The sequence below is a fragment of the Artibeus jamaicensis genome, unplaced genomic scaffold (genome assembly GCF_021234435.1).
Source record: "Artibeus jamaicensis isolate MK-2021 breed Jamaican fruit bat unplaced genomic scaffold, CSHL_Jam_final contig_548, whole genome shotgun sequence".
Classification (NCBI taxonomy): Eukaryota; Metazoa; Chordata; class Mammalia; order Chiroptera; family Phyllostomidae; genus Artibeus; species Artibeus jamaicensis.
This window is the reverse complement of record NW_026521883.1, coordinates 1,322,418-1,610,775: the sequence shown is the minus strand read 5'-3', so window position 1 is coordinate 1,610,775 and position 288,358 is coordinate 1,322,418. Positions and strand designations below refer to the sequence as shown.

The following is a 288,358-nucleotide window of genomic DNA, read 5'->3' as shown; positions in this document are numbered from 1 at the left end:
CCAGTGACCTTTCACTTGGCTGGATGATACTCAACCAACTGAGCCACATCAGTCAGGGCTAGCCCAGCTCATTTTTTGGTACCGGTCTGGCTGCCCTTGGGTTTAATAGGCAGGGGCTGGAAGCAAGAGATCATGTATTAACGGTGGGGAGGGGGCTGAGGACAGGAAGGTACATCCACTGGGGACAAGTAACAGCTGCCTAAAGATATGCCCCTTCAGCAAGGAGCAGTTGCTGGGGCATTTCTCCCTATGAGCTGTGGCCTATTTGGACATGGCTTCTGTATTACAGGTAAGGAATGGGCCAAAATATGAAGAGCCTTACAGTCCAGGGTAACAGAATCTACACACCTAATTGTGTAGGTAAAAGACTAGACATCACACACACATGTGCACACACAGAATCTCACCTGGATTTGGGCACTACACTTGGCTTTTGGACACAACCTAGGCCTTCTGCCTTTCCTCCCCTGTATTTGGAAAAGAGGGTTATCGCATTCAGGAGCTTTCATGTAGCCTAGGAACGGATCTGAAGGGTAAGAGAACTGTGTGAAAACTCCCTGATGCTCAGCAATATGATCTTAATCTAACTGGCTCCCCAACATAAGCTAAAAATACACTGTACAGCAATATCATATCCACTCCGGGTATGGCCTCATGTGAAAAAGGGTGGGCCCGTGCTTAGAGGTTAAGTGGTTACAAATGCCTTTTGCTGCTGAAAAGTGGAAAGTGCCCAAAGGCAAGAAAGGTGAAAAAAATTCAGGAGCTGGCTAAGGAGAAAAATGGCCAAATTTGAGAAATAAGGAAGACATGTTTCCCTTACTCTCGTCATTTTCCCAGTGACATTCTTCAAGACAGGAAGGCGTAAACTACTCCTTTCACAGCCATAAATAACGCATGTACTGTGACTGCCGCGACACACTCATGAGACGAATGTGACAAAAACTACATAAGCACTGGTAAATTTTATTCATTCAACAGATACCTGTGAAAGACAAACCATGTAGAATAGTCTATAAATAAGGCAGGATGGGCCTTCAGTGGATGTTTAATAGTGATAAACTATACTCTATAATAGAACCTTTATGTAATTTCTTAGGACAGACACAAAGCCTCCAACATGTAGTTTTCCCTTTGAAAGCAACAGTTCATCATTTGAAATAAAGTCCCCAGCTGCTATGAGTGAATAACTTTAGCATCGGACCAAGAATTAGAAAATTTTATAATCTTATTACATTCCTCCCCCACCCCATCCTACACTGCCAAGTGACTCCCGTTTATTTTGCCTCTCAGTTTTTCCAGATAAACTGCTGTATCTGTGTGGCTCCCACGGATGACACCGCTGAGCCAGGCAGGTAACAGTAACACCAAAGGGGACAGAAAGCAAGTAAAAAATAAAACACTGAAGTCCTTTCATGTTAACATTTTATTTAAACCAGTACAAGCACCATGCTTAACAGAAGACTGTCCAAAATAAACATGCAATATGAACTAGCAGAGACTGAAACCATAGCTTAAGAAGTTGTGCCAGTTGTTACTTTTGTTAAATGATGACAGGGAACTATTAAAATTCACAAGATGAAACCAGTAACGTTTCAAGCCTCCTTGAATGGGATTATATTGGACCATCTGAAAAATCAGTGGGAACCGCCCTGGCATGTTAGTGATCTCAAACAATATTCAAGTAATTATATGTGTATGAACTACATTCCAAAAAAGCAAGGAAACACAGTTTCTATCACAGTCTTAATGTAGTTGTTTTAAATGTTACAGGAACATTATTAGTGATTTGAAATAATGAAGGGCATAATAAGAAACAAATTTCTCAAAAACATTTGAGACCACTGGTGTTAAGTGGCCTAGAAGGTTTACATTCTTCCAGAAATACAAAATAAGATTTGCCCAGAAATGTTTGAGACACTTCTTCACATAAGTTTTAAAGCCTCAAATTCTGTAGATTCCAGTATCATCAGTCTATTGAACAAATAGGGAAAGCAACCGTACTAAGAATATCTGAACTGATAAAATACGACTTACTCTCCTCTCCCATGAAATATCAGCATTTAAACTCTTATGAAAATATCTATCCATCACTAGTCCACATTATGGATTAATGACACTGCTCGGGTTTTAAAGTAGTCCAAACATTTTTTAAAGTATACCTTCATTACTATCTACATGGGTGGAGAATAAAGACAGCCAAATTTAATTTGGCAATAAACTCCTCTAACTGGAAATTTTTAGTTAAAGTGACAGACCAGCATACAATTTATGGCTACATTTGACTCCTGAAAATAGGAGATAAAAAGGGAGAGAAAAGTGCTGACAGACATTCTGCTACAAAGATTATTCAGTAATGATAATAAAAAATGTAGCAACACCCTCTTAAATAAGAGTATGTTTAACTGCACTAGGCATTTAGTAAACTTTTTAGAAACAGACAATTTGAACACTTATTTTAGAAGTCAATTTAACAAAAACAGTCAGTCAAACAACTTTTTTCCCAACACAATTGCTTCAATACCAGAACAAATTGATTGCTTTTCAAAACTCTTAAATGTTTTGGAATTTCAGCAGAGTAACCTGAGAACAGTTTTCTTCACGTCATTTATGTTGCCACAAAAGCCATACGAAAAACATGCTGTGATTACAAGCTGGTTCTATTGACAACATTAGATGCTATGCAGACCTTATGCAGGGCCAACAGTTTCAAAACTAATGCTGACTTAGAAGACCATGAAGGGAGGTTCTCAGGAAAAATACTGCTGCCAAAAAGGAAAGGTTAAGATTTAAGGCTGAATGGGAATGGTTGTAACAGAAAGTTAAGGAATGTGAAAACTGGAATTATGAAATCTGGAGTTACTATTTGACCAAAGGCAGAAAAAGAGATCAAATAAGAAATGTACTTGAAAAAAATGCAAAGCTTAGATGGAAGGGAAATTTATATAAAAATCTGAGAATACTCAACCATGGGATTTGTAAATCTCCCTAGAAGACAGAGAGAGTAAAAGACGTTTTTATCCCTTAACCTCAAATCTACTGTCTTGCAAAACACATTATTGACAAGCAGCAGACACGCTTAAAAAAAAACGCCACCACCATGGTTTGTCAGTTCTTTGCCCCTGTCAGCAAACAGGGGTACTAACAATTCTGTGTCTGGATGTCAGTATTATCCAATATCATGGAGGACTTTCAAAACTAAAATGTGCAAGACAAAAATAAGGAACCTCATTAAAAAATACATTCTTGCAGCACTATTTTCTCTTATTGCTGCAAACCAGGTGAAATAAGTCTCATGCCCTTCATTCAAAACATTAAAAACACTCTTAGATTACATTAAATTCACTTGGATTACATTTACATTTCTGCAGAATTATAAGCACTATTCTCCAATATCAAAATAGCTGTTTAAAGGATTCTTTAAATTCCTGGTAATGTTTTCTCTCTCTCTGGAAATTGGAATAAAGAATCCTTCCCATTCGTTAACCACAACAAACACCCACCCTAGCACGTCCTCATCTCCAGCTAATGTCCTGTTGCTTCCGTTCCTACATTAGTGCAGCCAAACAGTGTTGGGAACAGAAGATGCTCTATTTAATATTGTGAAAATTCCAACCATCTTTATGTCTTTGTTAAAGTTGGCACAAAAACCTCACAAAATATGCAAAGAATATATGAACAAAAAATATGCCAACATAAAAAAACTCCTTTGCTAGTTTTGAAGTGACTAAGATATTCTTAATATAAGAATTCGCTCACTAAATTTGGTTAGTCTTTAGGTCAAGACCTTTTGTCAAATTAATGTTAAAAGTCACTTATTTGTTGTTAAATACTGTACATTAGAATCCTTGGTTTATGCCAATGATGCCATCAGCTAACAAGACATATGTTTAATTTAGAATGTTTTCTGAAATTTAGGATATAAAATGCAATGTCTACTGATGTGTTAATGTTATTAACTATGGTCAAGATTTTAAAATAAGCAATTTTTTCCTAAAGCACAAAACTATTCACAAATATGCCCAAAACTCTCAACTGCCATATATTCATTCACCAATGCAAGCAGATAGTTGGAATTTTAAAAATATGAAGTTGATTTTTATTACATATTTCAGATACACACGTTAAAAAACTGTTTTACTTGGACCCTTTACAAAAGTATTAATTTCACCAAATTTGGAATACTGGCAGTGTAAAAGTCTTAAACTAACTTTAAAGCTAACAAATTAAAGGCACAGTATTAACACATTTAAAATAACTAATTTGCACAGGACAACATTAAGAAGTGCTTTATAAATGAGGTGTTATTAACCTAGATTAATTCTCCAAAAATGACACAACCAAGAATGAAGCCCGCGATTAGTTACAACCCATCAATTCCTAAGATGCTATTTTCCATAAGAATAGTCAAAATTATTATAAAATCTAACTCCCAGACCTTAACAACGCACGATTGATGAACAAAGTTCCTGGACTTGAATAAAAAGATACAGGGAACCATAGAAGGAATAGAATTGATGAAAAATGTACTTGTAATGCAGGTTACACTATGGTAAATTATTATTCATGGCTCAAAACTGGGTCACTCAGGTCTTCTACCCCAAATTAATTTCAGATTTTTGACAAGTGATACTACGCTATTTTCATATATAAACTGCTAACATCCAGTATTTGTCAAAAGGAGGCAACTGTTGTCTATCACATACCCACTTTCTGATGGTATCTGCAAATAGTAATTTTGAACCGTAAATTATAGAAATTAGTCACGAGAGTGCAAAAAGTCCCTGGAGAGAAGTAATTCACCTAACAATTACAAATATAAGGAAACATTTTACAAAGTTTCATTACTATGAAGATGATTTCCTCTTTGTTCAAACTTTGAACAAATAAAAAATTTTTCTTTACTGCAGGAAACAAACTGTAAATAACAGTGCATTTTTAGGCATAAATAAGTATTTATGTCTGGTTCCAGTATGGTCAGGTTAATACATAAATACTTTAGAAACATAGAACTTCACATTAGTGGAAAAATCCAAGTTTCTCACGTAACCATTCTTCAGTTAGGTCTTCAGTATTTCTTATTTCAAATACCTGAAGGGAAAAAAAACTTAAGTTATACTCTGATACTCCCCCCAAAATCAAACACATTCTATATTTAAGTATTAAATTCCAAACTGTCCTTTCTTTCACACTGATCATGACCTAATCTGTGTAAATTGGATCAATGTTTGGGAGGCAGTTTACTTCTTTAAAAGTACTAAGTACTCAGTGACCAAAATTCAGAGATTAAGATGGCATGGTACCAAGATTCTCTCACAAGTGAGCAATTTGGTCAAGCCCATCCACTGAAAGAGACAACCCCAGTAAATCACTCTGGTTAGTAGCTAAAAGAACATACGCAGTTCTAGCTGTAAACTGCTTTGATAAAGATGGACTAGAGGTCCGTGGCCACGAATCTGCAGCACGAATCTGCACACACACAGGCCCAGAAAGTGTAATGGCTATCGAGAGAAAATGTAATACAGAGGCCAGAACAGGGTTGGAGGACAGAAGTGTTTGAATCCTAGTTCTGTCATTTACTATTATGTAGCCCTGGACAAGTCACTCATGCTCTGAACCTCGGTTTTCCCATCTACAGAATAGAAATAGCACCATCAGCCTCAAAGACTGTGGTAAGGACTCAATGGGATTGTTTGTAAAAGTAATTTGTAAATTGTCACGCCTTAATTCCAGCACTTTGGGTCACACCCAGGATTAGAACAGACTTGAGGCTGTTAACAGAGCTATTCTACAACACCCAAGCCCCTAAGGCACTCCAGGGAATGCCTCTGGTACAAATGAGGAAAAGTAGTGTCTACAGGCTGGGTGCTAAATGACAACCTCCCGGCTAAAGGGGAAAAGCAGAGAGCACTGAAAGATACCCACAGGGGAAAATACTGATGCTGTCCTTAAAACACAAAAGTAATATTTAATACCATTTCAGTGTTATAATATTGTATTTCTAAATCTAAACTGCATATACTTTTTCAACTCAAACTAGTATGTGGAAATTAAAGTTTAAGAGCAAGTACCCCTCCTACCTCTAACCTTCAAAACTGCCATAAGATAATGGGGACGTGTTAAATTGTCAAGCTAGTGTTTCATATAAACAGAATGTTCCAGCTTAGTAGAGCTACTAATAAATATTCTTTAGATTTGGAAGCAATATAGTTAACTGCACAATATGGAATTCCTGCACAGAATTCGGTTCATTCAGCCTATGGTAAAGCTTCAATGCTGACTTTTATCTATTAGAAATTACATCCTGGAAGATGAAGAACTCTTAATAGGTTGAGTAGTTACAGTGGCTTTTCTAAAGCTGCCTACCTTCTTAATGTGATTTCTTCTGATGAACTTACAATTCCAATTCAAAAACACACCTTTGGTTCAAGGCTTCAATCACTCTATCTTCAACTAATACAAAGCTTTGACTAATATACTGCTATGTACTACATAATGTTCCACTGCATGAAAAACACTTAACTCTTCTATTTTAGCTATTGCTCTGTACAGTCCTGTTTAGCCTCAGGAGATATATTGCAAGTATTCCAACACCCCAGTGGCTTGTCTGAAACTGCAGAATTGCCAGTATCACTAACTATGCTTGCGCTTTGGGGCAACTATTAAGTAAAATAAGGAGAACCTGAACACAAGCACTGCAGAGTGATCTGACAACTGAAACAGCTACTAAGTGACTAGCAGGCGGGTGGGCTACGCAGCTTGGATATGTTTCCACTGCATTCGTATTTGCTGGACAAAGCGACGATTCATGTCCCGGGAAGGATGACGATTTCAACATGCTACTCAGAACCATGTGCAATTTAAAATGTAAGAATTGTTTATTTCTGGAATTTTCCATTTAATATTTTTGACCTTGGGTCACTGACACTGTGGAAAGCGAAACTGCAGATGGGAGGGGAACTACTGTGTCCTAAGTGAGAGTATTGTCTCAATAAGCAAGTCAAATGTAAATATCACCTTAGTTAGCTCAGCTGTTTGGACTAGTTTATTCTTACTCCCAGCATACATCATCTGTTGTTCAGGCTTACATCCTAGAGAAGAGAAATTTGTATAAAAATGAGCCATAGGTTTTGAAAAAGTAGTGGGTTTCATTATTTACGTTAAAAAAATGACACATTTAGGATTTCCTATACTTTCAAATTTATAAAAACTTCAGTCTAAAAGTGATTCTAAGAGTTTTACTTGCATTCTATACGAGGAGTTGTAGCCAAATTACAAATAAACAAGATTTAGGTCAGCAAAGATAAATACTGCTAGACCTCTATAGATCCTGACTTTTAAATCCTTGTAAATACTTAAAAACTTTTTAGCATTTTCTTATTTTTGACTTTAAATACCAAGTTCAATTTTACGGATGCCTAACACAGGCAAGGTTTAGAATGGTGATAGGTCGGTCAGTGGGGTGGAGAGATCTGTCATGAAAAAAGTTAGTCTGATTAGCCATTAAGTTAAAAATACACTGCAGTATATTTTAAGTGATAAATAAATGATATAAGTAATAAAGTATAGAGAAGAGTTCATTGAATAGAGATTTTACCTCGGGCTTGAACAGTGGTACTAGTGAGAGTTCTAGTGATACCCTAAATACCAATAAGCCATTTTAATATCCAATGTAAGCTACTTTGGGACTATTCTCAAGATTATAGGCATACTACAAGTAACTGCTCTTTTAAAGGTAAATACAAATATATATCATGATTATACACAAAGTTCATACTTTAAAAATATATAGGAGAAAATGTATTTTTGATATTTTAAAATGTCACTCCATTTCAAATTCCTTAAAATGTGTGTATGATCTGACCTAACAATTACACTTCTAGGAATTTATCCTAAGAAAATAAGCAAATCTAAGAGAGGAGGCTTTGTACTTATTCTAGGGATGCACCCACGTGTGCACCTACGTGCACACACGACTCGATTTAGGTTCATTCAACACTTTCCATCCTTAAAACAAGTGTACAATTTGTCCAGTACTAAAAATGGTTTCATTAATTAAATCAGAAGCAAATATGCACTAAAGAAATTCACTTACCAACAGGACTGGAGAAAATAAAACACAGAGGATATGAAACTCTTCCATCGTCATGTTGATATTTATAACTATACACAATGAAGGTTTTTCTCAAGTTAAAGAAACTAAAATTACTGCTCTACCGAAGACAAGCACTTATAAACAAAGTTCTGAAACGGACACCTGGGGAGACGGTGAATGGTAAATTTCTAACCCACCCGTGTAGGCCACAGCTTCATTATTCATCGTCTTTCCACAAATTCACAAACAGGCTTCATGATAAGTTGTAAAATCATTTAAACTCTCAAAATTAATGTATAAAAGTGTGGATTTAATATGGATTTTTAAATATTTCTCATTTTCATAATTACAATAAAAATGGGTTTAAAAGAGGGAAATAATTCATCCCACCATTGCACCAGCTGTTTTTCTTGGTCCTACATGTGCATATATACTTGACTTTGATTGTGATTGTGGTGCAGAAGAAACTCTTATAAAATATGTCTTCTAAACGTTGAAAAAATAAACTTCGTAAATAAAATTCAGACCACTAAAAAAACAAATCTATTTAAAGCACTAAGAAAAGGATATCGAGGTTGTCGTTCAGGAAGTTCATCTTTAAGTTCATCTGGTGAAATGCCCTGGCAGGACAAAGAAAAACAACTTTTAAACATTTTGTTACCCATACCCTTAGGAGACATACCAAGCACCCATTCTGCTAATAGGTATAAATTCATAACCATACACCACAACATAAACTTTTATTTTACCAAGTTGTACACAAGCTGAGGTTCCTGAACCCTTAACCTAATGAAAGCCCACCCCAGCCCACTCAGTTTAGTTGCTTAACAACTCAATGTGGGGCAGAGAGGAACAGTAGTCTGTGCTCATGATCCCGCTGTCAGGAAATACTGAGATAAGCCAACCCCTCGGAAGAAACAACGTGTCTGATTTGGTGGGGAGGTGGGGGTGGGAGAAGCAGTTGATTTCTTTTCACTCTAAATTGGCTACTTACTTTAACAAACTAAGTGTTTAGGTTATAGGGTTTTAGTTTTTAATTACTGGCAAAGCAATTTAGAAGCAAGTTATAAAGCTAACCCTGTAATTACCAGACATATAGCCCTGACTTCTACCACTTGTTACACTGATTCATTATTGTTTTTTAAAAAAGTGATTAAATTAGCAAGACAAAGCACTGCACAATAATTAGCACATGTTTTTCATGCATAATGAGCATGTATTTAAAGGTGTAGAACTCATTTTAGAATTACATGTAACTAATATAACATCTTTTGGGCAATAATTGTTTAATTATAAAACCATATTTAGCTGATCAAACAAACCTCAAGCTCTTCATCCAGTACCACCAGGCGTTTATCCTTATCAATCTTCACTAAAATAAAAATATAGTATGAGCAAACTGTGATTCTAATGTGACCTTGATCTACCCAACCCGCAGGCTCAGCCCCCTTTTTGGTATCTAAAATTAAAACATCAGGAAACACAAGCATAAAAAAATGCATTCACAGTTTAAGTTCATGGTCTATTAGCAAGCTTAGCTTCTCAAGCAGTCAGTATTTAAAAGCTTTTACCTATAATTCCCATCACCAGCTTTGCTTATTTAGAACTTTCTGTCAACTCCTTACATTTATTGTCTATATGGAGAACTTTGTAACTCAAATGCAACTCCCTATATAATCAGAAAAGGTCTGAAAGAGTGACTGTGACTAAGATTGGTCTATGTCGTATGGTTAGAATCCTAAGGGGAAAGTGAACCAGGAGTCAGGATAGAATGGCTGTCAAATTCCCCGCTTCTCCAGAGTCAGGATTCATGGTGCAGTATGAGTATTCTGAGAAAGTGAATTACAAATAGCAGTGATATCCATATTCAAATATACATATACATACATATATATATATATACATATATATATATATATATATATATAAAACATAATCCAAAACTCAAGTAAAATGTGTTAGATAATCTATGCCTCTATTCTTTTCTGTCACTCAGAAAAGTTGGCCATTTTTGGCCAATTAATTTCACAGTAAATCCTGTGAGAAAAGGATTTGATCTCAAATAGCTTTACCTTTCTGTAAAGTGGCACTGTGCCACATCTTCACCTTTAAGAATTGTGTTTCTATGTGTATTATTTATTTGAAATAGAAAACCAGAATTCATGATAAGTTGTCACACCTCATTAATTCGCATCTGCCAGATGCATCTCTGCTAAGCACAGTCTATACACTTACAAATTTTTACCCACCTTGTCCTTCCTTTATCTTTCTAAATTACACCCACATATTAAATATTACCTAAGACTATAAAAGAAATCCGCATAACATCAGATATAGCAGAGAGTGGGAGGAGAAACATTCAAATCATTCATCCCATTGTCAGAAGTCAGTGACACTTAAACACACGCTCCATGAAACAAGTATGAGTCTAAAACTGATTCAAGGGTGCAAATTTCTCTGAACACCAGTCTGTACTTTACCATTTCAGATGTAGGCAAAGGTCTGTTTAAGGATGAATGGCCAGGCTATGTTTAGTCAGTCCCCTGAGACGTTAAAAAATGGAGATGGATGGGTCACTATACATGACCAAGCGACCAAAAAGATCATCTCCTCCAGCACTGTGTAGGCAGTGGAGTGGGGAGATGGAACATCCCAACTCTGGTCTGTGATATTAGCCATTACTTATTTTTTTAAATAATCTAAAGGTTCAGTTTATTCAGTGTAGCTAAAGTAATCTAAGGAAGGGGGGAGAATGAAATCTAAACACTCAGTTTACTCAATGTAGCTATAAGATAAAAACACACTAACACCATGTAACTGAAGCAATCATTTTTAGCTTACTTATAATGGCAGCATTGTTTGTTTCTTTGCGAAAACGAAACTTTCTCAGTTTTTCCACTAAATCTTCAGCCACATCACAAACCACCAAAGACTCACTCTAGAAAAGAAAAAAAAAATCACATACAAAATGCCATGATTTCAATACATGTATATGTTAAATGTTATAAAACGTGTACCTTTATAAAGGTATACTGACATCTACAAATGCCACAATTATGTGAAAGCATTAAGATGAAACACATGAACACTTAGAGAGCTTCTGAATCTTCCAACATTTGTATCTACATTAACTACCACATTTGCTCATCTTATCTGTAGGGTACACAAAAGAAGATGTATCATAACATCTTCTTTTTATCAAAAAAGATTTTATGCAATTTTATCAAAACTGCAGAGGAAGAGAAGACGTGGGAAAAGTCAAGATCGCCTGTTGTTAGAAAGTATATATTTTTGCGTAATACACAAAGAACAGAATAATCATCTTGTTGTATTTAGAATTAATTAATAAGGCTTTGATTCATTTTGGGGTCTCACAACCAAGAAAAATATACAAATAAACAGAAGTATGGAAAATAAGCCCTAAGATTAAAGACCAATAACATTTATATCTTAATTAAATGACTGCAGGAATTTTGAAAAAAGATTTTATTTTTAGAGAGAGGGGAAGGAAGGGAGAAGGAAAGGCAGAGGAACACCGCGAGAACATCGACCAGCTGCCTCTCACACGCCCCCCGCTGGGAACCTGGCCTTCCACCCGGGCATGTGCCCTGACTGCGGATGAAACCAGCAATCTCACGGTTTGCAACCCACTGAGCGCCCAACCTACTGAGCCACATCAGTCAGGGTGACTGCGGGGATTTTTAAAAAAGAACTAATAAGAATTATGATTGCAAAACCAGATGAGATAAATATAAAAATTAAAAGAAACTTTTACAAATTATGAAAAAATATTAGAGACTCTCCTCCAAATAGCTGGCAAGGAAATTATAAAAAACACTCTTCTTTTAGTGGCACCAATGTATTCCTGATTGCAAGCATGAGGATGGAATTCTTTTCTCTTTTTTAATGTTTTAAGTCTCAAACACACAAAAGTAGAGAACAGTACAGTGAAACCCTATGCACCTATCACTCAGCTTCAACCATTATCAACACAGTGCCAATCTTACTTCATCCAACATCCTCAGCACTGCCCCCCACGGACTGTCACTTGGCAAAGGCCAGAAATCACCTCCACTGTAGTACTTCAGTATGTGTCAGAAAAATGAGAGTATGGCCCTGGGTGGTGTGGCTCAGTGGATTGAGTGCGGGCCTGTGAACCAAAGTAGCGCAGTTCGATTCCCAGTCAGGGCACATGCCTGGGTTGCAGGCCAGTTCCCAGCAGGGGACGCACAAGAAGCAACCATACATTGATATTTCTCTCCCTCTCTCCTTCCCTTCCCCTCTAAAAATAAATAAGTAAAATCTTTTTTAAAAAATGAGAGTATGTACCATTAAAAATATAAGGATAATAACTTATCTCACCTAAAAAACCTAACAGCAATTGCAGTCTTAAATATTCGGATAAAATTCAGATTTTCCTCCCTGTTCTAAGGTTTATCTTTCCACACTGGTTTAAGTCAGGTTCCAAAGCCCAAATATTGTGGTTTCTTTTCATATATAGCCCCCTCCCCTGCTTCTTCAAGAAAATTAAAACAGTCTGGACCAATGCTAAATACATGCCTCATTATAACCCAAAAGGATTAGGCTTCCAATTTTAAGTTGAAATACAAATTCAATAAAAGACTGTTTTTATTTTTGGTCCCTTTGCTGGCTAAATGAAAGCACACATTAAAGCAAGAAATGGCTATCAATTTTAAATTGTCCTTTAAATTCAGAACACCGGTAATATTGAAGGTGTGACATACCATAATATATGCTATTACACAGAAAGTACCCATCACCCACAGGTACTATCCAATCAGGCTCCTCTAGGAGTCATGTCTGGCCATCATCCTTTTAGTTGCCTTTAGAGAAAAAAATGCTAAGTCTTATGGAGCTTCCTGAAGGTTGAATTCAACCCTAGTCTATTTTTCTCCTACCTTCCAAGAAAGAGATAGAAGGCAGAAAACGAAAATTTCCATTCTCTTCTCAACCAAAGGTAGAACCCACTAGTGAAACTAATAAATATTTTAAATTTTTGTTTAGGCAAGGACCGAATTACCACAAAAGCCTTATCTTCCAGCTCTGAATCCCAGAGCTGCTTGTACAAACCTTTCTAAGGATTAGAAGCCAAGTGGGGGGGAAATGCTGTGATTTAATTTATATAGCATGCTCTCTCTCTCTCTCTTTTTGCATTTGCACTACTCCTCATACCACAAGGCCAAAACATTTTATTATTTTTTATCCTCACTCAACATTTTTTTCATTGCATTTTTAGAGAGAAAGAGGGAGAGGAAGGGATAGAGAGATACTGATGCAAGAGAAAAGCACTGATTGGTATGGTAGCCTCCTGTATGTACCCAGAGCAGGATCCTAGGTGCCCCAGGACCAGGGACTGAATCCACAAGCTAGGTTTGTGCCCTGACCAAGAATTAAACCCACAACCTTTTGGTTACAAGACAGTGCTCCAACCAACTGAACCACTGGCCAGAGCAATTAGGCTATAAATTTCTTCCTATAAATAAAAGGACTCAGGCTAAAACAATTCTAATTGCTTAGAGTTAATAGAAGCATTTGAGTGTAACACCCTAAAAGACAACTTTAAGGAGGGTGGAAATGGGAGGGAGGTGGGCATCACTGGGGGGTGGGCTGGTGTAGGAGTACAAGACAGAAAACTGTACTTGAACAACAATTAAATAAATTTTAAAAAACTTTATATGAAAAATTAACTCATAAAATTAAATGGAGAATTGAGCCCAAGTAAGTGTGCATTTATTGGCTTATCCATACAATGAACATTTTAAAAAAGGCTTTACTTAATTTTATTTTTAGAGAGAGGGGGGGAAACATCATGTGTGGTTGCCTCTCCTGCACCCCCTACTGTGAACCTGGCCTGCAACCCAGGCATGTGCCCTGAATGGGAATCGAACAAGCAACCCTTTGGTTTGCAGGCCAGGGCTCAATCCACTGAGCCACACCAGCCAGAGCTAAATAAATAAAATCTTTAAAAACAAAAAAGAAAAGAGTGGCTGAATGCACTAAATTTTTAAAAAGACCATATTAAAAAATTTTTTTTCAGTCAATAACTTACCATATATATAATGGTGATCCCATAAGATTATCATGGAATTGAAAAATGTGTTTTGCCTACTGATGACTTAGCTGTAGCACAACACATTGGTCACATGCTTCTGGTGATACTGGTGAAAACAAATCTACAGCACTACCAGCCGTACACAGGTATAGCATACAGTTATATACAGTATGCAATACTTGATACTGATAATCAATGACTATGTTACTCCTTTATATATACACATACTACACTTTTTTTATTTTAGAGTACACTCTACTTACAAAAGTTTGCTATGAAACAGTATGCCACTCTACGCTGGCAGCAGCTTCATACATCTCATGTTCACAGCTTCTCTCTCTTTTTTTAAAAATAATTTTATTCACATACATTCACCACTCACTCACTAACTCGCCAAGAGCAACATCCAGTCCTGATTGCTCCATTCATGCTGAAAGCGCTACACAGATGTACTACACTGATGCACTAATGTCTTTTTTTAAAAACTTTTATTAGCATTTGTTTTATTCTGAATTTACACGCAGGCTGCTCATTTTTTCTTCTGTTTCTTTGGGGGTATCTTTTTCTTCTGTGCAACCTCCTCTTCTGGTTTAAGAACAACCTGCTCTTTTTCAATAAGGATCATCTCTGTGCGGCAGGAAGAGCTCAAGTGGGTTAATCCACCCATGAGCTCTGTAAATTCTGCACCACAACCTGGGAGCTTTGTTCACCTGGCTGTCCTCAATGACCAGTGAATCTACAGCTAAACCCTTAACCTCAGCATTACTCTCTGCATTTTTAAGCATGAGCAGCAAAAATTCAGTACTGTCTTTGGGTCACTAACCCTGGGTCCGGCCTCACTGTTTGGCCTGGGCACACCTACCAATGCCACCACTATAACAATGGAAGGGCACACACTGCTTCAGTAAAGTGACATCGTTCAAATACTGGTGGCTTTGCAGCTCTGCATGCCTTGATGGCCTGAGCAGTTTCATGAGTGTTCTTAAAGTAAACACAAAGATTTTGAACCTCCTGATTTGTGGGATTTTCTGGGTCAAGTGAATGATGAATTCAGAAATCACTTTAGGTCACTTATGGAATGAGCCCATTTTATCTTTTTTATACCTTATTTTTACTGTACTATTTATTTATTTATTTCAGATTTTATTTATTTTTCTTTAGAGGGGAAGGGAAGGAGAGAGGGAAAGAAATGTCAATGTATGGTTGCCTCTCCTATGTCCCCTGCTGGAAACTGGCCTGCAACCCAGGCATGTGTCCTGACTGGGAATCAAACTGAGATCGTGTGGTTCGCAGGCCTGCGCTCAATCTGCTGAGCTATACCAGCCAGGGCTTTTTTCTATATTTAGATACACAACTACCTACATTGATTTACAACTGCCTACAGTATTCAGTATGGTAACATGCTGTACAGGTTTGTATCCTAGGAGCAACAGGATAGTTATACGCATGTAGCCTAGATGTGTAGTAAGCTATAACATCTAGGTTTACCTAAGTGTAGGCTATGTTCTTCACACAATGATGACGAAATCATCTGGCACATTTCTCAGGACGTATCCCTGTCATTAAGCGGCACATGGCTGTTAATAAAAAATACAGGCCTACCCTCAAGGAGCTTATAATACAGTCTAGTAGAGAGCAGACCTACATCAAAAGAATCAGGGAAAAAAATGTATGTATACTTGTTTGTACCTGTGACAAGAGCTAGGAAGGAGAGACGCAGGATAATGAGAACTCACGAGTAGTGAAGAACAGCATGGTCACAGGAGGCTTGCCTGAAAAAGGCATCTGAAGAACCAAAACTATCTATGCAAAGACCCCTTGATTAATGTGAGCACAGCACATCGAAGATAGTGAAAGGCCAGTGTGACTCAAGTACAGAGAAGGAGCAGAAACATGGTACAAAAGGAGACTGATAGGAGCTGGACCACATAGGGCCCAGTGAGTCACATTAAGTATTTTGGTCTCTATCCTATGAGCAAAGGAAAGCTACTAAGGTGTTTTAAGCAAGGGGGCAGTGGGGAGTGGGTAGAGAAAACACGATCAGATTTCATGCAAGTCTGATTTGCATGCAAGGGGCAGACAGTTGGGATGAACAAAGCAAGACTAGTTAACTGACAAGACTAGGTCAGGTGAGAGTGAAAAGCAGCCTAGACAGACTGATGATGATAAAGAGAAGTTAGGTGAATATTGCTAATAATAGTTGATGTATTAAACACTGAGAAAAAAACACTGTGCTATGCCCTTCACGCAGATCTCCCTTTATGCTCAAAATAATCCCATAAAATGGGTATTAAAAAGGAGCAGGTGACAGACTGGATACTGGGAGGGGTGAGACAGGATAAAGGGTTACCAAGACGATTCTTAAACTTCTCACTTGTGTAACGGACTAAATAGTGCTATTTTTCACCAAGTTAAGGTTTGAGAGAAAAGAGCAGGAGTTCTATTTTGGACAAACTGAGGTGCCTTTGAGGAACCCCAGTAGGGAAAACCTTTTGAGATGTTAACTAAACTGTGGGATACATAGATTTGAACTAGATCTCAGAAGCAAAATCCGAGATACAAGTTCACAAGTTATATGTATACAGGTGGTAACTGAAGCTGAGCGTGTTGGCTGGAAAGAATGGAGAAAGAATAGGGAAAGGAAAATGAAGCACTGGGGTACAGCCCAGGACTCCTGTGTGCTGTCCTGGGAAGGAGAACAGTCTGCATGGGACACAAATGGACCAACAGAAGTAGGGGGAGAAACAACAGGAATTCTGCATCCCGGAAGTCAGGAGAGAACAGAAACCTTCAAAGAGAAAATGGTCAACACCCTGGAATGCAGCTGAGAGGTCAGGAAAGGTTAGAATTGAAGAGTCCCTTGGATTTAGTAACCATAACAAAATCTATTGGATGGAAGTGGGTTGAGAAATGACAGGGAGGTCAGAGATAGGTTAGTGAGCTTTGTATTTTGTTTCTAGTTAAAGAAACGAGCATATTTTAAAATCTAGTAAGAAAGACCCAGAGGATCCTTTCTGGGCAACTGACTTAATTTTCCACTTATTTTTGAGCGTAAGGTCCAAAGGAAACCCAAGCCCCCAGACCCAGCAGAACTAAAAATCTTTACAGTTTTTTAATGCCAAGCGCCAAAGCTTTGGGTCAAATTTTCCAACTGCTGTAACTCGAAGAAAGCAAGGATAAAGAAAAATCCTTAGAGGCAGGCTGAGAGGATAGAAGACAAGGACGGCGGGGGCCCAGAAAATGAAATCAGAATCCGAGCGAGCCCTCTGGGCAAAGCCCGCCAGGCGGAGGGTGCTTGGCACCTGCCGGCCCCTGGTTAGTAAAACCCGCGCGTGGGGAAACCGTCGGCCGGGCCAGACCCCTGGCCTCTCCAACACTTCAGCTCAGGAGCTGGAACCCTCCGTCCAGAAGTACCCGGTGAGGACGGCCCACCCCTACTGGCCGCACCTTAGTCCCAGGGCCGCGGGGGCTGGTGCGGGGGGAGTCTGGGGGTGGTCCACACGGGGCCCGGCTGGAGGACCTTGCCCCTAAGGCGGGGCTGCAGCAGCGGAGACAAGGGAGCCCAAGTCACCGGCTGTGGGAGCCAGCCAGCAGTCGGGCGGAAGCTGTCGCCTACCCACCCCGGGCACTGCCGGGCGAGACCAGCTCCGGCAAACAGGAAAGCCCAGCTGGCTGGCCCAGCCCTCTGGCCCCCACCCTCCCCGGCGGCAACTCACCATTTTCCTTCCGGCAACCAGCAGCCTCTCGCCTTCCCTCGGGCCCCTTTAAGAATGGCACCTCAGCCACCTCCCTTCCTGCCTCGGTGCTGGGCAGATCCTCCCCCACTGCTCGAGCGGCCTTCCCAAGTAGACACGTGACCGCAGACGGTGGGAGGCGCGGCTCAAAATTAGCCGGAACGCGGTCGTTTGTATGCTCCTACTTAACTGCCACTAGGCGACCTTGCCCAAATGTATTCTTAATATCCAAGATCAAGAGACTTTGGTTCAATTCAATAGAATTTTTCTGTACTAGGGTTTTCCAACTTCAGCATATCGGCATTCGGAGTCCAGTAATTCCTCGTTGTGGGTGGACTGTTGTGCATTGTAGGGTGTTTAGCAGCATCCCTGGCTTCTATGCACTTGAGTCCAGTAAGCACGTCTCCGGTTATGACAACCAAGAATGTGACCAGATGTAGTCAAATGTTGCCAGGAAGTAACATTTGACAAATCATTTCCAGTTGAGAACTACTGTTAAAAATGAATGTACTAACCTTTGGGCCACAGACTAAGTGCCATATTAATCACCTGTGTCAGCTCAGTTGGAGCAGGCAGCTTCCTGCCATTTAGGGTATATAGATGACAGAAGCCCAACATCTAAGACAATGAGAGTTTTTTACTGGAGGGACTTAGAAGTTCAGTGGGTTCAAAGGGTTAAGTTCTGCTTAGATACTATAAGATTTTTCACAATTCCTGTCATCTATGGGTTCATCCTGAAATTACACATTCATCCAATTCTGTTGTGCAGGGACTACCTCAAAGTTTGAAAATCAAAGTTAGAAACTCAGAATTATGGCACTTATTGTATTCTTGTTGGTCTATCCAAAACAGAGATAAATTTGCCCTCCAGGAAATAACAAAGACATGGAAAGGCCATAAAAAATGAATAAATGGGATTGGCAAATGCAAGAAAAATATAATGGAGATAGTAATTTTTGACAACATATTATTAAATTTTGCATTTCTGTTATAAAACCCTCTCATTGGTTGGCCAGAAGTATCTACCAGATGCAAAAGAGAAACATAACTGTAATGTCGGGAATACAAAAAAAAGCACAGTTTTTGACTACCAAAATACAGGGTCTGGCAGAAGTAATGCCTGCTTGAGTGTGGTTGGTAGGGTAATAATATTGGTGTAATAATTACAGATTTAATTTGAACATTTCACCTGTCATATGATGTGCTCAAGCGTGATATTGTTAAGTTATAGAATTACATGCTTGTGCTTTTGTAATAAAAAAGGCATTTTTATGCCAGACCCTGTAGGATTTTGAGTCCCAAGAAACACAGTAGTCTTGAAATAGCCAGGCATTACCAAGAGAGAAAGGTTTTATAAAATTTTAAAGTTCCATTGACATTTCAAATTCAAACCTTGGCTCAATTAAAACTGTCATTTAGTACATGCCATATGGTAGAAATAATGGAGGCTATGACACATGGGAAGTACTTGTTGAATGGGAAGGAGGGAAAGTCTTTCCACTTTGGTCTGGTGGAGGGTGGGATGAGATGGAGCTTGAATAAATACAGCAGGCAGTCATACCCAACCTGTTCTGGCTGAAGTCTCAGAATGGGGAGCAGGGACAAATTGTAGAAAAGCACCAAAATAGATGTGGTATTGGAGAACCTGCAGAGAATTGGTAGTCTGCTCCTCTAAGAAAGGAGAGGCATTGCATTTGGCTCTGCACCTCCTTGAACATGACTCAAACAATAGTGTTCAATGACAGAGGTGGCCCAGTTTGTATCCTGAGATAACTGCCGGTTCTCAGTGACCTGCAGTGGGAGAATCTACATATTCATAATTCCCTCAAGAAGTAAAATTGTAGATTGTGAACAGTCTAGCGAACCAGCACTAAAAGGTCATAGTGCATTAAGGCTTTACAACCAGAGATAAATAGCTGGAACTTGGGAGTAGTTGCCAGCTAGTGCGACAAAAAGCCAAATGAAACTTGCTTTACTTCATGGAGGACTCACAAAAGTCCTTATTTTCCCAAATCTACTGTGAGATCATGTGAATACCCAGTACAGAAGGTATCCATACCATCTTCGCCCTGGCTGGTGTGGCTCAGTGGATTGAGTGCCAGCCTGCAAACAAGGGGTCACAGGTTCAATTCCCAGTCAGGGCAACCCCTGGGTTGTGGGCCAGGTCCCCAGTTGGGAGTGCACAAGAGGCAACCACACACTGATGTTTCTCTCCCTTTCTTCCTCCCTCCCTTTCCCTCTCTCTAAAAATAAATACATAAAATCTTTAAAAAACATTTAAAATTTTTTGTCTTAGGGTGAAGCAAGAGAAGAGGGAGAAGTGAGAGGAGAGACTAAGAATTTTCCTGAAGCAGACCTGCTATTCAAAAGGGCAGTTAAACTTGATGAGAGTAGGATACCTTTAATGGATAAATTTAGGCTTACGAGTCTCCCATTGTCCTCTCTTTTTTCCTCCCTTCTATTACTCAATGGGGCGAGGCTTCACAAGCAAAACTGTATCAGTTATAGAAAATAAAGAAGAGCTATACTTTCTGTTCATCTGAGAGTTATACACTTTTTAGCCTCATATAGATATGTCAGGCTGCCAAATTATCTCACGGAGAAGAGCGTCCCTCTTTCTGTCCCTTCCCTGCCCCCATCCTTCCTTCTTTCTTTCCTTCCTTCCATAAACACGTTTTGAGACACTGTAAGACATATGTTAGGTACTTTGGGCACGCACATCAACTTGATGTCATTTCTGCACTCAGGGAACTGGGGGCCTAGTAGGCTGCATAGACTATGAGCAAATGCTTTCGCCAGCATCAGGGAAGTTCCACAGAGATCCACAATGGGTGTTATGGGAGAGGCCTCTCCCCAAGTGTTGGGAAGTGTTCAGGAAGGCTTCCGGAAGAAGGAAGCTGCAGCAATGGGTCTTATGGATACATAGAAAATTTGCCAGAAGGAGCAACAAAGGGTTTTCAGGCAAAGGAAGGAGCATATGCACATAGTTGTGATGATTAATTTTGTCAGCTTGACTGCTCCATGGGGTGTTGAGATTAAACATGATTTCAGAGTGTGTCTATGACGGTGTTTCTAGATGACATTCGCATTGAAATCAGTCAGTGTACTTGGCAAAGTATTGGGTTAGCCAAAAAGTTTGTTTAGTTTTTTCCATAAAATAAAAGACACAGTTTTCATTTTCACCAATAACTTTAATGCTTTGGATATTTTGAGTATGTTGCCTATCTCCTGCATGATGTAATGTTGATTGTTCCCAATTAATGTTTCAATTTGATCCCTATCAACTTCAATTGATCTACTTGGTGGTGGAGCATCATTCAGCAAGAAATCTCCAGCATAAAACTTCGCAAAAACACTTTTGACATGTTTGATCAGTCATAGCACCTTCTCCACACACTGCACAATTTTTTTTTTGCGTTTCAGTGTTTTTACCATTCTTGAAATAATAAAGCATAGTATGCTCAAAATGTTGCATGTTTTCTTCCACCTTCAATATTAAAATGGCTACTCAAAAATTCACCAATTTCGATACTTTTTTAAAATGCATGCTGATATGAGAGCTGGCACAGTACAATCTAACAAGTGTTTTCAATGAAGTTAAAGACAACTAAGCACTATTAGAGCCATCTTACGGGAAAAAAGAAAAGGAACTTTTTGTTCAACCCAATAGATTACCCTCCTCAATGTGGATGAACATTGTGCAATCAGATGAGGCCTGAATAGAGCAAAAGACAGAGGAAGAAGGAATTTGTCTCCCCCTTTTTTTTCTACCCGTTTGCCTGCTTGAGCTGAAACATTGGTCTTTTCCTGCCTTTGGACTGGGATTTATATCATTGATTTCCTTGGCTCTCTGGCCTTTAGACTCGAATTGGAACTATACCACCACTTTCCTGGATTTCCAGCTTGTAAATGGTAGGCTGTGGGACTTCTCATCCTCCATAGTCGTGTGAGACAATTCATCACAATCAATCTCTCTCCCAATATTTATATATACCTACATACCTCTCCTCTCACCCCTTCCTCTGGAGAACACTAATACAACAGCCAATTCTGAGATCTGAAAATAGCTCATTTCACTACTTTTGAGATTCATTTCTCCCCACACTAATTTCTCTGAAATCAGGATCGCTTAACAATCCATGGCATCTTACAATTTTGTTCTGGGTGATAAAGTAAAGGTGAGGCTTAAAGTACCCTAAGGTGAATGAAGTTTACATTTTGGGGATCTTCATTTGCATGAGGCCCTTCCAGGCCTTATACTCAATTTGTATTTGTAATTTTATGTTCAATCTCTTAGAATGTGTCCCCCAAATGGTATGTGCTTCAGGCTCTATATACCTGCATCCATCTCTAACATATCTAGTGTATTTTTAGAAGATCAATTAATTCAGTAGGTCAATGATTAATATTTACAGAGGCTAAGGGAAGGGGAACAGGGATGAGTAGTGAGAGATTAGAGATTTAGGATCTGATTTCAGTGAATGATAGCTACATCCATTCATCTGGCAGAAGAAACCAGAAACTTCAACTTCTGCCCCTTTCTCATGCCCCAATCCAATCTATCATTAGGTCCTGTGTACGTCTCCTATGATAGAGACTCCTCGTTCTCCCTCAAACTCTTGTTTTCTCCTTTTCCTAGTAATAAAAACCTCTAGTTTTAGCCAGACACTCTGAACAAAGACAATTTTCCTGCCTCCCTTTCAGTTAAATGTGGATATAAGCCTTAGTTTTGGCCAAAGGAGTGTGTGCTGTATCCTTAGTTTCCTTAAATTGAAGTGGACTCTCATTCACCCCCTCTCTTTCCTCCCTCTTGCTAGCAGGAATATGGACATGATAGCTGGAGCTCCTGCAGACAACTTGGACCACGAGGCGACCTTAGGAAATGGAGCTACATGAAGCAAAATATAAACCTCAGTCCCTTGCACTGTGGAGTACTATATTAGTCCTGCATTACCTACCTCTGGACTTTCACTCAAAAGAGAAGTATCTCCAGTAAGATACTATTATTATTTTTTGTCACTCAGTTAAAATAATTTCCTACTAATAATCCATCTCCCTGCAAGACCTCACCACTATCCTAATGAGAGTTACCAATATGTCTTGCCTTTAATTTTAAAAGAATCTATTAATTGATATCCCCTTATTTACTCCTATCCATGCCAGTCTCCTACCAAAGAGTTTTGTACACAAGAGCCAAAGTGCTTGATTCAAAATGCAGACCAAATGCCATCCTGCCTATCCTGCCATAATAGAATAACATAGACTAGGTGGCCAAAACAAAATAAGTTTCTCACAGCTTTAAAGTCTAGAGGTCCAAGACCAAGGTGCCAGCAGGCTTCCCTGATTTGCAGAAGCTATCTTCTCATTGTGTCCTCACATGGCCTTTTCTCTGTATGCACACGCATAGAGAACAATGTCTCTTCCTTTTTATTTTTTGCACCAGTCCTACTGGACAAGGATCCCACCCTTATGACTTCACTTAAAGGCCTCACCTCCAAGTACAGCCACATTGGAGGTTAAAGCTTCAAATTACAGATTTTGCAGGATGCAACTCAGTTCCTAATACTCCCCTTCTTCAATCACATCCATGGTTTCTCACTGCTCTTAAAGTTGAGTAGTTTAAATGGCAAGACTCCCATACGGTCTATCTCCGTTTTCAACTCATAGTATGCTCTTCCTCACTCTCCACGTTTTAGTCACAGTGGCCTTTCATTTTCTCTGGCATGCTATGATTTCTCCCTCCTTGGGGCCTTTGCACATGCTGTCGCTTCCTTCCTACATGCTCCTTCTCCCCTCATGTTCCCTTGCTTGGTAAACCTCTCTCCGTCAGCACTAAGCTTAAGAACCTGTTCTTCAGGGAAGCCTTTTTTGGTCAACCATGTATTTCCCCACTATTATGAAAGCCCATTATAGGCTTTCATAGCTCCATGTAGCTCTTTTTAATAGCACTTATCATGATTTTGCCTTATATTTTGTTCAAGATTCTTTGGCTAATATTTGTTCTTTCCATTAGATGATAAACACGAGAACAGAGATATATAATTTTTTGGCTTATTTTTGTATCTCTAATGTCTTCTACAGTATCTAGAGCATATCTGACACTCAAGAAATAGTTTCTGGCCCCAGCCACTATGGCTCAGTTGATTGAAGTGTTGTCCTGTAACCGAATGGTTGCAGGTTCAATTCCCGGTCAGGGCCCATACATAGGTTGAGGGTTTGATCCCCAGTCCAGGTGGGGATGGGAGGCAACCGATTGATGTTTCTCTCTCACACTGGTGTTTCTCTCTCCCTTCCTCTCTAAAATCAATAAAAACAATGTCCTCAGGTAAAGATTAAAAAAGAAGAAGAAGAAAAATAAAGAAATAGTTTTTGAATGAGTAAGAGGTAAGTGGAAATTGGGTCATATAGAGGTGAATATAGAAGCCAAACAAGGAACCTGGTATTTTATTCTCAAGCAGAGGTAGCATGGCAATCAAGGATTTCTGGTAGTGGGGTGAGATAAGATGTCTTTAAAAGAATCTATTTTGGAAGTAAAATGACAAACGTCAATGGTTGTAGCAGATGCTGAAGTGGGAAATAAGGACTTGCGTTAAAGTTGTGCCAGCACCTGCTCTTCTAGTGAATTCTCCAGCGTAAGTCAGGTCGGGTCTGTTTCCCTCACTGCTGGTTTGGGGATTATCCCTGTTCATCTGTTTTCCATCTTTCAGTACGATGCTGCTATTATTTTATTTCCTGTTCTTCCTTTTTTGGTTAATTTATCTTTAAATCCCTTTAGTATAGTTTTAGTAGCATTTTGGGAGAGAGAAAAATTACAGGCATATATTTAATATACTCACTTTAACTTGGAGCTCCCTATGTTTTTCTTTTCATTATAAAAATTCTTAATGTTTATGGCAATAAAATTGCCTTTCATGTTGGCCAAAATGTTTGTTAAACAACACTGTCAAGTGATAGCAAAACTGAGGATGAAAGGGTGGAAGCATAAATTAATATATTTCTGGAGAGCAGTGTTTTTCCATAGGTTTAAAATGTACCTACTTTTTGAACCAAAAGGTCCACCTCTAGGAATTTATCCCAAAGAAATGATTTAGCTTTAAGGATGGTCATTACAGTTTTATATATAATTTAAGAATTGTCTGACAATTGGGAGCTAAATAAACTATATACTTTCAGAAATCATATATGCAGTCATTAAAAATGTTGTTAAACCACGCTTCTCACACAGTACTACTCCAGAGAATACCCAGTACGTGGTCATTTGCCAGGGGATATTGAAGCCACAGAACAAACTTACCTCATTTTCCTTACCTCATTTTCAGCACCAGTTTTACTGGTGATTTGGAAATGCGGTGTGACCACTAGTTATCACGGAGTTAAATGTCCTTTGTTCCTTTCTTCTTAGGTAATACGACCTCCAGCCCCACCCAGATTTGTAGCAGGGATGTTGCTGCTCAGAGTAACATACTACATTTCCCAGTGTCTGTGGTAGCTAGGTGTGGCTTTAGGACTAAATGCAAGTTCATAAAACTTCAGTGGAAGTGTTGAGAGAGACTTTCAGGGAGGCTAATTTGATGGAGTTGTTTGAATGGGAATGAAGAAATACGATGTACTTAAAAACTTCTGCTCAGTTAAAAAGAAAGTGTATATATATACACACACACATGTGTATATACACACATGATACATATTTAAAATTAATATTAAAGTGAATATTAACACAAAAAGTTCAAATATCTAATTTTATAGGTGTAGGGGGAGAGAAAAAAAGGCATGTGAGAAGACAGTTGATCTATTTCTATGAGCATCTTGCTACACAATGCCAATTTACCTCTACCATTAAATCCAACGTGAAAATGCTGACAAGGCTTATATAAACTGCTTGTGAGGCTCCTTTTGGTGTTCTGTACAGCGCCTAACTCTAAGCTTTCTAGATAAACTAGAGCAGATATGGGGTTATTTCACTTTTTAGAACCCAAGATGCTGGCCTTCCCCCTCCTTCCAAATTTGCCTCGGATCTAATATGTAGGGATTCAGGATTTTAGGCTTTGTTACGTGGATTTTGCATTGTGCTTCCTCTTTCTATCAACAGAAAACCTTAACTGAGTGTTGGACAGAGTCAACCCCCCGATCTATTGATGTTTAGAATTTGCGGCAGAAAAGCAGGGGCTGGAACAGACGGGCGGAGAAGACGCTCTCTGGGAACCATCCTGTGAGTTGGGGCGGTGCGAGTCAGGGCCCTGCCCCTCGGCGAAGCCAATAGCTCGGGACAGCCTGCGAGGCCTCCCCAGGTCCAGTTTATCTAGACCACAGGCAAGTGCGGAGGTACAAAGTTTGTCCGCTGCGGGGCACCGTAGTGGCTTTTTCCCGGGTGGAGCGGTCGGAGCCGGGCTGGGCACCGGAACCCAGTTCAGCTTAGAAAACCCTGATGGCTGCGTTGTTTCTAGTAACGCTGTATGAGTATTCACCGCATTTCTACATCGCGGTGGTCTTTACCTGCTTCATCGTGACCGCCGGCCTGGTATTGGGATGGTAAGTGCCCCAGAGCTAGTAACAAGAGATGGAGGGGCGGATCTCTGGGTAGTAGGGTGGCCGTGATCTGGGATGCTGCGGCGCTGGAGCACCTGGGGCTGTCGGGGATCTGGTGTCGAGGGCTCCAACTGGCTTCTCGAGGAAAATAAGGTGAACACCACACCTCTGCCCCTGGGCTTACCTCCCAGGAAGGATCCCTGTCGCTGCAGGCGAAGGGGGGTGGTGCCGGATTGAGGTGTTTTATTTACCCAGCTTTGTTTCTGGGTAATAAAGCATCCAGTAAGTGTCTGGTCTTGGTGTTGGGAATGAGTCCTTGTCCAAAAGGCTTCTGTCATGGGTTGAGGCCTACTGTGTGCTCAGAGTGTCCAGTCAGCTGCGGTACAGTGCACGGACATGGTCTGTAAACAAGTCTGATTGTTGTACTTCTGCACTGAGCACTTGGCCTCAGCGTCACTTGTAACAGAACTCCATTGTATCATGTTTAGGGAAGCCTTATAGATAGAGCTAGTTTAAATCATTTTACTAGTTCATCCGTTGAAGAAAGACATGAGCTACATTTTGAAGAATGAGTGTTTTGAAAAATAGATGGAGTACAGTGTGTGCAATGGAGAGTAGAGGCATTTCAGAGAATACAACTTGAGCAGAGTGGCAGAGGAGACATGTTAGTGAATAAAGCAGGCTGTGTAAAACAAGTTTAAAAATATCCTTTGATCACAATATAAGTGATTTCTTTAAACAAAGGACACCAGCCCTTGTCATTTTCTGACATCATATGCCATCGTTAGGAACTAAGCAAAGTTTTAATACTTTTACATGCTTCCCACACCGTAAGCAGAAGAGCATAAAATTGCTTGTTTGTGCATGGGAAAAGATTAAGACCAATTTTACACAATTTGTTATTCTTCGCCCATCAAATTTTATTGCTGTTGCCCTTCAAGAAAGTTTGTGATTGGAATTAGGGAGCTGTTGTCCATTTGAGAAAAGTAGTCTTAACACAGGATTTTTAAATAACTGTAACGTTAATGTTATTCTCTTAAAGAAATACAATTTTTCTCTATTAAAGGAAATAAGTAGTTGATAATTGCATTAAATCTTTAACTTTTAATTTTCCAATGGGCCAAATAATTAGATATCTCAGATACCTGTCTTCAGTATTGAGAAGAGGAAAATGAGTGAAGGCCATATTAATAATGACAGCAGCATCCCTGTGTGAGAGGTGGTCAGAAACACCATGTTTATAGTGGTTGAGAGACAGACGTTGGTATCAGACAGGCCTATGTTCAAATCCTGGCTTAGCCAGGTTTAAGACTTGTTTGAAGACTTAATGATACTGCATTTAGGTATGGCTTTTCTAAGGGTGGAAGCCTAGGTAATTGTAGCACTTGTGAAATTCTGGGCTAAACATTGCTGAGGCTGCAAGACCATGTCAGTGCTAGTCACTTTTGTTATGATTTGGGTCTAACCAGTCATCTTGAGCCTAACCCAACTATCCTCTCCATCTGGGTTAGCTCTGTCTGTGTAGATAGCTTTTTTACTAGCATTTATTTGCTAACATAAGCCAAGGTTGCAGATTCATTGAATTGAAAACCATCTAACTCTCATTGAAACAACTTTCTAATAGTACCCCAGGCAGAAGGTAAATCTATTAATCCACTATGCTCTTCACCCTTGTCCTTTTTTTAACCTTGCTAAATGTAATCCCTAGTGGTCATCTGTCTTCTCTGTCATGGTTCTTACCTCAGTTTAGGTCTGAGTTTCTTTCCATTGCTTCTTCCCACCGTTTTTCTTGTCCACCTGCACTGTGTGAGAGTGGAGAAAGAGCAAGAACTTCTGATCATAGGAATCCCAATAGCAATAGTATAGAATCATGCAACTAGACATATGGTATTTCTGTTTCACTACATGGTGGTTTCTGTGAACCTTAGCCACTCACATTTATCAAACTCCTGCTATTTGCCAGGCACTGTGCAGAAAAGAGACCAAAAAGCCATATACATTTTTTAACAGTTTCAGGTAATTGGGGACCCTGAATCTGCAGCTACTCCCTGCTTCTTCTTGACTATAGGTTATTAAGCTATTGTCTCTCAGCTTCATATCACCATTATATATTCTGCTTTGTGAATCTGAGGCAGAACCTTTAAGTCACATTTCTTCTTTGCTAGCTGGCAGCCCAGGAGGCTTTGCCAATAGGGAAGAAGAGTGAAAGGTTAGAGAACAAGAGGACTTGCTACTTCCTATTTGATTCTTTTAAAAAATATTTTTTTAATTGTTATTTTTATTTTTCAAGATTGTATTTATTTATTTTTAGAGAGATGGGGAAGGGAGGAACAAAGAGAGGGAGTGAAACAGCAATATATGGTTGCCTCTAGCACACCCCATACTGGGGATGTGGCCTGCAACCCAGGCATGTGTTCTGACTGGGAATCGAACCAGCAACCCTTTGATTTGCAGGCTGGCACTCAGTCCACTAAGACACACCAGCCAGGGCCTGATTCTTTTTCTTGTCTGTCTTACCACAGCAATAGTGCCTCACTCTGACACTAACAGTTGGCCCCACTTTTTCCAGGTTATAGTTTTCCACTCTCTTAGAGCCAGCCTCATTGCGCCCCTTCAAAGCTATCAATACCCTTTCCTCAGATTTGAGTCCCAGATCCATGAGGGTCCTTCCTCTACATTTCTAGGCTGTAGTAACTCTTTCCTCTATTCCTATCCTAGAAGAGATAGTTGCTTCTTACTGTTACTACTTCTTTGATACTCAATGTCCCCTTTTTGCCTTTTCAGTTCTTTAACTTCTGGTTAACAGTTTTTATATTAAATTATCTCTGTTAAAATAACTGGTATGGTTTTGGTTTTCTACTGGACTGATAGAGATATCAATAAAGAAATTACTAAGAATAGGATCCTGGGGGGAACCCTCAAAGATGGTGTTTGGGGAGTGGTCTGGTCATTTCTTCAGCTCCTTGCCAATGGGAAATACGCATTTAGTAACACATGACATGCACTGGCATTACAGTTCATCAAACCACTCACCACCGTCGGGTGATTGTGATAAAATGATTTCTGAAACAAGTGGCTTGGGGGACCAGGCAGCTAACACACTTGACCATTATGGCAGTAACGGTCACTACAGGACCGAGGGGTGGGTGGGATGGTTGCTTTTGAGATCACTGGAGTAGTTAAAGAGAAAATGACAAACTCAGGTCTTTTGATTCTCAGATCAAATCTTAGAGAATCAGACAGTTTCTGTGGTTCTAAAGTACTTTATTTCATGTTGCCACAGAGCTAAAAATTGAACACAGCTTTAATTGTGCTGATAATAGAATTACACAGCCCTGTAGTTGTCTCTTTTAGGACACTGATTGGAAAGAAGTGGAGCCCTGAAACTTGGAATGAGAACATCTGAATAGACTTGGGCAAAGCTGAGAGTCTTAAAACCCCAAGTCAGTCTGAGCCTTCTTTGTTGATTGAAGCAGCCTGCTTTCTGTGTATGAGAAAACCAACTTTGCCTTACTTAAAGATTTCATAATAACCTCGCCTGGGGCAGTTGCTTTGCAAAGGGCGTCTATACTCAAGTCCTGGATCTGTTATGTTTTGCTTCGAAGCTCAGGGACAGAATTCTGAACTGGTTAGAAATAGCCTAGCCTCTAAAAGAATTGCAAAATTTTGCTATTTTGTATCATTGAGAACTTTGGAAGTATATGTGAGAATGGATTGTAAATAGGTTAGGCTAAGCAGGGCAGAATCCTAAGCCTTCAGAATGTAACAGATAAGATTTATTGATCTGGGTGTATTCTCAAGAACTTCTAAATCTAAATTGTTCAATTCATATTTGGTTGACTGAAACTGGGGCTCAGAGGTGGTCTTATATTTCATAAGATTGACATGCTGGAACTTTCCTTACATATTGAGGAGGAAATCTGAAGGCTTAGGAAAATGGGAATATTGGACTGGATTTATTATGGGCAGTCTGCACACCCACCCTACTACTGCATTCTTCAAGAGTGCACAGAAGGTACACTTTTCCTGAAGGCACTGAGAAATGTGTTACTGGGAGGAGACACACTCTTGAGAATCCTTGGCACTTGCCTTCCCTAGGCCATTTACAATGGTGAGAGATGCTGCCCTTAAGGTAGACCTCCTGGCCTAAAGGCTAGTGGCCACAGGAGTCAAGGTGGACATATGTCCCATAGTGGGTAGTGGACCACGTAGCAGAAGACGTAGCAGAAAACGTTTTGGTCTGCTGAAATCTTGGCAGTGGCTAATCAGTTACAATGTCTCTAGGAATAAAAGACACTGGCTTACTAAATGCTACATGAACTGCACAGAAGGGAAAACTCCAACTTTGGAGCCAAAAACCTGACTTGAGTCACGACAGTGGAGAGTTACGACCTTTTGTCAGCTTCCAACTGGAAGCCAATCGTAGACGGAGAGCTTTTGATTGAAGGGGAGGTGAGGTTTCCTTGGGGGAGGTCCCTGTATCCTTCGGTGCTGCCATAAGGATATGTACTGTAAGTCCTCCTACAGACCTTTCTCAAAGGCTGTTGTCTCAGCTGCAAACATACTCTTCTGTCCCCTGCTTTTTGATACTGGCGCTGGCTAGGACTTTGCAAACCACATTTCTCTTGTACTAGTTTGCTGTCTTCTTCCACCTCAAGTTCCTTCCTCCTCCAGCCTCCCCGTCTCGCTCTTAAAGATCGGCCCCCTGTTCCTGGTCTACATTTCTGCAACGTTGGCCTTTACCCTGGCAGTGACAGTTGGCCCAAGTTGCAGCAGTTTATTTTAGTTTACAATTTTCCTCATACCCAGAACTAGCCTTAGGGCACTCCTTCAGAGATGTCAGCACCAGCTGGCCAGAACTCCTGCTGAAAAGGTCTGGGTCCCAGCTCCCTTCTCTAAGTTTCTAACTTGTAATAAGCCCCACTTTTTTCTTTGTGTCCCCAGCCCTAGCAGTGATGACTGCTTCACGCTGGGATACCTTTGTGTCCCTTTCTTGCCTTTTCAGCCCCCAAGTACTTGGTTTAACAGTTCTTTTTATATCAACAACTGATGTGGAGTCTGCCTTCTGCCGCCAGCCCTGCCTGAAACACTGACCTTGTCTCCTCATCTACTTGTCAGTTGCATCAGGTTGTTTGTGTGTGATGAAGCTGGTGATGAGGGACAGAATTCTCCTTAGGAAAAGAATACGACCTTAGTTTGTATGTGCTTAGGGTGCAAAATATATGATGCTTTGGCAAGAATTTTCTTGGAACATTTTAGAAGAAAACCCAAAACTGTAGGAATGGCATTTCAAACCTTAGTGGGGCCATGAGACCTCTTACTCTGTCCCTTCTTTTTATAATTAAGGGTTCCGAATTTTAGAGGTTGAGTTACTTTTTCAAAGGCTTATCGTTAGCACAGCAGTTCTCTCAGAGACGGCCCGGCCCACCTTTAGGAATGGTTTTTACATGCTGATCAGTCTCCTAGGCGAGTGGGACCATTTTTGGGAGATTGTGCAGGAGAGGAGGCACTGCAGACTGCCTCTGTGTTTTCCGAAGGTTGAAAGGGGGGTGAAAATTGTTTACTGTTGAGCTTGAAACCTCAGCCTCAAAGTAACCTTTATTCATGAGGGATTCCGTGAGATTTCAGACACAAGGAGAGGAGGTCAGTTCTACTGAAAAGAAGCTTAGGAAGCGTGTGCCGGGTAAGGTATTGTATGTGCCATATGAAAACATGTGTACAGAGTTGGGATTCCACCCGTTATTGCTGTACTGGAAGTTTAAGTATTGTGAACAAATACAGCAAACAATTTAGAAATGGAAAAAAACAGAATTATTTTTAAAATCCAGGAGGATTAAGTATAAAATTACAACAGCAAAGGGAAGAGAATGGAAAATTCTCTTTGTGGAAAAAAGGAGGGCTCAGTTTATATAAAAGACAAAGTAATGAATGTTAAGAAATATTTATTTAGTTGTTATTTCATTACTAAGTTATACCAAAATGACTTTTAGTGGGGAAAAACAATAAAGATGGAATTAATTGAAAAGAAAATCAGTCAACTTTCTATTTTACTATTTGATTTCTTATGTGAGATATGATACACAAGACATCAATGACTTTCTTCAAGTTTTTGACTAAAAATGTGGGAAAGGCCAGGAGTAAGGATGGTGGCCAGAGATACATCACCGGGTCTACTTCCCAGTATTTTACAGAACCATTTGTCACCCCTTAGTATGGATTGCTATTTAACCAGTCTCCAATTTTTAACCTCATTCCACAGCATTTATGCACATTGGCTTTTGAATAATACATTGAAGATGGAAATATTGGTCCACATCAAACAAGTTGAAATTGTGAAAGTTGAATATTTTTGTACACAAATCAGCATGTTCACGTTGAGTCAGGCATATCAGAAGTTTTAGGATTATGCTAAGCTGAAAACTCAACCCGCGTCATCAGCGTATCAGCTGCCCAAAAACAAAGCCTCCATGATCTTAGATACCTTAGGCATAGTGTTTAGGACAAGTGTGGTCGGACTGTGATGTCACTCTACCACACAGTGAATTCTGCCCCGTGCACCGCACCCACTTTTTCTCCAAAGCATGAGGATGTCAGGGAACAGGGCTGGTGAAGTCAGGTGTGGAAGGCAAAGTCTAAGTGCCGTCCGCTCTCACCACGCTTGGCTAACTCCTGTAAGACGACAGGAATACTAAAGTATCTGATGTTGTAACTGGGAAATGTAGCAGTGTTAGGACATAACTCAGATAAGGCAGGAATGAGAAGCCAAAGAGCAAAACCATTAACCTTAAAGGAAAAGGTTTATAACTTTGCATTAAAATTAAGAACTCTGTTCTTCGAAAGATACCAGTATGAACATGAAAAGAGAAGATGTAGAAGGGATGAAGATAAATGCAACAAAGGGCACATATTCAGGAATCTAAGGAATTCCTATCAATAAAAAAAAATAAAGACAAACTAGTAGAAAAACAGAGAACTGGACAAGGGCTTTCACAAAAGAAGGTATTCAAGTAGCAATAAACATAAAAGGTGCTCAGCCTCCCTAGTCATCAGGGAAATAGAGATTAAAACCGAATTCAATACCACCATGATGGCTAGTATGGCTGTGGAATTCCGTGCCCAGTGTGTACCTAACAAATGCATGTGCGTGCACTGAGCCTTGTGTGCAAATGTTCACGTATGCATTCTTTATAATGGCCAAGATGTGAGGGCCACGTAAACGTCCATTAAATATAGAACGAATAAGCAAATTATGGTATGTTTACACAACAGAATACTATACATCCACAAAAAATGCACTAAGTGTAACTGTGTGGTGGACTCTTCAAGCAAAATGTTGTAAAATAGGAAATAAAAGTATATATAGCATACTTCTTATATAAAATTCAAAAGCTGAATTATAGTGACTGAAGTCAGTAGAGTGAGGAGGGAAAGGCCAGTGCTTGGGAGTTGATACAAGGAGACTTTCTGAAGACATTTTGATTTTTAACCTGAATGACAATTACTCTGTAATTCACTGAACTGCTTTGTGTACTTTTCTATATGTATGTTATTTATCACAGTAAGAAGTTTACATGGGATAAAAAGGCCAAAGACTAAGCAAGATTCATAATACCAATTTAAAACGATATGTGAGTTAAATCAAGGACCTTAGGATATTAGAAATGTAGACCCAAGATTATGCATGAGGCGGAGAAATAAAAAACCTGGAGAAGTGAATTTAGTTTAATAGTAGGTGTGCTGTGTCAATTCTCAATGGCCCAAGCAGCCTTGAGTAACCATGCTTAAAGAAAAGCAACACTTTACATCTCAAATTATTTGTTTCATTCTGTAGTGTATACAAAGCCAGAGAGCAGTATGGCACATTTTCCTACAATGTTGACTTTATGTAAAGATTTGAAGAAATTTTTTTATATTAAAACCAGATATATCATGGAGACTATAAAGCATATTACAAAGGAATTTTATGTTCACAACAGGCTGCTTCCATTTATTTCCTTAAAGCCCTGCTTTTTGGACTTCTGGCTCCTCTATTTTTAAGAATTCTTTAGTTGAAATTTTTAGGTACAACATAACTAATACCTGAAATGCAGTACTTGAACCTGCAATAGAAATGAACTCTATGAGATCTGAATTCTGGCTTTTACTGTTGGTAGTAGGGGTATAAGGAGCCAGGCAGAGGGGGTAAAGAAAAAAAGGGTGGGGGAAGGTAGGGAGAATTAAAATTATGAGGAAGAGGCCAGGGAATGTAATGCATATATATAGAGTGGTTTTTCTTCATTTGTTCTCTTCGTTCCAAGGGTGAAGGAAGGAAGGGGAAGGGTCTGTCTCATGGCTGTCATAGGAAGGCCGTGTCTGGGCCCTGCCACTCCACATGCCTGGCTGACCCTTCAGAAGGCCCCGGGGCAGTGGTGAGCGGCGGACACAGAACCTCTGGGGTGACTGAGTCTGAAAATTGATAAGGAGAAGTTAGTTTTTCTCTCTAGCCCCCTGTCAGCTCCTGAGTCTCCTCTGTCGTCACCATTGTCATTGTCAGTGACATTGTCATTGCTAGCATTTCCATAGTGCCAAGCCTGTTGTAAACTTTCCCAGGTGGGGTAACAGAGGTTCAGTGATTGCTTAGGGACACGTGGCTATTGTGTCTTATTCCTGATTTTAGGAGGAAAGCAGTTTTTCAAGTATGATGTGAACTGTACATTTTTTATTGCTGTAGCTACCCTTTATCAGATTAAGTTCCTTTACATTCTTAGTTTGTTGATGGTTTTTATCAGGAATAGACAATAGATTTTAGCTAGTGCTTTTTCTGCAGGTATTGAGATGATCACATTGTGGGTGTGTTTTTTTCATTCTGTTAATGTGGTGAATTACATTAAAATTTTAATGTGATGCTAAGCCAACCTTGCATTCCTGAGATAAACCTCAGTAGATAAACCTCAGTAGGTTATGATGTATTAATCTTTTTCTACATTGGATTTCATTTGCTCAGAACTTCTGCATCTCTGTTTCTGAGTGATACTAGTCTGTGGTTTCCATCTACTTCTCTGTCCCTCCTCTGCCAACTTCAGTTACGAGTGTGTTAGATTGATGCTGTCCTTCAGCTCACTGTTTCCTTACTCAGCCTTTTTTTTCTCTGTGTTTCATATCGGATACTTTCTGTTGCTGGGTCTTCAAATTTACTAATCTTTTGATCCATAATGTCTAATTTGCTCTTAATCCCACTCAGTATGTTTTTCATCTCAAACATTGTATTTTCCATCTTCAGCAGTGGACTTGGGTCTTTTTTAATATCTTTCATATCTCTGTATAAAATGCTTGATCTTTATCTTCTTTAAAAAGTATAGTTATAACAGTATTTTTGATATCCTTGTCTACTAATTCTAGTATCTGTATTGTATCATTTCTGGGGTCTATTTTTATTGATTAGTTTCTCTCCTTATTGTGGGTCATATTTTTCTGTTTCTTTGCATGCCTGCTAATTTCTTTATTGAACACTAAACATTGTGAGTTTTACTTGACCTGATGTTAGATCTTTTGTATTCATACAAATATTCTTGAGCTTTGTTTTGGGTGCAGTTAGCGTGCTTGGAGATACATCTCTTAGAGGCTTAGTTTTCAGCTTTTAGGCAGAACCAGAACAGTCTTATCCAACTGATCTATAAAATTAAGTTAATCTAGAGTGAAATTTTATTCTATTTGTTAATTTTATTGGCCTTTTCTTGGCATTCGACGTATTCATGTTATTTTGAAATTTTAGAGTGCAAGCTAAGTTTTAGTGGAAGTTTTCCCCCTCCCTTTATTCTTCTCCTTGCTTTTTAACCATTTTATAATTGCCTCCATTCAGATTCCTAGACAACCCCATGCTCCCTAGTCAAGGACCAGGGCTTATAGTGGCAATTCTATCCCATATTGATATTGGCCTAATCTAGCTCCTGGATTCAAGTCCTAAACCTGGCTTTGGCCCTTGTCTTAAGTGGACAACTGTAAGGCCCTCTTACTATGTGAAGGCTTGGTTGCCACTGCCTGCTGCAGACTCAGTACCCATCAAATTGTAATGTAAGCCTTACATGTTACTTTATATGTTTTACCCTTATCAGATTCATAAAGATATCTTTATGCCCAGCTGTGTCTCTTCTTTCCAACATTTTATTATTAAAATTTTCAAACATACATACAATGAAAGAATTATACAGTACACACACGTGCCCATCACTTAGGTTCTATATGAACATTTTGCTGTAACGTCTCTGTTACGTGTCTGTCCTGACCACCCCAATCCTCTCAGCCACCCCTGAGTCCATCTTTCTCGTTGATCACTTCAAAGTAACTTGAACTCTTTACCCAAAGGCACTGCATAAAGTTCAGTGTTTGTTTCTGTTTGTAGTTTTTTCTTTTGAAGTAATATTTATATACAGTGTAATGTACAAATTTTAAGTGTTATCCAGCACGTCACCTGTACAACTCAAACCCTACCAGGACGTGGAATATTACCATCACCACAGAAAGTTTCCATGTGCCCCTTGCCACGTGGACTACACCCTGGAAGCCACCATTGTTCTGCGTTTTATTTCTACCATGGACGGCTTTTGCCTGCTCTCAAATTTCATATGGTGGAACCATAGCCTGTGCCCATTTGCGCCAGGTTTCCCCTACACAGCTCGTTGCTCTTGAGATTTATCTGTGTGGTCAGAGCAGTAATTGATTCCTTTTCATTGCCGAGTTCTTCTGTTCCTTTTTTTAAATACAGTTTGTTTACTCATTTTGGGGCGTCTTTTTTTTAATTTAAGATTTTATTTAAAGAGAGGGGAAGGGCGGGAGAAAGAAAGGGAGAGAAACATGGACGTGAGAAACATCTGTTGGTTGCCTCACTTGTGCCCCAGCCGGGGACCAGGCCCATAACCGCAACGTGTGCCCTGACCAGGAATCGAATCTGCGACTTTTGTTTTGTGGGAGGACGTCCAACCAAATGAGAGCCATGCCAGCCAGGGCTCAGTGGGGACTTTTTTGATTTCTCTTTTTATTTTTATCTCTCTCTACTAAGTGTTTGGAGAGAAAGAGTGCATCCAAGTACGAACCTAACTTTAACCTAAAGTCCCTTGGGTAAACTGATATGTATTTATTTTCAGTTACTTTATTTACATTGAATAAACTTAGCTGCTTTTTTATTTTATAAGGAATTGAATTTAGTGAGCCCTAGCCAGGTAGCTCAGTTGGTAGAGCATTGTCCCGATACCCGGTCGGGGCACATAAAAGAGTCAGCCATTTAGTGCATAAATAAGTGGGGCAACAAACTGATGTTTCTCTCTCCCCATCTCTAAAAGTCAAAAAATAAATTTTTAAAAAAGAACTGAATTTAGTCCCTTTTATTTTCCTCTTAAGTCTGTGCAGTATGTATTATTACATGTTTACATGAAATTTAAAAAGAGAAATGCAGTATAAATAAAGAGATTTATTTGGTGTTTAAAAGTTCTCTTATTCTACAAATGGTATCAAATGGTCTGCATACTAAATATATATTTTTCATATCTATCATAACAATTTAATAATTCTGTCATGTTTTGCTGTTACGTTAGGTACAGTTTATAACCCACATACTCCTCTGTGTTAGCAGTAGAACTGTGTTGCAAGAGTATATTGATTCAGCCAGTTGACAGTATATTTTGATTCTGTGGGAACTCTAATCTCTCTTATTTCCAGATTAATTCTTTAATATAATGTAAATTGAGTAACTTAATCTCCTTTTCTGATACTTACATTAAAAGGGTTAACTAATGAGGCATACATTCTACATATAACAAAGCTTCAGCATTTGTTAAGATTGTGTGTTAATTTATTTTTACCTTTCTCCAGGTTTGGTTGGGATGTTCCAGTAATTCTGAGAAATTCAGAAGAGACCCAGTTCAACGCAAGAGTTTTCAAAAAGCAGATGAGACAAGTCAAGAATCCTTTTGGCTTAGAGATCTCTAATCCCTCTTCAGCTTCAATTACAAGTTGGTAGCTGTTTTCCAAAGATTTTTCTCTCTTTCTCTGTCCCCTTTTTAGCCTTTCGTTTTCTTTCTCTTCATTAGACTTAACAAACATTTAATGAGCAGCTGTTTTGCCCAGGAGCTGTACTAAATGCTCACATACAAAGATTAATAACTCACAAACCTTGCTCCCAAGGAATTTTATCAACTAGCAAGCAAAGGCATTTGAGGAAAATAAAGTATCTCGGGTGTTCATAAGCGAAGTCTGTTAACACACTGAGCCATTTCCATTGGTCGTCAGTGTAAGAATGTTGTAGTGTAAATACAGTTAATGTGAGGTTGCTAAACTCCTGAACAGTGTCTTATAATCTGAAATGACAGTATTTTGGTATAAAATTGTCTTGGTAGATGGTAATAATAGATGGTGGTTGTTTGTTTCTGTACTGGGAAAAAATTGTTTGCGAAACTATCTAGGAACCTGTGGAGTGAAAGAGAAGGGGGCTGTTGGGAACAGGTAAGATAGAAGAGTCGAGGAAGACTCGGCTTATTTGCTCGGGTCCTTCCTAGGCAGGTCCTTTTACTGGGGTGAGGCATGTAGGGGGAGCAGCAGGTTTTGGGGAAAAGGTGATGAATTCAGTTTTGAGCTTTTGGACTTATAAATGCTTTTGTGACAGTTCAGTAAAGGTACAGCATCGGTAGTCTTAGATTTAGTTTTGTAGCTCTAAGTTTTCTTGGCTGAGACTCTATCACCTTTTACACTCACTCACATTTCTGGTGTTTAAAAACAAACAACCCCAAACTTTCTCAGCTTTTCATCTTATATTAGCCTTGTATTTTGGCTTATTTACCCAGGTAAAAGCTAACATAAACAAATGAGTTAAGCAGAATGCCACACCACATTTTCGGAGGAATTTGAGCCTGTATTCATTACAATTTAAGATTTTCATTTCCAGATATTCCGGTTTTATTCTCCTTGTGCATGGTCTCTTTGTATATTACTTCTTCGCTTACAGAGATTTTTTTATAAGAAGGTTTGTGGCTTTTCTGCCTCATTGTGGCTCAACTGCCTCATTATGTGGCCATAATGGCTCAACTCATTTGATGATAGTCCCGATTTTTTTCAGTTTTTTGAAAGGCTGTCTCTTACACCGTTTGTTACACTTTGTTTGGTATTACAGGTAAGCAGTTAAGGGCAGGTTGACAGAAATCACACCCAGGCTGCTTCACTTCATTTGAATTCTGAATTTCTTGGATTATGTTTATATTCCAGTTCTGTTCATGTTATTGATCTAAGATGTCATTACATATGCGTTGAATTTTATAAGACTAAGAAAATATAAGAATGGGAATTGAGTGTAAGGATCTTTGAAGAAAAGTGATAAAAACTCAAGAGAGAATCGTTTTGCTTAGGGGTACTTGAACTGTTATCAGTTAGTGTAAATCAATATATTCTTAGTCTGTAACAGAATTTTATGAAAGATTGTGAAGAGCAGAGTTTTATAGATTCTTTAGTTTTTTTCATTTGCTTATTAATATCAGAGACATTATATGAAATCTGATCCATGTCCAGTTATCAGTAGTCACTGATGCTCCCCATTTTAGTCAAGTATCCAAAGTCCGAAAACAAGTTTTGTTTAGCTCCGAATCTCTGGAACTCTGACTCTTTTCACAAAGCAGATGAACTGGTAGTTATGTATGTTTTGTAAGTGTTTTTTTTTTAGGCTTATCCTTCCATTGTTCTTTTTTAGTGTAAACAAACACATATATTTGGATACAATCTCCTGCGAGAGAAATGGTAGCATGCCATGGACAGGGTGAGGCAAAAAGCAGGTTAACGGTCGTTCGCATGGAAAAGAATACAGTAATAACAATACAAGAATCAACTCCGTTTTGCATCTCACGGTTGTAAACCCACCCTGTATACTTTTCTACACTTTGCATTTTTCATTTAAGGTATATTCTGAAGTGTAGTACTATACATAGTTATTACTGTGTGCCTCAGTGTTTTTTAAGAGCTTCATAGTACTTTTCATTGGAGAGTATTGCATATTTTATTAAGTTAGTCCCCTGTGGATGGACGTTTAGGTGTGGAGTCCAGCATTTTGATATAACTAGTGCTGCAATGAATAGCCTAATACATATTTTTGTCACTAATGTAGTAATATTAAGTGATCATTTTCTGGGTTCATTTTTTCTTTTTCCACTTCTTTTGTACACTTTAAACTATTTCCCCTTTCCCATTGACTTCCAGGGTGGTTTTTTTTTTTTTTTTTGCTTCATGTTGTGTGGTTCTAAAGTGAAGTAGAGAGTTTGTGTGATTTTCAATATATATATTTTTAATTTGTATTAATGAATTGTTTTTCTTCACCTATTTAACAGCTAATTGAAAAAAATACCATATGAATTCTTTATTCTTGAATTAATACCTTTTCATTGTAGTCATAAAAATGTGAAATCAAGTTTTGTGTCAATTGTGTGTGTGAAGTTCCTGTCGATTAAAATGTTTGCTGAACTATGATGAGCAAGTGCTCTGTGTCACTCTGATGGTACATGCTCAGAATCTGAGCATTCGGACGTAGTACAGTATTTGGGATCCTCTGGAGCCTCTGGTCGTGTTTTTGTATCTCCTTCCAACACATTTTCTTGATCACCTTTGAAAAAATAGGTAGTGTATTAATCAGATATCGATTAGCAAGAAATATAAAGGATGCCAATAAAGGGATATTGAATAGCTTACAGACTTGCCAGTAGGTTTGGAAAGCCAGAATCAGAAATGAAGGCTGTTCAGCCAGGAACAGTTGTCACTGGAAAGGGACTGGGACCGAGGTGGGTCTGCGCTGGCAACAGTCTGAAATGTGCGGGTTCTCGACTTTGCGTAGGGAATATTTCAGGATCTGAGTGCAGGTGATTTGGGGAGTATGTTTATTAGGGCCGGGCGCAGTGAGACAAAGGAAAGGCTGCAGACGGAAGAGCCAAGTTCACGGCCACGGGAGGAGCCCACGCTGGCTGCCTAAACTCAGGAAAGGGAGTCACAGTAGGCCACACTGGGCTGTGTAGACTCGGGAAACAAGGTACTCGAACGGAAGTGAACTGTATAGGGTTGCATGGACTCAGGAAGGGAGTCACAGAGGCAAAAGGGGGCCCCTTGGAGACAGGTTCAGGGGGTTGACCCAGGACGAGTCACCACTGCCTGCTGCTCCACTGGGTGCAAGTCTCCTAGGAATCTTGCAAGCTCAGGAGAAAGAGTAAAAGCAGAAGCCTGAGGAAAGGTGGGCGTGTGCGTGCTCAAGCAAGAGCACATACTGCGTTCTCTGTCTTAGGGTTTTTACCTGTATTCTAAAGGTGGGGATTTTAGGGAAAGTCTCAGGAGACAGTCTCAACAGAATACTCAGCAGCTTTCCCGGTGCATGCTTTAATATGCTGATGCATCAAAATGAGCGTCTAGGGGAGTTGAGGATCATTCTCTGGTCAGCTGCACTGCGTTACTTTTATCTCAGATTTGTCTGCCTTTAATTGGATTTTCTATCATTCATCCTTCCGACTTTATCTACTCTGGGGTGTGGCCAGCACTAATAGCAGCAACCCGGTCTCCGTCCTCGCTCTTCCTGACTAGGGTGGTTTAAGCTACTCTGTTCCTAAATGTCTGTGGTTAGGGAAGATAAGATCATGTGATTTATTAGCAGGCTGTTAATTGCTTGACCTTGTTTAGCTATCTTAGTTTCCCGAATTTCACTGGGAAGGAATTTTCCTGGCTTCTCACTGTCCTGCCTCACAAAGACCAAACACCTTTACTTTTGGTTTTGCGAGCACAGCACTGTGGCTGAGCACTGGATGTTGCAGCTTGCACTGCCAGCAGTATGGGACCCTGGGTGTCTCTACCCTTGAGCTTGATATGCCGCAACTGCCCAAACAAGGGAAAAGTCACATAGGTGGCTCATGATACAGCCTAATTAAGCTGTAAATAAATAGGTAGAACTAGATAATGTAATTTGTCTACTTATGATGTATGTGTTCTCTTAGTCAGCTGTACTCAAATTGTAATGTTTTACTACTCTGAAAGCAAACATGAGTGAAGACATCACTACTAAACCCTGCATGTCTTGGAGTCCCCACTCTTTCCTCAGGATATTTTGCGTATTACATGGGACATTAACTGTGTGACAACAGTGTACATTGAAGTTGTCAAGAATGTATATTAATGTTGTCAGTGAGTATATTAATATTAGTAAACTTCAGGTTCTTTTAAATATTTTTTCCTGTTCTAGTGATCATCGTGTGGACCAGTGGGTGGTACGTGTCCACTTCAGAGACAGCTCTTCTCTGCTTTCCAATGACAGGATTGTGGGTATTTACTTTTGGAAACATCTCTACTGTTTGCTGCAGTTAGGATTGTAGACCTATCAGAGTGGCAGGTGAACAGTAGTGAACTGTATTTCAGTTTTTAAACTCTATGTGGGAAAAGCGTTGAAGTCAATCATTTCCAAACATAAATGTTTCCAATCATTTCCAAACATAATAAAGTTTACTGGTAGTGCTTCAAAATTGTGTAGACATTAAAATTTTTGTATATCCTGTTTTAGAGACAGTTCCTTCATTTATAAGCACATGCCCTTCAATGAGCTCCTTTCACCGCCGGCAGCCTGGCCAGCATCCAGAGAGAAGCTTTTGCTGCTCACTGTGTATAATTCTATTAGAAATTACATTAATGCTCTTCTCGTTGTCTTCTTGCTTGTTTTCTACAGCTGGCATCACCTTGGCAACAGACTGCCTAGAAGACAGCCTCCTCACATGCTACTGGGGGTGCAGTGTTCAAAAGTTATACGAGGCTCTGCAGAAGCACATTTATTGCTTCCAAATAAGCACTCCCCAGGCACTGGAAGATGCTCTGTATAGCGAGTATCTCTATCAAGAACAGTATTTGTATCCTTTTGTCTTCTGTCCGTTAGCACATGAAAATTGTGGACGTTGGACTTTTTATGGATAAAACAAAGTCTCACTAAGTTACTGTTCATCACCTTTGCTATATTATTGTATTTCTGGGTATAGTGACAATTTACCTTTACATTTTCAAAAAGTATTAAAAAGGACAGCAAAGAAGAAATATATTGCCAGTTACCAAAAGATACCAAAATCGAGGACTTCGGCACAGTGCCCAGGTCTCGCTATCCGCTGGTAGCGCTGTTGACCTTTGCTGATGAGGATGACCGAGACGTTTATGATATTGTAAGTCATTTTCAAGTTTTGGAAGCATTACTGTTGCGTGATTTAGATAATGGTTTTTAATTATTTGGTGCTATAGAAAAAGTTTTAATTTCCGAAGATGTACATTTGGCTTGGACACATTTTTCTTAAAAGATGTCGACCTGGGAAGTATACCTATATGATTTTTATACATGTAACAGCTCCTTCAGAGTCAATGACTTCTTTCCATATGGGTTATTAGAATATTTAGAAAATAAAAGCTATATTATACAGGGGTGGTCAGAAGTAGGTTTACAGTTGTAGTACAAATAACTAATACATTAGTTAATAATACAAGTATAAACTCTGTTTTCATGTACTCACAACTAGCATATCCTAGCTTTGCCTACCTCTGTATTTGAATTAAGTGAAAGTCATCTATCACGTTTGCTATGTAAAACAGTCTGTTGGGAAGCATTTTTATCTTTAACATTTTAAACATTTTTAGCCCTGAATACATGAGCATTGGAGGACGGTGGGCAGAAAGCATTTTAAGTCAGTGTCCACTCATTCCTTTGCACGTCACAGTCATCTTGCTTCCCTCACGGTTTCCACTGCACCTGCCTCTTACATCCGTTTGGTCCCTGTGTTTTCAGTAATTACAGTGATAATTATTTTTCTCATTATAAGCTAATTATTTCTTTAGTCTGGTAGTTGGTCCATATTAGGAAGATAAAAGCATCTTAGAGATTTAAGAGGACCTGAGCCCTGACAATCCTCTAAGCATGGTAGAAGCTTATCCATGAAATAAACTTCTGGTGAAATCCTGTCATGGCAAGAATGCCCTTGTACACAATTTACTACTTTTGCGAAGTACATGATATAGATTTGTTTACTAATAAAGATATGGTAACATCTTGATGATACTTGTAACATACAAAGTGCATTCACTAACATTAACTTGTTTGTCCCTTCCAATCACCTTGTGTATTAAAGCAAATATCCTTCTGACAAAGACTGAAACAGAGTATGAAGAAAGAAATCTCAGTCATTCAGGAAATAAGAGATGGGCTCGACCATGAACCTGTGTAGTTCTGTGCCATTACCCCCAGCCCTTTTTTTAAAAATAGGAACATCTCCCCGAAAGCAAGCACGCACTGAGTTTTAGAAGGTGTAGACCCTTACTAGGAAATCTGGACCCTGCTCATATGCAGTTACGTCGATCTAGCTTTGGGGGGTTTTAATCTTATCAAGTTGAAGTTCTATTGAGCTGAAATCAGCTCCCCACTCCAATAAAAGACATACCAACAGCATGTGTTTTCAGAATCTAGCACAGTGCCTGAAACACAGTAGATACTCAATAAACTTAATTGGTGTGAAAAAAAATCATACAGGCAAAGTTAGTGAGCCTCCCAGAGCCTGACAGCAAAACTCCTTGGCTGCAGGTGCTTGAGGAAGTGCAGAGAGATCTTCTGGCTCCTCCCCCACCTCCATTGTCAACTGAAGAGAAGTAAGACCTCTAAGTTGGTGTTTCATACCCTGCCACCCTGGACAAGGCAGCCCTTCCCTCACCACTGTGTTCCCCACCTCTTCTGAGCTCCCCTACTTCTCTCTCATTCCAAACAAAAAGGGTCCACTCTCAGTCACCTTCCTCCCAGCTTCCCCTTTTGGTCCCTCTTCCCCTCACTGGGCTGGTGCTTTCTTTCTAACTGAGGTACTGATGGTCTTTGTTTTCTAACTTGGCTTCCTCCATCTAAACAGAAGGATCTGGTGTGTGCATAGTAACATATATATAACATGAAATGTACCATTTTAACCACTTTCCAGTGTATATAATTCAGTGGCATTATAAATAGGGAAAGCATTGCTTACTAGGTCCTGGATCCAGCTGGAATGGAGAGCCCAGGGCCCTGCTGTAGATGTGAGGGGGGTGCTCCCCCAGGGGAGCCCGGTCCCTGGCTCCCAAGCGTTGAGTCATTTGCTTTGTCTGAGTCTCGGTCCTTCTCTGTGTCTTCTGTGGACAGGCGTGCCCCCCGTATTTTTCCTGTTGAATCTTGTTTCTCCATCTGTTATCTCAGATTAGGACTAAACATCAGAACTAAAGCATAATTGTTAGTGTATTTTATAATAATGTTCTCTGCTCATAATTTTAAAAGCAAACTGAGCATTTCATATTTCCTTTTCATAAGTAGTTTTTCAGTATTTTATCTGGGAGTCAGAGACTAAATCTAAAAAAAAACCTCTCCCATTCCTACTGTAACAGTAAAAAGTTACCTTTAAACAGTGCAGATAAAAACTAGTTTGTCATCATAGGTAGGTGAAGGAAAGCGGGGATTGTTGCTACAAGGTTTTGACTTGAAATATTTTTTTATTTTTACATAATTACACTAGTTTGTTTTCTGTAATTACTCAAACAACGCATGTTTATGGCAGCAATAATGTTAAAAACTCTAGATAAGCCACACAGAAATAAGTATAATCACGTTTATCCCATCATCCAAAGCTAACCACTGTGAATATTTGTCTGTATCTTTCCAGGCCTTTATACATGTACTAGTTAAACAGAAATGGGATCAACTTAGGACACACACTATTTTGTGACCCACTTCATTTAGTGTTAGATTATTAACATCTTCTCCATATTAAATATGTACCTACAAGTACATGTATATTTTAACTAGCATTATAGTAGCTTCAAAGTCTTTTACCATTGAATCAAATGACAAGATTGTTAGTATGAGGTGATAACATTACTATCTTTTATCAATTGGTAATACAGAATTGATTTAGTATTAAAAGCCTTTGAAGCCGCTGCCAAATTAATAAATCCTTATAAAGCTGTAAAGAACATTGTATGTTTATAAGTATAGTAGAGTTTTTTAAAAATCTTTTTATTTGGACATAATAAAAAGACTTGCAAAAACTTGCAAAAATAAAAAAAGAACACGCATACATCCTTTACCTAGATCCCTGTAGTTAACTGTTAACATTGCACATTTTCATTATTTGCCACATAGGTAGGTAGTATGTATGTGTATAGATATGTTTTTAATGAATGACTTGAATGTAAGTTGTACGTATGATGATTTTTACTCCTAAATATTTCAGTGTGTAGTTCTTAAAAATAGGGACGTTCTCTTACATAATCACAGTATAATGATCAACTTTATAAATCTAACACTGATATTTTATTTTATGCAATCTTTACCTGTGTTCCAGTGTATTAGTTGATCTGACAGTAGTCTTCACAATGTCACCTCCAGCACAGATTCTGGGCCAGACATGGCGTTTGTCATGTGTCATTAGCCTCCTTTCATCTGGAATACATCCTTAGCTCCTCCTAGTCTTTTAGGACCGTAGCATTTTTTGAAGAGTACAGTCACGCACACACATCCTGTGCGTAAAATGGAACACTTCTCACTTTGTTTAGCCGACGGTTCCTCACGATCACGTTGGAGCCCTGCGTGTTCAGCCAGTATTGGCACAGGTGATGGCACAGGTGACGACACAGGCTCACAGGCCGTCACCTTGAGAGGCAGGCGAGGTTCGTTTCTGTCACTGGTGACTCGGAGTGTGACCTCTCGGTCACGGTGCCCTCTGCTTTCTCTGCTGTCCCCTTTTCCTTCCTTGCAGATCACCCGCAGTCCGTCGGGAAGCACCGTAGGAGCATGCTGGGCTGTCCCCCTCTTGAATGGCATTCCCCCTGCCTCGAACATCCATGGGGGGTTCCTTCCAGCTTTTCTCTTTTCCATGTGGTTGCACAGTGATTGTTTTCTAGTTTTTGCCCTCTGGTCATCCCTCGGTAGTTTAGAAGCAAGAGACCTACTATTTATTTTTTGTTTATATGTTTCCTAGTGGTTTAATTACTGCATTTAATTATTTTTATGCTCACACTGTCATCTCTTGCCAAAAACTGAAGGTTTATAGTAAAACACTGTGTTCATAAATTACTTGAATTAGTTCTCCCAAAAGTAAAACAACTATGTTAAGTCGAATACTCAGATGTTGCTATTTTCTGTATACCCTCCCCCACACCCCAATCCCGGTAGCTAACCAAGGTCATTGTTTTCATTATTTTCTGGTTTCTCCTTCCTGTGTTTCTTACTGCAATGACAAGATTACATATTTATTTCTCATTTTCCCTTCTCTTCTACCCTGAAGACGGTACACTGTGTATACTATAAATGTTCGTGCTTTTTGTACTTCACAATATCTTGTAGAAGTCACTCTAGACCAGTTGGTAGAGATCTTCTGCACATCGATTAGTTTGTCTTAAGCTGCATAGCACTCCGTTGTACGTAGGGTGTGCAGGCACCGTTTTTTCAGTCTCCTGTGTTTGGACGTTCAGGTAGTGTCCAGTATTCTGTACGATTTGTTGTAACAAATGGTCTTGTTCCAACAACCTGTGTGTATGTATTTTAATATTGCTGAGGTAGTATGGCTGAAGGGTAAGTGCATGTCACCTGTTCCCGAACTCCCAAATTCCTGAATTCCCTTCTATCGGGGTTGTGTCTTTGGAGTTGAACCTTCATTTTTTCTTTTTACTCATTTCCACCTGCAATGTATGAGAATGATTATGACTTCATAGAGCGTATTGACAAGCATTTGAACTTTTGTTAATCTGATGAGTGAGAAATAGTATCTTGGTGAATTTTTTGTTTGCATTTATCATGTATGTAAAATTGAACATCTTTTAATGTGTCTAAGGACCATGTTTATACCTTTTGCAAATTGTCTGTTCATGTCGTTTGCCCATTTTTCTAGGGGATATTTGGTCACCTTTTCTTCAGTTTTAAAGAGTTGTTCATCAGTTAGGAATATTAACCCTTAGTCTGTGATATACATCATGAATATTTTATTCCAGTTTGCCACATACCTTTTAATTTTGCTTATGTTGCTTTTTGTCATGCAAGTGTCAAATTTTTATGTAGACAGATTTGTCGACTGTATCTGCTTCTGGGTGTGAGTTGCAGTTCGAAAGTCTTTTCCTACATGGAGACCAACAGGGAATGCACACATTTTCTCCTGCTACTGTATAGTTTTATTTTTTACAATTAGATCTCTCATGCTTTTGGAGTTCATTTTTGTGTAAGGCATGAGGAACAAATCTAATTTTTTGTTTTTCCAGGTAGCTATTCTGTTCTCCTAATACTTTGGTTAAAAAGACTCTTTGCCCAGGGGTTTGAGATGCCGCCCTCATCATATCTGTAGATACAGTTGGGTCTCTTTCTGGACTGTTCATTGTTTTTCATTGGTCTGTTCCTGTGCTAGTACCACACCGTTTTGATTTTAGAGGCTCCGTAGTTTGTTTTAATATCTGACCAGGCTTAGTCCCTACTCATAGCCTTCCTTTCAGTACTTTTCTAGCTATTCTTATGTGGGTTTTTTTCTGTAGGAGAATTTTAGAGTCAACTCAGGTATAAAAAAGCTTAATGGTATTTTTTTGTTGTTGGGATCACATTAAATTTGTAAACAAATATAATTAAAGTAACTCTGGCAAAAATATGTCAGTAACTGGTTCCTCTGTAGTGACTGATTTAAATAAGTTATATTAAGTTTTCTAATTTATCAACTTATTTTTATTTGAGACACATGTTCATATATCTGTGAAATAATATAAAGAAGTTAAGTACTGACTGGTGTTCAATTTTTATTTTAGATTTCCATGGTGTCAATAATTCATATTCCTGACAAAACTTATAAACTATCCTGTAGAATATTATATCAATATTTACTCCTGCCTCAAGGTCAATTTTATGATCTCAAGGTAAGTTGGACCCTGCAGTCTTATCTTTGTCTCTTTTGTTTGCAGTTTCATAGAATGACCATGTATAAAGGGATAGTATTTTTCAGTCAGTTACCACAGAAGTTAGCTATGATTCGCTGTTGGATTTGCCAGCTCATAAATGTTAAGCAGCTCTTATGACCCCCCGGGGTTAAAGAGTAATTGTCATTTGTAATTATCTTTAAATTTGTTTCTTTGATTTTTCAGCAACTTTTCATGTCTGCAAATAACAATCCCACCCTTTCCAGCAATTCTACCCCTGAAGAAGAAAGCACAGACCACAGTTTGCTGGAGAAGGCTGGCCTCTCTGAAAGCGAGGCAGCCGCCGCGGAGGCCGCCCCGGAGAGCAGCAAGGACTGCGTGGTGTGCCAGAACGGGGCGGTGAACTGGGTGCTGCTGCCCTGCAGGCACACGTGCCTGTGTGACGGCTGCGTGAGGCACTTTCAGCGGTGCCCCATGTGCAGGCAGTTCGTTCAGGAATCTTTTGCGCTTTGCAGTCGCAAGGAGCCAGATAAAGACAAACCGAAAACTCTTTGAAGATATCATTGACGCCGAAGATGTAATTTCCACGAAGGATGCAGAAATTTGTGTTCTTGGAATCTATCATAACGTGGAGTCTACAGTGTTGACTGTCTGTGAAAATTCTATTTTAACTTCCTATTTGTGCGGTACCTGGATGATGAAATTTAATTATTCCTTCCTATTCCATATGGTAACTACTGGAATACCATCTGTGTTAATATATAAAAATGCATTCAGCTCTTGAGAAGACTATAAATGTTTGGCCTTTTATCATCTAGTATCAGTTAGAAAAATTCCAAAAAGCAATCCATCTGAAATTTGAGGAAGCAAAAGTCTGAAGATTTCTGAATGTATTTCCTTCGCCATAGTGCAACTGGGAAAAACCGAATTCTTCTTAAAGTACTTGCATGTTCCGTAGCTCACACGGGAGCTGGAAGGGGCTTCCAACTGTATGTCCTTCCCCGAAATACCAGTTTTTACAAATATCCACATGTTTGTTTTCTAATTTTCCTTATAATCATAGTCATATAATACACACATGTTAATTTTTAAACATAGGTTCTTAAATTATACATGCAAGGTACAGTTCTGGATTGTCCTTAGTTTACCATAGATTTGAATGACACTCATTTATAGGAAGCAGGCATATAAGACAAGAATAATAAAATGTCTTGGATAATTAAATTCACTGCCACATGTGGTTAGATTAACAGACTGTGATCTTCCAGGGAAGATAGATCTTAACAACTCACCTTAGACCCCCCTGCACAGCACGTCCCCCCAGAACCGAGGGACTGAGAGCCAGAAAAATCACTAAAAGAAACAAATGACTATTTTTTATCGTGTGTTTTTATTCTAAATAAACCCCATATTCTTCTGAATGGTAAATTACTGTGTTCCTTCCTCATGATATCCTCATGAGAGTTAAGGACCTGAGGGGCGACAAGGCCACATCCCCCACTCTTTCCAAGATGACAAAGAAGAGAAAGGTGACTCAGAGCATCCTGTGTCTTCAGTGGGAATTGCCTTCCATCACACAAATTAGATCATAGCAAATTGTGACATTCAGGGAGATTTTCCAGCTTCTTTTCTCCCGCTTGTATTAAGAATAATGTTTTATCTTTGTATCAGTGTTTTTACATAATACCATTTCATTCTAATTAAATACAGCACTCTCAAAAAAGCATTATCTGTTCTTCCACTAACCAAATCAGACTTTTATCTACTTGCGGTAGCTATGTAAGAAATACCTTCTAGGCACCAAATAACTTGTGGGGATCTGGGTTACAAAGCATCAGAATAGGCTCCTGACCTCCCAGTATTTGTGCCTAAAAGGAGCCTTAGCAGCTTATCTGAGGCGCAGCCCCACCTCAGACTTTCTGAAGGCCATCTTCCAGCCTTGTGCTAGAAGCAGGGCAGTCAGAAGCTGCTGTCCCCACTGCAGTTAGCTGCCATTCTGACTGTCCACCCGAGGACCTCCCTCTGTGGTGCAGAGCGGAGAAGGTCGGAGATTGTTTCCCCATTCCAGCCACCCAGCTTCCCTTGCCGGTCTGCTCGCACCTAAACTGTCCTGGACACATTCTCTGTTCCACCTGCAGTCTTACTCCAGTTTTCATAACTTGTTTAATTGTAGTAAAAAATGCATGACATAAAATTTACTCCTTTAACCATTTTTAAGTGTACAGTTCAGTAGCATTAAGTACATTCACATTGTTGTACAACCATCACCAGTATCCATCTTCAGAATTTTTTAATCAACGTAAACCGAAACTCTATACCCATCAAACAACAACTCCCCATTATTCATTCAGCCCCTAGTAACCACCATCATACTTTCTGTGTTTGTGAACTTGACCGTTCTACGTACCTCATTTACATGGAGTCATATAGTATTTGTCCTTTGTGTCAGGCTTATTTCACTGAGTATAATGTTTTCAAGGTTTGTGCTGTGGTGTGTATCAGAATTTCCTTCCGTTTTGAGGCTGAATAACTCCGTTGCATGCACACACCACGCTCTGTTTGCCTGCTCGCAATCCTGCAGGATGATTCGCCCTTAGCTCCTCGTGCCGCAGTTGGAGTAGTTGTTTGTAGTTTTTTTTTCTGCCCTCAGTGATAATATGAGGAATTTGGTAGGTAATCAAGTAAAAACAAGTAAACGGACTCTTAGAGGCTTATGTCAGAATTTTCGATAAGCATCGAATAGTGATGTTTTCATTTGAATGGATTATTAGATAAAATATTTGGTTTATGTAGATTAATTGCTACTTTCCAACAATCCAAGTAGGGATGTCAAATAAACGGGAATACAGTAATCAGAAGTTCTGGAAGAGGGCTGGCTGGAGTTACAAATTTGGGGTCATCAATGTGGTATTTAAAGCCATGAGTCTGTGTGAGATCACCCAGGCAGTGACCACCCAGAAGTGGCCCTCAGACTGAGGGGAGACTCCCAACATTCAGGGAGATTCGAGAGAATCCAACAGACCAAGAAGACTGAGGCAGGAAGGAAACCCAAAGTGTGGTCTTCCCGTACCATGCCGACACAGAGTGGTATGAAATACCACCGTTTTATTATGCCTACAGGCCCTGGGGTAGGCAAAGGGACAGGACACGGCAGGTCTGAGCCTTACCTGGGGCCTTAGCTGGGAAGACTTGAATTACTGGAATTGACTCCAAGGCCAGAGGGCTAAAATCATATGGGAGCTTCTTCACTCAGATTTGGTGCGTGAGCTGTAATGGCTTAAAAGCTGGGCTGAGCTAGGACAATGTGGCTGCTGCGTGTGGCTTGGTCTTCGTCGCAGCCTGGTGGTCTCAGGAAACCAGGTTCTTAAATGCAGGCTCAGGATTCCAAGAGCAAGAGTCTCAGGATTCTAGTGAACAAGGCAAAATCTGCATGGCCTTTTTTGTTTTGTCTTTTTTTCTCTTAACAGCTTAATGGACGTACAGTTTATATACCATACAGTTTCCCATTCAAAATGCACTTTCAATAGTTTTAGTGTGCTCAGAGTTTTTCAACCACCACTACAGTCCATTTCAGAATTGACTTCAGAATATTTCACTTACCCCTGAAGAGACACTTGGTGCACATTAGCAGTTACTCCCAGTCTGCACCATATTCCCCCAGCCTTAGGCAACCACGGGTCTACTTTGTCTCTGCAGGTCTGCCTGTGCCGGACAGTTCATGGGATGAAATCACATGCAGAATCCCAAACGGAGTCACACAATATGTGGCCTTTAGTGACTGACCACAAATACCACTAAGCATAATGTTCTTAAGGTTCATCCATGTTTAAGCATGAAGCAATATTTCTTTTTATTGCCAAATAATATATCGTGTATTCACCATTCATCAGTTAATGGACATTTGGATTTGTCTGCTTTTTCATCATAGGAATAATGCTGCTGTGGACGTCGGTTATAAGAGTTTCGGTTTTAGACATTTTTGAGATGTGATGTTAAGCCTACCTTGTTTGTCTTATTTAGTTAGTTGAACCTCCTGGCCTTTAATCTCGTCTGTCTTTTTCAGAGCTAGGTCCTACAGAAATTCTGCAGATCTGTACCAGGCACAGGACTGAGTCGGTCAGGTTAGGAGGAGGAGCACTAGCTGACATACACTTTCTAAGCTCTAAATGCTTTGTATTCATTCCGTTAATTAAGCTAGTATCTTTCCACTCCAAACCTGCCCTTCTACACTCTGCTTTGTGATGCTGGGTTAGTACTCTGCAAACCACACCTGCGCTCTGCCGGCTGACTCCCTGTGAGGCTTTGCAAATCAGAGCAGCAGAAGGAGATAGAAATATAGGAGGAAGGAGGATTTGCTCCTTCCTGTCTCCTGTGGCTTTTCAGTTCCTGTGAACATCACCCAACCTCGCTTCTTTCCCTTGGCAGTGGCCGTTGTGCCCAGGAACAGCAGGTGAATCCAGATCGCAGCCTGCTTCCTCACCCCCCCAACGCCAGGAGGCCAGCCCCAGCCCAGCGGCACCCTGCCCTCAGAGGTCTGAGTGTTTCAGCTCTGTGGGGCCCCTCTTCCAAAATTGTAAATTTTTATAATTTCAACTCCTTCACTTGGTTTCCCCAGCCCTTTGGATGATAGTTGCTTTCTGCATTGCTACCTCTGAGATGCCCTCAAGTTCCTCTTAACTCATCACAGATAACAATGCTTTATCTTAATATCTCTGATACAATATGTGTTATCTTTTTAGTCTCCTGGCTACCCTAAATTGATATGATTAGATAGTGTATTCTATCATCCTGGCTCAATTTACTAAGGTAGACAAAAAACTGAGACCAATTGAGGTTAAATAGCCCATATTAGACAGCTACTAAGAAAGTAGAACTGGGATTTGAATCCAATTTTGCTTTGTTTTGTTTTGCCTGAAGCTTGCGCTCTTCTTAATCACTGGTCACCTTCCTACAGAAGAACACATGATTTTCAACATCGAGCTTTGGGTACAATTGAAAATCCTTTCACCATTTGTATGGCTCCTGTGGAGCCCATTGTCAGACCCAGCACTTCCCCCAGGAGCAGCCTTGGAACTCCAGGACCTGTTGAGAGCTGCCGTACACTGTTCTCTCCAGAAGAGGCACAATGAGTATTAGCATCATAAAGGCTCTGAGAGATTTTGCAATAAAATTTAAATACGTAACCAGACAGCTTCTCATGAATTTTTGACTGGGAACATTCCAAGGATGTGTAAAACACAGGATTAATCCATTTCTAATCTAACGTGCCTTGTGCAACAGCGGTGCCTGGTGAGGGTATAAATGTTAGTGCCAGCAGTTGTGGGACACTCCTGTAGTACAGAGATGGCTTTGAACAATATTGCGGAAGGCGATGCTGACCTTGGTTAAGTTACTGAAATATTAGATCGGTACGTTTAAAAATTTCAATTGTGTAAACCTGTGGACACATTTCAGTTGCACTTTCAGTCGAAAAAGATATTGGTAATTCTTGAATCAAGAACCAAGATCAGAATAGAGATCTGATGTCTTCTAGAACAAGTAAGTCAGTTACACTTTCTCCTCTCATGCCGATCTGGGACAAGGCACCCCTCCAAGTTACCCCTAAAGTACCACCGTTGTGATCCCGACTCCCATACATCCTGTAACTAGAGGTCGTTTTGCAATGCTTGCATCTAACCTTCCCTGGACTTATTTGAAATTTTATCTATGACACCTTATAAGATATTTTACTGTAAAAAAACTATAATTACTACTTCACACATTTATTTATTTTTAAGATGTGTGAATCCATCTGCATTTGTGTTTGAAATTGTGGTTCATTTGCTTGTGTTTATATTATATTTAAATAACTGTACCAGTTAATTGGTTTGGATGCTACTGTTTAGAAATCAGTTAGAAACACAGTGTCCCCAACTAAGTGTTCTAAAAACTAGTTAACCCTTCTTACCTAACACCAGTCTAGAGAAAGCTGTCTCAGAAGTTTTCTTCATGGAATATTCATCCTCAAAAAAGGAAGGAAACTTCAGTATCTGCCACAACATGGTTGAACCTTGAAAACATTCAAGGTGAGTGAAAGAAGCCAAGCCTGGAAGGACAGTAGTGTATGACTCCACACAGATCAGGTGCTGAGAATAGGCGAATCCTAGGGACAGAGTAGAAGAGTGGTTAGCAGGGACTGAGGGGCTGGGAAAACAGGGAGCTGCTGTTCGGTGGGTACCAAGTTTCGGTGTGGGGATGATGAAAATGTCCGGACATGGTGAGTGTTCACAGCTGCACAAACGACTTAATACCACTTAAGTGATATTCCGTATACTTGAGAATGGTTTCACACTTAAGAATGGTTAAAGGGTACATTTAATATTAATTGTCTATATCTTACCACATCTAAAAAAACATTCTTTTCATGGACTCAACACCTTTGTCCATTTGATCCTCCAGTTTGATTGCTGGAGAATAATCCTAAATTCTCATGGCATTTGGGCAATGGCATTCTGTTTACCTAACACTGGCATGAAGAAGCTGTCTTTTCTGAAAGACGTCTCTAAATTGAGGAGTTGAAGTGCATGGGAACGCTCTCCTGAGTGTGGTGAGAACTGTAGTGAAAAGTGAGAGCAGAGTCCTCAGGAGTCCCGCCCCTAATACTCACCCGGGTGGTCCACCCCACCCCAGCCCTGGCTTAGATTCGATCATGATCCCATCAATGTAAAAATGTGCTAGGGACAGAGGAAATTGGCCAGGCAATTACCACTCTGTCCTGGCTAACAGAACGTCAGCTTTCTACCCGAATGTGTGCCCTGCCAGCAGAGACATTTCTGAGCTGCTTCTAATGAGATCTGAACTCAAGTTTAGTCTCTGTAAGCCGTGGCTCCTGGGCCTTCCCCAGCTTGCCTTTCACAGTTGCTATCTTAGCAGACCTGCCTCCTGATTTAGCCCTCCCGCATTCCATCTGTCACCAGTTCTGCAGCTCCTTCCTCCGCATCTCTCTTCATCCCCTCGAATCCTGACTCAAACCCTGGCAATCCTGTCCTAGGCCTCATTAAAAGGCTTTTGAGAAAGCACGTCTTTGAAGAGAAAATAAAGCATGTTTCTCTGTGGGGCAGACCCAACATGTAAATCAGTGAAGTTAACACACTCTAATCTGTGCATATAAAGAAGGAAAATGAATATTTATCAAGTTTCTATTATGTGCCGAGTAATGTGCCAGTTATTTGCAGACCTCCTAACAAGCGTGTGAGAGCCAGCATGACAATTATTTTTAAATAATATTTTTAATCCAGAGGCTACTTTCCCAGAGCTGTGCCTGCTCTTCAGGAAGCACACTAGAGCCCAGTGGCAAATACAGAGTTCTCTCTGATGCAGACGCCAAGTTGGCTCCCTTTAAATCAGTCTTCCCATTTCCTCCATCCCGAGCACTTCTGTTCAGTCACCCAAGACTAATCTTTTAATAGTCAGTTCCTTCTCTACAGCCTGACCTGAATAGCTCACACTCATCTCCCTGCGTGCACACCAGTGGTTCTACACCTTTCCTGAGTATGGAGTGCAGAGAACCACCTGGGCTGGTCTCCTTCAGCCAAGAAACGGTGTCCCTGCCTGCCAGCCGTGTTTGTAGCTCACCTCAGTCCTATTTCTCCCAGCTTACTGCCTAGTCAACTGCTATTCAGAAGTTAGAATTTGCACTGAAACTCCTTTTACATTAGACTGTATGGTGTTACACATGGCTAACCCTAGCAGACCTTCAGGTCCTTTGAAATAGGCAACTGTCAAAATATGTATGCTTTTGTTTACTTTTTCCTTGAACCCATCAAGCATGTTTTTTAATAGATCACAACAGCCTTTAACAGACATTTCAGCTTTCTCACGGTGGCGATGTATGGGAGACTATTACCATGCATTGAGTGCTAGGCACCGTAAGGCACTTTGCGTATTATTCCCCCAAGTCTCACACAACCCTGTGAGATGAGTAGCAGTATCTCCATTTCACAGATGGAGAAACAGATTACATAACTTATCCCTGGTGGTATAGCTGCTTCGATCACATTTGGAATCCCTTGTCCAAGCCCCAGGCTCACTTTAAGCCATTGGGTAGTATGCCCGTTCAAGAAAGGCCTCCAAGAACAGATGGCAAGACAAGACTACATGTGCAAGCCATTTACTGGGGGAAATAGCTGTGAAGCTTACATAGGAAGGGAGTGGAATGAGGCAGGGAGAGCCTTCAGACTAGGACTGTGAAAGGAGAGAGGGAAGTAGGATTGGGTGGGCGGAGCCTGGGTTCTCAGCACAGTGCGGAGAAGGTCTCTACTAAGTGGATGAACTGTCCCTGAGTAGAGAGGCCGTAGATGGAGTTGGCAACGTCATGTTGCAGCAGACTCTTGAAGGACAGCTCATCATACACTCCCGTGGCTGCCATGGGTGGAAGTTACAAAGAGACAGACCAAAGGCTTTTTAAAGAAAGCATGTTTTAATCATCATTGCCAACTAGGGACACCATGGCCACACCAGTACATCTAAACAGCCACTCAGAGGGGTGGATGTGACTTGTGACCTCCAGACATGAAAACTTCATGGGTTAGAAAAATCGGGAAACCAACTAACGTGGACGAGTTTTAAATTTTATTTTTTTCAAATAGGGATATTAATAGCCTAATACCACTTATATCACCATCATTTAATATAGATACTTTAATACCCCAAAATAGGAAGAACAGAATCTCAGAGTGAAATCCTTTAAGTTGAATGAATTTAGAACAAGGAAAAAGCATTGTTCTTGCTGGCCCTGTTTTGCTGCAGTTTAGGTAAAAACACACAGTCTGTGGACTGGATCTCAAAACATTGTCCAGGATGGGACAGTGGGCCTGGGGCCTTCTGAAGTACCTTCCCATCCTAAGACTTATTCATTCAGCTTACAAATATCCACTGTGCACTTCTGTGTGGTAGGTCCTATGAAGCTATTGAGGGCGAATTGCACAGATGCAATCCCTGCACCTGTGGAGCTTAAAATCTCATGAAGGAACATAGATAATAAAGACATAAACAAATGAATACGCAGTACAATTTCTGTTTTGTAGTAAGTGCGACCATAAGGAAAGAGCCTCTGCTTTATAGTGTGCTGTATAATCCGGCATCTCTAAGAAGGTGACATTTGAGCTAAGACCTGAGGGAGGAGTCAGCCTTTTGGAGCAGGGGCTGAGGAGCTTGAAAGACATAATTCTCCAGGAATAGTAAGTGTAAAGGCTTTGAGAAGAGAATGAATTTGGCACATTTGAAAAACCGAATGCAAGCCAAGGGGGGGGTGGCATCTTGCTTAATGAGGCAGGGAGGGACAGCAGCCATGGTCAGGCAGGGCGTGGTTCTAGTGTGTCCAGCTGAGAGTCTGCTATTGCACTACAACAGCCTCAGCTCAGGGACAGACACTCCTCTTTGTCTAAAGAGATGTCTGGGTATTTCCTCTCAAGGAGCCAGAGGGACATACTAACCTTAGCAAATTCACCAGAACTCTCCTTTCTGCAGGCTAAAACAATAAAATAAATTAAAATAAAAGCATTGGTCCATTCCATCTTTCAGGGCTTGACATATATTCAGCAAGCTAGTCTGAGTATTAATTTACATTAATAACTTCCAAAAGCCCCAAAACCCCACACACCCCACCATCTGTGGGTACTCCAAGTGGGAAGCCATCCTCCAATCAGATTTTCCAGACTGGGACACTAAGAAAGGTAAATCTGTGTGCCACCAAGAGGAGCAAGGCACTGTCTTTCAGCTAGACAGAGCTTGCATGGGCATTGCAGGGGTACTCTCCTGTTACCTAATTTTTTACTGCCTAATATTGTGTAATACCAGCTAATTTTCAAAATGTTCCCAATTACCCCCAAATGTCCTTTACAGCTATTTTTTCAAACCTGAATGCAGTCAAGGATAACACATTGCATATGGTTGTCATGTGCCTTTTTGCCTCTCTTAATCTAAAAGTCTTTCCATCATTTTTTCTAAGCTAAGGTGTCTTGGAGTATTCCTCTTTCTGGAGTTGTTTGACTATTTCCTGATGGGGTTGTACTAAATATCCAAACAAACAAACATTCCCATACAAATATATATACTTACATTTATAGTATACTTATAAAGAGAGACACAGGTTTGTTCGTTTGCTCCCTCCCATTCACATAACCTTTAAAATATTTTTTATACTTATTAATTGATTTTTAGAGAGAGGAAGGGGGGAGAGATAGAGATATAGAGAGAGATTTGTTCTCATTCATTAAGAACAACTCTTTCTCTTCTTCTGGCAGCCCTATGAGGTGAATGGTGGACCTCTTGAAGTTGTCCCAGAGGCTGTTTATACTGTCTTCATATTTTTTATTCATTTTTTTTCATGTTGTTTGGTGTGGTTGTTTTTTGCTTTCTTACATTCCAAATCATTCATTTGATTCTCACTTCATCCATGCTACTATTGTTTTCCCTATAAATTGTCATTTATTTCAATTAGTGTATCCTTCATTTCTGACTGAGTCCTTTTTATGCTAAGTTCCTTGAGCATCCTTATAAACAGCGTTTTGAACTCTGCAACTGGTAGATGGCTTATCTCCATTTCGTTTAGCTCTTTTTCTGGAGTTTTGATCTGTTCTTTCATTTGGACCATGTTTCTTTGTCTCATTTCGGCAGCCTCCCTGTGTTTGTGTGTATTAGGTAGAGCTGCCTTGACTCTGTGTCTTAGTAGTGCAGCCTAATGTAATAGGTGTCCTGTGGGATCCAGTGGCATAGCCTCCCCTGTCACCCAAGATGGGTACTCAGGTATGATCTTTGTGTGGACTGAGTACACCCTCCTCTTGTATTTGAGCCTTGGTTGCTATTGGCAGATCAATGGGAGGGATTTACCCAGGCCAGTCAGCTGCAAGGACTGGTTGTGATCAGTGACCACCCACCTCCGCCCTCTGTGGAGGATCAGTTCTGCAAGGGCAGGGTGGTGGTGCTCTGATGTAGTCTGTAGCTGTCCACTGGGTGCATTGGCCCTGGGGTTTCCAGGGTAGTGTAGGCCAAGGTCACACTCTACCTGTGTTTTGCCCAGGGCACCCTGCCTGAGCTGCAAAGCAATCTGAGATGGTTGCAGCTTGTGCTGGGTTTGGAGATTCCCAGGTGAAGCCAAGCCATGACTCTAATCTGGCTGCTGCTAGGGCTCACTGAAGCCAGCTGTTGCTTGTGTGATAGGATTTAGGAGCCAAGACCAGCCATTCTTATAGAACAGCAGCTTGGGTGGGCCTGTAAATTGGGTGGGGCAGACCCTCTGTGGGCCTTAAAGGTGGGTCACCAGGGTGAGTCACACAGTGTTAGCCAGGTTGATGGAGTCTTAGATATGGTACCACACTACTGGTTTTGTGAGGGGAGGGCTCAGCAAAGGGACAATGGCCTCTGTTTTCCCTGATGCCAGATACTTCAGTCTTTCCCTGTATTCCACTGGTGCCCTTCAAGCTGCCACCCTGTGTTGGAGCTCAGAGGGAGTGAGTCTGAGTAGGTGAGTCTGTGTGTGGGTCCCCCAAGAGGAACTGCTTAGGCTCCAGCTGTTCCTTCCACTGACTCAATCCCCACTGGTTTCCACAGCCAGAAGTTGTGGGGACTTATCTTCTTGGCACTGGAACCCTGGGCTGGGGAGCCTGGTGTGCGGCTTGGACTCCTCACTCCTGAAATATCCTTCTCAGATTTTTATCCATGTGGGTTTGGGGCTAGTTTATTCTGTGTCTGTGCCCCTCCTACCGGTCTGAATGGATGCGGTTACTTCAATTCCATAGTTGTCAGACTTCCATTCAGCTTGATTTCTGATGTTCCTGAGTGATGGTTGTTCTATATTTTAGTTTTAATTTTGATGTGATTGTGCAAAGAGGCGAGCCATGTCTGCCTATGTCGCCATCTTGACTGGAAGTTCATTGGTTGATTCCTGGATGTGCCCTGACCAGAGATCAAACCTCCAGCCTTGGAGTATCCGGATGGTGCTCTAAACAACTGAGCGACCCTGCCAGGGCCACCATCCATATGACCTTTTTCCCTCTCAAACAGTCATAGTTAATAATAACATTTACTGAGCACATTATATGCCAGGCACTGTTTTAAGAAATGTAAATGTATTAACTCATTTGCTCCTCATAACAACAATGAGGTATGTATGTTACCAGTGAAACTGAGGCACCAAGTGGGAGTGACTTGTAAAAGGTCAGAGGGCTAGTAAGTGATGGCGCTGGGTTCCCAGATTCAGGGGCTAGCTTCCTTAACCACACAAATAGAGTCATAACATAGACATCATTCTACATCTCTAAAAAACTTAATTTCTAGGTCAATATATATAAATTTGACTCATGCTTTTTATTGCCAACAACGTGTTATAAACAGCAGCATACAGAAAGTTGGAAGAATTGAATAGTGAATGCCTACTCACCATCTAGATTCTACATTAACCTTTTGCTGTACTTCATCACTTATTACTTTATCTATATACCCATCCATCAGTCCATCATATGTGGATGCATTTTTCCAAGCACAGCTAATTTTTAAAAATAGGTGAATAAGATTTATAGTATGGAGGTTTCATAATTTATTCATGCAGTCCTCCACAGATCAGAATTCTAGCGTTTTGTTATTACAAACAATGCTGAAATTAACATTCTTGTATTTATACTCACACTTTAGTGAACTTTATAGTAATGATGCTTTTAGTTCAGTAGGATAGATTCCTAAAAATGGAACTACCAGCTTACAGGTTGTGCCTCATTTAGTAGAGATTGTTGGATCTCTTTCCACTAGTTTACCGCCACCATCAAAATCTGGAAAGGCCCGCATTTCTTCTCCCATTTTAACTTACTGCTGCTGGAAGGAAATATGGACTGAAAACGACAAGCGTGGAGTTCTCAGGATGCTTTATTGGTGCAAACATCTATACATCCTGGCCTCCTGGGTGCTCTCTGTGTTTAAAATTTTGCTCATCTCTGTTGAAACTATGAATGCAATGAGTACCAACTCAAAAGTATCCACCAGATGGATAGTAGTATCTTTCTGAATTTTCTGGCAGAAGTTTTGCCTTCTCTGGTCTTTCTCAACACGGCATATGGCCTCCCCCTAGACCCACTGATTACTGTACCTTGCAGTGAAGTGTGTGTGTGTGTGTGTGTGTGTGTGTGTGTGTATCGCATGCATACTTCACACTTTCCACTGGAGGCTGAAGAGACAATGCCTCCTCTTCTACCTTTGCATGCCTTCTTTGCTTAGCACAATGATTTAAACTCAATGAATACTTCTTGTTGTGATAAACTGTAATTCAGGCCAAAGAGCCTGGAATGTATTTACTGTGGAGTCAGAAACTGCAGAAGAGTCAGGGCGGGGGAGGGGTTAGACCAGAGCTGACGTGGGGGGACGCAGTGGGGAGGCTGGGACCAGACCCAGGTAGGGAGCAAATCAGACTCATAAGCAATTCCGAGAGTCCAAGACCTGAGTTTTACAGTGTAGTTTCTTTAGGATTCTTTCTAAAGTTAATTTTAGTCAGTGGTCCTGAGCTCATGCAGTGTTTTATTTTGTTTTAACTTTTTTACTTCGGGCAGAAAAAATTAGAAAATATAAAGAAGTATAGGCACTTTTAAATGACTAATTAGGACTATAGTGAACATAGACATATTAATAATCTCCTTTATCACATATTTTCACTTCTTTTCCAAGTGATGTGGGTATTTAGCACTTGTTAAGTGCTTTATAATTATCCATAAAAATGGGCTACATATTCACATAGGAAAATCCATGTTTAATACAAAAACATATATTTAGCCAATAGTATTACTTTCCTTCCTTCAGAGTCCTGACTTCACTTTTTGTGAGAAGCAGGAAAACAGCCTGCCTGCGTTTCTCATCATCTCCTCTCCACCCCCTTTCTCATCAGGGAGAAGGCCAAGCAGCAAGGAACATTATCAGCACTATGAACCCACAAAACAAGGGGGACTGGTAACTCATGTCAGGCTCAAATGTATGTTTCTCAGAAACGTCTCAAAAATGAGCTAAATCAAGATCTTTTCCTATGTCAAAGGCAGTAGCTGTAAGAACAACATATTTCCAGTAGGTGGCAGTATTTTCTTCATCATAAGTAGAATTCTTGAGATTTGCCTCAAGTTTTGTTGTATTTAGGTTCTCTAGTTTTATTATTTGTTTAGTAAACTGCAGGTGACAATAAAGAAGTTAATAAAACGTATGCTTCTTTCCTCTTATTTAAAAAACCACTCTTGGGGGTTTCCAGAAGCCTCAGATGGGGAACTTAACGCTTTGTCTGCGGTAGATAGGAAGGTCTCCACCCAGGTAGACAGTGCTCCGACCCTCCCCCAGGTTTCCTTAGAAACTACTACCAAGGACTCGCTAGTTCAGAGTGATCTCTTGGAGAAAACATGTCAAGCTTTTCTGCCTCTATAAGGATAAAACGAAACAAAAATAAAACATTGACTTTAGACTTCTTGTTTTTAGGGCAAAATATTCATTAAAGTGTGCAGACACCTTTCCTGGCTGGTTCATAAGGAACTTTTAAAAATCATTCACACACGCTGTTTTAATGGCAACACCTAAACTTCTACCGCTCCATAAGACATTTCAATACCTCAACAGTTGGTTAGGTGCTGTCGCATCTCTGAATGAGCTAAACGATGCAGAGATTAGATTCGAGGAAGGAAGAAAGAATCGAAATTCCAGGGACATATGCGAAGTTGAAAGACCGAAGTAGGAGAAGGATATCAGATACTTTATCTCCTAATACTGTATTCCGAAGAACGGGGAGAGCTGGAATGGAAATACGCAATTCACCCATTTCTCAGAAGTACTTTTTAATGAAGTTGCTGGAGAAAATGTTCAAGGGTTTAGTGCTTTCACTGGAAATAGGAGATAGTCTGAATTCGGTCATCAACTCCATCTGCGAGGTTTCAACTAATACTAGAAGGTACATCGATTTTTAGTTTTTGGCATTTTTTAAACAATTCTGTACTTTCGAGAGACTAGCCACCTCTTGTGGCTGGGCCCCAGCGCCACGCTTGCCTGTCCTCTTCCGCACCACCAGGACCTCTGGAGTCCCAGCCTGGCCTCGCGCGCTCTCCAGAGCCAGGTAGAGGCGACTCAGACACGCAGACAGGTGGCCGCGACCGCCTCCCTGCCAACCAGGGCCACGCCGTCTCCGCTTCAGGCCCGCAGCCGCAGCCTGCGCTCCGGGCGTAAAGCTCCCAGGCTAGTCACAGACGTAGGCGGCTTTCCAGCAAAGAGAGAGGCCGGAGAGGGGCACGGGGCCCTGGGTAGGAGCAAAGGGCATCCGAAGCCCGACCCGGGCGGGGGTGGTCGGACCAGGCTTTCCTCGCGCTCCTCCGATTCGGCCCGTGGAGCCTGGCGCCCAGACACGTCCAGCTCCGCGTACCGCCCGTGGGCTTCCTCCTCCCTCCACGTCTGTGACCTCCCAAACCCGTCCACGCCCCCAGCGGCAGTGGCCTCAGGTCTCCGCCGCCTGTGGGACCAGGCGCTCTGCCACCCTGGGACCCAAGTCAGGCTGAGGGGTCACTCGAGTGGCAAACCACAGTCCCAAGGACGAGCAGCCGGTGGCAGCACCGTCCCTGCTCAAGAGCCCTCGGGTCCCCCGCCCGCCCTCCATCGGTGACTCGAACGCCCCAGCCGCCAACCCCTCCACAATCCACAGGCGGCAGCAGCAGGAATTCGCCCGGACCCCTCCCCTTCCCCAAACTTCTTCCCTCCACCCGCGCCTCCAACCCGACCTCTTTGCGCATCTGGCTCCGCCCACCCGCTCCCCGCCCCTTTTCTGGCCCCCACGTTGGAATCCGCTCCCCCCACCCCCTGCTGCAGGCCGGTCCGGGATCCTCCCCCCACTCCCTCGCTCGCCGCCGCCCGCCGCCCGGGTTCCTCTCCCCCCGCTCGGGCGCTCCCTGCCAAGCCCATGATGTAATGGTGTATGTTAATCAGTAGCATGTGGGGAGCTCCGGCTTGAGCGGCTCAGTCCTCCGCCAGCCGACACCGGAGGCAGCGGCGGTGGCGGCGGCTCGGACTCCCAGCGCCGCTCTCTCCCTGCGCCGCCCGCCCCGACGGCATGGCCCGAAGCCCGCGCTGCGGGCACCCCCAGCCTCGCTGACAGCCGCCGCAGGCCCGGACCCGCGCGGGCCCCGAACCGCAGCTATGAGCCCCGTGGAGGTGAGCGCCCCTTTCCTTCTGCCCCCGGCAGGGGACCCTCCGGCCACTGGGTCCCTTTCTGCGGACTTCCCTCTCCGTTCGAGAAGTTCTGGGAGCCGGGAAGCGGGATGTTGGGGGAGAGCCGCCCCATCGAGGGTCGAGTCGCTGGGCTCGCTCCTCTGCGCACAGCGGCCACCGAACAGGGAAGGACTCGGGCAGCCCCCGAAGCCGAACTTTCTTTGAGGTCCTTGGGGGGTGTGTGCCAGCGGCGTGGAGCCGCAGTCCCGGCGGGGCCGCCCTGCCTGCTGCGGGAGGTAGTGCCGCGGCCCGGTGGTCTCCGCCAGCGGCGTGCGCTCGGGGTTGTGCCGCCCGCCTTCGGCCTGGGACGCGCGGACCAGGCGCTGGGCCGGACAGACCCGCCCGTAGGAGGCGGCAGCGGGGGCAGGATGCCTGAAGCACACACGCGCATACACACTTACACATACACGCACAGGCACGCGCACATCTGATCGCTCGGGGCGAAGCAGGCCCTAGAGACCTCCCGGGTGGGCTGGAGCGGCGAGGCGCGGGGGAGCCGGGCTCTGGCTGCGCCTCCGCCCGCTGGGCGAGGAGCTTTGGGTGGGGAGAGTTTATTTTTGTCTCGAGCTGCTGCCTTGGCTGCTCACGGCCTAAATCCAGAGGGGCGCCTGGTGGTGGAGATGCTGGCTGTTGCTGTAGATGGAGCTGCAGCCTCTCGGCTGCTTCTCCGGCAGGAGGAGGAGGAGGAGGAGGAAGGAACTCGGGCTGCTGCTGCTGCCTCCGCCTCTGCTTTGCGTTAGCCCCCACCCACACCCCCGCGCCCCTCGCAGCCGCATTGCAAGTTTTCTGCGCGAGGAAAATCTGTTGCTGGCGCTGGCGTTCTCGGACACAGCACCCGAGGCCACTCCGGGTGGGGTGTGTGGGGAGCACCAGCCCTGCCCAGAGGCAGCAACAGGAAGCCCTGGGGTCTCCTCCCGCACTCGGGAGGGAGGCTTCTGGTCTTTCCCAGAACGGGGAAAGCTCGTCTCCCGTATTCGGGTGCGGAGGGGGCAACCGGAATTTGGGGGACCGAGACCCCGCCAGGCGCCCCCCGCCCCTCGGATGCACTCGTTGGGCGCGCTCCGTGGCCGGCCGGCCGAGGTCTCACTGCAGCCCTTTCTCTCCTTTCAGTGGTGACCGCCGCTCGGGAATGCGGGTGTGAAGGGTCCGAGCTGCCGCCCATCGGGAAAGAGGCCCCGGGACGCCGACAATTACCATCCCGAAGCTGTGAGAAGGAGGGGGAAAGAAAGCATTCTTCATTCAGTTTGTGTGCCTTGTGCGGATTTTTTAGAAAATCGTTATTTTTTTAAAAAAAAGAAACATTTCCGTGCTACTGTCTGTCATCGTCTCTGGGGAAATCAGCCAGAACCACCGGAACGTAACTGAAACCAGACGAGAGGCAGGAGCCGAGGCGGTACCTGCGGCGTCCGGGCGCCCGAGCCACCTTGGAACCGGAACGCGGCTCCGGCGGCCGCGGGGCTGCGGCTCCGCCAAAGTTTGGGGCAGGCGGGCCGGCCGCCAGGGGGGCTGTGTAGACCGCGGGCAGCCCCCTAACCATGATGTTTCGCGACCAGGTCGGGGTGCTGGCTGGCTGGTTTAAGGGCTGGAACGAATGCGAGCAGACTGTTGCGCTGCTGTCGCTGCTCAAGCGCGTGAGCCAGACCCAGGCCCGCTTCCTCCAGCTCTGCCTGGAGCACTCGCTGGCCGACTGCGCGGAGCTGCACGTCCTGGAGGGCGAGGCCAACAGCCCCGGTGAGTGTGCGGCCGCCGCTGTCGCGCCGCGCGGTCCCCCCCACCCTCCCATTCGCGGCCTCGGGCCCAGGCTCCGCCCCCAGCCGCGGTCCGCGGGGACACGGGCGCCCGTCCCCGGGGCCCTTGGCCTCTCGACCCCTTCGTCGTCCCCGCCCCTGCCGCCCACTTACCTCCGCTGGCCGCTTTGGGGTTTTTTTGCCCACTGTCAACTCCATTCCGTGTGGTAGCTACGGTAGCGTGAATGATTGATTTTTCTCTCATGCAGTTTCCTGGGAAATAAGTAAGTCAGGTCACGTAGAGTCTGGATTTTCTGGGCTTTTTTTCTTCTTCGTTCGGGCAACGTGGCTCTCCGGGTTTCGGCAACACATGAGGAAGCCGGGCTTTGATTAGGCTGTGTGGGCAATACATGGAAATCCAATTTTATTCTTAATCTCTCCCCACGGGTATTACAGTTAGAGCTCCGTATTCTGAGTAATATGTAGGTGACGCTACCGAGTATTAAAATACTTGCAGTGCCTATACTATTCGGATATGCTGATCTGTCATGACTGACGGTGTTCGAATTGGTACGGATCTTGTAGAAAGGGTCTCACCCACCGGAGGCATGTCCTTGCCGCTTTTTGTTAGGAAACTTTACTGAAGATAACAGGATCGTCCCATATTCCTCTGCTAGGATTTACCGACTCCTCAACTAGGATAGGAAGTGCATGCGTGCAAAAGGCCCAGCAGTTTGCCATTTGCTAGCATGGGCAGTGACAGACTGGAATGATATCCCTGGATGCAGAGGGGTGGAGCGAGGATGGGGGATGGAGGGAAGGTCTGCTCGTGGTAGTTTTGGATAGGGGAAATTCTTTCGTTCCTGCGGCAGCAGGAGGGTGAACAGATCCCCCAGTGTTTACGCAGAGCAAAGAATGCAGGGTCCTCTTCCAGCTGTTCCGTGTTAGAGCCGTTGGCCTGCGAGACTCAGCAGAGGTCTGGGCTGCCATTTGATGACAAGGGCCAGTCCAGGGCAGTGGGGCCTGGGAGACAGAGCGACTGTGTTGTCAGGGCAGCAGGCAAGGAGCTCGCCTCCTCCTTACTCCTCCTCCCTGATGTGGTGCTCATGATGCTGGAAACACTAGGATGGGATGTTTCCATATATAGAATCAAAGGCTGGAAGTGACCGCTTGAAATCCTCACAGTCCTTTTCCTGAGCAGACAGGACTGCACCCACAAGAACTTGTGCTGACAAGTGTTGGGGGGGCACACCGAGAGAGATCTCACAACCCCCCTGGGATCAGCTGGAGCCTGACAGGTCACCCTGTGTCTCTCTAGGGTCCTGGCGGCAGGGTCCCTTCAGCCCCATATTTATAAATAGCTAAAAGGCCAGCCTCCTTTATAAGGGTGTGGAAGCATGACCAGGATAACTGATGTCTACTCTCTTTATTTCCGTCCTTAATGTGACAGGGTGGCCTGGCTCACCTGCTTGATTTTGCTTTCTCAGGTTTGACAAACAAGGTTACATAAACTTTTGCGTTTTGTGGAATGCACAGGACTGGAGTGCCATCATTTATGTTGAATGCTTGACTTCAGTGCTTGTGGGGACGGTTTAAAATGATGATAATTAATCTTTCAGTTACTCAATTATTAGAGCAACATTTTTTTTTCCTGCTGAGTAAAGAAGACTTTTTCCAATAGAGCAGCAGTTCAGTAAGTGAAGCATTACCGTATGGAATTAAAAAGAAGTTGCTTACTTTAAAAAACTTGTAATTTAATAATCCAAGAAAAGATTGAACTTCTGTGAGTTGTTTTGTCATTTCATAATCCACCCCCCAATTTTTTCCCACACTTATTTGCGCAAGACACCGGCCTGTCCGTGCTGCCGAATGCTGGGGACATGCTCCATCTAGGCCCGTTATGTAAGATGAGGACCGTTTTCCAGTTGGTGGGTTAACCTTTCAGTCCGGACAGTTTGTTTCCTTGGAATCCTTTGCATTTGCTTTGTTGTGTGGCCAGGACGGAAGTTCCCTAGCCGTGTGCTGGTTTGCTCTACCTCTGAAGCATGGGGGCCACAGAGAGCATCAAGATGTGTCATAATACCTGAGTCTGAAGAATGCCCACTTACAGGCATTGGAACGCAATTGAGGATGAAGAAAGGGCAGCAATGCCCGTTGAGCAACCAGAATAGATGGCCTAATCCCTGGGAGAATACTTCGTATCCTCTCTGGGGACATAATTACTCTTATTTTAGACAACAATCTTTACATTAAAAAATTGAACAATACTCCATTGCATGTTATGGTTATTAATACATTTAGAACAGGGTGATTGGCTGCTGTAACCAGGAATGAAAGATGATCCCTGACAGCTTGACAGCCAGGGAAGAGAGAAAAAATTCGGGGCAATAATTCAGGTAGGAATCCTCCATCCATCCTGCAGGCATTCCCCTGAAATAACATAAATCAGTAATTGATGTTTACCATGAACGAGAGTGAATGACCCAAGGGATACATTTTTAAGTGCACTCTTTGAGAAGAGAGGGAAATAGGCCATAAACTTTGGAGATATTGACACTCAGGATAGTTGACCTCCCAAGCTGTTTCAGTCTGTAAAGCTCTTACCCATTAAGAAAACTGGGCTGCGTGTGATGACTCCTTCACTGGCTGGCAGAGGTCTCCTGTACCCAAATCTTCACGTATCGGTTACTTTATTTTGTAACCATCAATTTAGGAAGCACGCATATTTCTTCTGGTATTGACAGCTTTTAAAATTTGGAAAATGGGCACCAAATTCATATCCGGGGCTTCATCTCTATATAATAAAAAATAGTAATAGTGTGAACTTGGTCCTGTTTTCTTCAGAACTGACTTTAAATAGAGAGACTCTTTCACATTAGACCTTGTTTATTTGAAATCTGTGGGATGCATTTGGATATTAACTTTTCATTCTTTTCAGTTTAGCATTTATTGAGCATCTAGTGCCTCACTGGTCTGTCCTTTGCCTCAGGGTCATGGTCATCTGAGACCAAAAATGGTTGATCCCCTTTCTGTGGAGTTGTGTGTGTGTGTGTGTGTGTGCGTGTGTGTGTGTGTGTGTCTCCAGATTTGCTGGGTAGGCACAGGTCATGATCAGCTCTTTAAGTGGAAGTGTGCTTTCAGAAGCTTTATAGCCTTAGAAAAGTACCCTTCAGCCACCAAGCCAGGTTAACACTGAGACTTCTAGACAGTCTCAGTTGGAAGATAATTGTTTCTAGAGCCAAGAGTTCATTCAATACCTAAAAGTGGCAAAAATGTAACCCACTGACTAGAACTCCAGTTCCCCAAAGAAAAATAGGTTGTGTGCCATTGGTTAATTGGACTTGAAATACATTTTTCCAATGGAAATGGTGTAATAGATGGAGATTTGCAAGTGAATCCACAGTGACTTATTAACTCACAGAACAATGCATATTTTTTGAGGAATTGCATATGTTTGCAGTAAATAAATGTCAAAAAGTTACATGTTTTACTGACAATCAAATACAGGAAAAAGCATTAACTGAAATGGTGGTGCTGGAAACAAAACTAATTGTGAAAGTCACAAAGGACTTGCGGGTGTATTTACTCTCATTACAGGGTGAAGATGTCGGCTCTATGATTTTTACGGTTTTTAGTTTCCGTATTGCAGGTATGCCCTACTCTGAGTTGCTCGACTCCTGTTCTGAGAGGGCTGCTTTCTTTGGCTGATTCCCTGTTCTGAGTTGCTTTTTAAAGTCACAAGTGGCATAAAAGGAGAGCCGAAGAGTAGTGATTTTCCTGATGATACTGGATAAGCTCTTGTTTGTAGTTCTTTCTCTCACTTGTTCATCTACATACATTTTCTGAGTGCCTACAATTTTCCTGGCCCTGTGTTACAGGGTGGGAATACAAGGGTAACTTACTGTATAGTTTGGTGTCTGGTACACAGATACTGTGTTGAGTAAATGACTGATACAGTGTCACGGGTGCTCAGGCACAGCCGTGGGTAGGAGCAGGGGTTCCAGATGCATTGTGAACCTCGAAGCTAATTGCCTGGGGGAATCAGGAAGGATTCAATGAAGAAGAGTATGTTTGAGTTGCGCTTTGGAGGGTGAATAGGTGTTGGTTCAGTATGTAAAAAGGATTGTAGAAAGCAGGCAAGAAGGTGTATTCTAAGCAGAAAAAGATCATATTTATAAAAATACTGCCTTCTGAAAGGCCCCAGTGGTGCGCAGAAAATAGTGCTTTCAGAGTGGCTAGAAGAGTGTAGAATGTTGAGCTCTAAAAAGGCCAGTTAAAACAGAAGCTATGGGTGTACGGGACTTTGTCAGCTAAGGTATTTGGACTTGACCCTGCAGAGATGACAGAAAACCCATGAAGGCTTTTTGGAAAGGAGTTAAAAGATGAAAGGTGTGTGCCTAACCCTACGCCTGCAAGAACTCGAGGAACAACAACAAAGACAGCCCAGAGCAAGCAGAAGGAAGGAAATAACCAAGATTAGAGCAGAATTAAATGACATAGAAACTAAAAGCACAATTTTAAGGATCAATGAATCCAGGAGTTGGTTCTTTGAGAAGATAAACAAAATAGACAAGCCTTTAAGTAGGCTCATCAAGAAAAGAAGAGAGAGGACACAAATAAACACAATCAGAAATGAAAGAGGAGAGATTACAACTGATACCACAGAAATAGAAGGGATTGTAAGAAATTACTATGAAGAACTGTATGCCAAGAAATTCGAAAACCTAGGGGAAATGGACACATTTCTAGAAAAATACAATCTTCCAAAACTCAGTGAAAAAGAAGCAGAAAATCTAAATACACCAATAACAGCAAAAGAAATTGAAGCAGTATTATTCCAAAAAATCCAGAAGAATGGAAAACTCCCAAATTCTTTTTATGAAGCTAGCATCATCTTAATTCCAAAACCAGATAGAGACACAACAAAGAAAGAAAACTTCAGGCCAATATCACTGTGTACACTTTTGGAAAAGAGCTTTTTGGTGTATGTGTGATCCTCTGAGAAGCAGAGATGGGAGAAGGCAGGCAGTTTGGTTCAGACAGTTCCCATGGTGGCCACCTGGTGGCGTCATCAGCTCAGGGTAGCTTTGTTGCTGCCAGCATTGGTTCATGGCAGGAGAAGGATTGGGGTGGAGAGGAAAAGAAGGTATTGCCCAGGTGGCCACTTCTTTATATCCACAGGAGGGCATATGCCCCGGAACATCCTTAGAGTATGTATTTTGAATCAGTCAGTCAGATTCTGAGCCTGTGTTCTCATCTGTAAAAAGGAGCTAATCAAACCTTGTTATTGTCCAAAAGTTCCTTATTAATAATCAAATGATGGCCTACTCTATTCCCCAGGTTTACCTCACCTCTAATTAATGTAGAGTTTAGGTAAAAGTTTATATAAAATGTTATGTAGGGCATCTTTTTATGTAAAAGGTTATCAAGGAGAGATTGGAGAGGACTTGGAACCCCGAAAAGACATGAGCCTACCTCACTCCACCTTCTACATTTTAGCTCTGTTTTTCCCTGTCACATTGGTTCCTAAAAATGCAGCACTGACCCACTTTTCCCACATTTCCTGTCAACACTTTTTCCCTCCAGTTGGCGAAAGCGGAAAGCAGATGCTGAATGAAATATATTGGGCTTCTGTATTGGAAACACTTTTTAGTGAGGGTGCGGTAATGCTGTTTGGGTGGTCGTTCCCCTCTGTGCTCCTTGTGGTGAATAACCGGATGGGACTGTTCAGCTTCGGTGCTCAAGGGCTTCAGTGACTGAGTATGTGTGATAAACAGGTCCCATGAAACACAAGTAAACGCAGACAGACAGACGTAGTAGTCAAATCAGTTGGTTTATGTTTAAACAGACAAACAAGGGTGAAATGAGAATCAGAAGGGCTGAGAGATAACGGAAAACTGCCCAGAATATCCCCGCAGAAGCGTAACTCTAGAAAGAATTGATGACGCTGGAGAAGAGAAAATATTGCTCTCCTTGACCTGGAGAAATTGGGAAGTTTTCATCTATGGGCCTTTGCCTTGTATAACTCATTCTCTAGGAAAGGTGTGGTGCTCATAAAAAATAAAAAATAAAAAATGAAAAATTACTACTTTAAGTTTTTAGCCTGTTCCTTTCTCTCCATCCCTTGTAATCATTCCAAGGCCTTACTGAGCTCATCCAATTCACATAGATTAAGACGTAGAATTAGACATCGCCTCTGAGCCTTTATTTTTTTTCTTTTTTGGCTTCGGGGGCTGCCCTGAGGCAGGAATCTCCCAAAGAAAGCAGCCCTCTCAGAACAGGAGTCGATCTCTCTCTCATTTAGCTAGTCCAGATGTGCACCTTACTGTGAAGAAGGTTGCACCCCAAGAGCCAGCTTGGACATCTGAAGAGCCAGCCTGCTTTCCCGCAGGAGCACGGCACTCCTTGGGACGCACAAGCTAGTTCTCGGAGGTGGTTCCCTCTCTACGTAGGAACCTTATACTTTATTATTTTATTTTTATTTTTCACCCTCTGAGAGTGAGTCTGGGTTTGAGGAAGGCAGAGCTGGCTTCTGCTGCAGCATTTTCCCGGGCTTTTGGACAGGCCTCTGCTGCAATTTCCAGGCCTTCTAATGATGAGCGTCCCATGGGAGATCAGGTTCCAGGAACAATTCTTTTTTTTTTCTCCTGATGCTATGGACTGTGATGTTGAGGTGGAGAGAGCAGGAATGTTCATCCCAGACACCGGGTGGAAGAGAGCTCTTCCCACTTCCCCAGCACACTCCCATAAAGCACAATCATCAGAATTTCTGTAGCAGCTTATCCTCACGTCTCCCGGTGGAATGCAGGTGTTTGTGTGTGTAGCATAGATACACATAGAATGTTGACTTTCCTCGTACTCACTTATCTATGTGAGTATATGCACCAAATAGCGATTTAAATGTGTGACTAAAATGGCAATGCTGAGCCACTTCTGAATTCTAAAGAGTCATAAGAGAATAGGTGTGTCATCTGAAGCCTCCCCAAATAACACTGTCTCTGTTTGAAAAAAAATGGAGGGCAAAAGTAGGTTCTGTACCTAGTAGGGGTCTGGGAAGTCAACCCCGATCCTGTGTAAGATCCTAGAAGATTCTTTAAAACTCGATTTGCTAGTATTTGAATGAGGAAATAGGAAGTGGCCTGGTTTTCCAAAGAATGGGAAGAATGGGTAACGGAGAACTAACTAACGTCATTTCTTTGTTGACGGGGCAATGGAACGGGAGATAGCATTTACGGGGAAATTTCTGTGCTGTGGGCAGAGCGCAGGAATTCTGATAGGCAGCCCATGGCAAAGTTTCAGCACCGCCTTTGGCAAAGCGCCTTCCTTCCTGATGGACAAAATGGAGACCTGGAGGGCTGGAGAAAAGTCTAGTCCAGTGGCCTTAGAGTGGTTGCAGTGACTGACAGGCCGGCTTTGGTGACTCTCAGCCTCAAGGAAGGTCTTGGGTGCTGTGCCTCAGGGCTCACATGTAGACATGTGACCTAGCCTGGGGTCTCCAAGAAAGCAGAGTTCGAGGCAAGGGCTGGTGTGCAGGTAGTTTATTTGGAACACTGACCTCAGGGAACAGGAAAGGGGGTCTGTACCTCAGAAGGGGTCAAAGGACAGACGGAGTGGGCATCTATCTACAGGCTTCCCTGGCACCTTGGTCAAGGGCGTCCCAGCGTGCCAAGTCCCTGCTCTTCCAGGTTTGCAAAGCTGAGCCTTTCCACCATGTCTTACACTGTGGTGTCAAGAAGCCCCCAGGCAGAAAGCTAGAGAGTGGGACAACTGAGGCAGAATGCCATCAGGTTACACCTCCCTGAAGCTGGTGGCCACAGCAAGGGCTGCAGTGGGAGCTGGGCCGAGAACAAGTAGCTGAGGGCTTCATGGCATAGACAGAATCCCGATCCCAAATAGCACTCGAAGGTGACAAGATGACTATGAGACCACTCTCTGCAGCCCCTAGACCTCACTCAGAGGAGGCGTGGCTCATTAGCAGCGAGCGCGAACAGGACTTCTGGCTTTTAGTAGACTGTGAGCTTAGTATGAATAATGTCACAATGTGGTTGTCTCCAAAGCCACTAAACCTTTAATAATACATTAGATATATGATACAATATATAACAATACCATGTTCAGAATGGGTTTTCCGTTCTGAATAACAATATAAGATGAGCTCTGGCCAGTCTGTCATTTCATTCTGGGTACACACACTGAGGAAAATGGACCAGTCAGAAAGTGGCCAGAGGAAAGCATGGCGGTACACTTGAGAACCAGGGGACATTTCAGCTGGAGAAAAAGATGAGCAGAGAACATGACAACTGTCATTGGTTCTTTGAAAGCTTGGCTTGGAGTGGAGTGGAGGGGTTCAATTCTGTATCCGTGTAGAAGGCAGTGTATGCAAGGTGCAGTCCATGGAGCTCAAAGTAAAGAAAAACTCGAACTATCAGGGCTCCCAGACGGGGGCTTAAGCTGTTTTGGAGGCAGTGGCTGGGGCTGCACCAGGGGTGGACAAGCGTTTAGCCCTGTGCGAGGCACAGAGTAATACTTCTGAATGGGGCTGGCTCCTGTTCATAGAAAGCCTGCTTTGTGCCAGGCACCTTAGTGAATTCTTTGCGTGGGGTCTCTCGTTTACTCATCCCAACCACCCTATGCGATTAGGTGGGGACGGTCATTATCCCACTGGTCAGGGAGGAAGCAGGTGGCCTCACTCCAGAACCACTCCGCCCTCTCCCCTGGAGGAACTCAGTGTGGGTTTCCTTAGAAAAGAAGCTGAGACCCCTTGGAGGACCCCCAAAGGACCTCCTCACCTTAAGATTCTATGACTCCTATGGAACGGGAATAAAGATAAGAAAACAAAACTTTCAGGAGCAGAGAAGAAAAAGAGAGACAGTAAGACTGAATGGGTAAGGGTGGTCTTCAAAGTCTCCCTCAAATTATTTCCAGTGTATTCCTCTGATACTTCTTGGCCTGATTGGGCCACAGGTTGGTGGCTTTTGTTTGAGAGACACACTTTAGAGTGATTTTCTGTTCTTTTTGTGAAGTGGCATTGAAGTGGTGCTAAGTGACCGTGATGAGTGGTGCCACCGTGTTTAAGAAAAGAAGTAATGAACTAGATCAAATATTGCTGCTTTGGGGTCACCCAACAGCAATAAGCCCCAAGTGTCAGTCATTTATTAGCAAAGGTAACTCATAATTGCAGTCGGCATCCCATGAATCTTCTTGTTCTCTCCATCCAGTTCTAAAAGTGAGCATGAGACAGATATTCTTTGTATGGTTATAGCTGCCCTTCCTCCCTCCCTCCCTCCCTCCCTCCCTCCCTTCCTTCCTTCCTTCCTTCCTTCCTCCCTGCCTTCCTCCCTCCCTCCCTTCCTTCCTTCCTTCCTCCTCCCTTCCTTCCTTCCTTCCTCCCTCCCTGCCTCCCTCCCTCCCTCCCTTCTCCCTTCTTTCTTTCCTTCCTCTTCAACAGTGTCAGGCACGGTGCTGATACCTGCACATATACACACCCATTACCTCCAATTATCGAGCAGGTGAATGACACAATGAAGCAGAACTAATAGCTGTGAAAATGAAATACAATACGTTGCAATAATTAAATAGTGTGCTCATTACTACCCAGACTCTTGAACATAGTCAATGCTTAATAACTGGTTTCTAAATTATATAAATTCCACAAAGTAGTTATTATCTCCACTCGGCAGACGAGCAGATGTAGGTTGAGAGTGGTTGAACCTGTGCCTCGCTCACCAAGGTGTTTCCGACCTGGAAGCCTGTGTTGACTCCTCACCACCAGTGAAGGCTGCAGATGGCTTCCAGTTCTTAGTAACTAAAATGTTGGCATTTGAAAGAAAAGTGCCTGAGGATATTTAAAGGTAGTTTAATGTGTTTCACTCTAACATTTTATAAATTGGTCTTGGAAGACTTCTTTTCAGCTTGTTCTTTTTAATGTGCTTCTTATTTATCAGATTTTAATCCTATGGAGCTTGATATGGCTTGGCTTCTTTTTCACACTGGCAAATTTTTTTTTGAATTAAGTGAAGGCATCGATTCAGAATTTCCCTTCCTGTGAGGGAGACTCGGGGAATGGAAGCTTATTCTGCCTCCACATGAACAGGCAGGACTTGGGGAAGGAAAGAGGCCCTGCGAACTGTGGGGAGGAAATAATGAGCAATGTGTTACCTAATAGCTCGTGGCATCCTTGACATTGACACACTAGCAATTGATGAGCTGGGTCAGGATCTCCTTAGGATCTAGCATTGGGCAAAGCACCAACTCCGGAGCTGTAAGTGAAAACAAGCTTTTCCATTGTTTGTAAATGGAAGGAAATTTCTGAAGATTGGTTTAGGAAGACCTGTTTCAGCAGGCGTAAGAGTGAATTCTTCTTACTTCATTTTCTGGCAGCATGCAATTAAGGATCTGGGCGAGACCGTGCCGATCCCAGCCCCTCCGGTGAAGATCTGAGAGGACTAGAGTCCTCTAGGGTCCTGCAGTAGGGGCAGGGCTGGTGACCTGGGCTCGACAACCTTCCCATGGTTGCCTCGGCCAGCACGGCCGCCACATCGAAGGACTGTGTGTGCTGGGCACGAGCGATGCTCTCCTTTCCTGAATGCCAAAGACGGCGTTTATCAGGATGAGCTTCTTGAAGCGGTTTCCAGACCGCCCCCCCTTTTGTGTGTTTCGTCACTCACAATACAGCGCCCATTTGTTTTCATTGGAAGATGATTACCGCTCCTATTTTGAGACTGCAGTTTCGTGTAGGAAGGTTTGACTTTATTTTGGCATGTTTTAATCACAGTTCCAGTAATGTCCTCTTGATTTATGCGGACTCTGACTCAGCCACTCTGGAGTTACCCTAAATCCCAGCGGAGAACTGGGAGTCGTTCCTGACTGCCCCGCCGCCTGGGGGAGGGATTTCACTCCCCGGCTGGTGAAACGGTTTCTTCCCAGGTGCTCGCGTGTGTGGCGGACCAACTGCAACTCCTGCTGAGAGTGCCCTGACCCCACGGGGCTCAATGGCACCCCGCAGGTACAGTTGCAGTGCCAGGCATTGAAATCACTCCTCTTCCCGACTAGCCTGTGTCTTCCTCACTTTTGTCCTCCAGAACCTGACCTTGTGCCTGGCACGTAGATGGTATCAGTGTTTTTGTTGAATGAATGGATGAATGAGTACAGAGAAACTGAACACATAGTCTTAATCCGCAAGGGGTTTCCATCCTGGTTGTGAGAAAGCCCTAAGCATTTAACGACTTAATAATAGAACAGGACAAGATGCTGAGCCTGGTGCAGTTACCAGGAGGTGCATGATCAAGGCTGGATGTGAGCAACCAGGAGATACATGGTCAAGGCCGGATGTGAGCAACAGGTGCTCGTACCAGGCCTTGGTGCCTACAGAAGACCTGGGCTGGGGTCCTGGCATTCTCACTTAGAAGTGCGTCTCCTTGTAGAAGCTATATAAATGCTCATGGCCTCCATGTCCTCGTGCGTGGAGTGGAGTCAGCCCTGTGAAGGTCACAGAGCCATTGGCGGGATGAAGTGGAGTTATACGCGCACCTACAGTACTTGGTGAGCAGCATCATGTTATATAAATGCAGGGTGACATGGTGCTCAAATGGCCAACGGAAGCAGTGGGGTAAAAAAATCAGGGATGTGGCTATTTAAAAGGCCCAGGAAAAGATAACCGTGGGTTCCTATGCAGAGCTTTCGCTTATTAGCAAGAGCTGAAATAAGTGCGTGCTTCTCTCGGTGAACGCAAGCCCCTCTGGGCCTGGACCTGATGAGTCAGTCAGGACTCATCTGTTCAGCTGTGCAGCCAGAGTCCCCACAGGCTGGCCTGGCTGTCGTTTGTCAAAGTTCACTTTGTGTCCGCTTTCATCCTTTTAATTGATTAGATCACTGAGTGCACTTTCTTCCAGTATGAAGGACTCAGATGTCAGTGCTAAGGAATTTCTTTGGGGAGAGTTACGCAAAATGCTGCATTGTGGCCACGGTGCCCGCCTGCACATGCTCTGTTGCGGGTGTTCGTGGAGCCCGTGGAAGTGGACTCCAGGGATTCTGGACCTCAGTCGGCAGGCCTGGGTTCCTCACAAATTTGTGATCATTGTGTTTTTCAAGTTTTATTATTAAAAAGGTAACTTCATAAAAGTTGTTGTCCACTTAAAACCATTTAGTGGGAAACCTTTGAGCATTTTTGCATACCTCAGCTAAAAAAGGAAATAATTATGGTTGGCTTTTTATTCTTTAATATTATTTCTACCTTACCTTTCTTTGAACAAGTGTCAGTTGGAAAGGGAGAATGGTTTCTTGTCAGTGTTCTTGTTTGTTTGTTTTGAACAAAACTTCCCTATTCGCACATTTTCTTTGTGTGTCAGAGTGAGCAGTGCCAGCAGAATTTCCATGTAACCCGAGCATTTGAAGACGACCCAAGCACAGTTTTACGGTACTGGAAGCGTGAGCTGTGTGGTTTGATTTGAGCCTCAGGTGTGATTCTGATGGTAAGTGGCTGGTGGGCTGCACAGAAATACTGAGTGTTCTGTTCTCAGAATTTCAGAGAGGTGTCATTAGGACGGAATCGCCACTGTTGGTTTTCTTTAAGACTTTCCCCACTTCTCATTGAGAGAGGGAAAAACTCCCTGAGTTAAAACAGGAAATGCTTGGGTATTGTGTTGAATTTCTCAAGGGTTAAAATGGTGAGTGGAGTTCCCAGCGGAGCTCAGTCTGTGCATAGAAGACAGAGAAGGAGCTACCTCACCATCTACGGTGCTCCCCCACCCCCTCCGCAGGCCACCAGCTCGCACACTGGATTGCGATGACCGTGTTCGCTGAGGAACCACCCCAGAGCAAAGGGAACTACAGGGGTGACAACTTAATGCAGCCTGGGGTTCCCGCTTGGCTTTCGGATTGGGAAAGAGTGTTGCCAGTATTGGGACGATTGGTGAAATTTAAACGTGGACTATATCCATTACAGAGGATAATATTACAGCAATTTTAAATTTCCTTAATATTATAATATACCTTGGTCACATTAGAAATTATTATTATCATTATTATTATTATTACTTTAATCCTCATCTGGGGATATATTCTTTTAAGCTAACTTTAGAGAGAAAAAAGGGAGAGAAAGGGAGATGGAGGGAGAGAGGGGGGTGAGAGAGAGAGAGAGGCACATCGATCCAGAAACATCCACGGGTTGCCTCCTGTATGTGCCCCTCCTGGGGATCAAACCTTTAACCTAGGAATGGGCCAACTGGGAATTGAACCCACAACGTTTTGTTGTATGGGACGATGCTCCAATAGATTGAGCCACCTGGCCAGGGCAGAAAATATCCTTATTATTAAGAGATGTGTAATCAAGGCTTTTGGGAGGAAGGGATAGGATGTCTGCAATTTATTCTCAAATGGTTACATGTAAGGTGACAAAGATTCACCATTAGAATTAGTGAATCTTGGTGAAATGTATATACGAGAGTACATTTTTAAAAATACAAAGTTCAAAATGTTTACCTTTTTACACTGATATCCTGCACTGGAGCATTAGCTCCAAGAGGGAAGGGCCAGTGTTTGATCAGCCTCACTGTAGGTAGTTGCCAGCTAAAATCCAGGACGTGCAGGTAACTCTGAACTGCAGAAACACCGTGAATAACAGGGCATACTACTCTCACTTATACCAAAGGAACTATCTGTGGCATATCAGCAATCAGAGTTAACTGGGGGTTCTGTATTTTTTTACTCCTCATCTGAGGATATGTTTATTGATTTTAGAGAGAGAAATATCAGTGTGAGAGAGACACATTGATTGGTTGCCTCCCATACATTCCCTGACCGGGGATTGAACCTGAAATGTATGTACGTGCCCTGACCGGGGATTGAACCCACAATTTGGGGGGTATGGGACAATGTTGCAACCAACGGAGCCACCCAGCCAGGGCTGGGGGTTGTGTATTTTTATTTTCTGCATCAGGCAACCTTGCCCTGAACCAGCAAGTGCCCCTAGTACCAGCAGAGCAAGTAACAAATACCCAGACGGTGTTCCTTTGTGCTGGGGGTGAATGACATGGTTTTCCAGAATTCTGTTCTGTAGCTCCTACTAGATAAAACCCGTTGCGTCAGAGCACGGGGCTGGGACCTACTTACCTGCTCTTGGATAGGATTCTCTCCATGTCCTTCTTCCTTTGACTGACCTTTTCTCTTTGAGCCGATTCCAGCTTTCTCCATTTCACTATAGTTGGCGGAGTCAGCTGGGTTGCATTTTATACGAAGTTACTGCATCCTGACACTCCTGACAATTTTAAGATCTTCTTCTCACACACTTGAGTACAATGGATACTGGAATCTATTTTGACAGCTGTTGAAAATCTACACTGTTGCGACAGCAGGTTGAAGAGGTTATTTGTAACACTCGTATTATTCAGTGAACCTTTTGAAAAGATGTGCACCCTGTTCTGTCAAATAGTATTTTATAGAATTTAAATGATTTGGGGGTTCACAGTGACATGATCAAATAAAATGCTCTTAGGGATTATACAATTAGTAATATTTTCCATCAATTTTCCCCACCGATGTAAATAGTAATAGTACATTACAATGGTCTCAGTTACTAGGGCCTTTTAAAATGCAGGTGTGGCGTCTGTAAATACAGCGAGTCTATGCCAGCTGTCCCATCGATGATACCCTTCCCTTTAAAAATGACCTCTGAGCAATTTCATAAAGAATGAATATTTATACTGTTTTCTTGTTGAGCTGCTGTGCAAGTAACAGGTGGGTTGGGTTGGCCTGCTTTCACCGAAGTCAGTGCAAATAAAGCATTGTGTTATTTTTACCGTTGGAATTGTGGTGGCGTGCTAGACTGACTTCATTTTTGGAATTGCATCTCAGTGTTGAAGTTTGGGTTTTGGGTGGAGTCTATTGCACATACATGAGTCGAAGAGCTTACGGATAAGACAGAGCAGCTGAGGGATAAAACATCCAGGGTCATCTCTGTGTGGCAGAGGAATTTTTATCAGAGGATCTGTTGTTCTACTGGGCTTTAGGTTTGGGGGCAACTGTGCAGATGAACTCTTTAGACTTGAATGGTTTCTTTTATCTCGGGTCTAAACCATTGAAGAGGATCCCAGCAAATTAATGATCAGTACAGTTGGTGGCTTAGCACATAGTAGGCACTCAGAGGAAAGTTGGTTAAGTGGAATGAACTTGGTAATTATGTTTGGATCATTATTTCACTTTTAATATGATTTAATTAGTTAGAAGAGAAGATCTTTTAGTTACTGCCCTTTATCCAATTGCTTGGCAACACAATTGTTAACATGTTGTCTGATTAAAATAAATGTTCCGTGCTAAGTTTACACTTGATAATATTATAATATAAAGAATTAGGAGCATTAAGTGGATGAAATAAAATTCAACACAAAAGCTATTTCTGAGAAGTCTATTTTGTTAAACATACTTTCTTCTGTGTCTGAAAAGATTTATCAGATTGTGCAAATCAGGTCCTAGCAAATTAGCTGAAAGAGTTTTTTGAAAGAAAATATTTCTATAAGAAGAATTACATTTCTATTGTAGAAAAATGGAAAACAGAGAAAATCACATAAATCATACCTATAATCCCGTTTCTCATTTAATTGAATGTATTTAGAGTCTTCTTTCCTAACATAAATACACAAATAATTTTTTTACCTAAATATACAAAATTAGGACCATATGTGTTTATATGCAGTTTTGTGAAAAATACATTTAAACTGTCTTTTTAAATTTAATGTCATTCATATTTCAGTGCAGCACCATTAGTTCTTCTACAATAGCATTTTTAATGACTGTATCACATTTATGGTATGGCTGTGCCACAATTTATTAAAGCCAAACGTTTACACTTGGTCCTGTAGGGTATGTCCAGGGGGTTACAATGCTGTGATAAGCATCCTTTAAAGCCCAGTTATTACTTTGGGATCTATGCTTGTAAGTGCAATTTCTAGGTCACACATCCTTAAAATTTTGCAGAAAGTATGTTAACCACATTGTCCTGAAAGTTTGGGCCAATGAATGAGCCTATGCACATAAGTAGGTTACTTTTTGTACACTCTTCCTAATTGGATACTAGTAACAAACAAAAGAAACCTTGTTTGATAGATTCTTACTATTTTCAGGTGCATTTCTTTGATGGTACTTTTCCCTGTGTCTATCATTCTGCTGTAGTTTTTATACTTTCCTTCTGTCTCCTTTTCTGCTGTGATTTGATATCTGGGAGTTTTAAATTTTGATTCTCTTGGTAGGAAAAGGATTTTTGAAAGCAAGTGTTATTTCTGTCAAAAGCTTATTTCCTCCCTCTGTGGGAGAACATTTAGTGTTCCAGAGGAAGGGAGAGGTGCTGCTTGGTTTTACTTAATCATCTCAGAAGAGTTTTTAGTTATTAAAATTTATACAACTTACGTATTAAGAATAGTATGTCAAAGAGCGCAGATTAGTACTTTTATCCTCGAAAGTGTTCATTTTGGAGTTTGGTCTGTTTTACACTGTGACACATTAGAGGTGGAACAAGAGTTAGAATGGGTAAATGATTCATTATGTGTGAAATTTTTCGGAGCCGGAGTAATTCACATCCTCACCCGTGAGGAATGCCTGCAGGTGGTGTGGAAACAATGACTGCTATAGGTCCGTTAAAGCTGGTGGATTTCTGACTCACAGACACCTACTGGGTCAAAAGGCCTCATATTTTCACTCCAGTGTGTTGAAATTTTATAGCCATATATGATATGGATACTTTGGTTGGATTTTCCACATTGGTGTTTTTCTGGTCCATCCTGCATCCAATTTATGTTACCAATGTTAAGCTGCAAGACCCCACTCGAAGCAAAGTTGCTGAAGAAGCCGAGCAGCGTTAACACCAGCTGCAGCCAGTGCCGCCCAGCATCAGGGGGCACAAGTGTCCTTGCAGGAAGCAGTGGGATGGCTCGTGTCATTCATTCAGTCACAATTTTTTGGGGTGCCTGTTCAGAACTGTGTTTCTTGTAAGAAGGGACACACACCGCGTTAGAAATGGAAGATCCAGCTTTATACAAGACATGGCCCTTTCCTTAATTTGAAAGCAAAGTCCATTGCTTTGATTTGTGTTAATTAGGATAGCTTAACTTTAGTGCTCAAATAAGGCAGAAGTTCCCTTGTATTGTTCTGTGTGGCTCACTTCTTCCCATATTTCAGGTCTCGGTTCATACAGCTCCTTCTCAGAGACGGCTTCCCAACCCCCATCTCTAAACCCCTTATCCTTATTTACTTCGTTTTATTCACGCTGTTCATCACTGTGTGGCGTACTGTACCAGGCAGCCGTCATTCAAACGCCCTCACCTGAATGTAAGGTCCATGAAAAATGGGTGACACCCGTGTTGTAGGTGGCTCCTCCCCCGCATAAAAGAGAATGTGGAATTTAGCAGAAGGGCAATAAATATTTATGGAATAAATTAATTCACCGAGCACTTGCCTGCCTGTGGTGTGGCCGGCACTGTGGGTGTGATAATAAGTGTTATGAAGAAAAACAAGGAGGTTAAGGAGACAGAGGGTTCTCAACAGTGGCTGTCGTCAAAGGGCCTGCACCTCGAGAGGTGGGAAGACACCGACCAGCCAGCCTAATCTTCCACAGCCATGCCGTGTCGTAGCCACTCTGTCGGTCATGCTGAGTCTTTCTAAGAAGTGACACTACATTCTTCTCATGCCTTACTCCACATTGACCTTCCCACTTGAGTGGCGTGAAACCCCAGAAGTGCTCAACTCTTGAGTTTTGTGTTTCTCAGGCTCCCAGGTAAGGTGCCTTGCAGCAGCCTGCTCCCTCCAGGAGCAGCCAGGGGCTGCCTCGGGTTTGGGAGACAGCTGAAGGTTAGTTGAGTGTTCAAGGGTGCTTTAAGTATAGTTTTCATTTTCTGCTTTAATAGTCACATGCTCCTGAGCTTAAGTTCTTCGAGAGATGCATCATAGAAAGATTAAAAGGTTTTAAAAGTTGGAGTTCTTTAAGACAGGCCTCCTCCTTCCCTCAGTTGCTTCAGTGGCTTGACATTCAAAACTTCCAAGTTCTTGGTCAGTGTCTCTCAGAGGTGGAATGGTAGGTCTCAAACAAGAGAGATGAGGGGCTGTATTTGGCTATCACCATCACTGGATTTTAGCGACTGCTGACAGGGATAGCCAGTGTCCTGCAGCACAGGAGAGACAGGTGTGCCCGAGGTACAGTGTCCTGCCCAGAATGCCAGTGGCGCCCCCAACATAAATGCTGATTCTGTCCCAGTCGTCCGTGGCCTCTAGGGGTACTTCAGAAATTTGTGGGATGTTGTCAGTTTCACAGTGTTAAGGGCAGTTTGCTACTGGCATTTAGTGGGCAGAGTCAAGGCCAGGTGCCTACCATGGAGAGTTGCCCTACCTCCCAATTGACTTTCCGATGTCCACCAGGCAACAAAAGTGAAAAACCCCATTGGTAATTATCAGCGCCTACAACCAACTTTTGAGCAAAAGGTCTTTTCTGCAGTTTCAGTGGGTGGAGGTCAGGATTTTGTTTTCTTCAGGACTTGACCTCAAGTGGCTTCCCACACTGGCACCAGTACGTGTGGTCTGTGACTGGCGTGCCAGCCTGCGTGTGTGACTGCTGCATTCACAGAGGTTGCGGGAGGGCCAAGGATCTGACCAGCTCATGGCCTTCTGCAGACCTCACGCCTGCACATGTACATAGTATAACATATGCTGTACCATTATAAATGATCTTCCTTTCATTCCTCCTGTGCATCACAGCTAGGTCATAACATTGCTTTAATAGCATTGTATATGGATTGGGTTATATTATCTGTGACTTGCATTACAGGGTTGCAGAGGGGGCGTGGAGTCTGATGAGGTTGAAAACCTTCACCCTAACCTAACTTGACAGCCATATCTCTCACCGATTTCCTGCATGAACTTTGTTTCAGACAAAGCGATTTGCTCCGTGTCTCACATTTCCTTTTCTTCCAAGTGTGCCTTCAACTCAAAGTCCCCCTCATCCCCCAAGTTCCTTTTATCTCTGCCTCTACAAGTCCCACTTGTCCTTTGGAGCCCAGCTCACTTCCCTGGTAGCCTTGTGAGGTCATCATCCCTCCACTCCCGCAGCTCTGAGACTCCCTCCCTCCCTCCCTCTCACCACTGTAGCACTTGTGAGAGCTCCTCATTCAACACTGGTCTACAGTCTGGTAGCATTAGATCGTTTTGTGTTCAAGTCATCTCCTCAGATAGCCTGTAAGCATCTTTCACATGGTCAACGCCATTCAGTTGTCTTGCCCCCGTGCAGTGGCTGGGAACGATCTGGGCAGAGCCAGCTCTTTCTCACCCGTTAGTCGGTCATCTTCTTTCCCTTCCCAAGTAGGAATCCCTTCCCGTCTGTCATGTTGCTAATCACAGAAGGAAAACATATTCATTGTTAAGACATCTTTAGATTCAGAAAAGTGTAAGAAGAAAGTAATAATCATCATTGATCTGCCACTCAGAGCCACTCATTGCTTATCATTTTAAAGCTTTTCCTTCTAGGCTGTCTTCTCTGTGTACGTGTGTGTTGTTAAGAAAATCAGAATCATACTTATTACAGTTTGTACTTTGCCCACCTCCACATTCCACTTATGTTAATGATAAGCATTTGCCTGTGTTACTAAATAGTTTTAGAAAACATTTTTATGTAAAATATGTTTCATGAAAAACTTTAGACATACAAAAAATAGAATAATAAAATCAACTCCTAGGTACTCAACATTTAGCTTCAATAATTATCATTATTCTGCCATTCTGCATATGTGGCTTGTAATGGATGCATAATATTCTCTTCTTTGGATGATACATAATTTATGTAACCATTTTTCTGTTATTGAAATGTTACATGGTTTCTAGTTTTCTATAATTGTAGATGCTTATGTTTTTGTCCTTCTGGTCATAATTATTATTCTTGCTTCCTGGAGAACCTAATTAATTTCTTCATGATTAAGTCATTCTGATCATTACTCTTATACCCTGGTATTTTTATTGTACTTCATCTCAGTGACTGGTTTTGTTTTTTCCATTCATCAAGTAAGTCTTGTTTTAGCTAGAATGGATCTCAAATAAGTTACATGAACAAGTCATGCTTTTCTATTCACTTTTTAAAGACAATAACCAGCCCCTGAAACCTGGCAATGTAAGAGGATGGTGTTTACTTTCTAGATAATTTAAGGGACAAGCACAAGGAGGAAAGAGAAAATGGTTTCAGGAGGAGCAATATCTGGTAAATTATAACCTTCGCCCAGTGGAACACTATTGGGCAGGTGCTTAATTTCGATTGAAAAATGGCCTCTTCTTAAAGGGCTGAAATAATGGCCATCTAAACTGAGGTCCACTTGAACCATCAATATGTATGTGTGTCTCTCCAGCTGATTTAAGTTTATATTTTAACTAATGTATTTGGTGTTTGAAAATAAGACCCAGCGTCTTTAAGGGGAAGCAATCCTGCGGGCAGCTTCTCTTTTAAGGAGGAACCTCAGGCAGTAGAGCTGTAGAGCTGGCTGCCTTCGACCTGGCCTGTTGTGAGCTGTGGGAGGACTAGTGAGTGGGGGAGATGCAGGTGCCCAGGGGGCTTCCTTGTTCCCTGGGGAAGTGGGGGAAGGATCACTGCTGCTCTGGTTCTGTCAGCATTTCTTCTGCAGTGTCTGCTGGAATTTCTAGACCAGATCCTATACAGGAAGATGACTCATATGCCTACCTAGTCTAAGAATATGCCTTTGTTTCTTCTCTTAAAAAGTAAAATATGGTTGCTGTAAAAAAAAAAAAAAAGACTTTCAGAGATGTATCATAGAGATTCATGACATGGAAAATCTCCCATGACCCATACCCTTCCCCACTAGATGGCCTTGACCTGCGGGCAGTGCTGCATATGCTGGGGTTTGTTTGCTCTGCCCATATTAGCATACGGTATCTGCATCATGTACAGAACAGAAATGGTGCCTTTTAAAGTGCTAGTGTAATCAGTTCAGACTGTTGAAGTAGAAAGACCACATATAGTTTCTCCTGGTTAAAAGCAAAATGATGAGTTCTGCTAACAGGGCAGAACAGGTTAGGTCTGGAAAACTGTAGCAGAAGGGAAAGCTTAAGGATAGGGAGGAGTAAGAGCCCCAATTTGTATTATTCAGAGGTTAGATTTTTATCGCTGAATCAGATTTAATTGGTGGTTGTACTTTTCCCCTTGGGAACACATTAAAATAGTCGTATGACAAGATGACTAAATCATGAATGAATTTAAAATATTAAACAAGTCTCAGCCATACTAACATATCAGAAACTTGTTGGAGCTTAATTTTTGCGATGGAATTTAAGTGACAGGAGTGTGCATTGCTAACATTGAGAACTTTTACCTTTTAATTTTGGGAACACTACAAATAACGCATTTTCCAAGGTCTATTTCCCATTTAGGGCCAACCATGAATGATAAATTGTATTGCTTACTCTAGCAGGTGTCTAAATAATAATGACAGTAGAATGTTGGCATGTGAAATCCACTCTGTTCATTAAAAACTCCTGCTCTGGGGCCTGAGCTATACCCACGATCAGAGACACAGACTTGTAAACCAGGCCACAGTCTCTCTTTGGAGTCTTGCATGTGTTTTCCCATCTGTCTGGAATACCTTTCTCTCTTCCATCTGACAACACGTCTCTCATCCTTCACGCCCTAATACAATGGTCGCGTTTTTAGCTCCGTAGACTGACTTAGCCGATCCCTCATTGATGCGTTTCTTACCTGTGAACGCATCTCCACTAAAGCATTAATCTCATTGGCTTATAAGTTACAAACTAACGTAGATGTTGAGTTGCTTGACATCAGGGTCCTCATGTCGTCATAGCTCCAGGGTCAAAACGGGTCCATAGTTGGTGCTAAATATTTACAGAGATATAGAGATGTAGATATACATTTGTGGAATAAATGATTACATGATCTAACAAATCTAGTAATGGTGACTAAAATCTTTACATTTCTGACTACAATACAAGGAGTCATGAACAGTCTTAAGAGGAATACAGGGATAATGTCCCTGTGAATGTAGACTTTTAGTGTCCAATAATGGGATATTCAGGTAATTGGATTAGGCAGGACACCTAAAAGTGCTTAAATGGGAGGAAAAGCTTCAATAGAACATGTTAATGACTCATCTCATTCAAAATTATTAAAACGTTGTTAACCGTCTCATGTGGACATTTTAGGAAAATATAAGAAAAAGACCACAGAGGCATACCTGATTTCCAAATTGTGTGGGAAGGGGAGGACACAGTTTTTGCAGTTCCAGAGTGGGACTGCAAACCTAAGGACTTCAGTCATTCACAACTGTCACCTGGAAATTAGAGTTCATGTAAGGTTCAAGAAATAGTATCTTTTCAACCTAGAAAAAAGAGGGTCAAGGTAGCCTCACCTAGTGGATCTCTTTCCTCTGTGGAATTAGACTCCCAGGTCTGGCAGGGAGGGACCTTGGCCTTGTCCGTTTGGTATCATGTTGGGATCATGGAATGTGATGTGGGAACACGTGTCGGTCAGGTCCTGGCAGGAAAGAGATGGCGTCATGGAGTAAATAAAAGGACTGCTAACAAAGGTGTAGGCTGGCAGGGGTGAGGGAAATTAGCGAGACTTGGCAAAGCGTCCTGGAATTAACAGAAAGCCATTACCCCTCCTTAGTCTTAAGGAGAAAAGGAAAGGGAGAACTGGAACCTGGTAGGAGGTCTAGCTGAGGAAAGGGCCACCTGGTGGGAGCGGTGGCCTGTGGGAGAATATGGCAGTCACCTGCCAAAGCAGCCTGGCAGGGCAGGGGCCAAGGGATTAGATACCCCAAACTTCTTCTCTTCCCTCCCCTAGTTTCTTGCAGGCCATCCCATTGGATGACTCCAGTGAACCCCAAGGACAGGGAATCAAGAAATGTAGTTTGAGGAGGGTAGCCTCCTGGGGTATGGAGCAGGGTGAGGAGAGGAGCGAGTGGATCTGGAGGGGCACGTGGAGAATATCTGGCCAGAAAAGGAAATCTTCAAGTTACAAAAAGTAGCCTCCCTATTCATAGTACTCTGGTGTTCACTGAAGGGTTAGCTGGTGGGCCTCATTTGTTAGAATTTCGCTGCTTGCAGACTGACCTGTGAATCAGACGCCATGAAGGGAAGCCCCAGGCAGAAGTGCTTTGTTTGGCTCACACAACATTTAAAAAAAAAAAACCAACTAACCACCACCACTAACAACAAAAAACCCTATATTTTCTTTGGGAGATTCACATCCAAATCTGAGTTTCATACCTTTTCTGAAAAATTAAAATTGGTAGCACTGAACATGCATTACTACTACATGGGAACAACCTGCTAAGCTTAGTAGGAGCTTCTCCTTTAGACAGGTAGGAACTCTTCATTTTGCCTCAATCCCCACTACTCCCTATTGTGGCCTTAAACCCACCTTGCTTCTGCCTGATCCCTTTAGATATCTGAGTTTGTGGCCTCAACAAAGCACTTTAAAAGGAGGGAGAGCAGATGAGTCACACTTAATCTAGAAAGAGAATGAGTTCCTTTATGGAAGATGTACTTCTCCACAAAGGGAATAAAGAGATAGGAAGACTAATCTGTTCCCTCAGGACGAGTGTTAGAGTAGCTACCCAAAAGTTTTGTGCAGCAGATAAATGATGTTCAGTTTGATTCTTTAGGTCAGTCTCTAAGTTTACCTTTAAACTTTTAATTCTTTCCCCTAAAACAAAGACTGTTGGATGGAGTGTGTTCCCAGTGTAGTCCTTATTTCAGTGCAAAGGCAACCTAGGGAAAGAGCAAGGCTGAAGGGGGTCGGAGGGACTTGGAGCAAGAGGGGAGGGGAACCCCATCGCCCTTTAGCCCCTCTCTGTGATGAGAGGGGGTGCTGCCTAAACTGCTGCCTTGTCCCTTCATGAGAGCTAAGGCCTGAGTGAATAGTCTCAGAATTCTCCTGGCCAAGCATAAAGCTTGTCCAGCTATGTTATTTTTTTAAATTGTGGCAATGTAGATAAGATAAAATTTACCATTTGACTGTTTTAAGTATAGAGTTGAGCGGCATTAAGCACATTCACATTGCTGTACAGGCACTTCCACCATCCATTCCCAGAACTCTCTTCATCTTCCCAAACTGAAACCCTGTGTGTCGCAAACACTTACTGCCCATTCCCCCGTCACCCCAGGCCTGGGCGACCAGCACTCTGCTTTCTGCCTCTATGAATTGGACCACTCAAAGTGATCCTCATATAAGTGGAATCATGCAACATTTGTTTTTTGTCTGGCTTATTTTATCTGGCATAATGGTTTTAAGGTGTATGCGTATTATAGCATGTATCAAGAATTCCTTCCTTTTTAAGAGTGAATAAATATCCCATTGTATGTTTCTATCAGTTTGTTCATTCATCTGTCAGACATTTGGGTTGCTTCCACCTTTACGCGATTGTGAATAATGCTGCTATGAACACAGGTATGCAAATAACTGTTCAAGTTATTTTAAAATATTACACACGTAATCCCATGCAAACTGTAGAAAACTTGGAAGATACAGATTAAAAACAAACAGATAAGCCGTGGGTGACCCTGGCATCAAGGACAATAACAGTGGCATGCGTGAGGGCCTCACTGTGTGCCAGGTATTCTGCTAAAGAAGTGCTCACGTGTTTATACTAATAATGGCCCAGCAAGACAGGCACTGCCATTCTCATTACAAATGAGAAAAGTGAAGCACAAAAAAGGTTCAAATGCTTAAGATTCTATAGCTGGAAAATGCCACAATCAGGATTTCAAGTCAGGTAGTCTGGTTTCAGAGTCCTTGCCCAAGATAACTGGATGTTATTCTGCTCACCAAGGCTAATTCCAGTGTAGTCCTAGCTCTCTAAAGCTTTTTCCTTTACAAATATGTACATACAGGGTCCAGTACAAATAACGCTCCCCTTTTTATTACAAAACCTTTTATTACCAAATCATAAGCGTGTAATTCTGTAACAACAATATCACACTCATGTACACCATATGACATTTTCAGTGAAATGTTCAAATTAAAACTATAAATCATTACACCCATATTATTACCCTACCAACCACACACAAGCAGGCCTTGCTTCTGCTGGACCCTGAATACGCAGTGAGATAATAGTACATCCATCCTATTTTATAATTGCCTTTCTTTATTCACTAACAAAAGCCAGTACCAATGATTTTACATCTCTGTGAAGTGGTCAGTCTTATAAAGATATCATAATCGTTAGATATTGTGATGATCCAAAAAATTCAGTTTTATCCAATTTTTCTCTATTATAAAATGCGGCGTTATACCTCTTTGACTCACATATTGTAAAGCACTCATCTGAATCTTTAGGTAAAATAAATTTGCTGTGTCAGAATTTATTCTTCCTCTCATTCTCTTTATTAAAAAACCGCTTTGTTTTTCTGATTTTTAAAAAAACACTGGCACATGGTGAAACAAACAAATAAAGACGGAGTAGAAGGTAGACAACCTGTAATTTATCCATATGAACCACAGTGTCAGGAAGGTCCCGTTAGTCACATTTCTGTGCAGTTGTCCTGATTCTTTTAGCAGAAATTTCTAGAAGAGGAATTGCAATGCACATTCACATCTGTGGTAGATACTCCCAAATAGTATGCTTGTTTTTAAGACTTTTCATTCCTGTTGTCAAACTGCCCTAAATATCTGGAGTAATAGCCACTATTCAAAGAAGTGAGGACTGAGATGAGGACATTTTTAACTTAACATAAAGCACCTTGTTAGATGTTTGTGACAGAAAGAGACTACATTTTTATCTGCCACCCCCTGAATATAATCTAAGCACCTTAAGTTGTTTTATTAATTATAGGTAAGATAGTTGGAGCCCACACATTTTGCATATAAAGTATTTCCTCTGCACTATGAGAAATTTTTTAAAATAGTCTACTACTTAGATTGTGTGGAGAGAAATGGGCTCTAGTCTCTATGATAAAAGGCTTAGAGATAATAGCGCTGAGTCCTAATTCTGTCCTAAGTCTTTCTCTGTCTTGATGATCTTGAACAGGTTACTTGGCTTGTCTCAATCTTCTCATTTCTTCAATGGGGAAAACAGCATAATTGACTCACAGTATTATTGTAAGAATTAAATGAGATAACCTCAAACCTATTAGCATAGCTGTTGTCCAAAGACGGGAAGAAATAACAAGCCTTGGGAAGGACACGGGTGAAGAGCCCTCGTGCACCGATGGTGGGGTTGCACGTTGGTGCGGACACTATGGAAAACTGTACGTAGGTTCCTTAAAAAATTAAGACTAGAGCCACCATGTGGTCCAGCAGTCCCTCTTCTGGATATTTATCCAAGGGGTACCAAACCACTGATTCAAAAAGAGACACATGCCCCTATGTTTATGGCAGCACCATGTAGGATAGTCAGGATACGGAAACAATCTAAGTCTCCATCAGCAGATGAATACATAAAGAAGATGCGAACACACAGTGGAATACTACTTAGCCATAAAAAGATGAACTATTGCCATTTGCAACAACATGGATGAATTCTGAAGGTATTACACCAAATGAAATAAATCAGATGGAAAAGGACAAGAACTGTATGATGCCACTCATGTGGGGGATGTCAAACAAAAAGTGACAGGTGAACTAACAAAACAAACAACAGCTGACTCATGGACACAGACAATGGGATGGCGGTTACCGCAGGGAAAGGTGGATGGGAAGAGGGTGAATGTCGGAAAGAGGGTCAGATTCATGGTAATGAAAGGAAACTAGACTTTGTGGTGAGCTCCCAACAGAGCGTGCAGATGTTGAACTGGAATGCGAACCTCTAGAGTACTTGTTAAGGACAAAGCAATATACAGATGTGCTAGCAATAGCAACAATAGTAGTACTTTTCCTGAATTTTTCAGGTATAGTTCCTTCTGATCACTCCTCAAGCGGTCAATTATTTGGGGGGAAATCTCCTTAACACTCTGTGCCTCATTTCTCCCTAAAACACTGGGAGTTCTCTATGGAAATTTCAGGAGAGTTCATGGACTTGCAGTCTTGGATCGTGGAGAGAAGAGATGTTCCCGCAGACTTCCAGATCATTAATCCTACTTTTTATTCGACTCCAAACCCTGTGCCACATCATTTCCTACTGACGGACTGGGGCGACTAGCAACCTTTTGGCAGATCAGATTTCAAGTTTAAAATCCAGGAAGCAGAGTTGTGTCCTGGCCTTTTCTTCTTTTAAAATTGTACCTAGAAATCTCCTTTCTGTTTTTAGGCAGGCTGGATGCCCGGCCCCTGCCTGACCTAGAAGGGGCAGTCAGGCTGCGTCTGTGCACATCACTGCCGCGAACCCCGGCAGTCCAGTGAGGCGGCTACTCACGAAATAGTATTTCAGCATTGAATGCCCCACACCTAAAATTAGGATCTTTGGAAGACATTTTCCAGGGTTTTATGGTTGTTACTGGTTTTATTTTTCTTTTTATGTTTTTGTTCCTGAAAGATCTTCATTAAAATTTATCTAGTACTTCCAGTGACGGGGCTGCTCGGAATCTGATGAACTGTCAACAGGAGATAATAATTTCTCTCTCAGAATTTGTCGTTCTGCTGAAACTGTGCCGTGGTGTTTCTGTGTTTGAGTTAGCCACCAGATAACCTCTGCCCTTAACTTTCTAGGCTAACATGGTTTCAACCCGTTGTCCAGAACTCTGGGTTGGTATCTCTCAAATAACCATTTAGCATGTAAAGTCTATTAAAAAGCTTCCAGCTGAAAAACATGGGGCTTGCTGGTAGGCGTCATTGTAGAGCCCTCTTCCTGGTACGATTTCAAGGCAGGATTCTCTGTTTTGCTGATAGAAAATCAGCCAATGCTACCTACGGGCAGAACTGAAAACCCCCACCAGCAACCTTAGTTCTTCCTGAGGAAGACAATTTGCAGGGCAGGTGAGTCACCAGTTCTCCAAGAGCCACCATTTCATCACCGTAGCCCCAGAAGACAGCTTGCTAAAACTGCGTTAACTCGGCCACGCACAGATATGCCTTTTCTGAGCTGCATTTCAGCATCTGGGCTTTGCCGCCTACCGACAGTTGAAGGAAGAAATGGCCACTTGGCTTCAGCTGAAATCTCCATTTCTTGTATCTCAGTTTATTTTATGAAAGGATTACGCCATAAATTCCTCTTTGAGCTCAGCAGGAGAATATGGACGGTCTCTCCTGACAAATCCATCTGCTTCCACATTTACAAACTTGAGAATTTGTAACCTATCATGTTTCCTAAGCTCAGAGCCAAAATCAGGGCTTTGTTACAACTTTCATCCTTCTTTCCTGGTGGTTATCTCCCCTTTCTTCCCTGTGGATTAGCCCTTCTTTTCTTTATTTCAACAATCTTGTACGTGTGTTTATTTTAAGCCATTTTAAATCCTTTATGGAAGTAGGTAGAGCTCAGATTTTAAACAAGATGGTATCGTTTGTGTTATTGTCACAGTCACATTATTGATGTGTCCTCGGTGTTAGTCTCCTGCTGCCTCTGAACTTCTTTATCTTTGTTGATTCATTCATATTTGAATGGGAATGAAAAACAGGAATATGAGCAGAAAAGGAATGTGATCTAAAATAGAAACCTGGCAACATTTTTATAGTTCAAAGTATAAAGTTATAAAGCCTGCTGTATAAATATTTTTATTTTCTTGTAAATCAAAAAGGCATCCTTTGTCTTAGATATACTGTAAGAAAGAGAGTGATTGGTTAGTGGTCTTGATTGGGGTTAAATATCAGACTTCGTGGCCAAGGGCTCCCCTGGAGTCGTCAGTGGTAGAATTTGTAATGCACGTCGTAGTTGAATCTTGTGTCTGGGTGTGGAGCTGCTGCTTCAGGCAGAAACCACGGCTGACTTGGAGAAAAGGTGCTGGCCTCTCAGACACTGTCATGTCAGTAACAATAGGAACTGAACTGGATGCTGGGGTGATAAAGCCACAGTCTGGCTGCAGTGACTTAAAGACTTTAGGATAAGATGATGATTCTGGTCATTGGAGTAAAAAGGAAGCTCTGGAGGCATCTGGCGATAATGATGGAGAGAGTATTAAGGAAAACAATATAGAAACAAATGGAAAAGCAAAACAGAGACATGCACAGACAGAGACATCACAACAGCCAAAATGGTGAGTAGAGTTCCCAGCGGAGCTCAGTCTGTGCATAGAAGACAGAGAAGGAACTGCCTCACTATCTGCGGTGCTCCCCCACCCCCTCCGCAGGCCACCAGCTCGCACACTGGATTGCGATGGCTGTGTTCACTGAGGAACCGCCCCAGAGCAAAGGGAACTACAGGGGTGACAACTTAATGCAGCCTGGGGTTCCCACTTGGCTCCTGGATTGGGAAAGAGTGTTGCCAGTATTGGGACGATTGGTGAAATTTAAACGTGGACCACATCCATTATAGGGGATAATATTATAACAAGTTTAATTTTTCTTAATATTATAATTACGTCTTGGTCACATCAGAAAATATCCTTATTATTAAGAAATGTATACTGAAGTCTCTTGGGTGAAGGGATATGATGTCTGCAATTATTCTCAAATAGTTATATGTGAGGTGACAAAGATTAAGAATTGGTGAATCTTGGTGAAATGTATATGAGAGTACATTTAAAAAATAGAAAGTTCAAAATGTTTACCTTTGAACGTTAACATCCCGCACCGGGATCCAGGTGGTCCCAGAGGCTTCCCCTCTTTGCTCCCTGAGTCTCAGCTGGCCCCACAGAGGGCTCGTGGCCGAGAAGAGGAGGGTGGGCCTGGTGGCCACAGCTTAGGTATCATGGAATCAGTGGCCTCTTTACTGGGACCACCTGTTCAAGTCTGGACCATTCCTTTAGGATTAAGTGGAAAGTCGTTGTTCAAAGGGGGAGCACATCTATTTGCTGGTGTATTTTGAACCCTGAATAATGCATTTGCTTGTTGCTGGAAGCAACCTCCTCCCACCCCTCACCCCCTTACCCCCTGCCACCCTTTAAACTGGAATGGCACAGACAGTGGCTTTCGGAGGTGAAGATGCTTCGCTTTGTGTCTGTTCTAGTCCGGCCTCCTCTGGTTGTATGGAGCAGAAACCAGCACAAGGTAGCTGGTGGAAATGGGGGTTTGTTGCAAGTATACGGGTGTGTTCCTGTGGAATGATGCGAGGTTCCCATGGACAGAAACCTTCCCATCCTTCAAGGAGCTAGAATTGGGACAGTTGGGGAAGTCAAGACAGCCACTCTTTCGTTTTCTCTCAGTTCATTGTGTCTGTCAGGCTACGTGTGTAGGTCCTTGTTACTTTAAGTGCCCACTGGGGACCAGCAGCCTGGACACAACCTTTGATCTCCTTTGAAATGCAGAAGCTCAGCCACATTTCTCCAACTAAATCTGCATTTTAAAAGACCCCTTGGTGATTTGTTTGCACATTGGAGTCTGCAGAACACTAGTGTAGTGCCCTGGTTCCTTAGGGCAGGGTTCCCCTCACTCTGGGGTCTGCACCAGGGGTCTGTACCGCTGTCCTCATGCTGGAGGAGGGGTTAGGTAGGGCCTGTGACAAGCAGGGGGCTGGGGGAAGGTGAGGTCAAGCCAGACACACCTTATATAGTGCCTAGGACTGCTAGGCGTTCCTCTACATTGTAGCAATTCCGTCAGGGCTGCGGAGGCTCCTGACTGGTAAGACAGAGTTGATGGAGAAATCTAGTGGTTTATCTAAACATGAATGAAACTGGTTGTCGTGCTATTATTATTTTATTATTTTTTCCCATTATTTCATCTTTAAAGCTTTTAAAAAGTATTTTCACTTAAAATTGACATTCAGTATTCTATTCATTTTAGGTGTATACATAGTGGTCGGACGTTTGTATAACTTACAAAGTGAACCACCTGCTATATCTCATACCCACCAGGCACCATATACAGTTATTACAGTATCATTGACTGTGTTCTCTGTGCCTGTTGTTTTGTAACTGCCAACTTGTACATTTTACTCCCTTCACCTTTTTCACCACACTCCCACCCCCTTCCATCTGGCAACCATCAGTCTGTCCTCTGTATCTATGGATTTGTTTCATTTTCTTTGTTTGTTTGTTTGTTTAGACTTCACATATCTGTGAAATCATATAGCATTTGTCTTTTTCTGCCTGACCTATTTCACTTAACATAATACCCTCTAGCTTCATCCATGTTGTTGCAAATGATGTGATTTCATTTTTTATGGCCAAGTAATATTCCATTGGATGTATGTACCATCTCTTCTTTATCCACTCCTCTATCAATGAACACTTAGGTTGCTTCCATATTTTGTTGGTTTGTTTTTTAAGACTTTATTTATTTATTTTTAGAGAGAGGGGAAGGGAAGGAGAGAAGAAGAGAAACATCAGTGTGTGGTTGCCTCTTGTGCACCCCCACCTGGGGACCTGACCCACACCCAGGCATGTGCCCTGACTGGGAATTGAACCAGAGACCCTTAGGTTCTCAGGCCAGCACTCAATCCACCGAGCCACACCAGCCAAGGCAGGTTGCTTCCATATTTTGGCCATTGTGAATAATGCTGCAGTGAATATAAGGAGGCACATATCTTTTGGAAAAGGTTTTGCACAGTGAAGGAAATCCTCAAGAAAATGAAAAGACAACTTACTGAATAGGAGGAAATACATCTGAGGGGTGTTAATATCCAAAATTTTTAAAGAGTAAAACTTAACACCAAAAAAACCAAACAATATGATTAAACAATGGGCAGGGGACCTGAATAGATATTTCTCCAAAGAGTATATACAAATGGCCAATAGACATATGAAGAAAATGCTCAATGTCACTAATCATCAGAGAAATGCAATTTAAAACCACAACGAGAAATCACCTCCTACCTGTCAGGGCAGCTACCATCAGTAAATCCACAAACAAGGGTTGCAGAGGATGTGGAGAAAAGGGAACCCTTGTGCACGGTTGGTGGGAATGCAGACTGGGGCAGCCACTGTGGAGAGCAGTATGGAGGCTCCTCCGAAAATTAAAAATAGGACTATTATATCACCCACCAAGCCCACTTGTGAACATGTATCCAAAGAAGTGCTGTTACTACTTGAATGTGTCATTGTTCTGTTTGTATCTTACTTTTCACTAGCCCGGAGATAATTAAACCTGAAAACACTGCAGAATAGGTACAGTTTAGGCAATGTATGAATATGAGTTTTCAACTCTGACATGAATGAGCTCTCTGGATATTTAACAATAGCTACCTCTTTCTTCAAGCAGAAACTGATTGGTACTAGCCTTTGCGAAGTTTGTGGGGCCCCCTCGGTCTGGAGTCCAGTGTGCCATAGCTCTGGCTCCCATGTGCCCATCAGCCTGTGAAACTGATTTGTTTTTAATGGTTGTGCAGGCATTTGGTCCGTAGCCAACTGCGTGATTGAGCAAGGGAGCCCTGTTTTCATACTGCTCTGTGAGTAAAGCCCTGAGACCATTCAAGGACTGGTGTGTGTGGATCAGTCATTCCCGGGGACACTTACGGTTCTTTTACAGCTTGGTCCATTCTACATCTCAGAAGGCATTTTTTTTAAAAGGGAGGACTTAACTTTTCTACTTTTATTATTTTATCTTAGTTGAAGAATTTCTTGTTTTCTGTTTAAAAGTTAATTTTTACTTTTTATTATGACAACTTTGAGAGCAGTTTCAGATCACGGGAAAACTGATCTACACCTCCATGGCTTACTTTGGAGCTGCACGTTTGTACTTCTTCATCCTTCTCACTTATCCTCCCACTCCTTCCCCTCTGGCAATCATGAGTCTGTTCCTTGTTTCTATGAGTCCGTTTTTGTTTTGTTTTGTTTGTCCATTTGTTTTATATTTTTAGATTCCATGTGAAAGTGAAATCACATGGTATTTGCCTTCCTCTGGCTTATTTCACTTAGCATAATATCTTCTAGGTCCATGTCACAAATGGCAAGATTTCTTTCTTTTTTATTGCTGAGTAATATTCCGTTGTGTGCAGTGTATATACCATATCTTCTTAGTCCATTCATCTGTTGATGGACACATACATTTTTCCCACAGCTTGGGTATTGTAAATAAAACTTCAATGAACATAGAAGTGCATATATCTTTTTGAATTACTGTTTTTGATTTCTTCAGCTAACACATGCATTTTTTAAAAAATGTGTCTCTTTAAGGCACATTGTACATCTCTCTCTGGATTTATTGAAGACACACAACTTAAATTTGTATTTCTTTTGAAGTAGTTCAGGTGTGGGAAAGAGGCTCTTGAACCAAAAAGGAAAGGAAGAACCAGGGGTGATAAGACAGAGAGACTTAGGGCTACTCTTATGACGTTCAAAGGGAGCTTCCAGTGCTAAGAAAACTCCCAGTTCTGAATAAAGAGTTAATAGCTGTCTGTTCAAGATGGAATGTTATTCCTGGGACTTTGTTGGAAATCCGTTAGACTCGATGGTCTTCGGTCTGTTGTAGTCTAAAGTTTCATGAACTCTTACAAACGTTGTTTATAAATCCTAAACAGAGAAGAAGGGCTCTCTGGTTTAGATTTATGTTCCATCTAATATGCACCTTTAAAGTTTGAGTTCCCATTGCACTTCTGATTGTTTTTAAGTTATGAAATCTGTGACACATATGAAAGAGCACATGCCATTTTATGTACAGTTAAAGATTAATAAGGTAAATGGCCCTGTGCCTACCACCCAGCTGAGAGATAGAACGTTACCGGTGCCTCTGCAGCTGCCTCTGTTACTGTGCCCTCGCAGCCTGCTTCAGATTGGGTCTGTGCACCACGGCGTTCTATTTGTGAGCACTAGTATCAGTGAGCACCAAGGGAGAGAGGCTCAGCCATTTTCATCTGGTGTCCACACTCATTTTAGATTTCCAATCTGTCAAATATGGAACTTAAGAATAGTTAAATTTTCTACTTAGAAACTCATCTTTAACAAACTCATTATCCTGCTTAAAACTAATAGCATCATTCAGGAGTTTAATTTTCCTGTTCACGTGACGATGACAGCAGTGGGAGCTTGCCTGGGCACAGGAGAAGTGTCTGTCACTTGAGCTTCCGCTGTGCAGAAGGCGAGGTGCTTGAAGCCGAAAATCTGCCCAGGCTCTGGAGAAAGCAAAAGACCAGCAGAGCAGAACTAATGAAAACTATCTTTAAATCATCAACGTTAAATCCAGATAAGGTGGCAATATCTCCTAGGTGCATGATGGAGGCATTTCTGATCTTGATTTTTTTTTGTTGCCATCTGCAATTCCAAAGAGCCAAGAGTGGATGCATACATTTAAAAAGTATGTGCTTTGGTGAAAATCAGAGTTTTTTGAAGAAGCGAGAGTGAAGGACGTTGAGTCGCCGCCAAATTGCATCATTTAAAAATGGGCAGAGAACCTCACGGGGATGCAGGCATCTGCCACGACAATCCCAGGAGGCCCCTTCCTGCTGCAGGTCTGGGCTCATGGCCACAGGTCCTGGATCTCTTTTAGTAATGACCAGCTCTGACACTGCATGCTTACCATGTGCCAGGCATTGTGTTAAGCACTTAGTTCACGTGCATCATCTCACCATCACTCCATTGAGTGGGGACGATCATAAATAAGGACACTGAGGCCCACAGAAGCTCTGGCACCTGCCAGGGTGGCATTCCTTTAATCAGCATCTGGGCTAGAGTCTTGTAGAGAGAGCATTGCCCAGTGGTAAAGAGGATGAGCTCTGAGGCAGACCATTTAGGTTCGCATTACACTCAGTTTTTTACTAGCTCTGTGATCTTGGGCAAGTTTACTTAACCTCTGTGTGCCTCTTTCCTCATCCGTAAAACATGGATAATGGCATTTCCTTCCTCTCAGGGTGGTGCTTAGGATTAAAAAGTAATGACTGTAAAATACTTGGTCCAGTGCCTGGCATATAATAAATGCTTAGGAAAGTCTAGCTAATTGGCGGAAAGAGATGTCAGTGCTGAGCATTTCTCCACATCGGGAACTACTTATATATTTTAGAAAATAATTCACTTTTTATAAAAGCAATAATTTTTGTTATAAAACAGAATATATATAGAAATAAAACAGGAAAAAACTTTATCTTGTTCTTCAGAAATAATTTTCATTAATATTTTGTTTGTTCTTTTCTGTGCTGTTTTTAGTATTGTGATCATCATCACACTACACAGTTGTGCAACCTTTTGCACTTAAAAGTGATAGTGTAATGATCGTGTTAGTATTACCATTGTAAAATCTTCATAAATATCATTTAATGGCTCTAATAATTTCTGTATTGCTCCATTGTTTGGTATTTGACTATTATGATTAATGGTTTCATAAACATCTTTGGGAATAAACTGTATTTTCTTACACTAGATTGGGACACTGAACACATACACATATATAACTTTACAAAAGTATTTTGTAGAACCATCACTTTCCATTGTGACTGACTTTTAAAGGAATCCATATCCTTTCAATAACCTTGTTAAACACTTAAGAGCAAATTACCCTCATTCCTCTGACTACTCTGGTGGAGCAGGACTAGTGCTTAACCTCCAATAAGACAATAATGAGCTCATTTCAATAGTTATTTATTAGGTGCCCGTGTTTACCTTAGGAGGGTGAGGAAGTTGTAAAAAGAAGTCTGAGGATCAGTACACCTTTTCAGGAAATACAAAGCATGTTTTCTGAGCTCAGACCTCTTCATTCTGGTGCTTGCGTGCATGGGTGCGTGTACATGTGCTTATACATGTGTCCGTGTGTGCATGCATGTGCCTATGTGTGTGTGCTCATGAAGGTTTTTGCTGCTTCCATGCCATGGGCTCACTTCACTGATGTCCAACAGTGAGAGTTCAAGATTGGAGAGCACCTTGCTATCCTGGTTGGCCATCACAGACTCGTGTGTTTACGAGCTGTTTGTAAAATGTTGCCTGGTGCTGCTTAATCTGTGGCATGTGCCTGCTCCTAACGCGTCCCTTTGTGGGAGGAAGAGCTGAGCCAGAGGAGGGCGTGTGCCCTGCTCGGCCAGGCCGGGCGTGAGGCCGCTTCTCTGAGGCAGGCACAGTAACCTCAGAAGATGAAGGGCACAGGCCCTGTTGCGTCTCCGTGTGCCAGAAATCATCACTGGACTGTCAGCATTCACTCAGCACATTTCTTTGGAGTTTTCTGTGAAATGTTTTTTCATAATGTCTGTTATAAAGGTTTAGTTTTCAAAGTCCAGAAGATTTAGTGACTCAAAAAGTTCTTAATTCAGCTGCATGATATTTGGCACCGTACCCTCCACCCCCCACCTGGTTTAGTCCTTTAGTTTGGTGGCTGAGGGGAACCTATGGCTTGGCCATTTTCCTCACTGTTGAAATGCTGTGGAAAGTGTGTGGGTGGTCAGCACACCTTCACTTATTTTCCAACACTGTCTTTGGTTCTCTCCATGAAGATGAAGGACCCACATCTACTTGAAAGGCAGCTTCTCTGCGGGCTGTGTAATCCTTCCTGCCTGGTGAGCAGGCAGAGGTGGACCGGGTGTAGCTGGGCCTGTGGAGCTTCCACAAGGAATGCGTGCAGCCTCCAGAAGCTGGAAAAGGCACAGAATGAGATTCTCCCCTGGAGCCTCCAGAAGGAATACAGCCCTACTGACACCTTGATTTTAGCCCAGTGACAGCCATTTTGGGCTCCGATCTCCAGAGCCATAAAATGATGTGTGTGCTGTGTTAAACCACCAAGCTTATGATAATTGGTTACGGCAGCCTACAGGAAACTAATACAGTTGCAGTATGGTCACCAAAGGTAGGCTGTCTCTGCTCCTGCTGGTTCACTCGTGGAGAATAATGTGCTTTTTCGTATCCGTATGCTTTCGTGGAGGGCTAATCTATGCATCTGGAGAGGAAGCTAAATTTAAAAGGACAGGTTTGAAAGAAGTAGCTGTCCTTAACTAGTACCTCGTCAAGGTCCTCTTGGCCACACTGCACTTTTTGTCTCTACCACACAGCTATTTTAACTGAAGATGATCAGAGAAAGTGAAGTTACTTAGGTCCTCCCTGAGTCAGAGTGACAGCGATAGTGAGTAAATCATTCAGAATATCTTGTTGGGGTGTGTAAACTTGCTTGCAGGAGTTGAAGGCATTATTTAGTCTTTGAAATGAAAGTAAAATCACCATCTCTGTGTGACTGTCTTTTCCCACTAAAGAATTTCATTTATTTGCTGTCTGAAAAATGAGAGCCTGTCACGACCTTTGGAAGGTCCCCCTCCCGCTAGGACTGCTGACATGACGTTGGAGGGTCTCTGATGGTGACTTGACTATATGCGCTGTGTTTCTAACTCTCAACTAGTTAGTGAATTGCTTTTGTCTTGTGATCTTTCTGCAGCCTGGTTTCCATTTTTAACTGGAAGCATGACCCGTCTCTTCCAGAACTAGATCACTTCCATTTTGTTCTGAATATTTAATAAGAATTTCAAACGGGAACCAGGCTTTGTGGCATTTTTCTTCCAAACAGGCTAGGGTGCATTTCTTCAAATGAGTACGGAACGGAAATGTGGCTGAATCAGCATCTTCCTTTGAAATGACGAGAATGTGTTTCTGCAGAACTATAAACTGAACTTTACAATGTAAAGAAAGAACAAAGTCATCTATAGAAAAGCAAGTCCGGGCCCCAGAGCTCACAGAGTGCCCATTATAGTCATTCCAGAGAAGCGTTTTCTTTACTGGGGAACTTACCCGCCGGCTCGGCCTGGCACTGCAGCCAGCTGACACCAGCTCTTACCATTCTCTCTACTATGTGTCTGAAAAGTATTTATTTTATAGCACATTTTTCTAATCATCAGCTCTGTGTTTCTACAGCTGGATGTTGCTTACAGCTAAATGTTTTTTTGTGATCAAGTTGATTTCAGAAGCTTTCCATTTTGGGGGGCTATGTTGTCCATAACGCTCAGTCACTGTTGATAATGCCTTAACTAATATGGAGGTCCTTCTCTGAGTTTTTCAGAGAAGTCGGGTAGTTCAATCTCCTGTGAAAGAGCTGATAGTCCGTGATATAATAGTTTGACTCTGACACAATCTCACAATAGCTCAGCTCTAGTGCAATTTTGAGGGGTGAGTGTGGAAAAAATAAGCTATGACAAGCACTTGTATCCTGATGGAAAAGGAGAAAGTTTGGGCATATTCTTTTCCTCCCTCTCTCTCCCCCCCACCATCTCTCCCTCCCCAAATACACACACACACACACACACACACACACACACACACACATCCCTCTCTATCTCACTCACTCAACAGCAGATATGCCTCAAACTATAGAATTAAATAAGAATCTGTTAGGGCCCATGATAGGTTTAAATTTTTTCTAATATTTCACCTAATAATAATGATTAAAAACCAGATGATGATAATTACAATGTATAGCACATATAATTGGCACATGAAAAATCTTATTAATTGTGATTACTCAAGGCTATGTGTAATAATGGCTGAGAAATACAGTGTACTTCCGTGTATAAAAGAAAGCCTCTTAATCTAGACTGGGCATAGGGATCTTAAAGAAAAAAACGAAAAAATTCAAAGAATAATTAGTGAAGAGGAGTTAATAATGTCATAGCTTACTTCCCTTTGTATCCATAGAGCCCCATTTATTAATAGTAATAGCATCGAGAATATTGAACATATTCCTTCTCTACCTTACAAGGGGCCTTCGAGGTTTCACAGCCATCCAGTGTGCGTGGTGAGCCAGCGATGCTCAGAACGCCAGTCGCCTGCCAGACTGGGTGAAAATTCCCCGGGTAGCCCTAGGCCCCAGAAACCTACTTCACCAACCTTTACGTAGAAATGATAGCTTTAGAGAAGGCATTTGAAAAAACCCTTTTTTATACTAACCGTCTCCCCTCTGGTTTTGACCTCTGGGTTCCTCTGAGGTTAAAAAGAGTCAGGTTGGTGGGAAATAAACCAACAATAACTGTTGTCATTGGTAATGAGAGTGTAGACAGATCTACTTGATCTACAGATAGAGAAGCTTGGATGGACCCTCCCTTGGTGCAGAGCCCTCTCCGGAGGTGAGCTGGGGGGCTGCTAGTGGGTATCTCATGCCACGTGAGCAGGCTTTTGATTGGTTTCCAAATGACATTTTTGAATAACACAGGATTTAAATGATTACTTTAAAAGTGGGTTATTTATGTTTGGAAAATAACAGCTAAAATTTACCAGGAAAAAATTGTTTTATATGCTTAGCTTGTATTTAGTTAGCCAGTTTCTTCTCATTTTTCCACTTCTTTTAGCCCATCACTCAATGTCCATATTTTCGGGGTAGGTTACCATTGTTCTTATATTTGTTTCAATATGAGGGACTAATCTGCATGTCTCTAAGTCTTCTTTGAGTCATTAAAAGTGCTTCCCTGCTCAATAAAGTTTGGGCTGCTATTTATTTTTACCTCTTATTTAAAATTCTTATCTAGCTTGGAATGTGAATGTCTTCATTTCCCCCTAATGCCTATTCAATAGTCAACTCTAATTGCTGTTTCTTCAGTCTAGGGGCATCTTCATTAGTTTAATTACTGTGGGAGCCTGTTTCTTAAATGTGCTAATAGCATGAAAATGACTTATTTCCATGTTCTCTGTCCTGCTATGCTACAAAACAGACAAAAAGAAAAATTTTACAAGAAGATTGAAAAATACCCATTTTCTCCAATGCCCCATTCCGGGGAGCTGCACTCACCCTCGCCTCCTGGGAGGCGGGACCTGAGTGTGAGGGGCTAAAACTGGTGCAGAGGGTGGAGTGTGTGGAGTGGAGGGGAGGCGACCTGGGCTGGGCAGTAGCAGAAAGAGTAAACACCAAAGAAAGTGCATATGCTCACCAATTCTAACAGCAAGAGCGGGGATGCACACAGGAGCAGACAGTCTGGGTCAGGCGCTGGATGGAGATCCCAGGGAGGTGGGGGCAGAATGGGAGGAAGTGAAGCAGAGAGCAGATGCTACCATGATCAAAACTGGGTGTTCCTGATTGCCTCTGCTGGTTGGTAGGTTCAATGTGTGCATGTGCTAGGCTGGTTTGAAGGGCTAGGGCTGGGTGTTACCAGGCATGATGCAGTATAAAAATGTCTTTACAATGTACCGAAGGACTTGCACACATTGTTGAAACAGTCACCCTGTCTTAGATATTTGGGTCATTATGCTGCAACGATTCTTGCCAGGCTCCAGCTGGGGCCATCGCTCTGGGCCCCTGCATTGCAGCCCCTGGTTTCCTGTTCCCATGTCCAAATGAAGGTGGACCAGGGGATGAATGGTTTGCTTGCATCTGACCTTTCTTCCACTCCTCGTGAGGTCCCTTCACCCTGTTCCTTAAGTTTCACATGGTATCTCCCCCATGCTACCAATTGTACATGGTGAAATGATTTGTATCTTTAAAGCAGGGGTCCTCAAAAGTGTGGTCTGGGCAACCCAAAGTTCCCTAAGACCTTTTCTGAGGATCTGCAAGATCAAACGTAATTTCACAATAATATTGAGAGGTTATTTGCCCTTTTGGTTCACATAATATCATGACTATACAGAGTACAAGTTTGTCAACAAGGATTCAGATTCCATGTAAGTAGCCTTTAAAGCAACAACTAGTTGTTGAGTTTAATACATCAAAGAATATTGCAATTGTCTGAAAAAGCTATTAAAATACTCCTTCCTTCCCTGGCTGGTGTGGCTCAGATGGTTGGAGCATCTTCCTGTGAAGCAAAAGGTCACAGGTTCAGTTTTCGGTCAGGGTAATGCCTAGGGTGCAGATTTGGTCCTCGGGCCCAGGTGTGCACAAAAGGCAGCTGACCCACGTTTCTCTCTTGCATCAATGTTTCTCTTCCTCCCCCTCTCCCTCCTTTCCCTTCTCTCTAAAATCAATAAACATGGCCTCAGGAGAGGATTAAAAAAATACTTCCTCCTTTTCCAACTTCATTTCTGTGAGGCTAGACTTTCTTCATATACTTGAACCAAAAGAACATATCACAACAGATTGGACGTGAGAGACATGTGAACCCAGCTGGCCTCGGCCGACAGGCAGCCATTGCAACAAAATTGGCAAAAATGTAAAGGCTGTGGCTCTGTCACTAAAGTTTTTTCTGGAAAAGCTATTTTTCATAAAAATATATTTATGTTAACATCTAATGGGTTTACTGTTATTTAAAAATAAATTAATGAATAACTATTTTAAAATGTCTTTAATTCGTAAAGCAGTTAATCTGGATAGATATATGCCACATAAAAGCTTTTTGGGGTTCTCAGTAATTTTTAAAAATAGAATGGATCCTAAGACTAAAAAGTTTGAGAACCACAGCTTTAAGGGGGAGAGGTGGTGGGGGGGATGGAGGAAAAAGGAAAAAGGACTCACGGACACGGACAACAGTGTGGTGATTGCTGGAGAGAGGGGTTTCGGGGGACTAAATGGTAATGGAAAAATATAATAAAAATCACTAAAAACATAAATAAAGCAAGCATTTGTTTGGATAATAGACAATTCAGTTGTTTAAAGATACCAAGTTATACCATCATGGCAGATGTTGATAACAAAAGTGACTTTTAAAAAGCATCCGGCCTGGGCCCATCCTGTCTTCTGTGTCAGCCGTCAGTACGTTCCGCTTCTCTTTCTCCCCCTTACACACTAGCTGAATACCCGCAAGCGTAAAACCCAATGTAAACCTCATAGAAGAATGTGGGATACATTTAGTTATTATTATTCTTTTCGTAAAATGTTTCAAGTTGCCAATAACACTTTAATAAAAGCAAGCAGTTTTGGCCTTTTTGCCTGAGGGACACAGAGCTTTACAGGAGATTTCATTGATTCTCCATGATTTGTTTGTTAAAATAAAAGCCAAAGAACAGCCTCCTGCGAGGAAGACAGGAGAGACCATGGAACTCCTCCGGGTTCAAAGAGAGAAAGCTTATGAGATGGAAAGTGACTGCAGGACGGTCTGATAAAGTCCTGGAGACCGAGGTGAGGTCGGGGTTGGGACCTTATTCTCTTGAGCTCAGCGTAGTCGTCTAAAAGTCTGCCATCGTTACTGCCGCCTCTCTCTGGTGCTCGGCCCAGGGTCTGTTTGATAAAGGCTAACTACCTGAGCGTGTGTTAGATAACCACATCTCGTGCGGAGGGGGATGGACCAGAAAAGTCAAGGGCCCTGGCCCCTTCTCCTGGCCTCTCATGAGCTCACATCTGCAACCTCGGACAAGTCACTAAACCTTCCCATTGCTTCTGGATCATCTGTCAGATGAAAACTTGCCCACCTGGTGGGAAGTGAGGCACCTTTTGGGTTTACGATGTAATTTACTCTCTCTCCGTGCTGTGTTTAGTGCTCAGATCAGACTTTGAAGTAACTAGGTCAGGTGTTGTACTTCCGATTTGCAGTTGAGGAAGTGCCTGAGATGACACTTAATTCTATTCCTTTTCCTACAGTACACACACTCTGCCAAGGTTCTTCAGGACTGAACACTCGAAGTGCTGTGTTTGAGGAACACTGTGGGCTAAATAGATATCTGTGGGCTGACCTGGGCCCCTAATCATCTCTGAAGGCATTGTTTCTTGAAAAAGTGTTCTAATTATAAATGAGCTTTCAGAACACAAAACAGTCTGTAGTCAGGTACTGTCTGTACTTTATTTTAATGTTTATCATTTTTATTTTATGACTGACTTGGAATCGTAATATGGTATTACTAATAAGTGAGAATATTTTATCCGAAAGAGATGGTTTTAAAATTATAATATTTTACAAAGCTTTACTTCATCATTTTATCATATTAGAGTAAGCCTCCCCTGGTCCCACAAAAGGTGGACTTAGTCAAATAATGGAAGTAAGGGCAAAAATTCTCCTCTGAAAAATGTTCTATGTAAAGATAAAATTTTATTGTACTCCATAGTCCTTTAAATAAAACTTAGTGGTATTGGTAGTGGCCGTACGGTTTGTGGTATCTCCCACGTGACTGCACACAACTGCATAGTTTCTAGAAGACAATGACAGGCAAAGAGCTGCCTCTGTGTAGGTGCATCCCACATAGAGAATGAAAACACATAAACCTTCCCACAGGAAAGATTATAAATTGCCTTGATCCCTCTGCTCATGCACATTTTATGTATGTCTTTATTATTCTCTTTAAAACTATTCCATTACTCCATGCTCTCTAATATTCTGGGGGAAAAAATATTTCCATAACTCTCTATTGAATTATGTGACAATGCCTATTTTTTCTTTTCGATTCTTTAAAGCTTCTTAAGTCTTTATGAACAGGCACATCCGCAAAAAAGATTGCATACTAATATATCACTTTTATTTGCTTTTCTTATTACATTAGAGGCTTTTCCTGCCCGTTGGGGCTTTGTGTCGTTGTGTGAAGCTGCATAGGACTTGGTGGCCGTGTCAGTACTCTCGGAAGCATAGGATGGGACCACGAGAAGACTCCCTCCTTCGTGAGGCCCGAAGCTCCTGGCAGGGTGATACCCTGAACCGTCCAAAACAAATTGCTCTGTCTTCAGATAACCAGATATAGTCAACATGATCTCTTTTATTAGCTCATTCCAAATTTTAATAATATGAAACTTGACTGTTGTGATTTCCTTTGGTCAAGCTTTTATGGAATTAAACTATCAATTTATTATTGCTAAGTTGATGTCATTATTTTGTTTTGACAATTCAGAGCCTTTAAATGCCTCTCCTGTCACCAACCTTGCCATAGTTTATGTTTTCTTTTTTCTTAAAGATTTTATTTACTTATTTTTAGAGAGAGGGGAAGGGAAAGAGAAAGAGATGGACAGAAATATCAATATGTGGTTGCCTCTCACACGCCCCTCCCCCCACTGGGAATCTGGCCCCCAGCCCAGCATGTGCCCTGTTTGGGAATCGAACTGGTGACCCTTTGGTTTGCAGGCTGGTGTTCAATCCACTGAGCCTCACCAGCCAGGGCTGTTTATGTTTTCTGAAGTATCAATATGTATTTTGAAAACTCTGAATTTTCAAAAAAATGTAAAATTTCATTTTATAAGGTATCAAGAGAGAGAAATAATGTCCTTTAATTGCAAAAAGGAGAATTTTGGATGTGACCTGTGAACGCCGAAGCCAGGACTAGAATTTGCTTCCAGTCAATTCACTTTTGTATAAATTTTTTACTTATGTGTCAAACAATTTATTGAAGGCCCTGATGAGTAGCAAGTATTTACAAGCCAAAGAATTTTTAAAGATATTGAAACTACATGTTTAATAAATGTAGGCATGTTTAGATATGTTACTATTCTTTGCAATTCTCTGAGAATAAGGGAAGGGAGATGAAAGAGTCATTCATTTTTTTTGAGATAATATATTCGATAGAATGTGTAGGGTATTTTTTTTCTCAACTGTAAGTGAAAAGATAGTACCCCCTGCAACGCAGTGGACTCTTTCAACAAAAAATAAATATAGCTTTGATCTTGTTCATGATTAATAAGTTGTAGTATAAGAACATGCAAACATGAGTTAGTATGTCAATACTTTCCTTGAAAGCACTAAACCATCTTCTTCACTCAAATGGTTTGTGAAAATTACATGGGGAAGAACCCAACAATTCAGAGAGAAGTGGCATAGGTAGACATTTTAGGTGTAGCTGGTTCCACAAAAATGTGGCTTCACATTTTTGTCTTCTTTAAAGCTGAGAAAATGTACAGACATCTGTTATTCCATATACTGTAACTGCATGCAGTCATTCTGATATGTTTTTAGATTTCATGATTCATTTTAAGAAGTCATCCAACCTCTTTTTCTATCGAAGCTCTGACTGCCACCACTCACACATTACCTATAGAATTGATAGTCAGGCCCTACTGACGACAACTTTAAACAACTCAGATTACCATTCAGTAAGTGTACTGAGGACAGTTCTTTTCTTTGCAGCTCAAAGCTATGCCTACTTCATACATTTCTTAGAAGTTGGGTACCTTATTTTAGTAACCATATAAACTGTGCTTCACGAGTTTATCAATGACTGTGTTGTGTGGGAAAGACTCAAAGCCTTCCTGACATCAAGATGATATCCTTTAGGCCAGGCCCTGAGTTATTAGAGATTAGTATGATATGATTTGTTCCTTAAGGAGGTATTCCATTTGTTACCCTGTTTTTTTTCTCCAAGGGGTTTCAACTGATTGTGCCGCAACATTACTAGTCTTTTGCTAACGGACGTTGTAAGAATAAAAGATTAAATGCTTTCAACTTGGATGAGGTGGTTTCTGGAGCAACTCAGATTGAAACTGGCCTAGAGCTATATGGTATTGTTGATGTAGGACTTTGTTTCCAGTGATGTGCTGGAGCCAGCTTGCACCAGCTCCAACAGTGCACAGCTCATTCCAACTACACTTTCAATGTTGTCACCTAGGTAGTCTGAAGTCAGCCATGCTGGGTGCATTTACACCAAGGAAATTGGCGCATGCTATAAACCCTTCCCTCCACACCCTGCCTGCACCCTGAGAACCACTTGTTAATACATGTACTGACACACTGGTGCTTCCCAACTAAGGAATGCAAAATTTGCAGTGTGAGATTTATTTTTAATTTAAAAGGTTTTTTTAATCACAGTTGACATTCAATATTATATTAGTTTCAGGTGTACAGCATAATGGTTAGACATTTTTATAACTTACAAAGTGATTCCCCCCAATAAGTCTAGTGCCCACCTGGTACCATAGACAGCTATCACAATATCGTCTACTATATTCCCTATGCCGTACTTCACATCCCTGTGAAAATTTTCTTACTGTTACTGTTTTGAGATCTTAAACAGTATGTGTTGAGGTTCCATCACAAAAGAAATATCAAATAAGGCTATCGACACTGAGAAATCACAGGGTCAGCCAAACTACCTCCACTCCAGCATTTATCAAACTTACTCTCCTTCACACCTGTGAAGAAACAAGGGACTTTAAACCTAGATTACAATAGATAAATGTGTCTTCCAATATATTTGTAAATGTTTGACTTAATAGAGCCTTCTTGGGACAGGTCTTTTTCCAGTTTGGAGGGAGCCAGCCAGTTACTAAAGTACATTTCCTCAGAGATGCTAGTCTTGCTGGGTACTCAGAGAGGTTGGCCAATCACTGATAAGGTGCTTTTCTTTCCTCCCCGCCTTTTGTTTGTTTTATTGTTAAGCTAACACTTGTCCTTTGGAAAATTACTTAAAGACATCTTGGGCAGGAAAGAAAAATGTTTTACTTCACTATTTATTGGATCTCTATAAAACAAGGTACTTTTTCCTAAGGCTAACTGTATAATAGGGCTAGAATCCTATAAAAAAGTTATGTTTTTGAAAAATGTATAGTTTTTATATAGAAAGATAAGAAAGAACACCTTTATGGATCCCTATGTCTCTTTAAATATGTTTCAGCAGTAGATTTGTAGAACCACTTACAGCATGAATACTAGTGCCATCAAATAAGTTCTTAACAATGATTTAAAATAGAATGAATTATAAATGAAAATATTGCTAAGAATGGTAATCTACTTATTGGTGTAATAGGTAATTATTTCAAGTCAAAATGTTAATTAGTGAAATCAGTTTCTGGTATTCAAATATAGTTGTTACTAAGATTTTTTAAATGATAACTTTCTCATCAGCATATTCTACATTGTATTAAAAATTGATCTCTCAGGGGGCAGAAGTGGTAATCTTGAGCCCCTGCCTTCTCATTTACATTTTCCTTTTCTGGCTATGTCTAGATTTTTCTCAGCACTCAGTGCATTTTCCATGACAGGTGTTCTTTCCCTACATAACATATACTTGGGGAAATTACCAGAACAGGTTTGATACAGAACTCATTAAGAAATCAGGAAGGTGATCACGTTTGTGCCTAGGGATAACCTTTTTGTTCTAGCTGGAAGACTAAAACAAAGCAGGCAAGTCAATTAATTTCTTAAAAACATTGTTCCCCTTTGGAGTTGGGAAATAGGTTTCTGTTTTCATTGATCTGTAGAGAACTTCCATCATTTGAATGATCTTAAATTTAGCCACAGTAACCACTGCCAACATATCCCTAATTCAGCCTCAGCTCTGATGCAAGGTGATACTTAGCTCCAGGCATTCAGCTAATACTGCTGGATACCCCTCGGTGGGCATTACACACATGCCAGGCTGTGTGGAGAGCCTTGCTATGACATCCCATGAGGTTGGCAATATTGCGATCCTTATCTTTCAGATGTTGAAGCAAAGGGCTTGAGAGTTTAACTAACTTGCCCAGGTCTCACAGTGAGCACCTGAAGTGCCTCAACTCATTTGCCATAGGGTTGTTCTGAGGAGTGAAAGATTCAGCAGATGAAAACTACCTAAAACAGTGCCTGAACAAAAGTAGGCACTGAGTAAAGCTCAGCTGACTCCATCATCATCATCACCATCACCGTCATCACTAATCTGATCTCCAAATCAGTGCAAACAGCCCTGCCTAAAACTCCAGGTGAGGAGAAGAGTAGTGACATTCTGTCCCCTTCACATGGCGCTGGTATGCCCAGAGGATTCCCACATGAGGCAGTCGATGCCAAGTGGGGCAGATGTGCAGGGTGCTGGCTCTTCTTCCCAGTGCGGAAACATAGCTTCCCTCAATATAAGGCATGGTGATTTTGACTATGTTTAGATCTGAGCTTTTTCTTTAAACTGGAATCAAACCACATAGGAAAGAAATCTTAAAGAATTTTATGTGCCAAAGCTATGGTGTTTTCTGATCAAACTTAGGTAAAATTTTAAAATCGAACCTAGAAAAAAATTATTGTTCCATTTCTTTTTCCTTATGCGCAGCCAATGTTTCTTATCAGATCAGACAGGTGAGAGGAGGAGAAAGAAAGAGCTCCCTTCCGAGGGCCCATTTGAAGGTGCGACCTCTAGGCAAGGGTTTGGTGCATTTCAGCCCCCAGATGTCCCATTTGAATTTTTAGAAGAGCAGCTCTTGAACTCAAGTAGCACAGTCACAGGCCAGTCTCCCCTCACCAGCACTCAGCATGGGGAGCCCAAGGCCATTACGAAGCAAGAGCCACACAGTTAAAAATGCCTACAGACTGTTCAGTTTGTGTTTATGTTCATTGTGCCTTGTGAAGTACATAGCATTCTTAGATTCTAGACCAGATCCTTTCTTTCTAGTCTCCTCTACCCAAAGAAAACAGATCTTTCCCCTAAAATTTATAAAACATTGATGCTTTCTAATGCATTATATAAGAGAAAAAAGGGAAATCTTCTGATTTTGGAAGTGTTCAAGTGTAGCAAGACTCACTTCTGACACGCCAGTTGAGCAGAGGAGAAGTTTTGGGGGCGAGAAGCAATTAATCTTCTTTTAAAAAGTATCCTCATCCAAAGATATGCTTACTGATTTTAGAGAGAAAGGAAGGGAAGGAGTGGGCTAAGAGACAGACAGACAGACAGACATTCATTGATCAGCTGCCTCCCACACACACCCCAACAGGGAATAGAACGTGCAACCCAGGCATGTGCTCTGATTGGGAATGGAACCCGCTGCCTGTTGGTGTGTGGGATGATGCGCCAATCAACTGAGCCACCCAGCCAGGGTGCAATTAATCTTTTAAAATGATTTTTATTCATTTGTTGTTTTGTGTCACTTATAATATGTGCAATTTAGGAATAGAATAATGAATATTTCTCCTATAAGATTTTCTCTCTGGAGGAGGAAATATTTTATTGATTTTTTTCATGTATAAAAATGTACCACTCATGCACAATTTTTGTGATTTTGACTTAAGAAACTAATTTTCTTGAATGGGAATAGTTTTGTGATAGTGACATGAGGATTTAGCTTGTTAATGGAAGAAAAGCATTTTTCTTTATATTGATATTATATTGTTTTTGTTGGAATTTGAAATCATCTAGGGTTTATTTTGTTACATCAGTTTTGATGTTTTACTGAGAAAGCCAATAGTTACAATGTCTCTCTTCCACCTTTCACTCTCATTATCTAGTTCTTAGAGAAAAAAATGTTTTTCAAGTAACCAGGCAACTAGTGGAGACACTGTTCAGCACCTATCAAGAGAGGTGAGATGTAGGACTATTTGGGGTCTCAGATGTACACGTGTGTCATTACCTTCAAATGAACTAGTATGTCAAGTTGTACTTTGTGTTCAAGGCATTGGCTTGATAAATGCGAAATCTGCCATAATTTGGGCGATTCTGTCTTGGCAGTGAGGAAGTTAAAAATAGGAAAGAAGCCCAGCCTGTGCGGACAGGGCTGTGTTGGTCTGCACCTGAGAGCACAGTGGAGGTTCAGGCTGAGGGGAGGCCCTTGGGCCTTGAGAAACATCTCGTGGGCCTCGACCTTGGCTGCCCATGCGATCATCCAGAGCTTGAAGCGTTCCTGGTTCCTGGTCTCAGCCCCTGAGACTCGGCTTTCGCTGGTCTGTCACAGGTTCGTATGAGCTCTCATCGATGTGGTTGCTCCTCAGAGTGTGTTCCGAGGGTCAGCAGCACCTGTACCACCTGGGGGCTTGTGACTGGTCAGAGTCTCAGGCCCCATTTCAGCATGACTGCACCCAAGTGCTGATTTCAGCATGTGCTCCACATGTAAAACACACCATGGAGGGTTTACAGTGAGAAACGTGGCTGCCACGTGGCAGTGCTTTCTCTCCCTGTAAGCAGATGCAGGTGAAAAGGAGAATCATCACCAGAAGATTCTTGGTGATCAGAGCAAGGGCAGTTTCCATTCTGGGTGAATGGAAAAGGTTAAACTCTAGGTTGGGCTCAGCTCCGTGCAGGCAGCAGCCTGTTCTGTGCATCGCTCTTCTTGCACATGTGTGGCTTCTGCCAGTTCTTTTACCCAGTGACTTGTCTTGCTCAGGGTCCCCATGGTGGGCCAGCTTTTCTATTGAGATCCTGATGGCCTCTGTGCTCTTTAGTCCCAATCCGTGTTGTTGCTGGTCTGTGCACCTATCCCAGGCACCGCTCCTGTGTCCTCACTCTCAGAAGGCCTTCTAACCTTCCCCGTTGCCAGCTTCTTGGCAGGACCTCAGTGTACTCCTTGTAGACTCTCCAAGTTGTTTTTAATATTGTAAAGCCCACTTCCTTTGTTTAAAGACCCCCAAGCAGGTGGGAGAGCATTTATATTCACAGCTAACTCTAGTTCACATCAGTGAATTTTGGAGCATGGGTATGAGGCCCAAATCTGTGGATATAATTGATTACTCTGATGACAACTCTATTAAGAAATGGCCTGGGTGTTGGTGCAAAAGGAGGATATGTGTAAAGATGACTTTCAAAGTATTAATCCTTGGTCAGTTGCAAAATGATGGGTAATTTCATTGATGGAAATAAAGAAGCCAAAGTGGGGATCTATTTTGGGAGAGGGGAAGGAGAAAGTTGAGATTGATTTGGACTAGCTGAATTTTAGATAAGGGTGGGCATCAAAGTGGAAATGTAACGAACACAGTTGGGGGTAACAGCATGGGGAGTCCTTGTTATTACTGCTAAACCTCCTTTAGAGTCTTTTGACCCGGAATGTTCTTGTTCTTTCCACTACCCCTGAAATGCTGGAAATAAATGGACGATGGCTGCCCAGGGGGCCTTCTTCTCTCACTTAACAACCAGGAAGAAAATGAGACGGTTATTTCATAATCACCAAGTTTTCTAAAGAACTTGCTGTGAGGAGACATTCTAATGGATGGTATTGACAGGAACCGGTTTGATTTCACTCCCATCTCATTTCTGTCGCGTCCTCTCCAATCACATGCTAACCTACCTGTCGCTGTGTGGTGTGGAAGGGAAAGGACATCAAACATCACTGGATGTACTGTACTTCTTTTCTGGGACCATGTCCATTGACTCATTAAACAAACCCTCACTGGGCCAGGGAGCCCACGCATGACTGATCCGAGACCTTTTGGACACCACCTGCTTTGACATCGATGTTAGTGCTGGCAGGAAGTTGCAGAAACAACCAATTTAACTGAGTACAAATGATGTGATAACCAAGGTTTGCTAAAAAGCATGCAGTTGAGACCTAGAAAGTAAATGCCCTCTTCCTCTAAGTCACTTGTGACTTTTAATAGACAGAACTGACAGAACTGCCAAGAAAGCGAAAAGTTTCATTTTTGTGACAACACGGTTACTTTCCATAAGTTCCGCTGATGAGGGCAAGTACTTGGGAATATTAAGGGCAACCTGGGAAAAGAGATTGTTTGGGCGGAGGACTGACCTTAAATGATCAAAACATGAAGGATACAGCAAAGATATGCTGTGATTTTTTCCAGGGTGCCTTCCAGAAATGTAAGGGTGTTGAAGGCTAATCAAAGTTCTTGGATCCCACGTCTGAGGTGGACGGCAATAGGCTGTCTGTCTCTTCTTCAGGATCAATGACGACACAGGTTTGGTGTCCCATGCTTTCTCTAGACACTGTACTACTGCAGCAACAACCCCAAGCATTTCTTTTTTCACACTTAGCATTTCTGGTGGCTGGCTTCCCCCTTGTTCCTCCTTTCCACCTCCACCCTCCGATCCCTTCCCCCCACCCCCCAAAAAAGCTTAAAGGCTTTCAGGAAATTAGGCAACCCAAGGAAACTGCTGGTGATAGTGTTTTGTTAATTGTATAAATATTTCTGTAAACTTGACTCCACTGAGACATAATTTCAGCAATTGGAGTGATGGGCTTTCCTGCTGCTGCATACATCCGGCCTGCAAGTGCTGCAACCGGCTCAGCCTTACTCCCCGGATTCTGCCCGCCTCACAGCGCTGTCATTAGTCTTCCCAATAGGTGTGAGGTTGCGGGGAGCATGGGGTAAACATTGCCATTCTGAAATTGGCTGCCCCCAAAGTTCCACGGTGAGAATAGCAAGAAAAGCCATTCCCTTCCAGAACCTGGAAAAGCTTGTCTTGTTTTGTTTATGAACCCAGGTGGGGCTTGTTTATTGACAAACTGTTATTCTTCTTATCAGCAGATAATGTTTACACAAGAAGATGTTAAATCTTTCACACTTCTTTAAAAATATTTTTCTTGTAATTGTAAATCTTCTTGGAGAAAAGAGTCCCACAGTTAAGCAGTTGTAAGAAGTACCTAAGGAATAGAACTTTGTAACACAATAATTTTTAAAAAATTAAATTCTCTTAGTTGCCTGCTACAGCTTTGTTTATTAGTCATATTCAGCTCATGATGAATGGTCTCTTTGGCCTCAGTTTTCCTAGTTTCTTCCCTGCTTCATGGCTCCATGCAATGCCTCAGTGAATGATCCCAGTAAAATTGGATATTTCTTTGTATGCTAAGCGAAGTCTTTGCTTCCACCTAACCAAGGTTTGATATCAACTGTGTGTTGTACTGGATAGCAGCTCTACTGTTAGGTGTGTGTGCGTGCATGTGCGCACATGCATGTTTTGAGTTACCTTGTCCTTTGCGGTCCCAGGAGGTCAGGAAAGGTAGTAGCTCTATGTGAACATTCTATTTTAGCACCTGATACAGGATCATTAACACACTAAATGTAGATACTAGAGTTCATCTCCTTTCCATCAGAATTTCACTTTCCCCAGGATACTGTATTTCTTTCATGCTAATCTATATTTTAACAGCCTCTAAATCGTCAATTGAGAAGGTAATTAGTTTTAATTTAGTGCTAATGCACTGAACATAGAGTAAGAAGCTAATTGACATGGCATGCTACCAACTAAAATTTTATGAACTAAAACTTTTTTATCTCCTGCACAACAGGGAGAGATTTCATTACGGAGGTGCCTGTTAGGAAGAAGAGCTGCTTTGTCTATGGGCGTTCTGTACATTGTGGTGAACATATCACGCTTGCTTGGTGAGGACCTATGGCTTTGATTCTCCAAGGCAGACAGCTAGCTCTCCCTTAAATGTACTTTTGGGAAATTGACCTAAAAAGCTATATGCATACTGAGTTAGCAGTTTTTGTTTTCCATTGCATTTTTTCTACTGGTTGGATATAAGGAACTTCTGGGGAGGCTGAAAGATATGCAAAGCAGGACATCCATTCCCTATAGCCAGCAAATCTAGGTTTTCATAGAATTAGCTCTATCATGGAGCAGTACTTACTAGTTTATAAAAGGCTTTCATGTCTGTGACTTCATATATGCACAGTAGCTGAGGTCAGGACAGGTATTGTTATACTGATTTTTTGCTGAAACGACTGAAGTTTCGTGAGTTTAAATAACTCATCGGTGCTTGTGTGGCAGGTGAAGTGGTGGAGCCGAGGCGAGGACTTGAACCTTCTGACTTGTGCTCCAGAGTTGTCTTTCCCTGATCCCATCCCACTTCTCTGGTCTGTTTGTCCAGATCTAGTTTATATTCTTCTGTGTAATTCTAAGCAATTGCTATTCTCTTACAATTTCAGAAAAATTACATAATTATAACCCAACTAACTCATCACCTTTTTACTTCCTTAACCCCAGACCCTTGAGTTAACAAATTCTTCCTTCACTACTTTGTCCTCTCAGTCAAGCTCAGAAAAACTGTTTTAGAAAAAGAGATGACAAGACCAGAAAGTAAAGAGGATCCTGCTGAGGGTACTTCTGACTTTTTTTCTTTAAAATGAAATTTCAACTCCTCCCCTAAGATGTCAGCTCTCAATTTAGCCTAGAGTATGGAGTAGTTTTTCAAAGATGAACCTTGTCGGTTACACTTGCTGCCCCCTGGCGGATCCTATCCCGGGGTAGCAAGCCCACCAGAATTTTCTTCGGTTCATTTTAGATTACTCAGTGCCTGCATATTCGGCACATGATCTGAATCCATGGTTTGTGTTCGAAGGTTGGGTTGACTGTGATTTACCCTGTAGATAACACTGTTCCTTCGCAGCCCCACCAGAACGTAGACAGGAACACAGAGTGTGCTGGCTGCGAGTGGCTGCAGGACGGTGCGGGCAGGGTAGCGGTCCCAGTGGGAGACAAGGTCCGTGGTTACCAAGGCAGTTCTTTCATCTTCTCCGGCTCCTCGAAACCACGGGAGATGAGAGGGCCGAAATTCTTTCTGGGACCCTCTGTTAGTTTATTTGTAAACTGTAGGTCAAAAAGTAATATTATGTATAAAATCCAGACTGGACAATTGCTTGTTTCATGCAGAGAGAGAGCTTTGAAGGAAATCAGCTGACTTCCTGACTTGCTGAATGAAGTGTGAGTTTTAGTTTCTGTCCTGTTAGGAAATGACATGTGAATAGAATACTTGTATAAGCAGGCCTTTATTTTTGTCAATGGCTGGAAACTTGTAAAAAAGAGAAGAGGCTTCTGTTTCTTGTAGCATCTCAAGATTTGTTTCTGTGAAACAAAGGCAGAAATGGGTGTTTCTGAATCCTTTGGTGGTCCCGATCCTGAAATTCCATTTCTTCTGTCTTTCTACCCGGAGTTGTTAGGTTGTCATAGCAGCGTGACTCCTCCCCCACAACTCTGTAAGATTAACTGGATACAGATATAGCAGCAAGTGAGGCCAAGATTAAAATCCAAATTTAGGGTGCTGATCACAGAAAGGGGGAGGTCTGAGGCCGAGGACTGCACTGTCCCTCCGTGGGCTGCATGTGAGTTGGTGGGCGTTTTGCCCTGATGGTTTTGGTGGCACTGCTCTGGGATCTGGTCAGCTATCAGGAGACTGACTGCCACATGGCAGATGGGACTGCACCCAGGAGGTGGTTGGATAACTGCATGGATGAAGAATATTTAGTGTGGCAGTGAAACCCTATATCAGAGGAAATGGCCAGTGCTCTGAAGCCAAGCAGGAGAAAGACATTAAGTAGGCCCTGCATAAAGGAAGGCTCTCTGTCCCCAAGAATGCTACATTCTTGGGCAGTCTTTGGAACCTTGTAAATGGTGATGATAACACAATTGCTTGTGTTGATCGAGCACTTACTATATGCTAAGCACTTTGTAACTCATAACAAAAATTTAATTCTCCTCCTTTGAGCTAGGTGTCATTATTTGAAAATAAGGAAACTGAGGCAAGGAAAAGTTAATGAACTCCCCAAGGTTATGTAGTTTGTAAATAGTTGACTGGGATTTGACCTTTACAGTGTGGCTCCTTAAATTCAGGTTCTTAATTCTCACAATATTGCCTCTAAAAGATATTTACTTTTTCCTCTTGTGGGCTCATTAGTATGGTGTTCAACAAACCGTAAGTGAAGTTTTTTAAAATATGAATATTGCTATTGGTTGAATTGCATCTCCTCAAATATGTTGAAGTCCTCACCACTGGAGGCTGTGAATGTGACCTTGTTTGGAAATAGGGTCTTTGCGAATGTAATCACGTTGAGAAGAGGTCATGAAGGTGGGCCCTAATCTAATAGGACCAGTGTCCTTGTAAGAAAAAGAAAATGCCAAGCGAAGGGAGACACACAGGGAGAAAACATGTGATGGCAGAGACACAGACCTCCAAGAAATGCCACATGAGGATTGGTGGCCACCACTGGAAGCCAGGGAGGATTCCGCCCAGAGTCTCGGGGGACTGTGGCCCCACTGGCACCCTGATTTCTGGCCTCCAGTCTCCAGAACTGGGAGAGTATAAATGTTTAATGTTTAAACCACTCAGACTTTGGTGCTTTGGTACAGCTGCTGTTAGAAGCAAATACACATATGTTCTTATTGTACCAGGTTCAGTCAATACAGAGGCACATGGTGCGGTACATGAATGTCCTCGTTCTGTTTCATCTCCCCTTTCCCATCTTACTGGTAACTGCTAATGACAATTTGTCTTCTTAGAGCTGCCTTTAAAAACAAATACAAATATGTTCTTATTGTACCAGGCTCAGTCAATACAGAGGTACACGGTGCGGTACATGAATGTCCGCATTCTGCTGTATCTCTCCTTTCCCATCTTAATGGTAATTGCTAATGACAATTTGTCTCCTTTCTATGCATATATATTTACATTACTTCTTGCATAATGGGCCTATATTATTACTTACATTTTGTTGCAACTTTTTTTAAAGCTTACTCATGTACCTTGGAGATCTCTAAGTCTTTAGCTGTATTTTTAAATTGTAAAATACATGTAGCATGAATTTACCATCTTAACCATTTTTAAGTTTATAGCTCATAAACTTAAAAATAGTATTTCAATAGTATTAAGTATATTCATATTGTTGTGTAATCATAACCAACATCTATCTGCAGAACTTTTTATCTTATAAAACTGAAAGTTATTAGTAACTTCCCAAACTCCCATTCTCCCCTCCCCTAGCTCTTGGCAACTACCATTTTGATTTCTGTCTCTATGAATTTAACTCCTCGAGGTACCTTGTATAAGTGGAATCATATAGCATTTTTCCCGTGTGTGGTGTATTTCACTTAGCATGTCCTCAAGGTTTATTATCTATGTTGTAGCATGTGTCAGCATTTCTTTCTTTTTTAAGGCTGAATAATATCCCATTGTATGTATGTACTACATTTTGTTTATTTATTCATCTGTCAATGAACCCTTGGGTTGTCCAAGTGACAAGTATATATGTCCAAACATATATATTTCCTACTTTTGGCTGTTATGAATAATACTGCTATAACCATGGGTGTACAAATATCCCTTCAAAGTCTTGCTTTCAGTTCTTTTGGGTATATACCCATTGGTGGAATTGCTAGATTATGTGGTAATTCTATTTTTAATTCTTTGAGAACTTGCCATAGTGCTTTCCGTAGCAGCTACATCATTTTACATTTCCACCAGCAGTCTACAAGGGTTCCTTTATCTCCACATCCTTCCTGTCTTAATGGATGTGTGATGATACCTCATTGCAGTGTTGGTTTACATTTCCCTAATGATGAATGATGTGGAGAACATTTTCGAGTGCTTATTAGCCATTTGCATGTCTTCTTTGGAGAAATGTCTATTCAAGTCCTTTGCCCATTTTTTGTAATTGTTTGTATTTTTGTTGTTGTTGTCATTGAATTGTAGTAGTTTTTTATATATTCTGGATGTCAAATCTGCATTAGGTATATGTGTAACTCTTTAGCTTTTAGGTTGTTGCCTCTCTATCCACTAGCTGAGGATATACTCATACATGCTCATGAATGGGCTTTGTGTGTTCATGGGGGTGGGATGAAAATTGTATTCCCATCTCAGGCTTCTAGCAATGATGGTACTAAGCAAGGGGCATTTCACTCTGGCAAGTATTCAAACAGAGGAAGCAGTATGTATTAGTCAGGATCCTCCAGAAACAAACACATACACACAAAATATCATTATATAATATTTATTATAAAGAACCAGTTCACATGATAATGGAGGTTGACAAGTCCCATGATCTGCAGATGAGTCGACAAGTTTGAGATCCAAGAGAGCCTTAATGATATAGTTCTAGTCCAAGGCTAAAGGCCTAAGAACAGGAAGACCTTATATTTTAGGTTAGTTTTATTTTGTTTTAAATATATTTTATTGATTATGCTATTACAGTCATAGCATTTCCCCCCTTCATTCCCCTCCACCCTGCACACCCTTTCCCACCCACATTCTCCCCACTTTAGTTCATGTCCATGTGTCATAAGTTCTTTAGCTTCTACATTTCCCATACTATTCTTGCCCTCCCCCCTGTCTATTTTCTACCTACCATCTATGCTACTTAGTTTCTGTACCTTTTCCCCCCTCTCTCCTCCTCCCACTCCCCTGTTGCTAACCCTCCATGTGATCTCCATTTCTATGGTTCTGCTCCTGTTCTAGTTCTTTGCTTAGTTTTTTTCTGTTTTTGTTTTAGGTGTGGTTGTTAATAATTGTGAGTTTGCTGTCATTTTACTATGCATGTTTTTTACCTTCTTTTTCTTAGATAAGTCACTTTAACATTTCATAAAATGAGGGCTTGGTGTTGATGAACTCCTTTAACTTGACCTTATCTGAGAAGCACTTTATCTGTCCTTCCATTCTAAATGAAAGTTTTGCTGGATAGAGCAATCTTGAATGTAGGTCCTTGCCTTTCATGACTTCCAATACTTCTTTCCAGCCCCTTCTTCCCTGCAAGGTCTCTTTTGAGATATTGGCTGACAGTCTGATGGGAACTCCTTTATAGGTTACTGTCTCCTTAACTCTTACTGCTTTTAGGAGTCTCTCCTTATTTTTAATCTTGTGATTATGATGTGCCTTAGTGTGTTCCTTCTTGGGTCCAACTTCTTTGGGACTCTTTGAGCTTCCTGGACTTCCTGGAAGTCTATTTCTTTTGCCAGATTGGAGAAGTTCTCCATTATTTGTTCAAATAACTTTTCCACTTGTTGCTCTTCCTCTTCCTCTTCCTCTTCTGGTACCTCTATAATTCGGATGTTGAAACATTTAAAGATGTCCTGGAGGTTCCTAAGTCTCTCCTCATTTTTTTGAATTCTTGTTTCTTCATTGTTTTCTGTTTTGTTGTTTCTTTCTTCCTTCTGGTCCATTCCATTGATTTCAGTCCCAGTTTTCTTCCCATCACTATTGGGAACCTATGCATTTTTCTTCATTTAACTTAGCGTAGCCTTTATTTTTTATCTAATTGGCAACCAAATTCAACCAATTCTGTGAGCATCCTGATCACCAGTGCTTTGAACTGTGCATCTGAAAGGTTGGCTATCTCTTGGTCGCTTAGTTGTATTTGCTGTGGAACTTTGATCTGTTCTTCCCTTTGGACCATTTTTTTGTCTTGTTGCACCTGTTAGGTATGAGGGGCAGAGCCTTAGGTGTTCACCAGGGTAGGGCAACCCAGTGGCTGGGTCCTGACACTGTATGGGTCCTGACACTGTATGTGGGGGCGGGATCCAAGAGGGAATGATGGCTCTGCTCTCTATTGGATCTCAGTCCCCTCCACCGCTTCCCCCAAGCAAAGTGGTCCCTTCTGGTGCTGATTCCCATGTGTTGATTCCCATGTGGGTGGACTTGTGTACATTCTAGGACCCTGTGGGTCTCTCCAACAAACTCTCCTGTGAGGCTGGCTGGGAGTCTCTACTGGTGCCGCAATCCCCCACAGGTGTTTTGTGTTTGTGTGTTTAATATTTTATTTATTTATTTTTAGAGAGAGGGGAAGGGAAAGAGGAAGAGTGGGAGAGAAACATCAATGTATGGTTGCTTCTCATGTGTCCCCTACTGGGGACCTGGCCTGTAACCCAGGCATGTACCCTGACTGGGAGTCGAACCAGCAACCCTTTGCTTCACAAGCCCGTGCTCAATCCACTGAGCTACACCAGCCAGGGTCCCCACAGGTATTTTTAATTGGTGTTTTGAGGCTTTATTTCCTGGCGCCGGGCCCCTGGGTCGTGCACCCTGTCTTACTCCCCAGTTTTGCCTGGTTTATCTGTGCACAAATGTGGGACTGCCTTGTCAGCCAGCTGCCTTGTACATAGTGCCTCACTTCACAGTCACTGCCTCACTGGGTCTGCCTGTTGCCACCCCATGCCCAGGGTCCGCCAGCTGCCGCCTGCACACCCGGGACCACCCGCCGCTGTCTTGCCTGCCCAGGGTGCCTTGCACACCTGCTGCCACCACTTTTTATGTCGCAATCCCTCTCTCCCTGGCCGCCCAACTCTGCCCTTCCTACTGGTCTGGATGAATGTGTCTATCTTTTAACTCCTTGGTTGTCCAACTTCCACACAGTTCAATTTTCTGTCAGTTCTGTTTGTTGTTTTGTTTCTAAATTGTTGTTGTCCTTATTTTGGTTGTGTGAAGAGGCACAGTGTGTCTACCTATGCCTCCATCTTGGCCAGAAGTCCTTATGTTTTAGTTTGAGCCAGAAGACGAAAAAAAAAGCTAATATCCCAACTTGAAAGCAGCCAGGCAGGAGGAATTCTCCACTGATTAGGGAAGGTCAGCCTTTTTGTTCTTCTATCCAGGCCTTTAACTGACTGGATGAGGCCCACCCACATCAGGAAGAGCAATCTGCTTTACTCAGTCAATTGATTTAAATGTCAGTCTCCTCCAGAAACGCCCTCAGAGACCACTCAGTATAATGTCTGATCAATTAACTATATCACAGCACTAATAAATGATCTTCTCCTCCCCTGCCTTGTTCATTAAAAATGTTTGAAAATGAAAAACAGTCTCATGGTCATAATTTTGCTATAGGTTTTATGGTTTGGGCCTCTTACTGAGTTGATTCCTTTGTGTGTAAAGCCCTAACTGGACGGGCCATTTGTGAAGGACTCCTGGAAGCTGTTTCTAAGGCTGGTGTTCTCTTTAACATTTTGCAGCATCAAAAACGTAGAAGGAGTTTTCCCTTTACTGAAACAACAATACTTTTTATGACCTAAAATTGCTTAATGACTGAAGTTTTGTAGATGCGTGTATGGCTTTTTAAAATTGTTCCTGCTTTTAAAAGTTTGAGCTATTATTTTCTCTTTCTTTCATAACCTCGTCACTTGCTCATTGTCAGCATTTTCTCAACCCATGTGAGCCCCCAGGGAAATCCCATGGAACTAGGACTTTGTGAGTATTGCTTATTTAGAATCTCTATGTTGAGGGTTAATAGTATGGTAGATTCTTTGAGTCTCTCAATATATTTCCTACTAAGAAAGTTATTTGTTGATCTAAAAGCATTAAAAACTGCATTTTTGGAAAGAAGGTTTTGACTCTGATTACCTAAGCCCTGAACTCTTGGGCACTAATTGTCTGTGATTCATTTATTCAAAGTTATTTACATGAGGTGGTATGCTAAATGTTGGGGCTCTGGCACTGAACAGTAGGTGCACAGTTCCTGCCTTCATGGAGCTTACATTCTAATGGGGTCTAGTGAGCTAGTACAATATACCTAGTACAAGAAACATTCACTGTCCCTCCCCCACCCCACTGCAAAGAAAAATCAAGTGATTTTAGATCATAAGATAACCATGAATTAATAAATAAATCATTTAATAGTAGATATATAAAGAAAATATGACAGGTGATATTATAAAGAGTGACTTGAGTGTACTATTTTTTTTTCTTTTGGAAAAATATCAACATAGTGATCTGTTTTTAATTGCTTGGTTCTTTGATTAGGCAGCATGCATATGTTTCTGCATATACAAAAAAATAAAAAAGAAAGTGTAGTGAAATGTAAGTCTTCTCCCACCCCTCCCCCTAGCCACCTAGTTTTCCTTTCTAGAGTATCCACTGTGTCTTACATATTTTTTCCATGGCTTCTTATTAGTCGTTGTATAGATATATGCAAACATATATATTTGCATTCTTCAAAAGGAAAAAAAAAACCTCCAAGAGGTTAAACTCTATCCGCTATTCTACGCTTTTTTTACTAAACAGCATGTCTTGGAGATCAGTCCATATCAGTACGTACATAACACCTCATTCCTTTGGATGCTGCACTGTAGGCGTATTTCACCATGGGAGTGTGTGGGGGGAGGCATTGTTGATAGAAACTAAAAATCCCTGCTTTACCACTTACTAGCTATGCATCTTGGGTTAGTTAACTAAGCTCTCTATGCCTTAGATCTCTCCCTTATGTAAGGCTCATGGAGGTATACCTCATTTTATTTTATTGAGTTTTGCAGATATTTTTCATTAGCATCGAGGCAGGACCCTCCGAGCAAAAGGGTTATGATTTGCTGAAGGCTCAGATGATGGTTAGCAGGGGGGTTTTTTTTGTTTTGTTTTGTTTTTTTAGCAAAAAAGCACTTTTAAGTTAAGCTATGCACATTGTTTTTTTTAGATGTCAGGTTACTGAATACTTAATAAACTATACTATTGTTTGTTACTAAAAAAATTCACATGACCCATTTTATTGTGATTTTCACTTTATTGTGGTGGTCTGGAATGGAACCCACAATATCTCCAAGGTATACCTGTAACAATATTTAGCTCATAAAGTTGTTAGGTACCAATGCACATGGTCTGTCAAGGAGCTCCTACTGATGACATTTAGGTTGTTGTCAGCATTTTGCTATCAGAAGCAACACAACAATAAATAATTCTGTTATATATATCATTTCACATATGTACAAGTTTATATTTAGAATGAATTCTTAGAAATAGAATTGCAGGGTCAAATGGCTACACAGGTTGATGGATATTGCCAACTGGGCATCTGAAGAGGTTGTGCTAATTCAGAGTCCTAATTAGAGGGTATAAAGGTTGGGTATGTGGAGTAGAGACAGGGGTTAGATTGGGTGATCAAGGAAGGTCACTCTATAGGCATGACTTTGAAATTTAATCCCAGGTGATGAGATACAGTCAGCCAGAAAGATCTGGGGTCACAACAACTGGGCCAAAGTACAGGCAGAATTGGCCCTGAAAGCAGACCAGTGTGGCCGAGGGCTGGCAAGTGATAGTGGGATGCCTGGTTCTGAGTTGGACAGGAAGGCAGAATTCCCATAGACTCTACTTAGGAGTGTGTTCTAAGCAATGGAAGCCATTAGAGGGTCTAAAGATTGGTTTTATAAGATCACACTGGTAGTAGGTTAGAGAGTAAACAGTCAGGGGCAAGTGGAAGGAGGCAGAGAGATTAGTTAGGAGCTACTGCACTGACCCTTGTAAGAGAGAGAGAGAGAGAGGTACCTGGGTGCCTGGAGTGGTAATCAAAATTGAGGAGGTGGATCCTGCTAATGGTGAGGTCAGGGAGGACAAAAGACAGGAAGAGGGAGGACTCAAGGATAGTAGAGTTCTCTGGGTTTTGTCACTCACTAGAAATGTGACCTTGGGCAATAAACTCAACTCTCTGTGCTTTGTTATCCTTTATAAAATGAGAAGAGTAATCTTACTATTCTCATATGGTGGTTATGCATGATTTAATATGTGTAAAATGCTTTTAGTTTGGAAGATGTCAAATTTGAAATGTTTAGTATACCTCCAAGTTCAACGTTGAATAAGCAGTTGGATGTACAAATCTAGAATTCAAGGGAGTGATCAAGGGTGGGGATATACATTTGGGAGTTATTTGCTTTAAATTGACCACCTATACCGCATGGGACTGCATGAGATCACCATGGAGGTAGACAGAGAAGAAACAAGAACTAAGAACTGAGTTATTCAGCAGCAAGAGTCCAGGAGACGTCTAGCAAAAGCAGATGAATAGGAGCCACCAGTGAGGTTGGCTGAAAGCCAGGAGAGTGTGGAGCCCTTGGAGCCAAGTGAAGAGGACTGACTCAAGGAGCATCAGGAGGAGAAAATAATAAACAGTGTCCAAAGCTGCTGATAGGTCAGTTAAGAGTCTTCCCTCCTCTCACATGGAAAAGAGATGTAGCGCTCATCACTGGGCGTCAGCAAGGAGGAGTAGTGGAAAGAGGTCAGGTGGATGCAGAGTTGTCAAAAGCATCCTGAGAAGACAAGCATCTTCCTCCGTCAGTTCTGGCTTCTCTAGAGGGAGAGAAATGAGCAGGGCAGAAGGTGGCCTTGTATGTGGCCCAGTGATATACTTCTTGACACTTTTTTGACACTGGTTATGTTTGATTGGTTCAAATGGCCTTTTAGGATTCTCAACAAATGAACTTTCTTTCCCTTTTATTTTATGCACCACTCAGGATCTCTTGAATTTTTGAAATCTTTATTAAGAATTCCTCATGCATCTACAAACAATGCCTGGACTCCAGAGCCTCTTGGTGACACATTGCTTTTATGCTTAAGGAAAGTCTCGGGCAACAAAACTGGTCAGTTATTGCACCGAGACCCAACCTTGGTAGCTTTTTGCCAAATGGTCACCATCCATACACCCTTACTTCCTGGCAGTGATATAAATCCCCAGGACTATTTTTGCTAGAAGGAGATTATGGCACAACATATGGAGTCTTCACTGTCTAGGAGCAGAAGAAAAGTCTTGTCTTTGCTTAAGCAAGCCACTTGGTGAATGCCTCAGGCTTAGGGCAGCTGTGAGTCACTGTGATTCATGGGGAGTGTACCAGAGAGCTGCAGCTGGTCCTAGGAGCGTTCTAACCTGATGTTTCCCATAACACTGTGTGTGGAATTCGCCCCATTTGTCAAGCTGAGTTGGCTCTGATGATCCTATACAAATCTCTGTGTACATTAATATTTTACCTCGAACCAAGGGAATAGAATTCTAAAATATTGGCATTTTTGAGGGTGAATATTTAGTGATGGATACTATAAACTTGTAGTATTATAGATATTCTCTGTCTTAACCAGAATAAATGTGAAAGAAAAAGAGGAGTTATAATAAATTACCAACAAGGCTTTTTGTTAAATTCCCTGATTATAAAGCATATTCATTTATTAAGTCCTTATTAAAAGCAGATTCATCCATAAGTAAAACCATTTCCATTACTATTCTTTGAGCAACAAGAGAGGTTTCTCTTCCTAGAGAAATGAAGCCAGTCACTTGTTGTATTGTTTCAGGAGGGGTTGTACTCTGAGTTATAATACAGTACCAAAATTAATTGCTACTGTCATGGAAAGTATTTATAATAATTCCTAGCCAGACTAGGAATTGGAAAGTTTAGTTTTATTATCTGAATCTAGTGTCTCCTAATGTTCTAGGAGCATAAACATGTGGCAGTTCTATTTTAAATGCTGTTGTTGAAAAAACATCCTTCTCTAAACTGAATAAGGTCAATTTAGCCTTTTGGCACTTATTTTTTAAAACCAGACCAAGTTTAGGTTTATTAACCTTAGGGCACAGAATCCCATTTGTCTCTCAATTAGTTGAGTATGGTAGGCAGGCTAGAGGGAGGGGGCGTGGTTTAGCAGATCTGTGGACCATGCCACTTGGTACTTACTGACTTCAGCAAGTCAATCTCTCCAAGCCTCTGATTCTTCATCTCTGTTATCAGGGAAAAAAACATGCATCACAGAGTTATTGTGAAAATTAAATTAGATAATATATTTTAAATGTAAAGTTCTTACTTAGCACAAGGTTGTGTGGAGGCATGGAATAAGTGGCAGCTGTTATTGTTGTTATTGCTGCTGTGAGCTCCTCCAGACAGCAGTCTTGAGGATATAAGAAAAGAAACATGGCTCCCTGGCTGGGTGGCTCAGTTAGTTGGAGCATCATCCCATACACTAAAGATTGTGGGTTCGATCCCCAGTCGGGGCACATATGGGAGGCAACTGATAGATGTTTCTCTCTCTCTCTCTCTCTCTCTCTCTCTCTCTCTCTCTCTGTCTCTCTCGAAAATCCAATAAACATATCCTCAGGCGAGGATTCAAAAAGAGAAAAGAAACATGGTGGTTGAGCCTCAGTGAGTATTCTTAGCATCTTTACTTCTCACTTACATGTTGCATCCTTGTCTAAAACACCTTGCCCTCATCTGCCCCTGCCTTCTATTTCAGCTGAGGCACCAGGGTTGGGGGTGAGGGGATAGAGGAGGAGTTAGGGGGCAGCCAGATCCACCAGTGGGGAGCACGCCTCACGGCCACCACCAGTTGGCCACATGAAGCAGGGCAGCTGTGGTGGCCATCAAGGTGGGGTCTGTGGGCCCCTTCCCTTCAGGGCTCCTCTCATGCCCAGTGTGCCTCAGCACTACTATGCTGACCTGCTTCCTCATGTTCAAGGGCTTCTTAGGTTGTTCTGCCTTTGTGTTGGGGTTTCAGACAGGCCACTCATACCACACTGCTTCCCTTTGCTCTGGATGCTAGTGGTGCCTGCTACTTGCTTAGATGCTTTGAAGGTCAAGTTAGTTGGTGCTGAATGAAACACTCACACATACACACACTTCTGTACTACCAGTTACCAGGTAGTTCTGACACGTATGGCTCATTGGTGAGGATATAAAGAAGTCTAACATTCTGCTATTGACAAACTGTTTTCTTTCAAAATGCCAAATCCTTGCAATTCTGTTTATTTTCAATAGGATCCGTTTGGCCAGAAATGTCTGTATGAATTGGCCAGTTAAAGCAAAATATTTGTGTTTAATAAAAAAAATAACTTTGGTATTCTGTTTTTCATGTGCCTTCAAATCACCATATGCAAACCTGTGACCCAAATAAGTCAAGGAATAGAGTGACTTCTGTCGGCCTTTCCCCCAGTTAAACAAAACAAATGTGACCACTGTCTTTGCTTTTAACACAGAATGTTTTCTCACTCCCTCTCGTCTGGTTCTCAGTGCCTCTCTCTGCACCTCTCTGCCTCGTGCTGTGTTTTCTGTCTCTCTTTTTCATAACACTACCTGGCAGTGTTGGTGCCCTGGGATTCCTGTGTTTTTCTTTGGTTTCGTAAATTTCTGTCATGACCATAAAGATCTGTGGCTTTAAGATCTGTAATCTCTGAAATCTCTTATCGAGAGGTCCCCATGGACACAGAATCAATTATTTATTGATTTAGAAGAAGAAAAATACAGAGTGGCAAAGACATTGTCAAGTTTTATGTATCTCATTTCAGGGGATCGCCTCTAAAACAAGCCTCTTCTGGGACTCACCACCAAGGAAACCTGTTCTCTGTGGAAGAGGCTCCTTTTTTGAATTTATACTATTCTGGGTGGTCGTTTAATTGTGAAGAAGCTGGCAGTTTTGTTTGCAGACTTTCTGGTTTTCATTAGCAGTCTGGTGGTGACAGCTAGCTTTAGCTGTTTCCTCCTGCCGTTGCTCACAGGAATGGTGCCGAATACCCAGAGGTGGCACGAGGCTTTGGGGACGGCAGCAGCCACCTCAGCATGCCCTCGCCCCAGCCCTCCATGCCACAGCGGCAGGTCATGCCTCTGAGAACGAGAACACTGCTGATTAGTGTGCCTGGCGTACTGGGCAGGCTGTGAGGAAAATGCCATGGGATGAGCTCTGCTGACTTCCCAACAGTCACATTCTCCTCGCTTCCTACTGGCCATCCCCGTACACACAGGCTGTGTTTTGTCTTTTATATTGTCCTTTCGGGCTGTCCCACTAGGATTCTTGCAGGTTTCTTCTCAGTGTCAATAACTTCACGCCACCCCGGCTCTTGAGTTTCACCCCTTTTGGCCTCACCCTTTTAGTCCAGCTGAATAAAAGCTTGGCTGTTACTCCTAGTGCTTTTATCCTCCTCCTCTACAGTTGATTGAAAAGTAAGCATTTGCAGAGAGTTGTACTTAATGATGAATGAAGCTCTCTGGGCCTTAGTTTGATTTCTTTCCTGTAAAATGGGGATAGTAGTATTATTTACCTCATAGGGTTATTGTCAGGTTGAATAAGATAAAGCATACAAAGTGCTCAGAATAGTGCCAGGTATATAGTCATCACTCAATAAACACCTCATCATCATCTCCTTCATCACCAGCACTGTAGGAATAAATACACCGGGTCCTCCAGCAGGGACCACTTGTACTTTTGATGCTGTGATTAGGTGTTAGATTCTACAGATCACAACCGAAGTCTCTTCTAAACTCATTTCCTGAGGTGCCAATTGCCCTTTCTATCCTACATTCTGGGTTTTCAAGAAATAGTCTTCTTGTCCCTCCTTTTCTGCACCATTACACCACATTCCTTCCTTTACTGCATTAGAATTGACAAAGCGGAATTACACATGTCATTGCATTTAATTTCCATAACAGCGCGATGAGACAGGGGCACTATGCTCTCTGTTATACAGGTGGCAGCTTTTCAGATCGAAGAGAGTATTTGTGGCTTAAGATAAGCAGCCAATAGGAGGCAGACCCGAGTCAAACCCACATCTTCTGACTCCAAGTCCAGCGTAGCTTCCCTGTGGAGCCATTTTTTGTATGTGGAACAGCAACAACATTTAATTTTCTATCTAGGCTATTGTTAAGAAGTCAGTACATTTGAAGTTCTTGGAAGGTAGACAGTAAGTCCTAAGTCTCTCTCTAAGGTGCCTCTATCTCATCTTCTCCCAGCACTGTGGCTTGATCGTATTTACCAGGTTTCTTTTCTGGCATTCATTGAGGGGAGAGGACTAAGGACATGATAACACAGACATAGCCTTGTCCCAGCTGGAAAAGTAGTCCTGAGGGAGTACAACACAAGGGGACTCGGATATACCTGGGGAACTGGCAGTGGATAGAGGGGACGTAAAAGCAAGAGCTAATTTTGCAAACCTGACATAAACTGCTGCCTGCAAATTGGTCTGGCACTGGCTGTCTATAGAAGGATCCTTTTGAATCCATCTGGCCCTGACTCTGGACTCAAATCCAGGTAATCTTTGCTGTATTACCTGGGTAGAGTAGCAGTGGGCATCAGATTTGTTCATTCATTCATTCATTCATTCATTCATTTACCTATTCAGCAGACACTGGATACCACTGTGGACCTGATGTTGTGTTAGTCACTGAAGTAACAGGGAGGAAGGCTCCTGTTCTGTGGTTGATTCCAGCTTCCTGGTTTCTGACTGGGGGATGCGGGAAGAGGGAGAGAGATGGGCAGCAGCGGGAGAGTCAGATGAAGAGAAAAGCATTGTGAATCAAAGGGAAGCAAGTCTGCTTTAGCCAGACCTACAACTCCTGCATGGTGTCATGAGCCTATGAGCATAACAAATATTAGTAGATGCATTGCACAGTGTCACCGGCCTGCGGGAACCTCTGAATGAGGGAGAACCCAGCAGGGAGTCCCACACACAGGTGGCTGGAAGGCCCCAGACTGTAAAGGAAAATAGCTCCTTTCTTCCAAGGTCTCAAGGTGATTAATTGACTCAACTGCATCTTTAGTTTCATTAATATCTAAATAGGAAGGTAGATGCTTAGTAAGAATCAAGCATTGAATCAGCAAGGAACTTGGTAAAAAATTATTAGGACAATAGACAGTAGAAGAGGAGTTAGAGCCCTGCTCCAAAAACTCCATCCCTTAAAGATGTGGTATATATAAATGTGTTTCTGCCATAAGAAAGGAAATCCTGCCGTTTGCGACAACATAGATGGAACTTGCAGGCCTTATACTATGTGAAATAAGTCAGAGAAAGACATACACTCTATTATCTCACTTGTAGGTGGGACCTAAAAAAACCCCTGAGCACATAGACACAGAGAAGAGATTGGGGGTTGCCAGAGTGGGGGGTGAGGAAAATAGGTGAAATGAGTGAAGGTGATCAAAAGGTATAAACTTCGTTATAAGATAAATAAGTTTTCATTATAGATTTAATGGGGATGTAATATATATGCCACAGTGACTTAGTTAACCATATCATACTGTGTGTTGGAAAGAGGCTAAGAGAATAGATCTTAAAAGTTCTCAAAACAAGAAAAAAATTGTATGTGGTGGTCACGGATGTTCACTGAATTTATTGTGGCGATCACAGTATATACATATATCAAATCGTGCTGTACACCTAAAACTAATTACATGTTGTATGTCCATTATATCTCAATTTTTTTTAAAAAAGAACCCCATTTCCTGTTCTTCTCCCTTTACTTCTGCTCCCCCTCAGCAGATCTAAAAAAGAAGAACTATAGGAGAGGGGGAAAAAACAATATATTCTTTAGAATTGTTTGCCCTAATTGTGAAACTCACTGAGTAAGCTCATTGTTGGTCTGCCTCCATGCAAATGAATTGACCGTGAACCTTCTCAGTCCCGTTGTTGGTAACAGCAAGTGCAGGCCTCATGCTTTTGATTGTTTGGTTTCAAAATCCAAAGCTGTTCTTTTGACTTTGTCACTAAACCAGCCCAATGGCTGCCCTTTTTTGGAAGTACCAGCCTTGAGCTGGGAAGTCTCCTAGGCCCAAAGCTGTACAGCATGAGCTCTCGATAGATTGCTGTTATCATTTCCAGTAAGCATTTGAAAATATCCTCCAAACGCCTTGACAATGGGCTTGATCATTTAATTTCCATTTAAGCCGGTATGCAGGGGTTGGTATGCTGCTTGAAGCTTTGTGGTGTCATAAGACACTCTGGAAATATGTGTGGGGAAGTATTTCAGGTATGTTTAAGTTGTCAGTTATTGCTTATTCTGTTGTGCCTTCAAAGAATGTTTTTGTGTAGGAGGTCACAGGGATCTGACTGACTTCTTTCCCCTTCACTGAAGAGAATAGTGGAAAACTACCTTCTTCAGACTGAAAAAGAAATTTGTCACAGGTTTTGGGTTTTGTTTGTGTTTTGTTTTCTTTTGTTTTGTTTTTGCACTTTTGGCTTAGAGCAGAGAGGCCTCTCCACTGGTGGAGAGGAGAAAAGAGGGCCTCGTGGAGGGGCAGGCCTGGGGAAGGGCCTTGCCCGGGGCTGGGAAGGCAGCCAGGCCTGGGGGAACCACGAGAAGGAGTCCTCATGGTGGGCCGCTAAGCTGGGGAAAGAGTCGAAGGTCATTTGGGTGATTGGAGATTTGAGAACAAACACTACCCTCCATGATTCAGGGTAAGCTAAAAAACAAAGTATATCTTTTGTTTAGGAAACTTGGCCATTCCACAGTGCTTTTACACACATTTATGTCATAGCTTTTTGGCCCTTACTGCTGGGGGGAGTGAGGGAGGCAAGGAGGTGTGCCTTTTCTAAGGTTACTCACTTGTGGTACGTGCAGATCTTCTCAAAGATGAGCACTTATAGTCACATTTCGTGGCGGAGACCATGTTTATAGTAGATTAAAAGCAGCCAGGAATGAGTGAGTGAGGTTTTGAATTGTATCTAGGTTTTAATTTAAATTTTGATTAATAATAGCTAACTTTTATTGACCACTTACTATGTATTAAAAGCATTTGGCTATGTACTTGACACATTATTTCGTTTAACCCTCACAGTTCCATTAAGTGGATAGGTATTGCTTTTAATTGCGGTCTTACAGATGAGAAAAAGAAGGTATTGTAGAAAGAGATTACATGCAATTAGTGACACAGTTAGTAAGTGGAGGACTCAAATTCAGAAAGAAAACTGCTGAATTCCTGATCTTAGGTCCTCCCATCATTCTGCCTTCATATTAGTAGGTCCCTTGCAAGAACCAGGATTAAGTACAGGGTTTATTTAGCGTGATCAACTTTAGTTCTAATGGAGTTGTGTTTCTGTAACACTGTAGTAACTTCATGATGATGACTCATGCCTTAGAGTAAAATGAGTGGTGTTGTAGAACATCTGATGAGCAAGGTGATATGATTGTTTTTTGGTTTTTTTTTTTTTTTAAAGAAAACGCATAAACCAGGGAGCTCGAGAACCGAGGGTGAGCTTTGCCTCCGGCATCAGTAAGTCTGATGACATGGGCAGTGTCTTCCACCCTCTGGGCTTTGGTGTCTTCGTCTGCAGTGTCATCTGGTGACTGCAGTCTCGGAGTGTAGGAAAAGTTGGCCGAAACTGCTGCCTAACTTATTCAGTGTCATTCAGTGAAATGGGTGCCAAAGGCTAATGGTCCAATAATATGCACTTATTATTTTTAAGTTAACTTATTATGTTTGTAACTGGTACAGTTAAAAGAATTATACAAAATAGCTACAAAAATAAATCTGAGTAGGACCCAAGAATTTAAAGTGAAAAAGTGAAAGTCTTATTTCTCTGTCTCTCCCCCAGTCACACTGCCCAGACATAACCACTGTTTTCTCTTTTCAGAAATTGGCTATACACAATATCTTGTATGTGAACTTATGAAAGACTGCTAGATTTTAAAAATTATTTTAGTGACCAAAACAGTAGGTGGCTACATACATCTTATAAAAAATGTTCAAACAAAACCTGTTTTTAAAAATGTACAAGACTTTAAATTTATGCCTAGCAAATTTTATTTCCTGCCACTGAAAAATGAATGAGGTGCTCTGCTGGAGAATGTATTTGAATTGTGAAAATACAACTGTCAACATTATGGAAGCACTGAAGCACTAAAAGAAGCTTTTGGTTGGTTTTTTTTTTTTGCTTTAGATCTTTTAAAGATGACAACAAAAGTCATTTAAGGCATTGTTGCTCAAAACTTTTTTCACATGGTGAGTCAAGTTTTGAGATCCAGAATACTTCCTCATTTCCCTGCAAATGAGTTTCGACTGTTAAGAAGTGTTATGCTTTGAAAAACCTCTGGAGAATGTTTCCTGTATCTTTCCTTTTGTTTGTTTTTCATATCGTTGCTGGGGTTTTGTTATATGATTCTGTGATTCTTTTGTTTTCCAAAATGAAGTTAAACAAGAAGTGTTTAGGGGGCTTTCCTAAATTAGCTGCAGGACCCTTCCTTTGCATTGCTGCTCCACGTCTTATGGTGGACCAGTGACTCCCGTCAAAGGCCCAGTCCATGGAGCTACATGATTCTGGGCCGTCTGATCTTGACTCCATGCTACCTGATGGACAGAATGTGTGGTTCCAGGGTGAGCTTGTTCCACGTGACCCAGCTTGTTGGTGCCTTAGAGCCACAGGGGTCCCTTCTTCCTGGGCTGTACTTGGCAAATTATTAATGATTCATCACTTTTCACATCAGGAAACCAAGTCCTAGTGGAGGAGGCAGATATGGATCATGTGTCCACAGAGGTGAGAGCCAGTGAACGATATTTTCGACACTAGCTGTCCAAGAGGAGACCTAATGTCTTCTCTGCTGTAGCCGCCCAGAATAGAGGGCCCAAGTGCAGCCCAGGTGTACTGCCCAGACTCTGGCTCTATGGACATCTGGAGAGCTTGTTCAAATACACTCAGGTGGCCCCAACCCTAGAGTTTCTGATGCAGTAAGTCCAGGGTGGGGCCCACAAATTGGCAAGTTCCCGGTGATGCTATTGCTCTTGGTCCAAGGGGCACACTTTAAAAATCACTGGCCTAGCAGCTTCAGAAGCCATAGCAAGGGAAGACGGGATGACTGGCTTGGCAAAATGTGGTTATTGAGTACACAGAGCTACCTCTGCATTTCAGCTACTGATGGCTGGGAGAGGTTGGCTCATGCTCTGAGTGTGTGGGATGTGTGTGCCCCACCTTATTTGTTCACTGGGGTGATGGACCTTTAAGCACTCAATGCAAAGTAATGCACACATGTGCTTTAAACTGTTTTGTTTTTCAGATTTTTCAAAAACAACTAGTACGATCAGTTAGGTCTTACCCATTTAACCATTTCCTGTTTCACTTTTAAATGAAATCATCCTTCTTGCGTTTAACTAATGGAAAGTTGTTCACCTTGCCAAGCAAGGTTCCATCGTCCCTGAAGTGAATTTTCCAAAGAACTGGAAACTCTATGCAGCTTTTATATGAGAAGCAGAATGGAAATGTTCAAATTTATGTTATTCTGATACATATTTTCCAGTTTGATATTTCAGTAATATCCACCACATCATATCTAAAGATGTTCATTTGACTCTGTAAGCCCAGCAGTTGGATTCTGGATTTCTTTCGAATCCTGCTTGCAACCTCCTCAATCAAGTATTATTTAAATTTATGTTGTTTACAACTATTTAAAATAATATATGTCATCATCGGCTGACATTAATGAGTGGCTATTATGTATCAATTACTGCTAAGAGATTTACAGGTCTGATCTCACTTAATTATCCCAACCACCCTATGAGGAAGAGAGTTCTCATTTTCTCTGTTTTACACATGCTTAAACTGAGAATGATGAGGGATTAAATAACTTGCTGAAGGTCCCTGGCTAGAAAGTAACACAACAGGACCTCAGATGCAGGGCAATTTCAAAGCCTAATGCTTTCCCACTATGCTATCACCCTTATTAAAACATACTCACTAAAGAGCTTTCTATGCTTGGCATCATTAAATATTGGCCCTGCCCCCAAGAGCATTCGATCTAAAATAGTTTACCTTATTGAGCAAGATAGTAAAGGCCTCACAGCTGAGCAAGCATTTAAAAAGATATAAATTGAATATTAATGTGTAAATATTTACTCTGCACAGAGAATAGGTTTTATGGAAGGAAGACATGTTGATGCGGGTTAGGGTGAACGGAATGTAATTTGCCTTTCCCTTAAAATGAGAGTGGATCTCAGGGAAGAATGTCTCAGGAGCTCCCTGATATTGAACTGTGAGGTCTTGGTAAAAATTGGGACAGAAGGCCTTTTTGGGTGTGGAATTTATTCTACCAGAAGATTTGCTTGTAGGAGTTGAGTACATTTTCCGGAGAGGACAGGTTCCAGCAGAACTTTCTGCGATGACGGGGCTGTTCCAGAGCTGAGCTTCTCAGTAGGGCACCCCAGTCACACGTGACTTGAAATGTGCTCATGCTGCGGGGGAGCAGAATTTGTAGTTTTATTACGTTTCAATTAACTGACATTGAAATAGCCACATGTGGTTAGTGGCTATCATATTGGACAGCACAAGGACAGAAGAAGGCAGTTGAAGGCTTAAGAAATAGGAGGCGGGAATGGTGGCTGACATGTGTGGACCTGAACTTGAGTATAGAAAGAAGCCCTGGTGAGCCCTCTGGAAAGACACTTGTCACAGCAATATGAGGAAGCTAGGGGACAACTGGAGGAGGTATGGGATTTCGGACATGAGATAGGCAGGACAGACACAAGACTGAACAGAGGGAAAAAGAGGAAAGGACAAATGGAGACTTCCGTGCGGGGGAGCGTGGTGGGATTTGGCAGCTCACCGATTGTGGGTTGGAGTGCAGTGGAGGTTGGCAGCTACTTGAAGACATCCAGCCTGGTGATGGGAAAACAGCTCTTTGGTGCAGCGTCTGATTTGTGTTGGCATAGGGACATTGAACTTGAGATGCCTTATTGGTAGAGTGTGTAGCCTGAAGCTGTATCAGAAAAAGCAGGTTGGTAGGTGGGTAAATAGATTTAACATTTGTATAAATATATTTAATCTATGTACATAGATAATCAGAGTTATTGTGTGTTTAAAAAATAGTAGGAAAGCCAGTGCAACTGAAGTGGGGTGAGCAAGACTCAGTGTGGTAGGAAATGACATTGGAGAGGTAGGCTTGTAGAGTTCTGGGGCCACCAGGTGTTCTACAGTCCCCATAAAACTTTGGATTATATTTTAAGTGTGATGGGAGGCCTTTGGAAAGTTTGAGAAGGAGAATGGAGTCTCTTTGGACTTTGTAAATAACCACTGTGAATGTGGTGCAGACAATAGACTTTAGTGAAAGAGTAAGAGTGGAAGCCGGAAGCTGTTAGGTTACTTCAGTATTCCAGATGGGGGAAGGTGATGGCTTGGACCAGCATAGCGAGGGTGGAGGTAGAGACAAGTAGTTGGATCCCAGAGACACATGTTTAAGGCAGAGCCAACAGAATCTGTTGCTGGATGAGATGTGTGACATGAGAGAGAGGAGTCGCGGATGTGATTGAGTGGTATTGTTTATTGGCATGGTAAGCTAGAGATGCCTACTAGACTTCCTATAGGGGCCGTCAAGAAGGCAGTTGAACATGATTTGATGAGTTGTGGTTTATTAAGGTTTTTAGGGGATCAGAGGAGCCAGAGGAGAAAGAGAAGCCGAGGGACAAGAGTATTCAATAATGGGCCAGAGGCCTGAGGTAGTGGGAAGTCACAGGATCCTGCTTTGGAATGGAGACATTGACCCAGGGCAGGAACATGCCATTCTGGCTCTGGTGTTGTTGAAATAGAAACGGTGTTTCATGAGTAGACAAACATGGCATGGTGGCAATCACTGGGGGACAGCCCACCCTGGGGGCCTACGGTGTGGTTCTCAGGGGAAGGACCAGTGGGGAGAGGAGGAGTGGGAGACATGAACTGGAAGTGTGGTGGGGGCCAACACAGCGACCGGGTGGAAGTCAAGCTCCAGCATGACTTCATCGGGGTGGGTGGGTTGTTGCCTTCTCCTTGAGTGTAAAAGTACTTTTAAGGTGTTTAATCAAATGTTTATGCCTCGGGGTTGGATAACAGAATGGGAACTGTCAACTTAATTTTTTTTCCCCAGCAAGCATACATGTCAGAATTTTGGAGAATTGTATGCTCAGAAAAAAATAATTACTTTATTTTAGAAGGGGGATCTTTTATCTTTTTTTTTCTCATTTTCCTGTAAGTGTCCGTCCCACAAAACCATCTTGCTTGCTTTTACAAATACAGGATTTCCATTTACATGAAAATATGTGTTTTATAATTTTTGCCATTAAAATGGCTAGTCTTGATATATTCAATATTCATTTCCAGTCTGTTTGGGCTTTCAGCCATTAGAATGCTTACTATTTTTAAAAAAACCACAAGATTTTCTATTATAATTACTGACTGACAGTGTACCGATAGGGCAGTGGAAGGGGTTACTGAGGTCTCTTACTTAGGATCATTCCAGAGAGAGGTCTCTTGTCTTTCCACTTACCTGAGCTGACAGATTGACAGAGAGAAGGGAATTGAAAGTCAATACATCGATCAGACTCCCAAATTTTATCAGAGACAAGACCTGGAACAGAGGATTTACATATTATTTATAGGTAGCCTTTCCGTCATTTATTGATTCAGCAGTCCACCCTGTTCCCGAGCCTGTGTAAGTAATTAATAGTGACTTAAATAAATACAATTAGAATTCCTTCCATGAGTACTGTTTATGGAGGAGGATCCCCATGCTGTTGGCTAGTGCTCTTTCCCTTCTTGCCTTTGTTGAAATAGCACCATTGTCAAAAACTCTTGGAGCATTCATTGGCAGCAAGTGGTCTTGTCCCCCTTTGTCTCATTACAGTAGCTCCTGAGACTGTGTTACAGTAATGTCTTGTGGGCTGGCAGTAGGGAAGAGGACTTCCTTCCTACGACACTTGTGCTCAAGCAGCTGTTTCTCTTTCTCCCAAAACACCAGTTTCCCCAGCCCCCAGCTGGTTTCTCCCTGCTGAGAAGCCAAAATATGCCAAAGTCACTGCTAGACCAAGTTCATTCTATGACAGTGCAAATGACTCTGATGCCATTTCCTTCCCCCAAGCTTTTTCCAACATAAGCTTTTATCTTCTTTGTCAAGAGCTTATTTTGTCATCTTGCTTCTCTTCTCCTATAAATAATCCATTTTCCCCCACCAGACTCACAGAACAGAGCGTGCCCCGGTCATATGCTGTGCTGAGCATTCTTTTGGTGTTTTTTTCACTTGCTTCACCCTTCGGTTCTTTTCTTTTACCCCTATCAGGATCTCCACACTGAGGTCGTGGAAGGTCAGAGTTAAACAACGATACTGAGTGAATGCTTTTCAGCAGAAAACTGAGCACCCTGCTTTCTGGACGTTTGCAGAAGTTTTACCCTGGTCGCATTGACCCTTGCCACACTTTTGCTTCTCTATTTTCATTTCAAGGTTTAGAGGCCCTGATGATAGGAAGGAACTATAAATAAGAACAACTCCGAGAGTGATAGGATGAGCTCAGATGATCCTTAACTTTTTGGCCTTTCTCTTGGCGTAGAATTCTTCAAGACCTATTACAGTGACTTATTTCAGTACCAGGGGTTTGGAGCTACTTGGGTCACTTACAGAAAGGACTCATGGTCATGGTGTCTGTCAACTTGCTGTGTATTGAAATAGCTTTTATTATAGTAAAGAGGGGGTGAAGTGGGTACTAATGTAATGACATTTTACAAACACAGTTGCACTTCGGGAACTCAGCATTACAGGAATCGCACTACAGCATGACTCAGTACCAGTCTTTTGTTTGACAAACTCAGTTGTTGTTTAACTGATTTTCTTCATGGGAGGTAAGCTTATGGTTTCGAAGGATGAATGAATGCCTTGCAAATAATGGTTGGTATGTTGGAATTTAAGCATACATATTAAATAGTTAATTTTTTTTTTTAAAAAACTTGCTAGTAAATGTTTCCTACCCACCATAAAATTTTGAGAATAATCTTTTCTGAATGGTTAAGATGTATATATAGTCATGCTGATATCTTATTCTGAGATTTCCATCATATAAATATGGATGTAATCTCCTTTAATAAGGAATACTGTGTGTGTGTGTGTGTGTGTGTGTGTGTGTGTGTGTGTGTTCTAGAGCATTAATATATTTGTCATAGAGTAATTCTGCTCAATCTTTCTTTGACCCCTGAAGGCATCCCAAGTTTGGAAGGGCCATGGATATTTCATCATAAATAGACTCCTAGACCTGCCTCTTACATAGGCGCCCGAGGTAACGCCACAGTACCCTTTGCCTGCTCACTGTGGTAATTGTATTCACCATCCAGAACATGATTTCTTAGGTCTAATTCATCTTGTTCCTCTTTGCCTCCCTTTTGCTTGTGAGGCTTTAGAAGATAAATTACACCCAAGAGTCAGAGTTTCTCCACAAGGTCACACTACAAGTTGCAGACAGGAAACCAGGAATTTGCACTTCTGCCCTGTATCTTAATTTGTAGCCTGTGCTAAATAAACCTCTTCAGGTCTATACCCACCTCAAGCGGTGGTCCAGAATCCCCCTGGTTTCACTGGACGAAAGAGAATGGTGGCTGTTGTTCCTCCGTTTGCACATTTCCTGGTTGTATAGTAAAAATGGTAAAAGAATGAACTGGTCAGATCCCAGGCCTTTCCATTTCTTTGCTTTATAATTGAATAACAGTGATCTACAAGTGAAAGAATGTAGCTACCCAGTGTCATTTGGGATCTTCTAAAGTAGCACGGAAACTCTGCATTCTTCAGACCAGCTCTCAGCGCGCCAGCACATTCCTCTCCGATGAGGTGGAGGGATGCTGGTGGCCGGGCTGGGGAGCTGCTGTTTAAAAATACATTTAATTATATTCCTTCTCTGCAGTAATATTGATACCATTTTTAGTCCATTACAAACACTGTGATTCTCATTTAAATCATGTCCATTATCTTATTGACCTAGTTTTTATTTTGTAATCAAAATGTTCTATTTCTGGATAGCTTAGCCCAGAACCTTTTTTTTTTTAAAGGTTATGGACCCTTTGTGCAGTTTTTTTCCCCCCTTCCATATCTGCATACAGATGGACTGTCTCTGTGTTCACTATGTTACAGAAAATGCTACTCGATTGTTCTCTTTAAGAGTGCGGCTTTTCTCTGTTTAATTTGGCAGGGTGCCACAGGACCTCACATCTGGTGACTCTTTTGGTGAATGGATGGTGGGTGAATTAAGAAATTCTATTTCTATTTAAAATGTATTTTGGGGGGTCTTGATTCTCCTTTTTCCTCCCTCCTTCTTTGCTCTTCTGCCCTTGCCCTCTTCCCAGCTTTCTCTTCTTCACGCCCCCAGAGGCGGTCAATCTTACAGAGTTGTACGCATTCATTTTGATACTCACAGCATCCCCTTATCTCAAGCCTTTTCCTTTCTACACATCTTTTCCTCTTGTTCTCTTCCTTACCTTCTCTTTCTTGCTCTCAACAAGACAGGCCCACTTCTCTGTGGGCTTGGGCTGGAAGTTCCTTCTGGGAAGGAGCCCCCCGAGGCATTCTTGCGGTTCCCTTCCCCCGGGTCATCCTGCCGCAGCATCTGAGCAGGGCCTGGAGACCCCTGAGGGGCTTACTGCTTTTCCTTCAAGGCTTTCTTTCAATATTATTTCTCACTGTTCTTCTCGACACATAGAGATACCTTGCCCTTTTCTTCAAGTAATACACAGAATCAGAGGATTTTCAAATGTAGTGGGACCAGCCATCTTCTTTTGCAGGTGAGGAAGCAGAAGACTTAAGAAGGATTTCTCCTAAGATCCTGAGGCAAAATTGCCTCTGAACCAGGTCAATCACCCCAACTCCCGACACCTGTTTTGGGGCTCTCTTCTCATCACCCGCTTTCTTCAGCAGGATGTCACAGAGATGTGTCTGGTTCCTTTCAGCACTCATTTATCTCGGTCACCATCAGCCTTCTCAAAATTGTTTGGTTTAAATGTGTTTTAGAGTAACCGAGTCTTAAGTGTGTCGTTTTCTTATCATAAGAAAGCACAGAAGATGAAACGCAGCGACAAGAGTCCCTCTCTGAGCTGTCGGGGATTTTCTCGGGAATGGTAATTTGCCCGAGGTCATTTCTGTTGATGTGTTCGTTCCTAAGAACCGGGAGATGACTATGACTTATAGTTGGCAAGCTCCAACTCCTTCCTGCATAACTGGAGTCTCCCTGTTAATCAGGAAACCACATTTAAAGCTGTGTCCTGAACTCTGCCCAGCATGTCCGCTTGGCCAGGAAGGACAGGGAATTCCGACTGGTAGCAGCCACTGGGGACTTAGGGAGTAACTGGAAGTCAGGTAGCAAGGAAGACATCAGCAGCACAGGGCATATTTCAGCCAGTGGGACTGACTCTTTGCTTTCTAAAGTCTCTTCAGGGTCGATGTCAGGCAAAACCCAGAACGTCAGCCCCCTGGGCCAGTGGCTCTACACTTGGGGACTTTATGATATAACAACATCTTTTCTTTTAATTGAGGAGGCTCAACATAGACTTGTTAGCTTTTATCTTCAGACATAAAGATATTAGTAAAATTGTCATATGATGTTGCAATCCTTTCATAAAAGACATTTCAACACCCAAAGTGGGAAGAATAAAATCTCAGAATATAGTCCTCTATACCATGTACGTATTGCTTCCAGAAGAACTCATTGTCTTGTTCGGATTTGCCTTATGTAGCCACAGGCCAACATAAACTTTGTCCAAGGGCAGTGTTGGTCTGCAACACTGGGGAACTACCAGCCTTCACTCCATGGCCTGGTGGGCCCTGCCCCTCTCTGCAGGGAGAGCACAGAGGATGCACGAGGGAGGGGGCGTGTAGAGCAGCTGCATACAGAGTCTGGTGCGTATATCGTTAAGTGTCCAGTAAATGATGTTCGTTTTTATTCTCTCTTGGAAAAGTCAATAGGCTCGATGACTGTTCCAGGTTGCACTTCAAGGGACACTGTCCTTCTTTGGCTTTTTTTCACCGTAGACTAGGAGCCGGTCTTCAGCTTTGCAGATCTGAAGCTTGATCTGGAAATACCCTTCCAAGCTCACAGAATGCTAATCCATCAATGAAAATGCAGCTCATTATCATGCATAGAGAAGATAGGCTTTTTCAGAGACCATGTCTTGGGATCGGTCTGCCCACATCCCAGGTCCTCTCCACAGTGGGGGAGCAGTGGGGTGGAGGCCGGGGCGGCAGTGTGCTCTGCACTTTGCTTGGGAATACAGAAGGAAAGCACTAGGAGTTGAGCGACTGAATTTATTCCAGCGAGCTGAAGGCAGAGCCCTTTTTTTTCCCCACTGGCATTGTTTTCTCTCTCTTCCCTTTGAACTTTCCTTTTTGTTGGGAGAGTAAAGCCTAGCGGTTGAGAGCAGAGGCTTGACAGCCAAGGTCCAGGTGGGAATGTAGGCTTTACCTTTCACGAGGTGTGTGACCCTGGGCAGTTCATTTGCTCTCTCTGTGCTTCACAGCTGGCATCTGTACAGTGGAGGTAGGGATAGAATTGGCCACAGAGGTTTGTTTTGATGAGGGAAGGAGCCGATAAGTGTAATGTGCTCTTGAGAGTTTGGTGTATAATCGATGATCAGCAAATATTTATTATTATTAATGTCATGGAGATATGTCTGAAACTAACGTAAAATAATATTGAATGTCAACTGTAATTGAAAATTAAAATCAAAATATTATAGAGGAAGCTGTTTTTGTGGTGGACATGGAAAATGAATACAAATCAGATGGGAAGAATTGGTTAACTTTCCTCACTATAGAATTCAGCTTTTCAATAAACTTTGGTTTCTATATTTACTCTTCCTCATTTCTGTATATTTTCATATCATGTCTCTCTGTCCAGATTGTTTTCATTGACTATGTTTTTGGTTGACTCTTCTCTGTTGACATATGGAGAGATACTTTGATCTGAAGCTGTCAAAGTCTTTTTTTTCCCTCATGCACCTATGGAGAGGTTTCTGTTTTTGATGTGGTGGAGGCTGTTAGGGTCTCTCCCCTAGGTGACCTCTTTCTGGACCTTTCCCCTTTGACCTTGGACTTGACTTATTTGGTGGAGGTGGAGAAGCTCCCTAGCTCTCGACATTACCAAGCATGAACCTGTCTACTAAGATACCAAGAGATACTGAGATACTTATACAGGTGTCCTTTAAAATAATAGTAAAACTCATTCTTTGACTAGCTTTTTGTGTGATTTCTCTTATTTTGCCAAACCCAGAGGGCAAGTGACAAATAACCTGATTTTTTCCATTTCTCTATCTCCTGGAGAAACGTAGCAACTATTTCTCAGTGGGACCCAATGCCAAAGCGGTGTTCAGGATGCCTTTCAGAGAAAAGTGTGCATTACATATAATCTCTAGACATGTCTAACACCTGCACTGTGATTATTTTTTCAATTTCCCCACTAAATTTACAGTGATAAATTACAGTTACTATTGGCCACTATAATATTTTCCTATGAAATGTCCCAGGTATATTGGCTTCTGAAGCAAATTAATTCACCCACCACCTATCTGTGGTGTGATGAGGAACTGAAACTGCTCATCAGCTACAACCTTCCTTCTGTAAGTAGCACTATTAATTCATATATTAAAGTTTTCCTCACTGCTCTGCTGCATCATTCCTTTGAGTGCAGATTTTTATCCCTGACTCCTTTTTGCTTCCCGAGGCAGCTAGAATTAACAGTGTGATCAGACTGTTGCTCTTGTTTGTTCATTGCCAGTCGAGAAATCAGAGATGTTAGGTTTTTGGAGGAGAAAAGGAGAGGTCGCATAGAGGGACGATTTCTAACTTTGTAGTCAAGGTTTTCTCCAGAGAGTGTTGCAACCCGCTGTCAGCGTTGTCTCATGTTCTCTGCTCCATTTGTTTACCTGTCAGCCTGGCTCACTGGATGCAGGCGAGGGCCTGATGTCATAGACAGACACAAGGAACCAGTCAAGGAAATAGGTAACACTTGGGATCCAAGCATTTACCGCTGGGTCTCTGAAATACAGAAGATGTTCAGATCGCAGTTCTACATTTCTATGGCTCTTTCTCTGTCCTTGAAATCCTGGGCACATGGAGCAAGTACTAACATTTCCTCAGTACCCAGCTACGCTTACTCATGCCCGGCTGCTCCATGGCTGAGGGGATCAATATCTGCACGGGCCTGTGATGCATTTGAGATGCATCGTGGTTGGGAACTCAGTTTCACAGTTCACAGGAGACCTGCCCTCTTCACTGGTGGTGTCCATTCTTATCAGGAGGAGACATTTGGCTCTTTCATAGCCCTTCCTTTATTTGGACCATGATTAATCACCATCCCTGTTCTTGGGGATGCTCTACTTGATGCTTTGGGGAAAGATGGATGGACATCTGCCCCGCCCAAACCTTAGTATCTAGTGGTCATGAGGCAGAACATGACACCAAAAACCAACGGCCAGGGACCCTAGCTGTTACAGAGTACTGGCTGACTCTGGAAGTTTCCTTTGGAAACTACCTGTGCTGTGTCATTGCCTAGGACCACACTTTGGACCACCCCAGAGCCCTGAATAAGAGAACACACTGGGGCAGTTTTGGAGGCCTAGGGTCCTCATGGGGTGTGCTTGGGGCTGGGAGGAAGGACCAGGGAAGTGAGCCAAGCCCACTCTAGAGATCCCGGGAGTCTTACTGCCCTTGCCTCAGGGTCTTGGTGAATCTAATTTCCCAAAGTTCACTGATATCTAAACTCTTCTTGGTATGGTACTGAGTTGTCGTCAAATCACCTTCTTCCCTTTAATCTTCATGGGAACATAGGAAGTAGACAGTATTTTTATATTTCTTCTTCCCCCATATTTTAATGGAGCAAGAGTCTTCTGAGAAGCTGGTAACTTGTTCCAAGAAGCAATGGGCCGGAGACCTAAGTCCTAGCAGTTGTCAGCTGCTTATTTACTTCTCTCTAGGTACATTTTCCCCAGCACAAGTTTTGCCTCAAGTGTCTTGTGTTGGCAAAGGAAAGGAGAAAGTTCTTTCTTATTCTGTGAGTCACTGATGTAGGCAACCATCACTCCCACAGGGAAATGCCTGGAGCAAGGGGCTGGGCACACAGGAAGGCGGTCAGATGCTGTACACAGGAGCAACTCTGAGGTGTGAGGGCCTCAGGGGCTTCACTGCTGCCGTGTGCGGCAGCCCTCATGCCTGGTGTTTTCATCACTGTGGTGTAGGTCAGCGATGTTCAACTGCTGGGCTGCAGGAATTTTATAAAACACGCACTACTGACTAATCACAGGCACTGACCTCTTTTCCTATAGACTGTCTAATAAGAAAATGACAGCAGCCAACACAATAGCTATCTGGTGTGACTGAATCAAAATTATACCTATTTTTTGTCAGACTGGCAAAAAATATATTTTTGGGTGTGCTGCAGACTTTTAGTAATTAGTTTACATGTGCCATGAGATGAAACAGGTTGAAAGTCGCTGGTGTAGGTGGAGGAACCAAGCAGAGTAAAGTTCAGTGACCTGTTCAACCCAGAGAGGTCAGTAGCTGCCTGAAATCACCCCCGTGGATATTTTGTTCCATTAGTCAGAGACTTGTCAGGTGTAGAGAACTAAACAGGCGCTGAGGTTAAAGCTTTGCCCTTTCTCCTGTTTCACACAAAAGAGTGAGCATGTGATTATTGAACATATTGGTGGGGACCCCTACTAGATGGGGCACTTGTTCACATTCCTCATCGTCATCAGAGAAGGACCTTGAGAACATTCATGTTTCAGCTCCCACAGCACAGGGTACACTGATGGTGACCTCGTGGGTCTCCACACCCACGCCATACCCTGGAGAACTTTGGACACAAAAGGGGATGCCCTGGGAAGTTCTGCCAGGATTTCCTGTGCTGCTGGGGTAGCTCCCTGCACCAGGCAGCTAACCAAAGGTCACAGTCTATGCAAACACACCGCCTCTGTTGCTCAGGAACGCCCTGACCCCAGGAGTCCAAGTTAATTGATCACACAGGGAAAACGACTTCATTGAAGTTGGTTGTAGCAGGAGGAGGGAGAAGTGACTGAAACTGATTAAAAATGGGCTTAACTGAAGAGCTAAGCTGCCTCAAATCCTTCGTGGAAGTCGGCAGGATGTAAATAATAAATCATAAATAAATAAAACTCAAGAGCTAAATAAAGGCCCTTCAAATATACCATCCCTGACAGCTGCAAGTACTGCAAAGTGGAATCAGCCAGGACATACGATCATGGCTGTTCGCTCCTTGACACTAAGACTGTATTCGATACTTTTCATGCAAAATACTTTTATCTAAACCCTGTATACTAGCAATGATGAGTATAATGATGGACTGAGCTCTGAAGTACTGAACCAAGGCAACTAAGCCAATTTTTCAATATAGCTGAAATTTTAGGAATTCAAATTTTTAGTGCAAGGATCTTAAAGCTCATGAAGCACCATCAGCTAAGTATACATGCACACACATATATACTGTAGACATATGTATATACACTTACAGACACACATCACTAAAAGGCAGAATATATTATGTAAAACACATATAAATGTAGAATACACTTATATTTAATTTTATATAATGACAATATTATATACATAAACTTCTATAATATATGCTTATATTCTGCCTTTTAGTTTTTCTCTCTGTTTAGCTAACAGCAAGACTACATTTTCTTTCTGGCAGCTTACAGTGGTGTCATGTACTGCATCGAGGAGGTTTATCCAGTCAGTCTGTAAGGTGAAGACTGAGCAGACAAAATGACCCTTCAAAGCCTTAGAAAGGCGTCAGGTTAGAGACCAACCTACAGTCCCTCCCTAGGTCCAACCTGGTCATTTTTTCCCTCCAGCACTGGACTAGATCAGTAGCAATTTCTCTGGCTGAGCCTCAGATGAGGTGCAGAGGAGCTCACTGGACCCACTCACCGATCAAGCTGGGCCCGGTTCCCTCTGGCAAGCGTAGGAGATGCCTAGGGCATACTGCTCCCTAGTGCCTGCTGCCGCCCCGCCCCAGCCCCCTGACCCCGCCCCGCCCCGCCCCGCCCCGAGTCTCCAATCAGTTCATTCAGGAGCCAGTTGTGAGTTGTTTGTTCCCAGATCTGTTTATGCCACTTGTACTCTTTCCACTTGGGACATGTAAATAAGTATTATGTAAGCAGTTGATATGGGTGTGAAAAGGAGAGGTGTTTTTTATGAAATGTACACTGTTGTCTTAGAAAGACTTGTCAATGATGAATTTGCTTAAAAACCAAAAATATTGGCTAAGTTACGTATAAAAACAGTAATTTGAAAAGATTGGGGAGAATCCATAAAAATCTAGGCAGATTCCATAGTCATACTGATTTTCAGCCATCTTTGGTTTTTTCCTCTCCTTTAAAGAAACTGAACCTGAAAATCACAGTATGAGAAAGACAATTAGGAATTCCAGACTATGGATGGACCCGTTTAAAAATAAGGCATTGCTTCTGTGCCAAGCTTGTGAGTAAATGTACACACATATATTTATCTATGAATATATAAAATAAATATCAACTTTTGTATATGTGTACCATTTTTATGACTTCATGCTTTAACTAGTTTCTTTTAAGATTAATTGACTCTCAATGCAATTGTCTTGGATTAGAGTTGGGCTTTTTTTTGTCATGACAGCATGTTGGGTAAAACATACATGTCTACTGAGCGTGACAAGATGCCTACACTATGTAAGTTACAACAGAGCTGAGCCAGGCTCAGGAGAGAGCAGACAGACAGCTCCCTTATCACGCTCATCAAGGGCACGTGCTGGTTTAGAGATGCTGGGCGGAACCACGTGCACAAGTTCTCGTGAGCGCTTGCCTTGTTTCTCTCCCAGCCTTCCTCCTGCTCTTCCGCTTCCCCCTCTCCCACCTCTCCATTTCCCTCCACCTCTTCTCCCTCCTTCTCACTCCCTGTGCAGTGCTGTTAGTTCAAAGAACTCTAAAATAAGGGAGAAATCATTTGGAGTTGAACAGCAGTATATTTCAAAGTACTTGTTCCAAGAAAGATATGATCTTTGGCTCTAAAAGTTTTTAAATACATGTTTATTTATGTAACCCCAACACAGAGAGAGAGAGAGAGAGAGAGAGAGAGAGAACGTATATTCCTTTAAAGAGCTTTGATTTATTAAAACGTGGCTTTATATCAGGTAATTTAGGAACATACCTATTTCTCACAAAGTGAGATCAAGATACAGTGAAAGGAAATTTATTTAAAGTGTCTTAAGTCATCTTTCTGTTCTCTTTGGTCTAAAAACATTTTGGAAGGATCTTCTGCTCTCTTTGTGCTGGGTCTGGATGCTATAGCAAAGCACAACAATTGCGGGGAAAACGTGGGAATGTCTGTGGACACTGGGACATGTTAACAGATGGATTTGAGAACTCTCAGGAAGGATAGTATTTTACCACACAGCGAGGTCGTTGTTCTCTTTGATAATAAAAGCCATATGAAATGCTTTCATTTGTGCTAATGTGGAATGCTTAAAATCATAAAACAGGTATGATTGAGGTTCCAGTTCATCCTGAGAATGCAGACCCTGAAGAAAAGAATGTCAGATCATGAACTTCATGGGAAAGCATGAATCCACCCACTTCCAACAAATAACAAACCATTCTTCGTTTCAGTAACAACTCTTAGGGGTTTTCTTTTGATAGATTGCAAGGTATTTTATTCCAGAGCGTAAGCCAGATGCTTCTCTCAAGTTAATGGGGAACAACTGATGGCTGACAGATTAACTAGAAAAAAAAATGTTTCTCTCTGCAGTTCTGGACAATAACGCAATTTAATGGTATTTCACCTGAGTGGACGTTTGAGATGGATGGGTTTGTCTTTTGCCTCTCAGGGCCTAGGTCCAAATTTGGAGCTGATGGCGGAAAAGATGGATGACCACAGAGATTTCCTGATGAAATTGGTTAGATTTCCTCAGTCCTCATTATTTCCTGGTTGATCATTATCCATCTCCATCTCTCTGACCCTTCTTAATGAACCCCGATTTCTGAACATTTTCTGGATCTAGAATAACTAAAATATGCCAACTGAACTCTGAGCAGATTGAAAGCACTACTTACCTGATATTTCAGACTTAGAGAAGAAAGAAGCTGTCTCAACCGGAGATCTTTTCCTTGCTCTGAGTAATGATGGGTTTTGTTTCCTAGTAATGAGGAGACACAGCTGGGCAGGGCATGAACTCTAGAGCAGAAGGAGCGAGTGTAAGAGACAAATTGCTTCCATTGTTGCTCAGGTGAAACCTAGTGAAAAAGAGACTTTGGTTCTTAGATTAAGTCTGATGAGGGAACTCGAAACCACCCATGACTAAGCAAGGCTGACATTTACAGGCAGGAGAAGAAGCAGATGATTGTGGGAAACCCAGGAGCATCATTGTAGGCCACTGGGGTGAAGAGGGGACCCCCAAAATCATACAATTACTGTAATTGTATCAGCCCCCCCCCATTCTGAGCCAAATGCCTTTGGTTTATAAATAGCACATATCATGGGAGATGCTCAACCAAGAGGGCAAATGATTTCCACTTGAGATGAGAATGTATGTGTTATTGATGGTGAGCATGACCTTCCAGTAGCCACAGGCCCACAGACATGTATGTGCCACACGTTGATGGAATGGGGCACACCAGTAAACCAGAAACTGCTAAATCATAGGGGCTTAAGACCCTGCAAGAAGGTGCCCAGGAGGTGCACTTAGTTTAAAGGAAAATTAAATAAGGATGGCATTTTCAATGGCTTTTATCTTCACTTGAGCAGAATGACAATATTTTACCAGTCAACCAAGAGCTAAATCAAGATTTAAACCACCTTCTCAGCTTTCACATAAAGCCCAACCTCAGTAGTCATTAAAAATAAATGGGATTAAAATAGATGTAGAAGCACCTATTTTATTTCCGATTTCACGCTCTTATATTTGCAGTGCAGCCTGAGATCCGTTTGTGAAGGCTGACCGGGGTGAAAACAGCCCTGAGAGACAGCTGGGAGAGGAACAGGTTTTCAAGTCCGAGACAAAGTCTTAGGCTCCACGTTCAGCTGTCACCAACTCACCAAGTGACCTCAGCCCAGTTTCCTCACCTTAAAATTGGCAGTGATAATGCTGACTGTCTTTTTGTAGGATGCAGTGATTTCTACCACCCACCCCATTGGCAGCTTGGGGCCGACAGTCTGAGGGAATAGCCTTTCCTGTCTTCCTTGGGGCTCCATCCAAGGTGGGCACAGGCATTATTCTCTCCCTAGTCCACACCTTTATTGAACCCCGGGACTCTGCTGTCCCGTTACCCCAGGTCATTCTGACTGAGGAGTTGAAGAAAGGTGCACGCCCTTCCTCCAAGCCCTGAAGTTCCCCTGGACTCTCTCTGTTTTCTTCATTTTATAACCTGCCCCAAGGGCCAGTAACTTGGGGGAAGTCACCATGTTTCACTCCTCTTCCTGTCACCTGATACTTGTTCCACCAATACCTGCCTCCCAGGTGAATAGTAATTCTTCATTCACAATGTCACTTTTGCTACTATGACTTTATCTTCTAGGTAATGTTCACTGAGCCCTTACCAAGTGTCAGGCACTATGCTTACACTCCGCTATTTTAGCCTCCTGTTAACTTGAGAGAACGGTGGGTGAGAGAGGCTGAGAGAGCTTCCCAGATGGACAGCTGTTCTCTGGAGGGGCCCGCCTTCCTCCCTCCCACTCGGTGTCTTCCTTGTGCAGTTGTCTCCCAACTGTTCTCCCCCACCTGACCCCTCCCGCAGCCCACCACCAGATGTACCTTCCCATACCGCCATCCTTCTGTTATTTTTTCTTTAAAAAAATTGTTTTTAAGTTGAAGAATAATTGATATAACACTCTATTAGTTTTAGGTATACAATGTCATGATTTGATATTTGTATATATTTACTGTTGCCTTTACCTTCTGTCCTTCCTTAGAAGGCAAGAACTATATCCTGTCTATATTTGAAGTTCACATGGCATCCAGTGTAGACTCTTGGGTCTAGCGGATACATTCAACAAAGATTTGTTGAAAGAAAGCAAAGAAGAGAGGAAGGAGTAAGTAATGTTAATAATCATAATAGCTAACACTTACATGGCATTTCCGTTTTAACTTAATCTCCTTGCTACTTTGTTTCCTATAGCATCCCTATGAGATAGATACTGCAATTTTTCAGTCCCATTTTACAGGTGAGGAGACTGAGGCAGGAGAGGTTAAATAACTTGCCCAAGGTCACAGAGCTGGTAAACAACAGTGTGGCTCCCAAAACTGTGCTCTTCTTTTTCTGCCATGTCGTGCTGAAGGGTCAGAAAGGTTCAGCAGACTGGGAATGATATAGAAAGATGAACCTCAAATCAGCGTCCAAGCTGACAGGGCAGAGTATATTTAGCTCAGGCTGCCGTGTTTTGTCTTCCTTTAATTTAAATTGAGGAGAAGTACCGCTGATCAGTGGTAGCCACAACCCTGGGCTGCTGAGCTTATGGCTACTGCCCGGATTACTGTCAGAAATGATTACCGTGACACTTCCTGAACACCGTGCCCACGTTTTCTTCCTTATATTCTGCTCATTATAGGAGACTGCTACACGGTCCACATGCCTCCAACTTGGGAGTCCCTTAGAGAAGGGAAGGTTGTAGCTTTCTCCTTAGAAGTTCCCCTGAGAACATGTGCTGTCCGTGGACTGCTCCCTAACAGGAAAAAAGTCATGGACTTGAAATCAGCACGGCTGGAAAGCAGTAGCAAACGTATCAGGTTTGGCTGCAAGGAGCTGATAAAGAATTTTAAATGGGGGTATTTCTCCTTAGAAGCACGACTCTCTTATTTCGTCTACTGTTAATGTGGTTGGTTTTTAACTGGGCCCACAGTAGCTACTGGTATTTCTGCTTATGTTAGCACCACTTTTCTCTCCCACGCAAAGAATCTATCTTAAGCATATTGTGAGTTTAGAGCATGTTAGAGGAAGTGGTCTCTCATTTAGGAGCAGGGAAAGTTGATTTTGCCAGCATTTAGGGAATGCTTTGCACCAGGAATCCTAGAGTAAATAGAATACGATTCCAGATTCGATGAATCAGAGCTGAATCATATTTAAGTGTGTGCTGCATTTTGAGGGATTCCCTCTGACCCCCACCCCTACGGGGTGAAAAGCATTGCTTTTCCTGTGCAAAGAAAAACCATCGATTGCACCCAGACCACTAAAATGTCTTTGTGGTGACGTGAATGCATTGAGCGTTTGTTGTGGTGCAGCTAACACAACTTTCTAGATTAGTGAAAAGTGATTTCTTCTTTCTAATAAACAGAACATTTAGCTCTGTCTCTGCCACCTCGAATCCAAATAGATCTGTCTGGCCCCCTCCCTTGTCCTCCACCCCAAGGGAACTACCATCTTGTAGATCTCATGGTAGGTTTTTGTATCACTGCCCTGTCTATTCCTAGTAATTAAGGACTCTCTGAACAATGTGAAAATAGATTACTCTTCATCTGGTTTCTTGGAAGAACCATGCATAAGGGTAGCTTTTCACATAAAAGGCTAAACCACAGAGAGGGCCCAGGAAGTGGAGAATGAATGGCTGAGGTGACTTGCTTTTCTTAGCTTTGGAGACTGTAGGCACTGCTAGTGCAGTGGATGGAGCCCAGACAGACGGGGCTCTCCCGTCCACGTACAACTTCTGACCTTGGCCAAATGAATTCACCTTTCTGAACCTCAGTTCTCATCTGTAAAATAGGGATGATAAGGCCTACCTCGCACGGTTATTGTAAGGATTGCAAACAGTGGGTATAAAGTGCCTAAACCAGTATATAGTCATTGAGAGTAGGTATTGTTGTTGCGCTGTGGTTGTCACTGTCGTTACCACTACCTCCACTAGTAGCTCGGGGTGTGGGAAGGACAAAGGAGAACTTGACTGCTATTGGCCTCCCATGCCCATGGGACAAAGCTTTAATCTTTAAGACTACCAGCCTTTCTTACTATAGTGGCTGAAATTGCTCCTAAAACAATGAAAGTAAACATAAAATTTACAACCGCATAGGAGTGAAAACAAAGAATGCAGTTTCCTTACCCCAGCAGGGGGTCCCTTAGTTGAGTGGGCTCCTTCTTCCTTCCTTGTTTGCTTCCTTCTCTCTGTACATACTGACAGGCACCCACTGAGCACATGCAAGGTTTAGGGGTGAGCTGCAGGGACCACAGTTGAAGAGACATGAGTTCTGTCTTCAAGGACCTTGCTACCTACCAGGAAAGAGGAAATGCCCGCCAACATCTTGAAATTGGGTGGAAAATTATAGGATCGTCAAAAAGATACCACTAAAGGGCTATGGAATTTAGGAGGACTTTTAGCTGGAATTGGGACATGCAGGTTTTGTCAGGTTTTTTATGAAACAGCCATCCTGATCAAGATGATCAAGATCAAGAGATTCTTGAAGATCAAGAGAAACATGATCAAGAACAGAGATCCTAGCCCTGGCCCTTGTGGCTCAATTGGTTGGAGCATTGTCCCATATGCCAAAAAGTTGCAGGTTTGATTCCCCGTCAGGGCACATAGCTACATGGTGGGTTCTGTCCCTGGTTGGGGCATGTGGGGGCGGGGCATGGCAACCAATCCATGTTTCTCTGTCTCTCTTTCAAATCTGTAAATGTGTCTTCAGGGCAAGGATTTAAACAAAGAGCACGGGTTCTGGGATTGGACCACCAAGTGTGACCCTTGGCCTTGCTACTTTAACATGTTGTGGCTCCTTGAGCAGGTGAAGCCCCATCTCTGTGTCTCTGCTTCCTCATCCTTAGAATGGGGATGATAACAGTACCTGCCTCTCAGGGTCATTGTAAAGATTAAGTGAGACATGTAAAAGCACCTTAGGAAAGCGCCTGGCACACACACCGTGAGTGCTATGTGAGTATTTGTTAGATGAGTTTGCCCAAGTGCAGGTGTGGATTTATCCATTGAGCAAGGTGAGCAGGGTCCTTCTAGGTGGGGGGCAGTGCACGCCAAGTCAGAAACTGCAGTGAGGTGTAGAGTTGGGGAAGGTGAGACAGGGAGGGAAAGGCAGCCTTGGACAAGATTGTGGGGCTCTGTGGTGTCAGACCAGGAATCTCGGACCCTGCTCCACGTGTGTGAAGCTGGAATCCGAACCTGTCGCAGGTCTCTACATCTCAGTTCCAGTGAACGTGGCAATGAACGGGATGCCAGTGGGCGTGAAATCGAAGCTTGGATTATCAGAGCTCAACACGTGGGCCTGAACCGACACCTCAGGGAAGATGTACGGTACAGCCCTCTCAGGAAGTTAAACTGGGGGCTGGGGGAGCAAAGGAAGGGGAGGTGCGGAGATATGGGGGGTCGGGGGAGGAAACATCACACCATCACACCCATCTACTGCTTCCTTTTCAGGTTCCAGACTTTTCTTCCTTAGGGTAGAGTCAGCTGTTTGGTTTAGGTTTCAGTTTACGTATGTGGAGCCTTGCAGTGCACGCAGTCATCTTCACGGTCTGTGCTAGGCTGCAGGGGCAGCGGGGATGATCGAAACCCATCACGGGAGACCATCGTCTCCAGACGTGGCACTTGGTGGGATGGGGACTCTGCTGGCCACTCCTTCCTGCACGCACCTCCCGCCTGGATTCAGCAGGACTTCAGGAAGGGGCTGCTGCGGTTCCCGGGGTCCGAGAGGAGGACGCCCTATCGTTTGGGCGTTACTTTTTAAATGAAATAGCAGAGGGTTGGAACACCTTAGCTTTGATACGCTTTCAACTTTACCTGTGTAAAGGCTACCTTTGATTTTTTTAAAAAATCATCCTAGTTATTGTGAGGGGATAATACTGCTTTATAAATGTTATGGCGATCAGCGGGCAGTTCCTAAGATCTCACGTTGGTCATGTAAAGTTCTTTTTGGAACAAGGTAGTATACAATTAGTCTGTGTATGTACCAAATCAAGGCCAATTACCATAAAACGTCTGTGTGAAACATGGGAACAATGAAATGATCAAGTGCAACTAGAAAGTAATTTGTTGCTCTGAAACCAGCTATGCATCTTCCCACGGAGGGACTGAGGGTGAAATATCACCTTATTAACAGCTGGAAGAGTGATCTCCTGGCCCAGGCTGCACTTTGCCAGCAGTAGCGGTTCACCCGAAGGCATCTTGAATGATCTCCAGGCAGGTGCCTGGGGCCCTTTCTCAGAGGTTACCTTGCCACCTATGAAAGTAAACAAGCACATTTGTAAATAATGGGGAGTATATGCTGATTTCAGCTTGGAAGGCACTGTTCCCCATACTTCTCCAGTGACTCTTCTCAGAGACTCATAACTGGTTTTGGAAACTATTATTTATCTTTTACATCCTTGCTGAAGAGTGAAGTTGGTCCCCATCTGTCTGACAGCCAAGTCACACCATGTTTGATGGGAGCAGCACATGTGTGTCCAGCGGCAGAATTTAGCTCTTTCAAATTTAGGCTTAAAGGGACTGTTTAATAAATTATGTAAGAAACAGTGAGGTCATATAAACAGCCATGGCTCCTACCTTGAACCAAAAGCCGTCCTTATTTGGTGCTTCCAAAGTTAGAAAACAATACGGGCAACAGGAGTTCTCTGGGGATCAGCGAAGAAATAATGGCCGCCTTGTTCTCCCCCATGGGCTTTGTGACCATGTCAGCACAGCAGGCTGCCGGCTGCTTTTAGGTCTTAAAGTTTGGACTGGTTTCTTCCACCCTCTCAGCCCGCTTAGAAGGAACAGTTTGGGAGCCCCCTGAATCCCCCACCTGCTGTCAGGATGTCCAGGCAACCTTGGGGGGAAGGTCTACACTGGGGCTCTGGGGCGAGGGTGGGGGGCTCTGCGGCCCTTGGGGAAGAGAGAGAAAGAAGTGGGCCCTGCCACTCTGCAGAGAGAGCCCTTCAAGCAGCTGAGTCTCAGAAGAAATAGCATAACACTTCTCTCGGATCATCATTTGGCTGAGCTAAAGGTAGATCAAATTTCACCCTTAAATAACTGTCTTCTGTCTGTGTAAACAGTCATGGCCATTAGTCTTAAACTTCAAACCTCAGCCCACAGATCTGGATTGGTTTCTTCTTCAGACCTTAACTCTGGGGGCCACTCTTCCCTGCTTTCTGCAGCCTCTGATGCCTCTATCTGAGCCTGCAGCCTACTTTCGGAGTCTTAAAAAGCCATTCTTGGGAACGTACAATTAAGGGGGGTGGGGAGTGAAGAAAATCCATTTACTTGTCTTCTTGGGGCCTAAATCCATTTTAGTATCCCACTTGCATGAAACAAGAAGTGCCAAAATATTAAAGCATGGCATTCTGGTTCTTTTCCATGGGAAGAGAGGTTATACAAAGGAGGGCTGGATTTCTGCAGAGTGGATGAGAAGCCTGGCCAGAGGTCTGTCTCATTTAAGAAGTAAACATATTAAGTGGCAGCAAAGATTTTTGCCAAGTAAATGTATTCCAATTTTAGGGACAGAAAGGCAGGAGTTTTGCTGCTCCTTTAAGTGGCTTTTTGGATATAAATTTCTGCATGAGGTGCTCTAAAGCAAGAGTGAAACAGCAGCTTGACGTCTTCCGCATGCCCAAGAATTTGAGGAACAAAAGAGAATGCAATGAATGATTGCTTCTGCTCTCCAAAGGCCTGTCGTGGCTGTGAGGGGATTCTGGCTGTTTCCTGCCATAGAGGTGCTCAGCCTCTGCCGGCAGGAGGACACACATGGAGAGGCTGCCTTTCTGCAAATGTCTTTACAAGTCAAAACCAAGGAAATCCACTGACACTCTTATCATTGTGACAATGTAGCCACGTCCCAAACTACACTCATATTAATGGGACGGGGAGAGATTTTGAAAGAAATCAGAGAACCCCCTACCTACCATGGAGAACAGCTTATTTTATAGCCAGGAGGCCACGGAATCTTTCTGAAATTTTTCCTTGAGGGCTAAACTTTAAACTTATTCCTTAGCCACGCATTAGGTCTGATTAAGCAACAGTGTAAGAACATGAGAACTGATATTTCAGGAAGCAGCGGAGAGCTTCAAAGTGTTTGTTACTCAATGTAAGTTTTAGGAACTCTGTGATTTAACCGAAGTGATCGCTTCTGGTAGCAATTCAATGGAGTTGTCTCATCAAATTAAGTTTTATCAAGTTTTGTTTGATAGGGATATTCATCAGCCTTCTCTCCAACATGATGTGTGCTCGCTGCTCTTACGCAAGTGAGGCTGGAGGCGCTCTGTAATATAAATGAGGTCACCTTAGTTGGCCTGTTTTAATGCTCTGCCACTGTGGGGACATCAGAGTCCCAGTGAACAAGCAAGTAGCCTGTTAGGGGCAAGATCTCATGGTAGAAATTCCCCACTTGCAAGGTTTAGAAAACTCAGTTCTTTAGTCAGTGTCTTGTAAGGGCACAAACCTTCACCTAAATATAGAGAGCTAAAAAACAACCCTTCCACAGCAGAGCTCCTGTAAACGAGCTCAGTCTGTTCATCTGTGTGTGCTGACTTGTGCCTAAATATTGGAAGCCAAATGCAAAAAAGAGACAAAGCAAGCCTGTGGCTCAGTCTTAGGAAAGACGTGGAACAACTGAGTATGACTCCGGGCAGAGGAGCCCCTGACAACCGCTGCTGGTCCGGGGTAGGAAAGAGAGATGTTGGCACATAATTGTTCTCATTAATTAACACCACATTTTGGCTTTACAAGCATCTTTGGCATATTCAGATTTCTCCATTCATCATGATTCACCTCAGTTTTCAGACCGTCTTATGGTCCATGTTTCAAACTTCTCTTAAGATCAGCAGTTTGGTAAAGGTGTTAGCCATTGATGATTTTTAGTATTGGGTTGGCCAAAAAGTTCATTTGTTTTTTTTTTCCATACAATGGCTCTCAATGTCTTTAACTTCATTCAAAACAATTTTGTGAGATTGTATCATGATAGCTATCATATCAGCATGGATTTTAAAGAAAACATCAAAATTGGTGAATTTTTGTGTAGCCAGTTTGATATTGAAGACAGAAGAAAATAAGCAAACTTTTGGGCATGTTATGCTTCATTATTTCAAGAAAAGGTAAAAATGCAACTGAAACACACACAAAAAATTGTGCAGTATATAGAGAAGGTGCTGTGACTGACTGAATGTGTCAATGGTGGTTTGTGAAGTTTCCTGGTACTATTGACATTTTGGCCAAATACGTCTCTGCTGTGGGGCTGTCTCATGCATTGGAAGATGTTTAGCAGCACCCTTGGCCTCTGCCCACTAGAAGCCAATAGTGGGAAATAGCCAGCCTAACTCAAAATATCCAAAGCAATAAAGTTATTATTGGTGAAAATGAAAAATATGTCTTTTATTTTTTTAAAAATCTAAATGGACTTTTTGGCCAACTCAATACTTTTAATATTTCTACCTTGCCAGGGTTCCCAAAAAATGTGCTTAAATAAAATTTTTTAATCAGTAGCCAGGATGACAATGTTCCAGGCCTTCGTCTCTTAACCATAGGAAGCAATTCTTGAGAAAGAAGAGGGCTGAAGAGATTGGGGCTCCAATTTCCATGACAAGAATGGCTAAGGGGACACGATGGGATGCAAAAGAGGTCCCCACAGTCTGGAGCCTTTGTGTGGTGCCTTTTGCTCCCCGCTGAAGCCAGAAACGGACTTGTACAGTCAAGTTTGTTGTGCTCTGCCTGAATTCTGGCCACGTAGTCACCTCATTTTGTTACTGACTGGTGGCTTCCCATTTCTTTGAGAAAGCCAGCGAGCGGAAGACACCTGAAGATGAGTCAGGACGAGCAAAGGTGTTTGGAAGTCGTCCAGAGGTTAAAGGGAGAACTGTTCTTGAAACGCCATCCCTGACCCCAGCAGTTTTACAACACCGTGCAGTGTTGGGTGACATACTTGGTCATGGTGTTAGCATTTTTATCATTGGATGGATCTATGCTTTTGCTACCTTTGGAGAAATGGATTTTATGACTGTTTCTATTGAAAGAGAGCAAAACAATGACAAGGAAAACCCCAATTCCTATTACTCTACCTCCTCCCCGCACATAGTATTCTAATGTGGTTTAGTCCTGAAACTGACTCATTCAGCTTTTCTCCTGGAAGCTGTCAGTGTGGATGCCTGGTTCATGGAGAAACCCAGCGCAGTGCCCAGGCACCATGCCATGACTCATTCTTGGCATTTCAGGGGCTTTGTAATGGAAATCTCATAGTTCCAGGCTACAGTTCTTACCAAGTGGATATGTGAATATTAATGAAACAAGGCACCGTCTCCACAGCCCTGCATAGTGCTCACCATAGATCTAGTGTCTGCTTGAGAAGGCGTAACCCACGCATGCTTGAATACCACAACATTGTTTTAATTAGCCTTTTAAAGCACAGTAAAATATTTGGCTTTAGCAAAAGGAGGAAGTTCTCGAATATGTTGGAACTGTTTGGTTAAAAGGGCACTTTTGTCTACTGAATTAGTCTCCTGGGGTTTATACTAGTATCTGAATGCTTTTTAAATCGTCTCTAATGTCCTACAGCCAATTCTCATTCATGTGTTTTCTCTCACAGCCTCTCCCCCTGCCTACCTGTCTATAAGGTGTGTGCATGGACACACACACAACAATCACACTTGCTCATGTACATACACACATAGGATAATCCTGGCCTTTTATTTTACCTTCTGCTTGACCCAGCCTTGTCCCCAAACTTCTTTCAGGTGTCATTTCCCTTTCTGTGTGCTATGTGAGATTTAAAAAGTAGCAAAACAGCCAAAAAAGACAGCAGGAAGAAGTGGGGAGAAACAAAGAAGACAGATATTTCAAACACTTATTTTTTATTGACTTGGGTTTGAATTTTGTCTGACACACTGGTAGAATTTTGTGGACACTCTCAGATGAGCCGGTTTCCTATCATTCTTGGAGATTGGGATGGAAGGTCAAATACTTAAAGTTGGTTTTTGGTGATTCTTATTCCATTGGACGAGGGATATTTTTGAACTGCTAATTGGAAAGTAGACAATTTAGAAGATATTTTCAGCAAAAGACGAGAATGAGCAGTATACCTTATCCCTCAGCCACTTTATTCTGATGCTGTCTTCTCTAACAATAGCTCCCTGCTACGTGTTCTTAAAACACAAGTGCTAATATTATGAGAAATGAATTACATGAAAAACAGTCCAGTGTTTTCTAAAAGTGCTAAAAATACCAATCTGCAACCCAGAATGTTTAAACTTTCTTCCCTTTTCAGATGATGCAAGACTCTAGGAGGCAAAGACTGGATTTCAGAAGACACCCTGAGGTCTGGGCATGAGGACGGGTTTTAGTTCATAGGAGTAAACACCTTAAGACAAGGACATTCAAAGTGAATACCTTACCATTTCACTAGTGCTGAGTCTTTAGATATGCAAACCACTGTTCTCCATGTCCTTTTTTTGGAAACGGTTGGTGATGGGAAGTATTATATTTATATTTTTTATGAAGAACTGAGGCACAAGAGATTACATTCCTGGACTTAGAACCTAGTGCTGTGTTCCCAGGGCCCTGTTTGTAGTTGGGAGACCATGCTGAACCAACGCACTTTTGCATTGCCGGTTCCTGCATGGCAACTGTTCCCCATGCTTGTCCTTCCCTGCCCACCTCTCAGAATATGTGAAGGGAAATAACTTATTTTTCGGACTATAAGATGCACTCCTCCCTTCCATTCCCCAAATTTGGAAAGACTAATGGTTGTTAATGCTGCTGTTGAGTTCTGTTTACATTTACATTGGTGAAGTATTATGTTATTTATGTTATTAAATATTTTACCACATTTTTTGCTTCAAATATTGTTTTCCTATTTTCCTCCTCTAAAACCTAGGTGCATCTTATGGTCCAAAAAATACGGTACTCCTGTTTGATGGCCATCACAATTTGACTAGAGAATCTTGTCTGGGACCTGAGACAGAGAGGACCAGGTGGGAGAGTGACCCGGAGAGTTTGGAGGCAAAGTGATGGTCGGACAGGCATGTGTGTGTGTATCCAGAGAAGATGGAACCTGTGTGGTCGAAGTGCCACTAGGGCCACCTTCCCTTATCTTCTGATTGTGGGTGACTTCGTGCCCCATCTTCCTCTGTCCTTCATTCCCACGTTGTGTCTGCTGGGAAATCTCACGAGCATGTCTGAAGTCACTGTGTATTTCTTCATGCAGAAGTCTTTTCCTAGGCTTCATGGAGCTGCAGAATAAGAACTATGAAAGTGAAAATTAACAGGATTGGTCTTCACACGACTGCCAGATTTTCTTTCTTTTTTTTAAAGATTTTTATTTATTTATCTTTGGAGAGGAAGGGAAGGAGAGAGGGAGAGAAATATCAATGTATGGTTGCCTCTGTGCATCCCCTGCTGGGAACTGGCCTGCAACCCAGGCATGTGCCCTAACTTTGAATCAAACCACAATACTTAGGTTCACAGGCCCACGCTCAATCTACTGAGCTATACCAGATTTTCTGTTTGAGAAAAAAATTACTTCTCAGGAAATAAAAATAAGGCGGTGCCTGGTGAATTGGGCGTTAAAGAACTGTCACTCATTTTTTAATGCCCCGTGTTAAGGGGTGTGACTTTCAGGCCAGTGATGAGAGACCAGGATGTAAATGTCTCTGGACTGTGAGCAGGGGTAATGTGGAGGGTCATTATATGGATACTGAGGTTTTTTAATGTATGGTTACTTTTTGATATGGTTATTTGAAGGGGAAGTAACTAGCCTTAAGTTACTTAAATTTAGCCACATTTACTAAATCTGCTTTTCTGGAAACTGTGAAAGATGAAAAGATGATTTAGTTGAAACAAGATCCAGAAACCTCTATTTCAGCACATTCTTCAGTTTATAATGTCAAGGTTTAAAGAAAACTTAAAGTAACCAGTATCGCTGAGAACTCATAAAGCAGTTTATATTTTTAATTTTTTTCTATTTTAGAAGCTTGTTGCCATGAAAAGTAAAGAAACGTCATGCTTTTCATCTTTTTGGTCGACATTGCCAGTAAAAGTGTTATTGTTGTTAGATAATCATAATGGCATGTTCTGGAGGCGCTTCTCCCCTCCCCGACACACCCAGTTCCCTCACACCCTGCCCGCAGAGCCAGGAGAAGAATAAAGCAATGTCTTATTTGCTTTCGGAATTGGATTCTCTATTGCTTTAGAGACATGCTGGGATTTGCTCCTAAACTACTATTGAATTTCTAATGTCCATCCAGGTTTAGGTTCATTCGTAAGAAGAACCAAGAAAACATAAATGAACTAGTCAGACCGTGGTGCGCAGAACTTTTCTCCAGGGGCCTTAGCATAGCCTCGCAGCAAGAGGTCTGTGGACCCCAGCGCCCGGCTGGGGAGTGGGAGGCCGACCTTCACCTCCGCCTGCCTCAGTTTCCTCACCACCTGCCCAGTCGTGGCTGTTTTCACAATTAGGTGTGGTAATGTTTAGAAAGAGACTTTTGCAAACTTTTGTAAAAGGTGCTTCACAGATGTTAAATAGTACTAAGTTAGAAACTAAACCAGAGCTTAAGGAGGTAAATGTAATTGTGTGTGCATATCCCTCATTATGGTTGGGGGACACGTGGAAGAGTTTTTAGTCACTTCTTCATGGGGCTCCGAGTGAAAAATATGCAGGGAGACCAGTTCAGCAGTTTTGTGAAGTTTAAACAAAGTGAGACTTGGACGTCTCCCAAAACACAAGCAGTGGAAGCAAGCTGGGTCAGACTACCTCTCCAGATGATAGAAAGATTAATGACTGAGGCAAGGTCCCGCTTTAAGAAGAAGTGCAGAGCAGGGGAAGACAGCTGCCCTGACGCTCTGTGCGTGGTTACAGGCCTGGCCTTCCAGGGACCGTGGGGCTGAATCTGATGAGTGCACCCGAGGTGGTATTCCAATGGAGAGCCGTGTGGGTCAGGAATCCCTGGATGAAGAAGGAGTCCTGTTATCTCACAATGTGACCTTTCATGGCCAGGGTCGTGAGGAGTCTGCCGCATGCATGGGGGAATCTTGAGGTGTGGGTGTGTACGAGGAATGTCACAAGTGGTACAGCGGAGGCAGCTGGGGCTCGCTCAGTTCCATGTCGGCTCCTGTCTCTACTGTTTCATTCCCTTCGCTGTTCGCTGTCCTCTGGGGCTGCTCCGCCTCCCCAGGCCAGGCCGGGGTGCGTGGGACTCACAGAAGAGTGAAGTAAGGTGGCTTCCCGCGGGGCTGTTGAGCACGGGCGCCAATGGTAGCCAAGTGACAAACACACACCGTATTTGGGTCCCCAACTCCCAACTGTACGCCTCCCAGCACACATCCCATTGAAGGCTCATCTTGTGGATCTTTCCGACATTTCCCAGTTCCTGGGAACCCTGTTCATACTAATGCTTACTGCTCGTTGGCTATATTTTAAGCATTTATTCTTATTCCCAACAGTATTTAAGATGGACTTTCTCAGCACATCATCAGCTCCCCTAGATGTTTTGCTCTGGGCCTGTACTTTGACTGTGGCTGAATTCTTTAAATGACACACAGAAAAGATAATGCAATGAAGAATAAACACAGGCCAAATTAAAGCATAAAAGGAATTACACTAAGAGAAAACTCCCACTCTTCTAACAACACAGGCCAGTCCTGTTTTTCAGGCATTTGGTGACTTTAGTTTAAGCAATGCTGCCTTATATGTAGGCCTGTTGGAAAGGAAGGAAATGAAGAAGGAAAAACACTGTTTTCAAAGTTGCTGGTTACCTGGATGACCAACCCTGTGTTCTTGGCAGCGAGCATATTGTTTTCGTCCATTGTTAGCTGCTGTGCAGTGCTGTTAAAGGTGGGCCCTCCGCAGAAAAGCTGTGGACCCAATGTGCACTTGGCCCAGTTCTCGAGAGGGACGGAAGTATGTGTGGATGCTCTAGCCTTCACAGGGTCAGGCTCCAGGACACTGCAAGAGGGCTGTCATCTCTCAGAGTCACAGAATCAGCCTCCTTCTGGGATACCCCTGATGGGGATGGACTAGCAGGTGGATGGCACCTGATTCCAGGATAGCTCGTAGGGTTGGTCTGAAACCCAGGCACTAGTGTTTGGAAGATAAGACAGAGTCTGAGACTTGGGACCACATAGGGGTCAGGGGAAGTCAGGGAAACTCCCATTTCTGTCTAGGAAGACCCATGTGGATGGTGGCGATGCCTCAGCCCTACGCAGTCACATGTGTTCTAAGTGAACTTCACCCAAGTTCTTGATCCTAGAGCGGCTGAGGAGAGGGTTGGAGAGAGGCTGAGCATGAGACTGGGAATCCGGAAGGACCTCCTCTCCAGCACATTCATACCCTTCTATGATTCTTCTACCGACAGTCACTTCTCAGCCTGATTTATTCCTACATCAGAGCCCACCACACACACTTCTTCTCTCCTGCCAGAGCTCCGAAAAATCATCTGTCTACATATTTTTAATCAGAAAGTTTAGATCACTGCCTGCCAATTTCCTATTTCATGAAGGAAGAGGAGAAGATGGCACAGGAGTCTTTTTGAATAGATTGTTGAAGCGATCATTTGAGCTGAAAAGAAATCACCTTTTTATTCTTCAAAACAAAAGGCTTGTTAAGCCAGCTGATTGAAGCCTAAATCGTTCCACACAGGAGCATGGGAGGCATGTCCCCAGGTACATGCAGGTGGGCACAGTCTTTCAGTGAGAGGCAGATGTACGAGATCTTCTATATGGAATCCCTGAGGCTCACAGAGGAGGCGTTTTTCAAATCCTGTCATTTCGAATTCCAGGCAAAATATTGGCATTGACTATGGAGTTTTCCAAAGTCCACCCATCGCTGGCTCAGATATTAATAGAAAATCAGGAGTCAAGCAAAGTTAGACAGTAAAGATGTTAAATCCATTCCTGCTTTTAATTTATATGTGGTTATTCTAACTAGTAAGAGAAGCACTCCTCCCCCAATACCCCATCCTAAGCATAAATTACTCACCTGGTAGAGACTGATTGTTTTTAAGGGTGCCACCTTGAGGGTCACTAATTTAGCCAATTAACTGACATTCCTAGAAAAGCACAGTGACTTGTGCCAGTACATATTTACCCAAGTTAGTGACACTTCAAACGGTACCCCGAAGTTGCTGGTCCACTTCCAAAGGGTGAGCAGTTTACTTTCAGGAAATGGATTACGCAGTTGTGGAATCAGACCAACACCCAGACTGTACAGTTTCAACATACTTTAAAATGCAGAAGGGAACTTTCCTGCCTCAGACTTTCAAACCTTTTCCAGATAGATCAGGAGGGGTGAGTGAGTGGGTCAAGCCCAGCAAGGCTGGTTCAGCCCACCCAACTGAGCACCGTGATGGTGGCCTCAGGCTGTGGTGGGTGACTGACAAAAGGCACCCCTGAGTGCCCGCATTCGTCAGACACCCACAAGAAACCAGGGAAATCTGTGGAAAGGCCGGAGTGTGCTTAGTGGAGATGCTGCCCTACCCCATGCCCCCACCCTGCAGTTGCCTTTGCTGGTTTTACTCCTCTGCAGCTGCCCACAGTTGTCTGGGAAATGGATCTGGGCCCAAGGAAGCAGCAGTGGGGGGTAGGAGTGGAATATGGTGTGTTTTTGAACCCGGACCTTTCTGCCCTCGTAGTCAAAGCAGGCAGCCAGTGGGCCCACTCTGTGCAGTTTCTGGCTGGGGGCTCAGCCGGGGGCCTCGGAGGGAGACTTTGAGGAGGGCCTGGCTGAGCACAGCCTGCTGCTCGGTCCTGGGCATCGGGCTTTCACAGAGTGGGCCCAGAGGAGGGTGGCCGGGGAGCAGTGGGGGTCTAGAAATCCTCCTATCTAAATATTAGTTGAAGGAGCTGGAGATTTTTAGCCTTAAAAAAAAAATAAGGGAAATGGCTCTCTTGTGAAAGAGGGAGTAGATGTTTTGGTAATTTTTAATTGTAGTAAAATATACATAAAATTGGCCATTTTAATCATTTTTAAGCGTACAGTTCTTTTACATTCATTATAGTCACCATGTTGTGCTACCGTCACTGCTATCGATTTTCAAAATCACTTTATCATCCCGAACTGAAATTCTTTACACATTAAACAACAGCCTCTCCCTTCCCAGAAGTTACCAGCCCCTGGTAACTTCTAATCTACTTTCTGCCTCTAAGAATTTGCCTCTTGTATAGTATTTGTCCTCTCATGTCTGGTTTCCTTTGCTCAGTGCAATATTTTCAAAGCTCATCCATGTTATGGCATGTATCAGAATTCCATTCCTTTTAAAGGCTGAATAATATTCCATTGTAGGTATCTACCAAATTTTGTTTATTCATTCATCCATTGATGGACATTTGGGTTGCTTTTGTTATTGTGGATAAGTTGCTATGAATGTGGGTATACAGGCATTTGTAAATTTATCCTTTGCGGTTTCAGAAAAGCTTACCTTTGTTTACTGGAAAGAAGTTCCAGGGAGGCCGATTTTGGCTTTAGTAATAGTAGTTCTCTTTGGCGGCGGTGGTGGGCTCCCTGTGGCTAGAAAGTGGTTCAGCCCAGGCGACCATTAAGGAGGAATAGTGTGTGGGACCCCCACAGCCTTAAGGAAGAGCCAGCACATCTGAGGGCTTCTCCATTTGCAGAATTCTGTGATTCTCAGGCAGGTGGATTGTGCTTCCTAAGGGAACCACCTGCAGAAAAAGAAGGTGGTGTCTCATCCACTGTTTCCTGAGCAGAAAAGGCGGAAGTGGGATGATAAGTTATCTACCAGTCAGGAGAGATGACTAAACCATCTGTGGCCTGGACTTCAGATCAGAGGTTGATGATGCTGTTAAGCTGAATCAAGGGCTCTGTCTGGTCACTGAGGGGATCTTTCCAGAGTTCTTTACAAAGCTTTCTAGCAAACTGGCATCCTGGGATGGGGGAATGGGAGTGAGGTCCAGGGTCCTCCTCGCAATCCCCCCATGTCTGCCCAGAAAGGAGGGCTGCTCGTGGGGGACTGCCTGAGCCCCATCTCCACCTGAGTTATGCTGCGTCCAGGTGAGGGGTGGGGGAGGTGGAGAAGGCTAGATCGGGGCGTGTTACGGAGAGAAGGCCAACTGCGGTGGGGATGCCCTGGGATCCGGCACAATTAGCTTCATTCTGCTACAGTTGGGGGTTTTCTTATCATGAGCTGGGGAGGCCTAGCCAGAGAATTCCAGTATTCCAGAGTGAGTTTAATTGTGGATGATTTCATTCTGCCCTTTTTATGTCGAAGCCAGGGGCTTTCGTCATGTAACAGTGAATTCAGGGAGATTTTTATTTGCATGTGAATCATAGCTTTTCCAGCTGAATGTCACTTACTTGGAATTTTCGTCTGATTTTGTTTTTGTTTTTGTCTCTTGGTGTTTTTCCATCAGGCTCTTTGGCTAACCAGAAAAAAAAAAAAGAGGAAGGGCTCAATCTGACTGGAGCAGGGTTTGAGTTGGCAATGCAAAAAGGAGAGTATTATGAATGTGAAAAAAGAAAACGGATGCTTTATTTTGCTTTGAGGGAGGGACTGAGGCCAAGTCAAATTGAGAGCTCTAATTTGGGAATGGTGTTATTACAGGTCATTGGGAGTTGGTTACGCTCTAAATTGGGAGGCCAGTCACATGAGGAGGCAGCAAAGGCAGATCACATGGGGGGCAGTTGGGGCTCCTTTACAATGAAGCTTTACCTTGTTTACTACATGGTTGAAATGTACCTCTGTGGTGCTGAGAAACCAAGTCACCTTATTGGCTGATGAGCGCTCCCTGCCTTCACCCATCGGTGGTTTTATAAATGAGCCAGTTCTTCCGATATGTGTGCTTTCCAGGGCTTTATTTAGGTGCTGGAATCTGTTCAGTGATTAGTGGAGCAGGCCACATGCTAAAGGTTACATATCTGTTCTTCACCTTCACCTTCAGCTCTTATTCTGAGGAGCTACTTCCCTTTTCTTCCAAAGGCTGTACCCATTTCAGATCTCAAGGTCAAGATACTCGGATTACTTACAAAATAAATATATGCTACATATTTAAGTGCATATTAAAAAGCGATGATCCCAGTCTATTAGATTGTCTTTCATTGTCTCAGCCCTGTTGTTGTATGCTGGCAAAATGAAAACAAAGAAAAGAGGGGCCCTGCCTCCCCATGGACAGTCAGGAGCCAGTCTGTTTCCTATTCCCAAACTGCAGACTCTTGACGCTCTTGGTGTCTTGGGGAAGACTTCGGAAGGGTTGTGTATGGTAGGCTGCTGACTTTTCTTGGAGAATCAAAGTCAGCTTTGTTGATGTTTAAAGCCCTGATTTGGTAGCTGTGTTTGAAATGAAAACAAAGCAGCCCAAGCAGAATATCTAGAATTCAGTGTCCAGTACAAACAGGCTGTGCTCACAGCCTAAATGGGGCGCGTTACTAAGTCTGTGACACAGGGTTCTGCCGGACCGGCAATGCTTGTGATTGAGGTTAGGAATAGAAGGCGTGTGGAAACTTTCTATAAAAGGCAGCCCGGTCCCCTGGACTGGTGTGGACAAGTGGTCAGGAAGCTCTGGCACTGTTCACCGCTGTACCAAGGTATTGCTATATGACCTTGGGTGAGTTTCTCTGTGCCTCAGTTTCCCTGAGGCATCATCTAGGTTTTGGAAAGGAGGATAAGGGCTTCCAGAGATGTATGAGATGGGAAGTGTTATCAGGTAAATGGAAGCAGCGTGGTGTCATGGAAACTCAAATCAGGGCCAAGTTTCTCCACACCGAGCTGGGGCTGCTGGTCTCTCCTCAGGCATTGTCCACTGCAGGTGATGCCTCTGACATCACAATACCCAGCTGGACACTCAATAATGATGAGCTGTGGCCAGGGGACACCAGAGCAGGGAAGAAAAGGAAGAGGACAAAGTGGAGAGGGAGGAAATGGAGCAACCCCTTGTGTGATAATTCCATCAACTCGCAACTTTTTCACCTAACATCTGGTTCAACTGTAATGTGTTCAGCTCCATATAACCTGTTCAGCGTCTGTGACCTCCCCGCCAACCGCAGCCAAATATTATGGTCCTCTCATAGAGAGAGTTTTGGCTGGTTGCTGCATATCTCGTGGTTCACCGTCAGACCCGTGAGTTGACACTTCAGCGAACGGCTCTCTGGAGCACCTGTTCACAGGTAATGTGGCTCCGGGGTCCAGGCCCCTCCTGGCCTCCTGCAGACCTGTCTGCACCCTCCTCCTCAGAGCGGCACAGCCCTGCAGAGACCTCGGGGGGGGGGGGTCTGTGAGGGGGCAATTCTATGGTAAAGACGCTTTAAGACAGAAAGTCTCGCCTTTGTTTTTCACTCAGCTACCTCAGGCTTGGTCAGACTTTGTTGTTCTAATGGACCCTTGAAACCACACTGGCCAAATCATGGCTCCCCTGTCTAGGCTTAGAAGATGTTATCACTCCTTGTAACATTGCTGTTATTGGGAAGGTTGAAAGATCAGCCCTGTCCTAGAAATATTATATTTTACCTGCTTATGTGTTGGGTATTTTTTAAAATCCAACAACTTCCTCTGAAAAATAGGTTCTTACCACTCTTTGAATGAACTCCTCTTAACCCTTCTCTTGGTAGGAAATAATTTTTCCCACCTGTTTTTTACATCAGCCTTAACCTGGCTGATCATCCAAAAGCTGGAAATTGGAGGTCATGACTCTCTCTTTGTTCCTGGGACCACTGGTTCTCAAATTTAAGTCTGGATGTGAATCACCTAAAGGGGTTTTAGACAGAGTTTCTGATTCAGGAAATCTAGGATGGGGTCCCAGAATTTGTTTTTCTTAACAGGTTCCCAGGTGCGTGACCCCCTCTACACTCTGAGAACTAGCGCCTTAGGCCTTCTTGGCTCTCCTGTTCATCCCTCTCCTCTGCCTGTAAGAGAGGATCCCATGGAGTATCATTCCAATCCCTGATCTCAGGGGTCCCAGAACCCTGGGCTACGAACTGGTACGGGTCCGTGGCCTGTCGGGAACCGGCCACACAGCAAGAGGTGAGCAGTGAGCGAGGAAGCAAAGCTTCCCTTGAGTTATTCCCTGAGCTCTGCCTCCTGTCTGCCCTCCCCACCCCCAATCCCTGGAAAAATTGTCTTCCGTGGAACCAGTCCCTGGTGCCAAAAAGGTTGTGGACCACTGCCTTACGTGATGCTAACTGTCACAAACTATGTAGTATTCACCGTGGGCCAGGCAGTGGTCCCCATGCTTAGTACAGATCAAATAATCCAAGTAGCACGACAATCCCAGGGGGCAATCCCTCACCGTCCAGGTGAGGAAACTGAAGTATACGGAGTGGTTCAGAGAGTTGCCTAAGGACACAAAGCTGCCTGAATGGAAGATTGTGTTCAAACTCAGACAGTGTGGCTAGAATCGGTGCCCTCAATCCCTATGCTCTGTTATCTTTCTTTGCCTTTCCCTCAAGTCACTTAAAGCACCTGATGGTTCTTACAGTTCTGGGAAGTGAATGTCTCAGAAAGGAGGCCCAAGACAACCGAGCCCCTTTTAGGCACTTATAACCTGCGCGTTGGGGTCCAAGTCTCTGGGTGGCTGGGCTCCCACCTGCGTGCGTGTGAGTGGAGGGGAGCAGTGAGCAGAGGGCCTGGGGAGGGCTGAGGGAGGAGGCCGAGGTGAAGACACTGAGGAGCATTCACCCGCGAAGAGGAGCCATGCTCACTTGTCAGTGTCCCTCCCCATCCCACCTCGGTCCAGAGTGTTCGCCGCTGATGTGCTGACACGAGCCCCCTAACCGGAGACTGACGAAGCCAAAAAGGAACAGCTGGCTCTGCTGTGTCGTCAGCCATGCTAGAAAAGTACATGTCGCTTTTGTCCAGTCTGGTCCAGTAAGTCTACATGATGGGGAAAGTGAGTCGGGGACACACATGAGTGCAGACTCTGTCCCTACCCTTGAAGTGGGGTCTGATTGGAGAAAAAGTGTCGCACAAGCATGTACCTCGCTGGGTAACCTGTATGGTGGAGAGAAGGCAGTGAGGGCCCGAGCTGATCAACAGGATCTGAGGAGGGAGGCAGATTCTCAAACCATGTCATGGGTGATGGTGTGGGGGCAGGGCAGGGGGTTCAGATGTATAAGGGGTATATCTACAGCAGAGAATGCCTAAGATAAGTAATAGCCAGAATGTCTAAGATAAATAGCCAAAGGTTAAGTCTTCATTTGTGTAGTGATCATTGATTAAGCTCTTCGTGTTTTTCTTGTACACGGTGTGTGGACTGCTGGCTGGAGGGGTCCTGTAGGTTCTGGGGTTACTTTAAAGAATGGATTCTACTCGTTACAGAACTGCCTGTCGGTCCCACAAATGGAGACCTTCTTAAAAGTACTTGTGTTTCTCTACCCTGTTGGTTTGATTCTCTCCAGATTCTTTATGTTGCAGATGTTTCTGGGGGTGCAAAACTTTTCCCATGGCTATTTCCGACCCAGCACACCCCATCAAAAGTGACAGATCCTAGCCATATACAGCGATAAGGGACCAAAGATAAATATCTTACTGGATGAATGAATATATCCACCTCCAAAGGTGGTGGTATAAAGCTAGATTGAAACAAAACAGGTCACAGCCATCGCTCCCAGCTCTGGACCAGTGTGGCCTAAGTCCTCTCCCTGAGAGGACTCAGTGGTTTAGAATTCTAGCTGGTATGTATGAGACCCGGGAAAATGCCTGAGAGGTGCATTAATAGCTCCAAACTCTTGTCTTTCCCTGCAACGTTCCCACAAAGTCCGCTGAAGCAAAGGGTCCTCATCTGGTTAGTCCTGATTCTGGTCCGGCCACTGACCTTCCGGTCTATTTAATTTCACGGTGTGGTGCCCAGATGGAGGGAAGTGACTTTAGCCAGTCTCATTCCAGATGAGAGAACTTTATCCTTTACCATTGTCCTTTCTAACTCTTCTCCTTTTTACCCTACTGCCCCAGAGGACTTTGGATACTAAAAAGTAGTTCCTCTTCTCAAAACAATCTGGAAAATCCTATTCTGATTGCATCCACAGACCTACTAACCTGAAAATGAGTTCAGTGTACAAGTAACAGGTGGTAATAGGCTGCTTTTCTGCTTACCCTTGCATAAGTTCCTGGAGTGGGCTGATAGCTCAAGAGAACCAGAAAGGGAAATGTGCCTCTAACTCCCTCTGCAGGGCTAACCCTGATGAGGAAGAGAGAGTGGGGTTGGCTGTGTCCCTAGCCCAGGTCACCCGACGCTGTCCTTGTGCAGTGGACTAGGCCCTTCTTTTCAAATACAGTAACGGTTCACTTGTGACCATGACCTTGAATATCTGGCCTCCAAAGAACTGTTCATCCCCTCTCTGTAGAATAACTTGTACATGTATTTCAGATTTCATACATGAATGAGTGGTACATTAAGTTTCCCATCAACTTTTCTAACATGTATATTTTGGAAGTGCATATGTGCCATTTCGTAGCAACAATACTTACATAGTCACACACATCACAGGGCTCTCACAGTCACACTTACACCACAGACTCTCATCCCTCAAGATGGGAAATCTTGTCTGTACATTGTTGAGCAACTTCCTCATTATCTTAGAAAGTGTGGAATGCACCGACTTAACAGTCTACTCTCATTTAGAGACTTAGACTGGCTCTCCGTTGTTGGAGGTAAAGCTTGTTCACTCTGGCCCTTCCCAGACTCTAGGAGGTTTATAACACTATTGTATGAAGTGGCTGTTGTTCACTGAGCTCTACTGGATTGACCACAAACTATTCTTGTCTGATTTGACCTGTTTATATTCCTCCCAAGACACTCCTTTGTTGACTCTGACTGGACACTGCCAGGATTTTGGTCTTGGAGCTGGCTAACGAATGTTATTGCAACAAGGCTGCGAGGACCACGGTGCGCTCCTCTCAAGGCTCTTGTTTCTGGTGCTGCTCATAGAATGAGGCTTGAATCTGCGTGTAATGCAGGCCCTCAAATAACATCATTTCTTGTTCAACTTTGTTATACTATCAATGAGGAAAAATATCGATTCCTGGCCGGGGCCACTGTGTGTGTGGAGTTTGCATGGTCTCCTCATGACTGTGTGGGTTTACTGTGGGTATTCTGGTTTCCTCCCGCTTCCCATAGATGTGCATGTGAGGTGCACTGGTGGGTCTCCATTGTCCCAGTACAAGCGAGTGTGGGCATGAGTGGGAGTGACCCTGTGATGGAAGGGCATCCTGGCCAGGGTCAGTGCCTGCCTTGCACCCTGAGCTGCCGGGATAGGTTCCAGCCAACCATGACCCTGAACTGGAATAAGCAGTTTGAAAAAGAATTCTTTTACTTGCTTTTTCATCTTTCTTAAATGTACATATAGCTCACATTTATTTCAGAGTTTAATTTGACAAGCATTTTTGGTCTTAGTTTAGAAGTTTTGTGATATATTCGTGACCAGAAATATGCAGTAGAAACTTAACTCTTGTTTATATCAGTTAGCCTATGGTAAGATTGGATTCATTACACATTGTTTTGATTAAAGTTGCAGTTTCCAAGAACCTATGGATGATGTTAAATGAGGACTTACTGTGGGAGTACATGTTGTTCTCCTTTGTGAGGTTGGCAAGAGGATCACTAATTCGTTATTTTGAAACACTATTGGAGAGTCGTTTTGTGGTGCGTGGGGTTTTGTCGGTGGCGGTCTGGGAGCATAACAGTGGCACTGGAGATTAGTGAGTGGGAAGGCTTCCTGCTTCCAGAACGTTTATGGCCTCTTGTCAGTGGGGTTTTTCATATAAAAACTAGCCGAATGTGGTTTGCAAGGATTTGCCTTGCATTTTGTCAAGACTCAGGTAACATTCTCTTCATCTCTAATTTATATGACCCTTAGAAGGCCCATTCCTCTGAGGTTTTATTAGAACATAGTCACGGCTAAAAACATTTGTATGCACAATCCTATTGGCGTTGGTTTTCTTTCTTCAACAGATGTTTGCAAAAGAGTGTATTAAATACATTTAATTCTGCTGTCTCAGCCTCTCAAATCTTTATCATGTAGATTACTTTAATTGGTGTCAGTTACAATCAGGAAAAGTGCCCATTATGCTTTTGTTTTCTAGCACAGAAGGAAATTTTCCATCCTAAATAGAGTGTTGGGAAGGAGGATATAATAAAGATTTTGAAAATTGAGGTAATCAACTTATTTTCCTTCTTTATATGTTCTTGTTTTTATTTGCCATTAAAGCTGAAAGCAATCAGAATTCTGCAGAGTTCAGTGAGGAAGGGGTGACTGAACAGTTTGGGGGGACAGTGCGTGCCCACTATTGTTTGCAGGTCACCCAGTCCATCAGCCTTCATTTGAAGGGAATTTCTAGGAAATGCGTACGATTTGGAGTAAGAAATCCACTAATGAACGAGGTGCTTGGGCACGATTTCATATGGTCAAAAATGTGATTAATAAGGAAATGTTAATGCGTGAGAAAGTGGAGACAACTCCACCACCGTCATGGAGCTTATTAGCAGAGCTTTAGTGGAGAAAGACAGAAAATAAATGATCCACAGCAGGTCACGTGATGGGTGCGATGGAGAAAAATAAAGCAGGGTGGGGGATACGGGAGGGTGGAGTGAGAGGGTGATGTGGGCAATTTAAAACAGTGTGGGCAGAGGCGGTCTCACCAGAAAGGTAACACTTGTGCAGACAGAACTAAGGGGGGCCACCTGCGGCTCTCGGGGAAAAGCTGTCTTCTAGCCAGAAGGAAAAGCAAATGCAAAGGTTGGGAGGTAGGCACATGTCTAGCAGGTTAAAGGTTTAACATCAAGGAAGCCAGGACAGACTGAAATGAATGAGGGACACAGCAGGGAGGGGTCTAGACCCAAGACGGGCTGACAGGCCCTCGCATGGCTCTTACTCACTAAGGTGGGAAACCATTACAATGTTTGGTCAGAGAAATGACGTGACATCTCCTAGGACAGCGATTTTCCAGCTTTTTCATCTCATGGCACACATAAACGAATTACTGAAAGTCTGTGGCACACCAAAAATATATATTTTTTGCTGATCCAACAAAAATATGTATAATTTTGATTTATTCGCACCAGACGGTTACTGCTGTGTTGGCTGTTGTAACTTTTTTATTTGACAATTTAAGGGAAAAGAGGTCAGTGCCCCGACTAAATAGTCAGGAAGCGCATGTTTTGAAAATTCTCACAGCGCACCAGTGTGCCTGTTGCGGCTCGCCACTGTGCCACAGCACGCTGGCTGAAAATCGCTGTTCGAAAGTTGTTTTGTTTTTTCTTGGGGGGTGGGGGGGGGGGGGGGCTTGGTGGTGGAGAAGGGGGTGGTTTTTGGGGGAGGTTTTAAGGAAAGGTCCAGCTCTGGTTTTCCCGGCCCTCAAGAAGTGGGAAGAGTCATTGTGAAAGAAAGGAAAACAAAAAAAAAGCTGTTTTATGAGTGGACGGGTTTCGTTTTGGGCGTTACGGAGATCCTCTGAGTAGAGATGTAGAGGAGGCAGCTGGAATGGAAGAGTCTGAAGGTCAGAATGAGACCTGGGCTAGAGGTACAAATGTGGGAGGCAAGGCGAGAGGTCAGAACTGAGGCAGGTGGTTTAGGGAATGGGCCTATTTCATGTGCCTGCTCTAAATGGGCAGCCTCAGACGTAGAAGCATTGGTCGTAGCCAGGAAAAGGTTAGAAGCCTGAAGGTGAATCTCAACCCTAACTTGAGCCCTTTGCTGAGATCTCAGGGCTAGTTCACTATTGGCCTGGGGTCTTTAGGGGCACAGGAGCCTCCCCCTTGGAGCACCCAGCCATGCTGTTACTACCCAGGGAAAAAAGTGACTGAGATGGAAAGTCCTCATTGAAGAGATGACCAGATCACTCTGGAGCAGTAAGTGGGTGACAAGTATCTGTTGGGACCAGAGTTGCTTGGTTCTTGCTCTTTGAGGATGGTCAGACGCCTGTGAATGACCAGCATCTCACGGTCTTCATGTTCTCAGAGAAAGCTCCGGTGATTATAACAGGCCGTGAAGTCTGCTACATACAGACCCCCGCCTTTTCTATGACACTGCCCCTGAATTCACGAATCCCCGCCCGTGAATTCAGGGGCAGTGTCACTTTGAGTGATTTTTTTACCAAGTTAATTGTTGCTGTGCAACAAGTTACCTCCAAAACTTAATGGCTTCACGTAATAACATTTTTCTGAGTTTTCTGAGGGTCAAAAATTTAAGACAGCCTAGCTGGGTGGTTCTGGCTTAAGGTCTTTCACAAAGTCGTAGTCAAGATATCAATTGGGGAACCCACTTCTGAGTGGCTTACTTACATGGCTAGCAGTTGGTATTGGCTGCTATTAGTAAGGCTGTGTTCCCCTGCACAGGGACCTCTCCCAGGGCTGCCTGTCTTCACAATTGTGTGGCTAGCTTTCCCCGGGGCAAGCAAGCCAAGAGAGTGAGGTGGAAGTTGCAGTGCCTTTTATGACCTGCTCTCAGAACACCATTGCCACACTCTGTTGATCGTGTGGACCTGCGCAGATTCATTGTGGGAGGAGAGGACACAAGGGCCTGAGTACCAGGGGACTGTCGTGGAAGCCCCCAATCACCCTCCTTGAAAGTAGAGAGAAGGCTTCTATTCTCTCAATCACCTGTGTCTCCTCTAGGCACCACTTGCAGCTATAGGAGTTCTGTCACGCCGTGTTATCCAGGTCCCCCATCACAACTGGCCTAATCCCCGTTTCTTGTAGAGCTCTACCAAATTATGGGGCTGCTTCTCTAGTCATCTGTGGCTCAAGAGAGTACCTTGGGGGAGACTGTAGGCAAGTGCAGGTGCCAACACAAGAACCCCACCATTTGCCAATTTCCCCTTGATTTTTATCTTCAGGTGCTCTGACAGCTCACTAAATACATGGTGTCAGGTGTTACCACTGGCTGGATGGCCTTGAGTTGTGCAGAGCTGCACTGTGTTTGCAAGCCTTTATTACATGATATGTCTAGGATTGAGTTTTAATATAAGTTCTTCCAAGGAACCTTTGACCGTCTCATGCCCACTAGCATTCTCTAGCACATTGATTTACTATGTACTTCCTGTATGTGTGTACTTAATTTCCAGACATTTGTCGTATGAGCAAATTGCCTAAATACGCTTGTGAGATGGTTAATGTTATTAAACTGAGAACAAGGGTATAATAAAATAGTAATTCAAGGGTAATTTACTAATAACCGGAGCCCTTAAACATTGACACACCATTGTGTAGTAATAATACCAGACTTGGTATTTAAGACACTCTTTGCCACACCAACAATCATTGGGACAGTTTTTATGGCCTGTAATTATAGCTCTTCTACTAAGATATTTTTTATTACTATGCCACTGGTTTATAAATTATAAATCACTAACTTTTCCCCTCATAAGACATCCAGCAAACCCTTACTTCCCTGCCCTTTACCCAGAGAATTAATAAAGTATTCAGAGGAGGTAATAGAGGTGAGTTGGCATCACTGAACCTTGCTGTGCATGGACTTCCATTTTTCCAGACTGTCTACTGAACAGAAAGATCTTGCAGTGAATAATAATAGAAACTGCCTCCCAAAAGTGATCAATTAATTGAAAATGTTGAGAATTCCTGGGCCTTCTCCAGTAAAGAGAATCCCTTGAGTGCACATCTCAGTAAAAGCCCTTTTCTGTCTGGAAGGTGGACTGGATGCCACAAAGGCCAGTGGGCAGCTGAGCAAGGCTAAGCCATTGTGTTCCAAGTCCCAGAGGCAGGACCTGGCTTCTCTTTGAAGGTGGAGATGCTCACTCTCATCAGTGCCCTGGGGATGCTCACCCTGAGAAATTGATTCAGTACCAAGCAGAAAGCAAGGAAGTAGAGCCTGCACTGCTGGCTTATTAATTTGCCAGGGGGAGCCATCATCATCAGAGGGACCAGATGTACTCAAAGTCCTTATAATCAGCACAGCAAGGCCACCACAGGACGCCAAATCATAATCAAAAACCATTTAGTAAGTTGTCCTGAAAGATCATCATTGCAGAATCTAGAAATACCCCGAGTCTGTATGATCAGTTCATTCTTTCCCTGAAGGCACCTGGGAAGCCAAATCATAGTCTAAAGCTGTGTGGTGAGTGGCTAATCAGGACGAGGGAGGCTAAGTGGCAGCAGGTTAGCTTCATGACTTCATCTCAGAGTGGGAATGACTTCACCTGAAACACTGAACTACTCAAAGCTGGTCAAAGGCCTAAAAGTTCCCTTTTCCTAGAGGGGCATGTGGATAGGTGGATTAGTTATCTTTGGCCACATAACGAAGTATCCAAAACTTAGCAGCTTACAACAAAAATACGCATGTGTGGATCGGGAATATGAGTGGTTCCGGCGCAGGGTCCTTCTTCAGTACTGTCTGGAGTGCAGTTATCTGAAGGCGTAACTGGTGCTGGGGTTCGGCTTCCGAGATGGCCCCCTCACGCAGCATGCAAGTTGGTGCTGGCCGTTGGCAAGAGGTCTCAGTTCCGCCCCACCAAGAGCTCCCACCCTGCTGGGTTGCTTGTGTGTTCCCACGACGTGGCAGCTGGTTTCTTCCCCCAAGTGAGTGATCCGAGAAAGCAAGGCAAAAGCTGCAGTGCCTTTCATTACCTAATTGTGAAGTCACACGCTGTCCGGCCACTTTCTGTTTGCTGGGGGGTGACTCACTAGGTCCAGCCTTCACTCAAAAGGAAGGGTACTATTTAGGCCCCACCTTTTGGAGAGGAGTGCCAGGGGGATTGTGGACCAGTGTTAAAACCTCAATATGTGCCCTGGCTGGTGTGGCTCAGTTGGTTGGAGTGCCTGCCTGTAGCCAAAGGACTGTGGGTTCAGTTCCCATCGGGGCACATACACCCAAGTTGTAGGTTCGATCCCCAGTGGGGTCACATACAAGAGGCAGCAGATAGATGTTTCTCCCTTTCCCTTTTCCCTTCCACTCTCTTTAAAATAAGCAAGGAAAAAATGCCCTTGGGTGAGGGAAAAATAAAGTAAAGCCACAACAGGTATGACCTACCTTTCTGTGTAATTCCTTTTTTCCTGCACTTGCATAGCTGACCAGCTCTTCTGATCCATGTACTTTATCAATATACTTATCTTGTTATATTTATAAATGTAATACCTGTTCATTTTATATGTGATTATATATTACGTATGTATAATTATCCATTTCATGTATCACAGCGTATATAATAAAATATTGACACATTTAGCTTATGTCCAAGCTCTTCTACCACAACAATCATTATGCACCTTTATGCTAATTTTCATGCTCCCATTCTGCCACCTCGCTGAGGACCTGGGACAAGTTACTTCACCTCTCTGTGCCTCTGTGTGTTCTCATCTGTAAAACAAGGCTGTCATAGGACCTCACGAGAAATAAGCTCCTAGTGAGGGCTACAGGACTAATTGTATGACAGTTCTCAGAAGAGTGCCCGGCACACAGAAAACCTTCAGCACTCTGAGCTGTCAGCCCGAGTGCTGCGCAGTAGCGGTAACGGTTTGGCCCCATCAGGGCGGTGAGCCCTCAGAAGGTGGTCTTGTGTCCATGTTCCCAGTGGCTGTAAACAAAAGTCATAGCCGTCTTCCTGGCCATGTCACAACCCTACTCCATCCAAGCTCTGTCCCCGAGGACTGAGAAGGAACCCTTTCAGACCAGGGAGAAACCAGGGCCAGTGGCCTCTTGCCTCCCTTTCCTCTGTGCTACGCTTGTTCCTCTTCGAAAACCCAGGTCCCCGCCTGGCAGAGAGGGCTTGCTCAGAGGTAGACTGTTTAGTTTGTGCTCTGAGTCCCATTTACATTTTGTTTTTGTTCCTGACTGTTTTTTTAGACTGACCTTTGTGGAAGGGTACAGTGTCCAAACAGGGAAGTGACCCAGCAGAAATCGAGGGAGTTCCTCTGCCTTGTGAACTTTTATTCAAGGCTGTTCCCAAATTTTATTTTTAAACATACATTTTTCCAGGGTGTACAGTAGGCACATCTGATCGGTGCTGGCGTCGGGCATAGATTCATCTTCCTCTCAGGCCCTTTTACTTCTTGCCAGTGCCTCTCAAGCTCCTTGGGCTTAATGAATAGATTCCTGTCTTCATCCCAAGCATATCCATGATTTATAACAGGCTGGGTGTTTGCTGAAAACATATTGATGAGAAAGTCAGAATTGGTACTTTTTTCATCTCCCGGAGCTGGTTGAAAAAAAGGGAGGCTATACCTAGCGGAAGACACGAGGGTTGTCTTGTGTCAGGTGGCAGTTAGCTAAATATAGAGACCGGGAGCTGGGAGGGACCTGCCGAGGTCATCTGTGCCCTCCCACCCGCCTCCCCGTCTGAATGTCTCTAACCCTGTGCCAGGTCAGGAGCTGCACAGGGCTTCTGAGCACTTCAGCAGTGGCTGGTCCGCACTGAGAGGTGCTGCCAGCGGTAAAGTGTGCCCTGGATTCTGAAGGCTTCACACACAGCAAAGAATGGAGAATATTTCATCAGTAATTTTAGGTTAACTATAAGCTGAAATAACAATACTTTGATAGATTAAATAACAGATTATGAAAATCAAATTCACCTTTTTACTTTTAATACTAGAAAATTTAAAATTCTTTACGTTAGATCCCATATTCCATTTATATGAAATTTGTATTTCTGCCTGCTTCTGCAGACCATGTAGCTCTGTTCTTCATGCCCCAGGGCAGACTGTAGAGCCTTCGCTGGTGGTTTCTCTGGGCCTTTTGTCATTCTGGCACTTGGTTTTTCTCCACATCGCATCTTATTTTTTCCTTCAGTTTGAAGATGTCCACTTCAAAGAGTTGACTGTTCATCTCCTTATTAGATCTCCACTGGAAAGGAGTCAAGCATCTTTTCATATTGTTCAGTCAGAAGCTCAATAACCCTGCTTTCTTTCACCTTTTGACTTGGTTGCCCTTTTCCGGCTCTGATGATGTTTAACGACATTCCCTGGGTCCTCTCTGGTCTATTATTTTTAAAACTTGGTAACCCAAACCACCCAATATTGCTCTCATGTGGGCTTGCCTAACGCAGAGGCAAGTAAAAGGAATTATTTCTACCATCAAGTACTTGAATGGGCTTTTGATACATTACTTCATTTAATCCTTCAATACAAGGACAGCTGCTCTTGGTAACAGTGATTTATGAGGTAGTTGAGGCTCAGAGAGGTTAAGTAATTGACGAAGTTTCATTGCAAATTAAGTGGCAGATCTGGGGTTCGTGCCCAGGTTTGCCAGACTCCAGAGCCCACACTTTCCCATCACGTACCTCGCCTGATACTCTCCTCTGAATACACCCCTGTAGTTCTGAGAGGCCTTAGAGTGCAGGGCTGATGCGTTTGCAGCTTACAGTCAGTGAGGCCTCTTAACTTACTCTGATGTGCCTGTGTCTTGCCAGAAGAGTGAAGCACTTCTGCTAAATTCCAGGAATGCTTTTTCAGTCCTGCATGAAAGCCAGCGGGACTGCTTATCCTTGAAGGGTCATCAGTGCGCCAAAGTTGAGGTCCCCAGCTGTCAGGCATGACTTTGCTAGAAGGGAGCTTTCTTTCCTGTGACCCCAGGTCCTGTGGATAACTCTCAGTCCCCACGGATAACTCTCAGTCCCCACAACATGCTGCTCCTCAAAGGCCAGTCAAGGCGAAGTATATTGTTTACCCACGTTTACCTAAAGGCAACCAGTCTGTGTTTTGATCAGAAGAGAATAAGAGGGATCCTTTTGAGTGTGTTAGAAACAGGTCTTCGCGTGGGTGAATGGGAAGACAACGTGCAGAGTGAAATAAACCAGTTGTGCAAGGATAGATAACATGTGATTCCACTTGTATGAGATACCTATAGTAGTCAAAGTCACAGACACAGACAGTGGAATGGTGATCAGCAGGGGAGGGGGCGAGGAGGGGACGGTGTTACTGTCTGATGTGTGCAGATGTCAGTTTGGAAACATGAGAAAGATCTGGGGATGAACGGTGGTCGTGGTTGCACGACATTGAGAAGGGACTTACTGCCACTGAACTGTACAGTGAAATGTTAACATGGTAAAATGATGCTATATATATTTTACCACAATAAAAATGACCAAACAGACCCATAAAGAGGGGGGGAAATGTTTGATTACCTGTGTGACCAGAGGTGCTCCGGGAGCATAGAGTCCCTTGCTCACTGGAGATTTGAGCTCACGGTCGTTCTCTGAGTCAGCTTGCCGTGAGCAAGGTATAGGTGACAGTGAGGGGAGTCTTTGGTTTTTTCTTGACAGTTTTCTCCATTGAAGAAGTTTTACCAGCTTCACACAGATGCCTTTACCAGTGTTTGAGCCACTGTTCCACAGATGCCTGGAGGCGGGGGCAGGGTGAGAAGCAGCCTTGTCCTCAAGAACTCCCGTGTATGGACCCTTGATTATACTTGCTTTTTAATAGTGATTTTCTTATTCTTTTATCTCCCCCTCCCACATCTGTCTGAGCATGTAGCTGGACTTTTCTAAGGAAAAACAAAACAAAACAAAACAAAACAGGGCTGTAATGCTGTTTGGTTGTACCAAAGTGGTCATGGCCTCTCTGGAGACCTAAATGAGAACTAGACCGAGGACCCAAACACCTAAGTACGTTTGTTCCGTATTACACTGGAGGTGCTGCCCCTGGCAACCCGAGGTCAGTTATCCAATTCAGTGCATTGGCTGTTTTGAGAAAAATTAGATTGGGGCCATAATCCACCAGCATTCTCTCTACAGTGTGGAGTTTTGTGTCTCTGTGGCTGTATTTACTTATTTTGCCTGTACATTTTCCTTTCCAGGAATCATTAACCAATGGCAACAGGAATCCAAGGATAAAGCGATTGCCCTCCTGTTAACTCACCTGCCTCTGCTGAAGCCAGGAAACCGCGACGCCAAAGTCGAGTATATGAAACTTCTGCCCAAGATCCTGGCGCACTCTATCGAGCACAACCAGCACATCGAGGAGAGCAGGCAGCTGCTGTCCTACGCGCTGATACATCCTGCCACCTCACTGGAAGACCGCAGTGCTTTAGCCATGTGGCTGAACCACTTGGAGGACCGCACGTCAACCAGCTTCGGTGGCCAGAACCGGGGCCGCTCAGACTCTGTGGATTATGGGCAGACGCACTACTATCACCAAAGACAGAACTCCGACGACAAGCTCAATGGGTGGCAGAACTCTCGGGATTCTGGGATTTGCATCAACGCCTCCAACTGGCAAGACAAAAGTCTGGGGTGTGAGAATGGCCACGTGCCCCTCTACTCCTCCTCATCCGTCCCCACCACAATCAACACGATCGGAACCAGCACAAGTACAAGTAAGTCCCCTGGAAGCCCTTCAGCGCAGTGTGGTTTGGTGACTGGCTGTGTGTGGCATGTTCCTCTGCAGTGTCTGCTATGAGCCCCCGTAACCCAGGGATGGAAGGGCTGATTGGAATTGGCTGTGGGAAGGGGATCTTCAGACCCCATTTTTGTTGGTCTTTTGGCTCTGGAAGGATGAAAATGCTGGGCAGGTAAAAATGATTGGTGATCCAAATTTGGATTACAACAGATTTTTAAAAATTAAAAATAAGAGAGAATAAGTGGTGAATGCCTTTCACCCACTTGTCTTTCACCCTGGGGTCTTGGATTTGCATGCCCCTGGGGGCGTGTGGTTTTCCAAATCTCCTTCTAACCCATGGTTAACCAGACAGCCCCATGGGCTTTATGCATTTTCTCTTTTTTCCCCTTTTTCTTTCATTTTTTTTATTCTTTCTTTTTCTATTTTATTTTTCACCCTGGAATGTTCCCATCCTTTGTTTGCATTTCCTGGTTTTATCCCCAGTTGTTGGGGCCACTATTCCTCCTGGCGGGGGAGCAGGTTTGCTAGCTGAGAATGCTGCTCTGTGCTGGGGCCTGGTGTGGATGCTGTGGCCTTCTCTCACTCAGTCTAACCCGTTAGGAGACGTGGATCGAGACCTGCTTTGCAGGGGGAAGAGCATAGGACAGCTTCCTGCTCTTTCAACCACAGAAGCAAAGTACCCTGCCCACAGCTGGGACAAGGGCTAGAGTCTTCTCAAAATGCAATTGGTACTTCTGTACAGCAGCAACTGGGGAGAGTGGGCCGTCCCTAAACAGAATTCCTTGATGCCAGCTAGCATGTGTCTGTGAATACAGTGTCAGTGCTGAGATCACTTCCTTGGGGGAAAGCTTTTTGCAGTTAGACTATGTGCCTGTCAGCCTGCAGAGACCCCCAATTAAAAAAGAGGAGAGTATTAAGAATTGGCAATGATGGCTTCTTGGCCTCTACGTCCACTTGGATCTTTTGGCTAATGGACCCTTTAAAAATGGCTTTCTCTAACACAGGAGTGTTGCATTATAACTACATTAATTGAAACAGTACCTTAGTGGAATAACCACAGAAATACTTAGGATACTGCACTGACAACGCTACAACATGAGATTTTAAGTTCTTCTTCTGGAGCATTTTCTCAGTACATTGAGATTTTGCTTCCTGGCAATTGCAATCAGTTTAGCCTAAATAAACTCATAAAATTTCTCAAAAAATTATTTTTCCTATATTTACATTTAGATATCAATACCTTGCACATTTTGAGAATTAGATGATTTTTGAATCAATAATTGATTAGGTAAGTGGTTCTGGTGACAGTGTTTTTCACAGACCAGTCACACAGGGAAGGGTTTCACCAGCCTCTGCGTGGTAGAGAGTGAAGGCTGGAGCGATTAAAGCAGACAGTGCGGGCTGGGATGACAGAGTTTCTTGGCTCAAGTTTCCTGGGTCAGCTTCAGAATCTAGTAATTGTTACCAAACTCACTGATAGCTGGGAGGGAGTCAAGCTCTGAGCTACTTGACCTCTCAAACCTTGGTCTTTTGTATTGTGAGGGGTTGAGTTTTACATCATGTGTCTTGAAATTAGTCTTGGGTCACTGCGTTTCTGTCTCTGCTAATGTACACATTCGGGGTCAGGTCTTGACAAGATTAATCCATTCGAGATGGTGTCAAATTATAGTATTTCTTTTATTGATCTCAATTGATTTTCCTAATGATAAAAATAATACATTAAATCAATCAGTACCATAGATCATAAAAAGGTAAATCAACAGCGGTAGTGTACAACTACATAGTGTTTACCACATGTTGGGTTTACTATGTGCTGGAACATTGAGGTGGAGAAAAATGATGTTTTGAAGGCATTAAAAATAGATGATGGAGCCATGCAGAGCTTTTCAAGGAAAGGATTAAGATAAGGTTAAGAGTAGGGGCAAAAACTAAGCCCTAGTATAACAAGAATCAACCTATTTCCATCTATTTAGACAGAAGTTAAATCAAGTGAGTTCTATTACGACCTTTGAGCTGGGCCTTTCTTCCATGAGATAAGAGAAGAAGGGGTTGGGACAGGTCGAGAAGTCCATTAAGCAACATAGGGAATTGCATCAGAAGAGAAGGAAGAATGGATTTTCCATACCTCGTTCTCCTTGTAAGGCTATTCAGGAGTCTGATGACTGAGAGCAAGAATGTGCGGATTGGTCCCTTCTGATCCCACAGGCTTATGTTGGATCAAAGTATTGGCTGTCACAAGCCATCCACAAGGTAACTTTGGTCAACTTTGTCTGAGCCGTCTCAAGCAATTCCAAACATCAGGTGCATTCAACCTGGCTAAGCATCTCCAGGTTTGCTTCCTGTCTGGTCTCCTACTGAGAAAGTAAACCATTCAGGAAAAGAGCCAGTCTCTCCTGATTTCCTTCAGGGCACACAGCGTTCGCCTGCGTGGAGGTCAATGCCGCCTTCCTTGCCCCAGACTGCCTTTCTAACCATCCTCCACTCTTCACTGGCAGACTAGGACCTGGAAAGACACTTGTTTCTATTCAAATCCTTGCAATACCAGATATTTTTGCTATCATTCTTTACATCCGGGTTTGAAAATAACGCATACACTAACCTTTGCAGCCTGATGTGAAGCAAGAACTCAGAAGCTTTGGGTAACAAAAATTATTCCAAAATGCTCCATTTGAACTGCTCCTTTCTATAGTCTTATGGCATATCTTGGACCTGTAGTATTTCTTTTATTAATCTCAATGGATTTTTCTGATGATAAAAATAGTACATTAAATAAGTTGGTATCATAGATCGTAAGAAGTAAATTAACAGTGATAGCGAACAACTACATAGTATTTACTACTTGCTGGGTGCTCTTCAAAACCCTTTACATAAACATTAACTCCTTTAACCCTCATAGTCCCATTATATGGATATTATTGTTACCCCATTTGACAGATGGACAGATTGAGGCACAGAGCAGCAAAGTAACTTCACAGATTAGCAAAACGGCTGAACTGGGGTTGGAATCCATGTCTGACTCTGAATTCAAGGTTACGTGCCTCTCCCTCCCATCACATCCTCAGAGATTGACTCCACTGGTAGCTAGTAGACCTTTGTTTTTCTCAAGCCCTGAATTTGCCCCCACGGAGAGCAGTCGCCCTCCAGCATCAGTGTCCTCCACAGCACACAGATCTGAGGCCCCGCCCAGCACCTGCTTCTACGTGACTCCCTGAAGAGAAGCTGTTCTCAGAGGAGGGGCTCACTTTGCATAGACCCATCTATTTCAATGTCTGGCCTCAGCCTTCTAGGCCACAGTTTTTGTCCACATGTTTACCTCCCTTTCCTGATTACAAACTCCTTGGGGGACAGGATGTGTGTATTTATCCTTCCTCCCCATCACCTAGAACATTGTGTGCTCAGAAAGTCACAGAAAGCTTGGAGATGTCAAATTCCTGGCATGCTGTCAGCTGCCACTCTCCCGTGGTAGAGCATCTCTGTTAGATAATATCTGACTCTTGCTAAGCCCAGATGTGGCCTCCAGACCCTCCTCCATGTGCCCCTTGAGGCTGCCACTATAACTTGATGAGAGATGGCATGTGAGCGAAAGCCAGTCTGCCCACCCTGCCATGTATGTTTGCTGAATGGTAGGGACTTATTAAATTCCACTGCTTGCTAGGCAGATGTTCTTGATGTTAATAAATTTCTAAAATAAACAAGAAAAGTGTCTTTGGGAATTTACTCAGTATTTGGTGATAAAATTGGTCATTTAACCTTCTGTCATAATCCTCATAGTGACATTTATTGTTACTCATGCTTTTCTGTGACTTGTTTTACCAACTTGAGCTCAATACTAACAGATACATACTATTATCTTGATTGTGGAGGTAGCTATATGAATTCATACCAAAAAATTAATGTGTACAAAAACTGCTGAGATCTGAGAAAGGTCTATCATCTTGTTTAATTGCATTGTGTTAAGGTCAATGTCCTGGTTTTGATATCAGGTTTTTACACTATAGTCATGGAAAGCATCACCTTGGGGGAGGCTAGGCAGTGGGTACATGAGACCTCTCTCTGTTGTATTTTGCAGTTCCTTATAAATCTATAATTATTTCAAACTTAAAAGTTAAAAAACAGAACTACAGAGGCATCCAGAGACTCGATATTCCTTGGGCTTTGGTCCTTGTTTCTTAGCCTCTCTGGGGGCAGAGGGCTGTCCATTTGTAGAAAAGATGGCTGCGCAGTGCCAGGGAGCCAACAGTTGAAGTGACATGCTTCGGGGGGCAAGGCGAGCGGTGGGAGCTACGTGGGTCTCAGGCACACTGGCCCCTTTGGGAACCCCTCATCTGCCACTGCACAAACCCCTCCAAGTCCATCCATCTTCCCCGTAGGCAGCCAGGGCCAACTCTTTCAGAGATAACTGTTTGGCTCAAGAAGTCCTTTGTTTTTTCCCTGCCCTTCACATTTTCTGTCAAGGCCACCAGCCACTTCAGACTCATTCCAGTCAGAATGCAAAAAACATCAGAACACCCCTATTCGGGGGAAGGAGAGAGACTGTACAGCTTCAGGCAGGCCCGAGAAGAAAAGACATCTTTGCAAGCGGCCTCTTGGAAACTGATAAGGAAGGACACGTCTGGAGACTCTGACTCTGTCTTGCAGGCTGCAGGTCGTCTCCATCCTTTTAAAGTTTCAGGGAATTATTTTTGTCTTTTACCAACAGACATTCTTGGTGGAAATTTTCTTCCTCCCTAAATTCTAGCCAACCTGGCATGTAACTGAAAAATTCCAGTATTTCCTTAACCCCTCATTTGCTCTTCAAGGAGGTAACTCTAGTTGCTTTGCTTCCTTTGAAAAGCATTTATAACAGCTGGCATGATGTATTTTTAGCTTCAGCTTCCTTCCCCTTTGGGGTAAACTTTTTTTAAGTCTGTCACTGGCCTTCCTGACACCACATCGTGAGGATGGCTCTGTGGTGGCTTGGAGGACCCGGTGTTGCCGCTGCGTAATCCTTCTCCCATTTCCAAGAGTCCAGCGATTTTACAGGGCTGTGTTTTTCCTTACCATGTCTAGTGTCTGTATTCCGGGGCTCAGGGAAGATCAGAAAAACACTCTAGCCAGCATGACGTCTGCTGGTTTATTGTGAGTCTGAGACTGCACTGCTCAGGAAAAGTCAGAGGCCCGCGTGAGCGACGTCCGTTGTGGGTCACGAGGCTGTGCCATCTGCCTCCGCTCCAGGGAAGTTTTTTAGATTCTAATGACTGTGAGGGCTATCAAACCCTGTGAGCTACCGAGGGAGGCAGTAGTGTTTCCAGTTCTCCACTGCACTTCAAAAATCGACAGATTCTGTCTGGAATAAGTGGCTTAAATTGGACTAGCCTAGAAGAGGGGAGGAACGAGGAGGAGATGGGTAGGATGCTGCTTTAAGGCTTGGAGCCCTGTGGTCTTACGATTTCCATTATTTCATAAACTTTAGTGTCACGCTCCACACTGAGTGATTGCTGTCATTCAATAAATTTAGTGTCGCGCTATCAAGTGCCGCTCCACACACAGCTGGATAAGGAGTAATTTAATCTTGTGTTTACTTACTTTTTACTTGTCTCACTTTTAGGATTTCCTGGGACAAACTCAGGTTATACTGAGGGAAGTTGTATTTTGAATATAGCATACATATGTGTGTGTATACATATATTTAAATATATATATATTTAAAGGTATCAAACATGTATTTGATATCTTTACTAGCAAGCAAATTAAACCCTAGGTTTCCTGATTTCAGGTGAGGATGAATCTTAGTGGCAGCAATGGCTATCAATTTCGAGTATACTTTCTGTCTTAAGCCCTGGAAACATTTTGCCATTCCCTTATCCACACCCTTGTCCTCAACATTCTGTTAGGTAAAATACAGTATTAAGAAATCTCAGATATAAGTCAAGTAAGAGAAGTGTATGGAGGTGGGGAGGCAAGGTAGGCAGGGGGTTCCAAAATCTGGAAAATGCTATGAAGGATTTTTGTGGATTGGAGAAAGGCTAAAATTCCCAGCATACTCTGGGGTAATCACTCTTTGCCAAAAGTTTGGATTGTTTCCACAGTCAAATTCCGTGGCTAGACTTAGAGAGTGGAGACACGAGAGCACAGGGCTTGCTTTTGAGATTTGTTTCGCAGCCAACCTTGCTGAGATGCCTCCTTTTAGAAAAGCCCAGCAAAACCCATATGGAGCGAAAAGATTTATAACAAGATTATTTTGTACTTTGGTTTTCTCCTTTGCACTGTAAGACACTTCAATGCAAAGGGAATTCTAAGTCTCTAAGTGACGTTTTAGATATTCAGGTTTGAGGTATCAATGATGAGGCAGTCTTGATCAAGATCAAGAACATGGCTGGGTTTTAAATTCCAGCTCCACCTGTAACTAGGTGTTTGGCTATGGACAAATTACTTGACCTCTAAACCTCCTTTCTTCATCTATAAAATTAGAATTAATTTCAGTAGAAGACCTCTTAATTGACTTGATCAGGATGGGTAGTTGGTGTGTTCATTACAATAGCCATTTCAAGAAGAGAACTATTAAAAAGGCGTAAGACCTTATATGATTTTAACTTGAAGAATAAATACATACCCTCATGTGCTTTCTTTTGTATTGAGTTATGAGCCTTTCCTTGGGCTCCCGACGGAGGCTGTTCCTTGTCATTACTGCATATGTCACATCCTTGATGCATTATTGTCTGTGATTTCTTTAAAATGGAGGAGGAATTTGAAGACATTTGCAAAAACGGAGTACAGAATCTTTCTAGATCCTGTTTTTTTTCTTTTTATAATCTAGTTTGTAGTTCCTATCACACTAAATTCAACAGGTTTTTAAGCAAAACAATAAATATTTCTAAAGCATGTAAGGGAGTTTTGTGCAATTACTATTTTTATAATTCATATGTCATCATTGCTGTTATCCTTTTTAATATTACATATTTACCATAATAAATACTCTGGCATAAGCAGATTTAGGGACAAACTCAACTGACTCCTGGTATACCTGCAAGTTGGCTGGTGGGAGCAAAAACACACAAGTAAATTACAGCTTGTGAAGACTCGATGAGCTGCAGGCATCAATAAGTAATCTAAAGGGAATGGAGAATATTGGTTGCTCCATCAAGTTGGTTAAATGAAGATGAGTAAAGAGAACTAGTTCTCAGGGTATTGTGTGGATTAAGTGAAAAATGTGTATGAAGCACTTGCCAGGAGGAAGATGCTCAACAAATGATAGCCCTCATTATTATTTCTGCACTGGCTGTTAATGCTGATACAGGAGGGTGCTTCTTCCACTGGCCCAGGCTCTGCAGTAAACGAGGGTGTAATGGGCTCCCTGGGGCAGCCCGCTGACAAAGGTCTTCCAATACACAGAACTGAAATCAAAACAGTTTGCTCAGCTCTACAAAGAGCTGAAGAGCTAGCCTGCCACAAATACCACTATCCCCTGAAGGCTTGTTTCAGTGATACATCTTACTAAGTACCTTAAAATGGACCAGAAAGAAAAAAAGAAAGAGTAATTGTTGCTATTGCTTCTTTGGGATCCATTGCTAACAGGAGTAATGTTTTAAATTAGTAATAAATGTAAGAACATTATTTGAGTTTATAAAAATGATCCTTAAGTAACAGAGCAGGATTTCAGGCAGATAAATTAGACATAAATACAGGCCAGCAGAATGTGGCCAGGCCGAGAGTGCCAAGTGTTGGTGCCACAGCGAAAAGATCGGGGGATTAGGAAAGTCACTCCGCCTCTAACTCTGTGCGATCTTACGCTCCCCAGGACTGGTATGGCTTTATGAAGGCATGATGTTGGATGACCGCTCAGGACCCTTTTCAGGCCTTTCATTCTGTGCTTCCAAGGTAGAATAGCCTTCGACTCACGGTGCACTGGTGATGAGTGTCCAGGGCTATTACACTGGAGTGAACGGGAGGAGGAGAATGAAATGCCAAGAATTTTATGCCGGGCTAGTCTAAGAGAGTTGCCACCTGCCAAAGCCAGGAGATCCTCCGGCTATATCCAGCATTAACCACACACTCCATAAGAATAGTACATGATTTTGGTCCCCCTCATTTTTCAAAGAATGCAAACACCAGTAACTACTGCCTGGAATGTGGATCTGGGAAGTTTGGCAGACAGGGACTGGGGGGGAGTTACTTTTCCTTCTGTCTTTTGAAGTGAGTACCATGTTAGTGCCATATATTACCTGTTAAAAATAGTATGTGTATGAATAATATAGGAAGATGTTAATGAAGAAAGGGAAAGAAAACCTTTTAAAGGAAAACTGGTAATGTAGCCCAGAGTAGTATCAATAGCGAGGGTGCTCTCATGAGTTCCTTGGTCTGTGCCATATAGAAAGAAAAGAAAACTGGCAAAAATTACAGCTAAAGATCCTGGCGGTGCTGAAACTCCAGGGCGGGTGGAATCCAAATGCGGGTTTTCTATCTTTCTGAGTTTAAAGATAACAAAATGGGGGCTCGCCAGGGCAGTGCCTGGTGCCCAGACCGCAGGCCTCTTGACAGCTGATCCGGCTCTGTGATCGCTGTGTCACCATGATGGGGTTCTCTTGGAAGAAAAGAGGACTGTTTGAAGGTTCTTTGTTTTTTAATCTTCACCCAAGGAGATTTTTTATTGCTTTCAGAAAGGAAGTGGGATGGGGAGAGAGAAAGGGAGAGACATCGATTGGTTGCCTCCCATACATGCCATGACCAGGGAATTGAACCCATAACCTGGGTATGTGCCCTGACCAGGAATTGAACCCAAGACCTTTCAGCCTATGGGACAACGGTCCAACCAAGTGAACCACACCGGCCAGGGCTGACGATTCTTTGTTTTAAGAGATCCAGTAAATATTCAGCATGTTACTGGTCATATTCCCATACTACTAATGTTGGACATTTCCACAGTGGGAGCAGGGTCATACAATTTGGGTTTTTATTTCAAATCTACTGTGTTTTGTGTTAAAAACACACACATACACACAATAACAACTCTTGCTATACCCAAGTTAAAGTAAAGTCAGGCATGTGTCTTAAGGTTTCCCGAGAGGCAGACCCTTAGTGGCAGCAATGGAGAGCGAATACACCCAACTTTCTCAGTGGCAAAGGGGTGACAGTGGCCAGCACTGGGAAACTGAGCACACTCTCCCAGCCTATCACTGGTGTTGAGGTGGGAAGCATCTAGAAGAGAACACACACTCCGTACAAGTCTCCCCTTTTACTCATGGACGTGGACGACAGTGTGGTGATTGCTGGGGCAGGGAATATAAGGGGACTAAATGGTAATGGAAAAATACAATAAAGATTCAATAGAAAAAAGAAAAACAGAAATGACCTTTTTGAATGAAATTTTTTCATTGGCTAAAAGTATAATTTGGGGTATAAATTGTCTTGGTTTTTAAACAGTCTTCATTGGTGAGAACTCTTTAAAATCAGGTCAAGGGCCTCGGCTCCTGAGATTCTCTATCAAAGTTAACCTACAAAGTATTTTAAAATAACAAATATTGGGAGGATTTCATTGGGTGATTTTATTTTGCCATTTGTAGAATAGTTCTCTGCTTGGTAAATTGGAATTCTTTAGGTGACTTTGTTGGTTTTGGTTTGCTGTTTTAACAAGTCACGTTCATATGGCTTTGGGTGGGCAGGGCAGGGGGCAATTCTAATTCCCACCTCAGGCTGAGCGTGTGCATGCAGGGTGAAGTCTTCCTGAACATTTTCAGGAGCTAGAGAGAGCGCGTGCTGAGAAGAGACGTTGACGGGAGGGCTTGGCTAGAATGATGCCTGAGTCTCATCCACCAGGTGCATTGGGAGGACACTCAAGACTGCAGCGTGCTTGGAAAGTTGGAAGAATTCTAAAGTAGTCGTTAGGCCTCACGGAAGCAGGTTGTGAGAAAGGGAATTATTCACATGTGTTCATCATTTTCCAAGAAATTATCCTGTGCCTGTGATATTGTTATTAACTCTACTGGGTTTAGCAGGATAATCTTAATATCCCAACTCAATGTTTATTATTCTAAATGCCAGAGCTCACTATGAGTACAATAATGGCATCTTTGGGTAAAAGTGTCTACATTTGTATGTCTGTTTACTTTTGGCAATGGAACTCCAAATTCACCTGGAATCTCAAAGCAGTGTTTGCTTCACTTCAAAGTTTGAGAGTTTTTGATTCCCAACAGCGTCTCAGCTTTGGTTCTGATGGCGCCAGTATGACTGAGACCAGCCAGTTCCTAAGTCTGGGTTTGAGCTGCAGGTTCTAAGTTCAAGGTAAGCCTTGTTGCATAGCTCACTGCTGTTCAGGAATGAGTATTATTAGTGCTCAGAGAAGGTAGCTGTGTTGAGGCTTTCTCTTCAGTCCTATGAGATTTGTGAAAAAGAATTTAAAGCTTCGTATGGTCCTATTTCTTTCCCTAATGTTCTGTCGGTGATCTTCCCTCTCTTGCTAGACAGCTGCATAATTTTTTGCCTCTGGAGTTGTTCTCTTTCTCCTCTTCCCCAGCCACTCCATCTGCATGCAGTCCAGAGAGTAGGCTAATTATGGGGTGCTGGGGAAGCAGTTGCTCAGAGAAAAGCTCTTGAAAGCTTGACTGGGGTCGCTCAGCACCAGGGTCACACTTGTGGCTACCTCCTCATTCACGTCCACACATCTGCACTGTGCTGCCTTCCATCCTTTTGCAGTTGCATGAACAAGCTTTTTAGAAAGATCAACACAAGAAATAAGGGCTTTTTCTTAAAGGACAGTACAAGTAGACAATTTCATGTTCACTTCTTGGGTCTTCACACTGAAAAGTAGCCACAAAGTGGCCAAGAGAAAAGATATATTCCTGTCCTTAGCCAAGGCTTTTCATTTTTGGCTGCCACTGTAATGGCCTAGGAACAAGAAGCTTTATACACTCAGGGTCAAACTCCCAAACTGGTGTGGTTGAGCTAAAAGGCTGCTGAAATTCTTTGACCCAGGAGATGGCTTCTGCTGGCACTTCATCATATTGGGTAAATGGTTTACTTCCGGAAATGTCGGCCCTGTGAGACCCTGTGCCACCCTCAGTGATATGGATGGAGAGAAAGGAAGCATTTAATGGTATAGTTCACTTAAGAATCCAGACTTTGGGAAAGAAGGATGCAGAGGAACATCTTCCCCCGCCCTGCCTCTCCCTCTTTTTAATCAATTAGCTTCGACTCAGCCCCTTGGAATCACCCAGACTGGCAAAGATCTGAACGGACATTTGGCTGAGCTGTTGGAATGTTAGAGGAAACCTGCTTACTACCTAGGTTTACCTTCAACCTAAAGACTATAGAATCCCGATGCCAAGTCTACCCAACTGGAGCTTTGGTGAAATTTCTACCTCAGACAGGTCTGATGGTCACGAGGATTCCACTGAGAATCGTCTCTAAGCCCATCACAGAGTGGAGTTGGCATCTTTGTTGCTGGAGATGTTTGCTTTCCTTAAGTTCTGTCGTTGAAACATATGTTTGACCTTCCAGAATTACACTGACTCCAATCTGCCTCCCAAATCTAGCAGTGGGCATGGCCCAGTTTCTTGGATTGAAGGGAGTGTTGTGTAATTGCCCCCATACTTCTAAGCATTCGGTCCTTCGTTATGCTCTGGCTAATTCAAGAACATGTGCTGCTAACACAGATCTGGCAGAGTCACTAATGTAGTTGACAGCAGAATCAGTCTAGAAAAGTCTCAGGTAATACCAGGTTGCAGTTCAGAGCACATGCTTTGGCCTTATACCGACCTAGGTCTCAATCCCACTGATTACAAGCTGTGCGACCGTGGAGAAATGCCTTAACCTTTCTCGGCCTTGACTTCTTCATATTAAAAGGGAGTAATAGTCACCATCTATGATTGTAAAAGTCCTCACCGAGTCTAAGTACTATCTTTGTTGAAGACATCCTCCCTGTCTCCTGTCTTTGTACTCCTCTTGGCTCCAGTTACCCTTAGGCTAGCCCTCCTTCAAAGCGTGTACTCCTTCAGTTCTTGGTGATTTTCTCAAATTTTAAACATAATTGCCACCATTTGTTTTCTGTCTTTTCTCTTCCAGAAACCCCTTTTAATTATATAATAACTCTTTTCTATTGATCCTCTCATTTCCTTAACTTTTTCTCTCCTACTTTCAGTCTTTTTGTTCTACTTCAGAGGTGGCTTCTGTAACTTTATCTGCCAGACTTACTATATAATTTTTTATCTCTGCTATGATATCTCTTAATTGCAGGAGTTCTTTCTTATCCTTTGACTGATCCTTTTTGTATTGCATTCTGTTCTTGTTTCATGTTCAGTTGATTTTGGGAGTCTTTTTCTGCTCCCTTTGTTTTTTGTTTTTCTCTGTTGTTTTTTTTTGGTTTGTTTTTTGGGGGTCTTTTTTTTGGACACTTTCTCAAGCAAGTGTTCTTTCATTTAAGCAGAAGGCCCTAGAACTTTGTGTGTGTGAATTTCATCACAGAGAGATTAAGTAGGGACTGGGCCTGGCTGTTGGTTGGGGACTTACACATATCACCAGCTATAATTCTTTTTTTCATAGATTGCCTATTTCCCCTACAGGAATCCTTGTCTCCTCCTGGAAGATAGAGGCTTGGTTTCCAGGCTTCTGAGGACTGTTATGAGAAAGGTGCTAAGATGAGACTCACCTGGTTTTATGGAGCAGGAGAGAGAAACTCAGGGTCTCCCTGTACCTTAGACATACTTTCTACCAAGGCTCCTATTTTGGGCCCCTCCCTGTACCTCTGCCCTCAGAGGTACCAGGTCTCCGAGTCCTGAACTTCTCAGGAGTTCTGCAGTGGGAACTGTCACGATCCCCCCAGCTATGGACAGACACGTTACCTTTCTGTGACCTACTTAGTTGTCCCAGGTCCTTCTGTTTTCCAGTTTCCACGATTTTGTTGAGTTCAGTTGTTCGCTGATACCCACTGTCATCTCCTGTCACCTCTTCCTTTGCATCCTTTTCCTAATGGGTTTATGTCTGCTGTCATTTTAGTGAGTTTCCTGAAGGAACAGTGTAACATGTGCATAAATTGCAAGTTTTTTAAAAGTTGCTTGTTTATTATCTGACTCCCCACTTGAATAGAAACTCCAAGAGGTCAAGAATATGGTTTTGTCTTCCTGTTGTCCAAAACACTGTCTAGCATATTGTTAGATGTTGAAGAAATTTTTGCTGAGTGAATAAATGAATTAATGACATGTAATGTAGATCTCTTTGTACAATGGCTATAGCCTGAGAAATAACTATTTTATCTTAATTTTTTTAGTCTTTGAGGATTAGGTAATGAAATAAAACTTTATGCTACTGATAGCCATTGCTTTTAAATAAGAATAAATCTGTCTCTTAAACTAATATCTTTAATGGGGAGTATCTGAAATAGCTTTACTTTTCCTTACAAATCTCTCTTCGAGATGGAACTTTTCCTGATAGTTACACAGTTTACAACATTGTACAAACCTATCAGCCTCAACATTTAGGTCCTGCAGTGTATTACTCTGGTGTTAAATGAGGGATTATCTGTTTTATATTATCACAGATCTATAATTTTACCCCTCCCTGTCAGTGACATTAGTATGAAGACAAGTGGCCATTGGCATAATGTGATTTATGAAAACCAAAAACATTGAGGTTGTAGTCTTAGCTTCAATATCAATTCCACTGAGTTATCGTTGGCAATTGCTCTCTCTCTCCAGCTCTCTCATTCCTTAACTAATAAAATGGCAATGTGGGTGGATGAGATGATTCCTAAATCATATTTTTAAAGTCCCTTCCAGCTTTAAAGTTCTGGAACCCTGAGATAATTAGGGAGCAAGTAAATGAGGGGAACAAATTGCAGTATTATACCATCCAGTCTTCCGAAAATAATATTTTTGGAGGCAGAGCCTAGGAATGTGGCACCATCATTAAAATTCCATCAGGACCAACTTCATCGGGCACCTACACAACAGCAACATCTATGTACTGCTTCTCAGTACAACGCTGGCATTGCTCTCTGCCAGTTCTCTTGAGGGCTCTACTCAGAAATGAGAAGCTCACTGCCCAACCCACTGAGCACCTGGTGAGTCAGTGCTCATTTCAGGAGGAACCATTCTTGAAGCACAGCTTTTCATGTGGGGAAACATCAAATGAGTATCTTACATTTTTGAAGGAAGGCAGCGGGGAGGGGAAGGCTGGTTGTTTCTCTTAAGTCTGCTGCTCCTCCAGCATTTAATTGAAAATGAAAATATTCTGATTTGGCTTTTCATGCAGATGCTTGCCTGATTCTGTCCTCAGAACACCCACACAGGACCAAAACCACCAGCTTTGGGAGCCATCTGGGGAAAGCCCAAGTGGGCAAGAGAGGCTTTCCATGTGGGTGAGCAGGTGATTTCAAACTCAGTGACAGAGACCCTTCATGCTGCTGCACGGAGCCCTGGATTTAACATTACTGCACGGTTTAGCCAGCTCACAAGGAAGCAGCATGCGTGTTTACCACAGAAGCGAGGGAGAGGAGCTTTTTAGGCTTTCCTGTGTTTCCCCTGATACTGTCACCCTAACATGCAGGGCCAGGATTCAGAGAGGCATCTCGGTCCTGGTGTATTCCCACCTCCTCAAAAGCTCTCATTAGTCCTTGAGATACTGTGAAAAATTAATTGTGAAATTGAAATCACCTAAATTTTTTACTTCCTTGAGCAATTCTTCACCTTCATGCAAAGTGTTACTTAGAATATTAACACTGCCTTACGGCTCCCAACTGCTGTGTGCTTCTAAATGATACAAGGTGATGTCTTAATAAATGATGGAAGACACTGTTTGCATCTGTGCAGTCTTGTCTTTTATTATACTCCTTTTGGCATCTGTAGCCCTAGTGACTAGCACAATGTCCTGTGCATAGAGATGCTCATTGTTGACTAAGGGAATGAATAAGGAGGTTAGCCTAAAGTCTTTCTCTAGGAAGGTAACAACTCACATATTTTCATCTCAAAAGTAGCTTTTGTACACATCGTAGTGGGCCTTCATCATCCTTGCTAGTATCCAGAGTATGCCCAGGGGAGGGCAATGCTTAGCAAAATTGGGTGGGTGGGTGGATGATGTGGGCAGCATGTGACCCCACAGCAACCCTGGGAGGTAGGCAAAAGAGGTACTACTGCTGTTTTAACTGGTTTCTGCACAAGTACACTGAGATCCTGAGGCACCAATGGACTTGCTTAGGGTTTTGGATATTGAGAGTCCAGTGTCAGGGGCTGAAAGTCTAAGCCCAGAGTTCCTTCTATCACAAAAAGCCATGTGGTATTGGGTTTAAGAACACAGGCTTGAAAGTCAAAGAACCTTAGACTTTGACCCTGGTTCTCTCTTGCACCTTCTCAGTTAAATGATCTTTGACAAGTCACTCATTCTCTGTACCTCAACCTCCTATCTGTGAAATGTGTGTGTTGGGGGGAAGAGAGAATAATAAGAGACCCTACTCTGGTAGACATTAGATGAGAATTATATGGAGCAACATGCAGAAGTATTTGGCCAAGTACCTTATATTGGCAAATGGTAGCTGGGATGTTGTGCTTAGTCTCACATGGCCTCCTCTTCAGAGGACGAAGGACCAGGAAGGACCGGTCTTTTGGGTTGCATTTGGGGAAATGGTAGTATAGTATCCCCGGCCCCAAGCAGTTCACAAAGGAGGCAGAACAAGGAGACAGAGCATTCGGTCATTCACTCACACTTTCATGAGAGCCTAAAATGTGCAGGAGAAATGAGAGCACTGGGCTGAGCCAGGAAGGGGGAGGAATGATCTAATTTAGTGCCTTCCCTTCTCCAGAATCTAGCCTGCGGTGAGCAGCTGGCAGTTCCTTCACCCCGACACCCTGGCTGGCTGTTCTATTGGTGTTACAAGTCAGGCTCTTAAGAAATATGGAGAAATAAATAATGTGGGGAAATATCTTGTCCAAATGGGAATGGCACTGCATAAAGATGCTAATAAATAACATCACAGAAAATTCGCTCAAAGAGTGGCTGAAAGATCATCCATTGGGCTGTAATGGCTTTTTTAACATTGTGCCCTCAGCTTTGAGAGCTTGGCACATCATGGGCACTTAACAAATGTCTGATGAATGAATGAATGAATGAATGAATGAATGAATGAAAGATCTGTTCCAACTCCTTGCTTTCCATGTGAAGAACCCAATATCACCCACTCACATAATAGTTTCTTAACTTTTAAATTTCTAATTATAGTGGAGGTACTCAGAATCAGCAATAAGGACTTTGGGCTGCCAGTGCTTACCATTGTCAGGACAAAAAGAAGGCCCCATGAGATGTTTCTGAGAACTGAAATTTAACGGAAAAGAAGGCAATGTGCACACCCTGGCCCTTCAGAAAATAGAAATGCAGTGTGAGCACTTAAAATCAGGGGGAGGGAAGACCAGGTGGAGCCTGAGTCAAAGGAAGATTACTCTCATGGGGGCGGAGGAAAGTGGTCAGTGTAGATAAGGGTCCTGATAGAGTGCAGAAGGCACTGACCTGGTGTGACAGAGCATGGTGGGAAACTCATCTCTTGTAAATCTGGGAAACACTATCAGGTAAGCAGAGATATTTTTTGCACCACACATAATATGCCGGAAATACTCCATGATGTCCTTAGATTGGCTAGTACTTTGAGTTGATTTTTCCATTAGCAGTGTTGATTTATTTGGGGTTATTCTTACTTTGACAACTAATGACTAATATTTCTATAGCCCTTTACAGCTTGCAAAACATTTCACATTAAATAATTTGATATTTTCCCCAGTCTTATGATGTAGCCTTTGATATCCACTAATGCAGAAAATTGAGACACTGAAAGGTTAGATAATTTTCAACCCCAATCCCAAATTCTTCTCACTTCAGTAGGCTGCTTTCGTTTTGGTTGATGCCTTCCCCAACATCAAGAGAACACGTGTCAGCCTGCTAGTCAGAACTGGGTGTGTGGCCTGTGCTCTTAGCCTTCAATGTGCACATAAATTTCCTGGGATCTTAAAATGCAGATCCTGACTCAGTAGATCTGACGTGAGGCTGAGAGTCCAGCCTTTCTAACCAGCTTCCAGATGATGACAATGAATGCCGCTAGTTCATGGATCTAAAGCACAAGTTTTGCTGTTTGTAAATCAGTTACACTCTCAGCAGCCAAGTTTCTAGACTAGGAAAATGTGCTGAAGTTGATTCATAATGAGAAAGGGCTTGGGCTGAACCCCTGACTCACTCTTCCCACTTAGCAAGAGTGAGTGGCTGAAGCAAGAGGTTAGATACCACTTCTCAATAGTCCAAACGTTTGTCTAGGGAGTCTTTAGAAATTTCCACCTAGCTATTGTGTGAGTTGAAATTCTGGGACCAAAATATCATTTATTTTGACCAGGAGGGCAGGGCAAGAGTGATAAAATCCTGGACTTCAGAGTCTAAGTAAAATTCTGTATGTGAACCCAAAGCAAATGAGCTATGGGTGGGAGAAGCAATCATTTGTATAGTGTCTATTAAAATCCACTTGAAAAGTAAATACAATTGCCTCTAATCTTGAGGGCATGTTATTAAGGTCAGGAAGAAGCAGCAGCCAACCTGGGGAGGCTTAAGATGGCCAGGATGTGAGACAGAATTTGGAGGGACACTGAGACATGAAAATAGCCTAAGGTGGTGGTGCTCAGCCCTTGCTAGCCATTAAAACAACCCCGATGCAGCTAAAATTGCAGATGTTCAACCCTACTGCAAGAATTTCCTATTACTTGGTGTAGGAGGAGGCCTGGGCATCAGGGTTTTTTAAAGCCTCCAAGGAGGTTGAACATGCAGTCAAGGTTGAGAACTACTAGCCTAAGACAAAAATATGGCAAATATGACAAAATATCACAGGATGGGAGGTGGAATGAAGAGTGTGTATCTATCTATCTATCTATCTATCTATCTATCTATCTATCTATCCAATCCCCTTATTTGCAGTAATTATGTTCTATAAAGGTACTTTGAACACTAAATTTGCAAATACTTAATCATGGCTCCTAAGGCAAATATAGGGTTAGGTTCCTGTAAGACTCACAACATTTTCATCAACCAATTAATTCATAGCTTTGTGTTATGTGTGTTTCTATTTAAATACACACATATGTGTGTGTGCGCGTGCGCACACATATGGATTCGTTAACATTGAACTCAGAGCCAACAGCACTATAACTCAGGTGTGAACAAAGCTCATCTAATGCCTCCATTTTCTCCATAAAGCACATCACAGCCTCACTGCACACAGGAACACTAGCAAGCACCTCAGCACTATGCCATTTTTTTTAAAGATTTTATTTATTTTTAAAGAGAGGGGAAGGGAGGAAGAAAGAGAGGGAGAGAAACATCGATGTTAGAGAAATCATCAATGGGTTGCTGCTCCATTTGGGGACTGAACCCCCAACCCAGGCATGTGCCCTGACTGGGAATCGAACCGGTACTCTGCAGAATGACCCCCAACCAACTGAGCCACACTGGTCAGGGCAACACTATACCCCTTTAAACAGCAAAATTACCAACAAAAAACACCAAAGTTAGACATACAGGGCACTGAAAAGACCTCAAAAAGGATACTTGCTTATAGCGTAAGAGCTCAAACAGGAAGGCGGGCCAAAGTCTGTTCAGCCTCAGCCAGGAACATGGGCATCAGGGACTCCAAGTTTTTGCCACTTTGAGTATGTCCACGAATGACCGTGAAAATGCCGCGAGTGTTGATTTTGAGGTTACAAATACATTTTAGCAAAGAGGTGAATTTGCAAACACAGACTGTGAATAATGAGGATCGAGGGCATAGAAGACACATTACAGAGGAACACACAGACTCTACAGTTTGTATGACAGGTGACAGAGGGTCCAGAAGTGGCCGACCTGTGGATCTGGGCTGGCCTTGTGAGCTCAGTCCAGCCATCCTGAGAGTCCAACAGCCTGTTCTCCCTGCTGCTGGAATCCAAAGGCTCCTGATAGCCCTGCCGTCTCCCATCCAGTAAGAAAGTCATGCCTGTTCAAGCCCGTTCCTGAACCAGACCAGTCCGAGGGGCTGAATTATGCCAGGAACCTCATGCTTGCAGTGTCTCTGGAAGTCTTTTATTCCAGGACTGATTTATAATACCCAAGTAGATGAGTTGAGAGCAATTACGTAAATGTCGTTTCTCTGGGGTAGAGAAGAACAGTATGGTTTAAATGAAAAATGCAGTGCCAAGTCAAACATTCAAATCGTTATGTGTAATTACAGACCATAGTAAATCAATTTTACAAACACGGACCAATCTCACTGTGTTCCAACACCCACGGGGTCAGGTTGTGACAGTTTAGAATTTGAGAAGAGGCTGAAGTTGAAGTGAAAGCGGGAATTGGGGTGTGTGAAGCCTCAATAGCTTGTCTTAAATCACATGGTGATTCAATCAAATATAATTAAGAAGCCAGGAGACCCTAAACCATCCGGTTTCTCTTAATTAACAACAAAAACCATCATCTAATTAGCAATGTAAACTCAAATTATGGTTTTTTTCAATGGTCATTAATGTGTATTGTTAGAGTTGACATTTAGATCGAATGCTTTAATGAAAATAAGAATCAATTCGCTAATCAGTAAATTGGACTGCTAGCCACCATGCTGAGAATCTCCAGTTCTCATTCTTCTATCAAAGAACGAAGTTGAGAATTAGGACTGCATAATACATCTCCAATTATTCATAACCCTTCCTTAACACTACAAAGAAAAGGCAAAAAGAATGGTGCTCGATTAAGGCAAAGGTTCAGTTTCCTGCTCAGAGCAATACTGGCACCTGTCATGCCTGTGGCAGGTGGAGACCCTGACAGCAGTCGGATTCATGCGTCTCCTAATGATGCCATTCCTTGCCTCCTCCATGCCATTGCATTTAAGAGCCACTTTTCCCTCTCATCTGGGAACCTTTAAGCTCCCGAGTCTGTGAAGACTTGGCCTGGATTTCAGCTCAAGATGGGAGTTAGTAGACAAAGTTTTAAAATATTCTTTGTTAGCCCCTTTTAAGTAGTTGGTCCACTTTTCCTCTGGACAAGAGTTGCTGGTGGTGTCAAGATGTAAAAGAATATGCTGATGATTTGTCCAGTGGCTCTAGCCGTGGCCTTGAGAGCGGTGCTCAGAGCGGGGCTCGGTTGGTCGGTCATGAAACCCTGGCTGCTTCCAGTTCCACACTCAGATTGCTCTGCCATTGTTCACACTCAGTGAGCAGCCTGGGTGTTGTTAAACACAGGCAGCCACTGCACTTTTGTAAACCTGAGAAGCACCTCCTGGACAGGCATGTGAGCTGAGGTCACAAGTTACAATTTGAGAGTTATCTCTTTAGAAAGGAGGGAAGTTTTGTCCTCAAACACCTATCTCTCTGAGTTTCTCCACCATCTCTCTTCCTTAAACACAGTGACTGCAGCACTTTTACAGATAAGTTGGAAAACCACCAAGGAAATGCACACATCAATCCACTCCTGGGCACTTGCTTGACTCAATGATTTTCTTGACTTGGTATCATAAACAAAATGATTCCAATTCTGCAGCTTCGTCTAAGCTCATTTCTGGATGTCTGTTCACTCGCTATGCGGATAGAAATTCCATGGACAAACCTAAGGATTAAGTACATGTAGATATAATTACATACATGAAAAGAAACATAATGCAGGAAAGTACGAGGTTTACCCAATATACAGGAACTGTAGAAATGGCTGGGTCCATCCCGCAGTTCCTTGGATTGGTTTAAACATCTGCTTCAGTGGTGTCAAATTACTTCCATGGTTGATGTCATTGGTTTTGATAGAATGGAATGAGAGAATTTGGGCAGTTCCCTTTTAGGACTGCTTGATTTGAAGTTAAATCTGTGAGTCAAAATCCGCTGTTTTCTATAAAATGTGTATATATATAGATATTGGCTTCTTGTCTAACTTATTTCATAAATAATGACATTAAACAGCAGCTACTAAAATAGGTTTTCTACGGTATGACACCCAGTTTTGCCATTATAGAAACTGACAAGAGAGGACACATGAAATGTACCAAAGATTAATGCAGCTATAAATGTCTGCCAGAAACATTCTAATTTGCTTCTTAAAAGCCCAAATGTTTCAGTGATAATGTGAAGGCAGAAGTGCACATCTTTGCTCTGCCCCCAGGCCGAGCCCCCCGGGGAGTAATAAGAGCTGACACCAATGACAAGGACGCAGGTTACGGGAAAAGCCTCTCAGGTGCTTTTCCCGGCACCACAGGCTCTCACTTGAATCCTGTATGGAGACGAGATTTAACAGGGAAAGCTGTGTGTATTTGTCGACCTTGTTGTGTGGTTCTTTGTGGCTTTCTTCTCTTCCAGAGTCTCCATTTGTTTTGCTTTGTCGCACAAGCAAGTCTATACACTTTCTCTTCCCAGAGAGTGTGTGGCTTTCTCTTGGGCTTGTCGGGAACACCCCGTCCACCGACCGCATCTTGGCTTGGTAGGATGTTCTCTCTTCCCCCCCCAGAATGAGGTGGAGTCCGAAGCCCTGTGGGGGAGCTCGTCTTCTGGTGTCCAGATGTTGTGAGCGTTGGTTTTCCAAACCTTTGGACAAGAAGCAGAGAGCACGCATGCAGAGCTGAGGCATATAACCTTCCAGAGTTGCTTTTAATCTATTCCCTGAAGCAATGAGGGCAGAGCATGTTCATTTTAACCTTAGTAATTAATACTCTTCTTCTCCCCCTTACACAAATCTGTACTTGGCCATAAATGTGACTGGTGTTATTTTGTCTTTTATTGCATGATGTCACTGATCAAATACTCTGGTTTTGTTTTCTTTTTAAATATGTTCTTGCACTCCTATTAATCTTTTCTCCCCCAAAGATTCCTACCACAGGGCCTCAGATTACTGGTTGTGGTACCACAAAACCAACCAAAGAAGAGGAATCGGGGTCTAATATCATTTCACCACTGAGCCTTGCTAAAATGTCGGCTTTTTTTTTTTTTTTTTTTTGTAAAGCCAATGCCTGGAGTATTCATGCAAGTGGTTTAGCAGAACTCTGCTCTTTGAACATGGAAAGCCTTTAGTAGCAGTTCCTGCGATGCTCTGAAATCGGTGCTCTCAGAAGAATTCTTGGGCTGACACCTGAAAGGCACTGGATGAGCAGGCCTGAACCTCAGGGCACAGGCAGAAACACGCCCCCAATAGATGTGACACAGTAGCTCTGTTTTGCAGCTCGCAGTGGGTTGAGCTTTTTCTTCTTTAAACTTGACAAGTATCCAACTTTATCCTGCAGCAAAACATACGAATGATAGGTTGGAAGCCCATAGATGGGTGTGTTCAGTAAAGGTTCTCTGGTACTTCTGAATTTCTGTAGGAAGTAAGTCTAGAAAATACTGTTAAAATACACCATTAGCAACATCCAAGTAGAATATTCCCTGTGTTTGTTCTTAGCACATTGACACACACAGCATATATTGCCAGCGTAGAGAATTGGCCAGGACCTTATAATTCAGGAAAGAAATCCTAAGTAATATTTTAAAGCCATGTTCTAAAATCTCTAAATTAGAATTTCTCTTTGAAAAGTTCAGTTGTGCTAGCAATTGGATTGAGTCCTATCACCTGAGCACCTAGAATTTGAAAAATGGACAGTTTTCCTCTAAGAACAGCTTGTCAAGTTGGAAATGGGGAAACTAGCTTAGGAAGAAAATGGTTAAAAATTTCAAATGATGTCTATGTGGCTGAGTTCATAAGGTCCTCATGAGGGCGCGGAGCCCCAGCATGGGTGGAGAAGGCAGGCTATTTGGTTTGATGAAAGAGGATGCCGTGAGAGGTACGGGAACACTTAATGTCCTTTTTTTTTTTTTTTTTTAAAGTCAGCTCCAACAGTCTAGGCTCTAGACTCTAGAACAAAATGCTAAGCCTGGAAACAGCTGGAAGCACGCAGCGGTAACAATGAAAAGTAAGGGCTGACTGGATTTAAGGAAGCAGAATAACCCTGAAAGGCGTACAGAGAACGCTAAGCCCATGAGGCCTGTACCGTTATTGCCTATGGAAGCCTCACTCAGCAGGCACAGCAGAGCAGCGGTCATCTCTACGTGTTTACTGAGTTTAGGACTCAACTTTTGACAAACAAAACAACCGTAGTCTTCATTACACAATGATTGTGCTCTGAATCTGCTGATGAAAAATGACAAAGAGTGGTATAAATTTAGCAACATTAAATTTATCTTTTATTAATTCTAACAGCCTTTGCATACATATAAAAACCATTGTAGCACAGTATTTTATCTGCTAAGGAGGCTGGGTGCACATAAGGGTTCTCAGCTCTTCTATAACCCAGGGGCCCACAGCCCACAACCTGGGAATTCCTGGATTATGTCGTCTTTCAGGGGCTTCCAGTTCTAAAATGGTATGAATCTATGCTCATAACAATTATTTTTTAAAGATTTTATTTTTACTTATTTTTTAGAAAGAAAGGAGGGGAGGAGAAAGAGAGGGAGAGAAGCATCGATGTTCAGGAGACACAGAGATTGGTTGCTTTACACACACCCCCAACCTGGCCCGCAACCCAGGCATGTGCTCTGACTGGGGATCGAAATGGCAGCTTTTCGGTTGTCAGGCCAGCACTCAATCCTCCGAGCCATACCAACCAGGGCTCATAATAATAATTTTTAAAGCATAAGTTGCATTCAGTGTATGAATTTAAAGAGAGCAGAAAAATATGTAATGTGTCTTTAAAAGACCTCCTTTACAGTTTGTTAGGATAGAGTTTGGTGTGAGACTCAAGCTTCAGTTATCTGCTGTCTTTGCTTTGGGGACCGCTGCCCTCCTTGACAGTGAGGTACAGCACTTAGCCCAATGCTGAGCCACAGAGAGTGGGGCCACTTTCCCAGGCCTTCCTCTTTCTACCAACCCTGGTCTTTGTCATCTTAGAAGGCAGAAAAAAGCAGTCCTGCCTAATTTTCTTAAAAGAGCACTAAATACCCTAAAAAGCTGTTTCCTAAATCTTATTTCACTAATTACAAATTGAGACAGAAGTCAAAGTTGGTCAGAGAAAATGGGAAAGAAATAGATTTCCAGGCTCTCAAGAAAATACTTAACAGAACCCAGAACCAGGTATCGGATTTTCCCCAGAAAAGGCTTTGAAAGGAATCACACTAAACATGCTTGAAGATAAAAGAGAGATCATCAGGTCTGATGAGGGTGGAGAAGTCAGTCGGCCCCGATGGCAGGGCAGACTTCACTGCCAGATTATAGACCCTGTATACTCACGTCGCACTTCATTTTTAGCTGCTTTTCCATATTTAAGTTAGACTTATTCATTGGTTATTATTTACTTTTGGTTCACTTGAATTTATAAGTGTCCCCAAAATGACAATATTCTGCTGACATATATACATGTACATGCATACGCATACATACACATGTATGTACCTAAAATTTCTTATAGAGATTTCTAAAAATATGAGGAATATTGAATCTATACTGTGCATGATATGAAGTTTTAGCTTCAGTTTTTCCAGAGCAAAAGAGGCACGACTTTGCGTCCCTGAGTGACATTTAGAATGGTTTTCGATCTGATGGATCCGCCCTAAACTACGCCCTTCGCTCTCACAGTTACAGGGTCACGAATGCAATGCGCATGTGCACCTCGGTTCTACTGGAACTTGCTGATTGCTAGTCTACACTGAGATTTTTTTTTTCAAGTGGACTTAATTCTGCTTGTTAGACTGTGACTCTGGGGCTGCTTAAATCAGAACGAGGCAGTGCCACTGTCCGCTGCAGTGCAGTCCAGACGCGGGAACATTCAAAAGGTCTGCCCCCAGCTGGAGTCGTTCTGGGGCAGCCGACGTAGCGCCGAAAAGCTGCTCAGAGGGTCTCTTCCCCCTCTCTCCCTCCTTCTCACAGGACAGGGAATTTGTTTATTTATTTTTGCCTGAATATCAGTTCGCCCTCTATTGTCACCACTTCGGATGAGTTTTCTCGGTTAGAAAACAATAAATGCGGAGCAGTGAGGAAACCCTTGGGCCCGTGCACTGGCCACCTCGGTAGTCCCACAGGGCCGTGGCCTGCTGCCTTGCAATCTCACTGCTGTGGGCATTCAGTGCTCCCTCCGCCACTTTGTCTACTTTATGCCAAACAAAGTACTCCAGCACACAAAGCAACATTGAAATTGGCTTCAAGGGCACTGTCACCTCTAGCTGAAGATTTGTCTTCACCCCAAAGAGGGCCTGTTGGCTGGTCGCCCTTTCACCTGCTTTCATTTCCTTCCCACGGGGAGACAAACCTGGATTGTCTCGGGGCCTCGGTTCTCTTTAAAGAAATCAGGCGTTTGCCCAGCGTGATGCTCTGATCTAGGTGTGGGGTCCAGCCTGGCTCCAACCCCATGGCCCCCTCTGAAGATCACAAGTTTGGTGTGAGACAGTTTCCTTGGTTGCTGTGGGAGGCTGATGCTGAGGGGACATTGCTGAGTTTGGTGCCAGCTATGGGGATGTTTATGATTTAGGCAGAGAGGGGGCCCTTTAGTAGAAAGTCACTGGGAAAAGGCCTTGGCACCTGAGGTACAACTGATTTTTTATTAGATGCAGAGGCCAAGTTCATAGCATATCCCCTGTGACTTCTGTCAAACTCAGGAATGTACGAGGAAATGGGTATAGATTTCAATGACTAAATGCCTATACATCCTGTTAAATTGGGCAAACATTTAGTCCCATTCTAAGAAGCCAGTGGGTTCCTCGGATATTCACAGCTTCCCCTAGGAAGTCCATCAATTGGCAGCGGCAGGGGTTGGCAGAGCAAGGACCTTAAGAAAACTTTAGATGGAAAGAAGCAAATTGGCCCCATCCAGTAACAGCATTCAGTTACTATGTACACATGGTATTGTTCATAGCATCCAAAGGACCTTAGCAGTGTTACCACCTAGGGCTATGGATTCAGTTATCACTTCTAACCAGCCCAGTGCAAAGGGTTCCACCAGCTCCCAGCTGCGTCTCTCTCTCTCTCTCTCTCTCTCTCTCTCTCTCTCTCTCGTCAGCAAGGCCCATTGCTGTGGCTTCGGGCTCACTCCAGTCCTGGCCATGAAGGGGAACCCCCATGCCCAGTTGGGCCACACCTGGCTGGGGCACACCTGGCTGGCACCATTCAGAGCCTTCACCAGATATTCTGAAATGGCTGCAGAAGGAGCAGAAAGCAAAGGCGTCTAAGCTGAAATGTTCCAGCACTTGGGCAGCCCTAACAAAGTCCACCCAAGTTTATATAAATACTTAGACAGGCATGAAATGGATTTTCTGGATGTCTGGCTTTTCTTCCTATTGGCTTCTCTCTTCATTTTTGCTGCTGCTTCCTTTTTATTTATTTTTTTCTTTTCCTGCTTTTTCTTCCCCTTTTCTCTTGCTAATTCTGATCCAACCAAGTAGCAATGCATTTTCCAGGGAGCCTTTTAAAATTGTTTCTTCCTGACTTTGTTTAGTGGAAATACAAGCTGTTTCAGCCTGTTGGGATCAAAAAAATTTTTAATGTTCCCTTTGCATATTTTTAAGTTAGATGATAAGTCCTTGCTTTTGATAGATTCTGCCCAAATTAGGAATTTTTCAGATTACAAATATTAAATTTAGCATCTCCTTTTCCCTTCCCCCCTCTTTTTTCTCTTTTTTTTGGGGGGGGGGGTTAATAAAGAAGTTTCTAGATCTTCTGCTCATGCCCCTTTCGTACACAAGGCTGCCCTTCTGGCCACACGAACCAAATGGAAATATTGACAATAGGGTTGTGAGCCCATTGCTCTGAGGGCCTGGTTAATGTCGCTGGTCACGAGCAGCCAGCCCACACCGTTACTGCCCTGAACACACTTTCTGACAACACCCAGGCTTTTTTGGCTCTGGTGTTCATCTTTTTAAGTGGGGTGAGGTAACCTGCTACCCAGGCCTGTATGTGGGGGTACTGCCCCACCAGAAATGCAGTTTAACAGAAAGCAGAACTTCCTATGCAGGGACGTCAGATTTGCTTCCCCCAAACCACAGAAAGATTCACACCAGCAGAGACGCGCTCATCCGGACTTGGGTGAGCAAACACCTCGCTGGAGCGGGCAGAGCCTGAGGTGGAACTTACTGGCTTCCCTGAAAAATGTTTAAAAACGCATGTGGCTCAAGTCCATGTTACTCCTGCAGCAGTCAAAACAAACTGGACCTGTCAGGGGCCCGTGTGGAGAGAATGTTATGAATAGACGTCCTTTGTAAAGTTGTCACTTTACACACCCAGAAAAACCAACCGAGGGCACCGTCGGCTCCCTCGGCGTTGATTTTTGTGAAATCCCTCCCTTGAATGACCTCAATTTAATTTGGCCAGTTATGTGAGTTTTGTTGCTTTTTTCCTAGTTTTCTGGAAAAGAAATTAAAAGAGGGGGCCATGCAGATGTTGCCCACTGTGCAGAGGGCTGAACATGCTGCTGAAAACCATTCCCAGCTTACCCGAGCCCCCCACCGGCTTCTGAATGAAAGCCTTGTTACCTGGCAGTGTTTTCAATATAAAGTTTGGCATTGACCTGTGGAGCCATGGGGAAGAATCGACCCTTTCACGCGCAGCTGCCCATGTTCCAGTCCCTGGGATCCATGTTAGAATTGGGGCCCTTGCTGAGCCTGCACCCCCTTCAGAGGTGACAGTCCCCTCAATCTTGGTTGGAAGGACTAGTCCACCTTCTTCCAGGTCAGTCCAGAAAAGGTCCCTTCTGGTCGGGAAGTCCACCCTGACGACATGGGTAATGTCAGCTTTTGTGCATTTGAAAAAATTGTCCAACACTTTTTTTTTTCATCCTTAGCAGATGACCGGCCACTTTGCCAGGCTGTCGAGTCTCCTGATTAATGAGCCTGCTGCTGCGAATCCTGATTTCTAGCATTAGGACTAAAACCAGCTCCCCGTGCACAAAGGCTAGGGTCACATATGTGGGCGCTATAGCGCCCAAGGTGTAGCCTCCTTGGAGAAACCCAACCCACCAAGAGGTCCGGACAGGATCCTTTTAATCCAGCCCAATGGGAAGGGCCAGGCTGGGCCCGTAGGCACGCTCTGTGACCACTGATGGCGTTGCGAGACAGCTAGAGGATCTCTCAGGGGTATTGTGGGTCCTTCTGTGGCCCAGGCTAAAGGGGGGGGAATAACCTATTTCATTTTATTTTTTTTTTCCAGTTCTCTCAGGCCAGGCACACCACAGCCCTTTGAAACGATCTGTGTCCCTTACCCCACCCATGAATGTGCCAAACCAGCCTCTAGGACATGGATGGATGTCTCATGAGGACTTGCGAGCTAGAGGACCCCAGTGCCTCCCATCCGATCATGCCCCCCTGTCTCCACAAAGCAGTGTAGCCTCTTCAGGAAGTGGTGGGAGTGAACACTTAGAAGATCAGACCACTGCTCGTAACACATTCCAAGAAGAAGGTAGTGGTATGAAAGGTGAGTGACTGGATGAGCAACCACTGGGAAACAGAGCCCCTCCCTTTGTTTGGAGTCAGAAGGGTAAAAAGAGAAGGAGTCAGCAAGAGAGAAGGAGCCCACCTCCGGCCCCAGGCCCGCACACTGGACCAATATCCATTGCGGAGCTCCTGGGCTGACCCTGGAGGAAAGGGCTCGGGGTTCCCCTTCAGGGCTTCTTGCCAAACCCTGGGAAGCGAGAACCAGAGCAAGAGAGGTCAACGCCCTGTTTAATTAATTTATTTTTTTAATGCAGTGACTTGAGACAGTCAAATGAGTCACAGCCAACACTGATAGGATCTACTGTTCGCACGTACGTTCCTCCATCTGCCCTGTTTGTAAAGGTGCTGAGCCCCTGAGGCCTTCTACCTCATCGGCCATGTGCTGCTGTGGCTGGGGAACCGTCAATAATTTAGCAAAACAAACCACAGGATCTTTTTTTTAAACCTTTCTTAATGCAGAACTGTAGTAGTGCTTCCTCTCTCTCTCCCTTTTCCTTTGATATCCAAAGAAACCTTTCAACCCTTTTCCCTGCATCTGTTGAAGGGATATGAAAATACCACTGGGAATATCTGACAGTGTTTTAAGCCTGATAACAGGTTTGCATACAGATGATAAAGGCTCTTTGTGCCGCATAAATAAATGTTCCTACATTGCCCTGTAAATCTACCCTGTTCTAAAGATACTCATCAGGAGATAGAGATTTCCAAATTGCCCTTGATAGATTCAAAGAGGATTCGTGTGTTCTGTATTTTTAGATGCCAGTTATTCAAGGGCTGGGAAGTCCTTAGGGAAAGATGCTCATCAGAGACACGCTAATACCAATTTAAGAGGAGAAACAATAACTAGTCACGTGTCCGGGGCTCTGGGGCTGGGGGAGGCTCCGACGGTACCCTCTTTGCATTAACAGTCCCGAGGTTCTGCTGTTTCTGTTCTTTCCCTTGAAAGGGGTCAGTGTTTACATGGGAGGCCCTGTACCGAGTCCCCTCCCTGCCATGGAAGCCTGGCACAGAGGGACACCCACACTTCCCAGGAAGGTGCCGACTGTAAGCACACCAGGCTGAAAATGGAGTGAGGCTGATGTGAAGACACTCCCCACGCAGGCCTTGCCCGTCCCTCCCAAGCTGCTCAGGCCTGTGTCCTCCCTGTCCCACCCCCCCCCCCACTGACCCCCAGGGTCCTGTGCTGGGTGCCCAGAGCAAGTGGGATGTGTCCTGATGATTTCCCCTGGTGACACCAATGGGTCTTTAAAGGTGTTTGCAGCTAGCAAAAACAATGGCTCATTTTGCCATGAAGGGGATGTGTGTCTTCTTTCTCTCCCAGTTTTCGGGGAAATGTGTCATAATTTTGGAGACTTAGCAAAACCCATTTCTGAGTTCATGCAACATGGTTATGTGCTCAAGCAGCTGAGCCCCAGGTGATGGGTAGCAGGCGAGGCCCAGCCATGCTTTAGGTAAGCCCGCAGGGCGTCTGCCCCTGGGCGTGGAAGTACCTGAGGGACCAAGGGAGGCAGAGTCAGCCACTGCTCCTGGCTGGCTTCTTTCCAGGTGAAGCAGGCTGTCTGGGTGGCATGCTTCCAGGAAATTGTATGTGTGGTCCTATTGGTAACTCTGGGAAGGAGACCTTGGCCTTTGTACTGAAGGGTAAGAAGGTCCAGCGAGAAGGCAGTTCGCCAGGATACAGACCTCTCCCAGGGAGGAATGTTTGTTCCGCTGCTCTGGTCATGGGAGGTTTGTTTTCTTCCTTTCACTTCCCCTTTTTTCTGTGTTTCTTTCTTTGTTCTTTTTTTTTTTTTTTTTGAAGCCTTATGCACACCTTAGACATTCTCTCAAAGTAGGCAAATGTGTGTTTGCAGCATTTTGGTGTTTTGAGGTGACAAATGAGTAGAGAGCACATTTTTTTAAGGAGAAATAAAAGAAAAATTGAGTGAATGTCCTATCCCTCCTTTAAAATAAAAGCCAAAATATTCCAGTATTCGAGGAATGTCCTGTATACTGGATGAGCTTCTTTGATTCCTTCCTTTGGAATTGATGAGAATTGTCTCCTCAGAGCTTCTTCCGTTAGAAAATGACGCAGACGAGATCTTATATCCACAACTTTCTTTATTGGCCTGAGGGGTGCGTCCAGAAAATGGGCAATTTGCTGACTAAATGACTCTCTTCTATGTGTGTCCACCTCCTGCTGACCCACTGAACCGTTCTTCTCCTGAAGAATTAATTGGACTTGGATTTAAAGTATAAAACCTTTAGCCAATGAAAGGGCAAAACATTGGAAGGAAGGAATGAGAGAGACGATGAAGGATGCTGTTTGTCGGAGAAGTACACTTTCAGCTCAGCCGATGGCCACACAGCGGAAATGTCCACACCCGGACATGGCAGCATTTCAGAGTCAGGGGCCAGAGTCAGGGACACCGGGGAGCCCCTCCCCCAGCGCTGCCTTGAGGTCTTTGTCTTCATGGGGAGGCCACCGCTCAGAGAGCGCCCCAGGAGAGTGCCAGAGAAGCAGCCTTAGCAAGCCTGTCCCAGGAGTGTGTCATTTGGGTCCCCTGTCCAAGAGCAGATGCTGGTTTAAATTTCCAAATTAATTCATACTTTCTGAGAAATGAAATATGAAATCCAGTGAAGTGCTTTTAAAAAGAGCCAGCACGGCCTCTCGGATCCGCATCTCTTTCTTTCTCGTGACCAGGCCCTTTGGCAGGAGTGTCGGCCCTTTTATGCAATGTGCTGGTCCACCTCGGGACGCCATCATCTGCTGTTCTTCTGGCTTATAAACAGCCTGTTCACGAGAACAACAAGGAATCCATAGTGGAATCTGGAGCTGTTCCAAATCTCCAGGGGATGCATGTCAGCCCTCACCCCACACCTTGGGAAAAGAATAAAAAGTCACCGTAATTGAGTTTAATTTAGTGTGAATTCATCGTTCTTGCCAACAGTCGTGCGTACCTTGCTAAAACACTATGTTCATCCATTTCTTCCTTTTCATCCAGACAGAGTAGCTAGATTTGGCAATGAATTGTCCCTCAGGAATGTGCCTCTCGGGTCAAAAGTGTGAAATAAAGCTCACGGCCCAGCATTCTTGCTCTTTTTATTTTCTCACAAACATCGATCTTGGCCTTTTTTTTTGTCTCCGTGTCAGCACTCCCTGCTGGGCACTCTCACTGAGTTCTCGCCCAAGTAGACCAACTCTGCTCTCAGAGGGTCAGCATCATCTGCCTGCTTTGATTTGGTTTTCCTTTTATAGTAAATACCCATCCTGAAGGTTTAAGCCAGCTCCGAAGCACGGATTGGCTGGCCCTTGGGGCAGGGACCTCAGACGAGTATCCCAGGCCATGGGAAGAGTGGGGTCAGCTACCCAACTAGAAATTAAGGGACAGAAGTGAGGTTCTGAATGGGAATATGGAAGTTTCCCCCTTTAACATTCCCTGGGGGCGGGGGGGGTGTTGCTACTGCTTATACATGTTTGGACTAAATATGCTGGTTGTGGTTTCTAAGTTCAGTTGTCCTTGTTCTTTGCAACAGCTTCACTGTGAGTTTCCCAGGGGAACGATTCCAGACTCTGGGTCTGTACTCAGTCGTAGTGTCCGCCTTTCCCTCAGCATCGCATGAGTAGGACCTTCTCTCTTACCTTTTCTCTTGCACACAGCGGCCAAGAGGGGCACATAAAGACATTTCCATAATTCCCTAGAGAGAAGAGAAAATATGAAAGAGAAGTCCGTTGGTAGAATAAACACTTTCTCCCTTGTATTGACATCGTGTCCTCAGAAATGTAGAAACCTAACAACTAACGACTTATGCAAAGGCCAGAGCGGTTGCTGGGTTATGTGGCCATGTTATATGGGAATAGAGAGAAGGGAAGAAAGACTGATTAACCGGTTTCATCCTTGTCCTCATTCAAGTCAGTTGACCTTTTTGAGCACCTGATGGGAGAGGCTTTGGACTAGCTGTTGGGGAGACGGAGGTGAGATTGTTCCTGCCGCAGTAGACTCACTGTCACTTGAGAAACAAACAGGTACCCGATGCAGGTGCACAGCTGTGAAAATGTCCTGTCTTGGAGACTTGCTCTGGGTCTGAGCTGGCACCATAGTGGGCCCGAAATCAAGTGGAAGGAAGTCAAGAAATGTTCCCAAAGGAAGAGTGGCCTGGAGCTGAGTCCCAGAGCATGATTACAGGTCAGGAAAATGGAGAAGAGGAGGGGAGGACATTCTACGCTGAGGGAACAGCAAGTGTGGGAGCATGAGACAGTGTGGCTACGTAGGTCCTGTGGCTTGAACATTAAGGACACATGGGAAAGGGGTCTGGAGGGGGGAAGCCAGATGCAAGGCTTCATGAAAGATTTTGGCTTGTGTGTCCTGAGGTTGGTAGACGCTCTTGAAGGAATCTCAGCAGCAGAATGACCTGTTTGATTTGCACGCTGGAAATGGGACCCTAGCAGTGGTGTGGAGGATAAATCAAAGTGAGAAGGAGACAGGGGCTTCAGCTGGAGGCCAACTGAAAGGTGGAAAGTATGTCAGTAATTGAGGAGGAAAATGAAATCGGACCCAGGCAACTGGCAGTGGGAATGCAGACAATAGGAGTGTGTTCTCGGGATTTTGGCGAAGTTAATATACACTGATGGGCTGTAGGCAGTGGTAGAGTAGGGGGATCTTAAGGTGACACCCAGGTTTCTGTCTGGGACATTTGTGTAGCCTGTGGTATCATCTATAGCAAAGAGTATACAGGAAAAGAAAGAGATTGGGGGAACAGTGTGGGACATTCCAATGGAGGGGTGCCAGCCAGGACCACAGTGGACCATGTTCTTCGCTGGCCCAGCCTTTTTAAGAGCCTTAGCTTCTCTCCTTACTGGCCAGGTTTAAATGTTGTGCTAATCTGCAGTGAACTTAACATGGGAGGGCTTCATACCAGATTTCTAGCTAGAAATAAAGCCCACCGCTTTGAGCTCCAAAGAGTGAGACGATCTCTTCGCTGTTGTCAGTGTGTGAGGGGCAGAGATCGGGTTCTGTTTCTCTTGATTTGAGCTGCAGCCTCACCGTTACAAATTAACATTAACTGGGTGCACCTCGATGCGTGGTATTGCGTTAGCACAAAAGTATAGACGTAACTGAAACCATTCCATGTCTGATGCTTTTACCAGACATGATACAAGTACAAAAGGAACCTTTGGCTCCAGTAAGCGTGATGGAAACATAGCAATAAAGAGTGGAAGAGACCAGCGATGAAAATATGCTCAGTTTGCCTTTTCTAAGGAGTCTTTTTAGGTGAAACTTATGTAATCTTTTTTTCTCCATAGCGAAGGAAATATGTTGCCTGTTCTGAAATAGCCATTTTGGGGTTTGGGGTTGTTTCTCAGTTGTAGACCTTTGAACTTCTGCCTGTCCCAGAATGAGATTACGAAAATTATTGAGAAGTGTGATATTTTTTTAAGAAAAAAGGAAACCGTCGGGAGCTTTGGTGAGAAGGCTGCAAACGCATCCTTTCCGAGGGTCGTAAAGGGGAGTGACGGAGTGTGAGTGTCCTAGCGCCGTGTGCGGCCGGGACACTTTTCAGCAAGGCTGACATGGGAACAAGTTGCTGTTTTCTGAAGGTTGTCTTTCTGGGCACTGTTTTGAATTCATGTAACTTAGAAGCCAGGATTTAGTAAATTTGCTTTACTTTCTTTATTCTCAAATGCCAGCATATGACCTGCATGGATAGGTCCTGCTGGACTCAGATTTATGCTACCTCCTCTCAGATAGGCTGAGAGCCCTGATGTCTTTGAAAAGCAAATCCCCAAGATTCTCCCGAATTCTGAAGGTCCTGAGACTTTCAAGCAGCATCCCTTACCAGGTATGTGATGTGCTCTAAGGACCTTGCAGGTACGCAGAGGGCAGCTTTTTGACATGGAACCCACCCTCAGTTTAATGATGCAAAGCAGGCTGCATGTAGAATATCACTCACAATAGCTCATGGAAGCTGTGAGGAGAAATTCAGTCCCTCTCTCTGTGTCTAACCCCTGTAAGTGGGTATTTTACCCCCAAATAGGCCATCTCTGTGCCTTTCAAAACCCACACATGCTCCCTGTGAGCATGCAACCCCTCCTGGAGGCCACCAGGGACATGTCCCAAGGTCAAGGAGCATGCATACAGCTCCATAGGGACCAGAGAGGAACTGAATTATTTCCTATGCTCAGAGGCTGGGACAGAACTGGGCTCCTCATTCTGCTCCAGCCAAAACTAAAGAGTCTTCAGTAAACCTGATGGCGCTGCCAGACTTCTGCTCTTCATTTTAGGAAGGAATGTTGTCAACACTGAAGAGTTAGCCCCTTCTCACCCCTCAGCTTGGCTTCCCTCTTCTCTCCCTCAAACACCAAGGCTGCAGCAGTTGTATCTTGGACAAGAGCTGCCTGAGACCAGCCTGACTCTCTTGGCTAATGGCAGTTTCTCTGCCCTCTGCAGGTGCCAGGGCCACCACAGGTGAGGCTTCTTGTGGAAAACAGGGCTTTTCGTATTCCTCTCTTCCAGGGATGCCTTACTCCCTGCCCTGTACGTTGCTTCCCATATGGGCCTTTCAGCGATCGTGATCCCATCCTTGTCTCTTATGGGGCCTCCTTGTTGGTGGGGCAGGTGCTGTGTGGCCTGCTGACCTGGCTGGCCTTTGCGGCCATCCCCACAGCAGGCATGTGAGGGAGGCAGCCCGAGTTCTAACTGGAGCCCAGCTCCAAGCGAGCTGTTGCACGCACCACAAAGCCTGTATGTGGCTGACTCAGCTGAACTCAAAAAGGGAAATGGCAGTCAGCATAATTGGAAACCTTATCCCATTGGTAAACAGCAGCAGGTAAATACAGAGCACATAAAAGATGAGTGTAGCACTATTATCAAAAACAGCCAGGAGGAGATAAACCACTATGGACTGCAGAAAACTCCAGAAGGGGCTTCCTAAAGGATGGACACTGAGGTGTGGGGGCCCGGTGTCTGCACAAGGATGGCGGTGCAGGGGCTCTTCTCCCCACACCTGCCCCTAGAAGCCGGCCCTCCCAGGGCTCGCCCAGCTCCCCTCTACTTCCCGCTCTCTCCCTGAGTGATCTCCCCGACTTTCACGGCTGAAATAACCACCTTGTACTCCTGACCAGGAAAATGGTTCTCTGACGCAGACCTCTCCTCAGAGGTCCTGAGCAGGTGGTGTCTCCGTCTGGTGACCCAAGCACAGCGACACTCAGCCTCTGTAAAGTGGAACTCACCATCTCCTCTTCTCTCCCCAAACCTGCTGCTCCCCAGAATTGTCTGTCCCTGCTGCATTTTCTGTCTCCCCAAACCCGCATCTAAAGAGCCATCCTAATTAGGCTCTTTCTCTCTTACTCCCGGTCCTTCCCTGCTCTTCAAGAACGGCCAGCTTGCTTCCTTTCTTACTCCTGGGTCACCGCCCTCCCAAGCCATCTCCAAGGGCTTGCATTCATCTCCTGAGTCCACTCTCACCGTCCTCCATTCCAGCCCTCCCACGGACCGTCATCGTCCTTCTAACAGACTCGGACTGAGCCTCCACTGCTCAGATTCCAGAAGCTTCTCATCATCCACGAGATGAGGCCTACTCTCCTTTTTCGGCATTACAGATGCCAATCGTCTGACCCCCGGCTGTTCGCCCCACCGTGTGTCTCACCATGCTCTATCATTCACCCAAGCGTTTGCTTGACCCTGCATGATGCTCCCTTGTCTGTGTGCTTTGTTTATATACTGTTCCTGCTTCCTGCAGTGGCTTCCCCAGAAGGTCTGCCCAGTGACTCCAGTTTTGCTGCTACTGGGTAGCTACCCCTCGCTTTCCAAGCAAAGTTTCATGCCCTCCTAGAACTTTGAGTAGATTTAGTGCTTGTCCTGCAGTTATTATAATTTTTCTCCAGATTTAAAGCTCCTTGATTGCAAAGTTCTTTGATGACTTCACAGAGCCTGGCCCCCATACTAGGCATTCAGTAAATGTGGAGTGAGTAAATATCAAGATGCGCATACCTGGTAAGGAAGTTATTCAGCATATAGCAGAACATCTTTGCCTTTCACACTGCAGAAGAGAGTGACTTTCTAGTCTGGGATCTCCACCCAGTTATGTATCAGTTATGATACATAACTTTCAGTTATGTATCAGCTCCTCCAGGGAAACCCCCCTGCTTCTGCCCTGCTTGTCTGCGTCCACCAACCATAGCCACAGCTTTGCAGAATGAAAAGAAGGTCTGAGGTTATGTTAGGTGGTTCTCAGCTTTGCATCCAGCCGTGTGGCATCTGGACCTGATTTTTAGTTAGAATTCATTTCCAGCCAACATCTTACAGAATCTAGCATCCAAATCACTGGAGTTCCTGGCTTGGGAGGAGCCAAATAGGGAAGGTGCTCAGTTCTCTTGTTTGTTTCCCTTTTAACAGTGTTTTGTTTTCATCCTTGGCAAAGGAAGGTGCCTCGCCATCAGCCAGGGAGTGAAGGTTAGTAGGCTATGTTCTTGAGAACCCGGATTTTCTCCTCTTTGTTCATCACTTCACGTCGCAGGAAGGGAGAGCTCTTTAAGCACATGACACCGAATGAGGCGTGGAGATGCTTGCAGTCCAGGCAGAGCCAATGGGCACCTGCTTCAAAGACTACGGAGCCAAGAAGAGCTTACATTCCCCATGAACATATCCAGAAAGAACGCTTCAGGGAGGCCTAATTCTCCACGCTCTGGACTTGTGGAGGGACCCTTTCTAGGAACACAGTCCCAAGGACCTGCCTGTGGGCTAAATGAGTGAGGCAGGCTTTTCCTTCCCTCTCACCAGAGGAATTCTGGCTGTCACATACCATATTTTTTTGGACCATGAGACGCACCTAGATTTTAGAGGAAGAAAATAGGAAAAAATTTTTTTGAAGCAAAAAAATGTGGTAAAATATTTAGTAACATAAATAACATAGTATTTCACCAATGTAAATGTAAACAGAACTCAGCAGCAGCATTAACAACCATTATTCCTCCCAAATTTGGGGGGGGCAGTGCTTTAGGTCCAAAAAATATGGTACTTTTATAGAAAGGAACTAGCACTGATTGAACTGAGACTTGCCAAGTCAAGACTTACACCTGACTCTCCCTGACTCAAAACCCTACAGTGTCACCTTGGCTTATAAAGCACCCAGTTTGCAACATGATTTAGTAGCTTGTGTTTCTGTTTGTTTAATCATCAGTGGGTTTTGCATGATTAAGCTATAGGGCACCTGGTGAAAGTTTGGCCTGTGAGGTCGTTCCATACTGTTTTGTGATGCATGGTGGCCCAGTGTGGCACTGGGTCACCCAGAGTCCTCTGAATCATGATCACTGAGTTCTTTGAGCAGCGACTTGGGGCTTTTCAGTGATGTAAGTAGCAAACAAGAAACCTGGTGACAAAATGGCAACCTGTCATTGGCCTGAAAGCTGGAGCTGTGTTTGTCTGCTGGTCTGTCTGCAGAAGTATGAGAGCTGTTTTAACGGCAGCAAAAACGCGGTGGAGAATAAAGTCTGGTAAAGTAGCTGCAGGATATCGAAGGAGGGAAGGCAGCTTCTGGGCTGGCTTGTCCTGGACTCTCGATCCAGTCGCAGTTAGAGCCAAGGAGAATGTCGAGTTGGTACTGTGCGCCTGTCTCTTTGCGGTTGATGATGGGCCTGGAGGGACACCACTTGTTGCAGTAGAATGAAGGGTTCCAAGCACAGAATCAAGTATTTCTTGCCTGAGATCACTGAATCTGTCCTTAAAATGTCATTGGACCTCCAAGTCTGTTTCTCCAGAAATTCTCCATCTTTGGCCTTCACATCACCGCAGAGCACAGAGTAACCTCACCAGGCCACCCTCCCCTCCTATATCTTTGAGTTTCAGAAGACCAACCCACACCCACATTCCCCAAGCCCAGGTTCGGTTCACCTAAAGGGAGGCAGGGCCTGATTTCAGAGTAGCCAGGCCTCTCTTTACTCAACCCCCATTAACTGTTTTAAACACTGAAAAACATTAGAAGGTTTCCACTTATTTTGGAGTGTTTGTGGTCTCTGTCAGTGCCTCAGAATAAAGCATTTAGTGATAGACAGGATCTTGCAACCATCATGGCTAGGAATGGAGAATACTTGATAGAAAGCATGAATAACCTTGACCAAAGCTTCAGTGTTGCTGAGTACTTTGCAGTCTGTTTGTTTGAGAGTACTGTTTATTCAGCTCTCCTACTGATGGGCTGTTTGGTCCTCAGTCTGAAAAAAAAAGTTGATACAATGTAGGAAAAAGCTGGGGCTCAAGAGACCTGGTTCAAGTCCCCATTTCACCACGTACTCTGTGATCCAGAATTAATGACTCAATTTTGCCATCTGTAGGATGAGTCAGGGGCCGGGGGAAATGATTCTAGAGACTTCTCAATTTGTTTTGGTTATACTTAGTTATTAGCAAAGTAAGAATACTGTGGCTTTTCAATACAGTTACTGTTTAATTTTCCTAACTCTACAATCCCAACATTGGGGCTTATTTTGGGTGTGTTTTGGAATGCCCATTATCCTATGATCTAGCCAATTTTTGGACATTTCAAATCCTGATACAAATGTCATTGATGACATTAAAGGCGAATGTCAGAGACACATCCAGATGCATCCCATAGCTCGGAGAAATGGTCAGCAGACACGCGCACAGCAGAGGGGTGGTTTGGAGTCCAGGTGCCCCATTTCCATGAGAGCCTAGGAAGGAGTAAGATCAGGCTAAGAACGACAGCGACTCCACCCATGTCTGCGGGGGAGGGGCGTCTACAGCTGCCTGGTGAGCCCTTCACTGGAGAAGTGGCAGAAACAGCATGTGGAGCTCTGCACTGAACCTGGAAAGAAATTTTCTTGAGGACGAAGACTCCTCATGTGTAGTTTTAACATTCTGCATCACTTCTTTCCAAATCAGTAATGAAGTAGTCTAGGTAAAGCAGTGGTTCCTCAACGTTTTGGGGGGGTCATGAACCATTCTGGAAATCTAGCAGAACCTGTGGATGTTTCTCTGCCAGAAAACTACCTACTATATTCACCAATTGGGATATAATGTTAGGGGATCCCTATATTCCCCAAAGCCCATGGACCCCAAGTCCACAGCCCCCTGGTCTAACACGGAATAAAGGGAGCTCTACGGAGCTAGACCAAGAAGGTCAGGGGTAGATCCAGGCTTCAGAGCCCATAATTTGCTACCAAAATTAAACAAGTAGTAACGAAGTTTTTTTTTCTTTTTTCCCTCTGACCATTGCCCTCTTTTTCCGCCTCTGCTCCCTCTGTTGTCATCTCTTCTCGTGCCCTCTCAACTTCTCTCCCCACCTCCCGCACGTCCTGCACCCCAGATGTTCCGGCCTGGCTGAAGAGCCTCCGTCTGCACAAGTACGCCGCCCTGTTCTCCCAGATGACCTACGAGGAAATGATGGCCCTCACCGAGTGCCAGCTGGAGGCTCAGGTATGTGCCTCAGGGGCCCATCCCCTGAGAAGGGACCCCAGGTGGAACCTGAAGTTCCAGCCCAAGACAGACCTTGTTTGTACTCATACCTATACCCTTGTGGTAGCTCATCTCTGAGGACTTGCCAGGTGCTGACCAGCACTGCGTCCTGAGTAGGGCACAGTTCTTGCCTTCAGGGCGCAGTAGGAAATGGAAGACAGGCCGATGGTGGTGAAATGGGGTGGTATGAAGCAGGCATAACATAGGTGCACTCACAAAGTTCAAGGGTGCATGGGAGGAGTCAGTGGCATCTCCTAGAAGCAGAACATTGGACCAAGGCCTCACAGAAGCTGTATCACGTATTTACATTCCTTTCCTGCTCCTTCCCTCTGCCGAATGAGGGCTTGCTTGGGGAACGACAGAAGGACTGGTTGTCTATTGCCCAGTCTGGTTACAGATCAGCTAAGTTCTAGTGATTGCTGAGCAGAGGCACCAGGTCATGCCGTAAACCTTTCTCAACACTTGTACAAAAACATGTTCAGACTGGTCTTAGCTGAGATCAGAGTAAGTTGTACAATATTTTCCCCCCTCTAACCACCTCTGATACCACAGGACAGTTATTGAGATGGCATTAGCCCAGGTCTCAGATCTGATTTCCCTTCTGTGTACCGTAAAGGACAAAGCGCTTCCTTCCTTCCGAGGCACCTTGCCCCGAGGGTGGCTGCGAAAGGCCAGGAAGGTCCACAGAACCCCTGAAGCTATGCGTTGCTTCCTAGCATGCTGAGCTCGAGTGAGCACATCTGACTGATGTCTTTGTTGCCCTTGTTTAAAATGCTATTTGCATGTTTTAAATTGACCTCGTTTCCTTTGAGGAGTGATTTAGAAGAATTAATGGTCTGAACAGGCTAATAGTATTTCCCCTGCAGGAAAAGGATATTGTGCCATTGGGGCAGAGCTGGTCTGGACACACACCTCCAGCGGATCGCTGGGCTCCCAGGGCACACTCACCCTCAGCTGGCCTCTGCCCGCCGGGCTGAGCACTGGCCGCAGGACACCAGACAAAACCCGAGTCACCACACACTCTCAGAGAACGACACGCACTAACTTCGACGCCCTAACCCTTCTCCCACTGCCTGTTTCACCCCGACTGCTCCTCGGGGTCCCGGGCACTGATGGGAACCGATTCTGAGAGCACGTTCGTCTTTGAGTCGTAGTCGAGGGAAAAAATCTAAGTCATCAGTTGTTCGAGTTGAGAAAAAACAAGAAACAACTGACACCAAAGGGGCCATGCCAGAGGCTGGCACAGACTTCCCCGAGTAATCCATCCACATTAGCCCAGAGTCAAGGCCAAACAGAAATGTGCCCCCAGTGATTCATCTTGAGAGGCAGTTCAGGTTCACTCGATGGCTTAATTTTTCTAAGTAAAGGAGATACAGCTGATGTTCCCATCTTTTCCTTTTTTAAGAGGAATCTAATGAATAGTTGCAAGAAGTATGTATTAGAGACCTGTTTCAGAAAGGCCCTTCTGTTTGGAAATTTGTAGGACGTATAGTTAACAAGTGTTAAACTGAATCCTTAAGCTCATCATTGCTATACCATTAAGATAAAATCCACAGCCCTATGTGAGTCTAACTCACTTCCCTGAAGTGACAACTGAGTTGTAGGTTTAAGGGTTTTTTTGTGGAAACCAAAGGAGAGCTGGGTGCTGACAAAAACTGTTTGTGTATTGAGACAGCAGGTGAGTCCCGCATTGGGCTCCACATCTGGAGACAAGGAACAGGCCCTGGCTGGGGTAGCTCAGTGGATTAAACGTGGGCCTGCGAACCAGAGGATCATGGTTCGATTCCCAGTCAGGGCACACGCCTGGGTTGCAGGCCAGTTCCCAGCAGGGGACACGACACACAAGAGGCAACCACACATTGATGTTTCTCTCCCTCTCTCCTTCCCTTCCCCTCTAAAGATAAATAAATAAAACCTTTAAAAAAAGAAAAAAGAATGGAGATGAGGAACAGGAAAGACTGGAGAAAACCGTGCCTGTCCTTGTCTGGCTGGAGCCCTCAGGGCACCTGGGAGGGACCGGGATGATAAATCCTGGAGAAGAGAAGTATGTGCCTTAAAAATGGTCTGTTAAGACTATGAGGAAATTTCATGCTGGGTGAGCTCATCGGCTGTTCCAGCTTTCACTCTCTGTCCTCAAGTTTACAGACAAAGACACAGACACACGGCAACCAGATGGAGTTAGAATGTTTAGTAAGAAGAGGTTTGTAACAGTAGGTACTAAAGAGAGACAAACAGATGTTTTTTCCTAGTCTGCAAACGTAGGGAAACAAAGCAAACAGTAGAATACCAAACAGCCTCCAAGGGTCTCTAAGATGATCCTTAAAAATATTTTCAAAAACAACTTTTATTTTATTACAGAATGTTACCAAAGGTGCAAGACACAAAATTGTCATCAGTATTCAGAAGCTTAAAGAAAGACAAAACCTCCTGAAGTCTTTGGAAAGGGTAAGTTATTCCCAACTGAGAGAAAATTTCTCCCTTCGTCTTGGGAAGTTGGACCAGGGACACTTTGCAGTTGAAAAGAGGGCAGGCCCTCGCCTGGACGTGCTGTTTCGTTACTGAAGTAAGAAAAACCGAAGTGATTCCGAAGCAGAGATTCCTGGTTATTCATGCTCCTCTGCGAGCCGACTGCGGAATGTCCTGCTGCTTGGGCCCAGGCAGCCTGCGACGGGCCATCCTGGAGCACTGAAGAAGTGCTGTCAGATCAGGTCTCGTGTCTGTTCCCCTCTGCCTCTGGGACATTGGTAGAGATTAGAGAAGGGTCTGACCCACCACTAGAGGCTGAGTCCTGACAAAACAGTGCAGGGGATATGCAGAGCTGCCCCGTTCCTGTCCTCCTCCAGGAAAGGGCTGGGTTTTGAGAAAAGCCGCCCCCGAGAGGCCAGCGCCGAACCAGGTGTGCTCCGGGTTCCCTGGAAGTGTTCAAAATCACCACACAGGTGGGCACAGGGGCTCTCCAGAGAGCAATTCCACACTTGAACCTAACAACAGAATAGGTCCCCGTGCCTCTGATAGGAACCATCTCAAAAATGCCAAATGCTGAAAAAGAGTTTATTCCAGTGTTAAAAGCAGTTACCAGCTGCCACTGCCCCTCTTCGTTTGCTGCCTAAACACATTCTCGTCCGATCTTTGTATCCGGACGTCACTCTGGTAACGATGTTGTCTTTAGGACTTGGTGACTTTATGATTTCCTCTAAGGTCCAAAGGAGAGCAGGCCTTGCTCCACACACAGCGGGTGCGTTCTGCCTCCGTCTCGGGACCCGGGCGCCGCACTGCTGTCGGGAGGTGCTGGGAGTGGCGGGTGGGAAGTTCTGCAGTTACCTGCTGCCTGCAGAGCTCCAGGGGCAGCCTCCCGAGTTGTCCCAGGAGCCTTCGGAAGGCAGCAGAGTGCTGGGGTGGGTAGGGCTGGCACAAGTTCTGTGAGCACGTAAACATTTTAATGCAATGGGAGTTTTTTTTTAACTTTTAACAAAAACGTGTGTATAATTTTATGTGACATAGTTATATTTAATGCATGGTACGTAAAATACGAAATAATATATTTATGAAATATGCATGTATACTTCATAAGAAAGGTTGCTTTTAAAACCTCTGGATGGACAGACACAGGCTTACTCACATCCACACCCTATAGTGAAAGTCCTGTTCACCATTAACTTATCACAAGTGGCAATGACCTGTCCAACTGAACTTTAGGTTATTCTTGTTGCTCATAATTTTATGCTAACTGCCTTACCAAGCAGCCTGTTCAACACAATGATTGTTGCCATTTTTAATACAAGAAGCCGTTCTCTTTGGGGGAACATTGAAAAGGCCAGTTTGTGCCTTACCTAGTAGGAGGCACAGAAAACATTTTGTATAAGAATTAGATTGGTAAGTGTCATGATGAAAGAATGTGTTTACCCCCCCCCCCCTTATTTCTGGAGCAGCCATCAGGAGGCCATTCATATCCCGTCACCGAGGACACACACATGCCCGAGAGATGGAGCCGCCGTGAGCCGCGCTCCCCTCCGTCTTGGGCCGAATCGGTGTGTGGGAACACGGGGCCCCAAGGCAGCATGGGCGGCCCTGACACGCCCGACTTCCTGTCCAGCCTTCGATTAAGTCAGTGACGTTTTCTGTGTCTCTGATTTCACACCTAGGATAATAGTGACTCTGCAAAAACCCTTTCTTCCTGGTTCACTGGAATGGGAGTGTTGGGAAAGTGACAGGTGCGATATGAAGTCTAAGAGTAGCCAGTGAGCAGGAGGAGAGCCATAAACAGTTTATTCAGTTTGACTTCCTTGAGGAGGAGAGTTTGTGTCTGTGAGACTGACATGTCGAACTTGCTTCAGAATACCCAGACTTCTGTGTGTGTGTCCCCTCGGGAGCCGATGGCCTCGGAGTAGGGACGAACCTTCCCTCAGCATCCACCAAGGACTGGGCCCCCGGCTCTGTTCTTTCTCTGGGACCTGAGTCTCACCTGCTCTTCAAGGCTTATCCCTAATCTTTTGCTACTTGGGCCACCAAGACAGATACAGATCGGCCATTTCCGGTGCATTCCAGACCTCCTTAGCTGATTATGCTGCAGGAAATGCTGTCACCCCGCCCTTGCCTCCTGGGCATTCTGACCTCACACAGAACCTGGAGATTTCTAAGGAGATAGCTGGGCTCCCACCCGAAGCCACTGTTGATAAGCTCTGTGTCCAGAGGTCTGCCTCCAGAGCTGTTCCACTCAGTTACTGACTCTGACAAGCAGCTGCCTTGGGCTAGATTTACCCCATCTACTGGAGGCTAATTGTGAGTAATACGTGCAGAGTAACACGGGGTTCCTCAGGACCTCAGGGCTGCATGGTGTCAGATAGACCTGCAGCCAGAACTCTCACACCCTAGTGTGACCCGGTCATCGCCGAGGCCCGTGGGGACATCTTCCTGGATCGGAACACACCACACTGCAGGAAGGAGCCTGAACTGGCTGGAAGACATGTTAGGAGCCTATAGCCAGTCTTGGTGGGCCCCTGAGCCAAAGCAGGGGCTGCGAGGGTGAAGGATCAGGAAGGTCATTTAGCAGGAGTCCAGGCGAGGGGAGGGGGCTTGGGCTTGAATACCGTGCCATTTGGAAACCAAAAGCCTAGGAGGAATTCCTCGTGTGGCAGATGCGGAGTTCAGTTTAATGGGCTGGGCCCGAGATGCCCGAGAGACAGCCAGACAGGAATGGCAAGTCAGTGGCCAGAAGAACAGGTCTGGACTTCACCGGGGTTTGAAAGACTCGGCGTGGGTCATCGGTGTGCACACGGTAGTCGGTCCCCCCAGAAGGGTGTGGAGCGTTATGAGCTGAGGACAGGCCCTGAGGAGCACCGTGAGATGGGGAAGAACCAAATAACCAATGAGCCCGCCCGAGGGTCCGAGAGAGTTTGAAAGAGGGAACCGCACTGGGTGCCGTGGCTGTGACCCAAACGATGAGGATCGAACACTGCCCCCTGGAACTGGCCGCCAGGAGGTCACCAGTAGCCACGACAGGAAGGGTCTCAGGGAGCTGGGAGTGACTGAAGGGAAACCCACAAACCTCGGAGTGTGAACGGGTGACGAGGCCATGGGGTGAAGGCGGGTAGACTTCTCAAGGTATTTGGTGGGAAAGGAAAGAGTAGAATGGTCCCTGGGGCAGATTTTTCCACATTTATCTTTAATAATAAAATGTTTCCGCATGCTTTTATGCACTCACCATCCTCTTCGGCTGACTCCCAAACTGTAAAGCTGAACCATACACTAAGCCTGGAAACCCTGTGTGGAGAAAGAACACGCGCACACTCACACTCACACACCCTCCTCCACATTCCCACAGCTCCCTGTCCTGGCAGTGCACTCACACTCTATGGGTCCGGGCAACTGACCGTGAGCTTCTCAGGGCCAGGATTCTGTTGTATTTGGTTTTAGATCCCCAGTGCCTAGAGTCAGAGACAGCGCCTGACTCTTGGTAGGGCTCAGCTGACGTCTGGCGAATGAATGAAGGGGAGAGAATGGATTTAAGCAGATGCAGGAGTCCTGCCTATAGTGTGGAGGTCCAGTTCTTTGCCCACGAAGACAAGGATGGAGCCATGGACAGTTGCCTAAGTGTCCAGGACACTGGCTGCTGCTCTCTCCCAGATGATTTGCATCTCGTTGCTATAAATAACCCGTGAAAGGCTTATCCATCCTTCCTCAAAGACCTAAGAGCCAGGCCAGGAAGGCTGCGACCATCTGAAAGGAGTTCCCTTCCTGCTTGTCCGCCCTGCGCTGTGCCAGCCCACCCTTCCTGTTACCTGTTCTCACGTGAGCTGCTCAGCCGGGCACCTTGGGGAGCACACAGCTTCGCTCTTGCCTTTTTGTGTGTCATGGAGGGTTGTATTTATGGTATGAGGACCCACAGAGTCTTGGGTTGAGTCCCTGTTTTTGTCAACGTGGAGAATTAATTCCAGCAGCTAGTCGGGGCGCCGGATTGAGTCCCACTGGGTGGTTTCCTACAGGTCTCGGTGCCTGTGGAAGCAGGCAGTTGAGTGGTATCGTTGAGTCAGTGGCTTGAAGTCTACGGGGGAAACAAAACAAAACTCTGCATGATTCCTGATTAAGTTCTGCTTTCTGAAAGCATCCAACATTGTTCATTATGTTTATGGTTTGCCTTTTGGTGCAGTTGCCCCAGTAGAATAAAATAAGATTGGTATGTTTCTTGTTTGAAGGATCTCAGCTCTTAGCAAAATCAAAATCTCCTTCCCCATCACTGAGGAAGCCTACAGAGGCTCCCTTGCCACTTGACAGAGCAAGTGAGGCTTTGGTGGCGGTTGACAGTGTCACAAGCACATACTTGCTCGCCTCCGCGGTAGGTGCCACGTGGGATGGCACGGCAAGGTGCATGCGATCCCCCAGATAGGCTGCCCTCTGCCTCGTAGGGAAGCCTCACCTGTTCTCTCCTTTCCTTTCCCTCCTTTCCCTGCAAGGAGATCGGGACCCCCCACACCCCAGGTGCTGGTTGGGAGGTTGGCAGTAACTGGAAGACCTCAAAGCAGGGGTCCAGTTGGCACATAGTTGGGTCAGAAAAGGCAGCCGTGCTCTCCTGGCACGGGTCAGCTAGCCTTCCTCCATGTGCCCTGCCCTGAACCAGATCACCAAGTCCAAAGTCAAAGGAGCAGTCACATGACAGCACCAGATTCTGGGAAAGGGCCAGTCTGGGCAGCAGGAAAACTGGGGATGACCGGGAGCACCCCACCTCACACATCAGGCTTGCCAGCACAGGCTGCGGGGGTCTCCCCTTGGCCACGTCTGCCAGGTTGAGAAAGAAAAATGTACTCTCTCCCTTCAAGAAGGCCCAACAGTGGCCTTCTTGCCCTGGCCAGGATTGAGATAATTCCGGTGGCTACTTAGCATTTCCCTTCCCTCAGAACCCCTGGGCGCCAACTAAGTGAAGGTACAATTCAGGCTCTGCTTCCAACTCCCTGGACAAAGCAGGATCCCGCCAATGACAGAGCAGAGCTCTTGGTGTTTCGCTGCTCAGAACTGAAACACGTCTGTTCGAGGCTGCCATCCTCAGGCTTCCCCTTACTGATTGATTGATTGATTGATTGATTGATTAGGAAGTCTGGGCATGGCAATGATGGCATTGCTTATGCTTGTGTTCCCTGACATCATCGGGCAACTTTTCCTGGTGAGGGCGGATCCCAGGAATGGATTGGTACTCACGCTTGTAAAGTTATGTCCTTGCTATTCCGGGCTCTCAGAGGTTCAAACCTTTGTTAGCAGTCAGGGCCCAGGGCAAGGGCTCCCTGTGTGCACACTGGGCAGTGCTGGGGCCGGGGGCTGGGCCCACCCACCGTGCCAGGGAAGACCCCTGCCCCAGTCCTGACCTCCGTCCACAGGTGTCGAGCCCGTTCTGCGCCTCCGTGAGCAACTGGCATGAAGGCAAATGCCTGTCAGAATCAACTTCCACTGCTTTTTCTAATATATAATGCTCAGTATATCAAATTCCATGTGCGCAAGGATCTCATTTATAAAGTTGTGTATATAGTGTATGCAGTTATATACATCATAATGCACACCTTTCTTACCCGTCTTTCTCCCTCGGATGATTCATGCAGAACACGTCATGGCCCAGTGACAAACCTTCCCTGGTCTCCCATTCATTTAGAAGACATTCCTGCGCCCCTGCCTCAGCCTGCAGGCCTCCACGCCCAGGCCCACCAGGCTCCTCTGATCCCATTTCTCACCCTCCGCCCCTCGCCCGCCCTGCTTTCCTGTGGGCCTCCCTGCTGCTCTTCTCCCACTGTGGGCACGCTCCCGCCTCCGTGCCTTTGCCTCTGCCACGGCCTCTGCCTGGAGTGCTTTCTCCCAGGACCCTCATGCCCAGGCTCCTTTGGATTCCTGCTCCAGCGTCACCCCCCCCCCCCCAGAGCCTCCCCTCACAGCACCTCAGCCTCTGGCACAGTGACTGTTCATCTCGTGGCAGGGGTAGACGCTCTGAGGGAACCCTGAAGGCTCTCCCGTGGTACTCCCGTGCCTGGCCCAGTGCCTGGTCCACGGGGGCTAACGTATTCATCTAACAAAGAAGCACAGGACACGAAAACAGACACTGACCTGCAGCTTTACAAAAATGAGTATCATCACAACCACCTGGTGAGGCAGGTCCAAGTGTTATCTTCATTTCATACACAGGAAAACTGAGGCACAGAGAGGTTAAGTCATTTACCCAAGGGAGCACAGTGGTGTCGGAATTTGAAGCCCAACACCCACCCTAGAGTCTGTGCTTTTACCGCTACCTTGCGATTTCTTCATGGGGGACTGAACGAAGGCATGAAGGGTCAGATTCCTCCGTTTAAAACCAGTGGCACTCAGGACAGGAGGCCACCGTCGGACCCAACTCTGTTATACAGCGGAGTGTGTGAGGGTGAACTGTAGCAATGCGTTTTATAAAGAGGCACTAAAGAAGTCAGGGAAGGAAACGGACCAAAATCCCTTCAGTAATCATCTCTAGGTGGTGGGGTTTTCAGCTGATGTGTACTTTCCTCACTGTACCTCTCTGTACAGTCCAAGTTTTCTACCTGGGCTAGTATTAGAATGATCAAATTAACATGGTTGCTTTTCCAAAGAACGTTACAGTGAAGGGGCGCTTAGTCCTGTCTGGGAACAGCTCGGATTGGCGGGGAGGCATCGGAGGTGGGTTCCCAGACCCTCACGGAGGCTTTCTCCCTCTCCCCGTCCAGGACATCATCGAGGGGGGCAACCTGCGCATCCCTCTCCAGGAGCTGCACCAGATGATCCTGACCCCCATCAAGGCCTACGGCTCCCCGAGCGCCACCCCGGAGGCCCCGCACCCTCACCCGCCCTCACTCATGGGCCCCGAGAGCCAGAGCCCCAACTGCAAGGACGGTGTGGCGGCCACCACCACCTCCGCCGGGGCCAGCGGCGGGCTCCAGCCACACCAGCTGAGCAGCTGTGACGGGGAGATGGCTGTCGCCCCCCTGCCTGAGGGGGACCTGCCAGGGCAGTTCACCCGTGTCATGGGGAAAGGTAAAGCCTGATTCCCCACCTGCCCCTTCTCTTCTCTCAGCACCACTAACCAGAGCTGCCAGTCCCAAGGGGCTTCTTCTGGGTGCTGGGCGACCTGCCCGCCCCAGTCCGTGTGTTAGCCCACCTTGCAGATGAGGAAGTGTGGTCCTAAGGGGTGAAGGTATTTGGTTCTGAACTCAGGTCTCTCCCACCCCCCCAGACCAGGGCTGCGGGGGCACCCCCTGGAAGAGTGCTCACTGGGCCTTGCACCCTCAGGCTACAGCAGCGGTTTTCAACTTTGTTCAGCTCATGGCGTACATAAACCTATTACTGAAATTCCACTGCACACCAAAAAATGTACTTTTTGCTGATATGACAAAAAACACGGGTATACTTTTGATTCATTCACACCGGACAGCTGTTGTTGTATTGGCTGTTGTCACTTTTTTATTTGACAATCTAAGGGAAAAGAGGTCAGTGCCCCTGACTAAAACAGTCAGGTACTGCATGCTTTTTAAATGGTCACAACACACCGGTTGAAAATCGCTGGGCCAAAGTCAGCCCAGACCACCCAAGGACCACGCAGGCACCACGGCCACGCAGTGCCTGCATCTCCAGCGCAGGGCAGGATGCACACACAGCCCTTTGGGTGGGAGAGCGCCCCTCCCACCTGACGGCCCGGGGCCTCCCTGGGGCCCAGGTCTTGATGCCTGTGCATAAATGCGAGTATCACTTTGAGAAATAACCCTCCAATGATGGAGGAGCAGGCTTCCCGCTCACGGGTGTGCCCACACACCTCACGTCCTAAAGCACCAGCCAGCTTGATTCCTCCAAATAAGGGGCGCAGTTCATTCATAAAACCACAGAGACTGCTCTCTGATAACAGCGATGGTCTTCGATGCCTTTGAACTCCCTGTCAAAGGGAGCCTCTTTCAAAGACAGAGCTCAGGACACTGCTGCGTTCTTCCTCTCCCAGAGTGTCTGTCTGGGAAGGACTGCAGAAGGCTTAATATAGAATGGTATGCCTGGAATCAATCAAAGGGGCTTCTCGAGGCGAGGGCTCCCGTGGTGACCGCGGCTGTGACTTCAGTGGAATGAGGAGCCTCCTGGCCTCTTTGTGAGCCTTCCGTAAAGCCACTGGCACACATACCTCGGAAGTATTAGTCCTGAGAGGAGAGCAGAGGCAGGTCGCCAGGTTAGGGTGGGTGTGCATTTTTCTAATGCATCTTCCTTTCTTTTTCCACACAGTGTGCACACAGCTCTTGGTCTCCAGACCTGATGAGGAAAATATAAGTTCCTATTTGCAGCTCATAGACAAGTGTCTGATTCATGAGGTGAGTTGTAACAGTTTTCACGAAGCTTTTTTCTCATTGCTTAGCCATGGTTCTCAGCATGTCTGTGACGGGATCATTTGGGTCTCCCCCAACTTGTTTTTGTGGGGCAGCTGTCATCATAGCTCCATCGTGGTGGCCTAAACGCAACTTGTATGTTACTTAGACGTCCAAGGATTCATCTAGACTGAGCTCTGGTTAGAGGGAGAAGGCTGGGGAAAAACTTCCGACTCGGAAACGATCTCTGAGGGGTGGAGGCTGGGGCGTGGTTAGCACACAGTCCTGCACCTGGCCCTTGACCTTTTCAAGTTTTTCAGAAGTTTTATTTTGAAACGTTTTGCCTTTTGGCTCCAGGGAATCTGAGGGCGGGGTGGAGGAGGACTGTGCAGAAGAAATAATGTGTGTGTGTTGTGTGTTTTCACGGCCATTCTTCTGGGTTTGGATTTGTGAGTTTTGTGGGAATCGTATTTCGCCACACGTCCTTCTGAAGGGTAACCGAGGCAGGCTGGAGGCAGGCCGGCCAGACTCGCAAAGCTAGTGCAGCCTTCACGACGAGGCCGGTAGTGGTCTCAGCTGCCCCAAGTGACCTGTGGGGACAGGTGGTTGTGCCTCAGATCCATGACCCCAACGGCTTCTTTGGCAACTCTCCTCCAGAGAGCCACAGAGACAAAGTCTAGGCCTTAGGACACTTAGGACTGGGTACATCCAGGGCACTGAGCTCCTTCTGTGGGATTTTGACATGAGGATAAGATGGTAAAGGCCTCCAAGCCTCCTCGCCTTTGCCACAGTGGCAGCCAGCACCCCAGGAGTCCAGTCGGCCCAGTTTGGGAGATACCTAGGGCAACGGTCTGGCCCCTACCCTCCTGCTGCTGTGGGCAGTTCTCCAGCCCCACCTCCGCGGCCTGCCTCCGCCCTCCTCCCCGCAGGTGTCCAGTCTCCCTCTGGGTTTGCACCCCAGCCACGCCTCCTCTACCCCCTACCCTCTCTCGTTCCTGCAGTTCTCTCTCGCAGCCGCATCAGTCCTTGTGTGCACCTCTCCCGAACCCTGACTCAACCCTTCTCTGTTTCCAGTCCGCCCCTGCACTCGTTTTGACCAGCAGAAAGCTGCAGAATGAAGAGCACATTGACGAATTTTAGAGCTCACTCATTCCACTGATATTTATTAGGGATTAAGCACCCTGGCCCAGGCTAGGCAGCTTACGTTGTGACAGGTAATCACACACATGATGATAAAGCCTCTGATGAGGCCCTCCTGGGGCATCTAGAACCCAGACAAGGAGTGGTGAGCACCCACCAGGGGCAAAAACAGGCGTTTCCTCAGAGGGAAACCACCCGTAAGCTACGTTTCAGGGCACAGGCGAGCTGAGTCTCTGTGGCAGGGACTAAGGAAGGAGGCGGAGGAGCGCTCCAGGCAGGGAGGGCAGCGCCTTCTGTGCATTGTTAGGGGAGGACCTTCAAGGTGGATTTCCAGAGGGATGCTAAAGGGAGCCTTTACACTTCTGAAAAAGCAAACAAGGTCCCTGCTTCCTCTCCCACGCTCACTCTCAGCACTGAGCTTTTAAGACACGAGAGGGCAAGTTACCTCCACCTCTCGCCTCAAGTCTGCTGATCCCACGAGACAAAGTAGCGAGTCCTCCAGCTGCCTCGGCCAGACAGCGCCCAGCTTCCTCGTTGGTCTGCACCAGCCCCAAAGCTGTGGCCTGATTCCTCTCCCTGTCCTGCCTCGTCATGCCCTCCACTGGCATCCTGGCTCTTCTTTCTGCTTCCTTCCACTTTTCCTCCCCGGTTGCCCAAGTGATTCAGTGCAAAGATGGCACTGTGTGGACTCATCTGCCAGCAGGAGGCCCCACTGCTGCAGAAGGGTCTCTCGGTAACAGGAGTCGTGGGCAGAAAGGAGCTTGGGCCGGGTCTGCTTGCCTGAACTACTGTCAGGATAGAGGTGCCCGCACTCTGCTTTGGAAAGGAAAATGTTGTTCAAACCTTTTTATTATTTCAGTTCGAGAAAGAGGAAACACATCTGAATAATTTTCCATAGCCTCAGGTTATTCTGCATGTGCAGAACACACGCTCCCCATGAGGCCCGCGGGGGTGCAGCCTGCATCCTGGCCGGAGGTTAGCCTGGGCTCCCGAGACAGGGCTCCCTTTCACAGCTGCCTAGAAGGGGGGCTCATGGACACTTCCACGGTGCCTGACTTTCTCCCCGGGGATGCAGGGACTGACTCCCCAGAGCAGTCAAAGAAAAGACAGGAAAGTTCTGAATTTTGTATCTGAGACCAGTCCCTTCATCTCATGGATTGTAACCCCAGGAGTGTTGCCTCCTCGCTGTCTTGAGACAGTTCTAGGAAGATGAGCTCTTGTCCCCTTTATGAGGCTTTTCATCCAGCCGCAAAAGCCACGGGACACATCCTCCTCCAGACAGACATATTGGTCTGGGGCTGACAGGGAGAGAAGATTCAGTGGTGGCTGACTGGCTGCGTCTGGGCGGTCTGCAGTGTGGAGTCCTCCTTCCCCTCTGGCCCAGCCCAGCGCGGCCAGCAGAGGGGCCGAGGTGTGGTGTCGGCCAGCCCAGCCAACAGCAACAGTGCAGGCAGGCATGCACAGGAGCCGGCTTTCAGAAAGCCCTCTGAGCCAGTCGTGACCCGGCTCCTCTCTGCGCCTCCCCGCTGAGCTTCCGGGATGGAGAACCGGCCACCACGCTCACTCGGCACCACTAAGGGGCTTGCTCCTGCCCGCAGCCTGGAACTGTGTGAGTCTGGTGCCCCCGTGCTGAGTGAATGAGCTGACCTCTCGGAGCAGGTGTCTACATTTCCATCTTTTTGGGTGCTCTTTGCCACCATGGGAGATGTTATGTATGAACTGATGTTCATACGTGGAAACTCTTTAAATGCGCATCTATAAAGGGAAACTTTGTCACTTGAAACTCAGGCTGTCCTTCAGGCTGGCTGCAGACCAGCTCAGTACTCTAGTTTTAAGACCTTGAACTCATTTGCTGGGGGCTAAGTAAGGTACCTGTTGAACACTGACCGTGATGAGCCATCATGTACGTACCACCAAAGGGCTGGTCTGTGCCATTGAAAAGGTCGGGTCAGAGTATCTGTAAGCAGCGTGTATTGAGTCACTGCTAAGAGCCAGGCATGTGCTACACATTCTAAGTGCTTTTCAGGTGTTGGCTCATTTAAACCTGACAGTGGCTCTTTGAGGGGAATGTTACTATGCTCAGTCTGGGGAAGAACAGTCTTGGGTGGAGGAACTCGGGTAAGGGTGTGTGGGACTCACGCCTGCCACATGCATCCAGGGCCTTTCTCTGACCCCCAGGGCTGGACCCTCCTCCTCAGGTCATCTTGACCTCGGCGCCTGCACCTTGTGTCCTCACTCACCACTGGGCTGGATAAAGCCGGTCGGAAGCAAAAATCTGCCCTTCCCTTTATTAGTCCAGCAGAGGGGTTTGCCTGTTGCTGTTTTCAGAGGTGCTCAAGTGCATTTGGACACTCGCCAAGCACCACCACCAAATGAGAGAGACCCTGGAAGAGAACCACATCCTTAACTTTGGGCCATGAGACCGTCCGCCACTCACCTTAGAGGGGGGTCTGCACTAGGTTTCTGGGCTGGTAGCCCTCCCTGATGAATACCCTTAATGGTGCCTGGCTAAGGTCACCCAGGAGGAAAGGCTCTGCCCGTGAGTAACTTTTACGCAACATGACTAACACTTTTTGCTTTCATTCACATAGCTCTCCTGTGTTTAGGTCCTTAAAGATTCAATGTCATCGTGAGAAAATTAAGCTGTCATTTTTTTCTCTGTTTCAGGAATCTATTACCTTCATGGAATATAGTCATGTAGTCTGTTATTCTAAGTAATAGTTTATTGCTACTTAAATTTTATGCTTTATTGACGAAACTACTTAGGCGTGTTCTCTCCATCATTGTTAATGCTCATCTGTCAAATCTGATGGATTTCCCACAGCGTGTGGACCACAGCTCTGGACACCTGACAGGAGATTCCTATATTGCGTGCGCTCCGCACCCTCTAGAATACTCCATGACCAAGTTCTTCCGGCAACAGGAGTACCAGGATACTTGCTGCCAACACAACCCCCTGAGTCCTCCCAGATCTGTTAAGGCAGGCTCTGGGTGTGGAGGACGGGGCCCTGGAACCTGCATGCCGACTTCTCTTCGGGGAAGTCTGTAGACCATGAATTTGAGAGTCCCCGCTCTGGAGACACAAAACCCCTGAAAGTCCCTCCCTGGGCCGTGGTGCTCACAACAGGAGACATGGTATATGTGACGATGTATCACAGGGCAGTAGGCAAAACATCCCCCAAACACCAGTTTTACTAGAAAAGACGTGAGGGGTCATCGGATCTACCCATCTTCCTAAACTTTAGACAACGTGTAGGTTTGGACGTGCGCCGGGGTGTTGGTAAGGCATGGGATCCCCTAATCAGAGATCTCCCAGCCGAGCCCTAAAATCCGGAGAGTATATACTCCATTTTCTAAAGCACAGCTAACCACTCAGGGTGTCCACACACCATCAAGCAAATTGATTTTTGGAGTGGTTTAGCATTTCCATTGATTATGAAAATTCAGGGGGCCTGCAAAAGCCAGCATATTCAACAATCAATTTTGCAATTTATTCTTGGTTAATAAATTGAGTCCAGACTGGAGTCAGAGGAAAAGGAAGGTGGGTATGGATCTGCCAGAAATGCAACCAAAACTGAGGGTTATCAAAAGCTTAATGCATGTACTTTACCAGGCACCTCCAATGCCAAGTAATTTGAATTTTCCATACAGGCAGCTCACAAATAAAACTGACTGCTGTTTGAACCGGGTTGGAAACAGGTGAAAAAAAGGCAACTGCAGAGACGCCAATGTTTTCCCCTATTAATTGCATGTTTCTCTCTCTAATGCCAGGCTGCGTCACCCATTAAAAAGTCCTGTTTGTTTTTGCAGGCATTTACAGAGACGCAGAAAAAAAGACTGTTGTCATGGAAACAGCAGGTGCAGAAGCTCTTTCGGTCTTTCCCTCGGAAAACCCTTCTAGACATATCAGGATATCGACAGCAGAGAAAGTATGTTGGGATTCCATTCTTTGCAAGGCAGGGCGGTTCCAGGTTCCTGCCTGGGTTCCTGAGGCAGGACTGGGCAGGGCATTCTGCGTTCACCAGGGTGCCCTGGGGCGGGTTCCAAGTCGCATTCCTCAAACAGGTGGGGTTGGGAAAGGCTGTGGAGGGAAAGCATTCCCACAGGAAGAGCTGAATGCGATCTTTTGTAACTCAATTTACATTGTCAAAATGACAGTGTTAGTCGTCCAGATGCAGAGAGCGGGTACGATCTAATGAATGCCAGTGGAATACCTGGCAGTTCATCCCCAAAAGGGGGTTCTGAAAGGACAAAAACGGATCGTTCTATCAGCACCTGAAGTGGTAGTGTAATTTTTTTCTCTCTCCTAGCTGCAGACAAGCTAATTATAGTTGGTGGCAGGGTGAAGAGCCCAGTGCTAGTCTATTTTGGTCTGAGCTGCAATCTAAGAGTGGAGCAGCACCATTCTTGATTTTTCATAGTACTTCGGCTTCTTGGATGCAGTTAAAAATAAGCTTCATTGTACTTTAGACCCCATTACCTTAATCTGGCTTTAAACTGAGGGATCCAGTTGCATATTACAGGTGAATGTGAATGACGGTCTAGTGGATTAAGCCTTGAAGAAAGACAGGGAGTTTGGGGAGGACAAGGGAATGACCATGCAAACACCCTAAAAAAAATCAACATTCTATTTTACATTTTTAAAGATGAGCAAATAAATAATAATGTTTTCACTTGCACCTAAAAAGTTCCAAATTCATTTCTCGGTGCATATAGGAAGCTCTGTTTGGTGTTGTTAAAATCTTTCACACTTATTTGCATAAGTGTGCTTCCAAACATCACTGTTTTATATTATTTAAAAGAGGTAAGGCCAATTGGAATTTGTGAAAAGTCTCTATTAAAGATTTATGTTAAAATTAAATTATCATATTCCACCATTACTTCTCAAACAAATATTTAGCACTGCATGCCAAGAGGTATCCAAGCGCTTTAAGAATATTAGTACATTTAATCCTTGCAACAACCATATGAGGTAGAGGAGCTACTGTTAACCTGATTTCACAGAGCGGCTGGCAGGCAGTGGCACCCAGGATCCCGACCAGGGAGGCCAGCTCCACAGTCCATGCTCTTCACTGCTCTGGAGGCCAGGCAGCTCTCTGGCCTCTGGCGCCTATACAGGAAAGATGGGCATGTCAAGCAACTCTCTCCTTCCCACCCCCCTCCGGGGTGGCCTTCCTGGATCACCTCTGCACCCGAAAGAAAGGCCAGGCCTGCTCTTCAGCCTCCTCCTCTTGGGCTACCCCTTTCCCAGGCTCACTGTCTCCTTGTAAAAGGCAGCAGGACTTCTCCCAAGGAAAAGGAGGAGGTTCCAGACCCATCTTGCAACACCAACCCATTGGGAGACAAGTTCTAAAAGGAAGAAAGAATCTAGAAGTTGAAGATGAAGACAGAGCTTTTAAGTTCTTTGCGGCTCCTCCCAGAACTTTCATTCCCTGCCTCTGTCTGCCCTGCCTTGTCCTTGGTTCACATCAGAGTTCCCATTAACCTTGACCTCTCTCGAGTGTTACTATCGAAAGCATGTATTGGGCTAACCCCAGGTTTGCCAGATTAGAGCTCCTTTTACCGATTAGGTAAGAATGACTGCAGTCATTGATTGTAGATGTTCAGATGGAGGTTGCTAAAGCTCTAGAAAGTAATTTGTTCTCCTAAGTGTAACCTCTGGGATCTTTATATGCTATTAATTTGCTTTGAAGCTGTGTTTCTCCAATAATACAAGGTAACTGCAGCCCAGCCCCTGCTTGAATTATCACAAATCCCAGATTAATTGGTTCTTATTCAGTCTCTTCATGACTTTCAAGGTTATGAAATAAGTTGGTTGCATTTAGGAAGGCAGAGAGAAAGAGAGACACAGCTGACGGAGCAAGAGAATGAAAATGTACTTTTGTCACTTTATTCTCTCCCCCAAAACAGCGATTATTTCATTAAGCCTAGTGATCTTAGGTAACCTAAGTGTTCACTCTGGCTGCTGGCAGTGGCAGTGTTCAACAGCACTGGCTTTGCCATAACCAGTTAAAGACGCCACGGAGGGGGCGCTACCGGCATTAGAAAGAAGGCCCAGCCAAACTCTCCCCTTCCCCACCCATTACGTCCCCAGAACGTTCTGGGATTTGCAGCCACATACTGCCCAGTGAGCCCTACCCTCAGGAGCGCCTGGAGCCCTCATTCCTCCAGTGACTAAGTGTCCCAGGATAGAACCCTCTCTCTACCCACATGATATTGCTTAAGATACATTCTCTCCTTCCCGAAAACACAAATCATTTTAGCATCATTCATTGACTACTGCACTTTGCATATGAAATAACTTTTTAAAAGCCCAACCAAAAAAGGAAAACAAACCCCCCAAAAAAGAGCCATTCGCACTAAATAAGGAAAAGTCTTAGCAGAATACTGAATCATCTACCAGGTGGCCACAGTTCTGACTCCAAACACCAAAGGCCTAGTTTCACAATTTTTTAAAAAAGCCACCACGGCTGCTCTCCACCTGTCACTCCATCCGATTGTCCTTCCTCCAGAAGAGGACTCTGCTGTGGCCACAAGAAATTACTCCTATTCCTCCTGGCTTAAATTTCTTCTTTTAAATTGGGCATTTTAAACCTTAGTCAAAGAAGAAAGAAGGGAAGGAAAAGGAGGAAGGAGGAGATAAACAAAGAGACCCAGAACCCGTGAGCGCCCCCTTCTCACCACATGTGGACGAGCCTGGGCCGGGGCGGGCAGCTTTCCTGGGCCACAAATGCCTGCAAATGGGCAGACGCGGCCCAGAAGTCCGGTGCGGGCAGCTCCCCGTGGTATTCTCTTCGCTGCTCCCTTTTTCTCCCTAGGAAATGTAGGAATTCTGGGGAGAAGAGAAACATTTTCTGAGATCAACTGTGCTGAAGGCTTAGATGCCCCTCCCCCTATGCACGCACAACTCTCTCTCAGGAAATGACTGTTTTTGCAGGACCCCCCACCCCCACCCCCACCCCATCACCCTCAGCTGGTTCAACTACGTCAGCCCTGCTCTCGGAGTCTCCTCCTCGCAGGCCTGGTACAAACCTCCCCTGCACGGCTGGGAAAGCAAGTCTGTTCCATCTTGTGGCCGTTGAAGGTAAAGCATTCGGACTTGAACATCAGTGAATGACTAAAGCTGACTCTTCTTGGAAAGAATGTGCTGGTTCCTGAAACCCCGTTGGCTGCTGCACACCCTCCCAGAACCTGAGGCATGTTAGAGAGGACGCGTTCTTTGGCGATGAGGTCACAGGAGCGATGGGAGCACAGCGTCCCAGTGCGATGCCAGGGTCTCCAGCAGCCTTCCTGCCTGAGTCCGGGGGAAGCATGGAACCTCTGGGTCTCTGCACGGAGGGCCTGAGGGTCCTAAGTCCAGGGCGCTTGCACACACACCACCCCCATTCTCATATCCTTGCTCTGTACCCAGAGTCAGAGCCCCAGACGTGGGGTTACGCCTCCATCTGGAGAGGCATCATGGAGGCAGAGGGTCAATTCATTCATTCATTCCACCTGCATTTACTGTGCCAGGGGCCGATTCAGTTGCGGGACATGCAGATTGGAGGAGGAAAGACACCGTCCTTTTCCTCGCCGAGCTAATGTCCCATGGGGCGCTCAAGCCACGCTCTCCGAGTCCGCCACACAGACAGAAAGACTGTGGTGCGCTGGCAGGATCACTGCGCCTGGCTGTGCCGCTTTCTCGCTGTGTGGCCTCCTGACGGGCATGAGAGCTCTGGGTCCTGTGACGCAGCTGGGAAGAAGGCCCAGGCGCTTGTTGATTCAATTTCGGGGCTGCCAGCACTGCCCCCTACTGGCTGTGCGACTTTCGGGGGGAAACCCTTAAGCTCTGCTTTACTTCTCCAGCTGCCAATAAAAGTGGACAGAGTGCCTACCTCATAGGGTTGTTGCGAGGGTTGAAGAATCAGTGTAGAAGTGCCGTGACGGTGCACGTAATATTCGCGCTCTGAACCTTTCCTGGTTCAGAGCCCAGGTTGCCCCAGAAGCCTCCTAACTGTCAAAATGCGAGCCAACCCCAGGAGGCGTCCCACCGGCAGCTTCGAGGGTGAGAAGCTCTAGGGGGACCCAGGCTCCTCCTGTTCTCTGTTCGCCCCCACAGTCGCGGCTTTGGGCAGTCCAACTCCCTCCCGACGGCCGGCTCTGTGGGCGGCGGCATGGGCAGACGGAACCCCCGCCAGTACCAGATCCCTTCTCGGAACGTCCCTTCCGCCCGCCTTGGCCTCTTGGGCACCAGTGGGTTCGTCAGCTCCACCCAGCGCAACACCGCGGCCAATCCCATCATGAAACAAGGAAGACAGGTTGGTGCCGCCCCAGGGAGCAGGGTGGACCGCCCCACTCAGGGCTAACGCTTCAGCGTGTTTTCCCTAGATGACCCCAAGGTGAGGGGAGAAACCCAGGAGGGCCAAACCAAGAGACAGCTGTCTCCGTCCTCTGCGGCACCCAGCGTCGTTTGCACTGGCTCTCTGGGGGACGGATCAAGGCCAGGGCTGCACCTGGCCTCGTGGAGGCCTGCTTAGGATGCCCCTGGGACCACTTTAACTTTGGGGGCCCCTTTAAGAAAGACATTTAAGACCTGGTTGTCATTTGCCTCGACCCTTGACTTGCCCCAGCAGGCCTCACCACCTCCCAAATCTGGGTTCCAAAGAAGCCCAAACACCTAAGGAGCTTTCTTAGCCTTTGCCACATTCCCAGCTATGGTGGAAAATCCACAGAAAGGAGCTGAGAGAGAGGATGTCAGAGGGAGAGTTGAAACACTCTCAGCCAGTCAAGGCCAGGCCACACAGAGGTTCTCACCGTGTGAGGTGCAGCCGACCTCTGTCCCTCACCTCCTCTCTCCCTGCCCCCCCCTGACCCTGCCCAGTGCCTTCCTGCTGTTTGCCCCCAGCCTTGCCATGCCATGCAGGCTGGGGCTGGGATTGGAAGGACACAAGAGGGTCTGAGGTGCTGGGTTGTCTTGAGAAATTCAGGGATGACAGATGGATTGGAAAACAGGAAAACAGCTCCAGGCAAGACGGGCGGGATTCACTCCCCAGGGAAAGCAGCAGAGTCTGAGAAAGACCCACCTGCTGGTCATGGCGGGCGACCCCCAGATCAGTTCAAGGGGAGGTCCCCACTGAGATGCCCGGTAACAGTTAACACAAGCTGGGTTGTGCCACCTCCTTGCCAGCTGGGAGGTTCTTTTTTCTCCCCCTTGTTTTGTAGTAAACTGTAAGAATCTCGAAGAAAAATCAAATGAGAGCCCTGAAATAGTTGGTGCTTTCTGTTGCTAATGCTTGTAGGCTGCTCCTTCTCCCCCACCCCACCCCCCACCTGCCACATTTCCAAGAAAACGACAGGAGACAGGAAGGCAACAGAAGGGACAAAAAGGGTTTGGAGGCAGTGAGGGAGAGAGGTGCCCAGGTCAAACCAAGGTGTAGAGAGGGGCCGGGATTGGGGGCGGGTGTGTGCGCAGAATGAGCGGAACCTAAATTCCTCTCTGTAAGTAAGCAGATGGGCACCGCTGGCCCGCAGGCAAGCCCTCTCTCCCTGGGGCATTGGTGGCCTGAATTCCGGCCGGGGCCCTGCTCCCCACCCCCACTCCCCCCACCCCTAGGTGTCTGGACTCATGGTTCCCCTTTTGTGCTTCTCACTAGAACCTCTGGTTCGCGAACCCCGGGGGCAGCAACAGCATGCCGAGCCGCACCCACAGCTCAGTCCAGAGGACCCGCTCGCTGCCTGTGCACACCTCCCCCCAGAACATGCTGATGTTCCAGCAGCCAGGTGGGGCCCGGAGCTTGATCTCCCACTGTCCTCTCCCCTGACGCAGAGAGGAGGCCAGGACGCCAAAATAGATGCCCTGGTGAACCCAGCTGGAAAGCGCTTGGCCTTGACTGTCACCGTACATTCTTACGAGCTTATAGCAGCCTTTCTTTTTTTAAACCGTGCCTTGCCGGCACGGACAGCGGCTGCTTGGCTGGGCGCCAGCACGAGGAGCCCCGGCGTCGCTGTGGTCTGGCAGGGACAGTTTTGATAGCAGTCATAGTTCTAGGTTGATTAAACCAGAGATGCCACCGGAGGGCTTCCAGGGGGGATGGGAGGGGGTCCGTGTGCTGTGGGGACAGGTGTAAGACAAAGAAAACATGACTGTGTTGATGCTAAGGGACCCTCCCCAGTGTGGCAGTGCCTCGCAAACACGACTGTGGGACCAGCCACCTTTCCTTTCCTTGGTCAAAGGGCAGCATGTACAATTCAAGCCCATCTCACCTCTCACAGTGCCCCCAAAACAGGGCAGCCAGGGTTACACGCAGCCGGCAAGTGCTTTCTCTATGCAGACGGCGACCTCTTAGACTCAAGGAGTAACACGCAGCCACACAAGCGGTCATGGCACCTACCTAGACTGCTCTGTAGGCGGGCAAACCAGACACGTATCCGCCCGTGGGAAATGCCCACCCCGGGCCATAGGTGCGCTCAGTGCAATACGTCCTATAGGAGCTTAAGGAGGGAAATGTCACTGTGGCCTTGGATGGGCAGGGAAGCTTCTTGGAATTGGAGCTGAGTGCAGAGGACAGAGGTGAAGAGATGGAAAGAGGAGGGTGGCGCTGCAGACGAAAAGAACAGGAGAGCGGGACTGCAGGGGTGCCGAGGCCACCGTGAGTCCCGGAAGCCGCTGCTGGGCTGAAGTAGCAGTGGGTAGACCGAGGCAGCTGGGAAGAGGGTGCCCATTGGTGGGGACTCTAAATACAAGGCCAAGGAGCTCAGAGCCTGTCCTGTGTCAGTGGGGACTTTACGGAAGATTTGGGGCTGGGGGTCAGGCAAGAGTGTGCCTGGAGGAATGAAGGGGAGGCAGGATTCGGGGCGGGGGGGGGGGTGGGGGCGGGGCGGGGCGGGCAGTGGACACGGATAAGGAGCAGCAGGAGGATGGCGGACGCGTGGAGCCGCCATGGGGTAAGGTGTGTCAGGAAAGGAAGGGGCGTCTGCATGGCCCAGATGCTGTTTAAAATTACTTCTTAACTTCTAGAACTCTTTGTATTTGCCCACTCTTGTTTTAAAGCTTCATTTCTTCATTTTGATATTTGCAGCAATTTTTCTTTCCAGCCAGAAATACTTGATAAAGTTCAAGGGTGGTGAAGGCCTTCTCTCTGGGTTATATAGTCCCAGCCTCTGTTATCATGCAGAATTATGTTTAATCCATTCCCAATAACAGAGAATCTGGACAAGGCTTGAAGGCGTCCTGGGCACGAGGCGGTCCGTGGCCTTGAATGACTGTCCCACCCCAGCCCCGGTCCCTGGACTGCCCCCCCAGCTGCCTGGCAGCCTCACAGGAGCCCCAGCACAGATGAGGGCTCTCCAGCCCCGGCACACACGAAGCCTTCTCTGTGGTTCGTAACCTCTCTCTCCTTCCCTGCAGCTCTCTTCCAAGCCCTCAGTCTTCCTCTCTTTTCCTGGCTTAACTGGGAAGACCAGGCCCCCGGAAAGAGCTGGGCCTTTCCGGGGAGGAGGACTGTTCAGGTCCATTGCCACGGATCCCCCAAGTGCACCTCCGTCTGCCTGCACTGCTGCACGGCGGTGCTGCCGCTCATGCTCAGGGCAGCTGTGGCTGGAGAGTCTTCCCACCCTCTTCCCGGTGCGGCCTCTTGTTCCCATAGTTAAAGAATCAAATGATATGGAAGGGGGGAGGGCTTGCAAGGAAAATTGACCATCCCCCATGCCTCCCCGCTCCAGGCCCACAGTCCCATTTCCCAGAGGCAGCTACTTATAACAGTCTGTTGTCCGTATTCCTGGCAGTTGTGTCTAAGTCTCTAATAATGTTCTTTGCACACTGGACCTGGATTCTGAAACACTTGGGTTTGTATTTTTTTTGCTAGCCTCTCACCCAAGCATTACAAACCCACTTCCAGCAAGGCCCTAATGACCCGCAGGGTTTCTAATGATGGCCAAGGCACTCACTCAGACAGGGCTACTCCGTATTCCCAATTGCAGATGCATTGGTGAACACTCAGCAGGGGCCACTCCTAAACCCCGCCCCGCATGCTCTGCCCAGGCTGTGTGGCTTTTCTGGGGACAGGGTCAGGAAGGGCGAGGCAGGGCACAGCTGTGACCAGGATTCCGCACTGAAGGGAGCAGAGGCTGCAGAAGGTTGCTGCCACGGATCCAGGGATGCTCTCCTAGCCCCTGCCCAGGGTCCTCGTGCATTCCTGCCTTTGCAGATCAGTCGCTGGTTTTCAAGACCAGGAATCACTGTCGGAAATGCTTCCTTCGGCCCAAGGCGGCCTCCTCCTCCTCCTCCACAGGCAACTTCTGTCACAGCCACGGCCATCGCCAGGCCCGGACAAAGGCTCACCCTCCAGAGACAGGGTCTGAGAGCCGAGCCAGCCACTGGGTGTCCTGTGCAGATGGGTTTTCTGTTCCAGACGTCACACCCTGGGCAGCTAACCAGGCATGTATGGGTGGTGGCCCGGGCAGGACGGGCTGTCAGAAGTGTCATGTCAGAGCAGCAGGAATCAGGAAGACAGAAAGTGGCTTTCCTGTGTACACAGCAGCAGTAACACGAACAGAGAATGGAGACACGGGACCAACCCAAAGTTGAGTACTTGGAGAACTGTGTTGCAGGCCAACATCATGGTTTCCTCCTGGCCGTGGGGTATCTTTGAAGCCACATTTAAACCCTCTGCGCAAACCTTGAGGACTACAGAGCATTCTAAAGGAGCTTTTATTTATTCTGTTAACTTAAAATAATTCTGTTAAGATGATGGAAGACCTTAAATATCTCCAAAGACTAGAGTAAAGGTTGGGGGCTAGACCCAGCCAAGTCGTGCGTCAGCTGATTGGTTGCCTGGCTCCGATTTGCAAGGCACTCGCTGCTTTCCTGGGTCTACAGCATCCGTGGCCCCTTGGAAGCTGTGTCAGGGTGGTTTTTCACTTTATTTGCACACAGACAGGTTCTAGATGTCTCCAGGACTCGCCGAGAGAATCACTGGTGATCATGCCCTCTTGCAGGCCTCGGGCACTTGTCCTCAAAAGTGAGGAACACAGGGCCGGATGACTCACCCAAGAGGTGACTCGGACTCAGGACAAGTGTGGCACCACCCCGATGAGAGTCGCCACCTTCCTCTGAGAGTCGGCGTGTTTCCCAACTGAAAAACCAGTTTGGAAACTGCTTGCAGGATGATGTCTTATCTTGGAAGCCGATGTTCCTGCTGACCTGACTCAGCCACCCTCGGGGTCCAGCCTGGAGCGACACTGGGAAGCTGGAGGCCCCTTCTCACCTGGAGGGCCTGAGAGAGAAAGGGAGGCCCCTCCTCACCCCAAGGGCCTGAAAGAGAAAGGGAGGAAAAGCCAGAGGCAGGCGTCCAAGAGCAAGCATGGGGGAGGGTGGGCTGCCCGCCTCACCCGGCTACATTCTGCAGATCTCATTCCTTCGCTTGCACAAAACCACGTGCAAACAACCCTTGGGGCTGGACCGCCCCCCACCATGTGAAGTGGATCCAGCAGCGCCTTCCGCAACAGCATTTCATAGGTGACATTCCTGCTCACAGCACACCTCCCCTAAGCACAAGCTTATGCTTAGAATTCTTCCCCCATTAGAATGCCGCACACCTGGGTCGCTACCTTTTGTTTCCTCCTTCCTGTGAGTGAGTTTTCCCAATTCCGAGAACTGCCTTCGGGAAGAGTGCGAGAAGGAAGTGCATCAGAGCCCTGGGTCCATGAGCGGGCAAGGCAAGGGCTGCCAGCCAGAGGCAGAGTCGGGACCCACATGAAGTACGTAGTAAATATTCGTCCCCTACTTTCTAATAAGCAAAGCAAACGGCCCTGCTCGGGGAGGGTGGTAAATGAGTCCATTCTGTCGCAGCCGAGAACCCAGCCGGGCCTGTGCCCCCCTGATTCAAGAGTCCAATTCAAAGAGACCAACTGGAGGCAAGATGATAAAGTATTATTGTCTTCCTTGTGCCATATTCTACGCATCATAATTTGGTGATACTGTGGGTCCCAGGGGATTTCCACAGCACTTCCTTCTGCAGTTGCAGGAACTAGGCCACCAGAGAAAAGCCTCCGTCCCCAGAACAGATTCAGGGGTGCAACTCATTTGTCACTCCGTTCCTCTTTCCCCTGCCGTGACCTCTCTGTCACTACCAGCTTACCTGCCACTCTGATGCCATTTGCTGCTCACACTGATCTCTTTGCCTTTTGTTACCATCCTGCCCCTTTCTTCCTGGTTCCCAGGTTTATTTCCCTTTCTTCCTTACCTGCCCCCACCCATCAGCCCAAGCCCCACACCCCATCCTCTGTCCCTTCCTCATCAGACTGTCTTTCCAGTGTATCTCCTTCCAGTGACCCTGCCTCTTACTTAACCAGACCTTCAAAGCCTTCCTAGTTACCCAACAGAGTGGCCTCAACTGTCATTGGCAAAGTGGGATTCTAAAGGGTTTTTCCTAAAATGCCCGACCTGTCTTTTTCTAAAATCCTAAAGAAATTGGCCTCCCACGTCGGCTTCAAGGCTTTGAAAGAGATGCAGAATTGCACCTCGGGTGCTGCAGACAGAAAATTCTGCAGGAATGTCCAGTTTCCGCCGAGGAAAAGCCGCCTGCCCTCCACGCCCCAGTGGACCCTGCAGCAGCACGTCATTAAGGCTGGGCAGCCCCACTCCCTCCTGGAATCTTCTTGACCCTGGGCCTAAGCACTGGGCAATATACTTGTGGGACTTCTGCAAAAGCACAAAAAAGTCCCACGTCAGCCTAGGCCCTGGGCATCTTAGAGCTGGGGAGCCTCGCTAAATATTGGAATGACCTGAAAAGGAGGGGGAGAACTTCTGGTACTCAGAGATGGCATCTGAACTGAAGAAACAGGCCTGCTTTGGGCAACAGCAGAGAAGACTTGCTCTCAAAGAGTCTTTTCTGCCTTACAGAAAGCTAGAAACTATGTCTGCCCGTTACAGCCGGGAGGCCCAGCACAACTGCAAAGGATGAGCCCTCGGGATAGGACCCCAGGGCTCCTGTGGGCCTGCGGAGCAGGAGCCACCCAGACATTCCTCAAGGGTCTCGAAAGCTCTGCCCACCCAGCCACCCGTAGCTGAGAGCTCGGAGCCCAAGATGGAAGCTGTTTTATCCACCCAGCCGGTCTCCCTAGATCTTGTATGTGCAGGGAGATGCCACAGATCTGTTTTTATCAAATACACAATTAAAAAGTCACACTATTAGGGAACTCGGGAGTATGAACATATGTGTTCCTCCCAAGACTTAGAGTTTCCAGAGCCATTCCGCGCGGCGGGGCCGTGGACTCCCTGGCGCACCAGAGGGAGGATCTGGAGGGTGAAAAGCAAGCACGCCAACTTCCAGCCTAAAAGAGCAGCCACTGAGGTTTGGGGATCCTGGCGCGTAGAGCCCCGCACTTCTCGGCCCCCTTTTTGGAACACGCAATCCCAGGCTTGGAAAATGGCATTTTGCTGCGTGTTGGCAAGAACTCCTGCAGCTGAAACACTTCTCTCCAAATGCCGAGCATCTTTATTTATCCAAATCTCTCCACAGTGTTTGTTTAAAGGGAAGTGCTAGAGAGTAAACTAAATTTTACAATGAGCATATGGATGGCTATAATTGCCGAGCATTTTTTTTTTCATATTTGCTAACTGGCTATATATAAAATTGTGTTTCTCTTTTATAGATTTCACACCCTGAAGGCTGCTAATTTTTGCATGCATATGATTTTCACATGAATGGATGAAAATACTAAAATACTCTTCCCTCTGGATTGTCTAATTGCCCCTACCCTACTCAGACAGCGTCCAGCGAATGGGGGCGGGGAGACCCTTACATTCTCCCTCTTGGTTCCCCTGAAGCCCAGTTGGCCTCGGTCCCCACTGTCCGGCACAGTCGTCCTTCAGGCCCACTGGTGCCAGAACTCTTGTCAGAAAGAACCCTATCTGTTCCCCAGTGCTTGGTATGCTGATCCATTTTGCAAACCTTCTCTTTAAGAAGTTTAAATAACAGAATCAACACCTGCCTCTGAATGATCTGGTAGTGGGGAACCCAGATTGCAAAGAATATTTAAATGTACAGCTAACCAAGGAAAACAAATACTTTGGTTTAGCCATTGGTTTCAACTTCCTATCCCACCAAACCACCAACTCATTTGTAATCCCCAGCCCTGGGCCCCGAGCGCCCCCTGGTGGAGATATGAAGGAGCAAGGACATGGCCTTAAGTTTGGGACACAGGTTCCTTTGCACTCAGGTAGAAGAGCTAAGGCCCAAAGAGGAGAACAGCTTCCCAGGGTCAGGTGTGGAGGCCGGGGCAGTGTTGAGGCTTCCAAGACACTCAGAACATACCCCACTGCTAGTTTTTTTTCTGCCTCCCCGCCATAGGATTTCAGTTCTTAGTTGTCAGGGTTTCTTTCTATTTCTTGCTTCATTTCTCATCACTCAGTAGACATGTATGAGGTGAGCAGAAGGCCATGCAGGGCTATTATGGGAGATTCATAGAACTACGGAAGCATTGTCGCCGTCTGCAAGGCACTGCCAAGCTAGTCAAGGACATTCAAGAGCTCTGTAGGCTAAGGGACCAGGGAGAAGCTGACAGTGAAGGCCCCAGTGGGACAGAGGAGGGAGCCCCCAGGGTCTGGCTCCCACTCGAAGAGGGACTGGAGCCAGGGGAGACAGGTTGGGTCTGGATGGCAGAGAGGGCTCTGGTTAGAATGCACACAGCACTGCCCTGGGCAGTGGGCACCCGCAGAGCAGACATCTCAGTCTGCAGTGGGGAGTTGACAGGGAGACTGGCCCAGGGGTCAGGCCCCTGTGGGGCTCAGACCCTGCTCTGTGTCAGCTGGCTAACCTGGGCAGCTCACACAGCCTCTCCGAGCCCCGCTTGGGAAGTGGGCGCTGGTAGAGTCTTGGACTCAGAAGAAGCATTTTCCATGCTACAGTTTCCGTTTGCTCCTCCTCGTAACGTAACAGAAATGTGCCAGGCTTGGTCTAGGCACAGGGAGCAGAGCCAAGTCCCATTCCAATGAGGCAAACTCTCAACTGGGGGAAGCAACAAATAAACACATATGTCAGATGTTGTGACAGCTACGAAGTAAAATAAAACAGAAGAAAGGGTTGGTGCCAGAAAAGATCTGTTCACACACAATGAATAGAAAGTCCTTTCTAAGGAGACAGTAGACCCAGAGATATCATGGCAGGAAGAGGGAGACCCATGGAAATATCAAGGACCCAACATTCTGGGCAGCAGGAACAGCTGTGCAAAGGCCCTGGGGCAGAAGAGGGCCTGGGGTGGACTGAAGGAGGGGAGAGCTGTACAAGGGCAGGAGCTACCAAGGAGCCAGACCATGTAGGGCCTTGCAGGCCATGGCAGGGGGTGGGTTAGCGTTGATCGGGAGGCACTGGACAGTTCTGAGCAGGAGACTGACAGACTATGACTATAACCAGCTATTTTTAGTCACCAGCTTTCTTCCAGCCACCCATGTTCACGTTGGACTCTGTGAGTCTGACCTCAGAGGCTGGTTGAATCTGAGTGTAACCCGCCCTCTGTGCTTACCCTGACAGTCCCCCCAAGTCCTCCCAGGGAGGGGTGGTGGCCCTCACCCCAGATGGCACTGTACGGACTTTCTCTTTGTTCTTAGAGTCTTTGTCACCCACATAACCCTTTGTGCCCTGCAGAATTCCAGCTTCCCGTGACCGAACCTGACATCAACAACAGGCTGGAGTCCTTGTGCCTCAGTATGACCGAGCACGCCCTGGGAGGTGAGTGTTGTCCTCTCTGAGGTTGCTGCCCGCCTCGGGACACTGCTGGCCACCTGCTGTCCACACTGGGGCTGTACTGCGTGTGAGGCAATGGGAAGAACAGAAGGGGGAGGCAGGAGACGGGGGGAGAGAGGTCTCGGGGCTATGGGAACGTCATCAAGCCACACCACGCCCAGCGGCCCGTATGCCCCGCTCCTCCTTTTCTGGGAGGTGAGTCGGGCGGGACCTGAAGACAGAGCCTGTCCCTCTTCCCCAGGGGCCACCCCCCATGCACACTGGAGTCTCACCGCATTCGCAGCCCCAGCCAAACGCAGGGAGCTGGAGGAGTCCAGGGCACAGGACACGGCTTAGAGTGGGAACATCCCCCACAACACTGGAGTCTTTCTTTCCCAGCACTAGATCCCCCAGTCTGGTCCAAGCATACCCCAACTTGCTCTAAAAACAGAATTCGTGAAACAAGATTTCCTGCTTCTTTTTGTATCTCCCTGTTCCAAATGGTTTCCACAAGGCCCGGGGCCCGGAGCAGTCTGAGGTGCCCTTTGCAGTGTGACAGGGACCATCTAGGTGGCTGTGCCTGGGGTGTGCAGGGCTGTGGCTCCGTGAAGAGCTCCTAGAAGCAGCTGGGCCATCCCACCCGCCTGTTTGGTCTCCAACCCTGTGTTGTCACAGCAGCCCCGGGACGCCCTTCCGTGCCCTCCTGGCACCAAATGGGTGCTGCTCTCCGGCCTGCATTCGCAGCCAGCCCTGGAGACGTTTGGCAGGCAGAGGAGAGATGTCCCTTCCTTCCTGCCAATGTCCGGGGCGGCTCTGAGTCACGGAGATCCAGGGAAGCCTCCTGTGACCCTTCCCAACAGCCCTCTCAGTCTGGACGCGCCCGCCCACGCGGAGATGGGCCAGCAGCACACCTGGAGCCAAAACGTGTGCTGTCTGGCAGTGGTGGGGAAAGAGGCCGCCGTCAGCTACTGCTCCAGAGAGCATTGTCCTTCTGACCAGCGATTTTTATGTTTTTAGCCTCTGCAAACACAACTGTACCCTGAAACCAAATACGAAGCAGATAAAAATGCTCTGCATGGAGCAGAGCGGAGGCCGGTACAAGGCTCTCCGCAGCCTGGAGGAGGCCTCGGCTCAGGACTGGAGGGAGCTCACCCAACACACACCCCTCAGGGCGCAGCTCCTTCTGTGACCTCCCTGGGGTTCCAGGAACCCCTTGTGCAAACACGGCTCTCATCCTTAGCCATTCCAGTCCTGGGCACTTCACAGCATCACGGGTCCCTCCTTGGCACCTCCGAGATGAGGTACCGCGTTTCCAGCTAACTGAGGAGATGGGCTCAGCACACAACAGCCACTGTCCACCAGCAGATGACTATGGATGAACAAAATGTAGTATAACCACATGGTTCAACCTTAAAAAAGAGTGAAGTGCTAATCCGTGCCAGATGAACCTGGCACACACCAGGCTAAGTGGGAGGAGCCAGGCAACAGAAGACTGCACAGTATATGATTCCATTTGTGAATTTATGAAATATCTATAAAAGGCAAAGCTACAGAGAGAGAAAGTGGAGACCCTTGGCGGTCAGGGGCTGGTGGAAGGTGGGAGTGGGGAGTGGCTGCTAATGGTACCAGATTTCTTTCCTGGGGGTGCGGGGGGTGACGAAAATATTCTGGAATTAGCAGTGACAGATGCACGAGTGTGAATACTGAAAGCCACTGAACTGGACACTGGGTAGAAGGGTGACCTTTGTGGTACTCGAATTATATCTCAACTTTTTTCGAAAAGGGAAAGCCCCCTAGACCCAGAGCTGACGGCAGCTGGCCCACTGGCGAGCGCCCCCCTGCTCTGAGGCAGCAGGAACCGGCCTCGTCCCCCCCGGGACTTGATATTGCTCAGATAATTGGCTTGTTGGAAGTTCTTATCAAACTGCTAAGTACTAACATTAGCGTCATTAGTAGCAAGAATGCCAAATGCTCCTTATGAAAGGGTAGCTTTTCTTCAAAAGACTTCATTTTTTAGCCCATTCTTCTCTTTTTACAGGAAACCTTTCTGAATGGATGTGTTTTTGCTAATGTTTTCATCAGATTAATCTCCTAAGCCTTTTTATTGCTGTTTTTTCTCTCAGTAAATCCTCTGTTGGGAAGCCTGTATGCAGTTTCCTGAGCAGAGAGTGCGAATTAAGTCCAGGGTGGCTCTGTGGGGCATGGTGGTGGCGGTGGCAGCGGCGCTGGGGCCGCCCTCAATGACAGCACTCTCTGCTGGCTGGCCCCTCCAGGTGCCAGGGAAGATGACCTTGCTGGGGACAGAAGGCCTGTGAACTAAGTCACTTTACAGGAGGGAGATGAGTAACTAGGGAGAGGCAAGCAGACCGGAAGAGGGTCCTCTGCTTCTGTCTCAGGGAAGTGTGGGGGGTGGGGGTGGCCATTCCAACGAGGCTGGCTGGTCCCAGGGCGCCAGGCCCTGGGAGCCCGCCCCTCTGTGCCATGTCTCTGCCCTCTCTGTCTCCCCCACTGGCGGCCGCCCTCCTGGGCCAGTCTGAAGCCCCTCTCCTCTCTGTGCCCCATTCCCCCTCCTCTTCCCCCTCCCCCAGGCCTCTCCAGCAGAACCCGTGAGAAGCCCTGGGGTGGGGTTGGTTCTGCCATCTCGGTTTGGGAGTCTTTAAGGCTTCATGGGGCCCCATGGGGCTGTTCCTGACTGGCGGCCTGCAGCGTACAGGAGGTGTCAGTGCCAACCCCTGGCATTCTTTTCTTCCAATGGGGGTGGGGGGGTTCGTGGGCAGAAATACTCACAGAGGTGAAGGCAAGGCTCCTCCAAACAGAATGGAGTCTGTAGTGAACTGTACCATAAAGAGGACCTCCCGGTTCACTCTGATGTTCCGGGGTTCGTGCTTCACGTGACCCCCTTGCTATTCCTACTCTCTTTTCTCCTTACGCCCCCCTTGGGTCCTACAGTCCCCCCCTTGTGGCAGCAAGGAGACTTTGTGCCAGTGAGAGAACAGCTCCAATTTCTCAAATGCTGCTCTGTCTTTTATTTGAAATTTGTTGTAATGACTGTAAAACCTGTGATGGTTGTATATGAATAGCACCCCCTGGTGCTGTGCCGTGCACACCTCACACAATGGTAAATGGTGAGTCCAGGCTTCCTGTGTGGTCATTTCTCTGCGGATGAATACCCTCGCCGTTGGAGGAAGAGGTTTACAGTTGGGACTCCGTGAAAATGTGCCCTGGGTTGGGTTTGCTGAGGTTCTCAGGTTTCCAGCTCCCACACCCACAACTGTGAAGGGTCAGCAATAATGAGCGGGCCAGTGAGCCCTGGCGAGAGTGTGCACTGCGCCTCTGCAGATGACGGAGTGACCGCTACACCCCGCCCCGCACGCACGCTTCCGTGTGCACACGTACACACCTGCTGCTCTCCCACGACCAGTCTCCACCGCAGGGCCACCCCGAGAGGGTGACACCTTCAGTGTGTGTGTGGGGCGGGGAGAGGTTATTATTGATGATCTGATACCACAGATGACCTTAGGGGGCATTTGCTTCCCTTCGTTAAAATTGCTCCAAAATTTGTATAGAACTTTATATATACACACACACACACATGCACAAATACAAATAACACTGGGAAAATTGAAATAAGGTGGGTAAGGTGTGTCGGTGGCAGCATTTGGTGGTATTACACTGAGGTTCTGCAGTATGTTATCGTGGGGGAAACTGGTACTCTTTCTTACAACTGCATATGAACCTACAATGATCACAGTCAAAATTTCAAATCAAGAAACCTTTCTCCTCCAAGTCCTTGCTGGCGAGCTGCATCCAGGCACCGCTCCCAAGGAGGTCTCTGCGCTGCTCCTCCATTTCACTCGGGTCCCCCCCACCCCAGGGTCCCTGCAGCACTCTGCCGCTCCCCTCTCACGCTGAATTCTACCCAGTGGGTCTAGATCTGGTAGACCAGGCTCAGACTAGGACACACTGCTGGCGTTTGGAAATAAGCAAAACCAGGCAGGCGTCCTGCATCCCCCGGGGCCTTCATACGGTGGTCACTGAACATAGTCTTTGCTACCTCCTGTGATGGCTAATCCACGCCCTTCTCTCTGCTTGCTGATAGGCCCTCGTCAGCCCTAGTGTGGGCCACTGTAGGGGCCTCTTAACTGATCCTCTTGCCAGGAAAACCCTCCTAAAATCAAGTCTGGTAACTCCACTCCCTATAATCCCCTAATTACCGGTATCCAAGCTCCCATTCACAGTATACAAGACCCTTATGGTTTGAGTCTGGGCACTGCCTTTGTCCCAAGGATAAGTCCCACTCATGGCCTCTCAGCTCCGGCGTACACATGCCCCACTTTCTCCATAGCCCGGCTTTGCCGATTCCCCGCACCATAGCCTTGGCACCTGTGGGTGGCCTCCGCACTCTCCCGCCTGCATGGGCGGGATCTTTCGGTTCCCAGTGCCCACCACTCTAACTATGGTGTCTCTGCCCCGATCAGATTTTTGAGACAGAGAACCTGGGTCAGTTTGGGTCAGATGCATCCCCCAGGGCTGCTCAGGTGGGACCGCCCCGTTCGCAGTCATTCAGCAGAGCTTCAGGACAGGAGGGGGGCGCTCCCAAGGAAAGGGGCGTGAGTTAGCCAGGTCCCCCTGCATGTCCATTGCAGCCCCTGCCCGACTCCCTTCCCCTGTCCTTCACCCTGAACCTGCAACCTGCCAAGGCCCCACCATGTGGTAACCAACATCACACCTGTCCATGAGCTGTATGCGCGCTCCACTTTCAGTTTTCCCTGCCTCCTTCTCCACGGCACCATCTTCGAAAGTCGCTATCCCTGGGAAACTGTCCCTGTTTTCCAGGGGTGACTTCAACACTCTCTTCCATGTTCCCGCTGTGCCTGGCACATACTCCAGTGTAGCAGCTACCACTCCTACATCATTGCGGGTTTACACGTCTGTATTCTGACTAGGATGTGAGCACCTAGAGGGCAAGGGCCAGTCCTTACGTCTCAGCTTCCAGCTCAGTATGGTTACTGCCAAAACAGCCGTTTCCCAGAGGTGGAGTGGGTGGGCATGTGAATGAAGGAAGGCAGCCCTTATCTGCCCTCAGAGACTGGGAGGCCCAGCGTGCGTGGTGTGGGACGAGGGGCGTGCACGGAACTGCCTTGCTCACCGGGGCCCATTGTGTGCTTCCTCTCCAGACGGGGTTGACCGGACCTCCACCATCTAAAGCCAAGGACGGGAGTGACCGCGCTGGCCGTGAAACCGACTGCTGCGGGCCAGTGTCAGCCATCTCCAGGTTGCGCAGAACCCTCCAAGGTCCTTTGCAGCCTTTTCCCCCCTGGTCCCTCGCCCGTTTTGATTTTGTGAGAGCGTAGGTCATCCTTGTAAACGTATCAGTAGACCTGGGCTTGGTTATTCTGTCATTTGTTTCTGTCATGGGAAGGCTTGGTGTGTCGAGTGGGGAGGGGTCTTTGGGGAAGATGGGACTGGGGTGGGGGTGGGGGCAAGGCAAGTGGCTTCGGGATGGAAAGGGAGAAAAAAAAGAGCCGCCATGAAAGAGATGAGACACAGGAGGGAGGCAGAGGTCCCACCAGAGAGCCTCTCGCAGCGCCTGCCACCGCGGTCTGGACCTCGGAGGAAGACATGATCCGTGTGACCAAAGCAAGATGGTGGTTCGCGCTTCGTCCCCCCGCATCGGGTTCCCCAGAGGCCCCTGCTTAGAATCCAGCCCCAGGACAGGGCTCCATGGCCAGAGGGGCAAGAAGGGAGAGATCCCCTCCCACAAAATTTCAGATAAACTTGGATTTGTGTATTGTTTACATAACTGTTTTAAAGGGTACATAATGTGTAAAGAGTTCGGATGAACCTCTCTTCATACTATGGTTTTTGTAAAGGGTTTGTTGATAGGGATTCATTTTTCCCCTCTATTTTTATACTAGCAGCAGGGTTGTCTTTTACAGTGGCCGTCCAGCCCTGCTCCTTGGGGAGAAGGCTGCAGGCACGTCGGCCTGAGTTGTCCCACTCTCACCGGCAGGTGGGGCAGCGTGTAGGTGGGTTTGAAGGTCAAGGATGTGGCCAGAAGAGGCAGAGCACTCGGAAGGGCGCCAGGAGGACAGCACCACGCAACCCGTTCGGGTGTGCAGGACCCCGGAGGCTCTAAGAGAATCCTGCAGGCCCTTTCTGTGCCGGATTTGCTTGCCACCCAGAGCCCTCTCCCCACCCGGCCGTGCGGTTTCACCCTGGCACACTACACACACACACACAGGCGGTTCAGGTTCCACTGGAGGAGAAAAGGCAAGGATGGACACTTTTTTCTTTGCAAGAGGCCTTAATACCCAGATGATGAGTTTGAAAGGCCTCTGATGATGTGTTCCTCCCAGGACCCTGAGCCTCAGGGCTCTATCCTCTTTGCTGGTTCTCCTCTGAGGAGGAGGAGGAGGGGATCAGAGCCCAGCCACAGTGTAGAAATGGTCAGTCTGCAAGTAGCAGAGGGAGCTGAGGTGCAGTGTGTGGCCACGGCCAGCCCCACCATCCCAGGTGGTCAGTGAAAGGTGTGGGAAAGGTCAGCTGCATGGTGGACACGACACTTCTGTTCACATGGCGTCCATCGGGCTTTGCTGTGTTGTTGGCTGACAAGCCCTCCACCCAGGTGGGAAATAAAGCCACTCTTCACACCATGAGAGAGTAACACACTGTGCTACCACAGAGGAATAGCTCTGTGTCTTCAGGGCAAGAGGGACTCCATTTTGGAGATCGATAGGAGGGCAGGTGTTCGAATCAAAGGGGGTTGTGCTGTGCACTAGGAAATTGGCTTGTGTGCATGCTGACATTGATGCTCAGCTGGAGGCGAGATTGGGGAGACGGTATGAGGCCTGTTTATTAAATGGGTGAATCTGGTGCCTTTTTTTTTTTTAGTGAAGTCAGGGTCAAAATAGAAAAGATTACACCATGAAAATCACTGCACTTGCTGATGGTTATTTTTTTTAAAAAAGACAGTTAATGAAGTCAATATAGATTTAAAAGGCCTTAATGAAATCCAAATAACTTCTTATAACCTTCAAGATTAAAAATGGGCACCCAACATGGCCTGGAGTGGCCTTGGATGTTGTAATAGGTTTTTGAAATCCCTTTAAGGTCTGAAAGGGTGAGGGCATGTTAACTGTCGAGAGCCTTTAGCCCACAAAAGAAAACTTAAACCTACAAAATCGTATATTACATTAAAAAAAAAAAGCTCTCCTTGGGTGGCTACATTCTAAAAATCCAAATCCACGTGCAGAAAGAGGCAGCATTTCTTTAGTTGATTTTTTTTTTTTAACCAAGTGCCATTAACATTCATCCTCCACGTCCCTTTTCTAAGTGAGCTTCATGTTGCCGGGGGAGTGTGTTGGGATGGACGACCACGGGTAAGGCAGGGACAAATAGGCCGAACGTGTTGAAGGCCAAAGGTAAGACCAGAGGGTTCGCGGAAGTGGTTTTCGGATGCTAAGAAAGGTAAAGAGGAGAGAGACAATGGTACACACCCTGTGGAGAAACGCGGAAGCAGTCAGATCCGCTGCAACACCCAAACACCCACACGACTGCAGTTGTTCAGAAAATGGACTGTGCAGTCACATTAGCATGGACCCTTTCAAAGGAAGACCTTAAAATACTTGCAGAGCTGAATTTCTATTTATTCCTTCACTAAATATAGAAACAATGGTTATCTGATTATTAGAGATATTATTTTGGATATGTTACTTATTAACTTGCTATGGCTGGTAACCATGATAAAGTCTGTTATTAATAACAACCTAATTCATTTTTTAAGAAAAGAAAAGCTTATTTTTCATTGACTGTGTATAGATTTATCTACTTAGTTGTGTTTTGCTCTTAGTGTTTTCTTTTTTTTTTTAAGTTGGGTGTTTTGATCAATTTTAGGAGCCTGTCCCCACCTTCTTTTGAGTCCTGTGTTGACTGCAGGTATACAGTTCAATTTAAAAATTCTAAAGCAAAATAATTTTATTTATAAAAGAATCAAACGGTTGCATACATAAGGCTGTGAGGTTGGATATTTAGTAATAATGCAGCGGTGCCTTTTTTGTATTTGCCCATGGGCCCCCCCCCAATGCAACTGTTTTATATTCATTGTAAACATTAAAACTATTGGAGTGAGATCTGTTCCACTATACGTTTCTCCCTTTGTTCCGATTTATTCAGTGTGTACTCAGCATCTCCACACTGTCCCAGGGACAGTGACGTTCTATGATACTGTTACCGTGTATGATGTTTTATTGGTGCTTTTTATTCATAGTGGTTTCTTACCAGAAACAATAGGAAGATACACATGAACTGTGTACAAGAAATGAAACATTGCTGCTGATATTTTTTTTTCCACATGCTTTTTGACTTTCACATTTAAACCGAGGGCCAGCAAGCAAAACAGACATTGCTGGGTCGGCCCGTGGAAGGCGGCTGTTGGCCCCGAGCTCTCGGCTCCTGGGCCCTGCTGGGCCCGTTTTGGTGCTGAGGGTTGGAGCAGCAGCTGGGCCCCCACCTCCCATTCATTTGAAGAGACACTGAGGGAAACGAGGTTTTCTTTTGAGGTGTCGTCGGTTGCCTTTTACAGAATGGGAGCCTTCTCTGGGTCGTTTGTTCTTCTGCACCTCTTGTAGCTACTGCCGGGGCGAGGTTTGTAGGTGCGCACTCCTGGCGAGGAGTGGGATCTCACCCAGAGCCTGGGCTGCGCTGGGCTGAATGCAGAGGCATGCAACCAGAAGGGCAGCGAGGGGAGGAAAAGCAGGCCCGGGTTCTGCTGGCCCTTCCAGAGAGGTCTGCGGCCGGCCGCCCCGGCGTGGGTGCCGACAGCAGCCTGGCCCGAGCGCTCGGTGTGCCTCTTACAAAGAGGACCTGCAGAAGGGTAATTTGCACATGGGGCTGTGATAACACTAATGTTGATTTTTTTTTACAAGTCATCTGAGATGTTTGCAAAGTGAGTTTTATTTTTTTGTAATTCCTTTATCTTTACTTAAAGGTGAATGTTTATTCCTCTGGGAGGAATAGGAAGAAAACAGGAATGTTAATAGTGTCAAACAGAAGACTTCCTCCCTTATTAATATATAACCCTCATGTATTTATGCCTAGTGTAAGCCGACTTTTGAAAGCTTCTTCCGTTGCATGCCCCACGCAGGCACCCCTGTTGTACATGCATGCCTTCCGTCCTGTTCTCCTGTATAAAGTTAGTGAACAAAGAACTATTTTTGCCTAGTTCATGTTGCCAGGCAATGCATATTTTTTAAATTTGTCATATATGGAAATAGCATGTTTGTTACATGTAAAAGCTTTACTGATATACAGATATACTAATGTTTGAAGATGCTGTTCTTTGCAAGTGTACAGTTTTCAAATGTTGTTACCAGTGAAACACCCTTGTGGTTTAAACTTGCTACAATGTATTTATTACTCATTTCCTCCCATGTAACTAAGAATCATGGCTATATTTCATATCAACGTTATATTGAAAGTGAAGGGAAATGATTAATACAAGGTTTTGTAACACTGGTGTGTGTGTGTGTCTTTTTTTCTCTTTTTGTCAATGTGATTGATTTGAAAACAAGAACTGAATCTTAGAAATAAGCCAGCGAGGAGCAAGGAGCGTGACATCTTTGTATGTGGCTCCTACCTCACCAGTCTACACAAACTATGTCTTCAACTGTGCGCTGCTTTTTGTTTTTTAACAAAAAGGCAGGGAGAGAGGTATAAAAATGTATACAGTTTGGTCTGCTCCCAGAGTAGGCAGGTGTCTGAATGCGCGCACTCTAACTCTGCATACGATGCTGTTCGAAACTGGCTTCCCACCTTCGTGCCTTTGAAATCTCATTTCACCCTCAACCGTGGAATCAAGACACAGCAGTGTCCTCGGAGCCTTGGGGCTTGAACTACACAGTACACGTAGTGGGAATCGCATTTTAAAACTTCTGATCCCAGGATGATGTGTATGAAATGCATTACTACAGATTCTGAGTAACGTCAGTTCAGTGTATGGCTAGAGAGGCTAACCGGGGTTGGGACACTGGCTTCAGCGTTCTGTGGCTGAGTGATGCTGGACACGGTACTCAACCTCTGTGAGCCTTGAGTTTGGTTTGGTCTTTGGCCTATTTTTACTCAAGGTTTATGTAATTAAGCCTCTGATCAAAAAGAAAAAAGTTAAAGGCAAAAGAAAGAAACAGGCTGTAGAAGTTACTGCCACCTAAACCCAGTAACCCAAGAATCCACGGTGCCCACGACAGCTCGAAGTTGTGAGGTGAGCACAGGGTGACTCCCTCCTTCCCAGGCCCCAGCTGCTGAAGAGACGTGTGAAGGCCAGAGTGGTCCCTGGAAACACAGAGAAATGCCTTGTAAGCTGAGATGTTAGATGAAATTCTTCCTACAAAATTCTCATAACTCAAGGGAGCTTAATCTCGGTATGTGACTGGGAGTACTGTAAGGGGAAGGAGGACCGCGTCCAGGAGACACGTGCGGAAGGAGACAGTGTGGCTGCTGCGGCGCTAAAGGAGAGGGAGCGGGACCCGCACAGTGCCCGGAGCTCCGGCCTGGTCCGAGACTTCTGTCAGCGAGGCTTTGCCAGCGAGCTTTGCAACAGAACGTTCGACCCTGGGGAAGAGGCTTGAGTCATATAGCAAAGGTTTTAAAACTCGCCCTAACAGTCCCCCTGCTCCCCAAGAGAGACTGAATTCCATTCACTGAAGAGGGATGATTAACACCTGTGCGGCAGGCGGGCTTGGAAGAGGCCGCAGGAGGCCTGAGCCAGGAGCCCCGAAGGCGCACAGTAGGCTCCCTCCACTCGAGCTCTCCGCCCTAATGAGGAAAAGGAGAACCCACGCTTGTGAAAGCACCTTGGCTCGGTCCCTTCCACAACCACGACGACGTCTCCTCGTAGCCCCGACTCCCAGTCAGCCCAAGACCTATGTCCCCAGAGTTGGGGAAGGTTTGGGGGCAGTGAAACTGTCACGCAGTGCCCATCGGCTGGGGGAGCTGGCCACACGCTGGGCGGCCCACACTCTGTCCATGTCCCCTCCGCCGCCGGGCAGCGCCAGTGCCTCACACCCCAGCGCTGACCTCGCAGGCACCATCCGCTGGCGTCCAGGAGCACCCGCATTTTCTCTCCTCCATCCGCACATCACAGGCCTCGAAAGGCGGCCTTTCTCCGGGCACGTGGGCCTCTGCAGCCTCAGCAGTAGCTGCGGACGCCCGGGCTCGCTCGGCGGTGCTCAAACCGCCTGCGCGTCCTGCTCGCGGTGCAGGCCCTTTGCGGACAACCCACAGGGCCCAGGTCTTTCGTAAAGAAAAAATCAGAAGCCCCCGGATTCAACAGACAGCATCATTCTCACAGGCTGCTCGACCGGTCCAGCTCCCTAAATTGGGGGCGGGTTGCCCTCTGACCAGACGACGGGGGTCCTGAGGCCGACTTTTGCAGCCCCCGGGCCGACAGCGCCCTGCCGAGGGCCGCTGCTCCGAGAGCGCCCGGAGTTGGCCCCGGAGGCCCGTGCTCTGTTCCCGCGCCACGTCTCGGATGGAAAGGGCAGAGTCGAGGAAGGGGACGTGTCGGAAGGGAGGGGAGAGGAGGGTCCAGGAGGTAATGGGGCCGGGAGAGCCCAGACCTGGCGTCTGCAAACGCTCGGCTGCAGGGCAGTTTCCGCCGCAGCCCTGGGCCCGGGGAACAGTGTGCGTGTTCGCCTGCACGGCTGGGGCTCAGGGCCGTGGAGCAGGAAAAGCTGGGGAAGCCGGCCCGACCGGAGCCTGACACCTCAGTCACTCCGGTGGAACTAACTGCCGACTCCCCTGTGCCCTCCAGGGCGTCACCCTGGCTCGCCGTCGCCCCGCTCGGAGGCTGCCTCCCACCGGCCTTGCCCCCGGGGCTCTGCGGCACAGACACTGAGTTCTCTGTGCTGTCGACCTGGGAATTCAGTGTCTGAGAATTTCCTCCATGGAATATTTTCTTCACTCTTAAGTGGTTTCTACTTCAATTTTGAAAACCAGCGGAGAAACATTTTGGCAAACTTATAAAGCTCAGACTTTATAAAAAGACAGCTTTGTGTTTATGCTTGACTCAGAGTACATGTTTTTAAATAGTGTGTTCCACAGTTTTTTGAGGGTTTTTTTAGTTCAACCCAGGAGAAACAAAATCGGAGCTTTGGTGAGTGAAATGGTCCCACCGGTCCTGTTGGAACTCGAGACAGCCGAGAAGTTCCAGCTGAACCCGGCTGCAGGGACCACAAGCAGGACTGGGTGTCCCTGTTTGCACCAGGGTCCTCGGGTGAGACTTCCAGTTTTCCATGCCATGAAATTCTAACAGGCTGCGAATGAAGCCAGATGAGCATGCAAAACCCCAAATCAAGGCTGTCCAATCGGCCCTCACCTCTGTGCCTTTGCTCGTGCCTCTCCCAGACCTGCTGTGTGCTGGGAAAAGGCTCAATATGGATTTCCCACACCGCTGCACCTGACTGAGTCCCTTTTGGCATCGACTGACATCCCTGTTACTCAACTGAGATGGAATCTGTACAAAGATAGCAAATTGCGGATGAGAAAAATAAAATGCATGCTTGACATCATTTCCTGCATCCATTGCCGAACTGGAGAGTACACACCCTGCCTGCTTTCTTCCCTTCCTTTGCCTGGGATCCAGACTTCTTCCTCTCCTAACCTGCTCTACTTCCCTCTCCTGAGACATAATCCAAGCTCTCATTTTCCCACAGTTCACTGCATTTGTCCAGGTGCGCTTCTGAAGTGTTGACATCCAGCCACCTCCCTGGAAAACTCCAGGTGTGCTGTCTTCCACATACAACAGGAGTCCCCAAGGACCAGGTGCCCGCCTACTCCACGCCTGAGACCAGGGACATCGCGCAGCACACAGTGCCAACCACGTTCCTTCCTTGTAACCGGTTGGTGAAGTCCAGTTACTAGGAGGTGTCTTTCCCTATGTCCACCTGACAAAGCTGAGATAACCCAGGACGCTACCTGGTGGCGCCCCTTCCATCTCTGAGCCTGAACGGCAGGAGCCCAGGGGTTGGGGTGTCCACAGAGTGCAGGGGAGAGAATGACCGCTGCACTCCTCCCCGGCAGAGCCCCGACGCCCAGGTCCCTCTGAAGACAGGGAGCAGCACTGACAACAAGCAGGAGCTCTTGGAGAGGGTCTCAGGGCCATTGCAGATTTGGGGCCTGAGAAAGCGTGTGAATCTGAGGAGGTGGAGTGATTGTAAGACTGGAATGGAGACTGCGGAGGAGGACGGGGAGCAGTGGAGGTTAGGGGCAGGCATGGGTGGAGGCAGCGCGGGTCGTAAAGGACTCTGCCTGAGGGCTGTAGCTGCCCGGCCGGGCTGCAATATGATCTGATGTAAGGGGTTTTGTTCTGTGAAACCAAAGGGCACAGGGTGAGTCGCTCCTCTCCTCTGGACCCAGTCACCCAGTGCCCCTCCCCGGAGGCTTCCAGGGTTAGATTTTGGTGTTCTTGTCAAGACATATTTTATGCATTTGCAAACACGAATGTGTTTGCAGCCACAAAAGAGCATAGTATAACCATTGTTCACTGTGTGGTATTTTTCTTTTTTCACTTAAGTCACCTTTGGAAACCATTTCCTGTCGTTGCCCCGTACTTTCTGGTGGTTACGCTGTGCTCCACTCCGGGGATTCACAGAACTTCTTAAGCGGCCGCTTGCTGATGGCCACCCCCAGGCTGCCTGCACACCTTCTACTGCAGACAAGGCTGCGATGAAACGGGGCGCCCGTGGGTCGCTTCACAGCGGGAAGGTGGGATTGCTGGATTAAAGGGTAGTGTACAATCGGTGTTCTCCAGAGAAACACCACTAAGTGTTCTCCAGAGGAACATGCAGGAGTAGGCAAGAGTACGTTTACAGTTCTTCGTATGAGAAAGACATGCAGGTAATGATTATTGTAACAGCGTTATCAACTCAGAAGAAAGTCACAATAGCACAGGGCGCTTGGGTACGATCTCTATAAGTGCTTAAATTGCTGACCGTCACTATCTTTACATTCTTGTGGTCTAGTTTCACATGCTCACAACTGCAAACCGATGTTTGCCCACCCCTGTTTGTGAGCAAGATATGTTAAGGGGTTCTTCTATTGTGGGGGCTGGCTAGTCTGAAATCTGTAGGACTGGCCAGCAGGCTGGAAGCTCAGGCAGAAGTGGATGCTTCAGTCCTGAGGCAGAATTCCGCCTTTCCTTGAAGAAACCTGGGTTTTCCTCTTATGCCCTTCAACTGATTGGGCAGGGCCCACCTCCATCACTAAGGGTGTTCTTTACTCGTGGGGGTTGTAAATGTTAACCACGTCTACCACATACCTTCACAGCGACACCTAGCTTAGTGTTTGGCTAACTAACTGGACACTTAGTACTGGAAAACTGACCAAGGAAACTAACCATCACAGGTATTACTTGTCATTTTACCAAATTTTCCAGTCACCTTCCATAGATTTATGCTCCCAGCAGCAACACTTTACCTCCTGCACTCTCAGCAATTCCTATATCACTACTTTTTTCATATTTTTTTATTTTTAAGTTTTTTTAAATAAAAAACTTGTGTCTGGAGAGAAAGGAGGGGGAGAGAGAGAAAGGAACTTTGATTGTACTCAGTGGTTGCTTCTTGTCTGTGCCCTGACTGGGGATCAAACCCACAATACTGGCCCATCAGGACTGTGCTCTAACCACTGAGTACCCAGCCGGAACTTTAAATGTCTTTCAATCTAATAATTGAAAAGTCATACATGTCCTTCTCATTTACATTTCCCTTATTGGAGTGAGGTCAAGCACACCTTTACATGCTTGACACTGACAATGTCCTTTGAACTCTGCCATATACTACTGGATTGTGGGTCTTTTCCGGTAATTTATAGAAGCTCTCTGTATATTGCGGAAATTAACTCTTGTTCTGTGATAGGAGTTACAAATATTTTATTCCAGTCTGTCTTTGATTTTGCCTATGGTAACAGTTGCTTGCCATAGAGATTGTTTTTTTAATGTAGTTAAATTTTTTGATCTTTTCTTTTCGGGCATCTGAATCATGAATCCTATTTTAAAAGGCCCTCTTCACTTTAACATACACTAGGGGTTTTTTTTCTAGTACATTTATGGATTTGCTTCTTTACCTTTATGTCTTTGAAACATTCCTTGTGAAAAGTCTAAAGGTATGGATGCAATTGTATTTCTATGCAAGATGGCAACCCCGATGGTCCTATACTATTAATGAATAATCTCTCGTTCCTCCAGTGATTTGAAATGCCACTTCCTTAATATACCAGCTTTCTCTGTATATTTAGGTTTATTACTGGACTACCTACTTTTCCTTCCAATGATATGTTTGTCTATTTGTGCACCAGCCAGTTTTAATTATTATAACTTTAAAATTTGCTTTAATATCTGGTAGGGAGAATTGTATTTTAGAAAGGTCACTCTGTCTTCACACTGTGAAATGGATTAGAGGAGAGGCAGAGTGGAGCTAGGGAGACCCGTCAGGGGCTACTGCATTAGTCCAGACGACCCACAAACTGGAGGGAGTGACACCATCGTGATTAATGTTGGGTTGGACCTGGGGACTGAAGGAGAGGCTGGAGAGGCCAGAAGGCCTCCCAGGGGAGGTGGGGTCCCATTCACCGGGAAGGAGTGGGCTGGGGGTAGGGGCAGCAGATGGAATTTACTGTTCCTTGACCGGCATCATCATTCAACACAAATCACCGGGAGATACAATCAATTGCGGTGATGCGGAGGCTATTGTGTTAAGCGAGTAAGGTTGATATTAAAATTATCCCTACTTTGCAGATGAGGAAACTGAGGTTCACAGATATCAAGCAACTGTTACAGGGAGGGGCGGGGCAGGGGCTCACATCCAAGTCCCTCAACCCCAAAGTCCTGCTGGGAGGGGACCGTGTCGGGCTGACCTGGGCTCCGAGAGCCCCGTATGAGCACTTGTGGTAAGGAGACTGTGGTGAGTCTCCAGGCCTTTTCGTTCCAACATCTCTTGCAGCCTGAGGAATGAGGCTTCACTCAGGCAGGCAGGAGAATTCTACAGAAAAAGGATTTTTCTCAAGACAGCTAAGTCTGTCCCCAGTGGAGCCCTCATAGCTGTGGTTTTCAGCCCGGCTGCACACTGAACATGTGGGGTGATTTACGAGCTGCAGATGCTGCCCCACCTCAAGAGACTGGCCAGGCTGGTCTGGGGCGAGCCCGGCAGGAGGAGTTTCAAGCTCCCAGGTGATTCTGATGTGCATCCAACTAGAACCACATGTTAAGGTGACCTGCTTCTCCTCTTCTACTGAAGTGGTTTCTGATGCTTCCACCTCTTTGAGAGACGAAGGTAAAAGGCAGCTGCTTCCATCAATTCATTAGAGAAGGAATGACAAGCACCTGACCCATCACAGTCCTTGGGTGTCCTACCTCCCAGGATCCTCTAAGCCAGGTCGAATAAGCAATGGGGTTGCCCCAGGCTCAGCGCCACTTCCCAAATGTCTCCCCCTGCTGGCTTGCAATGGTGCTTGCAACGCCTACCACAGAGACTTCCATTTTGGAAATTGTGTACTTCGATTAGATTAATGAATTGTGTTGCTTGGCATGCCCAACCCATTATTAGCTGAGTGATCCGCCAGCCAGAGTTCATCAGTCTGATCATCCGTGTATCTGTCAGCATAAGTTAGACTGTGCTGCATTGGGAGACACTCTCGACCTTTCACTGGCTTAGAACCGCAAAGACATTTTCTCCCCGGGCTGCGTGTCCATCGCAAGCCAGCTCGGGCATCTGCTCCCTACAGAGCACTGGAGCCCAGGCTGGCACAGCTGCTGCCGACTTCAGGAAAAGAAGAAGGATATGGCCTCCTCCACAAGACAGCTCACAGGTCATTGGCCCAAGCAAGTTGCAGGGCCACAACTAACTTCAAAGGGAGCTGGGAAGTGCACCCCTTCCCTATCTGTACCCAGATGGGTAATGTCTTAGGGTCCTGTCTGGCCAATGCCCATCCTCACAGTTGGGGAACCTGGTCCCATTACAAAGCAAACTCTGGTCACTTTATTTGGGTTCATTGCCTCTCTCCGGACCCTCAGAGTCTGGAGGAGCTTAAAGTGGCATCAGCAGACAAGGTGGTATCCTGGATGGCCCAGTGATCTCCGGACCCACCCACGCACGCTGTGGAATCGCTGCAGTCTGAGAACCAGGCGCAGCCTCACTGTGTCAGACTCTGCTCCTCGGTCAGCTCCCACTGGACGCTGAGCAGGCCGATTTCTTTTATCACTCATTTCCAGCTGGGCTGCAACCTGTGGATCACTCCAGGTTCAAAGCCTCAGAAGCAGGGCAATTTACTGCAATGAAAGGCACTTTCACGAGCAACAGTTATCACCTTCAGGGCACATGTGAGGCTGCTCTGACTCGGTCTCCCATTCAAAGACTGTGTTCAGTGGAGAGCCAGCAGGAAGTCTGCAAACCTGACCGGCTGCAGGACTGGCTCAAAAATAAAAAAGAACAGGTGCTGGAGCAGCAGAGGTGCCTGCAACAGCCTCCCACCCACCTCCCCTCAGCAAAGAAGCTTCAGCTCTGACCCTCCCTGCGGCCGGCAGAGGCCCCAGAGGGAGACCTGCTCCCAGTCTCCTGCTGACCGTCGACCGGAGAGGCCTCTGCTTCCCGTGGGCTTAGACGCACCTTTAGAGAGACTGCCCACGGGACTCCGGCTCCTGAGCTAGAAAGGGCCTCCTGCTCCCCAGATGTGCCCCCCAACCCCAATCCGGGGACTTGGTCAAGGTGCCTTGTGTTTCAGACTTATTCTGATTGGGGTTTTCCTTGACCAGAACTCTGGAGGAGATTCTAGGAAATCTGAAGCTTTGTGCTTATTTTGGAATCCAACTTCCTTCGCCTTTTTCAATGGGGTTTCTCCCTGACGGGGTACCTTGAAGTGCTGCCAGGCTGAATAAACTGCCTCCAAACTCCTGAGGTTTCAGAGCCCAACTTCCTGAGTTCCGTTCCCAGCCGTGACCCTTACTAGCTGTGTCCTTGGGTAAATTATTTTGCCTCTCTGTGCCTCAGTTTCCCCATCTGTGAAATCAGGATAATACCTGGTGGGGTATTAAACACCCAGTGAGGTACCTACTCCTCTGGATCCAGAGGATTAGATGAACTGATGCTCACAAAACACCCCAAACAGTGCCTAACACACAGGACGTGATCCGGAGTGTTGGTGGCTAGTATTATTATCATTTTTACAAACCCCAAGTGCCACCCAGGCCACACCTCATCAGCCAGTGGCAGGAGCCATACGCCACCAAGTCTGGACGCAGGCGACCCCCAGCACCCTCCTTAGCCTAGAAGCACTGCAGACCCAGGTGTCCTGCACACAGGCCGTTTCTCCTTCCGCTTGGGATCCCCAGCTGTTGCTGTGGCCTTGCAGACTGGATCTAAGGGTCAGGAGCCGTGAGCGCCTGGGATGACGGCAGAGAGAGGCTGCTGAGAGAACGTGTCCCCTGGCCCCACTGTGTCTGCTGTGAGTAGAAAAGGGGAGGCACGGGGCACAGACACAGTCTCTGAGGTGCCCCGGCCAGAAGGGATTGGGGAGCCATCCTGCAGGGGAACATCTGAACCTGGGACACAGAATTCCATTGGGCATGTCTCCCTTCTCCTGCCTGGGAGAGACTGTTAATAAAGCCACATGGACGTGAGAAACGATGGTGGAATCGGACCAGGGAAAGGCAGTGGTCCAGGGTGGGGTGGAGGGATTTGGGAATGGAAAGCACTCTGCAAATGAAAGGCTGGGGTCCTAAAGCCTGACCACTGGGAACAGAGAAACCTGGAGAGCTCGGTCCATGTCAGGGCAGAGTCGCCATCCAGGCAGAGGCTAACTGACAGGGAGCTCACAGCATGGGGCCCTGCACACACACACATGTACTCACACCATGAATGCTAATGCATGTGCATGCATGCCACACACACTGAGTACACACTCCACATGCACACTCATGCATTGCACGTGAACACGTGCACATTCCACCATGCATGCACATGCACACGGGCACTCGCTCACATACACACCCGACCCCAGGGTTGTCACACCGGGTCCTGCAGCACCTTTGGTGGCTAGGAATCCCCCAGGCCTTATATTTACAATGAATTCAGTGGCTGTAGCACAGAGGGAAAGGTCACCTTAAACATTTTCCCTGGCAAATTTCCTGTCACATTCTGGCAGCCCAAGAAGGAAGAGGTTCCAGAAATGAGAGGCAAAGCAACGCAGCAGCTGACGCCCTCTGGTGGACAGTGTCATCGCAGCTACTCATAGATTGTTCTGGGAAGGCAGCGCCAGAGCAGCAGAACTTAAATCAACACAACTTTCCTGTGCCTGGGAGTGTGTGGGAGTGTGTGGGAGTCTGTGGGGGTGTGTGGGGGTGGGAACAACGGGAGAAGAGAGGCGTGGAAGTGGCTGGAGGGGACAAAGATGAGAAAGAAACCATCCTGGCCCTTAAGGTGCTCCAGGTCTTCCCAGTCATCACCTCTTCTAGCCTGGGACCGTTCTCCCTGCTGGTTGGTGTCCAGAGAGTAGCAAACCTAATCATAAGCAATCATGGGAGCTCCACTCGCCAAATTCCCTTGAAGTCCTGCACAAGGAGGGCCCTTCTTACCTATGAGTTCTCATCCTTCCCCCAACGCAGTGACTTAAATCTAGATTCTTATTTCACAAATGAGACTCAGAGGAGGTGACTTGCCCAAAATCGCACAGCCTGTAAATGCCAGACACTTTATTTAAATTTACTCTTTTGTAACACAGACAAATGGTACAAAAGTCAAGTTTTACAATGGAGTTTACAGAAAAGCCACATCCCCCTCCCACCACCATCTCCCTGGTTTCCATCCCAGGGACACACTCGGCGTTTAGTTTCTTGCCACTTGTTCATACATATTCCCTGCATATAAAAGGAGTCTTTCTTTTAAAAAGCACAAAGAGTAGGATACCAAAAGGTAACACCTCTCTGTCTTGCCTTTTTCACTCAATATCACTGAAGATTATTCTGTAGCAGTAAATGCACAGAGCTGCTCATTCTTTTTAAGAGACTGTTGTACAGAGTAACCTGCCAACTACTGATGGGCATTGAGCTGTTGCCAAACACACTGCAGCGAACCTCCTTGCACATAAGTCCCTTTGCACAGCTGGAACTGCTGGATCAAAGGACATGAACGGGCGTCTGTGATTTTGAGAGACGTCATCAAATGCCCATCTATTACGGTTGTACCAACTGATCCCTCCCTCAGCCTCCTGGGGCTTCCTGCCTCCAAAGCCAAGACCCCCTTCCCCACAGCATTTCTCCTCCTCCGCAAATCCCCAAAGTCATGGCTAGGATTCACCAAGCAAGTTCCAGACACCTTTGCAGGAGTCACACCTGCAAATGCCTAGGGACCAGAGGGCCTGGGGCAGGAGGCAATCTTCCCAGCTGTAGGGAAGTAAGGAGCAGCTTCTGGACAGACTAGGCCCCTGGGGGACACTCCTTGGCTTCCTGAGGCATCTAAAGGAAGGCAGAGAAATGACTTCTGTCTCCAAAGACAGAAGTCTCTCCAATGACTTCTGTCTTTCAAAGCCACCAGCGCCTCCTAAGTGGAGAACACACTCTGGCCTCTCCTGAGAGGAAGCCACTCTGTTATCAGGGAGCCCTGGGTGCTACGTGGATGGGCCCCTCTTGCTGGTCACTGACTACTGAGCAGCATTCGCCTCTGAGGATGGACAGACAGCAAGAGAAAACCCTGGCCTCTCACTGCCTCTCATGCAGCCTCCTCCCTGGCAGAGCCCCTTCCTCCTTCCCTGTTCCCCGCTGGAACCAAGGGGCACCTGGTGAGCCAAGACCAAAGCAGCGTTCGTTACTTCTGAGGGGACCGGCCTGTGTGGGCAACCGTGCCTTCACCAGCAAGGGTCAGCAGGCCATCAGCCAGGGAGAGCCACACCACGTGCCGTAGAGGGTTCTAGAAGAGGGGCAAGTAGGACAAGAGTCCCAGCAGGCCCAGCAGTGCCCCGCAGCCTCGGGGCTCTGGGTGTCAGGGACACCCAGCTGGCTCCTGCGTAGCACCCGGGGAAGAACTGTGACTTGCAGCCTGGTAGTGAGGGTGGGGCCTGCAAGGCTGCTGCTGCCGGGCAGTGAGCACAGCCAGCGGCGAAGCCGCATCGCCACCCTCTGAGGACTCCAGCATGGGCACCGGGCACCGTGTCCACGGTCGCTATTTCAGGCAAAACCCCACGTGCTGGCTGGGGCAGGGGCTGTCACCTTGTTAGTGCAGATGGGGAAACTACCCAGCAGCTAAACTGGGGAGCCGCAAAGCCAACCCAAGTTTGCTGACTGAACATTGGAAACCTAGGGTTGGTTGGTTCTTCTTTCAAGCCTATGAGACTTACTGAGTTTTACTGAAAAGTTTAAATAAGGCTTTTAAAATATATATTTTATTTATTTATTCTTAGACAGAGGAGAAGGGAAGGAGAGAAGGAGAGAAACGTCAATGTGTGGTTGCCTCTCGTGTGTCCCCTACTGGGGACCTGGTCTGAAATCTAGACACATGCCCTGACTGGGAATTGAACCAGCAACCCTTTGGTTCACAGTCGGTGCTCAATTCACTGATCTACACCAGCCAGGGCTAAATAAGGCTTTTTATATGCTACAAAGTAATATGCTGTCTCCACATTTTGGCCAATACCAAGTATTGTTTATTATTGCAGCTAAAGTAACTGTATCTGATAAACGTATGAACTGTGATTCTGCCCGTCTGGCAGCATCGTAAGGACACAAAGCCGCGGGAAAGGTGGGGGGACGTGCGCTTCCTGACACGGGTGCAAAGCAGGAGCAGTAAAAATGCGGAGGGCACAAAGCTAAAGACCGAGCGAGGCCCTGAGCTTTCAACTCAAAGCCTTCACGTTCACATTTCTTCCCTGTGAAAATGAATCGGGACATGCCTCGGGGCAGCCGCAGGGAGCCCGCAGGCCCGCATCCTCCTGGCAGACCTGGGGGGGCGGGGCGCTTCCTAGGGAACGCAGCCGCACTTCCCGCGGCCTCTTGCGGTTAAAATACAAAATTCATTTGAAAAACAAATAAAAGGCTTCTACTACAGGATTCCCAGATCCCGGGGCCTAAGATCCAGGGACCCTTTTCATCAGCAGGACTTGGCCGGTTTTCTCTGGTGAGCAGGGATGTTCCGGAGGAGAGCTGCGGCCAGCTTTCTTTGACAAGGCGCTCTCTCTGAGATACCCAGTCAGAGAAAGACAACTATCACACGGCTTCACTCATATGCGGAATCCAATGAACAATGTAAACAAAACAGAAACAGACTCACAGGTACAGAGAACGGACTGCCAGAGGGGAGGGGGGTTATGGGGCCGGGTGGAAGAAGTGAAGGGATTGAGAAATACGGGTTGGCAGTTACAAAACAGCGATGGGAATATGAAAGACAGCAAAGGAAATACCGTCAGTAACATTGTAATAACTACGTGTGGAGCCAGGGGGGCACTGGACACGTCAGGAAGGACACGTAGTAAGTATACGATTGGTTGTCTGACCACTATGCTGTCCATCTGAAATTAATGGAGAATAATATTGGGTGTGAACTGTAACTGAAAAAATGAGAAAATGCACACGCTCCTCCAACTCGTGTCAGGCGTGGCCCCCGTGGCCTCAGGAGTGACCTCCCAATGGACAGGAGACCTCCAGACGGTGGTCCTCACGCTTGACTCTGCGTAAGAGACACCCAGAAACCACTGCTCATTTCTTAGGTGAGATCGTGACAGGGTGGCTATGTCTTCACAATAAGAAGAGTCCTTATCTCAGCAACATACTGACCTGTCTGCGGATGAAATAATATGATGTCAAAACGATGTGGAGCGTTTGTCCTGACTGGTGTGGTTCAGTGGATTCAGTGCCAGCTTGTGAACCCAAAGGCCTCTGGTTTGATTCCCAGTCAGGGCACATGCCTGGGTTTCAGGCCAGTTCCCACTTAGGGGCGTGCAGGGGGCAACTGATCTGTGTGTCTCTCTGATATCGATGTTTCTCTCTCTCTTTCTCCCTCCCTTCCCTTTTCTCTAAAAATACATAAATAAAATCTTTAAAAATAATAACAGCATGGAGGGTGTGAGTGAGGCTGAAGGTGAAACAAGAGTGCTCCTGTGGGCAAGTGCTGGCGCTGGGCTGTGGGTGCCTGGGGTTCGTGATACTCCTCCATCCACTTTGGTATATGCTTAAATTTTTCCCTAATAAAAATTAGAAGGAGGAGGAGGAAGGAGCATGCAGAGAGCTCGGTGAAACACAGCGGCTCAGGCCCCTGCCCCAGGGGTGCCGAGTGAAGGGGGAGGGCCCCGCAGGCTCACTGAGAACCCTCAGGGTCAGGGCCCTGAGGGCGGAGGTGGGAGCCCCGGAGCAGGGAGGTGTCCCCCTGGGCAGAGGCACCTCTCTTTGTCCTCAGCTGTCAGCAACCACTTGGGCTGCAGCTGGCCCATCAGTACCAGAAATATGAACGGCCTCGGGCTCAGCCTCTTCGTTTTTGACCTCATCACTGTCAAGATCACAGTAAGAAGAGTGGCAGAACCTGTGCGCAGAGCCAGTGCAATCTTTATTAACATCTCTTCCACGCATGATGTTCCCAATTTGTTCCTTTGTTCCTGGCATCTGGAGGCCCACGGCTTCTGATGTTTGTCTTGGACGGAATGAGTCTGACTGACAGGCTGCGGCGGTGGAAAAGGAGTATCCGGATCCCGAAAGACCTTTTCCATCCGGCAAGAAGCATCATCCCCCCCACCCCACCCCCGCCAGGCCTCAGAGGGGCTCACCCTGGTCATCGGACCGGATGGCCCTGCAGAAGGCTGTCAGTGTGCCTGGCTCAGAAGCAGTGGCCCAGGCCTGGGCAGTGTCACCACGGCACTGGCAGGCCCACAAGTGAACTGAAAATTAAATCTGACTCAACCTGACTCATGCTTGTAACCTAGAGCGGGAATTCACTCTGTGCCCCTGGGGACCCCGCAGTGGTCAGAAGTGCCTCAGGGGCGTGGGTTCCACCCCCCGCCCCCCACCCTTCAGCCAGAGCATCTAGCCCCCTACTCACTTTATTTACTGGGGGGGAGGGGACGGGGGAGGGGGACATCCAGGCATGGCCATTTGTATTTTTTTAAGGTTCTGCTTCTTTAAAAATACACATATTTTTTAAAGTTTGAAGGGCACTGACTTTGATACATGGGAAGAATGAAAAATGGGGCTGGGGAGATGGTACAGGTGGAACTGGAGAGAAGGTGGAAGCAAGGGGCCTAAGTGCCGGGTTTGATTTCACGGGGAGCCCCAGCTCGCAGTCCGGCTGCCTCGCGGCCTGTCCTGTCCGCCTCTGCCCTTTCCCTCCCATCTGTCACCGCCTGGGGCAGCCAGGCCGGGCCCTGACTAAGGATCACCAGGTGTGGGTTTTATTAAACTGAAGATAACATCCTACCTTAAGTGGAGTTTCAGCTCCTGCGCCCTAACGTGGAACGATCCCCTGGTCACGTACCAGTGAAACCGGACCGAGCGGCTGGAGCTGACCGTGGTGAGACCGGCGGCTGTCATTTACTGCCCTTCCCTCATTCTCCAGGGGATTTCACCTGTGACCTCAAACCCCTTCCTCGTGATGACTTTAGATTTCTGCTCGATAAAAGCCGCTTGTCTGCAAACCGCCGGGGAGTTGGGGTTTTTCCAGCGCAAGCGTCCTGCCTGGTCTCCATTCTGTAATATCGCCCCGGTGTCGGCGTAATTGCCATCAGCAGCGCCCAGTGGATAAACTCTTTGCTCAGTTACAATGTAAACTAATACAACCATGGTGGAAAACAGGGGTGGTTTCTTTAAAAATTTAAACGCACACCTACCATATAATCCTGCCATTCTACTCTAGGAATGTGCCCGGGGGAAGGAGTCAACGATGAGGAATGTGTGAGTCCAGATGCTCAAAGAGCCCCTCTGATCATCCTGATAGGATCTCCGGAGTTGGACATTTTTAGTTTAGGTCATGAGCTTAGTAACCAACGCAGGTGAAAGCCATTGTTCCAGGAACTGAAGGGGTGACACACCCTGACTCGGGGAGACCACAATCAGTTCCACCTTTGTGCCTCGGGAGGACTGTGAGCCACTCAGATTGGAATCTGAGCTACTGTGCCCCAGGTGAGGTGAGCACCGCCCCGGACACAGGTGCAGACCACGGCCTGGGGAGAGAACACTGCAGTTTCCCAATCCACTTAACTTTCCCCTGAATTCCAAACCCCATACCTACACTCTGTTGTTCTCATAGAAGGGGCCATTTTAAAATGGAATTTAAGATGATCCATCAGGGTACGAACCCACCATTCTCAGATCGCTGCCCATCCGAACACAGCGCCCATAAAAATTCAATCCCTGTCTCTGCATATTGGTTTCGGTACGTGACAGGCAGCAGGAACGCCAGTTTCAGGAGCCTTGGGCCATTTCCTGTTCCGGGGGCTGCAGACACACGCGAAGGCAGGAGGAGCTGGACCCGGCCCCTGTGCAACCAGAACCCCTGCCCACGGGCAATCCCCCAGCTTCACATGGGCAACCATCGTGCACGGGAGGGGGTCAGTCCAGCTGAGATGGGGGGTTCCCACAAGTGTTAACAACTTTCAAGGTGACGGGAGGAACATCCCAGGACAAGCCTTGCTGCGAAAGATATCTGTGCCCTGCGTTTTAAATCGTAAACTATAAGGTAGCTTGTAATTATAAGCATTTGTAATAAACATAATAATAGGCATAGTAATAGGTTTTCACTGAGCCTTCACCAGGTTCCAAGAACGTAACCCTACAGATCACCCGATTTAGTAATTCCAACAGCCCTACAGAGTATTATTCTTGTGGTGGGGGTTCAGACAGGGCCACGCCAAGGTGCGCCTCCACGGTAAGCAGGTTACTCGGAGCTAAAGGCAATTTTAGCCACAGGCTCAGGAGAAACTTCTGCCCCTCCCTTTAACTACCTAGAAGTTGAATCAGAGGCTTAGCCCAAAATAGGAAATCATCAGAGATAACTAGTTTGACTTTATCTATAGGGAAGGGGAACTTCTATTTACTAAATATCTGCTCTTCTTATCACCCTGCAATGACCCTTTGAAGCCCCCAAGGTGCATTACTTCATCCTGAGCTCAGAATGTCCCATGTACCTCCACCCACCTGCTCTGGCTCTGCACCTGCCATGGCCCTGGGGACTCTGACTCTCTGCTGGGTGTGGGGGTCCCCTATGTATGTACGTGTTAAATGAGAGTTATTTTCCCTTGCTAATCTGCATTTCTATTTGACTATTAGACCAGGCAAAAGAACCTTGAATGTAGAAAGCTTGTTTTTTCCTCCCCCACACCAGTTAACAAATAAAGAAACTAAAGCCCAGAGAGGTTAAGTAACTGGCCCAAGGTCACACAGCTGATAAGTGGCAAGGCCAGGATTTAGAAGACAGCATTCACTCTTCCCATACTTTGGTCAGCTGTGAGAGGTCTTGTCTCTGCTGCCTTCAGTGTAGTTGAAGAGATCAATGAAATCATCAAGGTCAGGTTTTTCACTTTGACCTCTTATTTCATACCCTCGGAGGCTATTTTTTCATTAGCCCCTTTCAGTAGATAGAACAATAGTCCTTCCCCTTTATGCTGGTCACCGCGTCTCCAGCAAGGCTGGGAAGGTGTAAAGTGGGGATTTGTTGAAAACTTGTTGAGGGGCACAAAAACTGTCTCACCATCCAAGGCTGCCTCCATCTGTGAAATCGGATATTCATGCTCCCTACTCTAAGGGCTCTTTCTTTTTTTAAGGTATTAATTCAGTTCTTTGGGGTATTCTTTCACTCTACAGATGAGAGCTAAGGCCTGGAGAGCTTACATGAGCTCCCAGAAATCACGCAGCCCAGACAACAGCTCTCAGGTAGAAGGGGCTCCCACTCCAGTTTGGTCCGAGGTAGAAAACCTGCATGAGGTGTTAACCTCGGTTCAGCAGCCTCCGTTCCTGCGTTCTGGCTAAGAAAGAGTTCAGAATCAAAATTCTAAGTGTAAGAGAAAGTTTATGTAGAAAGTCACAGAAGTAAAAGTGAGCCGTAGGAGAAATGGGCTCGGGAAACAAGTTATAGCAAAGAAGGGCTCTTGGAGCTTAGTGGGGAGGGAGCTGGGGCAGGGGTGGGAGAGGGAGGGAGGCAGGAGTGCCCCCAGGGGAAAGAAAGGGGCAGGGAAAGGAGCAGCGCACTCCATAGACAGAGCTGGGTCCCCCACCCTGAACACTTTTATCTGCGGTCTCAGGGGAGGAACTCAATAGAATATTCAGCGTTCCAGGTGTGCCCCCTCCTGCTCTCTGCTGATTGATGGGTGCCGGAGGGTCATTAGTCAGTGCAGCTGGTCCTGATATCAGCCAGGGCGTCACTCCATCCGATCCTGCTGCTTCTCTGGGCCTGGAGCTGAAACACAGCTGAAGCCTAGATGTTATCTCCCGGGGTTAATGCTGAAGAGACTGGTCACGCAACCGCTGATAATTTTGCCTGTTGCTAGGCACCTGGGGCTCTTCTGCCTGGTGACCCTCTGCACCTGGTGCATCGTCCCACTCTGCTCATGTCTATCTAACTGCCTACGACAGTCACACACAGATCCTGGGGCAGAAAACAAGGCCTTGATGCTTCTAAAGCGGAGTGGGGGCCGAGCTTCCAGCGGGGTCTATGGTGGTCTGACTCTGACCTTCACTCTGCCGGACGCAGCCCACCATTGCCCCTGCTGCACCCCCATCGGGACTGGGGCTCATGCCCCTTTCCCCAAACATGAGCTGCCTCAGCTTGTGAAACACACTTCACTTCCTCCTGTTATAAAACTGCCCCTTCTGGGAGGTTGGCCATTCAAATATTGACTGAAAAACTGAAATTCAAAAAACCTGTGGAAAACATTTCCTGTTATGAAGATCAAGTCAGCTCTACAAGAAAGTGCTGTGAAAAACACGGAGCAGTTTCACTGTGATTAATAATAAATGCTGGCACCCCACTAGGTTCAACCAAACAAACATCTCCAGATTCTTCCAAGAGGTAGTTCTCTCCATGGCAGCTGGCTCTGTGTGTGCCACCGACCACCCCCCCCTCCAAATCCTCACCTCTGTGCACTCAACACCAAAAGACCCAAGTCCCTTCCCAGCAAGGAGGGCTGACACGCATCCCTGCCATGACGCTCTGACATCCTTAGCCTGGAACTCTCAAATTGCTCCGGAGTGTCCAGGATTATCACCTGCAACGAGCGTGGAGTTTACCTATGCCAAGCCTGCTTTCTCTGCTGTCAACGTCTTTACCCCTGGGCATGAGGTCACCTTGCAGGGCCCGTTTTGTCAACTGCCCACAGTTGTCTTTGGCCAAGTTTCTTCAGAGTCACAGCCCAAAGTGAAAGATGCGATTTGAATTCCTCTCAGCCTCCAGCACCTCAAACAACACCCATTCATGTTGAATTCTCCTGCCGGTTGTCTCTCTGGGCTCATTTGGGATGATGTTGGATTCTGAGGACAAGGAGTTATACCAGAAACCGCTACCCTCTTTACCACACCCCGGGTAACAGTGCGATTTCTCTCGAGCCTCTGCAGCTCTTGTGGGAGCATCTGCCAGTTTGGGGTGACGGGGGGGCCGTTCCAGCCCAGCCTTCCCAGGAGTGGCTTAAGGCCGTGTCCCCTCAGACTTCCTCACGGCCACTGTTTTTCTCCTCGTAAATTCAGTTATTGAAGCTGGCAGAACATATCACAATGTTGTCTTCCAGATCCACTCCTGCAGCTTCTAACTGGAATAAGCTGCACTGAGTCACTTTTGTATCATGAAAGGAACACAAATTGTCACCATTTCCTGCAAGCCCAGCCCCAGTGCCCCAGCACTGCTGCCCCTCCGAGCACGTTGCGTGTCACGGATGACAGATTACACAAATCCTATTCTGAGCGTATCTTGGGCCTGTTGCAACCACCTCCCAAACCCGGCTGCCCCTCTCCGACCTAACCCTCGCCTAGTCCTGCAGGCCTGTGTACCTGGAAGCAATGGAAACCTGGCACCTAGACACAGCGCATTCCAAACTACCTACCTGGCAGATAGCCCACCAACCTCAGACTCCGAGCATCAACACTGGCATCAAACATTCTAGTTACCCCATCATTTAAGGGAGCAGACACCACGAAACACTATGAAAGATATTCAATATATGATTATCTGTATGAAGGAGGGGAAGGAAAAGGGGAAAGACAGGAGGTAGAGGAAATCAATCCGTTAAGGAGCCAGGCCGCCTGTCTGCACAAAGCCCCCCCGCCGCCCCCCCAGCCTCCTGTGTCCCAAATCCTGGTCCCTCTGGTTCAGCCCTGCAGGAGGCCTGGAGGAGCGAGATGCCCCCAGATTAGAAAGTGCACTCAGGGACGATTGAAAACAGACACTTAGGAAGATTGGCTTCAGCCTCTGAAGGCGAATGGCAACTGCTTTAACTGCCCTCAGCTCCCTGGCAGCACGCCCCAATTTCATCTTCCTAAATTACAACAAACGACACTTATACTCCATTGCCTGGACGCAGGGGGCACAAGATAGCCCTGCCAGCTAATTAACCACAAGGAGGACGTTTAACCTCCTGCCATCCAAGACATTAAAATTAACGAGAGAGGCTCATTCCTCACCTAACAAATTGACAGATACACTTTAAATTGTAGTAAAAGGCGTCCGTACTCAGCTGGTCAGAAACGTGCATACTTTTGGGAGAATCACTTGGTGACCTTGACGACATCAATCCAAGTCTTTTTAAAGTGTGCTCACCTTTGACATAAAGAAAGACCCCCAAGGATGTTCATTACAGCGGTGAGCATTCTAATAGCAAAACGGAGACCCACCTAAAGGACACATCGTAGAGAATTGGTTAAATAAACCAGAATGTGTCCATTCACGAACGGCAGGCAATCAAGTGATGAGGTAGAATAATTTAATGACACATGAACATGTTTGTTATACCATGTTAAATGGGAAAAGCAACTTATAAAACAGAATGATCTTATTTTTTAAATGTGTACATATATACATATGTAAATGTTTGTGTATAAATCCTGAAACAGATGTTTCAAAAGGTTAGTAGTGGTTAACTATGGGTTACTGGTGGGTCATGGGTGATTTTTATCTTCTTTATAGTGTGTTTCT

The 288,358-nt window shown here is 44.9% G+C and overlaps 3 protein-coding genes and 2 long non-coding RNA genes across 11 annotated transcripts; 2 read left to right on the top strand and 3 right to left on the bottom strand.

Annotated features, from left to right (window-relative positions):
* Positions 1–1,405: 1,405 nt before the first annotated feature.
* Positions 1,406–18,006, bottom strand: GMFB (glia maturation factor beta). 2 transcript variants are annotated; one of them, XM_037155704.2, is made up of 7 exons: positions 17,882–18,006; positions 10,934–11,030; positions 9,415–9,464; positions 8,663–8,712; positions 8,093–8,178; positions 7,015–7,088; positions 1,406–5,088 (listed from the first exon to the last, which is right to left on the bottom strand). In XM_037155704.2, exons 1-7 carry the CDS (start codon positions 17,882–17,884, stop codon positions 5,017–5,019), a joined length of 432 nt encoding a protein of 143 aa, XP_037011599.1. In that variant the 5' UTR covers positions 17,885–18,006; the 3' UTR covers positions 1,406–5,016. The 2 variants fall into 2 exon arrangements, with proteins under 2 accessions (XP_037011599.1, XP_037011600.1); XM_037155705.2 differs by having other exon boundaries at positions 8,093–8,175; positions 17,882–18,004.
* An 8,232-nt stretch (positions 18,007–26,238) lies between these two features.
* On the top strand, positions 26,239–50,754 carry CGRRF1 (cell growth regulator with ring finger domain 1). Its single transcript, XM_037155764.2, has 6 exons — positions 26,239–26,428; positions 38,270–38,409; positions 43,128–43,305; positions 43,461–43,608; positions 49,226–49,333; positions 49,559–50,754. The coding sequence occupies exons 1-6, from the start codon at positions 26,325–26,327 to the stop codon at positions 49,886–49,888; spliced, it is 1,008 nt and encodes a 335-aa protein (XP_037011659.2). The 5' UTR covers positions 26,239–26,324; the 3' UTR covers positions 49,889–50,754.
* Positions 50,755–65,241: 14,487 nt separating this feature from the next.
* On the top strand, positions 65,242–267,737 carry SAMD4A (sterile alpha motif domain containing 4A). 2 transcript variants are annotated; one of them, XM_037155560.2, is made up of 13 exons: positions 65,242–65,524; positions 66,692–67,312; positions 188,198–188,716; positions 216,835–217,098; positions 228,414–228,523; positions 230,921–231,007; positions 237,769–238,075; positions 239,303–239,388; positions 244,333–244,451; positions 248,621–248,819; positions 250,155–250,281; positions 258,147–258,230; positions 263,402–267,737. In XM_037155560.2, exons 2-13 carry the CDS (start codon positions 67,117–67,119, stop codon positions 263,428–263,430), a joined length of 2,127 nt encoding a protein of 708 aa, XP_037011455.1. In that variant the 5' UTR covers positions 65,242–65,524; positions 66,692–67,116; the 3' UTR covers positions 263,431–267,737. The 2 variants fall into 2 exon arrangements, with proteins under 2 accessions (XP_037011455.1, XP_037011458.1); XM_037155563.2 differs by lacking the exon at positions 216,835–217,098.
* On the bottom strand, positions 138,507–152,612 carry LOC119056955 (uncharacterized). 5 transcript variants are annotated; one of them, XR_005083979.2, is made up of 7 exons: positions 152,527–152,612; positions 149,502–149,613; positions 145,332–145,456; positions 145,140–145,219; positions 143,101–143,181; positions 141,409–141,561; positions 138,507–141,037 (listed from the first exon to the last, which is right to left on the bottom strand). It is a non-coding gene; the product is annotated as an uncharacterized LOC119056955 (long non-coding RNA). The 5 variants fall into 5 exon arrangements; XR_005083980.2 differs by lacking the exon at positions 145,332–145,456 and having other exon boundaries at positions 138,508–141,037; XR_005083981.2 differs by lacking the exon at positions 149,502–149,613 and having other exon boundaries at positions 138,508–141,037; positions 152,527–152,600.
* Positions 234,752–247,634, bottom strand: LOC128628139 (uncharacterized). Its single transcript, XR_008392466.1, has 3 exons — positions 247,555–247,634; positions 247,204–247,354; positions 234,752–235,103 (listed from the first exon to the last, which is right to left on the bottom strand). It is a non-coding gene; the product is annotated as an uncharacterized LOC128628139 (long non-coding RNA).
* Positions 267,738–288,358: the final 20,621 nt, after the last annotated feature.

Excerpts from the sequence above, each read along its gene's own strand:
- GMFB (XM_037155704.2), bottom strand. Across the intron at positions 9,465-10,933 it reads AAACAATGCTGCCATTATAA|TGAAGATTGATAAGGATAAA; the intron begins GTAAGCTAAAAA and ends TTTTTATTTTAG. Across the intron at positions 8,713-9,414 it reads TACTGGATGAAGAGCTTGAG|GGCATTTCACCAGATGAACT; the intron begins GTTTGTTTGATC and ends TTGTCCTGCCAG.
- CGRRF1 (XM_037155764.2), top strand. The coding sequence starts at position 26,325 with ATGGCTGCGTTGTTTCTAGTAACGCTGTATGAGTATTCACCGCATTTC. Across the intron at positions 26,429-38,269 it reads GCCGGCCTGGTATTGGGATG|GTTTGGTTGGGATGTTCCAG; the intron begins GTAAGTGCCCCA and ends ACCTTTCTCCAG. Across the intron at positions 38,410-43,127 it reads CTCTTCAGCTTCAATTACAA|CTGGCATCACCTTGGCAACA; the intron begins GTTGGTAGCTGT and ends TGTTTTCTACAG.
- SAMD4A (XM_037155560.2), top strand. The coding sequence starts at position 67,117 with ATGATGTTTCGCGACCAGGTCGGGGTGCTGGCTGGCTGGTTTAAGGGC. Across the intron at positions 67,313-188,197 it reads GGGCGAGGCCAACAGCCCCG|GAATCATTAACCAATGGCAA; the intron begins GTGAGTGTGCGG and ends TTTCCTTTCCAG. Across the intron at positions 250,282-258,146 it reads GCTGATGTTCCAGCAGCCAG|AATTCCAGCTTCCCGTGACC; the intron begins GTGGGGCCCGGA and ends TGTGCCCTGCAG.